Below are 288,358 nucleotides of genomic sequence, written 5' to 3'. Positions count from 1 at the left end.
TCTCTTGCTTAAGAAAATGCTGAGCCCTCTTAAAACCTTAAACTTTCTTGCTACTGGGGTCTCCTTAAAAGAAAGCAATCTTCTTACATGCTCTGGGGAAAGTAGTATTAGGAAACTTTGTGATAAAAGCTTGTAAAAGTCATTTTCTAGGGGTGGCTAGGTGGTGCAGTGGATAGAGCACTGGCCCTGGAGTCAGGAGTACCTGAGTTCAAATGTAAACTCAGACACTTAATAATTACCTAGCTGTGTGGCCTTGGGCAAGCCACTTAACCCCATTTGCCTTGCAAAAAAACTAAAAAAAGTCATTTTCTGTGAAAAAAATTTCATCCATGAGTTAATTTATTGCCATGTAAATCTTGTGTCAATTGTTATCCATTTGAGATTAATATGACAATAACTTAACTTTACTTAATGAGATAATGGGACTCTATATATTTTCCTTGTAATATTTTCCATTAGCAATTGAATGGATGAATCTTGTTTCAGCATGTCCCCAACTTCTATCAGACCATGCCTACCCCCATGCTTTGTGAAGATCTTTTAGCATAAAGATACTGTGACAAATGAAATTCTGGGACTTTACATATTTTTCTGGAGATCTATGGTGTGAGGTTTTAAATGTGAATGGTATATAGTGATGTCTATATTCTCTGTGCAAGGTAATCAAAAATTCTATATTAAATATAATTAAGAAACTTTTAAATTTTAAAAATGCATAAATGTGATCATGGTATTTTGAGTGTCCTAAATGTTCTAATATTAAGAAATATCTGTGAATCATTAAAACAGCTAGAATTATTAATTTGGGAGACTAAATATTTGAGAATTTAAATTGTGCTGTTGACAGCAAACAGAATGAATGAATTAAGTTTTCATCTAATAATCTAATTCTTTAACATCAGACTGTTAAGGTCTGTTATATGATGTGCATTATCTCTGGGAGTTTTTATGTGGGGAACTAGTCACATCATACCAACAATTTTCCAAGGTCTCTTTGGGCCAGAAAAGTAATTTCTGAAATTTTTTCTTTATGGCTCCCTGTGTTTTGGTTTCAACATAAAGCATAATCTTTTGACTTAATTTCTCCATCCTATTTCTTTGGCAAAAATAATTCTTCTCACCTACTTACTTTATTCCTGAGGATGGCTATGAGGCAGAAATATGCTAGTTCTAATTTTTACCCAGACCCAAAACAGCACTAAAGATGTTTGCTCCTATTCCTAGCTTTTCTCCCTCCATAGTAAACCTGTACAATCAGAACAGGTATATACAATTTATACCATTTTAAAATGTTTTTGTTTACAGCTATCTAAATTCTAACAACCAGTCAGCTAGATGAGTGTATTGCTTTGACACCTGTTCTCATCCTACATGTTCCTCTAGGAATTAAAATCCTTTAACCTAAGGGAATATTTAGGCATATGATGTAGATTTTTGTGATATTTCTGACAACAATCTAAGTTTTGTTTAAGAAAAGAAACGTTAGTCCTTGTGATCTGTTCTGAAAATTATTTTTTTTAAGAGTAATCCATTTTTCAACTAAAAGTTTTGATTCCTTTAAAACTGGCAGAAGTCTAGAACTGTTTTGTTACAAATCACTTACTAGACAAGTACTGTTCTTAAATGATTTTCCATAGTTTGTAATTATACCACCCCTAAGCTTTTATTTGCAACCCAAGTTGATCTGGGCAACTTATAGTGAGACCAATTTTTTATAAGAGTCATATTGAGCTCTTCACTTAATAATGGGAACTGACCCTCCAAGTATAAACTGAGATTAAATTGAATAATTTCAGGTTTAAAGACCTGAGTTTTCTACGTATATCAACATGAAGATTGACCAACCAGGGATGTAGATTCCTTGATCTGAGAGGCTCCAAGTTTCTTTTTCTAATAATTGACTCAAAAAGAATTTGTGTTAAGAGAACCAATATTTCTCCAACTAACCTGACTTGGAGAAATCCTGGACTGAATAGGTTACATATACTGGTTCAATTACCAAATGACTTAATCTTTATTGGGACCATGGAGTTTGATTTTTATTTTCTATATTTCTCTGCATTGCTATTATTCCTCAGAGCCCTCTTCCTGGGTCTCCTAGCTTTTTTCCTTATCAGTCTCTATTGGTCCCAGGTAATGGTCCTTTTTGGATTCTTTAGTTAGTCTTTTCTAAGGTTTGTTTCCTCCAGGCCATAGGCAGAGTATCACCAATGATGGCCTCTAAAACATACCAACCAGTGGAAGTAACTTTAATTGACTCCTGACTGCAACATATTTTTCCCTTCAAATGGACCTTGGATAGGTAGGGCTAGAGCAATATCCCCTTCCATCTTTGAAAAAGCTGCAAAAGTGACCTCTGTCCCATTCATTTCCATATTAATCTGGGCTCAAATTGTTTGAGGGGAGGAATATATAGCAAGGGAGCTCTGGGATCAGAGAAATATTGTTATGTTTTTGTGCTGGGAACAAATCTTGTAACTTTTTTTATACTGTTAGAGTACTATACTGTACTGTTCTGTATTGATTTGGTGGTGACTAAGTGTCTGACCCCTTGATCATGACCTTAGGGCAGGAGCATGCATGGTGCCAATAGATGTCAAGCATGCTCAGTAGGTATCAAACTCATCTCATGCATAGTACCAAGGAGTGCTGCTTATGCACAGATTGCTGCCTTTTGTCTGGTATTAGCCACTCCTTGGAAACAACAATAAAAAATGATACCTACATCAAGTGTTGGGACACTCCTTAAAGACTGCCATTGCTTCACCTATCAAAGAGAGTATATTTAAGGAGTTATCACTTCCTTATTAGAACTTTTTCCTACTGACCTGAATGATACCTGGTTCCTTCTCCCCCTCTTTTCTTTAAGCAAGATCCACATGCTCCAGCTCTTCAGAAACTCAACTCCTTTCCCAGCTTTTAACTGTCTCTTCAACTATCTTCTTAGAAACTGTCTCTCTTCAACTTGACTGTCCTCTTTGCAGTTCTCCCCAGCTATGTCATACCTCAATTAACTTGATTCTCACATGACCTCTCACCCTCATTTGGGATCAGTGGTTTCCTGCTTTCACTTTAGTCTTTCTTTCCCTCAATTTCGAATGATCAACTTGTTCTTTAAGAAACTTGCTATCAGGGTGGCTAGGTGGCATAATGGATAGAGCACTGGCCTTGGAGTCAGGAGTACCTGAATTCAAATCTGACCTCAGACACTTAATTACCTAGCTGTGTGGCCTTGGGTAAGCTACTTAACCCCACTGCCTTGAAAGTTCTAAAAAAAAAAAGAAACTTACTATCTCAAAAAAAAAAAAAGAAACTTGCTATCTAGCTGCTTCTCTAAAGGACCTAACTTGTATAAGTTTGTGGAATTTTGTTGTAACTTGTAAACTATTTGTGTTACCTGTAAATTAAAATCTAAGCTTTTTTTAACTTCCTTGAATCAGTGATTTGTGAGTTCCTCACACAAATGAACCACAGCTATATCTCTATATCCCAGTTGCTCCAGAAACATTTTTGGCATCTTTGGGTGGGCTACAGCTGCCTTTCTCTCCAAACACAGTAGGAAGGGACCAGATTGTGAAAAAGCTAAATGTGAATTACTAAATAACTTTTTATAGTTGAGCATGAAGGCTATGGGAGGTAGTGGACATTGATTTCCATACTATTTATTTTAAAAAGAAAGTTCTATGTTGGACAGAAAGTCTGCCAAAACCTAATTGGAAAGCTTGATTTTATGTTAGATACTCTCTCTCTCTCTCTCTCTCTCTCTCTCTCTCTCTCTCTTCTGTCCACAATTATGCACCATACACATATATGCATGTCTACACATAGTATAGGTATTTATTACATGTGTAAGAGTTTATGTATAGATTGCATAGAGACACATGTGTATATATCATATGTTTATGAATATAAACATATAAACATTATGTGTGTGCATTGTGTGGGTATATATTATATTATGTGTGTATATTTCAAAAAGAGGAAAGATTATTAGAGAGTAGAATGGGAGCCAGAGAAAAGGAAACTAATTTTTGTGTTGTATGTGTGTAGCTGGCAATAAAACTGAATGAAGCACGACAAAACATAGTGTATTTGAGGTTTGGTTTTGTCCCATTGTATGTGCTCCTGTTCTGTGTGGTGAAACTTACTGAAGGAGAAAGGGAGAATCTGCCCCTGATGAAATGGAAGTCAGTTTGGGTTTTGTTTTTCCAACAATGAAACCATCCAATACCAGGTTGGAATAGGAGCTCCTTTGGAAAAGAGATTGCTTCTTTTCTAGTATCTGGTCCAACATGCATGCTGAGTAAAACTCCTTTTTTAAATTTTTTTCCCCCCTCTACTTTGGTTAGATAAGCAAATAAAAAAGAAAAGGAAGAAAGAGAAGAAGAAAGGGGAAGAAAAGGGAAGAGAAGATGAGGAGAGTAGAGCAGTATTTCATCACTATCATATACTGCAGTTTATCCATTTGAAGTTTCATGTGCAATCATCTCCCCCCCCCCATTCTACTGTGTTATGGAAATGCTTGTTTTATTTCTTAAGCTCAGAATAAAATAATTTTTTAAAGCAGACAAAACAAGAATACTTACTCCTGAGATATTTGTTTCCCTTCCTAAGGATAGTTTTCTCCAAGCAATACTCCCCATCAAGACTGATGTTAGAAATCTAAGATATTTGAGGAAGAGTAGGGTTTCTTTTAAACTTTGCCCATATAGATTGTGAATGATTGATATCCCTAAAATGAGGAAAGATGAGTTGGTTGAGTTTGGTTTGTTGGAAATAAATACATGTTAATCTTCCCAGAGTTTGTCTCTATCAAGATCAAAAGTTATCAGAGATTTTGGCCTTAAAAAGAGCAAACCAGAATTAGGGCAACAAGTATATTTAATGATATTTCTCTAAGTTGAGAATTATGGAGGGACTAAAGCAGAAGGCTGGTCTCCTCACCAAAAGGTTTATCTCCTGATTTAAATAGCAGTGTCCATCAGGAGATGAGATCTGAAATGTCACCTCTGGCTCATACAATCAAAGGAGGGTATAGTATCCAACTTAGAATTGGAGAGGGGGGAAAGTTGAGAAAGAGATGGAGGGAACCCAAGAAGGAAAAGACATTCCAGTAAAAGGGAGAGTCTATTCCTTGAAGGTCTATTGATATCATTAGAAGGTGAATCTCTTGCTTTAAAAAAGGAGGTGTCCCTTAAGAACTCAAATGCTAATTGACTTAATTAACAGGAGCTGCTTTGATTGGACCTTGTCCACTCCTCTCCTTCCTTAATTTGATCTAAGGAGAATTTATGAAATTGGGAAATTTCTAGTTACTTGCCATAAAAATATAATCTGAAAACTTATTCACCTTTGACAATATTATGGAACTGTACCTAGGGTTTTTTTTCTTGTTTTTTTTTTTTGTGGGGCAATAAGGCAACAAGGTCACCCAACTAGTATCAAGAGTCTGAGGTTGAATTTGAACTCAGACCCCTATGACTTCAGGGCCAATGCTCTATTCAATGAAAGGTTAGTAAAAGACTCTAACATGAATTAATTTCTGGATTTGCTATCCATTTCTCAACAGTGACAGAGGCAGTCACTTTATAGGAAAAGATTTATAAAATAGCTAACATTTATATTGCATATTAAGGTTTAAAACATGCTTTAAAGATTTTATCTGATTTGTTCCTTATAACAAACCTGTCAGGTAAGCACTGATATTTGCCCCATTTTGCAGATGAGTAAACAGGCTGAATGAGGGAGGTTGAGTGACTTTCCCAAAGTCTCACAGCTAGAATGTGGATTAGGTAGGATTCAAAACCAATCTTTCTGACTCCATTTAGGTGCTTTATCAGTTATGTTGCCTAAATGCCTCAATTTATCGGGGAAATCTCCAAAGTACCTCCAGGATAACATATTTTTACTAAACATATCACACTAAGCCCACAGGAGTAGTAGAATGTCTAAAATGGATCTTAAAAATAAAAAAAACCCTAAAAGTTATGTGTAACTAGAATGAAATGGATTTCTCATGACCCCAACCCTGCTACCAGCAGGGGAAAAAAAGTTTTTTATAGGAGATTTTCCTCTAGGGCTGATTGATGCCATATTGATTTCTTCTAATTATAAGCATAGTTTACTGAGATTAAGAAGAGTTAATTTTTACAGTTCTGGAGACTTGAAAGGTAAAGAGGAAAGTCTTCAGGTGCAAAACAGACATTCTCTAATCTAGAAAGTGTGGGAAGTTTGGATAACTTAATTGCATATGAAGAGACCAGGGAGACAATAACCTGGCTTCCAGAGCATAGATTGCCTTCTTATTGATTTCCCCTGGCTACTCATCTACCAAAGTGCAGAAGGTGAGAAAGTCTGAATTTAAGCTAATCACCATAAAGCAACCTGGAGGGTGAGTAAAGACTGGTGGTGGTGGTGGTGGGGGGTGTAAGTAAAGACTCCCCTGGGGGTCAGGACAGAAGACACTAACCTTGTTGGGTGTATTGCTTTAATTCATCTTGAAAGAATTTTGACAAGGAACAAGCTTCCACCAGTTTCTGATTTCTCAAACAAATACTATTTATTACCTTAGGGCTAGACTTTTCAGGAGAAATTTGAGACTTCTTACTTTGGTCATAGGAATTGTAAAATAGCCATGGATAAACTCATTATTTCTTAGAATTCAAACTGAACATTTATTTATATACTTGTTTGTTTATTTTTGGTTTGTTTCCATTTAGACAGTACCTGACACATTGTTTTCTTGTTTATACTTTATTTCAATTCAAGTAAGTCTTATCCTGCTACTGTGTACCTATCACAGTCATTGTTTCTAAGGTCACATTGCATACCGATACTCTGTTGCATTTATCACAGCTTGTTTCCCCATTTTCCCAACTGTTGAGCAACTAATTAGTTTCTAGTTCTTGGCTACTAAAAAGAAAAGAAAAAGACTGTTATAAATATTTTGGTGTATATTAGACTTTTATTTTTATCATTGACCTCTTTGCATCATATTCCTTTTCTGGCTGATACATTGCCTCTATTTACAAAGAAAGAATCCCATCTCCATGCCTAAAATTGTTGATTTAAAGCCACACATTTAGTTTCAAATGTTATGTTATTGTTCTTTCCATTTCAGTCCCCCCCCCAATAGATTCCAGAGATTCCTAGGGAGAGATTGATTAAAAGAGATGATGAGAATGGGATCAAGGGTCTTGCCCCTCTTGTCTCTCCTTAGGATGTGAAATAGGTTTATCTACAAAAATTGACAGAATTTGAACTGAGCTAAACATTAGCACAATTTTGGAAATGGGGAGAGATCTCAATGGTTTAGTGATGTAAGACCAAAAAAAAGATAATTGTTTCAGGTAAGCAGAAAAAAATCAGTTTCCAAAGGAATTTTCCTTGCCTCCTAAGATCTAGAGCAGTGTCCAGGGGGATGGCCTTAGGGTTTGCTTCTCCAGGGAGAATAATAGTGACTTTGATTTAAGAAGTTAGCTTTCACCCTTAGATTCTGCATATGAATGCTGGCTTAGTTGGGGGCTTGAGAAGAAAGTGGAACTCTTACTAGGTTTCTAAAGCAGAGAAGAACTTTTAATATTGCAAATACTGTTATCTATGCATGTATATATTCCTTAGCTAAGAATAATGGATTATTTTATCTCATAGTGAAAGTAGACACTTTTGCTTAAGTCTAAATGACAAACATCTTTATAAACAGTAGCTTTTAACTACACTTTCTATTATAGAAAGTGTTGCCTAAGGTAAAGTTTTATTACCCTGCCACAGTCTATATTCCTTGATGATGCCAACTTGATTAGATGACATTAGATAAAATATCTAATATTTCCTATTCTTTGTTCCCCATGCATCCTCCACCCCACATTACCACCCTTTTAAGTGCTGACTTTCATTCTTTTAAACTTTCATTTTTTACTCAAGAGTTTTAGATCCAAGCCTTTCAAGGACAATGAATCTCTCTCTCTCTCTCTCTCTCTCTCTCTCTCTCTCTCTCTCTCTCTCTTTAGCCATTTCTGATTGGCAGTTTATGATATAGCCAAACAGTTGAAATTTTACAGTATGATAATTCATGGTTACAAAACTCAGGATAAAGTTCAATTAACATTTTCATTCATAAAAGAGAACATTATTAATTAACTTTTGGAATCACAAAGGAGAATCTATTCCCCCACCCCCAACTTCTTAGTATACTGCTTGCTAGCCAGACAAAGCTTAATTTAAGAGAAGTGTCTATTAACTGGAGTACTTAGACTTCTTCTTACCTTAATTCAATCATTATTACCCTAATCATTTGAGAGAGAAATTCTTTCTGGATTGATAAGGAAAAATGAGTATTGGAGTGGTTTCAAAATCAGTTAAGTCTTTGGTAAGAATGATGATATAGACAGGGGGCAGTTGTGTGGTACAGTGAATAGATTACTGATCCTGGAGTCAGGAGGACCTGAGTTCAAATCCAACCTCAGACACCAGGCTCTGTGACCTTCGACAAATCACTTAGCCCCATTGCCTTGCATAAATGAATGAATGAATGAATTAATGAAGTAATGAAGTAATAGAATAGTATAGTTAGATTTAAATAACATGTATTATTTCTGAATTGATAATTTAAGAGTAATATTTCTCTTTTAGTTAAATCCAGAGATTTCAGACAAAGATAATTTTAAAATGTTTTCTTGGCATTTCTAAAGGAGAGAAGAAAAGGTTAACATTCTTCTCTACTTCCCCCTCCACCCCAGAAAAAGAAAGTGAGGAGAGATGTGGAGGTGCTTATTCATTTTTTTAAATTTTGCCTAATATTGTTATTTAAAAGCCACACATTTAGTTTCAAATGTCATGTTATTGTTTTTTCCATTTACAGTATTAGATTGTAATTTTCTCAACTATTAATTTCCTTTGTCTTAATCAAAAACTCTTTCCTTGTTTTTTTTATCATGAGTCATTATTTCCTGCAGTACAGCAATTGACTAATTCGGTTATGTATTTCAACCTGTTTAGCCATTCCCCAATTGATGGGATACTTTGTTTTCAGTTTTTTGAAATTCCAAAAAGGTAGTCCTAGCTCTCTCTCCAATCATCCATCCATCTTTTGATAACTGTTATATACATGCATACACATGTAAGCATTTGTGTATATATATGAATATGTATTATATGATATGTGTGGATATATAGATATACATATATATTACTTTTTCTCTTTTGATCATTGATTTTTTTGAGTTATCAACTTTTTAGTATGCCCTTTGGGTCAAAGATTCAATCACTTTCTTTGTATAATTTGAAATTGTTTTCCAGAATAGTTGGATCAATTCACAGCATTATAGATAATGTATTTATGTGCCTATGAAATGGGGGAAAGGGCTGATGAGGACCTAGTTCTTAGAATAGGCAGAATACGGTATGCCTGATATCACTCCACATGGAGCTTTAGTGAGTCTACTAAAGGGTATATATCATGGAGAGACCTTGATTCCCACTCCTACCATTACATTTCAAATTTCATGTGCAAGTATCCTATGTGAAAGAAAAAAACTACTAATACTTTACTCTTCAATTAAGCTCAAGTCTACCTGAAGTCTACACTCATATATACATGGACTCAGAAGGTCATATATCTATATATTATTTAAAACAAAATTTATTTATTTATTCATTCATTCATCCATTTATTTATTTATTTATTTATTTTTAGGTTTTTGCCAGGCAAACTGGGTTAAATGGCCTGCCCAAGGTCACACAGCTAGGTAATTTTTAAGTGTCTGAGGTCAGATTTGAACTCAGGTACTCCTGACTCCAGGGCCAGTGCTCTACCCACTGCACCACCTAGTTGCCCCCCAAATTTATTTGAAATATAATTTTATCATATATGTAATATATAATATAAACACATATGTGTATGTGCATGTATATACCTCATTAATTTATATTGTAAGCCATTTCTAGCTTGATGAGACATTCAAATTGGCAAAGGTTACCCACAAATCACCAACATCATTGACACTGTCCCAAAACAATTTTAGGTAAATTTATACTACTCTTGAATAAAGAAGATATTTCAAAATAAAGTTTGGTTGAACTTTCCAGAATTGTATAACCATTTATCTATCCTGTTCTTTTTGGACTACTCTTCTTAAGAAATCAAAAGAATTCCTCCCAAACATCTACAAAGAGAATTCAAATTGAATAGGAGAGATTTTAAATGTACTTTTTAAAACGCAAGATGATATTTTCAGTCCTTTGGACCCTAGTCTAATCCCTTTTAAAGAAGATTACCCTTTAGGTTGGTCACTGTACAGTAGTAGAGCTATGCTCTTATTTAGAAAAAAAACATTTCATTAAGTTTATGGTTTTACTAATAAACTATCACCAATAAACTTGATTGCAGGGGTCCAGCCTCTGCGAGGTCCTTGGAACCTGACAAGAGGCATAGAGTTGGCAAAATGAGCTGAGTCAACAAAGGGGTAAAGGCAGGAGCAGGTTGACTGACTGTCAGCTGCTTGGATTTATTTTTATAGTCTCAGAATCATATCAAACAAGCAAACTAAAACCATTTCCTTGGTTACAAAAGTATACAATTTTCATCATTAATCATATAGTTCATATGGTTACAAGTATGATCATGTTTTGGTTACAAGTGTGATTATCAATCATGTAGTTAATTTTCTTGTCCCTGCTCAGACCATGATGACCTTAACCTGCCTGTTGCCTAGTTTTTTGCTGCATAGTAAAGTTATTAATTAAGCAGAACTTTCCCGATAAGAATCTTTGATATAATTTGTTTAATGGAATGCTTGTATGTTTTTGTACCATATATGTAATGTTTTTCAATATGCTCCCTTGACAACCTATAGTGAGGGTAGTTAATGTTTGTCTACCTATCCATTGACTCCTTCAATAACCAATTATCCTTTTAGGCCTTGTTGATAGATGCTACTGTTTCTATGACTTTTTACTCTTTCCCAATAAACTAAGGTTATTAGAGTTCACATATTGGTCACCTATACTAACTATTCTCTCACCATCTTTATCATATATTCCTGTGTATGGTAAGGGGGAAAAACTGTTAATTTCCCTGGAATTCTATCTGACCCATCTTGTATCTGTTTTCCCTGTATATATTCTGACAGCTCCCTGGAACTCCCAGTGCTGTATTTTCTAAAGATTTCATAATGTTGAAGCCTTTTGTATGTCTCAGGGAGAGGCAATCCTGTTAAATTTGGACAGAGTTCACAATCTGTTTTATTCAAGGAATTTCTCTGAAATCCTTCCTTTATAGTCATTACACTATTAGGATGAATAAGTTTTGCAATCAATAATGGACCTATAAATATGGGTATACATGGAATCCCTATATATATTGAAGAAGGAAATGTTGTTCCATCAGGTGATGTGGCTGCCTTGAGTCTTCTTGTTGCGACTGTGCCAAACAGCTTAGAGACCCTGGCTCCCAACACTTGACTGCGTCACCACTAGGATTATGGTGTATGTATTTTCAAGTTTCTAAAAAAGCAGCAGCTAAGTGGATAGAATCAGGAAGAGTCAACTTCATGAGTTCAAAGATGGCTTCAGACATGTAGCATAGCTTTATGACTCCCAGAAATTCACTTAACCCTGTCTGCCTAAGTTTCTTCATGGACAAAATTAGCTGGAGAAGAAAATGGCAGATCTCTGCAGTATCTTTGCAAAGAAAACTCAAATGAACTCACAGAGAGTCAGACATAACTGAAATAACCTAATAACAACTATCACCATCGATCCATTTGGTATACTAACCTTCATTTTCTGCCCCCTTTTCTCCTACCTATCACAACTTTCCAAATAACTTTTCCCAAGAGTCTAGAAGGGGCTTTTGAGAAAACATTATATCCCAATATTTTTAGGGGGAAAAAAACAAACAGGAGACTTTTAATATGCTTGCACACCTATGATTATTTCCTGTTGGCTTGCTGCCTGGCAATGGAAAGTCAATTTTCTTCTGAGTCAGAATTGAACATGCATAGTAAGGTTGGAATAAAGGAAATTGATCTTTTTTGTAGGTAGTTTTCAGGTGAGGAAGAAGAAATGCTTGACAATACTAGGTGTAGAGTAAATTACTATCAGTGCTGGTGGCAGGTTTTTCTGCAACTGTTTTATTTCTTTATGTGACCATGAATCCATATATCATTTTTATTTTTTTATATAATTTTGATCTCTTCTGTGGAAATTATTTCTTGATCTTAGGTGAATGAATACAGCATAACCTGATTTGAAAGGATGGGATAACAACCAGGGTTCAATACTTTGAGACCATATCAGGGTTAGACAATAGCAACAGGAGTTGAGTTCAATGAGGAGCTAGAACTCAGAACCAATTGGCATGACTCCATCCAGTAAGACATCTACTTGGCAACTGAACTACCTTGTCTTTAAAGCAAAAGAATCACTCATTCATACATTATGTAAACTTCAAAAGGGAATTTATTGGGTTCAAAAGGAAGAATGTTGCTAAGTCTCCACTTTCTTTAGAATCCATTCATTCTAGACACCAAGACAGAAGGCTAGAATAGGCTCCAGTTTTGAAGTTTTTGAATTATGCTTCTTACTATAACTTCCCAGGAAATATTCTTATTCTTATTATACTTCTTGCTATTTATTCCTAGGAAATATTCTGCTAATGTTTATTGACTAATTAATATCAAAGATACATCAATTGGTCAAATTGACATTGCAGTATAAATCATAGGCTAGATAATATTGGGTATATATTGACTGGAGATGATATGGGCAGGAAACATACATCAGGAAAGGATTTGTGAACTCTGATGTTAGAGAAAATTCCAACCCCTCAAATTCACCCCTAAAACTCTGATGGCCAGAGAAATGTGAAATCTTGCTGAATGTAGTTTGGGACAGGCCAGAGACTATATGTTCTCACCATCACAGAACTTCAATACTGACTATTCCTATCTTTTTTCAACTTTCCTAATTTTTGAGATATCTATTCTTATATCAATATATGCAGAGGAATCCTTTGAAAGAGTTTAAACAGTCATTTTTACTAACCACTCTACAGAGACTAGGTTGTAGAAGGCCTTTAAAAATTAAAAAGTATCTGTTTAAAATCCAATGCTGTTATATGTGATGGGTGACACTAGAAACTTTCATAAGAAATTCAGTAGTAAAATAAGGGTTCCTCTTTCTACTAACTATAGTTTGATCTAGCTCAAAAAATACTAGCAATTTCAATGACAAATGGGAAAAAAGGCATAAATTCTGATAAAAAGAAAACAAAACTTCATTTGTTGGTGACTTGATGGTTTTTTTAGAAAAGTAAAGAATCAGCAAGGAAACAGAAGCAATAGTTTTAATAAATTAGTAGGCTATTAAAAATAGAAAAATCAATAGCATATTCATGAAGGGGGAAAATTTCAAGGAGAAATAATAGAAAGGGAAATCTCATTTATAGCAATTATAAAATGCATAAGATATCATCTGGGAGTTAATTAACCAAGGCACACAGTTACATTTACAAAGTGCTACTTAAAGAAATAATTACTTAAATAAGTGGAGGAACATTCTGTTCTCTTGGTTGAATCACACCAATTTAATAAAAATAACAATACTACCTAAATTAACAAATTAATTCTATGAAAATGAAACCTCCCCCCCCAAAAAAATTTAGAGTTCAACAAAATAATTCCAAAATTAATTTTGAGGTATTAGAGATCTAGAAAGTCAAAGGAAATATTTTTAAAATGAAAGAATAAAATAGGACTAGGACTTCCAGACCTCAAATTATATGTAAAGTAGTAATCGTTAAATTTTTTTTTGGTACTGTTTAAAAATAGAAAAGAAGCTTAGAGGGACAAACTTAACAATAAAAGATCATAAATTTTTGAACTCAACTTCCAGTTAATGTGGGAATAAGAAAGGACCTCCAACTAAAATTTATAACAAAATAAACAAAACAAAAGAAATAACAAATTCTTAAGTTAGTCCAGGACTCTCACAGAAATCTCCAGAATTCTAAGCATAAAGAAAGCAGGGTAGGAAGAAGCTGGTACAGGGAGTCTGGGCCCAAATTTCTGATTCTTGTTCCTGGATTGTTGAAGTCACAAAAGACAAGAGACAGACACAATAGCTTATGGAACAAGAAAATAATATGGTACCTTGGAGAGAAACTAGGCTCAGAGAACTTGGATTCAAATTTCCCTTTGTATTCTCTGACTCATTACTGTTTTCTCCTACATTCCCCCCAAACCTTCTTGACTCCTTTTATTCATCAATTTTGCATAAATCCTTCTAAGATAACATCTGCAACAGAGGGACTCAGACTCCCAGGATATGGATAATCTTTGGGTATAGGAAAAGGTATGAAAACTTATAAATAAGAGTTGCTTCTGGGGTAGGTCAGCAATAAGGAGGGCCATATCTGAAAACTGGGATCATTGTGATGAAAGAGGAGACAGAGAAAAATCAGAAACACATATTTCAGAAAAGAACAATCAGACAAAATCAGAGAAAGAATAGCAACAAGAGAAAAAAATTGAGAAAATGTTAGAAGGGACTGAAGAACCTAAAGGGCCAGAACCAGAAAAAAAAAGTCTAAGGAAATTATAAGAAGAAAGAGTTTGAATTAGAAAAACAAACCATTGTTGTTAAAACAAACTTTGGTATAGATGCCATGAACTCAGCTTCAAAAGATGACCCTGCAGAGTTTGCAATATTATTAAATGATTATATCATGCTATTAGAAAAATCTCTATATGATGGAAGATTTTTGTGGGAAGCAGTAGCTCAAGATGTTAACATTTCATTGGAAAGTGATGACTTGAAGGAGAACACCAATTCAGTGTAAGAAAAATCAAAAAGAAAAGTACAATTCCTGGAATGGACCAAAGATAATCAAGCTGGTGATGGAGGATATGAGTACCATCTTCTCCCCAGTGTCATTTGTTGTTCACAGTCTCCTCAACAAATCACATTGGCCTTCTTTTAGTTATGCCAAATGCTCCAAACTAAACAGGATTATTTTTTTTCTGCTCCTTACTTAACCTCTGAACCTAGTATTATGAGGAAATAGTTTCCTACTACAAAGGAGTTAAAAATTGAGAGGCTTGGTTACTAGTAAATCAGAATAAAATATATCATAATAATAAATATATCATAATAATATCATCATATTTTTTTGTTTCAGGGCAATAGAATAAAAAAATAGCAAGCAAAAGTTGCCATAAAATCTAAAAAGTATAACATTTTCCAGCATCATTAATAATGTAGTATTGATCATTTTATATAAAATTTATAACAAAAGCATATGAATGTATACATATTATAAGTGAATGAATGAAAAGAAAAACTTGCTAGAGTGAGAGGAAATTGTACATTTTACTCACGAACCTTGCAAGATACACCTTACAAGGTACGGGTACCTAGGCGTGAGGCATGGATTAGTCTTCAAAGTCAGGTAATTTATGGTCTTCAGAAACTCTTTCCCCTCCCTCTTGCATGTTCATAGGCTCTCAGAGTTTGAGTTACAATCTAAGAGGTCCACTCATTCTATGACATGCCCCTAATTTGATCCTCCCCACATCATATGATGCAGGATATGCTAAAGAACCCCAATGGTCACTGGGGGGGGGGGTGTGGGTTAATATTCTATTACCTAATTGCACAAACTCAGTAGCATTAGGTCAAGATCTCTAGGTCACTCTTTTTTTGGGGGGGAGTTAAGTGACTTGCCCAAGGCCACACAGCTAGGTAATTACTAAGTATCTGAGACTGTATTTGAACCCAGGCACTCCTAACTCCAGGGCCGGTGCTTTATCCACTGTGCCACCTAGCCACCCTTAGGTCACTCTTGACTGGTTGAGAACTGGTTTGGGGTTTGCTATCCCTGGAATGGGATTAGGAAAACTTTTCCAGCCTTGTGATTGGATGGGCCATTCCTCCTTTGTAATGGATTCCCTAAGGGGTCCCCTCCAAACCCTGTGAACACCAACACCCTACATTCCTCACAACATAGTATTAAATTGTCTTCTTTTTTTCCTCTTAAATTTATTTATTTCCCAATTACATGCAAAGGTAGTTTTCAGCATTCATTCTTTTGCCAACTTTTGAGTTCCACATTTTTCGATCCTCTTACCTCCCCCCCCCCACTCCCCATGGCAATCACATTTAACATGTTTCTATATTAGTCTAACTGTGAAAGAACTAAAGCTAAGGGGAAAACATGAAAAAGAAAGAAACAAAAAAAATTTAAAAGTGAATATAGTATGCTTTGTTCTACATTCAGAATACATAGTTTTTTCCTCTGGATGTGGATGGCATTTTTCATAACATAACTCTCAGGATTGTCTTTCATCATTGATCTGCTGAAAAGAGTTGCATCAGTCATAGCTATTCTTCTCACAAAGTTGCATAATATTCTCCTGGTTTTGCTTACTTAACTCAGTATCAGTTGATGCAAGTATTTCTATGCTTTTCTGCAATCAGATCATTTATGATTTTGTATAGAAAAATAGCACTCCATAACATCTATCCTCATTCAGCCATTCCCCAATTGATGGGCATCCCCTCAAGCTTCAAAAATTGTCTTCAGGAAGACTATGAAGATTTTTAAAATATTAAAATATATTATTTCAAAGTAAGATTCTGTTCTTGAATTGGCTAGTAGTTAGATACTTTAAGAAATTTCAGTGACCAAATCAAATAATCTTGAAGTTTAGAGGTATGGTTATCATTTGAAAAAATTCAACTTATGACCTTTTATGAGTATAGCTGGCCTATAATATTTCTACTCTTACAGATCTTAAGGTCTACAGTAAGAATCTTTACTTGTTTTATTTATCTGATTTAAGTATCGGGGGGGGACTCCCTTTTTTCCTTTTGTTATTGTTGAGTCATTTCAGTCCTTCATGAGACCATTTGAGATTTTCTTGGCAAAGATTCTTTTCCTGCTCATTTTGCAGATAAGGAACTGAGGCCAATAGGATAAAGTAACTTACCCAAGGTCCTACAGCTGTTAAATTTCTGAGGTCATATTGGAACTCAGGAGGAAAAATCATCCTGACTCCAGACCCAACACTCTATCCACTATCTAGTTGACACTTACTATTTCTTTTTAGCATGGGATTATAACACATTGACCACATTGTTTTACTAGGCATTATTAAAACAACTCTCATAGGACATTTGATACTTTTTCCCTTTAAAGGACATGCTATCTAGCAGTTAACTATAGCTTGAAAAATTATTGTGGTTACAATTAAGATATCTATGATACTTAAAAAAAGCAACTACTTTAATATAATCATTTTTGTGAGGGGGAAGAAGAATGAAGTGAGAACTTCACTCATACATACCTCACTTTCAAGTGACCCAAGTAAAAGATGATTGACATATGTACATATATACATAGATTTTGATATAAAAATACATTAAGCTCTAACATGTCAACTATATGACATTGGTGAAGTCACTTCCTCTCCCTCGATCTCAGTTTCCCCATTTGTAAAATGAGAGAGTTGAACTAGATTGTCTCTAAGGCCTCTTGCAGCACTGTAAACTTATAACAGAGTTGGGCTGTGCTTTTTGGGGACTTTCCAAAAAGGTCTGTTTCATAGGTAATAGGTAAAAAGGCAAATGATTTTTGTGAGTGTCTTTTCTGTGTTATTAGTTATATCAATTGATTTTTAATTGGATCTCTAGGATTCTCTATGGTCTCATTTCATATTATTCCATTTCAAGAACTCTGTCTTGAGACAAACTGGACTAATAACTTTATCTCAAGGATAATATTCTCTCTCTTATACCCTTATCTTTGTCCAAGTTACTCTTCTGTCTGGAATATGTTTTCTCCTCATCTTTTCCTCATAGATTCCCTAGCTTCCCCAGTGAATGTGTCAATCAGTAGGTCCCTTTTGCAATTGTTTTTTCTATATTCCCTTGGCTGTTTGAGATAGTTTTTGCATGAAATTTATATGTACTTTGTATTTGCCTATCTGTAAACAAGTTGTATCTCTCAACTTATTACTTTTTTCTTCCTCTCCTTCACAATCAACTCCTAAATAGGAAGGACTACTTAGATTTTTGTCTTTCTATTCCTAGTGCCAAGCACCTTACCACAAAAAGAAATGACTTTAAAATATGATCAAGTGGTAACAAAAATATCTAGATCCTTTTAAAATAAAAAACCTGCACAAGATTTTCATTATTTGATATTTTTCTTTTGATGATATAGAAAGCATTCATACCTAGATAACCCTAAATGAGTAAGGTTACTTTGCATTGACTTTTGTTATTTTTTGGTGGTATTTGAATTTTTTTCCTTTTTAAAGCTTCATAACTGCTATATAATCATGTTGAAGAAATATTTTAATTGCCATACAATCAACTGGAATTTAGTAAGTGAACTGCCCTCTTTAGAGGTAATTTTTATAGCACTCACCAAATTTAAGAGGAATTTCATAGGAATAGTTGAGCAGAGAATTTGGAATTACATTAAAAAATATATTGATATTTCCCGCTTAATATGATATATAAGGAAACTGGTCATAATTGCCTGGAATATCTAAAATTAAGCATTTGAGCTTGATAACACCTAGACCTGTGGGGAAAGAATGATAATATTTCATTGTATGTGCTGTTATTCAGATTTCACCTTTCATTTCCCATGAAAAATAGAAAACTGGAAAATCAAACACTGACACATTTTTTTTCCTGCTGAGCATAAAAATTCAAAACCATTAGAGTCTATGAGTAGAACATTTACAAATTATACAGCACAAAATTATATTAAATCTCTGGGATATTGATTGAAAAAGGGGGAAAGAATGACAAGTGTTTGAAAAGGTCAAGATCAATGAACACAAGATGTTTTTTCTTTTAATCCATTCTTTGCTTTCCTCCTTCCAATACTCAAATTTGTTTTGCTTATGACTCTTCCTTGATCTAGTCTGTTCTTTCTCTTAGGCTTTTTTAAAATCTATCTTTAATCCATATACACTCTAATTGTTATTTTGAGTTTAATATATTTTTATATCGAAGTCTCCCCCCACCCCCCCCATTTCTCTCTTCCTCTGTGTGTGTGTGTGTGTGTGTGTGTGTGTGTGTGTGTGTGTGTGTCTAATTCTGTCTGTCTCTCTGTTGGAAAAGGAATATATACATACATACATACATATATATATATGTATATATATATATATATATAATTATGTTCAATCTTCCTTTGTCTGAGTCACATGAAAGTTAAATACATGAGATATTCATTTTTTCCCTGTTACTTTCTCATGATTATATTGATCTCATATACCTATATTAATTATACAATAGTTAAACCTTCCCCAGTTTTTCTCAACATAATATCTTATCCTTTCTGGTTTTTTGTCTTCTCTTAAAATCAATAAAAGATGAAAAAGAAAATAACCTCAGACTTTTAATTTTAACTTTTCTCTGAGAATTTTAAAGATATTAGGATTCTGAAAAGACCTTTGCTTCTAAACTCTCTATTAACAAGTAAATAACTCATGCCCACATATTTCTTACAATTATACACATATTCGCACCTTTTTCTGTCTCTCTTGGTGCTACATTCTCCCATTTCCAAATATCTACTCTATTCTGATCTTTTCATCAAGAATGCTTGGAAATCATATAATCCTTTAAAGATCCACTTTTTCTCTTACCATTTTACTGGATACGTCATCCTTGGTGATAAAAGCTATATGATTTTTGGTGGAAGTTTTAAGTCATGGGTAATTTTTATTGCTATTCAATCATTTTCAGTCCTGTTTGATTCTTCATGACTTCATTGGTGCTTTTGAAAAAGGTACTGGAATGGTTTTCTTTTTCCTTCTCCAGCTCATTTTGCAGATAAGGAAACTGAGGCAAGCAGGGTTGAGTGTCTTATTTAGCATCACATATTAAATGTCTGAGGTTAGGTTTAAATTCAGGAAGATTGATCTTCCTGGTTCCAGGAATGCCACCTATGTCTCTATCTACTATGCCACCTGTCTGCCTCAGTTTCCTCATCTGTAAAATGATCTGGAGAAGGAAATGTCAATGACTGAACAGGAAGCACAATCTTTATTGTGCCTCCTTATTTCAATTTCTTCTTTTTGATAACTTCTAACTTTTTTTCTTTGACCTAGAACTGAATTTTTGATTATTATGTTCTAAGAGTTTGACTCCTTGACTTTCACAAGGTGTTAGATGGATTCTTTCCATATTCACTTGGTACTCTAAATTTAAGAATACAGAGAAATTTTACATTTATAATTTCTTGAAGTATTGCATCTAGATTTTTTCTGATGATAGTTTTCAGTTAGTCAGATAATTCTTAGATTATTTATTTATGCCTTGTTTTCTAGATCAATAGTCTTTGATATTTAATTTCTCATATTTTGTTCTTTTTCATTGTTTTTGTTTTATTTTTTGTTGTAATATTGAATTCATGTTTTGTTTTAATTTTTTTTTGGCAAGGCAATGGTGTTAAGTGACTTGCCCAAGGTCACATAGCTAAGTAATTATTAAGTGTCTGAGTCTGGATTTGAACTCAGGTCCTCCTGACACCAGGACCAGTGCTCTATCGACTGTACCACCTAGCTGCCCCCATTTTGTTCTAATTTCTAGGGTATTGTGTTATTTTTTATCTTAATATATTTTTATTTATTTCTTTTTTCTCTTTTTTTTTGTTGTCAAATGTAAATTTATTGCAAATAGTCTCCTTTTCAGCTTTTAACTTGCTGGGCATTCCACTGCTCCACTATTGATGTCATCAATGACATCATGAGGATGTCTGCCATCAATGTTGCAGCCCACAGACTGGGCTGTTCCAAGGATCTCTTTAATAGTTCCAGAGAGTTCTCTTGCCAAGGATTGGTGCCTCATCTGTCTAGCAATGTTGACAATCTCATCAAAAGTGATGTTTCCACTGTGTTTAATATTTTTCTGCTTCTTTCTGTCTCGAGGAGGTTCTTTTAGAGCTTTGATGATCAAGGCTGAGGCAGAAGGCAGCACCTCAATCTGGGCCTGTCTGTTCTGAATGGTATGTTTCATTGTAATCCTAAGCCCTTTCCAGTCACCAGTTGCCTTGGCAATGTCATCACCAACCTTTTTTGGAGACAAACCCAAGGGACCAATTTTTGGGGCCAGAGCTGATGTGGCACCAACTTCACCACCAGTGCACCTTAAAAACATGACTTTGATTTCATTAGGATCAAACTTGGTAGGCATGGCAGCAAAGAAGGTGGAGGCTCTGTCTCGATGCTTCGGGGTGGCTGCCGGTGTTGGATGAACCCAGATTCGGAATGACGGAAAGAAGTTGCACCTTCACCACCATGAGCTGGAGCCAAAAGCTATTTTTATTTATTTCATTAAATATTTCCTAATTACATATGAACATTTTTACTCTTCATTTTTTTTGGAAGGCAGTGGGGTTAAGTAACTTGCCGAAGGTCATTCAGCTAGGCTAGGTAATTTTTAAGTGTCTGAGGTAAGATTTGATTACTATTCATTTTTTAAAAATGGGTTCCAAGTCATCACTCTCCTTTTGCATGCCCTTCCATCCTCCTCACAGAGGCAAACAATTTGATATTGATTATATGTGTAAAGTTTTTCTAAACATATTTCCATGTTCACCATGTTACAAAAGAAAACACAGACAAAAATTAAATTAATAAAAGTTTTAAAAATGTATGCTTGAATCTGCATTCAGAGTTCATCAGTTCTTTCTCTGGAGATGGATAGTCTTTTTTTTTTTTATCATGGGTCCTTTGTATTTGACTTGGTTCATTGTCTTTTTTTAAAAGTTTCATTTATTTAAGGCAATGGGGTTGAGTGACTTACCCAAGATCACATTGCTAGGTAATTATTAAAGGTCTGAGGCTGGACTTGAATTCAAATCTTTCTGACTCCAGGGCCAGTACTCTATCCACTGTACCATCTAGTTGCTCTTGGGTGATTGTCTTGATCAAAATAGCTAATCTTTCACAATTGATCATCTTTACAATATTGCTATTATTGTGTACAAAGTTTTTGTTCTGCTCTCTTCACTTTTCATCAGTTCATATAAGTCTTCCCCAGTTTTTCTGGATTTTATTCATCGTGTTTTATAATACAATATATTCCATAACAATTGTGTACTATAACTTGTTCATCTGATCCCCAATTAATGCTCTTTGCCTCCATTTTTATTTTTTTAAATTTTTTTTTAGCGTTTTTTTGCAAGGCAAATGGGGTTAAGTGGCTTGCCCAAGGCCACACAGCTAGGTAATTATTAAGTGTCTGAGACTGGATTTGAACCCAGGTACTCCTGACTCCAGGGCCACTGCTTTATCCACTACACCACCTAGCTGCCCCTTTGCCTCCATTTTTAAAGACTGGCTATCAATTATTGCTTTTTGGTACAGATAGGTCTTTTCCCATTTTCTTTGTCTCTTTGGAGTGCTAACCTAGTAGTAGTACTATTGGTGAGTCAAAGGGTATGAAAACTATATAGTCCTTTAGGCATAGTTCAAAATTATTATCCACAATGGTAAGATTTCAAAGTGATCTTCTCTGCCCTTGAACTATGGGCAGAAGTGGGTAGAGTCAATGGATTTGTCAAATAGTTTCTGGTCCTGGATCCACTGGTAGCACAGGGTTTCCTTGTAACCTTGTTCTGTCCATTTGTCAGAACCCCTTACTACCTGTGGTTTGAGAACTTTAAAAGTTGCTATAGCTTCTGTTGCCACCCTGATATTCCATGCACATTAGCTTCCAGGATAGCTTCTATCTTCCTTTCATAGAACTCTCTTCTGGATTTCCTAAATGTTCTTGGATTTGAAGACCCACTCTAAGTTGTTCACTCTGCCATTCCAGAATTTGAATTGAGTTGCTATATTAAAGTTGTTTGGAGGGGAATGTTAGAAGAACCTGGCTGGGTATTTTCTCTACACTACTTTGATTCTACACTCTGAATGCCTGGAATTTTGTTTTTCAGTGAGGTTTTCCATCATTGGTTCTAATGTGTCAATTTTTTTTTAATATTTCTTCCTCTTAATTTTTCCAATCTAGATTTTGTTCATTTCCTCTGGGTATTTCCATATTCCCTTTGACAACAGCTTTTATTTCTCTGAGGATTTATCAGGTCATGTGATTAGTTTTACCCTTTGATCATTTCTTAGACTAAGAAGGTATCTCATTATGGTGTTGAGAGTTTTCCTTTCTTATGGAGGTGAGATGAGACTGGACTTAGGTTAGGCCTCATTGGTCTTGAATAGAATGGTTATAAATAAGTCCCCCTTTAAGGGACTTTGGGAGCACTCCAGGGGAAAGCATCTCCTTTGACACAGGGTTCTGAAACCTCGCTTCATTGTAGGCTCTATTTAGGATCCTCTACTTTGCTGCCTTCAAGGAGTGCTCAGGTTTTATATAGTTCCTTTGTCCTGTTGCTTGGATCAGCCACTGGTACCATGCAGACCCTACTTGGATTGGCTCCAGGCTGCATTTTCTACTCAGAGAAGGCCATTTTCAGGGCCTGTCCTAGGATATGGCACCAGCTGCATGACCCAGTGGCTAGAGCACTGACCTTGAAATCAGGAGGATGGGAGTTTGAATCCAGCCTCAGACAGTTGACTTTTACTGGTTATGTGACCTTGGGCTAGTCACTTAATCCAGGGCCATCTCCAGTTGTCCTGATTCATATCTGGCCACTGGACCCAGATGGCTCTGGAGAAGAAAGTAAGGCTGGTTTCTTAGCACAGCACCCTCTCCCTCAAATCCAATTCATGTACTTGTCTTGACATCACCACCTCCAAGTTGTGATCCACTTTGAGAATGAAGGACAAACTTCTATTTATTTGTTTGCTTGTTTGTTTGGAATCTGAAAATCCTCAAGTCCCTTTAGACTTAGCCTTAAGCTCTGTTTTTCCAAATGCTACACTGGCCCCAAGGCTCAGGCAGGCAGTATCTTGTTCAACTGCCCTGAATTCCCCAAAGTCACTATGAAATGTAGAGAATGCTCAAACTTGACCTGGGTATTTCAGAGTTCAGACGAGGACTAATCAAACTATTCCAAAAATCCAGAGGGAGCTTCCTGTGTTCCACCACCAATGTTTCACTCTTGACCCTGGCCAAGTTTGTCTATCCTAGGATTTCTGTAGGAACCCAAGGGACCCTCTGTGAATTTCTGCATTGAGTGGTCAATCTAATAGGGAGTCTCTTTTTATTGATTAGTAGATCCATGCTTCTCTAAGACCCCATGTAATTTTTTTTTGTTTTTTTATTAAAGATATTATTTGAGTTTTACAATTTTCTCCCAATCTTGCTTCCCCCCCACCCCCACCCCACAGAGAGCACTCTGTCAGTCTTTACTTTGTTTCCATGTTGTATCTTGATCCAAATTGGGTGTGATGAGAGAAAAATCATATCCTTAAAGAGAACAGAATTCTCAGAGGTAACCAGATCAGACAATAAGATATGTTTTTTTCCCCAAATTAAAGGCAATAGTCCTTGTACTTTGTTCAAACTCCACAGCTCCTGATCTGGATACAGATGGTACTCTCCTTTGCAGAAAGCCCAAAATTGTTCCCACTTGTTGCACTGATGGAATGAGCAAGTCCTTCAAGGTTGAACATCACTACTATGTTGCTTTTAGGGTGTACAGTGATTTTCTGGTTCTGCTCATCTCACTCAGCATCAGTTCATGCAAATCCCTCCAGGTTTCCCTGAAATCCCTTCCCTCCTGGTTTCTAATAGAACAATAGTGTTCCATGACATACATATAACACAGTTTGCTAAGCCATTCCCCAACTGAAGGACATTTACTGGATTTCCAATTTTTTGCCACCACAAAAAGGGCTGCTATAAATATTTTTGTACAAGTAATGTTTTTACCCTTTTTTCCTCATCTCTTCAGGGTATAGACCCAGTAGCAGTATTGCTAGGTCAAAGGGTATGCACATTTTTGTTGCCCTTTGGGCATAGTTCCAAATAGCTCTCCAGAAGGGTTGGATGAGTTCACAGCTCCACCAACAGTGTAATAGTATCCCAGATTTCCCACATCCCTGCCAACAATGATCATTATTCTTCCTGGTCATACTGGCTAATCTGAGAGGTGTGAGGTGGTACCTCAGAGAAGCTTTAATTTGCATTTCTCTGATAATTAATGATTTAGAGCATTTTTTCATATGGCTATGGATGGCTTTGATCTCCTCATCTGTAAATTGCCTTTGCATATCCTTTGACCATTTGTCAATTGGGGAATGGCTTTTTGTTTTAAAAATATGACTCAGTTCTCTGTATATTTTAGAAATGAGTCCTTTGTCAGAATCATTAATTGTAAAGATTGTTTCCCAATTTACTACTTTTCTTTTGATCTTGATTGCATTGGTTTTATCTGTGCAAAAGCTTTTTAATTAATGTAATCAAAATCATCTAATTAGATTTTAGTGATGTTCTCCAACTCTTCCTTAGTCATAAACTGTTCCCCTTTCCATAGATCTGACAGGTAGACTAGTCCTTGATCTTGTAATTTGCTTATAGTATTGTTTTTTATGTCTAGGTCCTGTAACCATTTGGATCTTATCTTGGTAAAGGGTGTGAGGTGTTGGTCTAATCTAAGTTTCTTCCATACTTACTTCCAATTATCTCAGAAGTTTTTATCAAAGAGGGAGTTTTTATCCCAGTGGCCGGGCTCTTTGGGTTTATCAAACAGCAGGTTACTATACTCCTCTCCTGCTTTTACACCTAGTCTATTCCACTGGTCCTCCACTCTATTTCTTAGCCAATATCAAACAGTTTTGATGACTGATGCTTTATAATATAATTTTAGATCAGGTAGTGTTAAGCCACCTTCATTTGCATTTTTTTTCATTAAGCTCCTGGCAATTGTTGACTTTTTATTTCTCCATATGCATTTACTTACAATTTTTTTCTAACTCATTAAAGTAATTTTTTTGGAATTTTGATTGTTAGGGCACTAAACAGATAGTTTAGTTTTGGTAGAATTGTTATTTTTATTATATTAGTTCCCCCTATCCATGAGCAGTTGATATTTGCCCAGTTATTTAAATCTGATATAATTTGTGTGAGAAGTGTTTTATAATTGTTTTCAAAAAGATTCTGAGTCTGTCTTGGCAAATAGACTCCCAAATATTTTACACTGTCTGAGATTACTTTGAATGGCATTTCTCTTTCTAGCTCTTCCTGCTGTTTCTTGCTAGGCATATATAGAAAAGTTGAGGATTTATGGGGGTTTATTTTATAACCTTCAACTTTGCTAAAATTGCTAATTGTTTCCAGTAGTTTTTTAGATGATTTCTTGGGATTCTCTAGGAAGACCATCATGTCATCTGTGAAGAGTGAGAGTTTTGTCTCTTCCTTCCCAATTCTAATTCCTTCAATTTCTTTTTCTTCTCTAATTGGTGATGCTAACATTTCTAATACAATATTGAATAGTAGTGGTGATAATGGGCACCCTTGTTGGACCCCTGATCTTATTGGGAATGCCTCTAGCCTCTCCCCATTGAATATAATGCTTGTTGATGGTTTCAGATAGATACTGCTAATTATTTTAAGGAACAGTCCATTTATTCCTACACTCTCTAATATTTTTAATAGGAATGGATGCTGTATTTTGTCAAAAGCTTTTTCAGCATCTATTGATATGATCATATGATTTCTGATAGGTTTGTTATTGATATAATTGAGTATGCTAACAGTTTTCCTAATATTGAACCAACCCTGCATTCCTGGAATAAATCCTACTTGATCATAATGTATTATCCTAGTGGTGACTGGTTGTAGTCATTTTGTTAAGATTTTATTTAGGATTTTTGCATCTATATTCATCAGGGAAATAAGTCTATAATTTTCTTTCTCTGTTTTAACTCTCCCTGGTATAGGTAACAGTACCATATTGGTTTCATAGAAAGAGTTAGGCAGAGTTCCATCTTTCCCTATTTTTCCAAAGAGTTTATATAGGATTGGAACCAATTGTTCCTTAAATGTTTGGTAGAATTCACTTGTGAATCCATCAGGCCCTGGAGATTTTGTTTTAGGGAGTTCAATAATGGCTTGTTGAATTTCTTTTTCTGAGATGGAGTTGTTTAGGGATTTAATCTCTTCTTCATTTAACCTGGGCAACTTTATATTTTTGTAAATATTCATCCATTTCACTTAGATTATCAAATTTATTGGCATAGAGTTGGGCAAAATAATTTCGAATTATTACTTTAATATCCTCCTCATTGGTAGTGAGTTCACCTTTTTCATTTATAATACTAGCAATTTGGTTTTCTTCTTTCTTTTTTATTAATCAAATTGACCAGAGGCTTATCAATTTTTTTGTTTTTTTCATAATACCAACTTTTGGTTTTATTTATTAATTCAATAGTTATTTTGCTTTCGGTTTTATTAATTTCTCCTTTAATTTTTAAAATTTCTAATTTGGGATTTGATTGGGGATTTTTGATTTGTTCTTTTTCTAATTTTTTAGTTGCATGTTTAGTTCATTGATTTCCTCTTTCTCCAATTTATTCATATAAGCATTTAGAGCTATAATATATCCCCTTATAGTCGCTTTGAATGAATCCCATAGGCTTTGGTATTTTGTTTCATTATTATCATTATCTAGGATAAATTGGTTAATTCTTTCTATAATTTGATTTTTGGCCCACTCATTTTTTAAAATGAGGTTATTCAGTTTCCAATTTGCTCTGGGTCTATATCTCCTTGGCCCAGTATTGCATATGACTTTTATTGCATTGTGATCTGAGAAAGATGTATTCACTATTTCTGCCTTTCTGTAGTTGATCATTAGGTTTTTATGTACTAGTACATGGTCAATTTTTGTATAAGTTCCATGTACTGCAGAGAAAAAGGTATATTCTTTTCTATCCCCATTCAATTTCCTCCATAAGTCTACCATATCTAATTTTTCTAACAGTCTATTTACCTTTCTAATTTCTTTCTTGTTTGTTTTATGATTTGATTTACCTAGATCTGATAGCGGGAGGTTGAGGTCTCCTACTAGTAGACTTTTGCTGTCTGTCTTCCTGTAATTCTTTCAGCTTCTCCTCTAAGAATTTGGGTGCTGTCACTGGGTGCATATACATTCAATATTGAAATGCCTTTATTGTCTATGGTACCTTTTAGGAGGATAAAGTTTCCTTCCTTATCTCTTTTAAGGCTATCTATTTTTGCTGCTGCTTTGTCTGAGATAAGGATTGCTACCCCTGCTTTTTTTACTTCAGCTGAAGCAAAATATATTTTGCTCCAACTTTATACCTTTACTCTACATGTATCTCTCTGTTTCAAATGAGTTTCTTGTAAGCAGCATATTGTAGGATTCTGGTTTTTAATCCACTCTGCTATTTGTTTATGTTTTAAGGGAGAGTTCATCCCATTCACATTCAAGGTTATGATTACTAATTCTTTATTGCCTTCTGTGCTATCTTCCCTCTGTTTGTATTTTTCCCCCTTTTCCCCCCTTTTATCCATATTCCCCAGTATTTTGTTTTTGAATACCACCCCCTTCAGTGTGTTTGCCCTCCTATATGACACCCACCCCTTTCTTTCCACTTTCCCTTTTTTCCCTTTTCCCTTCCCTTCCTTTTGTTATTTCCCCTTATTTCCTCCACTCCCCTTCCCTCTCTCCATCCCCCCTCCCCTTTCCCCCTTTTAATACTTGAAAGGTTAGATGTTTTATAAATTAACTGAGTATGTGTAGGTTGACTTTAAGCCAAGTCTGATGAGAAGAAGATTCAGGTGTTTCTCCTCTGCTCCCTTCTTCCCCTCTATTACCATAGGTTTTTTGTACCTCTTAGTGTAATGAAATTTGTCCCATTCAATCCCCTCCCTCCTCCTGTCTCTTTCCTGTCCCCCTTTTTAGGGAGGTGGTATATTTTTTTAGATCTTTCTATTTAGGTCATAGAAAATTCTGAGTGTCTGTCCCTTCTAGTTCAGTATATTCTATTGGATAGAGTCAAAATTCCTGAGAGTTATTAGAGTCTTTCTCCCAAGTGGGGTTAAAGCCAGTTACATCCCATTAGATAGCAGTCTCATGGATAGGTCATGGATGTCCATCATTTCTGACTAGGTGTATTCTCTCTGTTAGAGTTACATTTCTCAGGATTTATGAGAGTCTCTTCCCCCACCCCCAGGGTGGAATATTGCCAGTTTCAACTTACTGGATTGCATTTTTTCCCCTTTTACCACCCCCCCCCTTTTTTTACCTTTTCATATGTCTCTTGAACCTCCTGTTTGATAGCCAAATTTTCTGTTTAGCTCTGGTATTTTCATCAGAAATTTTTGGAATTCTTCCATTTCATTAAATGTCCATCTTTTTTCCTGGAAGAGAAGGCTCAGCTTTGCAGGAAAGTAGATTCTTGGCTGCATTCCAAACTCCCGTGCTCTTCGAAATATCTCATTCCAGGCCCTTCAATCCCTTAAAGTTGATGCAGCCAGGTCCTGTGTGATCCTTACTTTGGCTCCTTGATATTTAAATTGCTTCTTTCTGGCTGCTTGCAGGATTTTCTCTTTTATCTGATAGTTCTGCAGTTTGGCCACAACATTCCTTGGTGTTTTCATTTTAGGATCTTTTTCTGGTGGGGATCGATGTACTCTTTCGATAACTACTTTGCCCTCCGATTCCATGATGTCAGGGCAGTTTTCCATCACTAGATCCTGTAATATTAAGTCCAGGCTTTTTTTCTTCTTCAATGTTTTCAGGAAGTCCTATAATTTTCAGGTTGCCCCTCTTTGATCTATTCTCGAGGTCAGTGGTTTTGTTGATGAGGTATTTTACATTTGCTTCTATTTTTTCTATTTTTTGATGTTGTTTAACTGACTCTTGCTGTCTCATGAAGTCATTAATTCCTGTAGACTCTGTTCTTTTTTGGGGGGAGGAGTTTTCTTCATTAACCTTTTGCAACTCCTTTTCCAATTGGTCAGTTCTACTTTTGAAAAAGCTTTCCATTTGACCAATTGAGGTTTTGAGAGAATTCTTTTTGCATTTGCTCATTTGAGGATCTGAGAGAATTATTCTCCTTTTGTGTTTGTCCAATTGTACTTTCTAAGGTTTTGTTTTCTTGTTGCAAGGTATTAATTGTCTCTCACAAATTTTTAAGCTCCTTCCTTATTTCTTCAAGGAAGTCTTTCTGTGCTGAAGACCAGATTGTTTTCTCCTCAGAGGTTCCAGGTTTCTCTGAGTTGGGTCTTTCCCTTCCAGGAATTTTTCTATGGATCCACCTTTCTGCTGACCCTTCTTCATCATGCTAAGACCTTGAGTTGGGGGGGTGGGTGGGCTGGTTCACTTGGGCTTGGGATTGCTGAAGGCTTTACTGAGTGCAGTTTATTTGGATGGCCAGTAGGAGGTGCTGGTTGCCCTCTCTGGAGTGTCTGTGACCTTGGTTGGGAGGCCTCCCTTTGCCGGAAGGGAGGAGTTGAAACTATTGAATTCTTTTGCCTTCAATCAATGGTGGGCTTTACCCTGGCCTGAGGTCATTACTCAGCTGGGCTTGTTCTTCTGCTCACACACCGGGACTTGAGGCAGAAGGAGTTTGCATTTGTTTGGGAGGAGGCCCCTGTTCAATGGAGGCATGGACTCAGACTTTCTCAGATCTGAGGAGCCCAGGGATGGTGTCCGCAGCTCTCCTCCACCAGACCTCTGCCTGCAGCCCCTTCCCCAAGCTCCAGGGGGACAGCACAAACACCAGCACCTCTGCTTCCCCATGGACCCAAGCCCCCTTTGTACAGCCCTACCGCTGATCCAGCAGGTCCGGCTCTTGGGCCCTCAGACTCCTGGTTCCAATTCAGCTGTTAATTTGGCTGATCCCAGGCTGATCTTCCCTCGGAGCCCAGATTCACCTGCCGGTACTCAGCCAAGGCTGCTGTGGGAGACAAATCCTGAGGTAGATTTTCCTCTCCTGGCTTTACTTTCTGGGTTTCCTGATTTGGAATTCTTTTAAGAGGTTTGTTTCATGTGATAAATGGGGAAGAGTTCAGGATGCTTTAGAACTGTGCCTGTCTTCTCTCCTCCATCTTGGCTGGAAGTTCCCCATGTAATGTTTGCAGAGCATCTGCCATCCTTTATGTCCTAAAACTTTGACATTATACCACAATCCCTAGAAGGAAATAGGTCCACTGCATTCTAGTATGGTGAGTGGAAAGATAATATGTTTACCAAGAACCTTGGATCTTATGAACCACAGCATACTTCAATCTTCTCAAATCAATAAAAGGTCCAAATTAATGGAACATCAAAACTCAAATAATCCAATTTCAATGTAAAGATAGGGGGTGACTATCAATCATAAAGTAAAGGATGAAATTCTCCATCCTGACTTATTTTTCTGTTAACAGTCAGTTAGAGGTTTTGATTAGGGGGCTAACCAGGTCTAGCAATCAGTCAAGAATAACCTTTAGATTAAGTACAAAAAAGTCATCATTAAATTTACAAGTTCTTGAAAACCACAGGTTGAAGTGAAATGATCTCACAGGAAGGATGCTCAGAATGGTAGAGGAAACTGCTCAAAGTAATTTGGTATCCAGGTCTGACTGCCAAGTGTGGAAGCATTTCAAGCCAAATATTCTGAGAAGGAATCACTTAGAATTGTGAAGAAAAACCCTGACCTCAGTCTTAGAGTTCTCATCACCCCCCTCCCCCTGCCTTTACCTTGGTCAGATGAGGAACTGTTCAGCCTCAAATTTTCTCAAAGCATCCAAGAATCACCAGTATAACTGATGAGAAATCTGCATTGTAAGTAAAGGAAAGAATGGTCAAGATGAGGATAGGTAACTTCAGTCTACTAAAAGGTACAAGTAGAATAGTGACACCATATGGCACTTAATCGAAATGTGTTGAGGTTTCCAGCAAAATGAGAGCTATTGGTTACCCTCTCATCAATTACACTCTATGCACAAACCCATTTTCCCCTGCTCACTGTATATGTATTTGTGGCATAATGTATCATAGACATTGGGAGGGATGTTTCATACCAAGTGTGGCACTGTAGTAAATATATATTTCTAAAAAATAATTAAGTATGGATAACTAATTGACTTTACTGATAATCAAAATGAAAATTCCATACACTGATGGGGGCTCAAAAGATATAACATTATACATATGTATATATAAGGTTGTTCTACTAATCCAAACTGGAACAAATGTTTTAAGACAGTCTATCAGTGTTAGTGAAGGTTTGGAGGAATAGTTCCAGAATAATACTACACCAGAAAATTAAAATACAACTAGCTATAAAGAAACCTTTAAAGAAAAAAAAATTCTTGGATATGTTAGATTTACAGGAGAATTTGATCAAAATTTAAGAAAAATTATACTTAGGCCACACAAATTATTCTCAAAATTTGAAAAGGAAAACCCTTTCCCAAATTCCTTTAATAAGAAAAAATACAGCTTAAAACCCAAATCATGGAAGGATAAAAGAACTATAGACACATATCATTAATAAATGTTATTTCAAAAATTTATTTTTATTTTTTTATTTTTTTAATTTTTTAGGTTTTTTTTTTTTTGCAAGGCAATGGGGTTAAGTGGCTTGCCCAAGGCCACACAGGTAGGTAATTTTTAAGTGTCTGAGACCAGATTTGAACCCAGGTACTCCTGACTCCAAGGCTGGTGCTCTATCCACTCCACCCCCTTGCTGCCCCCATTTCAAAAAATTAAACTCACATCTTAACTAAAAGATTGTAGTAATTAATTACATAAGGATGCTTTTCATGATGACAGTTATTTGTAAAAAAAAGGTAAATATTAGAAAAAAACAAATAATTACTAAATGTATAGCAGGATCCTAAGTGCTTTACAAATTTTATCTCATTTGAAATGTACAACTACTTCGAAATTAGATACTGTAATTATCCCTATTTTATAGTTAAGGGAAGTGAAACAGAGGGGATAAATGTTTTGTTTAAAGTCACACAGTAAAATTTTGAGACTAGCTATGAACTAAAGTCTTCCAGACTCCAGGTTCTAGAACAATTAGGCCAGTTCACAGCTCCACTAACAATGTATTAGTGTCCTAATTTTTCTATATCCCACCTAACATTTGGGATTTTCCCCTTCAATCATTTCAGTCAATATGATAGGTATAAAATGATGTTACAAGGTTATGTTAATTTGGAATTATCTAATCAATAATGATTTGGAACTTTTTTCATATGGCTATATATAACTTTGGTTTCTTTAGCCCCAAAGTGCCTGTTCATATCCTTTGATCATTTATCAAATGGGAAAAGATTCATCCTCCTATAAATCTAAAAAAATACTCACTATATTTATAATATGAGACCTTTATCTGAGAAAGTAAATTTTTTCCACCCCAGTTTTATGTTTTTCCTTCTTATCTTGGCCACATTGATTTTATTTATTTATTAAAAATAAAAGGAAACCTGGGTTCAAATTGGGTCTCAGACACTTAATAATTACCTAGCTGTGTGGCCTTGGGCAAGCCACTTAACCTCATTTGCCTTGCAAAAACCTAAAAAAAAAAAGGAAAACCAGGCACAAGAGAAGGTTAGATGATAATGGAAACCTTGAAAGCTACTGAGGTAACCCAAAGAGAAAGAATAGAGAGAAATAAGGGGGCCTAATAATTATTCAATCGCCTTAGTCATAGTTAAGGTCATAGCAGGAATGATGAAATAAAAAAGGGAGGTGTTATGGTCAGACAAACTGGAGGAAGACCAAAAGAATAAAGCTCAAAGTCAAATAAAAAAACCATTTCCAACAAGGAATAGCAGCAAAAGGGAGGAAAATATCCAGGATCAGAAGGTTGTCAACATCTTCAAGTGCTGATCAAGATGAAGAATGAAAAAATACCATCAGATATCACAATTAAGAAATTATTGATGATTTCAGTTGAATGTTGAGTTTGGAAATAATGTTGTTGAAGGTTGAAGAGGAAATGATAGGATAGGAATTAGAGGTCATGAATATACTTTTTTTAATAAGCAGGGTTTGCTATGCAGACTATTAATGCACAGCAATGCATTACTATGTAGTAACAAAGGAATAGTAGACTTATTAAATCACTACTATGTTCCAAGAACTTTTCTAAGCACTGAGGATGCAAAAAGAGACAAAAGAGAATCTTTTCCCTCAAAGAAGTCATGATCTAATAGGTAGACAATGGTTTGTACAGTGTGAAAAATTTAATAAATATTTAAGGAGAATTTTCTTAATGGTAGTAGTAATAGTGAAGTCTGGAATTACCAAATGCAGCAGGGAAGATTTCAATTCCCTTTCCAGATGTGTGTATGTAAATGTGTGTGTGTGTGTGTGTGTGTGTGTGTGTGTGCATGTGTGTGTCTATGTGTTCATTTGTGTATGGGAAAATGATAGAATTTGAAAGGTTTTGTCATTGCTACAAAGTTTTTCCAGGGATGCAGTTTCAATTAGATAGCAGTTTTTTCTAAAGGAAGGATAGGATTTTTTTTTCTATAAATGTATTCCAGAAGACCAATGATGTCAAGGAGTTTTGAAAATGGAATATCTATTTTTTTCCTCTGTCTGTCTTTATTTTACCCAGACTAGTGAAAACATTTAATAAAAAGATTCCATTAGTATATATTTGTACAATTAAATAACATATAATTACAATTACATTCTTTTCCTATGATGGAAAAAATAAGGCTCACACATGTAGAACTTCAAAAGCTATTAAAATATCAAATGAGGGTCTACATATAGAGTGCTTTGCAAATTGGAAAGAACTATAAAGATGCCATGTTTTCCCATCTTTTATATGTTTGCTGTCTCAGCAAAGAATAATGGGATTTCTTTTTGGCGTACTGGCCCATGACTCAATTTTGGATAGCTCTCTTGGAAATTGGGAAGACTTTAGACCTTATTGTTATATGCTTAATAAACAAACCAAAGTGGGGGAAATCTCTGGAAAATCAACTTGAAATAAAAGAATTATTTGCTTTGTCTTTTCTCCTCACTAGTTTGATGTGTCAAAATAACATAGCAATTATGTAGAAAAATAAATTAAGTAAAAGATTAGATTTATCTTGGATGTCTAAGATTTCATTTGCCTGGAGCTAAATTTTGGATATAAAATAGGCTTTTAATTTCTTGTTTTTCAATGATGATATAGATAGGTCACTATATAGTTTTAATATTTTAATAGATGACTCATTCCAAAATTACTATCTTGTAAGACTGTAAAAACAGCTTTCTAGTTCATTGAGTACATTTTAGCTTAATGCATGTGTGCACATGTTTGTGTGTACATGTGTTTATGTCTGGCTAGATTTTATTACCAAGAAATTTTCATTGATAATTCCATGATTGATAAACCACTTAGGATACTTAGAAGAGAGAAAAAAACTTCCCATTAAGATGGTAATGGAAAAATTCACAGAGGAGCCCATCTCTTTCACTTTTATTCTACAATAAGTTGAAAAAAAAGTAAAGAAAAATCTTCTATTTTCATTCTAGAACTGCACATATCCCTCTCCCTATCTAATAGCCACAAATCAGCCAAAAACTAGGGGAAGCTGGTGGATAGGTCACACCAGGACAATCAATGTGATTGATTAGCTAACAAGCCCTTGGAGAAGGGCAATGCCATAGCAACTATTGTAAGCTCCATGGGATAACTCTGAAGCCAGTAGGAGATAGGAGAGGGTTTTATTAGGGAACTCAGCATAAACTTCAATAAAAAGACCCAAAGTTTGGGGGAGGATGATGTCTCTGAATGAGGATGCTTTGTGGAGAAGGGAACACTTGATAATGCATCCCAGCATGAGCTTTAGTATTTTGGGCCTGAAGACAATTCCTGGCCATGGCCTATCAGATTAGAGCTAAGAAACAAAGGCAGTGTACATTAGTTATTGGTCAGTAAAATAGGACCTCAGCTCAGTGAGAGTCACAATAGGAGAAAGGACCAACTTGGCATTTAGATGACAGTTGCAAAGGACCTTGTAGGAGCTCAACATTATTTATGATCTCCAACATCCAACTGAGTCTTGTTGGGACCCTAAGTTTGGACAGAATGAACTTTCCATTGAGGACAATGAGAAAGAGATAGACAGGTCAAAGCTAGTATCAACAGTATATTGTTAAGTGATAGTATTACTATCAGGAAATAAATGAAGAAATCAAGGATCTGGTAGAGACTAATTCTACCCACATCATACTTAAAAGTGGTGGGAATGGCACCTAGAGGGAACAGAAACAAACAGCACTTACCCATATAAGGACTGGAAGGAATGGAACCTGACCTGCCCCAAAGTTCCAACCTTATACCTGAGTATGAAAATATTAGTAAACTAGAGAACTCATCCAAATACAATATTGAAAAAGAATGCCAAATAAGAGGATAATTCCATAAGAAGTATGATTAGAATCTTAGAAAATAAAATGACTTTGCCATGAAGACTAAAAGAATGCCTGGGGGAAAAGGAACCATAGAAGGATAAAAATGGAAGAAGACTAAATAAAAGTATGAAAGTGGTAGATTTCCTGAAAAATAGAATGAACAATAAAAACTCAGTAACTTCATGAAATAAGAAATTTTAGAAAATCAAAATACTAAAATAAAGAAAATATAGTATATCTCTATCAAAATTAAATGATCCAGAAAACTTTTCAAGGAAAGGCAGTTTAAGATTTATCAACTGCCCTGAAAAAAAGACTATAAAACAAGGACAAAAATTATATTTTAGGAGATCTTAAATGAAAATTACCTTTCTCTATCAGAATGAGAGTAAAGCAAACAGAAAAACAAAACAGAAAAAAATCCCCTCAAAACACCGAGATCGTTTATTGAAATAAATGGCAAACTACATCCATAAATATTTTTAGAAAGGTTTTATTTATTTTCAGTTTTATTATACTTCCAATCAAGAATTTCTAAGGTAAAAGAAAATACAGTAAGTAGAGAGAAAGATTTTGTGTACTAAAGAGAAAATATTTAAGATCATAAAACTTAGAAAAGGAGAGAAAAATCTTGGAGCACCATATTTCAAAAGGCAAAATCTTATTCAATATAATTTACTCTCGGGGCAGCTAGGTGATGTAGTGGATAAAGCACTGGCCCTGGAGTCAGGAGTACCTGGGTTCAAATCCGGTCTCAGACACTTAATAATTACCTAGCTGTGTGGCCTTGGGCAAGCCACTTAACCCTGTTTGCCTTGCAAAAGCCTAAAAAAACATATATAACTTACTCTCCTAAACTGAACATAATCCAATAGGCAGAAAGGTGAATTTTTAATAGAGTAGAGGACTTTCAAGCATTCATGATGAGAATGCACCCAAGTTTCTTACCATCTTTAACATCATGCTTCATTCCAGACTACACCTCTAAATCCTCAACTTTCCATCTCAGATCTCAGACTCTTGAGTCATGACCATTCACCATGACCAGACTGATCTAGTCCTACCATGCTATTGTTGGACACTTCTACCCACTCTAGTTGCCTAATCTAGCTCTGGAATAGTAATCAAATGTATAATCAAATCTAAAATATATTCTTGGACAATTCATAGCAATCAATGGACTATACAACTTCACTCACTATTCCTGTGGCATCCCTGATCATAACAGTCTGTCTTGGCCATGATTTCCAAACATCTGATATATTCATTTATTAGAATTTAAGTCTCTTATGGGACTAATACTAACTCCTTTTGTATTTATGTCCCCAATGATATGGTAAAATGTAAGCCCTTAATAAATGTCTTTTCATTATTAATCTCATTCAAGAGTCCAGAGCCACATAGAAACATTGTTTTTCAACAGTAGTCAAGAGAAACCTAGATAGTAAATATATTTGAATAAATAGAAGGGATAAAAGCAATGATGAAGTGTTTAAAATGAAGAGACAAGTGTTCCTTCAGAATTCCACTATGTTCAAGGGTCAATGGGGAAATTAAATAAGTCCTAACATAGGCTCTAGATGTGGTTTTGTTCTGTTTTTGTTGGTTTTAAGAGCAGAAAGAAAAGGGAGAGAAAAATGAATGGACTAGGGAATAAAGGAGAAAGAAAGGAGAGAATTCACCATTATCATAATTGGGGTATGTGAGAAGAATATAGAAACACAGAGGAAAGGGTGAGACGAGTGGGAATCTTATGAATCTCATTCTTATCTGAACTAGACAAAGAAGACTTGAATAAACATATAGAAAGGCAAAGTTTGTGGGATATAAATAAACTAAATTCAACTGGGAAACAGACAGGGAGGATGAAAACAGTTTATGAGAGAGGGTAGAAGTGAGGGAAAGGTCAGAAACCAAAGAAAATCAAACTTGAAAGAGTGGCTCATGAATTGGAGATTAAAAAGAGAAATCAGAGATTAGCATCTGAGTTTAATAAAGAGAGGAAAGACAGAGGAATGATAATGAATTGATGATACTCCTCCTTTTTTAACTCCCTTTTAATTAATAGGGAAACAGGCATGAGGGTAGAGAAAAAATAAAAATATAAGAGGTTAGTATGAAATGAAATAATCAAAAATAATTATCATGAATAAGAATGGGGTGAATGAATCCTCAAAACTCAGGAAGGTAGCATAATGATTTGCACTCTGTGGATTCAAAAAGTATGATGCTTACAAGAAAGACAATATGATGAAAATGCAGGAATGGGTCAGAGTTGATTTTACTACAGGTGAGTACAAAAAAAAAGGGGGAAACTATCAAACATGCTCTCAGACCATACAATAAGAAAATTAGACAAGGTTTCTTTTTGAAATAGACAGGGAAATTACATTATTCATAAAGGTATTATAGATGAGGAAGTAATATTAACATTTACTTTATATGCACTGAAAAGCACAATGTTGAAATACTTAGAAAAGCCAATAAAACAATTGGGATAAATATAAGGCAAATTGATAAGAACTGGAGACCTCAGCATGTCCCTTTCAGACCTAGATAAATCTAACAAAAAGCTAAAAAGTAAAGATGGATTTTTTTTGGGGAAAGTATTATGGAACTTGGATCATCAAAATTAGAACAGAAAGAAAAAGAAATATTTTTCTAGTTGTACCTGGAACCTTTCAAAAAACAACAGCCATGTGCTAGGGATCAAAATCCTCATAAAAAAGTAGAGAAATAAATAAGTGATAAACATATCCTTTATTTACCAGAATTAAATTAAAACTATCTGAGAGTTCCTGAAAGAGATATAAATTTTAATGGAGACTAACTTAATTCAATAATTCATACCTAAAGAATATGGGTTAAAGACTAAATCATAGAATCAATGGATAATATAATAAAAACAATTACAATAGGGGAATAGAGTCACTGTTTTTGATACAGTCCAAACCAGTATTTAGAGGTAAATTCAGTCTCTTGAAAGACTCTCAATAGCAGAACAATGTATTGGACATGTAACTAAAAGAGTCTGAGATTAGGAAAGAAAAAAATAATCAACAAAATCCAATTAGACAAAAAACAAAAAAATTAAAAGATAAAATAGAAAATGAACAGAAAACAAGTTAATAAAGAAATCTAGGGAGAAACTGGTTAAAATAGCAAATAATGTAGATTAGCAATTAGCTAATATAATAGAGGAAAACCATATTGAAAAAGAATAATAAACAAATGAAGAGGAATATATTATCAAAAATATTTTGCCTAATTTTATGGTAGCAAAACTGATACACAACTTGGTCTCAGATAAATAAAATGAAAAAGATGTGTAGAGTTATCAAAATGAGATAGCAAAGAAATTAGGAACAGATGGATTAATATGTGTATTTAGTAAACATTTGATGAATAATTAATTTCAATATTATATCGGTTATTTGCAGAAATAGGGAAAGATGATATTCTCTTAAGTTATTCCTATGGCATAAACATAGTACTCATACATAAACCAAAGATAGGCAAAGCAGAGAAAGAAAAGTATAGGCCATAACCCTTATGTATATTGGTGCAAAAAATGTTGCAGATGACATTAGCAAAGAGTAAGGCAAAGAATAAGAGTACAGACATACATACATATATGAGAATGCTGGATCAGGTATTTGGGTTTTTTTCAATATGTCATAAATTTTAAACATATTAGTCTACATTATTAAAAAATCAAAATCACAAAAGTATATCAGTAGATGCAGAAAACTAAGATCTTGATAATATCTAATATCCTTTTAATAGTATAGAAATTAAGGACACATGGACCATCTGTCTAAATCTAACATATAATTTCTATAATGGATAAAATCTAGGGACATTTCCAGTAATAATAATAATAATATCTAATGTAGCAAGCCAATCCCTTTCAAATAGCCTGAAGCTGTCTTCTGTGACTTGAAGGGAGGCAGGATACACATTACCATTTCTAGGGACTGGCACCTAGATAATACCAAACCCTCTTTAAGGTACTAGGGTACCCTGAGGTAGGGTAAAACAGTAAAATCTAATCTATCTGACTTTCTGGAAATGGGGGCCAGGCATTTTTAGGGTGTCATCTGGCACTTTTAGGGTCTACAATGTACTATTTGTTTACTATCTCATGAGATCCTTAAAAAGCTTAGTGATATAGGTGCTATTATTATTCTTATTTTACAGTCAAGAAAAGTGCAGCCAAGAGGTTAATAACTGACTCAGATTGCACAGCTTATTTACATCCAGACAAGACATGGACTCATATCTACTTGATTCTAAAACGAGAGTGCTTATCCACTATGACACCTAGTTATCCAAATAATATGAAGGCAAAAGTAAGACCATCCATTGTCCATTGATATGATAAACATATCAATAAGAGATGAAAAATAAATTGAAGGATGAAGAATAGACAACGGGGAAGCAAAACCATAACTTCTGTAGTTGATATAATGGCTTGTTAGATAACCTAAGAGATTCAACTAAAGTTAATTGAAATAATAGATAACTTCAGTCAAAGAAAAGTGGGATATTAAATGAACCCATAGAAATCATTGCCTTTTCTGTATATTTCCAACAAAACTCACCAACTCACCAAAAAAATTCCATTCAAAGTATTTATAGATTATTTAAAATATTCATCAGTCCACCTTCCAAGAGAAAAAAAATAATAGTGATAGCTAGCATTCATATAGCACTTTAAGTTGCAAAGTGCCTTGCAAATCTTATCTCATTTGATCCTAACAAAAACTGTTTCTATAGGAAACAGAGACTGAGAAAAGTTAAATGACTTGCCTGGGGTCACACAGGTTATGTGAGGCAGGAATTTCTAAATCAGAATTCTGGTCTTCCTGACTAAAAGTTCTGATAAATGCCATTCTTTAGCAAGAGAGAAAGACATAAAGATATGAACTTGGTCCATGATTTTATTTTTATACGAAACTTCCAGTCAATAAATCTCCCTCAGCCTTTATTGGTAGGTACTCTATTTATAATTTACTGCTTTAAACTTTCTGTTTGAGAAGTTAAATGACTTGCCCAGGATCACACAGTCATTATATGACAGAAACAGATAAAAGATTTAAGTAATTAGATTAATATTCATTGATAAATAATTCATTAATTTGATAATTGATAATTCATTAATGCCATAAAAATAACAATTTCAATACTAAATTTGTATTCAGCAGCACCAATAAAACTGTTACATGGTTATTTTTAAGAACAAGACAAAATAATAACAAAATGTTTCTGAAGGAAAAGAAGTCAAAAATTTTAAAAAATGGATTTAAAAACTCCAATAATGAAGAAAAGTTGGAAAGAAGGGAGCCTTTCTGTATCAGATGACACTCTACCACAGGAAGTAATCATAGAAATAATTTGGTACTGATTTTAGGAAATAAAAATATGATGAAGAGTGAAGATTTAGAGTGGAGAAACTTTATTCAGTAACTGGGGTAAGGGTTCAAGAGTCAACAAAAGCTATTGGGAAAATCAGAAAGCAGTTCAGTAGAAATTAGATTAATATTCAAGATTTAAACCTTATGCTTCAATAAAATCCCAAGGGATACATGGCTTAAATAGAAAAAAAAAAGAACACCTCATAATCTAATTAGAAATGTAAGGAAGGAGATGCCTTTTACAGCTGTGAATTCTGGACCAACTCAGAATAATGAGGAAAGACTGACTGATTGAATGATTGAAATACTTTCTGCTTTCAAGGATCTTATTCCCTAATGGGAGACACAATGAAAGACAGACCAATCTGACCCTCACTGACTAAAGGTTAGGTATGTGTGCATCATCATCATCACCATTATCATCATCATCTACATCTTCATCATCCTCTTCTTCATCATCATGATGTATGTTACATGTCATTCCTAGGCTCTCCAGAATGCTAAAACAAAATTTGGGGATGGCATGAACTCTCTGCCATTGACTTCAGAAATTGAGATGTTCCCCTAATTATAGAGGTTTCCTGTACCTTGGTTCCATTTAAACCCCAGAGTCATTTCTTGAGATTACAGAACATAAAGGAGAGAATAGGAAGAGACTTACTGGTTCAGTTCATGACTTCACCCTTTCTGGATAGAGAATGAGAATGTCCCAGACTGGAAGTTTGGAAGAGTGACTTTATTCAAATCACACAGTCAATTGAAGAAGGCCACTTTAATCCATGTGCTAGATGAATACAGAATATTTTCTCACCCTCCCAGAAGCAGGTTACCTCCACATTAGGTGATTTGGAAATATTCCAAAGTCAGTCACTATTATACCCAGAATAGATAAAAACAGAACAAATATAAAGCAATTAAATACAAGGGAGTTAGGGAGAAATTGTACTAGAAATTTTTTTGGGGGGGCTCTACTAGAATAAAGTTGAATAGCCTAATGAAAGAAGAAAGGAATTCTGTTAGAGGTGAGAAAGGAATGCATTCCAAGCATCCAGGGGTGGGGTGGGGGTGGGGTGTGAGGGCAGGGTGAGCAGTGCAAAATAACTCTTGAATCCTAGTAGTCAGGACCTCAGGTTCTGGGGCATTAACTTTAACTTTTGAAAAGCTCTAAATAGTATTTCTCTGTGGTTTCATCCTCCTCATTAAATACTCAGAAAAAACTGATGAGGAGGAATTTTATTGAGTTTGTTAAGGACTCATGCATGATCTGCCAAGACATCTTATCCAAGAGGGGTAATGGGGCCTCTGCCCTTGCATGGCCCTGATATAAGATCCCTGAGTGCTTTGCCAGACAAACTCCAAGCACATTGCAGATCTGAAGAAATAATATAGTGAAACTCACTGTGGGGAATGGGAAGAATCTGGAAAATAAGCATCTTGGGAGAAAAGTGATTTGTACATTTTAAAGTGTTATGCAAATGGGAATTACCATGATTATTGTTAATAGAACTTTGCAAAACCAGTTCTCTGATGCCTATTGTGACATGCAATGACCCTGAGTAAATCTAACAATGTACAAGCTCTAACAAGTTCAGTCAATCTGGGTATGCTAAGTGACAAGTTGAGCCTTCAGAAATGGATTAGCCTTCCAAGTCTCTGGCATCAAACCCCATTTCTCTTTCGACCATCACTACCCTTTGCCCTTCTGATCTGCCTGGATCATTGTAACAGCTTCCTGATTGGTGTTCCAGTGTTAGTTTCTTCCTACTTCACTCTGTCCTACACATTATTGCCAAAATTATTTGCCTTAAGGACAAGTCTTAAACTTCAGTGGTTCCTTGCTGCCTCTAGGATAGGGATTCTTAACCCTTTTTGTCTCGGACATTGCTCCTAGTATCACTCCTTGCCTAATTTTCCCCAAGCTATCTTGGTGTCTGAGTTTGAGTTGGGGATTAGGTTTGTAATCTAGCTTAGTTCCTCCATAGTACCACCAAATTCATTAGTAGATCCAGCATGATTATTAGGCAAATGTTCTTTGTAACCTAGCAAAACCTATTGACCCCTTCTCAGAATAATTATTTACAAAATTAATAATTGGAAGACATGAAAATATTTAGTTAGTGAAAATAAAAAAGTATTTTGCTCCATTTAAATTCATAGACTCCCTTGATATTTATTGGTGGATAAGTTTCATTCTCTTGTGAAGAGGTTTGGTATATAGCTGTAGGTTAGGAAGCTTTAATTCTTAAATAAGCTCCTTGAAATCAAGAATTTCTTATTGTGAAGTATTTGGAGTGTGAGTGTGTGTGTGTGTGTGTGTGTGTGTGTGTGTGTGTGTGTATGTGTGTGTGTGATATGTGTTCTCTGATCCCCTCTGTTATAGCCAGGTAGACTGCAATTCTCCTTGAACACCCTATAGTTTATAGTTTTCTATTTTCTTTTGCTATTGACTTGTTGGCCTCTCTGCTAATTTTAGGGGGTCAGTGACTAGAATTCACAGTTCCATTTAATTACTTACTAGTGAGTAACTCTTATTTTATAATTGTTATTGTTATTGTTATTATTGTTATTATTGTTAATTTGGTTTTTGCAAGGCAATAGGGTTGTGACTGCTAGGTAATTATTAAGTGCCTGAGGTCAAATTTGAACTCAGGTCCTCTTGACTCCAGGGCTGGTGCTTTATTCACTGTACCACCTAGCTGCCCCATCAATGAGTAACTCTTAAAAAGGAATATATACTTTAAAGATATAGTAAGTAGAAATATAGCAGCATTGCTCCCAATACCTCCTTACCTAATTTTCCCCACATCATCTTTCTGTCTAAGTTTGGATTGGTGATCAAGCTAATAATTCAGTTTAGTTATTATATAGTGCCATTAAATTCATATGCAGATCCAGCATGAATACTAGACAAAACTTCCATTGGACTGAAGTACCTAAGGTTACTCCTGAAGATATTTCATTGACTGTAAAACTTTGTCTGAATTCACACTCTTAGAGTCCTGTGTCCCACTTCTTCCAAGGTTGTAGATTTCCCTGTTGCTCTTAACTGGAAAGAAATGAATGAGAAGGCCAATGAGGTCCCAATTTGACTTCTGAGGGGTCCATGACTTTTCCCCTTATGACATCATTGTATTGTCCAAGTACAACTGAAGACAATGAAGAGAAGGAAAGCTGACTCAAAGTTTTTGGAAGACTTGGACAGTTCTGCTAATTTGGCCAAAAGAGACTCTTCTCAATGAAGTAGCCAACTTCCTGGAATCAGTTACAGAATGTCTCTATGAGGTACTCCATTTACACATCATTCCAGTGTTTTTCCATGTGAAGAGAGGTCACCTGTTTCCTTGATCCCCTCCATGTGGAGGTACCAGCTGAGGCACTTTGTGCCTGCCCAATACACTCATGATATAGATACTATATTATAGGTTTTGAGACACAGTGTTGTAGAGTGGATAGAGAGACAGTCTCAGGGCCATAGAGGCATGAGTTCAATTCCCACCTCTTACATTTATGACTGTGTGAATCCCAACAAAGGACTTAATCTACTGGTGCTCTTGGTAAGTCCCTCAAACTCTATTTATAGAGATGATGGGAATTTTCCTAGTTAGAATTTGTACTTCTGTACAAATGAAATCAGAGGTTGAATCTTTATCCCTAAAATGGACTTTAGCACTTTTCTAAGTCAACACCTGCACATAATGGGGGAAAAACTGAGGTTCAGAAAAGGGAAAAGATTTGCTCACGGTCATTTAGAAAGCCACTTAGGCCTTTTACTTCAGATGCGGGGCTCATTCTCATACATCATTGATGGGTTGTTCTGGATCTCTGAACTGCTGAGAGGAGCAGCATCCATAAAGATTGATCATCTGACAATGTTCTTGTTAATGGAAGCAATCTTCTCTTGGTTCTTTCAGCTAACACAATAAAGTACCTCCTGTGTGCTGAAAGGTATGTGCTTCATACTGAGGCATGACTGGGCTTTGGGATTTCTTTGGTGGCTATTCTCCTGGAGTTTACAGTTTGGTATGTACTCAAAAACACGGTAGAGTCTCTTAAAATGATTTATGCAGTCACTTTGTTTTTGAAGCAGATGGTAGAGCAATGGACCTGGAGTTAAGAAGACCTAAGGTCAACTACTGCTTCAGACACTCTCTAGCTCTATGATTCAAAGCCAGCCACTTGATCTCTATATGCCTCAGTCTCCTCAGTTGTAAAATGGGAATAAGAATGGCACTTTCTTGCAAGGTTATTGTGAGGATCAAATGATATAATATTTATAAAAATATCAGCATAATACCTGGGACATAATTCGTACTCTATAATTGTTTATTTTCTTCCTGCCTTCCTCCTTTTTCAAAGTAATTGCTATGTTTTTAATTGATATTTTATTTTTCTAATTACATGTTATGGAAGTTTTCCAGCATTCATCCACATGAATATTTACACATTTTTCTACCACCTTCCCTTCCCATGCCCCTCTCCTCAGTGGCAAACAATCTGATAAAAATTGCACATGTATTTGGTGTTTTATGTATTTACATATTAGCCATTTTGTGAATGAGGAATGAGAATGAAGGGAGATGGATTAGGGAGGAAAAAATGGAAGAGAAGTTTTTAAAAAGTGAACATAGTATCCATTCAGATATGTGTTTTGTTTTGTTTTGTTTTAACCTCTGGCTATGGATGGCATTATTCATAGCAGGTCTCCCAGGGTTGTTTCTGAATCTCTGAACTGCTGAGAGGAGCAGCATCCATAAAGATTGATCAACTCGGGCAGCTAGGTAGCTCAGTGGATAAAGCACCGGCCCTGGAGTCAGGAGTACCTCGGTTCAAATCCGGTCTCAGACACTTAATAATTACCTATCTGTGTGGCCTTGGGCAAGCCACTTAACCCTATTTGCCCTTGCAAAAAAAAAAAAAACCTAAAAAAATGATTAACTCACAATGTTCTTGTTAATGGGAGCAATCTTCTCTTGGTTCTGCTTCCTTCTCTTAGAATCAGAGTAGCTGCTATTTTATTTTTTAAAAAATGCAATACATTTTACCTTTTTTATTTATCGCAACTCTCCAATTTATTATTATTTTTAATTTAAATTTTATTTGTTTTTTCAACTACATGCAGCAGTAGTTTTTACCAATCTTTTTTGTGAGGTTTTGAGTTTTACATTTTTCTTCCTTCCCCCTTCCCTTCACTTCCCTTCCCCCTCCCCCTGACAGAAAACAATCTGATATAAACTCTATATTTATAAGCATGGTAAACATGGATGTTGAACATGTTATGAGAGAAGATTCATATCCAAATAGAAGAAAGAAAACATTAGAGAGAAAAAGTGACATAGTACATAAGAAAACATTTAAAAATTAAAGTTAACAAACTTTGGTCTTCATTTAAACTCCACAGTTCCTTCTCTGGATATGGATGGTATTTTCCATCACAAAACTTTTAAAATTGTACTGCTGAAATAAACAAGTTCATCATGGTTCATCATCACCCCATGTTGTTGTTGGTATGCATAATGTTCTTCTGGTGTATATAATTTTCTTCGGGTTCTGCTCATTTCACTTAATATTAAGTCTTTCAAGGCTTTTCTGAAATCCCAATCCCTCATGATTTCTTTGGGTTTTTTGATTTATCATTTTATTGATTTACTAGACATAAGAGAATGTTAATAATGCAGATAAGATTTAAAATGTATCATTTTTTTCTGGAGAGAGATGATTGTTTTTTAACTTTTTTTATTTTATTATTTATACATTACTGAAATATTCTTAAGAGTAAACATAAACCCCTCCCCCACAAAAACATAAAACCTCATGAGGAATAAAGTAAAAGAGAAAAAAATGTGTTTTAGTCTGTGTTCTGATACCATCAGCTCTGTCTCAGGTGGATCACCTTCTTTATCATAAATCCATCACAGAAGTTACTTCCATATTTTTCCACACTTGCTGTTGCTGATTGTAATTCCCTCCATCCATTTCTCCCCACTACCATCTATTATATTTTCTCTCTCCTTTCACTCTGTTCCTTTCCTAAAACGTGCTGTAGGGTAGCTGAGTGGCACAGTGGACAGAGCACTGGCCCTGGGGCCAAGAGGCCCCAAGCCCACATACCATCCTAGAGACCCAGCAACCACCTTAGCCCATGGTCCTGGAAAGGCCACCCAATCCCAGCACCTTGCAAAAAGTAAAAAAAAGAAAATGTGTTATATCTGACTATTGTCTCCTGTGATCTACCCTCTCCTCTATCACCCACATCCCCTCCCTTCCCCCTTTCCCCATTCTCTCCTTTTTACTCTAGATTTCTATGCCCCATTGAGTGTATATGCTGTTTCCTCTTTGAGCTTTTTCTGATGAGTGAAGGTTCCCTCATTCCCCCTCGCCTTCCCCCCTTCCATACCATTGCAAAAAAAAAATCTTTTATATGAACTATCTTAGCCTATTCCACCTCTCCTTTCTCTTATTCTCAGTACATTTCCCTTTGGGCCATTGACTCCATTTTTACACTATATTATATCTTCAAATTCAGCTCTCTCCTGTGCTTCATCTATAAAAGCTCCCTCTACCTGTTCTATTAAATGAGAAGGTTCATATGAGTATTATCAGTATCGTTTTTCTTTACAAGGATACATGTAATTCATGATCATTAAGTCCCTCATATTTTACCCTTCTCCTCCACTCTATGCTTCACCTGAGTCCTATACTTGAAGGTCAAACTTTCTGTTTATCTCCAGTGGTTTCAACAGGAACATTTGAAATTCCCCTGGTTCATTGAAAGTCCATCTTTTCCCCTGGAAGAGGATGTTCAGTTTTGCTGGGGAGTTAACTATGGGCCAAACCCTGTATTCAGATGATGTTAGAGACAGAAGTTTAAGACAGAAGATAGCTACAGAAAGATCACCATTGAGGAGATTTGTGGATGGTGTCTAATCTCAAAAAGGGACAAGATGGACAAAGCATCTGAAGAGAAGATTTGGAGGAACCTGGAAAATAGAGCAAATGAAGATCCTGTGGAAGAAGTTGGGATTGGGATACATAATTTGGAGAAAATACTTAGAAAAAAATAGAGCAGCTAGCCTCTTCAGAGTTTCAGAAGGGTGAATCGTGAGTGAATAATTTAGGAGGACAGAATGAACAGTCCTGGATGGAATGCTAATCACCAAGATTTTCACTGGATTTAAGGGAAAATTCCTAAAAATGGGGCAGCGAGGTGGTGCAGTGGATAGAAAACCGGTGCTAGAGTCAGGAGGACCTGTGTTTAAATTTGGCCTCAGACACATAATAATTACCTAACTGTGTGACCTTGGGCAAGTCACTTTACCCCAATGCCTTGCAAACCCCTCCCCCCAAAATTCTAAAATTAGAATTGGGGGAATTGTTGTATTAGAATCCAGGAGGGACAGGATTCCAGGGAAACCTGGAGGGATTTGCATGAACTGATGCTGAGTGAGATGAGCAGAACCAGAAAAACACCGTACATCCTAATAGCAACATGGGAGTGATGTTCAACCCTGAAGGACTTGCTCATTCCATCAGGACAACAATCGGGAACAAATTTGGGCTGTCTGCAAAGGAGAGTGCCATCTGTATCCAGATAAGGAGCTGTGGAGTTTGAACAAAGTGCAAGGACTATTCCCTTTAATTTAGGAAAAAAAACCAGATAGCTTATTGTCTGATCTTGTTACCTCTGAGAATTCTGTTCTCTTTAAGGATATGATTTCTCTCTCATCACACCCAATTTGGATCGAGGTACAACATGGAAACAAAGTAAATACTGACAGAGTGCTTTCTGTGGGGGGGGGGGAGGGAAGCAAGATTGGGGGAAAATGTAAAACTCAAATAATATCTTTAATAAAAATAAATTTAAATTAAAAATAATTGGGGGGGATTTCTGTAGACCATAGAAGGGTGTATTGTAGATTCTGGTTCAACGAGGAGATCCCCCTAGCTCTGGAATCCTTATCCAAGATGCAAGGGTATCAGCTTTAGAGATTCCCATGCTTCGCCACCGAAGAGAAGAGAGTAAGCCATGGTTAGCTGGAGGATGAGAGCGTTTTGCCCCATTTCTTTGGTTTTTTAAAAGTTTTATTTAAGACAAAGGGGGCTAAGTGGCTTGCCCAAGGCCACACAGCTGGGCAATTATTTCGTGTCTGCGATTGGATTTGCACTCAGGTGCTCCTGACTCCAGGGCCGGTGCTCTAGCCACTGAGCCACCACGCCCCATTTTCTTGGCTTCTGGTGGGCTTCTGGAGGCCCAAGCAGAGAGGGCCGCTCTTCAGTCAGGCCGCGGCCGGCAGAGCATCCCTGCTCCGCTCCGGCGGCCCCGCCCCCGCCCCGCCCCCAACCTCCGGGCCTCCACAGCCCAGCCCGGCTGGGCTGCAAACTTTCGGCCAATCAGAGGCCAGCCTCCTCCGGGCCTCCTCCCGGCTGAGGCGCAGCCCGCCGGCCGGACTGGGGCCCTGGGCCGAGCCCGGAGCCCGCCGTGGAGCGCGCCCCCACCGCCAGCCCCCTGGCCTTTGGCTGGGGCCGTGCGCGCCGGGGCGGCGGGGCCCGGGCGGGCGGCGGGGCCGGACGGGCCGGGGCGCCCCCGGACCATGCTGGGCATGTATGTGCCCGACAGGTTTGCGCTCAAGGCTTCCCAAGTCCAGGACGGGATGGGGCTCTACACGGCCCGAAGAGTGCGGAAGGTGGGTGAGCCCCCCAGCCTGGCCCCGCGCCCCCGCTTCTTCCTTCCCTCCCTTCCCTTTGCTTCCGCGGCCCACTCCCAGGAAGGGGGGCCTGCCCCCGGAGGAGAAGCCCAGGCCGGCCGGACTGGGGGGGGGGGGGGAGGTGCCGGCCCAGCCTGAGGCCCCACATGGGTGCCAGCCCCGCCATGCCACGTAGGAGGGGGTGGCCGCGCCCTCCCGTCTCTCAGGGCCGGGCTGCCGCCAGCCTTGGGCCTGGGCTGCTGCCGGGGCCGCCTGGAAGGCTCGGCCCTGTGGCCTCCATCCCGTGCCAGGGTGGCCACTGGGGCCGATGGGACGGCTGCCAGGCGGCTGGGGCGCTCTGCCACTTTAGGAACTCAGGCTAAGTCACACGGGGAGAGCAGGGAGACCTTTTTCTCCAGTGATGCCAGTTCGGAAAGACTCGGGGCTCTGAGTAGCCCAAGGATTGCGGTGGCCTCCACTGAGAGAGCCATCAACCCAGGCGTAGGACCAGGGCCCCTCGCAGTCCGTGGGAACACCTGGGGCTTATCCTCAACTTACCTGGCTCCCGGTGTCCTTCGAGGCACCAGAGGCTGAAGAGTCAGCCCGCCGGGAAGCCAAATGGACTTGGGTTCAAGGCCTTCCCAGGGCCGCCTCAGTGACCTGCTAAGATGAAAAGTTAGTTCTAGTCATCTGGAGTTCCCGGAACTAACCAAATACCAGCTCCTATCCGTAATTAACTGGCAAAGAGAAAAAAATGATGCCTTCTCCGCCCTCAGTAGCTTTAAATGAAAACACCACATACACAGGAGCAAATCTGAAATAAAATCAAGATACAAGGGAATGGAGGGAGAGAGGAACAAAAGAAAGGTAAGGTCATGAACTGATAGGACCTTTGAAGACTAGGGAAGCCCAGCAGCCTTATTGGGAGGGGAAAGAGGCCTAGATTTATTGTCAGAGGACCTGGATTCAAATCCTCTTCCTGACCCCTTTTACCCATTTAGTACATCCTATCTCCCCATTTCAACCTGGCAGGTCTGTCTATCCTCTTTGGGTTTTGTTTTGTTTTTTTTTTTTTTTTGGTCTATCCTCTTCTAAGGAAGACATGGGGATCCTGGGCAAGTCTTGTCTCAGGCTTACTTTCTTCATCTACAAAATGCGAATACTTGTGGCCCTTCTCTGACAAGGTTGTTGTGAGAATCAGGTGCAATAATATTGGCATTGATAACCCTCTGCAATCTGGCTCTTGCCCATCTTTCTGGACTATGTATTACTTCTCCTTATGCTCTCTCTGAACCAGCCAAATCAATCTTTATTTTCCATTCAAAGTCCTTTTTACCAGCTGTTCTATATGTCTGGAAATCTCTCCTGTTTCATCTCCATCAAGTCTTGCAGAAACCTGATTCATTTCAAGGTTCAACTCAAATATTAATTCCTTGAAGATATCTCTTTAGATTCCTTGGGATCTTACCCTCTTATCAATGAATACTTATTTTGTAGCTAATCTTTACTTATTTGTGAACTTGGAATTCTCCTAGTAGAAGGTACCCTCTGTGAGGACAGGGCATTTTTGCATTATTACCTCCATTTCCGAGAATATTTCCTGTCCAACAAATAAACATGTGTTGATTAAATGACATGAAACATGATTGAAATCTTAAAGTACTAAGTAAATGGCATGGTGCTGCTGAAGAAGCCCTGGGATAAACTCATCAGTAGGAGAAGGGGGCTGGAGGGTAGGGGCTAGCCAGCATGAGAAAGTCACAGGAATCAAGGGGTTTTCAGGACCCCCTGCTGAGGCATTTCTCAGCTGAAAAGCCATTTAACCTCTGCTTTAGCTTCCTCCTTTGTAAATTGAAAGATGTGGATGCAGTAACATCTAAGATATCTTTCAGGTCAAAATCTATGATATCCACCCTCTTCCTTCTCATCCTCATTGCCAACATTTAGAAGATAATTGATAGAAATATTTCACAAATTATATATTTTTGTTCTAGTATTTTACAGATTTTAGCCCCAATAAAGTTCCTGACAAAAAGATTGAGTCTATGATATAGAAAAGTTTATCTAGAAACCTTCAAATTTCTTTTAGTGTGAGAGAAGCCCTTGACCAGGGCTTCCTGGGACTTTTCACTATCATCTCTCCTAACCATATCACTTCCTCATCTAGAATTCATCCTTCCATCCATCCATCCATCCATCCATTTCATGTTTTTACACACCTAATGTATCTAGAGTTCCAGGTCAGATTCTAAGGAAAATCTAGAGTTCAGAAAAGAAATAGATCCTATGTTAAATCAATTAAGCATTCAACAAATTGCTACTATGTACTCAGTCCTCCAGAAAGAAAGATTAAATACAAAACTGTTCTTACCCTCATGGAGTTTACAATGCACAACATATAAACTCATATCAACAAGAAACAAAGGAGTTTATTAAGGGAAGGCACTAATCATATGAAAAAGGGTCAGCTTGGCTTGAAGGGAACTGCTAATAAGAGGTAGAGGAGAGGAAGGGAAGGGCATTCCACATGTGTGCTAGTGCAAAGGCACAAGGTGGGAAATAATGTAACATATATTAGAATAAGCAAAATAGCAAGTATGGCTAGACCATAGTATGGATAAGAGAAATATTAATTGAGGCTAGATTATTTAAATGTCAAGGAGAGATTATTTTTCATGCTGGTTGGTTTGGTTCGGTTCTTGTCTATTATTGAAGAAGACTGAAATGACATCACTATAGAGACACATTGTAGTTTGTCTGAATGTGACTGATCAAACCATTAGGAGTATGGAATGTTTTACTACAGGTAACAATAGTCTATGTGAAAACCTGTGGTGTTTATTCTAAACTTATGGATGTCATGTTTCCTTTGAGCTGCTTCAATTCTGCCTTGCTCATAGAGCACAGCATCCTTTGTGATTGCTGTGTTGCTTTTCCTGACCCCCTTGTGAGTGCTTACCCTGTGTGAGTTCTCCATAAAATAGTTTTTTTGGTAAAAAAAAAAAGAAACCATTGGATTTTTACTGAGTAAAGGAATAATATTGTCAGATTACTGCTTTAGGAAAATCACATGGGTGACTCAATGAGGCAGGGAGAGAATTAGGAGGTTATTGCTAGGTCAGAAAGGTAGCAACATCATTAAATGAACTTTGCTGTCTAGTAGCAACCACACCTGTGGGAGGAAGGAAAGACATCTTGGCCCAGCTCGCATCTAACCCATTTCTTCCTGTATTTCCCCATAGACTATTCCTACCAGAACCTTGGGATATCTAATTACTTAGAACAGATAGGGGTTGTTAACACTGTTGATTAAAAAAAGACACTGCTTTCTAACTTCCTCAGAGTCTTGCTAACTGACCTTTCTGATGACCCTCAGATCCAGTGCAGTGTTATCTAATTTAATAAACAACTTTGGACCTTTCTCTACACTCTTAGGACTCAATGACCATGCAGCTGAACTTTCTTTTAGATGTTATCTTTGCAAATTAGAGTGTGAACTCTTAAAGAGCAAGGACTATCTTTTATCTTAAGTTTTCATATTTCTATATCCAATGTATAATGTAGCATTTGGAATAAGTATGCTCTTAATAAATATTTTTTATTTATTCATTAATTCAGTGGAAAATAATTTTGTTTTGGACATTGAATTTGATATTCTGATGCTAATTCCAGGAGAAGACACTCTCACAGAAGGATGCTGACTATATGGGCCTAACCTTAACCTAATTCAATAATGTTAAATGCTCCTTGAATTTAATGGCCTGGACAGCTTGGTAAATGGTTGATAAATGAAAGAGGTAGGTTAGTATAAAGAGAAGAAACTGTCACCTGAACTCATAGAACATCATCAAGGGGCAGGGTACAGAGATGGAAGAGAAAGAGGTCCAGAATGGTGTCTTGGGATTGGACCATAGATATTGTTTCCAGCAAAGGAGACTGAGGAGGAATAGACAGATAGACAAGAGGAGAGGCAGATTCTGAGAGAACATAGAGTATATCCAGAGTATAGTCAACAATAGTTAAAAATATTGAGATGTTAAGAAGAATGACTGAGAATTGGGCATTAGACTTAACAGTTAAGAAATCTTGGGATGGCCATGGTAGTACAGCCCTATATACTTATACTTGGACACCATAGAAGTTCTCAACAGCATTAGAGCTAAAGCTGATAGTATATTCTAAGGAAATCTGACACTGATATGATATGTCACCAGAAACAGGGGTGAATATGGGGGGCAATGCTACTTAAGGAGGGGAGAACTATACTAGAATGAAAATGGAGAGAGAGAGAGAGAGAGAGAGAGAGAGAGAGAGAGAGAGAGAGAGAGAGAGAAAGAGAGAAATATTGAAAAGTCTCAGGAGTGAACACTGGCAAGATGTGATCAACTTGTCTATTCAATTCTTAGTAGGCAAATTTGAAGATACAAGGAATTCAGGCTAGAAAGTTGCATCCAACAGAACTGCCCATTGATAAAGTCTAATTTAGAAGAGAAGAAGGTGAGACCATAGATGGGATCATTGACTAGGAGAAGTGGAAGGGATAGATTGACTGAGGGTCACAGTGAAATGAGAATAGTGTGATGAGGAATTAGTCCAAGAGAGAAATGGAAATGTGAGAAAATAAGCACCATAGGTACATTTCAACATGACAGGGATTACTTTAGCAAAATAAAATAAAATACATTTTGAAAAATTCAATTTTTGCTTATGCCAGTTCTTTGGGAGGAAAAAATAACAAAACCCATCAATAAACCAGTGTTTAAAGGATTGGGAAATGAGAGATGGAAACATTGGGATCCAAAAAAAAGCAACATAGAAAACTTATTTATAGCAGGTGAAAACAAGTTAAGATTCTTTGATCCTTCTTCTCTGAACCAGTATTTTATAATTTTAAAAATCCAGAAGAATGAAGCCTTTGACAATGAATTTTTCTGTGAATACCAATTGTATTTCTCCTCCTCGTGAGTACCTAGTCTACAAAATAACCACCATTATCCAAATCTATCCAGTCATAAAAAAGGACTAACTCCTTCCCCCCCCCCCAAAAAAAGTGAAACCTGGAACTGTATATAGTACTACATCATTTTCTAAACAAATAGTTATTAAGTATATGCTATGAACAAAATTGTAGCATCTTACTGGGGATACAAATATACTATCCATTACTTTACTAAGATTACATTATACTGACATGGATGTGTTCACAAACAAATTTAGTAGTAGTAGTAGTAGTAGTAGTACTAGTAGTAGTACTAGTAGTAGTACTAGTAGGTACAGGAGCAGCAGCAATAGTAGTAATTAAAATAAACAAGCTATCAATTCTATTTCACTTTAGAACAGCACTGGCCTCAGAGGAGAAAGAGAGAGTTTGGGCAGAGACACTTAACTTGAGGGAATCAAGGAAGGCTTCCCAGAGCATATCACTTCATCAGGGTTTTGGAGGAGGTGGATATTTGTAGGTAGAGATGCAGGAAATACATTTTAGAAAGATAGGTAATATACTTTAATTTTATTTAAGGCAATGGGGTTAAGTGACTTGCCCAAGGTCACACAGCTAGGTAATTATTAAGTGTGAGGCCAGATTTGAATTCAGGTCCTCCTGACTTCAGGGCCACTGCACCATCTATCTGCCCCCAGTAATATATTTTAGATAAAGCTAGGCTTGGAAAAGAAAGATCTGTCCTTGAGACTTAGATGTATATGTTGAACAATTCTATACCTTTTCTCATCTATGTAATGATAATAATACCTGTGGGTCTAGGATGAGGATCAAAAAATACAAAAGACTTGCAAATCTTACTCTATAAATATCATTGTTAGATCAGACATATTTGTACAACTTCAGCCCTTGTTTTTCTAGTATGAAGATGAATTCCATTTATATATTTTGTGAGTTTGTATCATAATCCTATAGGGAGGCAGTCATAATCTTATAGCACTGGAAACTTTGAATCCTACTTAGACACTTATTACAATGTAAGTGAGCAAGTCACTCAAAGTCTCTGGTCTTCAGTCCCATCATCTTAAAATGAGGAGGTTGGATTCAATGACTTCTATTGCAAATTCAAGTATCAGTGTTAATTTCCTAATCTGTAAAAGTGAGGAATGTGGCACCTGCCTCCCAGGGTTGTTATGAAGATCAAATAATACATGTAAAGTTCTATGTATATATATATATATATATATGTATATATATACATATATATGTATATATATACATATATATACATATATACGTTATATATACATATACGTATATATGTATATATATATGTATATATATATATATATATACATATATATATATATGTATATATATATACACACTAGCTCCCATACTGCTGCTGTTGAGGTAATGACAGTAATATTGATGCTCCTTCTAAAGTCTCAGTTCTTTGGCAGTGAGGTTGTAAACAAGATGGTCTCTCTGGAGTTGCTTCCAGCTTTAGAATACAATTATTTCCTACAGAGGAGTTACTTTCATTGTATAGTGATTGAGATTTCCTTAAGATTTCTTTTATAGAATCCATACTTCCTGAGGGTAAGGACTGTTTCCTTTTATATCTATCTTTGTAGTATTATTCCCTGGCACATACCTTATGCCCAGTCTGCACTTGATATGTTATTGGTGAATTGAATATGGATTATGCACTGTTCCTACTGTGTTTGTTGCTGCTTCCCTACATCACAGTCATCCCTTCCTAATCCTTTTGAAGATGATGCTGTTAATGGAAGTTTTCTCAAGGTCAGCTTGTAGTAAAGACATTCCATTCAGGAGTATAGGAGCACCTTCTTGCAGTCTCCTTGAAGATTTGACTGAAGAATGTTTGGTTTGTGTTTCCAAATTCTGACTGCTACAGAGAGGGCAGATCCAGGTCCACCCTTTGCCTTCTTAGTGTTGTTTCTAGAGCTGGGATATACTTGTTTGAGGATAGCATGCCCCTTCTTTTCCATCAGTGATGTGGATAGATTTATTATTTTAAGGGAAATGTAGTGAAGTTCAGCATAGTGATCTTTTCTTTCAAACCAGTAAAAACTGGTCTTTGATGGTTCTCTAAGATGTGGAATAGTGACAAGAAATTTAGGCAATGTAAAGACAAAAATAGATCAATAAAGCTGTTTTCAAAAATCTCAGTGCTTTTGATTTGGAAGCCCCTTTCCTAAATATTATGAATAAGGCACTTTTTTTCAAGGCCTTCCTAGAATTCTAAATAAGTCAATCTTTTTTATGAGTCCTGTTTTGTGATTAATTATTAAGCAGCAGAACAATTTGATTTTAGATCATCTAGGAAGACAAGAGCTTGAACTTTTGTTTGGCATCATATTTATCTAACGTTTTCCCAGGGATTCCAAGCTTCATGAGATTGTGGAAAGAAAATGTTCTCACACCTTGTTTTTTCTTAATCAGTGTTGTTCACCATCAACACCACTGACTTAATGATTGTAGCAATGACTTTCAATGTCATTCCTGTTTAGGGTGAAAAGTTTGGCCCATTTGCTGGAGAGAAGAAAATGCTTCAGGATTTGGATGAAAGTATGGACTGCAGATTAATGTGGGAGGTGAGTACAAGATGGTTGTTTTATTTAGGTATTTGTAAATTAAAATCAGTGCTTAGAAGGTACCAATTATTAAAAGTTAAATATAAAATAATTATAAGATCAAGTAATGAAGTATAATTCCTGGTTTTCCTGGTTTGTTCATTTTCATATTAAAATGGTTATGCTCCTACACAAACATACAGAAAATTACTGAGCAATGTGATTATTTTTGTAATAACATATGGTTGGATTCTGATTTCTAATTCATTTTGCTCACCTTTTCAATTTTTTGGGGTGAGTTCTCCTTTACAGTCACAGTTATGTTTGCCAACTGTATATTTTCCTCTATCCCAATCACTTAAATTTATCCTTCTATTTTTAAAATCTGTCCCTTTGATCTATTTTGTTTCTGAGCATTACCTCTTTCTTATTCCACCTCTTTTTTCCTTAATCCCTTTTCCTTATACTTTCCTCTTGGGTAATATTCATTTCAGTACCCAATTGTGTCTGTATATGTATTCTTTCCTTGAAATCATTTTAGGTGAGAGTGAAATTTGAATGTTGACTAATCCTCCCCCATTCTTTTCTCTATTGTATAGATTCTTACTCCATTTATGTGTGTCTCCTTTTTTTCTTTCTCTCTTCCCCAGTCTTTTAGCATATCCTTCATCATCAAAATTCTATTCTTATTTTGATATTATCCCTCAGAGACTCCTATTGAAGATAAAGTTCTGAGGAGTTACATATATCATTTTCTTATATAAGAATGTAAAGAGTTAAACTTTGTTTAGTGTCTTATTATTTCTCATATATGCTTAGTTTTTAATGTTTTTCTTGAGTCTTATGATTGAATGTCAAATTTTCTATTCAGTTGTTATTTTTTTCTTGAAGAATGCTTAAAAATCCATTCCCTCCCCAATATGTTTATAGTAAGATTGTAAGCTCTTTGAGGAAAAAAATGCCTTTTCCCTCTTTTTGATTAATTTTTATCTGGCATGGTGTAGGCTTATAAAACATAGCTGTGTTATTCTCCGTTATAATCTTATCTCCTTTGCCTTCTGAAATATCTTATTCCAAGCCCTTCATTTCCTTATGGTGTTAGTTGCTAAATCTTGCATGATCCTGACTACAGCTCTATTATTCTTGAATTCAGTCTTTCTGATTGCTTGACATGAGTCAAGCCCTTAGTAGATTAAACAAGAGCAGGTGACAAAATTCATAGAGGAATCATCAATTCAGTTATTCTGAATCTTGCCAGGAATATTTTCTATTGACATGAATTTTACAGATTACAACTATACTAATCTTGGAAATTTTACTTTGGGGGTTTCTTCCAGAAGGTGACTAGCATTTTCTTTCAATTTCTACTTAACTGTTTTGTTCCAAGATATCTGAACATTTTTCCTTTGTAATTTCCTTGAAAATATGATGTTTAGTCTCTTATTTTGTTACTGGCTTTCTGATAGTCTAAGGATTCTCAAATTATTTTCCACAAACTATTTTTCAGGTCAGTTGGTTTCCTTTTTTTCATCTATTTTCATTATTTTGACCTTGTTTAATTGTTGTTTTAATTTGTAATTATTTATTTGTTATTATTTATTTTATTATCAGCCCTTGGCCAATTGTAATTTTATGAAGTTGTTTTTCTTCAATATTGTTTCTATGTTTTTCATCAATTTTTCATTAATTAACTTTTCATAACTTTCTTGTTAACTTTCATTTCTTGACCCAATTTTTCTCTATTTGGTTTTTAATATTTTTGCTTTTTTTTTTTTTATAAATCTCTTCCTTTACTTCTTTTGGGGATTCTTTTTGGGCTTGTATCCATATATACTTTTCTTTGAGGCTTTGCAAATGTTTTCAACTCATTTTTTTTCTTTTCTTTTATGTTTATTTCTTTGAAATTTCCTGTCTGGCAACAGATTAGCTTTCTTAAAAAGTGGTTTTTCTTTGGTTGTTTATTCTTTTAGCCTTCCTTTTGACTTTAGACTTTATGTTAGTATTGGTCTGAACTCACTTCTGAATTGATGTGGAGGGGAGAAGAATTCTGCTGCTTTCACAGCTTGATCTGGAGGCATGAACATTTTTTATTTCCAAAGTGGTGTGATCTTGGGAGAGTTCTATTTGCTGCCTTTTGTCTGTGCTGTACAACTTCCTGTTCCAGTTTGCATTTGTTGGACTGTGAATAGTTGATATTTCAGTTGAACATTGTCACTATTAGACTGCTGGAAGGTTTTTCAGATTCAGAATAACTGAATTGATGATTCCTCCATGAATTTTATCACCTGCTCTTGTTTAATCTACTAAGGGCTAATGCATAAGCTAAAGGTCAAAATGGAGTCAGTTGTTACTCTCTTGTTGGACTCAGGGCCATATAGCTACGATTACTTCTCTTACCATTGAACTGGAGTCCTTGCCCCAGTGTCCTTGGCTAAAAATGACTCACTGTAATTTTGTATTGATTTTCATGATCAAAATTTAGTCTCCCATATTTTCTATATTTTTAATTATTTTTCATATGGAACTATTTATTTAAATATTATAATCTGTCATTCAAAGGGGTTTTTCTCTAATAAGTATGACTTTCTTTAAAAAATGAACATATGTTATCCCTATGACTTTTTTTATTTAAGGCAATGGGGTTAAGTGACTTGCTCAAGGTCACACAGCTAGGCAATTATTAAGTATCTGAGGCTGGATTTGAATTCAGGTTCTCCTGACTCCAGGGCTGGTGCTCTATCCACTGTGCTCCTTAGCTGCCCCTATTCCTATGACTTTTTGCTGAATTCAAATAATAAGAATTTTACATTCTTTGAATTTTGTGTATCAATTTCATAAAAATTTTTAAAGTTATGACTTAAAAACTCATAAGCCAATATAGAAAAACAAAATATTAAACCTATACTTTATGGACCACAATGCAGCAAAATTATAAGCAATAACTGGAATTGAAATGATAGGCTTATAAAGTAACTAAATACTAAACTACTAAAATGAATGATTCAAAAAGTTAATCACAGAACAATGAATATTTTTTTTTGCAAGGCAAATGGGGTTAAGTGGCTTGCCCAAGGCCACACAGCTGGGTAATTATTAAGTGTCTGAGACCGGATTTGAACCCAGGTACTCCTGACTCCAAGGCCAGTGCTTTATCCACTACACCACCTAGCCGCCCCGCAATGAATATTTTTAAAGGGAAATGATAGTATTGTGGCAGCATTTCAAAACTTCTAGGTTGAAAGCAAAGTTGTTCTGGGAAAATAACTCTTTATAAAATAGTTTCACTAGAAAAAGATCAATAGTTATTATTATCCATTATGTCCCAAACAAGTGCTAAGCACTTGGAATAGAAAGACAAGAGTTAAATAGTCAATAGCCTCATGGACCTTATATTTTAACAGTGGAGGAAGCATATACATATATATATATATATATATATATATATATATATATATATATATATAAATTATGTATAAAATATATATACATCATAAATATATATGGAACATATGTAGCTATAGACATATATAATATGAAAATGCATCTATACATTTATTTATTTATACACATAAAATATGTACATCTTTTATGTACACATTCATTTTATATCCATGTACACATACTTAAACATGCACATATAAAATGAATATGTGAAGACATAGAAGTTAATGAGCCTAGAGGTTTGATGGTTGAGTAAATCAATAAAGCCTTCAAGAATAAAGTGAGCCAAGTCTTTAAGGAAAAGAGGTATTCAAGAAGCAAAGGTGAGGAGAGAGTACATTCTAGGCATGGGAGACAGTTGAACATTACAAAGACAGGAAAGCAAGATAAGGAATACTTTAATTTGGAACAACAAAGACAATCCCATGGCTACATTGCAAAGAAAGTGGAGGAGAGAGGGGGTTGGAGTCAAGATGATGGCATGGAGGTAGGAATTCCCATAGACTCCAAAAGTCAAAAAATTATGACTCTAATAAAATCTTAGAGGGGCAGAACCCACAGAAAGACTGAGCTAAATGATTTCCCAGTCCAAGACAACTTGGTCAATCCATGGGAAAGATCTATTCCACCATGACCCGGGGTTGGAAAAAGTCTCAGCACAGACTGGACCACAACCAAGCTGCCCTGGAGCAAAGCAGCTCCAACTTTTTTGGAAGAGCCTGCCAGTGTTGGTCTCAGGGAACCTACAAACCCCCAACAGGTGCTTCCAGAGCACTCAGTCCACAGATGGTAAGGGGTGGGGAGAAACTGCAGAAGTCTCTCTGCTGTCCCTGGGGCAGGACTCTGCTTCTTTGTCCATATTCAGGTCCAGGTTGCAGTCTGGACCTCCATACTTCCTTAAAGGATCAGGGACCTTCCTCACAACTCTAGGGCAGAGTGTTGTGGTCATCCATAGACTCTTATAAAACATTGGAGGAATTAAGATTCCTAGGGGGAATGTCCCTGAAAAACCCAAAAGCTTTGGAAGTATGGTAAATCAGTCATAGGCTGAGGAAATGAACAAACAACAGAAAAAGAAGAATCTGACCATAGAAAATTACTTTGCTTCCATGGAGGATCAAAATATACACTCATAAGATCATGAAGTCAAAGCTTCTGTATCCAAAGTCTCCAAGAAAAATAGAAAATGGTCTCAGGCTATGGAAGAGCTTAAAAAATTTTTTTAAAAGCAAGTAAGGGAGGTAAAGGAAAAATTAGGAATAGACATGAAAGCAATGAAATAATAGCAGGAAAATTATGAAAACCAAGTCAGTAGCTTGGTGAAGAAGATACCAAAAAACCTGAAGAAAATAACTTGTTAGAAACCAGTTTAGAGGGGTGGCTAGGTGGTGTAGTGGATAAAGCACTGGCCCTGGAGTCAGGAGTACGTGGGTTCAAATCTGGTCTCAGACACTTAATAAGTACCTACCTGTGTGGCCTTGGGCAAGCCACTTAACCCTGTTTTCTTGCAAAAAAAAAGAAAGAAAAAGACAGTTTAGGACAAATGGAAAAAGGAGTCCAGAAGGCCAATGAGGGGACAAATGCTTTAAAAACTGAATTAGTCAGTTGAAAAAGGAGATTAAAAACTCTGAAGAAAATAACTCCTTAAAATTTAGAATGGAGCTAAAGGAAGCTGAAGATTTTGTGAGAAATCAAGAAACAATAAAGCAAATATAAAAGAATGAAAAACTAGAAGAAAATGTAAAATATCTCATTGGAAAAAACAACTAACTTGGAAAATAGATCTGAAAGAAATAATTTAGAAATTATTGGATTACCTGAAAGTCTTGGCCAGGAAAAGAGCCTAGACTTCATTTTTTTGAGAAATAATCCAGCAAAATTTCCCTGAGATCCTAGAAGTAGAGGGTAAATTAGAAATTGAGGGAATTCACCTATCACCATGAGAGCCCCTCCCAAAAAACTCCCAGGAATTTTATAACTAATTTATAAAACTCCCAAATCAAAGAGAAAATACTGCAAGCAGTCAGAAAAATATGATTCAACTACTGTGGTGCTACAGTCAGGAATATTCAGGATTTACTGTGAAGTTGGGTGTTTTCATAAAATTATGGCAAGAACTATATGCACTGATGAAAAGTAAGGAACCAGGAGATCACAATGATGATCAGCTGTGAAAGGTTTAGTTACTCTGCTTAATACAGTGAGCCAAGACAATTCCAATGAAATCTATATGAAATCCATATATATGTGTGTGTGTGTGTGTGTGTGTGTGTGTGTGTGTGTGTGTGTGTGTGTGTGTGTATAGGTATCTTTTCATGTTATATTTTTATATAGCTACATATGTTTCATATGTATTTATGATGTACATCTATTTTATACATAGTTAATATATGCACGTTTCCTCCACTGTTGAAATATAAGGTCCTTGAGTATATTGACTATTTAACTCTTGTCTTTTTATCCCAAGTACTTGGGTATGACTATGTGTAAGTGTGTGTGTATTTACCTTGAGAGAGAACTAATTATAAATTCTAAATTAAAATAAAAAAAAGAACCTGGAAGAAGAGAATAATGTAGGAAACAAAAGAAAACTGAATTGGGTGTACAGACATATTAACCTAATTGTAAGTTTTTGAAAATAAATCTCCTATCTCCTTGCTTTTATACTCTTGTCCTCCATTCAAAGAAAAAGTTTTCCTATAATTCCCAGCTCCTAGTGATTTCCTTCCATGATTAAGGTTCCATACAATTGTTGGAGATATTGAAATGATGGACTGAGAAATATCTTTTCCCAAAACCATTTATTAAATGCTTAAGTTTAGGTTAGATATAATGTCTACTCTCTGCCACTTATAATCTCTTAAGAGAATCAAACACAAACACAGAAAACCTTAATAGCAATAACAATAGTTATAGCATAATGAACCTACAGATGATTACATCCTAATGTTTTGTTTTTGCTTTTGTTTTTAGGTTTTCGCAAGGCAATGGGGTTAAGTGGCTTGCCCAAATGCCACACAGCTAGGTAATTATTAAGTGTCTGATGCCGGATTTGAACTCAGTTACTCCTGATTCCAAGGCCAGTGCTCTATCTACTGCACCACCTAGCCACCTTCCCCATCCCAATATTTTAATGAAACTAGAAAAAGCAGTTATTTTATTCATTTGAGTAATAAACTTTAAAGCATGATGTATTAAAGAATTACAACAGCATAGTAGTTTATTTAAAAACATTTGATATCTGAACTACATTGGGAAATAAAAAGAGAACAAGGTGATGACTATGATGATGGTAGCTTGCCTTTATTCACCATTTTAAAGCATATCCCACTTGACTGATCACCATAGCAACCCAGTAATACACAACATCCCAAGATAAATACATGAAAGAGGGCAACTAGGTGGTGCAGTGAATAGATCACTTACCTTGGAGTTAGGAGGACTCCAGGAGGATGGGAGTTCAAATCTGGCCTCAGATATTTAACACTTACTAACTATGCAACCTTGGGCAAGTCACTTAACTCTATTTGCCTCATACCCAGTGCCATCTCCAGTCCTATTTCATATCTGGCCACTGGGCCCAGATGACTCTGGAGAAGAAAGTGACCCTCACTCAAATCCACTTCAGGGGCTTGTCATGGTATCCTTTCCTTTGATGTCAAGGTCTTCTTTGAGAATGAAGGATAAGCATCTCTCACATCAGAGAGATACAATAGTAGGTGCTCTTTGAGTTCTGTGGTGGAAGGATCTTATGCATCAGTCAAGTTGAAAAGTATGATCTTTGAAAATCTCTATTAGTAAGCTAAACACTCACTGTCTTATAGATTCTAGACAATGCCAAAGGCAAAAAGAAATAACCCTTGCCCTCACAGAGTATTCATTTTAAAGAGTAGAAGACATATCAGTAACTTGGTGGCATTTGAGTTTTCCTTTATAGAGTGAGTAAGAATTTAGAGGAAAGAGAAGAGAGAGGATGGAGGCAAGTAAATAAGGACATGGAGGTATGATATTGGATGAGAGTACTTTGTCTGGAGCAGAGCTCATGAAAATAGTGATATGGTAAAATAAGCAGTAATATAATAAAATATAAGGCTCAAAAGATGAACTGGTGTTTTGGAGGGTGTAGAAAACCAGCTAGAGAATTTCAAATTTCACTCATCTATAAGAAGCCATTGAGAGGTTTTGAGTTAGTATGACTGCAAGGAAGATTCTTCCATCCTTGGTATGAGATATATTGCGGGAGAAAGAGAATATCACCAGGAAGATCTGTTGGATTATCTAAAACACAATAGAAAGGAAGAGGAATTTAATTTTCAGCATGAATTTCCTCTTCCTCTCTCCACTGTTTACTAATATTAGTCTTCCAGGGTTACAAAGGACATGGTTTGACATTTGCCATATATTTTATGACTTGACTAGTGGATTTTTAAAAAATTTTTAAATGGATGTGGCTTCTCAAAGAAATACATTCTTATTTGCATCTATAAAATAGTGGTCATTCTTGGATGAGAAGTAGTTACTGTTTTTCTTTGATGGAGTTGTAGGATCCCAAGATTCAGAGTTGGTGACCAGTTGAAGCTTTTTTCTGGTGTTGGCCCATTTTCTATGATCTGGGCTCTTTGTTTATATTTCTCTCTTTTCTTCCCCTGTCTCTGGGCACATACAGATGTCCTGCTGCTGTGGAATCAGCTCCAGGCCTCCAAAAGGTTTTGTTTTTTAGGAAAAAAAAATGCTTTTAATTTTCTGGAATCCTTTCTTGCTCCTTCTTGTTTATAGTGGACCTTTAGGTGTTTGTGACATGGAAAGTCATTGTTTAAATGTTTTTGGATTGCAGATGATAACATTCTGCTTTCTGTGGGTCTGAATGGAATGGGTTAGTACAGAAAAATGATTGAATTGGCCACCCAGGAAGCCCTATCGACTACTCAGGTTTGGCATGGGGCCGCCAATGTCAGTGGCTCCCTATTGCTTCCAGGATAAAATCCAAATACCTCCAGATCTAGCATAAAAAGCCCTCTGTAGCCTACTCCCTACTGACCTTTTTGGTCTTATTTCATATTAGTCCTCTTCATATAATCTTTACTGCAATCCATCTGGCTGTTTCTATACTAGGCATTCCATGCCTTTTTACCATCTGTTCCCATACTTTGAATATATTTCCTCCTCTTTTCTTCCTCATAGAATTCTTAACATACTTCAGAAACAGCTCAGGTGCTACATCTTTTGTAAGTCCTCCCCTGATCACCTCAGTGGATAATCCTTTCTGTCTCCTGAGATTTTTTTTCTTTTTTGGTATTATAGAATCATCGATAGAAATCTGAGTGAGACCTTTAAGGCCATAGGGATCCTAGATAGACAAATGAAAGGCTAATGAGTTTGAAGTTCATTGACTTTTACTCTCACATTTTACAGAAGAAGAAACTAAGACCCAGAGAAATGTAATGACTTGATCAGTATTACAAAACTAGTAAATATCTAAGGTAGAATCTGAACTTGGATTTTCTGGATTCCAAGATTGGCTCTCTAGTCATTCTATTATATTACTTCAATTCCTTTATATTTAATTTTCTTTGAAACTATTATATCCATTCAGTAGAATGTAAGTTTCTTAAGAGTAGAGAATATTGATTTTTTTGTTCATATGTCTGTTTGTTTTTGCAAGGCAATGGGATTAAGTGACTTGTCCAAGATCACACAGCTAGGTAGTTTTTTTTTGTGACTGAAGCTGAACTCAGGTCCTCCGGACTCCAGGGCTGGTGCTCTATCCACAGTGTCATCTAGCTGCACTCCTCCCCAAATATTTCTTTTTAATCTTTTTACTTAGATCACCTTACACTTTGGTACTGATAAATATTTGTTCAATTAATTCAACCCCTTTTCTATGACAAGAATTTAGAGCAAAGTAACAATGTCAATGAAGGCCTGGTCCAATATGACTTGGATTTACTCATTACTCTCAGGAAAGCTTTGGAAAACTATATTTTGACTGCTTTTAGACAGTCTCCTTTCCACTCTGGGTGGTAACTGAAGACTAATAAAGGAAATGAGACTTAGGGAATATTGTTGGGGTATTGGACTTAAGAGAGATTGGACTTAAAATCAGCAATAAGAACTCATTTTAGTGGAGTACTTCTGTTCTATTTATGGTATTGTTCACAACTGATATCAAATTTTTGTCATATTGCTAAGGGAAGAAATTTGGATATATATAGTAGAGAAAAACTTGAATTTTTCATCATGTATATTATCTCTTTCTTTTTCTTTTTTTGCAAGACAATGGGGTTAAGTGGCTTTCCCAAGGCCACACAGCTAGGTACTTATGAAATGTCTGAGGTCAGATTTGAACTCAGGTACTCCTGACTCCAGGGCTGGTGCACTATCCACTGTACAGCCTAGCCACCTCTATAATGTATATTCTCTTAAAGACTTAAATTCTACCAATGTTATTTTTATGTATTCATCGAATAAATTGTAATTTTTATTGTTCATAGCAATATGAGTGGGAGGGTTAATTTTTGTTCAGTCATTTTAGTCACCTCTTAACTCCTTGTGACTACATTTGGCATTCTCTTGGCAAAGATACTGAATAGTTTGCCATTTCCTTCTCCAGCTCACTTTACAGATGAGAAAACCGAGGCAAAAACATTTAAGTGACTTTGCTGGGGTCATACTACTGGTGTCTGAGTTCAGGTTTGAACTCAGAAAGAGCAGTCCTTGTGACTTCAGGCTGGATACTGTTCATTGTACCACCTGCACAGAAAGGTCACTAAAATATTCTTAAAATTTGTGTTATATAAGAGAGCACTTTTTATATTTTTAAGTGGAGGCATATGATGGATTGTAAACTGTGGGAAAGCATATTTCAAGAAAAGAGCAATTTCCAATGAATGTTATGTTTGGGGTTGGAGAATATGAATTTTAATTCTGACTCTTATTATCAATGTGACCTTGGGCAACTCATTTGATGTTTGGGGTATTTGCTTCTATAAAATGATGGAGTTGGAGTCAGTGACCTCTATAGTCCCTTCCTATGCAATACTGTGACTTTATGCTTTTTATTAACATTAAGAAGAATGAGGACCAGTATAAAAGAAGGCATTGGATTAGAACTCCTAGCTCTTATGCTTTATGATTCCATGACTGAGAACATATCAAATTATATGGGAGCAAGTCGTTTTTGTCCTTTATGTCTTGTCTTTTCTCCTTGCAACATTTGAGCTTTTGAAAATCAATGCAGGTTGTTTTTTAATTGGGAAGGCCTTCCATTTGGTTTATTTTGTGGATGAGGTGGAGATTGGAGAATGCTTTTGGTTTTGAAAAGAAAAAGTTGGCTAATTTTTGCTTGTCAAAATGCTATATTTTGAGAAAGTTTATGACATTACTACTGTTGAACCAAATCTATTTTTTCCCTAAAGCTATTCATGCAGAGTTAATCCAGGGAAGGTTTTACAATAAATGAATGAATAAATGAAAAGCCACTTATTACATGCTTATTATATGCTGGGCATTGTACTAAGACTAAGATAACTAAACAAGACAACTCCCATCTTCATAGAACTTCCATTCTAATAGGGGAAGACAACATATGTTAGGGAAGTAGTGGTTGAATTCCTGGATCTTGAAGAGGGATGTCAATTCAGATGGTCATTGGATATTAATCATTTGTCGGAAGAATAGAAAACATTCAAGTATCATGGTCCAGGTTCTGACCATGTATGCTGTCTAGGAAACAGTCTTGTTTGGTACAGCAAAGCTCATGAGCAGAAGCCTGGCCTCTAGTTGGGTTTTTTTTTCCTTTTTTGGGGTCCTCACCAAACCTATTGGAGAAATGAAAGTCATCACACCTGCTTGCCACATTTTGAGCAGTCATATGTATTAACTTGTCAACAGTTATGTCCAAAGTAACATTTGGTTTTCTTTTTAGTACTAAAACAATTTCCCCCTCCCCCTTATTTGTGTTTCTGTCTGGCATTTAGCCACCAAGAAAGCAGGGCATTAGCATAGAGTACATTCGGAGATTTTCTGAAGATTTTAAGCCAGGCTGTTCCTATTTCTTAGGATTCCCTGAATCTGAGTTTGATTTAATTGAAGGCAATCTCTGAGTAGCCTGGGGTTAAAAACTGATGCCAGGACAGGAATACAGCATCAGCTGCTTTACAGATGTTGGAATCTGGGTCAAGAGATGGAGAGTGAATCTAAAATCATATCAGAATTGCTCAGGGATGAGCTGAGACTTGGTGAAGAGAGCTAAGAAAAACAAATGTGATGTTTTACTTTGGTTTTGTTACTTGTTTGTTATTTGAATGAATGAATGATGATGATGATGATTTTTGCCCTTTGTAATTGAAGAGGACCATATCATCATACATGATGATGAGTGCTTATTATTTACAAAGTATTATGTAATAACTGAGAATTCAAGTAGGAATGATGATTACAAAATATAATCCTAACTTTATGGGGACTAAATTAATGCTAAATTAAAATCCTTTTTTTTTAACCTGGGAAAATCAGACTGGTTAATCAGGGAATCATAACATCATGGATATATAGCTGGAAGAGTCCTTGAACATTATCTAATATAATCACTTCATGTTACAGATAAGGAGGTAGAGTCCAAGGCTGGTTAAATGACTTGCTCAAGCTTGCCCAATTTCTCATTTTCCCACATTTCAAACCAACTAGTCGCCAAGTCTCATCATTATTACCTTATACCAGTTTTCATATATCTCCTTATTTCCTCTGACATAGAAACCACCCTCATTCAGGCCCCAGTAACCTCCACTCTGGATTTTTGCAAAGCCCTCCCATTCTGTCTCCCTTGCCTCTAGGTTCTCTCCTTTCCAATCTATCCTCCAGTCATTTGTCAAAGAACTTTTCCTTTTTTGTAGTTTATTACATTTTAAAAATTTTGAGTTTTAAATTCTTCTCTCATTCCTGCCCTTACTCTTCTCACTGAAAAGAGAAGCTGATATCAATTATGCAAATGAAATCATACAAAGCATATTTCTATATTAGCCACATTGCAAAAAAAGCAAGAAAAATAAAGTAAAAAAACTCATTTGAATCTGTACCCAGAGTTCATCCATTATTTCTCTGTAAGTAGATAATATTTTTCAATATGTGTCTCTTGGAATTGCCTTGAATCAATATATTGATCAGAGAAGCTAAATTTTCATAGTTGATCATTATTACAATATTGCTCTTATTATAATAAAGTATATAATATAATATAATAATAATCTCCAGGTACTATTCATTTCACTTTGCATCCATTCATATGTGTTTTGATATTTTTTCCTCTGAAAATATCCCTTTTGTCATTTCTTATAGCACAATGCATTATAATCATATGCCACTTGTTTAGCTACTCCCAAGCTAATGAACATGCCCTACATTTCCAAATCTCTGCCACCACAAAAAAGACATGCTATTAATATATATATATATACATATATATATGTATATATATATATATATATATATATATATATATATATATATATGTCTTTTCCCTTTTTCTTTTGTCTCTTTGGAATGCAGAATTAGTAGGGATATTGCTGGATCAAAGGGTATTCACAGTTTCATAGCCCTTTGGGCATAGTTCCAGACTGACGTCTAGAATGCTTGGACCAGTTCACACTTCAAAAAACAGTTCAATAGTGTATCTATTTTTCCTTATCCTTTGCAATATCTTCTTGACCCCATGATATTTAATATTTTTGAATGAACTTGATTAAATATGATTAGCATATTAAATTTGCATCAGACTCAAAGTTAGGTGATATGGTTACCATATTGCTGGACAGCCAGGATCAAACATTGTGATAGACTAGAACTCTGAACTGTGCAAAGCTTTGTACTTATGAAGCTGATTTTCTGAAGGATTAAATGATGGAGGAATAAGCAGTATTTGATCTGAAGAATATGTTTCGAATTTTAGAGGCTCAATGTGAGTATAACAGGAAGGCTAGAAAAGCAAATATAATCTAAGTTGCAGCATGGAGTATAGAAAATAAGTCAAACTTGTGGCCCAGAATATTCCTAGTCCAGCCTCAACTAGATGAACATCTAATCATAAACTGTTTTAACAATTAAAAAAATATAGTACAATTTAGATTATGTTAATCTTTGATTTTATAAGTCAATATGTGGGCTTTCAAGGATCCCTTTCTATTTGAGTTTGACACCACCAGTGTATTGTATTAGGGAAACATTATCTTTATCATATTAGAATGCATGTCTGAAGTACCCAGGTATTTTTGTATTTATTTGATAATTTCAGTCATGTTCAACTTTCCATGACACCATTTGGAGTTTTCTTGGCAAAGATAATGTGATGGTTTGCCATTTCATTCTCTTGCTTATTTTACCCATGAGGTAAGTGAGGCAAACAGGATTAAATGGCTTGCCCATGGTCACATATGTAGCAAGTATCTGAGGCCAGATTTGAATTTAGGAAGATTTAGTCTTCCTGACTTCAGGTCTAATTCTCTATCCATTGCCCCTCCTAGCTGGATATTTTACCATATTTTAGGAAGACAGTCCATAGTAGGATAACTAGGATGGAAAATGAGTTTGAAATCATACTATAAGAATTAGATGAAAAAACTTGGACTATTTCTTCTGGAAATATACTTGTATACTTATATACTTGAAAATTGTCATATGACAAAGATTTGTTTGATCTTTTTTAGTCCTAGAAGTAAGAACTAAGAGCATTGTAGCTGCAAAAAGAATAGCCTTAATTTTTTAAAAGTTTTTTTAACAATTAGATTTTTATACCTAGATAGAAGTTTCTTTATTAGTAGAAATATAAGAACAAACTAGATAACTTCTTACTGGGTACATAGTAATGGTCATTCTTACTTGTTTCTGGCCTTTGACATCTTTTACATCTTTTCCAAAGTTAAAGAGCTGGTAAACAGTAGGGTAATATTGGTTATAATAGGTTAGGTGTTATGACTCTGCTGCTCATTATGATATAGGTTAATGACCTAGGACCTGGGTCATCTAGATCCTATGGATAAAGTAAAATCTCTGGTAATTTCCACTAATATGGAAAGTCCTTGAGTTGGCAAATCTTACAAAGGACTGTATGTATATTTGTTGTCAGAAGACCAATGCAACTAAATTTAGAGATGTTCATCAACTGAAGGTTGATCACTGGGTTCATGATATTTTTGCCTCTTAAAAAAACCATGAAAAGACTAACTAAACATTGGAGGAATTAGTGGAAAAAGGACAGAAATGAATGAAATTTGGGATGTTTGAAGTTTGGGAGTTGGCTGCAGTGGAGTAGTACATGAAAGGAAAGTGGCAAGAAATGTATTTTGGAACAGGATTTGGTTTCCTTCTTATGAAGGTCACTTAGGGTTCAGAAATGAAATCTTCCATTTATTCTAAAAGAGTTTCAATTCAGCTATACATATGTCTGTTTTCTTATTGCCAAATTTGTGCTTTTGACCTTTGGATGGGTGGGGCTGCTTTTTCATAAGTGTTCATTTGGGAAATATTTTTCTATTAGCAAAGCATTATGGATTTATTGTCCAGAATTTTAATTTTAATATTTTGTTTATCTGAATTTGAAAACCTGTCATATGAACATCTACCTTCAAAAAGAAGTAGAATAATAGCTTATATATCAAATATGAATCTATTATTTAAATCATTTTTTGAGCAGATAGCATATTCAAAACATTAGTTCTAAAATGGTCCTGCCTGTCTCTGTCTTTGAACTTTCTTCTGTTCTCATATGTGAATTAAAATAAAAATTATATATACATATGTATACATACATGCATGCAATACATACATATACACATATATATGCATATAGGTATTGTATAAATATGTATATATGTATTTATGTATGAATCTTTTTTCTTCTGCTCTTTTTTGGCATTCTCACCCATTAGTCCTACTTAGATTCTTTATTTCAAAAGGAAAAGCAAACAAACAAAAATACCTCCGGTAAAAAATATGTACAACAAAACCCAAACCTAACAAACACTAGAATGCACAGCTACCATGTTTGAAAATATGTTTAATTCTTCACCCTCTGACCCTCATCTCTCTTTCAGGGATGAGAGGCATGCTGTACAATGGTTCTCTGGAATAATGATCATTCCATTGATCTGCGTTTTTAAGTCCTTTTTTTCCCCTATGGTAGACTCTTGGTTTATTTATTTTATATTATTACAATAATTTTGTCATAAGAATAAACATACCCCCCCCAAGAAGATGAGAAACCTCAAGAATAGTGAGAGAGGAAAAAATGTGCTTCAGTCTATGTTCAGATTCCAATGGCTTTCTCTCTGGGGTGAGTTGTCTTCTTTATCATAAGTCCACCAGAGAAGTTGCTTCAATGTTTTTCCCACAGTTATTATTACTAGCTGTATTTCCCTCCACTCTATTCCTCCCCACTCTCATTTATTCTGTTCTCTCTTTCCTTTCATCCTGTCCCTGTCCAAAAGTGTGTTGTATCTGAGTACCCTCTCCCACAATCTTCCCTCTTTTCAATCACCTATTCCCCCCCTTCCTTCTTCCCCATTCTCCCTTATCCCATCCCTTTCTTCTCACTTTTCTCTAGGGTAAGATGGATTTCTATACCCTATTAAGTTTGTATGTTATTTCTTCTCTGAGCCACTTCTGATGAGAATGAAGACTCACTCATTCCCTCCTCATATTCCCCTACTCCACTCCATTGAAAAAGCCTTTTCTTGACTTTTCTGTGAAATATCTTAGCTCCTTCTTCCTCTCATTTCTCTTCCTCCCAGTACTTCCCTTAATCCCCCATTGACTCCATATTTTTACTATATTATACCTCTATATTCTGCCCCTTCCTGTGCCCTTTCTATATATGCTCCTTTTAACAGCTCTTATAAATAAGAAAGTTCATACTAGTTATCAGTATCTTCTTCCTATGCAGGAATACAAACAGTTCAATATCATTAAGTTCCTCATTAAGTTCAATATCATTAAGTCCTTTTTCCAATGAGATATTTCACATTTTCTTCTAATTTGGGGGGGGGGGTTGATATAGTTTTATTTCTTCCTGAGTTCTCACAAAGTCATCAGCTTCCTCTAGTTCCATTCTGCATTTGAAGGAGTTATTTTCTTCAGAGAACTTTTTTATCTCCTTTTCCAGCTGGCCAGTTCTGCTTTTTAAGGCATTCTTCTCCTCATTTGCCTTTTGTTCTGCTTTTTCCATTAGGTGTAAACTGGTTTTTAACATATTATTTTCTTTAGTTTTTTGTATTTCGTTCACCAAGCTGCTGATTTGGTTTTCATGATTTTTTGGCATCACCCTCATTTCTCCTCCCAATTTTTCCTCCATCTCCCTTAATTGCTTTTCAATGGCTTTTTTGAGCTCATCATCTGAACCCATTTTCTATTTCTCTTGGAGGTTTTGGATATGCAAGACTCAATTTTGTCATCATCTGAGTATGTGTTTTGATCTTCCATGGTACCAAACTAATTTTCTATGGTCATGTTTTTCTTTTTCTGTTAATTTGCTCATTTCCTCAGCCCAAGACTAATTTACAACACTTCCAAGGCTTTGGGTTTTTTTTTGGGACACCCCACTGGGACCTTTATTCCTCCAGGTTCTTATGCTCTCTTGTCTGTGCTTTGATATATAGATAACCACAGACACTCCCCTCTGCCCTGGAGCTGTGAGGAGGGTTCCTGATAATTTAGTATGGAAGGCCAAACTGCAACCTAGATCTGTGTGTGTGGGTAAATAGCAGAGTTCCTCCCCAGGGAGAGCAGAGAGATTTCTGCAATTTCCCCCAACCCCCTTACTGTCTGTGGGCTGTGCTCTGGAGGTGCAACCTCCCACCTGATTCTGCCCTGGGTTCTTGCTGCAGGGCTGCTCTGAGGCTGGGGCTGCTGTAAGATTGGTTCCCCTCACTCCACACTCATTCTGGTGCAGCAGAGTTCTCTCGCCACCCCTTCAAGCTGTTCCTGGTGATCCCTGAGCTGGGCTGGACTGCACTGAGCTGTGGCCAGGACTTTTTTCCAACCCCTGGTCCTAGTGAAACATACCTTTCCCATGGAACTTCTAAATTATCTTGCACTGGGAAAATGTATTACTCAGTTTTTCTGAGGGTTCTGCCCCTCTAAATTTTGTCTGGAGTCATAATTTGATAGCTTTTGGAGTTTTTTTTGGGAAGGAATTTCTGGGAAATGCTGCCTTTAGGCTGCCAGCTTGGTTCCACCCCCTGTTTTTAAGTCTTCTAAATTATTTTTCTATAGTTAGTTTTTGGAAGTGTTCAGTGTATTCTTCTTACTTTCCCTAAAATTCTGATAAATCTGGAAAACTTCCATTTTTTGGTTTCTTGAAATACGTTTTTTTTGTTTGGTCATGGTTTGCAAGAAGACTGACTGTTAAATGATCTCTCCTTCACCTCTATTCCAGATCAATTTTTGTTTGTCTTCCAATAAAAGGAAGTGAAGTGGCATGCTGACACAATGGGTATTGTGATGTCCTTGGAATCAGAAATGCATGAGTTCAAGTCCTATCTTCAGTACTTCCAAGCTGTGTGATACAGGACACATCACAACCCCTCTGCTCATTTCTGTTATCAGGGGGGAAAAAAGGATTAATAATTGTGATTTCTCAGGGCTTTTGTGAGGATCAAGTGAGATAATATATGTAAAGTAGTTTTCAAATTTGAAGGTACTCTATTAATGTTAGGCATTATTATTGTTATTGTTCTAATATTGATTGTTTCATTAGATCCTTTCTACTTCATCCTAACTTTCTGGTAGTCTATTACTTGGGTAAAGTTTTTTACCTTCTGTTGTAAATTGTATATTCTTTCCTCTCTCCTTTACTCCATAACTTTTATTTCAATTATACAGTTGTATTAAAAGCTTAAGTGCAATTTGATACTTTAATATTGTTTGGTCACAGCTGACTGTACTTAGTGCAGAATCTGGCCTCAGACAGTTGTCACCCACTAACTGTGTGACTTGGGCAAGTCACTTAATATTGATTGCCTCACATCCAGGGTCACCTCCTGATTTCTAACTGCCACTGGACCCAGAAGGCTTTGGAGGAGAAAGTGATGTTGGTGACTCAGCACAGCAATTCCTCACTCAAATCTAATTCATGTGCTTGTTATGGTATCACCTTCTTGATGTCTTCTTCAAGGATGAAGGACAAACATCATAGTGCAGATGGCATAAAAACTTTTGGGTTGTTGTTTTGTCATTTTGTTTTTTTTAAATCTCTTCATTCATTTCTTCTAAACTTTGTTGGCATCATTGTGACCAAACATTTTTAAAGAAATTAATCCAAGTCTGTTTATAATTGTACAGGTACTCTTTTCTTCTGGGCTTACCTATTGGGTGTCTCTTTCCCCAAAATATTTCTTCATTGTATCTGGTGTTTTTGTAACTAATATCTCCAGCTTCCATCTCTTGTTTGGGATTCTGTTCCAGAATATGGACCTACTATCTCTTATACTCTGGAGATTGAATTATTGGATTCTATTCAATCCTAATCTCAATTTCCCAAGCTGCTATGGAAAACTTCTACCTCTCCTAATGTGTCTGTGCTCACAACACTGGTAGGTTTTAGGCTCATACCAGATCAGATTATCCAGACCTTCTAGATCATCCTTGATCTTAGTGTACTGATTCTCTGACTTCAAAGGAATATGCTTTATTGCCCAACCATTTCTGTTCTCCTCCCACTCCTTTCCTGTTCAGCAGGCATTATAGAATTCCAACTCCTTGGAGCATACATCCCTTTTCAGAGAACTGAGCCCTGCAGACTTCAGATATCCCTGAATCATTGTTGGCTTATCTTCTAGGAGAGGCTGATGAATAAACTATGTTTTTCTACTGGTTTCTCTGATAAGATCTCCCCCTCCCTCTCCCCCTCCATTTCTCCCTCCCTCTCCCCCTCCATTTCCCCCTCCCTCTCCCCCTCCCTCTTCCTTTCCTTCTCCCTTTCCCTCTCTTTTAGAGTTTGCTGGAATATGTATAGGAGACTCTTATGCTGTTTCACATAGATGTTTAAGTCAGATTCAGCATTATGTCTTCCTGAAAAAAAGACAATTACATTAATCCACATTTCATAATTCTTAAGATCACATTTTTAGAGCCAGAAAGCACCTTGAATATATAGTCTTGTGGGTAAGTGTTGTTCATAATGAAATCACCATTCCATGTTATTCAGTGGAGCATTTTAAGTGGGTGAGGGTACTGCCCTGTGATTTATAGAAGCTCCCTCCCACCTCACCACCACCAAAAAGGAGTGGTTCTCTCTCTCTTTTCCTGATCTGAAATTCTGAAGGTGGATTGCTCAGAATGATCAATATTTGCACAGCTCCTCTGACCACACTATGTATCTTCAAAGGAATTCAGGAGGAAATAAATTACTGAGGCATTTTTAAAGGTACTGAATAATTAGATATTTCTATCCATATATTTTCTGTTAGAATTGTCATAAAGAGTTCTAAAATATCATAAGATCATATATAATCATGCATTTGTTTATTTTTCCTTCATTTGTGCTACAGCAGTCACATATTTTTAGTTTTGCATCTGTTTAACTATTTTATGTCCAAAGAAGGAAGACACAGGATAAATTATGATTATAAAACCATATTTAACTAAAATCCTGTTCAAATTTAAATTATAGGTAGAGTTGTCTCCATTAGAAAGATATTTATTAATCCCTTGTTGTGTTTTGAGGAACCATATTGTATACTGTGTCTTTCTGAAGAACTTTGTAATCAGTTGTTAGACTTGGGAGAGAGTAGGAGAGGACAGCCTGGCATAGAAAATCCACATCAAAGAAGAAACTGTGCTCTATAAGCAAAGCAGAATTGCAATAGCTCAAAAGAAATACGAGATGCAGTTATGGAGACATTGCTACTCCAAATATTTATATGGACTACTTGTGCTTGAGCTGTGGTAGAGCCTTTGAAACTCATATTGCTTTGATTAGCTACAGCCTTTAACCCCAACTTAGTGACACCATTTTGGTCCTCTTCAAGAATGAAGGCCAGCTACAACCCACCATCGTCCTGTGCAGCATACAAAAATGAAGAAGACATAGCCTTTGCCTTCACTGAAATTTTAATCTAGAGTGGTGATAAAGTAAGAAAAAATAATTCTATTCTGAGGCAGATTGTGATAGAGGAGACTCACAAATGGCAATGATCTGGTAATACAGAGGAAGGAGAGTTGACATTGAGCTAGGAGGATCAATGTGGGGGGGCATGAAAGATTAAACTTGAATCAGGTGAAGAATAGAACGTTCTTTGTCAAAGAAACATTTTGAGCAAAAGTTTGTTAATGATAAAGTATAGAATATGTCTAAGGAATGTGAAAAAGTTTAAACTGAAAAGAGATTAGTACTGTTTAAAGAGAAATAATGGAAGATGAAGTTCAAGAGAGAAATTAGAGTCTCATTGTGAATGACTTTGAAGCTTTTGGATCATGGGCTAACATGATCACAGTTGTAATTTATAAAGTTTATACTGAATGAAAAAGTAAAAAGAGACTATTGAAATAGAATTAGTGCCAAGTCTGGCAGCAGGAGGGAAAAGGAAGATATAGTAATAAGATATGTCCCAGAGATTTTGTCTTCCTAATTTGGTGTCTCTCTGGATCTAGGGGGATGAGAAGGAGTTAATGGGTTGGAAAGGATCTTCAAGGACATCCAGAACTCTTAATTGTATGTATGTATGTATGTATGTATATATATATATATATATATATATATATATATATATATATCTGAAATCTTTGAGAAGTTAAATGACATTTTTATAACCCCAAAGGCTCAACTTTTAATTATGTTAATTTTTGACTATTGTAGTTTTATCAATTTGGAATTAAGGCAGTACGAATATAGAATCTCATTTCCAATAAAATTATCCTTGACCTTTCTTTGCCCTTTTCTACCCAGTTAGGACTATAACTGCCTATAGGAGGGCCTCATTGTAAATCTTTGTGACTTAAAGTCTACTAACCCTAACCCCAGAGTTTATGAGATCAAGGACTTTCATTCTACTTTTATATTCTGATTATCTCCTACAAATAATTTACGTAAATATTTTTTATTGAAATTGATTTCATAATATGAAATTGTTATCTTTTGGCATTTTCTCTCAAATCATTTGCCTACATCCTCTTCTTTTTCATTTATTTCTGTGGAGAAAAGCACTTAATAACAGTCTACGGATGTTGGATTCAGAGGACCTGGGTTCAAAGCCTGCCTCTGATACCAACAGTATGATTTGGGAAAAGTCTCAATAAGATTCCCTAGCCTCAGTTTCCTCCTATGTAATATGAGGAGGTAGGACTAGATAATATATACTGTCCCTTCTAGCTCTAGAAGACGATCATATGAGTCAAATGACTCAAACTTGCCAATGGATCTGGGAGTGTATTCTCTCCAAAAATAGAAATGAAAGCCCAGATATGCATGTCCATTCTGCTCCATGCTTGCCCATGATCCTTTAATAAGTCTCCTAGGGATTAGGAACTTCCTTAGTTAAAAAATCTATATGTACATTCAAACCAAAGTAATTCCATAAAGCTCTTAAAAACACATGCTATGCTTTCTATTGACTTTTTCACCTCATAAAGACATAATAAACTATTAACTATCAAATTCAGGAAATTACCTATAGAGATTTCATGTTATAGGAAACAACTAAATAATTATAAATAACAAAGAAAAAGTAAATAACTGATAAATAACTAAAGAAACAAACCCACAAAATAAATAATGAATTGGAAAGAGAGTTATAAAAGAATATCAAAAATTGCAGAAGGAAAGACCTGACCAAGAGGTCATTTGTTGATAAGAAATTTAGACTATATAAATATTTTTGACTATAAATTAGTGTTGTTCACATGGTCAGTGAGATATCTCAAGATATACTGAGCTCTCACTCTCTGGAGGTTTTTTGGGCAAATACTGTATGACCTCATGCCAGGAATATTGTAATATGGCATCTTGGATAAATACAGATTATCCTAGACTTCTTCTGAGGTCCCATAAAACTCAGACACCCTCTGGTTTTTCATCTATACTACAAAAACCCTGTAGTATAAATAAGATCTTATGCTTCCCTCAATTCACCAGAGGCAAACATTGGTGACTTAATGGAACTGACTCACCCATACTATATTAGTTCAGTGTTAGAGTGCTTGGATCTAGCATACAATATGCCACAAAGAAATGATCCTGGAGTAAGGCATTCCTGGTCATGGAACATATTGTTTTTACTTTGATTTTGAAATAACATATTTTAAAGTGATCTGTTTGTTGCAAATTTTGAAAACAGATCCTTAGAGAAATCTGCAAGTTCATAAATATGTCCCAATCTAATATCCTTTGACACTTTTTTGGGCATCCATTTTCACAGCTTTCCAACTTTTCCTATTTTTTGAGGGTCAACATCTGTACTTTTAATAGTTTATTATGTCTTTATGAGGTGAAAAAGTCAATAGAAAGCATAGCACGTGGCTTTGAGAGGTTTATGGGATTACGTTGGTCAATAGTTTCCTTATGTGTTAAGTTCTTGATGCCAGCTTGATGTGTCTCCATGTGTTGGCAGAGAGGAACACTCAAACAGCTTTGTAATGAATGTAAATTTTTTTCCAGTATAATTTAAGGCTTATGCAAAAGGAGGAAATAGATGAAATAGTAGGTAGAGGAACAGATGTTTTTAATCAGAGGGACTTGATTGTCTCTGTAACCTAATATGAAGTCTAAAACCATTAAAGGAATATGTGGTGGGTCCTTCCCATAGTTTAACCCCTCCTTCTTCCCTCCTTTAAAGGAGGACTAACAGCATTCTGAGTTTACAATCATTTCTTTGCCTTGATATTGGGCATAAAGGTGTCTGGGCCTTGTATTCCAAATGACCTTTTACATGTGTGAGACCATTTATTGAAGTTTTGTAAGTATGATTTATGTTCGAATTTGGAAAAAAAGTGACTGATAACTACTTGGATTTTCATTGTTTTCTCTATACACTTAGAAATGAACTATTATAATTTGAAAAAGAACAAAACATTCTTTAGCAGTTAAGATATTTACCTAGCATAGAAGTTGTAGTTTGATATCTTCATTAAAAGTCCCATTTCCTTTGTGTTTTAGGGTTACAACAACTTTGTGAGAAAGGTTAAAAAATATAACAGTATTTTCATTTTATAGATGACAAAACTGAAGCTCAGTGGTTTTCCCACAAATTTAATTTCCCACAACATTAAAAGATATTAGATCTTCAACTTAAATACAAGTGTTTCCTACTCTAAATGTGTCACATTTCTCTATCTACCAAATTATCTCTCCTTGTAGCAGGTCCCAGGTTTAGAAGGAAGACAATTAAAAAAAAGTTTAAAAAATTTCATTGAATCATTTTCTGTTGATGCAATAAATAGACCCCCCCATCCCACTTCCATACAATGTCTACTCTGAAAACAATAAAGGAATCTCATCTAATAATATGATTGTGATGCCACTTCTCAATCTTCTCTACTGTTGTCTCCACATACAAAATGGTTTCCTAAAGTGGAGGTCTAATTTTGTTATTCTCTTGTTCATTAAATTCCAGAACTTCTTTATTACCTTCAAAATGAGATATAATATCTGTCACTTAGAGCTCTTTATGGTCATGTCTCTTTTCTACCTTTTAAGTCTTTTTTTTTTTTTAGGTTTTTGCAAGGCAAATGGGGTTAAGTGGCTTGCCCAAGGCCACACAGCTAGGTAATTATTAAGTGTCTGAGATCGGATTTGAACCCAGGTACTCCTGACTCCAGGGCCGGTGCTTTATCCACTGTGCCACCTAGCTGCCCCACCTTTTAAGTCTTTTAATCACTTCCACACACTCTATGGTCCATTCAGTTTTTTTTTTTTTTTTTGGCAAGGCAGTGGGGTTAAGTGACTTGCCCAATGTCACACAACTAAGTAATTGTTAAATATCTGGGGCTGGATTTGATCTCAGGTCCTCCTGACTCCAGTACTGGTGCTCTGTCCACTTCGCCACCTGGGTGCCCTCTATGGTCCATTCATAACTACTTCAATCATCACTAAATAACAGTTTCTCATAGGGTTCTTGTAAAGATCAAATAAGATAATATATCTAAGATTTACAAAGAATTTTAGATACATTCTCTTATTTGATCTTTATAAGAACCTATGAGCTAGTGTTATTATTATTTTCATTTAATAGATGAAGAAAATTTGCATTGGAGATTTACCCAGAGTTATATGACAAGAGATTATAAGGTACCGGTGGTTTCAAGACTTCCAGGTCAATATTTAATCCATATTGCCAAGCTGCCTTTGAAGACCTAATAGATTTCCTTATACCTTAAACACAATGCTCTTCTTCCACGTCTTTCCGTTGCCTCTCTCCTGCCTCTCCGAATCCCTGGTCTCTTCCTAAACTCAATTTAAGAACTGCCTTACACATGAAGTATTTTCTAGTCTCTATAGTTTCTAATCTAACCCCTCAAAATCTAGCCCCTCATATATATATGTATGTATGTATGTATGTATATATGTAGTACATTATTCAATAGAATGTAAGCTCCTTGGGGACAGTCATCATCTCATTTTAAAATCTTAACTGCAGTGCTTAATACAATGTCTAACAAATAGGGGTTAGTTAATTAATTCCTGATCATAAATTGTTTTAATTGTTAATATTTCTCTGAACATTTTTATCTATCTAGGACCTTCCTTGTATATGGGATCTTTTCACTTTTATTTCAAAATCTTTCCCTCCTATTTCTCATTCCACAGTTAATACCCTTTCAAAAATTGAAGGGGAGGGGATAGTTCAGCTAAAGCTATCAATACATCAGATCAAACAAGTATGGATTACTTCAGTATTACATATTCTGATTACTGCAATGAAAGGAGAAGGGTTATATTTTCACAAGTCCTTCTTGGGACCAAGATTGATCAATCTGTGTCTCTATCATCTGCCTTTTTCTTTTAAATAAAACACCCAATTAATTGATTTGCTCTTTCTGTATCTTACTGATATAAGCATTTAGAGATATGCATTTTCTCCTAAGTACTGCTTTTGACTGCATTCCTTCAGATTTTGGAATGTGGTCTCACTGTTGTTATTCTCTTTACTGAAATTATTTCTTGTTTGTATGATTTGTAGCTCTCATTTTTAGGATTAGATTATTTAGTTTCTGATTATTTTTAATCTTTTGTTTCCCACAGGTTTTTATTAATGTAATTTGTATTGTATTATGATACAAAAGGTACATTTATTATTTATTTTCTTCATTTGATTGTGTGGTTTTTACATTCTAATACATAATCAGATTTTTTGTATGGGCCATATACTGCTGAGATAAAATATATTCCATTCTTTTCCCATTTAAATTTTCTCCAATTAATCTAACTTTCCCAATAATCTTTTTATCTTATTAGATTCTTTTTTCTGTAGATTTATCTGTTTCTTAGGGGAAAAATTGAGATCCTCTACTAGCATAACTTTATTGTCTGTTTCCTCCTATAACTCATTTAGCTTATTTAAGGAATTGGATGCTATACCATTTGGAATATATATGTTTAATGTAGATATTCTTCATTGCCTATGGTACCTTTTAGTAAGATGTAGTTTCATTATCTCTTTTAATTTTTCTTCTTTTAATAGAATCACAATTAGAATAGTTTAGGAAATCTCTTTTCTTATTATTAAAAATTCTAATTTTATTCATTAAATCAACATTTTTGTCTTTTTTAAAGAAAATACATCATGTTACTTATTTCTCTTTAGTTTTTCAGAATTTCTATTTTTATCTTTGGTTGGGGTTTTTGAATTGCTGATTTTTGAGTTTTTTAGTTGTACATCTAATTCCTTGAATTTTTTATTGATAAATTTGCTTATAAAAATAAAGTTTCATCAAATATTGCTTTGATTGCATATTAATAGCTTCTTCTTTGTAATAAACCTTTTAAATATAGGATTTTTGAGGGATATCTATCTCTTTGCACTTCTCCTTTCCCCTATAGTATTATATTTAGACTTGCAAAATAATTCATTCTTGATCAATAAGTTATTATCAAAGTTAAAGGGTAATTGGGAGTTCTTCTGATTTATGCTTTGTCCTCTTTATATCTGGGGACATTCTTTAATGATTTCTTAAAGTATGGTATCTAGGTTTGCTTAATTCCATGGAGTCTTTTATGTATCTTTGACCTATTTTCCAGGTCAGTTATTTTTAATAAGTAAATACTTTTTCTTTTTCTTTTATTTTATAAGTTTTGATTTTGTTCTACTATTTCTTGTTGCTTCATGAAATGATTGAGTTATGATTGCACCATTTTATTTTTCTGACTGTCTCATACTTGGTAAATATTTTCCAACTTTTAGTGTGCTCTTTTATTTTCCTTTCTCAGGTCTTTTTGACTTCAGATCTACTGTTCTACTCATCATGCAATTTAATTGCTTAAATTCATGTTATTTCATTTGCTCTGGGTCCTCACTTTAGTAACACATACCTATTTTATTCCTCCTGTATTGATTTTTCAAACTTCTTTACTTCATTCTTTGTATTAAATCCCTGATTCTTTGGCATGTAACTGGTTTATATAGTAGGCATTTAGTAAATGTCTATTTATTGATTATTACGTCCTTATATTCCTCTCCTCAACTCAACTAAATCAATGCACTTTCTTGTAACAACTATACATCATGAAATAAAACAAATTCATTCATTGGATAAGCCTATTATTACACAACTTAACAGATTTTGAGTTTGAAGATATCTTAGCAGTGATGTAGTTGTACCTGACCATTTTAAAGTAAAAGAAATTCAGGGCAAGTTGTTTGGAAATGATCGTAGTGAATATAAATACTATAAACTAGAACTCCATGAAATCTAATTTTTATTCTTTTTTCTTTCCTCCCTCTTTTGGACTGCTTTCCTTACCTCTTACTTTAATTATCTGTAGATCAGTGAGAGGACAATAGTATTCAACTAGTAAAAATATTATTGTCACATATATTTTTTTTAATGTATAAAATTTTTGGAAAGTGAAAGCCTTGGCTACAGCTGAATGAAACCATGTTTCCTGAAGGCAAATGGAAACCTTGGTATAGTAGAAAGACCTCCTCTTTTTGCCTGAGTGGAGAATGTTCATTTCTACTGACCAGTGTTGCTGGGGTTACTAATGCCTGATTGTAAGGAGATTTGGGATTTGGGATGGAGAGGACAAAGGCTTGAGTTTCTTTACCACTAGAACCCTCCCCCCCCCCCCATTTGCTACTCCATTTGTGTCCTAGGTTGCTGAAGCCTTCTTTGCCAAATATGTTTAAACCAGGTCAGGGCTTTGCTGCCAATCATTTTATTTACCTATAGGAGATGGATAATGTTGTCTGTGGCAATAAGCCTCTTGGCTGGACCTTAGAGAAAGAATCATAGTGAAGGAGGAAACCCTGTGCCAAGGGACAGTATTTGTGAGAGGGGAGGTACATAGAAATTTTATTGTGCTCAAGGAAATAGACTCTCCCATCAGCAATGAAATATAAGTCTTTTGCTTAAAAGATTGATCACTTCTGCAATATTTTCATTTTCTCTAAAGGGAGCCAATGGGAATGCAATAGAAAGAATAGTAGATCACAATTGAACACTACATCCCATTTCTTCTCTCTCCTGTGACCTAAGGCCAAGTGACCTGACCTTTGTTAGTCTCAGTTACTTCATCTTTAAAATGAAGAGCTTAGAAAAGATGGATCTTCTAAATCTAAATCCTACCCAAACTGAGTCAACAGAAATTCATTAAGCACTTATGATCATCAAGTTCTATGCCAAATGCTGTGAATACAAATATAAGCAAAAAGGAATATAGTTCCTTACCTCAAAGAGCTTTTGTTCCAGTGTGAGGGTGGTGGTAGAGGCAATACATGAAAGAAAACTGGGAGGAATGCCAAGGAGGAATGATAGACAAAAGCCATAGACTCAAAACAAGATAGAGGACTAGACATTTTCTCTGATCACCTTGACCTCTCAAATCTCTTAAAAATAGCATTTATCCACCAAAGATAAAGCAACTTTGAGTGTCTCCATTATTTAGGACACTCAGAATCTAAACTGTGGCTAAGATGACAACAATTCAAACAACATTAAACTGAGACTTGGTCTGAGCTCACTCCATTGCTCATTCTATATCCATTGAATACTGGCAATGAAGCTGCTCTAGCAAACGCAAATACTCAATATTCAGGCTTTCAATAAAATGTAAGAACCCCAAATTTGGAATTATAACAAAGCTGAGCCTCACACTTTAATCAATACAGCAATCTATGCTACAAATATTGCTTCAGAAGAGTCAAAATAGAATAAAAAAGGAAGGGCATATGTCTGGGATTAAAATACAGCTCAGTACCATACCCTTTCCCTCCTCCTAGAGCCTCAGACACCTAAACTATAGAAATCCACCCTATAACCCCAATGTATCAGTGCTAGGCAAGAGAACTGGAGAGCAGAAGGATTGGAAAAAGACAACACAAAAGGTCAATATAGATGGGAGAACTATAGACCACTCCATTAAGACTGATAGAAAAAAGAGTTTAATATTCAATTGAGGCTTAATTCTGTTACTCCTCCCAAATAGTTTGTGCCAGAGTACTAAAATGGCAGAGGAGGAACTGAGATGCTTTGAGATCTAGTCTCCATGGAAGCCAACATCAGAAGGGAAGGGATCAGAAAGTGAATAGGAGAAAATAAGTGGGAATGGGTAGAAAGTAATGGCAGAAGTTACTTAATTTGAAAACAGAATTTATAGAGAAAGCTTAAGAATCTTCTACCTCCCAGAAAAAAAAGGCAATAAAGACAAATGAGAAGGAAAAAAAAAACCTTGCCACTATATTGCAATGAATAATACAAGAGTGTTGCCCAGAACTTCTGGCCTTAAGAGGTGAAACACAAATTGAAAAAAATTCATAGATAATTTCCAGGAAAAAAAAGACAAATAAACAAATAAGACAACAAATTCCAGGATTCAATGTTTAAATTTAACAATTCAACCCAGAAATAACAAGTTCTATAAGCAATCAGGAGAAAAAAAAACATTTAAAATACAAAAGAAAGAAAAATCAAATAAGATTTTTTTGCATCTGGAGGCAGCTGGTGACTTAGTAGATGGAGCACTAGACACTCAGGAAAACCCAAGTTCAAATCCAGACTCAGACACTTACTAGCTCTTGGACCCTGGATTAGTCACTTAAGCCCAATTGCTTAAAACAAACAAACAAACAAGATCAGCTAATATGCCACTTGAATTTCCCCTGGTTGATCTGAAAACAGGCTCCTCTTCCAATGCCTTAGGACATTGATAACATTGGAAAAAACAGGCTCTAGCAGCTGTTTTATCTTGAAAGGACATAAAAGTAGAATTCTTTGATCATGCAAAAAAGAGGATTTCTTAGGTAGGACAGACAAACACATTCCACAGTTTCACCATGACTTAGGTGAAAAAAAATATTATGTGAGTAGTTAATATATTTCTCAGAGGAGATTGCTTAGCAGGTTTTCAAGGAGCAGGAATAAGCCACAATCAACCAGGAGACTGGAGTTATTATTCTTATTCTTATTTTATAGTTGAGGAAATTGGTACCTGAGCTTCAATTTGAACTCATTTTCCTGAATCCAGGCCCAGTGCTCCTATTGAGTGTACTTCATAGCTGCCTCTGCTCCTATTCATGACCTATATATCTATCAAATAGCATTTGTTTAGTTGCAATTATGAAGGCATTGGGCTAAGTTCTCATCTCTCATTACCACCACCCACCCCAACCCCATCACCACTCTTAAGAGCTCACAGTATAATGGAGGAAATTATGTAAAAAGAAGGTAGGTCATTGGTTCATTGCATAGAGCAATGGGTCTGTGGTAAGGAAGATCTCAGTTCAAATTTGGCCTCAGATTTTTACTAGCTGTGTAACCCTAGGCAAGTTATTTAACCCTGATTATTTTAATCAACTGGAAAGGGAAATGACATCAATCCATTATCTTTGCCAAGTCCCATGGACAGTATAATCCATGGTGTAAGAGTCAGACATGACTGAAAGGAGGAACAGCAACAACATATAAAAACCACTATGTGCAAGCATAATACAGACAGGAAAAAAATAATATAATTTTAGCAGGAAAGACAAATAGGATCTAGAAAGACTTTCTAAAGAAGGTAAAATTTGCTGGAACCTGAAGAGAATTATAAAACAAAGGTAAACTAGAAAGCAGAAAATTCCAGGCTTGGGAAATAGAATAGAATACCAAAAATTAGGAAGAGCAGAATGTTGTTTATCCTTAAGAGCTTAAGATGTTACCTCATTCCTCAAGCCCTCCCTCAAAGTGTTTTTTTAAGTACTGTATCTTGATTTCTCCTTTAACACTTTTATATTCTACTTTTTCTGTGAATAGATCATTAATCCACCATTAGCCTGAAAGCTCCTGGTGGACAGGGATTATGATCTCTTTCCTGTGTGACCAATGTCTACTTTAATGTCCTTTTAAGTCAAATTAGCTCTTTTAATGCTTGATTTTTGAAAGCTATCAATGCCGTCAAATGAGGATATTTTCAGATTAACAAGAGAAAACAAGATGAGGCTATAGTTCAGATCTTCCTAGCATGTTCACCTACTCTAATTTTTTGGACAATCAGGATTTAAGTGAATTGTCTAGGATCAGAGAGTTACTGAGTGTCTGAGAAAGATGAAGCACAAATTCAGTTCTACTATTAATTTTTAAAATGAACAATTATAGTTATATTATGTAGTGGGCAGAGTGATGATTTGGAGTCAAGAAGATATAGGGTCAAATATTGCCTTCCTACCTGTGAGATTCTGGTAATTTGATAAAATTCACACTTGGTTTTATCATCTGTAAAATAGTGACAATAGTAGCAGGAGGGTTGTTTCAGGGTTTTAATGAAACAATGTGTAAAATGCTTTGCAAACTTTAATATGCTATCTAGCTACTAGCTATGATTAACTGGTAATGAAACCATACACATGAATTAATTTTCCTTACCTACAAATTAAGATATTTAGATTAGATCACTAATCATAGGAATACAGGATTTTGAGCAGGAAGCAATTTTTGAAATGATGTGATCTAATCCTCTCATTGTGAAGAGGAGTGAACAAAGATCTAGAGAGGGGAAGGACCAAAACTGGTGAGTCAGTTGTTGAAATGTGGGGTGTTAACCTGGAGAATATCTATTTAAGAGAAAGTAGTGCACCAAAACATTAGTGATTAATTTCTTTGGCAAAGCTTTCATATTTTCTCAGAGAAAATAAGGCTCATTGGTGCGTCAGGGTTACCAAATATTATCCAGAGAGGGAAGAAATGAGCAGATAAAATATATAATTAATCTCTTCCCAGGTCTAAATAAAACCTTTGGGGGTAGAATTGTTTCTATGAAACAAAACAAACACAAAACTTCCTTGCTTTGGGGATTATAAATCACCAAAACTTGTCAGGTGATGAAATTTGTTATTGACCTTGGGAATTTGTTCTTTCTTTTATTTAAATGTGAGAACTAGGTGCTGTCAGAATTGATCACTTTAAGAGGGGGAGTGAGAAGGCAGGGGGGTGGAGTTATCTTTTTATTTTCACTCAAAGATATTCTCAAATTGAAGTAATTAAACTCTCAAAGCAAAGACAGAGTCATCCACCAGTGAGTCAATTACAAGGGGAATGTAGTAATATAAACACTAGTACTCCATGATATCCTTAGGGGTCTGTTTGTTTTATTTTGTTTGGTTTGGTTTAAATAAACACTCACTTGGTGAAGTCCTGTTGAAAGACTGAAAAGGAAATGTGTTTCATTGAAGAAATTCATCACATGACATAGCATCATGATCTCCCAGTAGGAAAGGCTGAGTTTTTACTCTCCAGGGACTGGCTATCTTTTGGGAAAAGTGAAATTTTGTTTCTTTAATACATTTGAGTAATTCCTCCAAATAATGCAGAAACCAGCCCACTTACATCTTCTCATCTTGTGAGAATGTATCTCTGTAATATTTCTATCATGCATTACCTATTTGCTATAATTCAATATGGATCCACCCAGGGAATTACAAGTCTTCCCCTGATTTTTTTTGAGTATTTGGTGGTGAACAGGCCTCCTTCTCCTTCTTTTCCTCCTCCTCCTCCCCCTCCTCTTCCTTCTCCTCTTCCTCTTCCTCCTCTTCTTTTTTATTCATTCATTTATTTATTTATTCTTATTTTGTCCAAATAATTTTTTATACATTACTAAAATATTCTTGTTTAAGAGTAAACATAATACCCCCTCCCCCAAGAAAATATAGATCTGCATAAGTGATAAAGTAAAGGGGAGAGAAAAAAATTAAAATTAAAAAAATATTAATTGTAGGTATAGTCAGGTGGCACAGTGGATGGAGCACCAGCCCTGGAGCCAGGAGCACCCAAGCCCAAATCTGGCACCAGACACCCAACAATCACCCAGCTGTGTGACCCCATGCAAGCTACCCCAACCCCATTGCCCTACAAAAAACAAAAAAAAGACCCCAAATAAAATAAAATAGTAATAATAATAATAGTAGGGGTGGCTGGGTGGCAGACAGATCACTGGCCCTTGAGCCAGAAGCACCCGGGTCCAAATCCAGCCTCAGACACCCAACAATCACCCAGTTGTGCAGCCCCAGGCAGGCCACTCAGTCCCATTTGCCCTGCAACATACCCCAGAAAATAACAATAATTATAATAAAAAATGTGCTTCAGTCTGTGTTCCAACACCACCAGCTCTGTCACAGGTGGATCACATTCTTTAGGATAAGTCCATCACAAAAGTTATTTCCATATTTTTCCACCATTGCCGTTGCTGATTGCAACTCCTTCCATTCATACTTCTCTACTACCATGAACTATATTTTCTTTCTCCTTTCACTCTTATTCTGCTGTAGGGTTGTTGAGTGGTACAGCAGACAGATCCCCAGCCCTGGGGCCAAGAGGCCCTGAACCCACATACCACCTCTTACTCAGCATCCACCTGGCCCTCTGGGCCTGGACAGGCCATCCAATCCCAGCCCCTTGCAAGAAGTAAAAAAGAAAATGTGTTATATCTCACCACTTTCCCCCCATGGTTCAATCTCTCCTCCATCACTCACATAACCCCCTTCCCCCTGTCCCCCTTCTCTCCTTCTTATTCCAGATGTCTATACCCCATTGAGTATATATGCTGTTTCCTCTCCTAGCCAAATATGATGAAGGCAAAGATTCCCTCATTCCCCCTTGCCTTCCCCCCTTCCATATGATTGCAATAGCTCATTGTAATAAAGAAAAATCTTATTATATGAAATATCTTAGCCTATTCTTCCTCTCCTTTTTCTTTCTCCCATTACATTTCCCTTTTGTCTTTTGACTCCATTTTTATACCATATTTTATCTTCAAATTCAGTATTCCCCTGTGCTTCATCTATAAAAGCTCCTTCTACCTGCTCTATTAAATGAGAAGGTTCATATGAGTATTATCAGTATCATTTTTCTATACAGGAGTACTTGTAGTTCATCATCATTAAGTCCCTCTTATTTTCCTCTTCTCCTCCACTCTCTATGCTTCACCTGAGTCCTATACTTGAAGATCAATCCTTCTGTTCAGCTCTGGCCATTCCAACAGGAACATTTGAAATTTCCCTGGTTTGTTGAAAATCTATCTTTTTCCCTGGAAGAGGACTTTCAGTTTTGCTGGATAGTTGATTCTCAGTTGCATTCTAAGCTCTTTTGCCTTCTGGAATATTATATTCCAAGTCCTACGAGCTTTTAATGTAGCTGCTGCTAAGTCCTGTGTGATCCTGACTGCAGCTCCACGATATTTGAGTTGTGTCCCTCTGGCTGCTTGTAATATTTTCTCTTTGACCTGGGAGTTCTGGAACTTGGCTATAATGTCCCTGGGGGTTGGTTTTTTGGGATCTCTTTCTTTGGGAGATTGGTGAATTCTCTCCATTTATATTTTGCCCTCTGCTTCTAGGATATCAGGGCAATTTTCCTGTAATAATTCTTTGAAAATGATGTGAAGGCTCTTTTCCTGGTCATGACGTTCAGGTATTCCAATAATTTTTAAATTAGCTTTTCTAAATATGTTTTCCATATCTATTGTTTTTTCCAATGAGATGTTTCACATTTTTTTCTAATTTTTCATTCTTTTGGTTTTGTAGTATTGTGTCCTGATTTCTTGTAAATTCAGCAATCTCCCTGAGTTCTAGTCTTTGTCTGACAGATTTGTTTTCCTGAGAGAGCTTTCTTATCTCATTTTCCATTTGGCCAATTCTGCTTTTTAAAGCGTTCTTCTCCTTGATAACTTTTTGAACTGTTTTATCCATTTGACCTAAGCTGGTTTTTAACATGTTATTTTCTTCAGCATTTTCTTGGATCTTCTTGACTAAGCTGCTGACTTCATTTTCATGTTTTTCCTGAATCTCTCTCATTTCTTTTCCTAATTTTTCCTCTATCCCCCTCACTTGATTTTCAAAGTCTTTTTTGAGCTCTGTCATGGCCTGAGCCCAATTTCTGTTTTTCTTGGAGTCTTTAGATGCAGGAAATTGTACCTCCTCATCTTCAGATTGAGTATTTTGATCCTTTTTGGGGTCACAGGCAAATTATCTCTCAATTGTGTTCCTCTTTTTTCTCTGCTTACTCATTTTCCCAGCCTGAGCCTGGTTTCAGGGTGCTTCCTGAGCTTTTGGGACACCCCCACAAGGATCTCAGTGTGTGAGGCTCTGTCTTCCCTCCTGGTCTGTGAATGACCATAGGTGTCCCCCTCTGCTACAGGGCTGAGGTGGGGGGGGCTGCTGTTCTATTGGGGGGGTCCAGACTGTGATCAGGATCTGAATGTGGTCAAAACCCCAGAGTCCTGTTTTAGGGTCAGAGGACAGAGCTCAGCAATCTCTCTTCACTCCCCTCCCTCAGCTCAATGGGCTTATGCCCTGGGGACTCCTGCTTACGGCTCTGCCTGCTTCTGTTTCCTGGATCTGAGCTGCTTTGGCCATGCTGCTTGCTGTGTGCCCTGAGGGCTGGGTTTCATATGCTCAGTCTGGCAGAAGTCCTCCTGCTGTTCCCAAAAGTTTTGCTTGGTGCTCCCTGGGGTGTAGGTCAGGGAACTGCTCCCCCCCCTGCTGTGAGCTGTGGCTCCCAGCTACCTGGGGCTGCCTCTGGGAGGCTGAAGTTCCTTTGCTCTGGCGGGACACCCCTCTGGTGGGCCACCCCTCCAATCCCATGTTTCCGCTCTTTTCCAGGTATCTTGGGTTGGAGAATTGCCTCACTGGATCCCTCTGTGGGTTCTGTCTCTCAAAAATGTAGTTAGAGTTCTTAGTTTATAAGTTTTGCTCTAGAGAAACTGAGAGAATGTTCTCTCCTGTTGCCATCTTGGCTCTGCCCCTCTCCTCTTCCTTTTTAAAAAAAAATTAAATATTTTATTTCTTTTTCCAACCACATGCAGTGATGGTTTTTTTTAAAAGCAATCCTTGTTTTTGCAAGGTTTTGAGTTTTGCAATTTTCCTCCATCCTTCCCTTCCCTTCCCTCTCCCCCTCATAGAAGGCAATCTGATATAAGCTCTATACTTATAAATTCATGCTAAACATAGATCAATATTGAACATGTTGTAAGAGAAGAATCAAATCTAAATAGAAGAAAGAAAACATCATAGAGAGAAAAATAACAACTTAAAAAAATTAAAGATTATAAATTTTTACATTCATTTACACTCCAAAGTTCCTTCTCTGGATATGGATGGTTTGTTACAACAAAATTGTCTTTTAAATTGTCTTTGATTCTTGTTCTGCTGAAATGATCAAGTTCATCATAGTTTAATCATTATTCCATGTTGCTGTTCTTCTCATTTCATTCTGGATTAATTTAAGGAAGTCTTTCCAGACTTTTCTGAAATCCCATCCCTCATAATTTCTTATACAGTAATAGTATTTCATTACATACATATACCACAAGATGTTTAGCCATTCTCAATTGATAGGCATCCCCTCAGTTTCCAATTCTTTCTCATTGCAAAAAGAGTTGGTATGAATATTTTTGTGCATGTGGGATTTTTACCCTTTTTCATGATCTCTTCAGGATACAGACCCAGTAGTAGTATTGTTAAATCAAAGAGTATGTATATATTTATTGCCTTTAGGGCAGAATTCCACATTGCCCTCCAGAAAGGTTAGATCAATTCACAGGTCCCCCAACAATGCATTAGTGTTCCAGTTTTCCCACATCCCTCCAGCACTGATCATTTTCCTTTCTAGTCATGTTGGTCAGTCTGAGAGGTGTGAGATGATACCTCAGAGATCTTTTAATTTGTGTTTCTCTAATCTACAGTGATTTAGCTGCTCCTCCTCTTTCTCTCCCTCCTCTTCCTTTTTCTCCTCCTTTCCCTCCTCTTTTATGCTCTTTAGCTTTCTTCTTTTCCTTCTAGCTTTGTCATTGAACTAACCATGTGATGTTGCACAAGTGACTATAAAACTCTATGCCTTAAAGTCTGGACTTGGAATCAGAAAGACCTGACTTCTATTTCTGACTCAGAACTTTTATCAGTTTGTGTCAGCTTAGCTTCTCTGTGCCTCAAGGTCTTCATCTAAAAATAGGATAACTCCTACATCCCACTGTTATTGGGAGATAGATAATATGTGCAATGCATTTTTCCAATCTTAAAGTAATATACAAATGCTAGTTATTTATCATCATCATCATCATCATCAGTAAAAATTAAGGTGTTAGACAAATTGAACTTTTTTAGTTCTAGCATGCTATGATTCTATTATTCAAGTGTAATTGTTTTTGGATTACATTACTGAAGAGTGCTTTTCTGCTGTTTATTTGCTGTGACCCCTGAAAGGTTTTTCTGTGACCCTTTCCAAGTCTCATTTTTTTCCTTAATGAATCTGTGGGATTATATTAGCTAACCTCTTTCTCAGATTGCCTGTATCTCAATGTGTCTGATTTGTTTTCTAGGAAAAGTAATGGTACTTGATGGAGAATAAGTCAAAAATTCCTCAGACTGTTGAGTTAATTTATAATGAAGTAGAGAGAAAGAATGTTCATATTTCAAATGTTAATTTGTGAAAATTAGCCTTGAATAAGCTTCTTTTCTCACTTTCTTCTGTCAGTTTATATAAGAAACTTGGAAAAAATATTTCATGAGAACACATGGTTATAGACCTTGATGTATTCCTAATTTTCTATGCTCACATTAAGTCTTATGGTTTTCCACTGGATGAGCCAAACCCATATACGACCACCTATAGTTGATAGTGGCTTAACAGACAAAAATTTTTGTGACTGATGTACCATATAGCTAAGTGTTTAGTCAGCTGAACCCATATGGTACAGAAATGATAATGGCCAACATATGCCTTCTGCAGTGTAATAGAATCTTATTAAGCTAAGAATTTGCCAAGATCCTAGCCAAGGCATGGTATAGTTTCCTTTAAAGTGATATAGTAAAGTCATAAGACTGTGGAAACATTGTAGGGTTTCATAGCTGTGGAGAGAATGCACTCAGAAGACTTGGATTTGAGTTCTAGTGTGGCCACTTATGACCTATGTAACCTTGGAAAAGTCATTTTGTCTTTTTATGTCTGTTTTCTCATCTATAAAATGACAGGCTTGGACTAGATTCTCTCTAAAGTTCCTTTCAGAATGGTATAATAGTTTCCAGAGTCCTGCTTCTGAGATGAGTTACTCCATTTCCCCCAAATGAGATGAGTAGGGAAATGAAGGAGTTGGACTAAATGGTTTCTAAGGTCTCTTTGAGCTTTAGAACTCAGATCCTAAGACAAAATATGTTTAGTGGAGAAGGCATTGGTCTTGGAGTCAGAAGAACAGGACTCTGAATCCAGCTGCAAATGCAACACTTACTAGCTGTGTGACCTTGGGTAACACACTTAACCTTGATTGCCTTGCATTCAGGGTTATTTTCAATTGTTGTAATTCAGGACCACTTTCCTCCTTTTGAGAAGAAAGGACATAACATTATCATCAACATCATCATCATCATTATCCTAGAAGCCCATTTTTTGGGTCTATCTTCTTATATTTTAGACAAAAATCAAAGGTGAAATTGATATTTGTTTATCATTCTCGACCAAGGAAGTAGTGGCATGACATACACATGAATTGGATTTGAGTGAGGAGGACTGTGCTAAATCACTGACCTTATTTTCTCCTCCAGAACCATCTGGTTCCAGTGGTCAGATATGAATCAGGCTAATTGAAGACAGTCCTGGATATGAGACAGTCAGTGTTAAGTGACTTGCTGAGGGTCACATAGTATTTGTCAAGTCTCTGAGACTGGATTTGAACTCAGATCTTCATGACTCAAAGGTCAGTGCTCTATCCACTGTGCTATCTAGCTTCCTAGGCTATGAAATTATTACTCTATCCACTGTGCTATCTAGCTTCCTAGGTTATGAAATTATTACTAGATGGCTTGTCATGTCAAATTTATTTTGGAAATAAGATATTTGTGATTGGGAGAAAAGAAAGTTAATGTTTTTTTAAAATTGATCTTTATCAGCAAAAAGATATTGTAAGGGGGGAATAATAAATAATGATCATTAATTCTACCCCTAAATAGAATAAAGGTAAAAGACAAGAATAGATTTTATTTTACATAAGGAAAAAAGTAAAACAAAAAATGTGAAAGATGCTAAAAGGGTAGCTTAGAAATTCCTCAGTGAATCACATTTTAAAAATTTCTTATTTTTTATTAGAAAAATACCTTATATATTAAAAACAGGTGGAAATTTTCATTTAAGTCCCTGCATTGAGATGTTTTAATGTAGTTTGGTTCAGAGGAGGAAGGCTAAGCTCTTTGGAGATTAAGAAATTTTCAGTTCATAATGAAGGGAAGGGAATCTCTTTGGCTATGGTAAGAGACTAAAAATGATGAGAGAAAGAAATCAGTGAAACCCTGAAGAGCACATCAAGGTGGGTGATTTGTAAAAATAGCATAATTCCTTGAATGAGAGGATGGTTGATTAGAATTTAAACTGGGGAAAATGTACTGAAGCTGATTATCTGAAAGCTTGTCTGGGCAGTGGAGTTTATAATTAAATCAGTGAAAAGAGCAGCCTCTAAATCAAAGATCCTAGATAAAAATCCTATAATGATCTTGTGTGATCTTTGTCAAAATGCTTGTCTTATCTTTGTCAAGATGCTTGTCTTCTCTTGTCCCCAGTTTTCTCATCTGTAAAAGGAGGCAGTTAGAATAGATGACCTCTAAGGCTTCTTGTAGGTCTAAATATTTTGTCCCAAGTGAATATTAATTGTTAATTGTTAAAATATGAAAGGTTGATTCAATTATTTTTGGTGAATTTGAAATGGACATTTTATTGATATAGAATAATACTACCCTAAGAATAAATATTCTAGTTGATTGATAGGAATTCTAGTTGTAATAGATAATGAAACACAGTACAGAGGCATTTCATGTCATATTTTTATTTTAACTTTTTTGGGACCTTAGTGGATCCTCTGCACATAGTAGGTGATTAGAATTTAATGAATGATTGATGAATGAATATTGAATTTAATGTATACTGTGAGATAGTAATTATTAAATAAGATAATTAATGTAAAATACCTTATAAATTTGAAAGTACTTTAGAAATCTTACCAATGATGGTAATGGGATTCCAACAGTATGAATGTAGCCTTAGAAGGAAAAAATGAGCAGTGAATCATATGTAATGGTGGAAGAATTGGATGACTTGAAGACTTAATGATCCTACTGATAAAGGCCCTGTCTCCTCAAATAACAAATATTACTAAGTTCCTACTGTGCCAGGATCTGTCCTAGGCACTAAGAATGCACATATGAAGAAAGAAATCTTGTTCAGAAGACTTATATTTGTTTTATTTTTTAAGTTCTGAGATGAACAATCACCATAAAAATTATTACTTCTACATACAATTTTTAAAAAAAGATGGAACCATGAACATTATGCACAAATTACTTCTTTTAATCACATAATGCACTCAGTATATTTCTTTTAAAGCTGTCTTGCTTGTCTTTGCTAATGTGCTTATATTCTATTGAGGATGACAGCAGCTATATCTTCAAGTATTTAAAGAATAAATGAGGGTATAAATAAATAAATGAAATGATTAGGAAGGAAAACAGCAGTGCTTAGGATGGGTCAGGAAAGACTTCCTGGGGTTGTTCAAAAGTAAGTCAGAGAAAATCTTTGTATGATTTTATATCTTTGAAGGAAAAAATGCCAATGTGTCAGAGAAAGCAGGTCTTTGTCCAGTTTATACCGTACAACAAATGTGTGGCTAAGAGAGGATCCAAGAGACATTCAACTGAGGGGTGTGATGCATCTCTGAAATGGAAATTAAAAAAGTTCTGTCTGCGTCACATTAGATATTTCCTCCAGTGAGGCCACCTTTTGATGGAGATTAAGCTTTTCTGAGTCAATCTTGCTTCAAGTGCCTTTTGACATTGGGATATCACAGGCGTATGGTTTACTCTGGATAAGCAAAACCTAGAAGCAGTAGCAATGGTTGTTAGTGCAGGCATTCAATGACTCATTTCTCCTTTTCCAAGGAAAAATTGGAGCAAACAAACTTAGGATTTAATTTCAGATGGAAAAAGGATCTCACCTAATCCCTTCATTCTGCAGAAGAGAAAAATAAGCTGAGAAAGGGGAATGAACTTGCCCAATCCTGTCTTCTTTTAATGTTGTTTTCTAGTTCCATATTCTCTTTCAAATGGAAGCACATATCGTGATTATTTTCTGGGTTGTTTTCTTTATTTTCTGCTCCTAGTGTTAAAGAGGCACAGAATCATGGAATGAGAAGGGAAAGGCCTCAGAAGTCATCTGGTCCATTTTATACTTGCAAAGGAATTCTATCTTCTATGTACCCTGCAAACAGTCATCCAGACACTGCTTGAAGACCTTGATGAAAGGGAATCCCCTACTTTACACAATGAAGTCCTCTTTTATATAACCACAATTAAAAAACACTTTTCTTGACATCAAGCCAAAATTTATTCCTTTGCAGCTTCCATATTTTATCTTGTTCTTCCCTCTGAAGCCATGTTACTTCTCTATTCCTTTTTTTGTATATCAGCCCTTCAAATACTTGAAGATAAGTATCAGTCTCCCCATTCTCCATGTCTTCTTTTCTCCAGGGTAAATAACCAAAGTTCATTTAACCAATCCATCAAAAGGTTCATCAGCATATTAATTATTCTAATCTGGTTGCTTTCAAGTTATTAATGCCTTTCCAAAAGTGTGGTATCCATAACTGAATGCATTCATTAGATATCCTATGGAAATATTACCTTACTTTTGGAAGGTAGATTTCTTCTAATAGAGCCTGAGAGTGCTCTAGCATTTTTTGGTTGCTACATTACACTGTTGACTCTGCTTAAGTTTGCATTGCACCAACTCTCCCATGTTTATTAAATCCTACTTCACATATCTTAACATTTGTGAAGGCATGGGGGTCAGCCTATTCAAAGGCATGGAGATGGGAGATGTAATGACCTATGTGGGATAGCAAGGAGCTCAATTTCATTTGAAATGAAGAGAGTGGCTAGATTCATCAGTGGATAAAGCCTTGGGCCTGGAGTCAAGAAGACATGAATTTAAATCTGTCCTCAGATATTTCCTGGCTATGTGACCCTAGGCAAGGAGTTCTGTTTGGTTTAGTTTCTTTAATGATAAAATGAGGATAGCAAAGGCTACCTTTCAAAGTTGTGAGATAAAGGAAATGATATTTCTCAATTATGTGTGGTACTTGGTAGATGCTTAATGAATTTTTTCCCTTCTAAGAAAAGAAGCTTAGAGTGATGTTGTATAGAGGAGTTTATGTTTGGTCATAATAGCAATAATGAATCATTGAAACTTGTTGAACACAAGAGAGCCATAGTCATACCTGCATTTTGGAACCACAATGTACTTTGGTAGTTAGGTAAATGAGAGATTAGAAAAGAGAGAGACTTGAAATGATGAAGTCAAGGAGGTTATTATAATAGTGTATTCTAGACAAGCAGTTGGTGAGTTTCTGAACTAGAGCAGAAGTTGTACATAGAGAGGAAGGGATGAATGCCAGAGATGTTGTAGAGCTAGATTTGACAAAACATGGCAACTGATTCCATATGGAAGTAAGATAGGGAGGGAGCATGAAAGGTAGAGGATGGCTTGAAAGTTATTAACCTGGGTCATTGGATGTAGAGAGGTGTTCACAAGAGCGGCTGTTTTGATGGGAGCAAACTAGTTCTGTTTTAGACATGTTGAATTGAAATGCCAATGGGAATACCATATATTTGGGATTATAGCCCAGAATGTACTTCCCTGTAAATTCAGCATAAACTGTCAGGGGAAAAGATGGATGTTCAATGAAATAGAAGACTTCCAGGATTTACTGACACAAAGATCAGAACCGAACAGAGAATTCATTCACCAAATATACAACTCAAAACTTGCACAAAAAGGAAGATCATCAGATTGTATACAACCCTAATAGGGAAGTTATAGCACTTCTAATTCTTGAGAATTTTACTTCTCTCAGGATAATTAAAGGGTTGAATATAATTGAAGAGATTCGACTTAACAGATATGGGTATAGTTGGTCCTTGTCCCTCCATTGAAGAGGTCCAAGATGACATCAGTATGTTTGAGACAAAAAGCCCTGATGAAAAGCAGGGGTGTTAACTTTAAGTGTCTCATTATCTTTTGACCCACTTTAATTCTGCTGTGCCCATGAAGCTTAGCACTTTGTATAATATGGACTTCATAAACTGGGTGGTCCTGAGTCAGTGTCTCCATAACTTACAATCATTTGTAAAGTTCTCAGAACCTCCCAGTACTTAAAGATCTTTAAAATTCTTGTAGTTAATTAGATCATATTTGATTTACTCTGAGCTTCACTTAACCAGGGGTTAAGTACCCTGACTGGTGAGGGGGATTAAAGTGTGAGAGAAAATAGGCTGTGCTTCACTTAACAAGGGATTAAGTACCCTGAGTTGGGGGAGTGTAAAGTGTGAGAGAAAATAGGCCTGGTGGGTGAAGCATAAATAGTTCAAGAAATTATTTGGCTTTGGATGATACTTTGGCTCAAGAGGAGGATTATGTGTCCTCAGAGGGTACTTGAAAAGGGGATAAGGTAAAAAATGATTGTAATTATAATTTGTAATTATAATTTCATGTAATTCATTTGAGACAATGATGCTTTTCAAGCAATCAAACAATCAATCTCTGATGATACTTTGATAACAACATGAGTCTGTCAAGCAATCAAATAAACAAACTGTGACTGCTGATATCCGATTAATAGTACTAAGGTGATAAATAATACCAGGTGAAGAGGCACATATATTAATAATTTTAGAGGGAGAATGTGAATGATGAGTAGATTCTATTCAATAAATTTGACCCAGAGAGGGAATTAGATACATTCTCACTTGGGATTAAAAATCTATCCTAATCTACAGAGAAAGGGGGATAGGGAAAGAAAAAGATGTTGAAAATAAACTGAAAGTTAAATTTTAAAAGAAAAGTCAAAGGGAATAGGGCGCAAAATTTTGGTGAGAAGGAAGAAGAGGAAAGGAAAGAGAAAACTATAACTGGAGAAAGATAGCATGGAGGGAAATACAGAATTAGTAATCTTAACTGTAAATGTAAATGGGAAAAACTCTCCCACAAAACAGAAGCAGATAATAGAATAGATAAAAAACCAGAATCCTACAATAAATTGTTTTCAAGAAAAACATTTGAAGGAGAGAGCATACAGGTAAAAGATTAGAAGAAAATATATTATGCCTCAGCTGAAGTGAATCAGGAGTAGTGATCCTTATCTCAGATAAAGTAAAAACAAAAATTGATCTCATTAGAAGGGATAAAGAAGGAAACTACATCTTCTTAAAAGGCATCATTGGTAATGAAGCTATATTATTACTAAACATGTATAGACTTAGTGGTATAGCATCCAAATTCCTAGAGAAAAATTTGAGTGAAATACAAGGAGACAAAGACAGCAAAACTTTAATAATGGGAGACCTTAATCTCCTTCTCTCAGAACTAGATAACCATAAAATAAACAAGAAGGAAGTGAAGAAGATGAATGAAATCTTAGAAAACTTAGATATGATAAATCTGTGGAGAAAATTTAATGGGAATTAAAAAGAACATACCTTTTTCTCAGCAGTACATGGCACCTATACCAAAATTGTCCATGTACTAGGGCATAAAATCCTTATAAAATGCAAAAAGGTAGAAGTAATAAATATACATTTCTCAAACCATGATGCAATAAAAAATTACATGAAATAATGGGTTATGGAAAGATAAACCAAACACTAATTGGAAATTAAATTACTTTATCATAAATAATGGATGATCAAACAACAAATAATAGATATAATCAATAATTATATCCAAGAAAATGATACTGAGACATCATATTGAAATTTATGGGATGCAGACAAAGACAAAGTGATTTGGAGGGGAAACTTTTTATCTCTAAATTCTCATATGAATAAAATAGAGAAAGAGGAGATCAGTGAATTGGGTATGCATATAAAATGCTAGAAAATGAATAAATTAAAGGCCCCCAATTAAATACTATATTAGAAATTCTGATAAATCAAGGGAGAGATTAATAAAATTGAAATCAAGAAAACCATTAATTTCATAAATATATTTATGAGTTTGGTTTTATGGAAAATCCAATAACATAGACCAACCTTTGTTTAATCTGATTTAAAAAAAAGAAAGAACATAACCAAATTAGCAATATCAAAAATTAAAATGGTGAACTTACCACCAGTGCAGAGGAAATTAAAGAGATGATTTGGAGTTACTTTGCCCAGCTATATACCAATAAATTGGATAACCTGTGTGAAATGGATGAATATTTATAAAAATACAAATTGCTCAGACTAACAGAAGAGGAATAAATTACATAAATAACCCCATTTCAGAAAAAGAAATTGAAGAAACAATCATTAAACTCCCTAATAAATAGTTTCTAAGTCCAGATGGATTTACAAGTGAATTCTACTAAACATTTAGGGAACAATTAATTCCTATTCTATATGAACTATTTTAAAAATAGCAGTTCAGCCAAACTCCTTTTATGACACCAACATGGTGCTAATACCTAAACCAGGAAGAATCAAAATAGATAAAGAAAACTATATACCAATCTTCCTAATGAATATTGATGAAAGAATCTTAAATAAAACTTTAGCAATGAGACTACTATCATAATACTACATGATAAGGTAGGGTTTATACCAGGTAGGCAGGGATGGTTCAATATTAGGAAAACAACATAACTGGACATATCAGTGGCAAAAGCAACAGGAATCATATGATTATCTCAATAGATGCTGAAAAAGCCTTTGATAAAATACAACATCCATTCTTATTAAAAACACTAGACAGTTTAGGAATATAAGGAGTTTTCCTTAAAATAATAAATAGTATCTATCTAAAACCATCAACAAATATTACATGAAATGGAAATAAATTCAGAATATTTCCTATAAAGTCAGGTGTGAAACAATGATGCCCATTATCACCATTACTATTCAACATAATATTAGAAATGCTATCTGTAGTAGTACGAGAAGAAAAAGAAATTGAAGGAATCAGAATTGGCAATGAGGAAGCAAAACTTTCACTCTTTGAAGATGATAATGATTGTATACTTAGAGAACCTGAGAAAATTATCTAAAAAACTCCTTGAAGCATTAACAAATTCACCAAAGTAGCAGGATATAAAATAAACCCAAATAAATTTTCAGTATTTCTATATATGAACAACAAAGTCCATAAACAAGAGATAGAGAAATTCCATTTAAAGTAATTATAGATAATATTAAATACTTGGGAAGCTACCTCCCAAGACAAACCTAGGAACTATATGAACACTTCTTACTCAAATAAAGTTAGATCTTAATAATTGGGAAAATGTGAATTACTCATGGTTAGGTTGAGCTAATAAAAATGACAATTCTACCCAAATTAAATTACTTATTCAGTGCCATATCAATCAAACTACCCAATAACTATTTTACTGAGCTAGAAAAAATAGTAACAAAATTCATTTGGAGTATCAAAAGGTCAAGAAGAGCAAGGAAAAAAAAAAGTAATGGAAGGTGCCCTAGCTCTACCAGATCTAAAACTATACTATAAAGCAGTAGTCATTAAAATTGCCTGGTAATGGATCAGTGGATAAGCATAAATTCAAAAGAAACCACAGTAAATGATTATAGCAATCTACTGTTTGACAGTAGATCCAAAGACAAATCCAAAGACATCAGCTTCTGGGATAAGAGCTTGATATTTGACAAAAATCATTGGGAAAACTGGAAAATAGTATGGCAAAAACTAAGCATAGACCTCCATCTCACTCACTATACCAAAATAAGATCAAAGTGGATATAGGATTTAGACATAAAAGGCGATACTAAACATAAATTCATAGAATAAATCTATCTGTCTATCAGATCTATGAAAAGGGGATAAATTTATGACCAAACAAGAATTAGATTACATTATAAACTGCAAAATGAATGATTTTGACTGTATAAAATTAAAAGGTTTTGCACTAATAAAATCAATGCTACCAAAATTAGAAAGCAAGCAGAAAACTGGGAAACAATCTTCACAACTGTGAGTTTTGATAAAGATGTCATTTCTAAAATATATAGAGAATTGCATCAAATTTATAAGGTTACAGGCTATTCCCCAACTGATAAATGGTCAAAAGCTATGAATAGATAGTTTTCAAATGAAGTAATTAAAGTTATATATAATCATATGAAAAAACTCCAAATATTAATTAATTAGAGAAATGCAAATTAAAACAACTATGCAGTATCACTTCATGCCTATTAGATTGGTCTAGATGGGAAAAAGGGAAGATAATCAATGTTGGAGAGGTTGTGGGAGGATTGGGACATTAATGCCTTGCTGGTGGAGTTGTAAACAGATCCAACCATTCTGGAAAACATTTTGGAACTTTGTCCAAAGGGGAATAAAAATGTTCATTCCCTTTGAACCAGCAATTCCAATTCTGGCCTATATCCAGAAGAAATCATTAAAAAATAGGAAAAGTTACACATGTTCCAAAATTTTCATAGCATGAGATGATCCACCTTGATGGAAGCATCTCTTCTTAGAAGTTTGGAGAAAGAGGGCAATTGTATCAGATCAGCTATGGACAATGTTGTCCCCAACCAGTGAAAGAAAAATAAAACAAAACAAAACAAATACAAAAAACCAAAAAAAAAGTCCTTCAGAATCTGATGAACACTTTATAAAAATTATCTTATATATATATCTCTTTCTCTTAATCCTAATTCCTCATACTGAAAACACTAATCTGTCTGTGGGGGTGGGGGAGGGAAGCAAGATTGGGGGGGATTGTAAAACTCAAAATAAATAAACTTTCTAAAAAAATAAAATATTTTTCTTTCAAAAAAAAATGTACATACAATGCTAACCTGACTGTTTACCACTGAGAGGAGAGGGGTGGGAAGGGAAGGTTGGAAGGAAATTTTGCAATTTTAAAATATACACATGCATATGGATGAAAATAAATAATAATAATAGTAATAATAATAACAAAAATAAAAGAATTCCAATGGGACCTCAGCTTGGGAACATGTAATGAGCATCTGGAACTATAATACACACACACACACACACACACACACACACACACACACACACATACACAGACTCTCTCTCTCTCTCTCTCTCTCTCTCGTTGCTGTTGTTGTTCTTGAATTGTTTTAGTAATGTCTGATTCTTCATGACTTCATTTGGAGTTTTCCTGGCAAAGATACTAAAGTCATTTGCCATTTCTTTGTCCAGGTTGAGGAAAGTGAGGCAAACTGGGTTAAATGACTTGTCTAGGATCACACTGTTAGTAAGTGTCTGAGGCTAAATTTGAATTTAGGAAGATGGTTCTTCCTGACTTCAGACTGTGCTATACACTGTATCACCTAGCTGTCACTATATTACCCATCTATATAGCAATTGATTAATTGATTGATAGATATATTGATAGAAATATAGAGATATATTGATAGAAATATCTCTATGTGTCATGGGTTACTTTCATAGAAATGATTATAAAACCAAGGGAGTCAGTGAAGTAAACAAAAGAAAGAATGCAAAGGAAAAAATAATGGGAATCAGTACAGAGCTCTTGAGAACACCCACAAATAAGTACCTGATAGAAAAGACTATCAAAAAAAAGATCTTGAGAAGGAATAGTCAGACTGGTAGGAGGAAAACCGATATTGAGCTTTGCATAAAACTAGAGTATCGAAGAAGGGATGGTGACTAATAGTGTCATATTCTAGAGAGAGGTCAGAGTAGATAAAATTTTAGAAAAGCTCATGAAATGCTATTTTATTTATTTATTTATTTCCAACTACATACAACAGTAGTTTTCTTTTTGTTGCAAGGTTTTATGTTTTACATTTACATTTCCCTCCTCATTCCCCCTGAAAGAATGCTACTCTTTGATTGCTGTCATTCTACCAGTTTAGAATCTGTCTCATGGTGAGATAGTCTGGTCTACATCTCTCTATCAGAATAGTATGAGAGAATTTATCAGATGCTTTCCAAAAATCCAAATTGACTACAAATACCCATTTATATCTACCCATTTAGAATTAGTCAAAAATATGGAAATACTTTTAGTTTAGGATTACCAATTATTGATGAAGCAATGCTGGACCTTTATAATCCTGACTTTTTGGTTTAAAAATTTCTTTGATGACATATTTTGAATTTTTCTAATAATCAATGTTGAGCTTGCTATCTAATAGTTTTTTCCATTGTTTTGAAAATTGGGACAGTATTCACCATTCTCAAGTCCCAATGCTTCTTTCCTCCATCACTCAGATATTGATAGTGGCTCCTCAATCCCATCTGCCACTACTTTCCACATCTGAAGATATAGTCCATCTGAACTGGGAAATATGATTTCATGAAGAACCATAAGGTAATCTTTTATTAGTTCCTTACTTATGGGCATCAACTCTCCATTAGTCATTTTTGTTCTGCAATTTTTATTGCAAAGCCATTCTTTTTTGCAGAACTCACTCCCAATATTCAAAATTAGAATTCAGTACTCTGTCTCCTCTGAATTATCATCATCTCATTCCTCATAATATGTATGGTCCTTTCTGTTCCTTATTCCTCATCTTTCCCCTAATGTAGCTTTTAAAAAACTACTTCTAGTCTTTTGACTTCCTTTTCATCCTTAGATTATTCTATTTGTTGGTGTTCATGACACCCTTTTCATATGAATGTGGTGCATTCTTAGTTTCATGCTCTGCTACCTACCCATTCTTATATTTTTTGGTACCATTTTTTTAAACTGAAACTATCTCTGGCTGGAACTTCAGTGATCATTTGAATCCTAATTCCCCTGAGGATCTACAAAGAAGCTTTGACCATATCTGTTTCTGATTTGGGACAATTTGTCTCACATGGCCTGGATGACCCCTGCTCTTGGAGTTGAAAGTTCACCATATTTATGCTCTACTCAGTGTAGACACCTGATTGGCTTAGGGCACCACAGCTCAGCAATTCCAAAATAAAGATCTACCAGCTTTAACTTCTTCCAGGGCAAGGACTTTTAGTATTCACCATTATGACTACCTGTACCTATCTGTCTTTTACAAGTCTTAGTTGTTGGCAAATTATCTTACAGCTACATTTGTCTCTAGTCATATTCTCTTTTCCCTGTCCCTTGCCCCAGTTATTACCATTTATGTCTTTGAAATGTCCCTCTTAATGATATATGCATGCACATATAAACATAAATATATATATATATATATCCATAAATACACACACAAGCATATATGCACATGCATATGTATATACACAGAAATGTAATATATAAACAACAAATATGTGCAGTGCACATATACAAAGAAGTTAACTTCAATATAGTATAGGAGGTAGGATATTGGCAGTTAGGATCAGGAAATAATTATTCAGAAGATGGTGCTTGATCTGGGTCTTAAAGGAAGAGAGTCACTCTGATGTAAATGTTAGGGAGAAGTATATTTTGGATATGGGAGATAGTTGATGAAAAGTCATTTTTTTTGAGATAGGCTATGAAGAACCCAAAAAAGCCAGTTTAGCTTAATAACAGAATTCTGATGGAGGAGTAATATCCAGTGGTGCTGGAAATATAGGTTGGGGATAGTTTGTAAAAGCTAAACAGAGAGCGGTATGCATTTTATCCTAGAGGCAATAGGAAGTCACTGGAATTGATTGAATGGTGGAGTCATGTGCTTAATAAAACTGACTTTGGTAACAATGAGTAGAATCAACTAGGGTAGTGAAAGGCTTGTCACAAGGAGACCAATTAGGCAGCTGTTACAATAATTTAGGCCAGAGGTGATGACCACCAGAACTTTGTGGTAGTTGTGAGTGGTGAGAAGGAACCAGATTCAAGCAGATTTTGTGAAATATAGAAATAGCAAGATTTGGCAACTGATAGGTTATGTGTGATGAGGGAAGAAAGTAGTACAAGATCATGCAAAGATTATTAACCTCAGATACTGGAAGGATGGTGGTACCTTTGGTATAACAAACAGATATTTTAGTATTTTAATAAAGAATAGAAAGAGGATTATATATAAAACTCTATTAAGGACTACTATTAAGAACAATTTCTTTAAAATAAAGGTATACACATGTATGTATGTGTGTGTATATATATATATATACATATATATATATATATATATATATATATATAAAGTTTCATAAGATCATAACAAAACTTCCCTGCTTGTCTATATTTTCTTCTGAATATCTTTCTATTCTCTTCTGTGTAATTTTTAATTGTTTTCTTTCTTATCTTCTTTTTAGAAAATCACCCTTATTACCTAAGTCTCTCCTTTCCTGTAGTTCTCCCTTGTTCCATAAATATTGTTGAGCAAATAAATTCACCCATTGTCCATGTATACAAATGCATGTCATGTTCTATCCTTGTACTTTATCATCCCTCTGTTAGAAGGGAGGAACATGCCTCATCAGCAGTCTTTTCGAATTAGAACTGGTCACTACATTGATAAGAGTAAATAACTATGTCAGAGGCATTGCCCTTATAGTTGTTGTGAAGTGTTCTGGTTCTAATTGGACAATGATGTACCATTGAATTTATAGATCATATTTAATCAACATTTCTCTAGTCAAGGGGCCCACTACTTTATTTCCAGTTTTTTGCTGTAATTAGAAAAAGGTTCTGCTTTAAGAACTTTGGGGTATTTGAGTCCTTTCCCTCTGACTTCATTCTCTTTGATAGATATACATACCTAAGATATGTACTACTTGTCAAAGAGTATGATGACTTCAATGACTTTTGGGGTATAGTTTCAAGTTATTTTCCAGGATTGGATCAGTTTACTACTCCACCAAGAGTGTCTCCCAAGAGTACTTCTAATAATTATTATCTTTTATCATCTTTGCCAATCAGATAGGATGAGGTAATTGTTTTAATTTGCATATGTCTTAGTAATTTGGAACAATTTCATATAGTTGTTGACAGCTTGCTTTTTCTTCTTTTGAAAAGGGTCTGTTCAAATTTTTTTTTTTTACCATTGATATCTTGGATCTGACTTTCTTCTCTATTTCAGAAGTGAGTGACGAATTTTCCCTTTTGCCATCATTTCCACTCTGCAAGCAGCTCCTCCCTGTTAGTGAGGATCAACTCCAGAATAGAACCCCCTCCCTCCCTTTTTTTTTAGTTCATCTGCTTTTTGAAAGAGGAAATGATCATTAAGGCAAGTCAAGAAGTTATCAGCTGCTTTATTTTTTGGCAGAACAGAGAGCACTCCAACAGATATCAATATAATTGAAGTCCCTAGATCACTATGATATCATGCCTCTTTGCCAGGCTTGTGATATGTTTCCCAAGCTCCTCATTTATTTCATTTCTGTCCATCTATTTCTTTTTTCTGCAAACATTTGCTTCTATCTTTCTGAAAAAAATGGAGGAGTGGCTCTAGGTAATGCTTTCCTTCCAATTCCAAAACCTGTGATTATCAGTATAGGTAGTGCAAAAATGGTTTCTTCCTTAAATCGAGAACATCTGTGGGAATTTAGTCCTTCCATCAGTTTTGTGGAGCAAGATCTGCAATCTTTTCTTTTGCTCCTAGATATTGGCCTGGAGCCAAATAAATAATCAGATGCATCCCAGAATAAGTATGGGAGATCTGTTCTTGAAGTGTGAGGGTTGATTCTTGCTTCTGGCATATAGTGGCACTTTGACAATGGGCATAAATGGCTGGTTGAATGAATGAATGAATGAATGAAAATATTTCTAGAGAGCTTATTTTGTGCCAAGCATAATGATAATCTTTGGAATTACAGATACAAATGCAAGATTGTTCCTGTCCTCAAGGAGGAAACACTCTTATAAGGGAGAGGCAATATATACAAGAAAGTTTCTACCACAGCAGGATATTTTTATTTGTGGGGTTGATAGATAGACAATATGATAGACAATTGACACATTCTTTCCAGAAGTAATCACAAATTGATTTGATTGATTTGATTGCTGTTCCTAGAGAACAAGGTGGGGATACAAGTATTTCAACTGGACAGGACCAGAGATGTCAAATTCTGTTGCAAAACTCCCAGGTTGCAAAACTCCCAGGTTAATTCTTTAAATATAATACAATATATTTAATGTTAATTTGAGCTTTTTTAAATCAATAATCACTCTACAGAGACACCACTGATCTAGAGGCAGTAATTTAATAGGTGACAAGGAAGTAGGACTGGCGGGTGGATGTTATGTGAGGCATATTCTGAGCTTTGTGACCAGGTCAATATAAGTGATCATGCACATTTTTATTGTTTAGACTCACTGATCAGGAAAGTGAAACCCCAAGGGTGATGGTTTCAGAACTGAGTGGATTAAGTACCAGGGTATGATCTCAGTAGGTCTGATGGTTTAGAGCAGGGGTGGGGAAACTTTTCTACTAAGAGTCAAAACTTAAAAATTAGCATGTTCTATTTGGTCAAATATTTAATTAATTGATCCCTAAAAAGTAACTAGAATTATTGAATTTAAGTACCTTCTGCAGTTGTTTGGCAGGGACAGATCAAATAATTTCAGAGCCTTATGTGACCTGAGAGTCAGATGGTTCCCACCCTGGTCAAGAGGAAGTATCTTCAGCAAAGAGGGCAGGAATATGCTGTATATATTGTCATATAGGATGGAAGTTTTTGCTCCTCCCTAACTGCTTCTCTATCCTATCCCCACAGAAATTTTTCTAAATATTCTCTTTTGTTCTTAAACATTCTCTTCCAATTGCCACATCTAAGAACCTTGCTTCATCCTTTACTGAGAACATAAGGGCCATTCACTATGAACTGCTTCTTCTTTTTATTTCAGAATTCCTTAAAACAGTCCCCTCCTTTATCTTCCTTTATTCCAATTATTGATAAAGTTGCACTTTTACTAATCCTTATACATCTTTTCCAGGATTTGCCCCCTTAATTACTACACTCCTTCCCAGTCTTCTACCACTTTTATCTACTAGTTCTTTTCCCTACATGACCATGTTTCTCCTATCCTTATAATCTTTATTAGATTTTTGTTCTAATCCTTAAAATTATAATCATATATTATCACATTCTCAGACAAATTCTGAGAAAAATTCATCTGCCCTTGGTGCTTCCCCTTCATTTTCTCCTACCTGTTTGACTCTTTCTTCTTGGTCTCCTTTGTTTACTAAACCATCATCCACATTTCTCATTTTAACTGTGGTTGTTCTCAAGGCGCCCTTAGATTTGCTTCTCCTTTTTCTTTCCCCTCTTAATTTTCAGTGGTCTTATAAACTCCTTTTATGGGTTTAATTATCACCCTCATGAAGATGATTCACACGTATACACACATTCATACATATAGACATATGTAATTTTTTGTGTTAAAGTATATGTAAATTTATACATATATGAACATATGTAGATATATAGAGATAACTGTGTCCCCAATCTGTCACCTGAGTACCTATCCCCCATCAGTCACTACAAACTGGATGTCCCACAGATATCTCAAATCAAATATGTCCAATTGGATCTTTTTTGTTCTCATAATACCACTCTCTCTTCAATTTCCCTATTATTTGGGGGTATCTGGGTACCTCTCTCTTCATCCTACAGGATTTTACTTTTGACATTATCTTTGAACTGTCTTTCTCACTCCAAATAAATAAATAGTTATCAAAACTTGTCATTTTTCTTCTGCAGTATCACTCATATCCATTTCCTCTTCACTGCTTCATGGCACCTTAGTACCTCTCTCCTGAAGAATTGCAATTTGATTTTCTCTCTTTCCTCTTCACTCCACCTTATATGCAGATGCCAAATTGATTTTCAATGAAGACAGATCTGACCATGTCACTCCCCTACTCAAATAAACTTCAGCGGATCCCTATTCTGTCTTAGAGAAAATATAAATTACTCTGACTATTAAAATCCTTCACAACCTACCTTTTCTCTATCTTTCTTGTCCTATCTACTCAAAGTATACTGATGAAAAAAATTGAAATGATCTCTAACTTGATTTAATATTTTTTGCCTGGTAAATCATCTTTAGCTTGCTTGTACTACTTAAGATTCTTAGAAAGCAATAATATTCTTGACTATTTTATGGCTCCAGGTGCGTGGAAGTAAGGGCCAAGTTCTCTATGTTTTGGATGCCAGCAACCCACGCTTCTCTAACTGGCTGCGCTTTGTTCATGAGGCACCCACACCAGAGCAAAAGAACCTGGCTGCCATTCAGGTGAGTTGGCCTGTTGGGTATCTCTTGGTATCACACATTTTGTTGGTAGTGAATTCATTCTTTTATATCTTCTATTTTCTGTTCAGATGCAGGAATAGAGTTCTAAATGCATTCACCTTGAGTCAGCAGTGTGACATGACAGCCAAAAGGACTAATCTGGATGTGAGTTATGTGAATAGAAGCAGCAGCATTCAGAGCACAGGAAATACTAGTCACTCATCCCCTTACCTTTTCTCATTCATTGATTCACTGATTCATCAATCATTCATGCATCCACCCATTTATTCATTAAGCTTTTCAATTCTTTGAGAAAATTTTGAATCCAGACATTCTGATTCTAAGTTCAATGCACATGTAGAATCTGAAAAATAGAAGTTTCAGCATGAAAAGAAAGCAAAGACTAACAGATTGTCTGCCTTGTTATTGTCCTAATATACTGAAATTGATTGATGATGATATTTGTCATTCATTCTCAAAAAAACCATGACATCAGGGAAGTGAAGCCATTATAAGCAAGTGAATTGGATTTGAGTTAGGGGGGCTGTGCTAAGTCACCAGCTTCACTTTCTCCTCTGGAGTCATCTAAATTTAGAGGTCAGATATGAATCAGAATATCTAGAAATGGTCCTGGATGCAAGGCAGTTAAGGTTAAGTGACTTGCCTAAGGTCACATGGTAAGTTATTGTTAAATGTCTGAAGTCAGATTTGAACTCAGGTCCTCATGACTCCAGATGTTGTGTTCTATCCACTGCACTTAAAAAACAGTCTAGCACATATAGGGTGAATTTTCTTTGAAAATTTAAGGATATGGGGCAGCTAGGTGGTGTAGTGGATAAAGCACTGGCCTTGGAGTCAGGAGTACCTGGGTTCAAATCCGGTCTCAGACACTTAATAATTACCTAGCTGTGTGGCCTTGGGCAAGCCACTTAACCCCATTTGCCTTGCAAAAACCTAAAAAAAATTTTAAGGATACAGACAAAAAATTGTTCAAGATAAAAAAGTTATTGATGGATTGAGATCTCTGCTGGTTGAAGGAGTCTCAAATTCACTGAGATCACTATTATAATAAATTATTAAAGTATGTCATAGTGAAAAGTCATTTGAACCTAGAATCTGGTTCTACCTTAGATAGTTACTAGAAAATAATCACTTAGTCTTTCTACTATTGAGTCTCCTGGTCTGTAAAATAAGATTATTACATTGAGGGCCATAGAATTAGAACTGTTAAAGACAAAGATTTGGTAGCTGATTATCTAGATGGGAGGAGAGAGAATGAAAAGTCCACCACTGTGCCATGATTATGAACCTGAGACTTTGAAAGATTGTGATATCTTTGAAACAATAAACAGAAAGATTTTGATATTGAGAAAAATAATACAAAATAAGATTACTTTTGAAACAATTATTAAGATTAGTCTATTATATTTAATTTTCTTTTATTTTACATATTGGGAATTGAGGGAGATAGGAGGGAAGAAGAGGGGAGAGGAGGGAAAATGAGGGAAAGGGAGGGGATGGGAGGCTTTCTATAGAGTTCACACAAAACTAACAGAAATTTGAACCTAGTTCCACTGTCCTCACAATATCTATTTCTAAAAGATATTGTATGCAAAGTGCTTTGAGCTTTGACAAACTGAATGAATCAACATGTCAGCTATCATTATTAATATAGGAAAGTTGACTGTAATTTGTTGAGGACAATGTTAGTCTCTTGCCAGGATCCTTTGGTGCTTCCAGTGAGGGAGGTGGAGAGCTTTCTATCACCATCTATATTTTTTAGAACATGCATTAATCTTCCCCTCTATTTTCATTGATTCAAAATTATTTTTTGCTTTATATAGGCATTGTTTTAAATTGCAGTTTTCCTTCATTTAAAATTCCCTGAAGCAAAACTCTTTCAAAAGAGTAGCAGTTCATGTGATAATTTTTACTTAGAGTGGCAATTAGAATATTTACTTTAAAAAATGACTCTAATAGCAATGAAAAATTGCCATGGAAGGGTTGAACATTTTTGGGTCTGTTCTTTGTCAGGCCTCCCTCATCGTCTCTTGGGCATTCACTTTCATAGTGAATTCTGTTGTTCCTCATTGAAATAATACTCTCTGAAGTTTTATATCCTATGGTTTTAGTTTGTCCCAAATTCCTCTGATGAAGGTAGATAATCTGCAACCCCAAGTATACTGCTCAATTGGGCTTAGTCCTCAGTGTACTAAAGGAAATGATTTTCACTTCTGTAGCACTTTAAAGACAGCTTAATCCTGAATCTGGATCTAGATGTAATCTCAGTAATCCCAGGAACAATTGAGGCTAAGGCAGGCAGTCAGTGATTCAGAGCCATTATTTAAACTCAGGTTCAATGATTCGACCAGTCATCATCCTTGTGAATTAGGTAGGTAAAGGATTATTATTCCTGTTTTAGATAAAGAAACCAATGAAGTGATTAAATTATGGTCCAAATAGATGTAGATGGATCCACGAGGGCCCAAGATGACTCCCCCAGTGTCTGATAGCCATTTTGCTACATTACACTGTCTATCAAGAGACACAGGGTGGCACAATGGATAGAGTTTAGGTTAGGAGACAGGAAGACCTGAGTTTAGATCAGGCCTCACATAGACTTCTGGACAATTTACTTAAACTCTGTCTCTCAGTTTCCTCATCTGTAAAATGGGCATCATAGGTCGTTATCACCTACTTCCAAAGGTGGTTGTGAGAATCAAGTGAGATAACTTTTGTAAACTGATTAGATAAATGCTTACCACATAGTAGGTACTTAATAAGTGCCTGTCCTCATGCATACAAATCTTTTTTTTTCAACGTAATAGGATTAAGTGACTTGCCCAAGGTCACATAGTTAGGCAATTATTAAGTGAGCATGAATTTCAAGTCAGTTCCTTCTGACTCAAGGGCTGGTGCTCTATCCACTTCACCACCTAGTTGCCCCCATGCATACAAATATGATCTCAGATACTTACCAATTGTGTAATATTAGGCAAGTCACTTAACCATGTGTGCCTCAGGTCTTCATAAGTAAAATGATCTGAAGAAGGAAATGAAAAATGATTCCAGTGTCTATAAGAAAACCACAAAGGCATCACAAAAAGTTGAACACAGCTGAAAGTCCTGGGCAATGCAGCTTCCTGGGAACTTCCTGCATCTTCTTTATAATTTCCTATTAGAGAATAGAATGATTAGTTAATCAATCTTGAGAAAAAAATAAAAAATAATTGCTGAGAGTGGTACTATCTTTGAGGCTGGGTCTAGGGAGTGCTTGACATTTAGAGGTCTGAGACAGAGTGGACTAAGCCAATAGTGTACCTGCACTTTCTGGCATAAATATGATGAGACCCTGGGAAGAGAATCAGACTTTTTGAATTAATTTGCTTAAGGACCTTTGAAAACAACCTTCTTTGGAGATAGAACAATTCCTGTACTAATCAGAATGGGAACAGCTCTATGAGTAGCCTCTGTACTTCCATTCCGTGTAAGAGAGTAAAACCTAGTATCTTTAATTAGAAGTCTTTAAAAAGAGACATAAAATACTCAGACTTTCTTAGACATGAGTATGTTTTGGCTCCCCTGGCCCAGTCTTCACTTACTTGTGAAGAGTCTTGGAAAGTGAAGCTGTTAGGTGTTGATTTTTACTTATTACTCCAAGTATTTCCCATGTCCTTCCAAGGAACAAATTGGACTAGGTCTTAGATATATTGATTAAACAGCTTTGTGAAATCTTTTTCTTATAATTTGAAGATCATAGATTCTATATCTAGAGCTGGAAGGGAACTCTGAGGACACCTAGTTCAGGGTCCCTTTTTACAGATGAGGAAACTGAGGACTGCAAGCTTAAGCTTCCTTCCTTCCTATATTCTTTCCTTCCTTTATTTTTTTATTTCCTTCCTTTTCTAGGTAGTGTGACCAACATTCTTCCAATGTGTCTCTCTGTCTATCTGTTTGTCTCCCTCTTTCTCTCCTCCTATGAATCAGTGAAAAGTCATACAGTGGTTATCCCATGGCCCCATTCTTGATGGTTTAGATAACTGTCACATATTCCTTTCAAAGGGAGGTTCTTGACTTTCCAGTAATGACAATACCAGACTGGGCAGTCTAGCCTGGATCTCAACTAGGGCAGAGAGGGAAATGACCTGGTCCTGGGTCAGAGAGCAGTCTCCATCTTGCAGTTGGTTGGAATGATCTCATGAGATTTACATTCCACTCTTATGGCCAGAAATGCTGTGGTTCTATGAGTATATCATAATGTTTCCTGCCTAACATTATGAATCTTTTGGATTCCAAATTGCATCTGGTATTTGGGATATTCAGGAAATTTTTTATTTGGGTTGTATATCCCTGGAGTGGAGTAAATGAGAAACAGTTGTGTCTATGTGGCTTTCTTGGTGGAAAATGTCAATACTTGGTCCAATTTTTTTGGACAAGGGATTATGAATTTGAAGTCTGTTTTGGCAAAGGATTGGAACTCCTTGTTGAAGGCTTGGTTATATTCTGAGCTTGGCTGTTTATTTGAGTTAGGAAAATTTGCTTTGGAAATGATGATTTAAGTATCAAAATTATTGTGGGAGAATTTCATAAGCAAACCTTCCTTCCACGTGCCTAGATTATGAAATTGAAGTCGAATGGGCCATTCAGATTTGCTGAAATCTATCTCTAGCTGGCAGCCATGAATTTTTGAATTAGAAAGACATGTCAAATTGATCAGAAAGAAATTTCAAAGCCCATAAGTCATGCATTTAAAAGAATAACTCTATGTAGTTTAGGGTACTTAGGGAGATTAAATAGGAAAAGCAGAAACATATATGTAGAGTTACAAAAAGGAAAGTTCAATAATCAGTAGTTTAATGATGGGAAATTGAGAGTAGTTGTTGCCAAACATTTTAAATTACTTCAAGCAGTTTAAAAAAGAATGAACTTACAACATTTGTATATTTCTTAAAATTTCTTTTTCTTTTTTTCTTTTTCTACTCATATACTCATACTATCTTGAATGGGGGGAAAAGAAGAACAAAATGATTGTAACAAGTATGTATACATGAGTGAAACAAATTTTTTTTAGAAAAAATTATTTATTTTGAGTTTTGTAATTTTCCCCCTAATCTTGCTCCCCCCCCCCCCCACAGAAGGCAGTCTGTTAGTCTTTACATTGTTTCCAATTTATACATTGATTTAAGCTGAATGTTGAGAGAGAAATCATATCTTTAAGGAAGAAAAATAAAGTACAAGAGATAGCAGAATTACATAATAAAATAAAGGGTTGTTTTTCCTCCCTAAATTCTTTGGTCTTTGTTCAAACTCCATGATTTTTTCTCTGGATATGATGCTATTCTCCATTGCAAATATCCCAGAATTATGCCTGACTGCTGCACTGATGGAACGAGCAAGTCCATCAAGGTTGATCATCACTCCCATGTTACTATCAGGGTATACAATGTTTTTCTGGTTCAGCTCATCTTGCTCAGCATCAGTTCATGCAAATCCCTCCAGGCTTCCCTGAATTCCTGTCTATCCTGGTTTCTCATAGAACGATAGTGTTCCATGACATACATATACCACAGTTTGTTAAGCCATTCCCCAACTGAAGGACATAGACTTAATTTCCAGTTCTTTGCCACCACAAACAGGGCTGCTATGAATATTTTTGTACAAGTGATGCTTTTATCCTTTGTTTCATCATCTCTTCAGGGTATAGATCTGGTAGTGGTATTGCTAGGTCAAAGGGTATGCACATTTCTATTGCCCTTTGAGCATAATTCCAAATTTCTCTCCAGAAAGGTTGGATCAGTTCCCAGCTCCACCAGCAATGTATTAGTGTCCCAGATTTCCTACATCCCTTCCAACATCGATCATTGTCCTTTCTGGTCATATTGGTCAGTCTGAGAGGTGTGAAGTGATATCTCAGAAATTCTTTAATTTGCATTTCTCTGATAAGTAATGATTTAGAACAATTTTTTCATACAAATGGATTGCTTTGATTTCCTCATTAGTAAATTGTCTTTGCATATTCCTTGATCATTTGTCAATTGAAGAATGCCTTTTTTAAAAATTTGACTCAGTTCTCTGTATATTTTAGAAATGAGTCCTTTGTCAGAAATGCTAATTGTAAAAATTGTTTCCCAAATTACTATGTTTCTTTTGATCTTGGTTACAGTGGTCTAATCTGTGCAAAAGCTTTTTAATTTAATGTAATCATAATTATCTAGATTGTGTTTAATTCTGTTCTCCATCTCTTACTTGGTCATAAACTGCTTCCCTTTCCATAGATCTTCAGGTAAAACTACTCCTTGATCTTCAAGCTTGCTTATAGTATTGTTTTTTTATGTCTAAAGCCTGTATCCATTTGGATCTTATCCTGGTATAGGGTGTGAGGTGTTGGTCTAATCTAAGTTTCTTCCATACTAACTTCTAATTTTCCCTCCAGTTTTTATCCCAGTAGCTGGACTTTTTGGGTTTATCAAACAGAAGATTACTATAATCATTTCCTGCTATTGTACCTAATCTATTCCACTGATCCACTACTTTATTTCTTAGCCAATACCTGATAGTTTTCATGATTGATGATTTATAATATAATTTTAGATCTGGTAGGGCCAAGCCACCTTCTTTTGCACTTTATTTTTTCATTGAATCCCTGGGAAGTCTTTTTTAAATTTTTTTTTGCAAGGAAAACAGGCTTGCCCAAGGCCACACACCAAGGTAATTATTAAGTGTCTGAGACCGGATTTGAACCCAGCTACTCCTGACTCCAGGGCTGGTGCTTTATCCACTACACCACCTAGCCACACCAAAAATCTTTTTTTAATTAAAGATTTTATTTATTTTGAGTTTTACAAATTTTCCCCTAATCTTACTTCCTGCCCCCCACAGAAGGCAATTTGTCAGTCTTTACATTGTTTCCATAGTATACATTGATCCAAATTGAGTGTGATGAGAGAGAAATCATGTCCTTAAGGAAGAAACATAAAGTATAAGCGATAACAAGATCAGATAAGAAGATATCAGTCTTTTTTTTCTAAATTTCTAAATAAGGTAATAGTCTTTGGTCTTTGTTCAAGCTTCACAGTTGTTTCTCTGGATACAGAAGGTATTCTCCATTGCAAAGAGCCCCAAATTGTCCCTGATTTTTACACTGATGGAATGAGTGAGTCTATCAAGGTTGATCATCGCCCCCATGTTGCTGTTAAGGTGTATAGTGTTTTTCTGGTTCTGTTCATCTCACTCAACATTGGTTCATGCAAATGCCTCCAGGCTTCCCTGAATTCCCATTCCTCCTGGTTTCTAATAGAACAGTAGCATTCCATGACATACATATACCACAATTTGCTAAGCCATTCCCCAATTGAAGGACATTTATTTAATTTCCAATTCTTTTCCACCACAAACAGGACCGCTATGAATATTTTTGTACAAGTGATGTTTTTACCCTTTTTTTTAATCATCCCTTCAGGGTATAGACCCAGTAGTGGTATTGCTGGATCAAAGGGTATGCACATTTTTGCTGCCCTTTGGGCATAGTTCCAAATTTCTCTCCAGAAAGGTTGGATGAGTTCACAGCTCCACCAACAAAGTAATAGTGTCCCAGATTTCCCACAACCTTTCCAACAATGATCATTATTCTTTCTGGTCATATTGGTCAGTCTGAGAGGTGTGAGGTCATACCTCAGAGAAGCTTTAATTTGCATTTCTCTAATAAATAATGATTTAGAGCAATTTTTCATATGACTATGGATTGCTTTGATCTCTTCATCTGTAAATTGCCTTTCCCTATCCTTTGACCCTTTGTCAATTGGGGAATGGCTTCTTTTTTTAAATATAACTCAGTTCTCTGTATATTTTAAAAATGAGTCCTTTGTCAGAAACGTTAGTTTTAAAGATTGTTTCCCAGTTTACTATATTTCTTTTGATCTTGGTTACAGTGGTTTTGTCTATGCAAAAGCTTTTTAAGTTTATGTAATTGAAATCATGTAGTTTGTTTTTAGTGATGTTCTCGATTTCTTCCATAGTCATAAACTCCTTCTCTTTCCATAGATCTGACAGCTAAACTAATCCTTGATCTTCTAATTTGCATATAGTATTTTTTTATGTCTAAATCCTGTATCCATTTGGATCTTATCTTGGTATAGGGTGTGAGGTGTTGGTCTAATCTAAGTTTCTTCCATACTAACTTCTAATTTTCCCAGCAGCTTTTATCAAAGAGAAAATTTTTATCCCAATAGCTGGACTCTTTGGGTTTATCAAACAACAGATTACTGTACTCATTTCCTGCTATTGCACCTAGTTTATTCCACTGGTCTACCACTTTGTTTCTTAGCCAATACCAGACAGTTTTCATGACTGATGCTTTACAATATAATTTTAGATCAGGTAGGGCTAAGTCCCCTTCTTTTGTACTTTTTTTTTTATTGAATGCCTGGAAATTCTTGACTTTTTATTTCTCCATATGAATTTACTTACAATTTTTTATAACTCATTAAAGTAATTTTTTGGAATTTTGATTAGTAGGGCACTAAACATGTAATTTCAATTTTGGTAGAATTGTCATTTTTATTATATTAGTTCGACCTATCCATGAGCAATTGATGTTTGCCAGTTATTTTTTTTAGCTTTTTTTGCAAGGCAAATGGGGTTAAGTGGCTTGCCCAAGGCCACATAGCTAGGTAACCATTAAGTGTCTGAGACTAGATTTGAACCCAGGTACTCCTGACTCCAGGGCCAGTGCTCTATCCACTGTGCTGCCTAGCTGCCCCATGATCACTCACTGTTTACTAAATTCTCTATTAGGTGCTGGAATACCAGGAAAGAGGGAAGGAAGGGAGGAAGAAAGGAAGAAATGAAATAAGGGAGAGAGGGAGGGAGAAAAGAGAAAAGGGAAGAAGAAGGAAGGAAGGAAAGAAGGAAGAAAGGGAAGAAGAAGGGAGAAAGGAAGGAGGGAAGAAAGAAAGAACAGAGGGGGAAAGGAAGAAAATAATCATTTCTTTAATCCCTACTATGTGTTAGGCATTATGTTAAGCACTTTATTAATCTTAGCTCACTTAACTGTTAATAGGATCTTTAGAGGATTTAAATGACTTTCCCATGGTCACACAAGCAGTAAGTATCTAAATGAGGATTTTAGCATGTGTATTCTTGACTCCCAGTCTGCCATCCTATATACTATGCAACACTGCTTCTCTGAATTGGCAGAATTTCAGGGATAGCATGTGATCTCAAGATTGGCTAGAAGGCCAGCTACAATACTAAGGTTATCTTTGCTTTGGGGACATGTTGGCTTTGTGATTTTAGGCAAATCACTGAACTTCTCAAGATTCCAAGAACCTATCCAAGAGTACAAATTCTGGATGAATTGCTGATCGGTAGCTATTCATGGAATTTCCATACTGGAAGACCTCCACATGGGATGAAATTACAGATCTGGACCAAAAAAGTCCCAAACAAACGCAAAAGATTTAAAAAGCTTTAAAGTAGAGTCAGGAATTGGGGAAGGAAAAACATTCAAGCTGGAAAAGTACAGGGGAAGACATAAGATAGGGTGGAAGATGTATTGGGGACTAGTGAGTTATTCCTTTGGACTGCTTTTTCATACATTTAGAAGTCAACTTGATTTTTTTCAGGTTTGCTGGAGGATAAGTTTGATTTCTCCATAGAAAGAAAGACAAAAAGCCTTCACATTCTGTTAATCTTGTTGATTTTGACAATAAAAATTCCTGACATTTATTTAGTTTTAATATTTGCAAAAATGATGTATATAATTAACCCCTTTATTTTCACAATATATTCCCTCTGAATATATTATCATCAATGTCAGTAAATTAATATGGTTATTCATGAATATTACTAATATTATTTTTGTTATTCACATTTTTCAGAAGAGGAAACTGATATTGGAGGCCAGTATGGCATAGTGGAAAGATTATAGGATTTAGAGACAGAGGACCTGGATTCAAATACCCACTTTCTACTTACTGTTCTTAGACAAATCACATTATCTCTAGGTAACCCTTTCCTTATCTGAAACAATAGGGAAGTTAGAAAAGAAGCCTTGAAGGTCCCTTCTAATGTTAACTATATAATCCTGGGATGTAAAGAATTATAAAAAAATGACCTGGCATCCTCTTGATCCCAAGGCCAGTTTTCTGTCCAACACAGCAGACTGCCTCTCAGCCAAGAGAGACTTAGAAGTAGGTTTCATATAAGTTTCTGCCAGCCACTTCTCTCATATCTCTGGTAGAGATAAGAAGTGTGGTCCCTCTTCTCATTTAATTTGCTACTCCCATTGATTTATTTTTAATTTCAATGTCAGTGAATGAAGTCTCCCTGAAACACATAAGGTTGGAAAATGAGGAATGAGTGGGAGCCTGCTGATGTAGGAGAGATGACAGGAAGATTGTATTGATGCCAACAGAGTCTTTCCCACAAAACCTCTACCTTGCAGCAAAAGATATAATCACATTTGTTTTCATATCCCATGATTAGCATAAAAAGATGCAAATGTTCCTGCTCCTTGGAGGTTGCAGTGCTGCCAACAAGTTTATTAAGTTAAATAGTTTTAACAGAGATATTAACATTTTCTCATTTTATTACAAAGCTGCCCAACTGTTCAAAGCCCTGCATTTTCCACTGACAGTTTCAATTAATCTTAAGTTACAAAATTAAAAATCATTATCTTGTCTTTGTGTTCTGAAGGGTGGATATATGGCCTGCTAAGCCATGAAGATGCTTCTATTAACTTCCTTGGTTATTAATCTGATAAACAATGAGATTGATGAAGATGCCATGGAAGTCTTCCTTTCTTCCACAGTTCCCCTCCTGTTTTCTTTGAACCTTAGCTCCCATATATTTGGATTCTAGTCCCAAGAGGATGATCTCTGATGATTTTACAAGGGAATATCTTCTTCTGCTAAATATCTAATTTGGTGATAGTAACTGTGGGTGATGTGGGAGTTTAAAGGAGAGACTTCACATATCCCAAAGTTAATATAAGGTAATAACCAGAGAAAGCTTCTCACAGTCCCTGTGCCCAAACACAGAGGCATGAGTGGCTCAAGAAAGAGCCACTTTTGGCTACTAGCTTTGCACCTAATATCCCTTCTTGGTTACTAGAATGGAGTCTAACATGGGGAGAACAGGTAATCAGGGAAGTAAGCCCTCTGATGCTGGGTCCCTAGTAATCAAGGTTTCATACAGAGGGTCCAATGTAGAGCCTCCTAGACTTACAATGTGGTGGATGAAAGACAAGAAAACAGGATTCTGTTTGGGTATCTGTCAGATCTTTGTAGTGGCTAGCTATAGAAATCATCCCAGGGCTCTGATTGTTGGGACCATGTGACATTGTAGTCAGAAAGGGAAAGAATAAATCAGATTCAGGAAGAAAAATTTTTGGGGAGACCATGGCTCAATAGTACTTATATAACATGGACATGTGTGACAATAACATCTTCAAATGGAATAATGGAGAGGGGAAGTATCCCTAGAGGAGATATCCAGAATCCTCTCATTCCCTTTTCTGTCAGACTCCTAGAAGCACCATGTTGCTTTAGAAATTCTTGTGGGTGGAAGAGATGGTGATGTGTTTAAAAAGGAAGAATGAAAGAAAGGGAGGTAGCAAATAAGTCTAAATTAAGTGCCTACTGTGTGCTAGATCCTATGCTAAGTGACTGAAAATATTCATGGAAGGGAGTTGTTGGGGGGGGGGGTGCTACACAGATGGTGAGTGGAGCTATGAAGCAGTTGATATATTCTTTTCCAAAGCAAGAAATAGAAAGATCTGACACATGGCAAGAAACTCAGATGTAAATGACTTCACTTAAAGTGAAGTGAATTAGTTAAATTTGCACTCATTCATTCACTCACCCATCAGTTCAGTTCAAGTCTACTGGGGTAGAACTAAAGGTTGAGTGTATTGATTTCCCTGGTGGGGCAAGAAGTAAGGTTTTTGGAGGTTTCCTCTGATATCAAAGTTAGAGAAATAAGAAAAGGGTCCCTAGAAATCAGCTTCTGGAATGTCTGAAATTGTTAATTTAATTGCAGGTGTTCCAAAGGGCCTGAATAATATCAGAAATTCACATGCTCTTTATAAATGATGCCAAAAAACAAAGAGAGGTTTTAACTAAATGAACTTCCTGTATTTAAAACACACACACAAACACACATACACACAGGCATACATGCACACACACACACACACACACACACACACACACACACACACATACAAATAAACTACCAAAACAGTGAAGTTGAAATTTTTTATACCAGTCTTTTGAATTCATCTCTGTGTGTGTGTGTGTGTGTGTAAGATATTTTTTGTTGTTGTTCAGTTATTTCAATCATGTCTGATTCTTTGTGACCTCAACTTGAGTTCTCCATTTAGGGTTTTCTTGGTAAAGATACTAGAGGAGTTGGTTATTTCCTTTTCCAAACCATTTTATAGGTATGGAAACTAAGGCAAATTAAACTTAAGTAACCCAGGGTGACAGTAAGTTTCTAAGGCAAGAGTTGAATTCATAAAGAAGAGTTTTCCTGACCCCCAGGCCTGACTCTCCAGTTTTGCCACCAAGAAATCCCTTTAAGACTTTAATCATTGCCTAATCTCTTCTGGCCTGATTCCTTCATTATTGAAATCTGATAAATATTAATTAATACTAATATGCTCATTACTCTGTATATAAGGAGCATACTCTCTACTGGTTTTACTTCTCTAGGTCTCTTTTCTTTCATCTATTAAAAGGAAAAATAAACATTTGAAAATCACAAGATGGTTATGATGTCCAAATGAAATGAGGTCTAATATATGAGACTTCACTTTGATAAAACTATAAGAATAAAGAAAAGATTTGTCAGTTTTCATTGTTGTAGAGAACTGCCTGGTGACAAAACTCCCTCTGCCAATACAAGTCATGGTTTGAGAGGCCTGTGAGATTCAGTAACTCTTGATGAGAGTCTTATAGTCAATATGAGTTAGAGGCAAGATTTGAATCCTGGTCTCCTAGGCTTCAAGACCTGTCCTATTTCTCTACTAACTCTGTAATTATGAAGTACCATGAGAAATTTTACTGTTGTAATTTAGTGTATCTCACTCACATCACTGTGTATTTCTTTCTGCTGACCTCAGGAAGGAGAAAATATCTTCTATTTGGCAGTGGAAGATATAGAGACAGACACAGAACTTTTGATTGGCTATCTAGACAGTGAAATGGAAGAGGATGAGGATGAAGAGGAAGAGGTGGAGGAAACAGCTGTGAACAAAGAAACTCATGGGAAATGTATTAGAAAAACACCACCAGTGCACATGAAAGGTAGTTTCTTATTCATTCATGCTGTGATTTTTGAATAAGAAAGTCCGTTGACATTAAATTATATAAAATCATCTACTCAAAAAAGTATTAGTTATGTTTTATGAATTTATTATTTTTTCAAGGCATCAAGAATTGACCATCTTTCAAATGGTGCCTATCAAACTACTTTTTTCCCTTTATAATCTGTTCAAAACAAAACAGAATAAGAACAAACAAACAAACCAGTTTGATGACATGGAACTAGCTGTGTGATACTGGACAAGTCACTTTATCTGATTCTCTCAATTTCCTCATGGGGTTTTGTTGTGAGGAATAAATAATAATGTGCAGTGATAGGTCATGGAAATTACCTTGCCTGTGTGTCTGAGGCATTGTCCAGTATTGGAGCTTGTGTGTAAGCTTTGAAGTACTATAATTGCTAATTCTAATTTTCTAGATGAGAACACAGAGACTTGGAAACATTAAATAACTTATCCATGATCATAGAACTAGTTAATTTTGGAGACAAGATTTGAACACCCAGGTCTTTCTGCCTCTTTGTTCAGTGCTCCAATCCTTTTGCAAACCTTCTCACTAGGTTGACTTCCTAGTGACTGCAAATCAATCTACTTCAGTGTAAACCTTTAATCTAATTGTACAGTAGGAAGGCTTTGGATTCAGTCAGAATTCTTGAATTCAGATCTCTGCAATGACTGTGAATTTGAGTAAATGCACTAACCCTGGATGAGAATTCTTTCCTCCTCTGCAAAGGTGAAAGTTGAACCTTATGGTCTCCTAAGTCCTTTCAAGCTTTATTTCAATGAAATCAATATCTCCTCTAAGATGATCTGATGGGCTGTTCTCCTGACTCATATTTACCATCCCTCATCTTCTAGATTGTTGGGGCACAGATAGGTTTTATAGATGATTTTTTGAAGGGTGGTTTTTCCATTTTGTTCCAATCAGTTTTCCAAGACCTAACAAAAAAATTGTACTTCCTTAAGTCCAAAATATGTTTGAATATTTCTAGAAGACACTTAATAAGGATAAATTGATTTAGAATATCTCCTTACCCTTCAAAATAAACTTTCTGTGTTTGATTTAGTGTTTAAGTGAGATGACTTTATAAATGTATGTTTTTTTTTCCCTGTATTTTCCCCTAGAGAATGATGCCCCGAGTATCATTCTGGTAGTACTAAGTGCTAACCATATAAAAGGTGCTTAATAAATGTGTGTTGACTGATAGATAACAGAAATGGGGACTGAAACTATGATTTTGTAGTTATGAGGACCTCTGGAGTAAGGAGAGCCCTATCTTGTTAGAAGTTGGCACTCTCTCTGAAATGTTTAGTCTTGAAGAACTACAAGGAGCCCCAAGAAGTGAAAGGAGCTGCTCAGGGTTAAATGGCCAGTGTGGCTTGAACCCACGTCTGCCTCTCTGTCACTTATGCCACTATGGTCTCTTCATAAATGCTTTTAAAAATCAATGAAATTAAAAGAAATGATTTATTATAAGGTGACAAATGAATGTCACTGATGCTCATGAAGAAAATGGACATTAATTTCTAAAATAGTGGATATGGTCTGCCATCCTAAGTTGACCACAAATAATCATGCTGCACTTTGTATTTCATTCCCAGATTCTCCAAGCTATAAAAAAGATCATGCCTGTCCCCACTGTGAGTCAAGCTTTGCCAGTCAGGAGATCCTAGCTGAACACTTGCAGATGCTTCATCAAAAGCCAAGTGAGGAGAAGGAATTCAAATGCAAGAACTGTGGGAAGAAATTCCCAGTGAAGCAGGCTTTACAGAGACAGTGAGTACCACCCCTACCCCAGAGTGCCTTTCACTAATCTGTGGTAGTGAATCTCTGCCTTGGGTGGGTTGTTTACTTAGATCTTTGTCCCACAAAATCTGGTCTAGGGTTTCATTCTCACACTTATGAATTAGAGTTCCAGTTTCTCATTCTTAATGCAAGAAATAGGATTTTCTTGACCCAGTTGGTCCATTCTTGACATTTCAATTCACTATTTCTTGGGTACCTTTCTGTGGCCAGCATTACTGAATCTCAAATATAAAATGTAAGAGTCCTTACCCTAAGGAATTCTCATTCTTTTAGGAGGTGGGAATGGTGTGAGGATGAAGATTGTACCCAGAGAAGTAGTCAAAAGATATGTACAACTGAAATAAGGTGATTGCAAGAGAAAGCTGGTAGAAACATTGTGGAATTCAAAAAGGCCTCTGAGGTGACCCCTGATAAGAGGTAAACTTTCTAGGAAGAGCAGTGACTTAACTCCCCAGAGTTATACAACCAAAGTATCTAAGTTAGGATTTTATCTCAGGTTTTCCTAATTTCAGATCTTTTTCATTTTGTCTCCTGAGTCATCTACATATAAAAATATATCACTTATCACACAAGATTTCTGTGAGGAATCCTAACCTCTAAAGGTGCTGTGAGGAAAAAATGAGATAATACTTGTAAGGAATTTTATAAACATTGTTGTTGCTATTTAGACTCTTCATGACTGTATTTGGGGTTTTCTTGGCAAAGATACAGGAGTGGTTTGCCATTTTTCTTTTTCAGTTCATTTTACAGATGAGGAAACTGAGGCAAATTGCCAAGGGTGACACAGCCAGTAAGTCTCTGAGGCTAAACTGAATTCATGAAATTAAATCTTGATTCCAAGACAAGTACTCTATTCACTACATCACTCAGTTGCCTTAAAAATTTTCTGTTGTTGTTTTTTATTGCAGATGAGAAAATTAAGCTTAGTTTGGATGAGTTATTTGTCAGTGTTTACGTATGACTCAGTATTCAAATCTGCACTCTAATGCTGGGCTCTTAATTTCATATCCATAACTTTTTCCTCACACCCAAATGCCTTCTTATAAAGAAATTTCATTTTAGGTGACCTAGGTTAAGTTTACTACAGAGTATAGTGACAATCCACATTTTCCTTAATTCTTTTTATATTTTTCAAACTTATTATTGCTTGGTTTTAGTCTTGGCCCAGACCTTTTATTTCATTAGTGTGGGGGATTCTTGATGGGAAAAGTTCCTCTTCTAATGCAGATCTGCAGCTATTATGTGAACATAACATTTTTGTCTTTGAGAGTTGTCAGGGGCAATGGGATACTGAAGAACTACTTGGGGTTCTACAGGTGATATAATTAGAAACAAAATGTGAACTGAGATCATCAAGACTGCAAGGCCAATTATTTGCTGAGCCATTACAGAGAGACATACAGGGAAAGATACAAAGAGATAGAGAGACCTAAGCCAGACACAGAGAGAAATAGAACCAAAGAGATAGAAAAAGTGACAGAGACAGAGAAAAGGAGGAAGGAAAGAAAGGAAGAATGGAGCAAGGGAAGTAGAAAAATTTCATTTTATTAAAAAATGAATAAAAAACATGAAGTCCCTTGCACTATTGATAATTGGAGATTATCTATTACTCAATGGTTTGTGATGATTTTACGCAATTGAGCACTGTATGTTTTGGTTTAAAAGAGTTTGGAAATCTATTGACTGATAACTTAGTTGGAGGACAAGATAGGCCAGAAATCCAGGGCCATTGAGTTTCAGTGGAGGGCTCTTTCCTTCCTAGCTAAGGTAGCAGATAGGATGAGCAGACTGCTAGATATTGAATCAGGATAGTCTGGGCTTGAATCTTGCCTCAGACAGGGTTGTTGGGGAGATCCAATGGGATAGTACATTCCATGCTAACTTTTAAATCAGTCAGTTCCCTTACATTCAGATTGGCTTTTCTCCACCAGACATGTTTATTTTCTCCTTCTCCTGTTAATTTTCTTTTCTGTTTGCCTCCTTAGTGTCCTTCACTGTGTGGAGAAGACCTCTGCAGGAGACTCCCTGAAGACTTTCCGCTGTTCTGTTTGCAATACATCCCTGAACTCAGAATCGAGGTTTTGTGTCTGAGTTGTTGGTCTCCTGGCTCTCCTGTCCTTGCTGGCCAGTCTTTGCATGCCTCTTTTGCGCTTCGTAGGCTGTGATCGCACATGGTCAGACAGCCTAAACCCTTTTCTGCTCATCTGCTTTAGGTAATGCATGCAGTCAGAGGCCTTGGAGGCTCCCAGGTGGCTCCCATTCCTTTGGCCTGCTGGGAGGCTGAGTTTGGTGGGTCTTTCTTAACTATTTCCCTTTGCCTCTCCCACCCCTCTTTTACTGGTTCCCCATTTTAGTTTGGAACAACACAGAGAGGCATGCCGAGGGGATCCCCAATTTATCTGCAAGGCTGAGGGTTGTGGAAAGAGATTCAGAAGTAAAGATGCACTGAAAAAACACAAGGAAAACATTCATGCTGGTAAGTCAACATGGAATTAGTCCTTTTCTTGGAGCCATCAATTCTGGAGGTCTCAGAAATCTGGTTTCCATTGTCTTTCTCAATGGGAGAGTTGGTCTCCTCATTATCCCTCCCACAGTTATGGGGTCCTGGAAGTCATTGTTTTAATTTTGTTTATTTGTACCCATGATTTTTGACTGATTTTGATTTAGGCAGTTTTGAGTCCTCTCTGTGGAGACTGCCTGTCTTGGGGGTTAGTGTTCCCCTTTTTTGAAGATCTTCAAGAAAAACTTGGATAGTTCCTAATTGATTATGTTGTAGCAGGGATTCTTGTTTAAGTGTGGGGAATCCTAGGCTTCTTCTGAGATCTCTCTTAAATTTGTCCTCCATACTTTAAAACTGAAAGGCAAACTATTGATCTGTGGCTAAATTTAATGGACATCTAGCTAATTAATTTAACAATGAGGCAACTTAAGAATTAAAAATTGGAATGATAATTATAGTGGTTCATGACAACAAGGAAGTTGGGTATAAGTAGGTTGGAAATCAAGTTTTTAAAGTTTTAGTCATTTTTTCAGTCTTTTCCAACTCTTCATGACCCCATTTTAGGTTTTCTTGGCAAAAATACTCAAATGGCTTGCCATTCCTTTTCCAGTTCATTTTCCAGTTGAGAAAACTGAAGAAACAAGGTTAAGTGACTTGCTCTAGGAGCAGGGGATAATACCTTGGGTTTCAAGTCATGAAGATGAGTTCAAAGTCAGCCTTATACACTTCCTAGTTGTGTGACTCTAAGCAAGTCATTTGATTTCTATCTACATCAGTTTCATCACCAACAAAATAAGGATAGTGGTGATATCTAACTCCTGGGTTGTTTTGAAGATCAAATAAGCTATTTATAAAACATTTAGTACAGAGACTGGCCCATAATAGGCTATTTCCCTCCCTCCATCAAAACCTTGAGTAAGATTCTCAGGAAATTCTCAAGAATTTCAGCTTCTAATGATGAACACTGATTTGATACTTTTATTAATCTACATTTCTTTAAGGATATCAATGAGCAAGCCTCTCTCAAATGACTTCAATCAAACTAATACTTCTCAGTGCATATATGCATAAAGCAATGAGGTGGCATTAGAGTTGAAGTCAGAAGCATTAGAAATCCTGGTTCAGTTTCCCTATACTATTTCCTTATCTCTACAATTTGAATTTTGATAATAGTAAGTAGTAGTAGAAGTAATAATATATGTGATAATAATAATAGTAATAGTCGTAGTAGAAGTAGAAATAATAATAGTAGTAGTAGAAATAGCAGTATTACTACTACTACTACTAGTAGTAGTAGTTGTTGTAGTAGCAGCAGCAGTAGAAGAATAGTAATAGTGTGAGTTGTATTAAGAATAATATTTATATATTTTCCTCTAGATCACAGATTAATGACATCTGGATAAGGTAGTCCCTGAGATCTCTTATAAGAAGTTTTTTTCCTACTTTAATCCCTTCATGTATCTGTGATAGAAGTGATGTGGCTCTTCCTTCCATAATGCAGACCATATCCCTATCACATCTTCCACTCTCATGTAATTCTTATCCATATTCTCCTAAAGATACTTCAAAGGGGAGCTACTCAGTGTTTTGGAGTCTTCTTCCATGTCTCTTTCTTAATTTTTAGTTATCGTTTCAATGTAGAGACTACTACAGGTATGTTGATATATTGTGTCAGTATTTTTGAATGAAATATCTTGTTTCAATTAAGGAGTTTCATGGATATTATAGTCTAAAGGTAAACTTGAGACATTGCTAAAAGGACAAATATAAGAAAATTGTCATCTTTGAATTATTCATCTGAATTAGGATCTCTCTTTAGTTTTATGAATTAGCTTGAGAATTGAAATTTATTCAGAAGATTCTAGTCTTTTGCAACTGTTCTGTACAAATTGTACTCCTCTTTCCCCATCATTTTTGTTTGGTTCCAAATTTTCAGTGCAGCTGGTCACTTGATGTTTGATATTGGTGGTTTAAAGAGTTTGTGTTTTCAGCAGTCCTTTAATAATGTTTTTAGACTTTATGAATATTAATTTTTTTGTACAAAGACAAAAAATAGGTCTAGCTTTTGTTGTCACATTTTTATGAATTTCTAACTCATTCTGTTAATTGTGTCCATGATTACATGTTGATCTGAGATCACTTGTCACCTAGACTGCAGTGATTAGTAATCACCATTTTCCAAATGCTTTAAAGTTAGCAAAGTCTTTTAATTTTAATATCTATGTTGATCTTCGCCCTGACCTTGTGAAATGGGAACTCTAGTTATTGCCATTCTACAGATGAGAAGTTACATGGCTTCTTTGTGTTTGCCCATGTTGTCAGGGTCAAAAGGAAGAACAGAGCTTCTGTCTAATGACAAAAATAATATAACACTTCTGTATAAATTTATATTGCAATATATTTTTAAAAATTATGATATTTATATATTTATATATGAATATATGTTTATATGCATATATAAATATATGTGTATATATATAAACATGGTTTTATGATAATATTTGAGCTGTTTAAGACAGGAAAAGAACTATGGCATAAATATAAAGAAAAGACACTTTGTAAAGGATATAAGATAATGAATAGTTTGGTTAAAGGAGAGATGAATAATTTTTATTCATGAAAAATTTATGTGACTACAAAAATACCAAGTTTTTAAAGTATAGAATATAGTGGAGGACCATTGTGAGACCTCAACACATTTTGATCCTTTAGCTCATTTGCATCTAATGGTTTAAAGATATAATTAAGACTCAAAAGAAATTGTATAGGTATTTGAAGACTAAAGGATGATTAAATGGGACTTTTTATTACACAAGGCAATTTTTTGAGTTGTTACTCCCTAAATGAAAGATGAGTTACTCAGTCCCAGGAAAATAATTTGAGAGAGAGAGAGAGAGAGAGAGAGAGAGAGAGAGAGAATTAGTTATCATGGATTTGTATAAAGAAATATGTAACAGGAATAACAGGAATAGTCAGCTGACAAGAAGATTAGTTGCAATTTCTATTAAAGACTTCAGTTGCTCTGTTGATGTATTTCTATAATTCACATAATTAAAAATTATGTATTTTAGACATGAAATATTTAGCAATTTTAAAGAAAACCAATTGGTCAAGGTGTATTATATAGGGATGGAAAATGTTCCCTGTATTTCATTGATACTGAAAACTCCAGAATGAGAATATTCTCTTTGACAATGCAGATTGGCACATTCTTCATGTGTTGAAGAATTACTGACTTTGCCCTAATTGGCGCCAATGAGTATCAGAGGTAGGCTTTAATCTCAGGTTTCCTGGTTGAGGGACTGCTCTGTAACCACTAGGCCACAGTGATTCTCTGAGTGAATTGCTCAGCTCCTGAAAAATAGAGGGTATGGTTCATTAATTTTTCTCAATGAGACCATGGTTGTATTTTGTTTCTGATTAGGAAATGCCAGGAAGAGGCTTATGTGTACAGTGTGCAGTAAGAAGTGTTCTTCATCATCGATTCTTCAAGAACACCGGAAGGTTTGTAAGAGGGGGGCAATGTAACTGTGTAAATCAAGTCATCATGGTTGTGATGACATGATCATCTTTGATTATCCAGGATGAACTTCATTGAGATAGGGGATGAGACTCCACAGGTTTTGATTTTGCTTTGATACATTATGAAATTTTAGGGGCATTCAGAACTAATGTCATGTGAGCTAAAAAAAAGAAAACCCTTTACTAATAATGATTATATATGTTCCAATGTAAAGATGTTATATTTGAAAAGAAAATAGCCATTTTAGAATCTTTTTCAAGCTGTGCATTGGTGTTCAACTCAGTTAAAATAATAAGCTAACAATAAATAAAATTTCACATCGATAGAAAGTTTCCTGCAGCTACCTCCTCATTTATGTTCAAATTACCTTAGTCAACACATGGAGATTGAGAGAAATGAAAGCACCTCAAAAAAAGTTAGTCCAACCCTCCCCTCTCATCTCTTCTTGCCCCCAAGCCTCATAATGAGTGATTAACATTTTCAAACTCACAGAGAACGTAAGTGGCCAAAAGAGCATTTGAACTCAGGTTCTCTGACTTTATTCAAACTCAATTCTCTCTTTTTTAAACATTTAAAATATGATCAAATATTCACAACTGGAGAGAAAAACAAACTCTTGTAACAAAATACATATTCAAGCACTATAAATTCCCATTTTGGCCAGGTCCCTAAATGTACATTTATTCCATTATCTCTTTACCAGGAGATGCCTTGCATTCTTTCTTACTGGTCATCTAGAATTTTGATAGATCATTGCAATTATCAGAGTTCTTGAGTCTTTCAGTGTTATTTCCTTCTCTAAGTTGCAGGCCATTGAATGAATGGCATCGATAAAAGGAGTTTTCTCATCAGAGAGCTCCTGATGCCAATAAAATCACATTTCTGTTTATGACTCTTATGCTTTGAGGTTGTTGGATTTTATGCCTCACCCAGGGTCACACAGTTTCATGGTCAGTCTCTGATTTCAAACCTAGCACTGGATCCAATATCCCAGACTGCCTCTTTTTTTTGACAGAAAATATGACAGGGAGGAAAATAAACCCTATTCCTTAGTAATTCATATAAAACTTATCTTACTGATTTTTCATATTAAAAATATGCTTTGACAATGAGTTCATATGATTATTTAGTACAGAAATGTTAGAAGATGATGTCATTAAAGATTAATTTTATCAATCCCACAGGAAGGTCTCATAAAATTATCTTTCTATCTGTTCCTGCAACCCAAAGTGTAGGAGATCTTGTTTCCAAAACTGATACTTTGTTTATCATATTAGGCAGAAGCCTTTTATTTCCTTTAATAATCTGACACAAGGGAGGATATGGATGGTATCAGTGAAAGAAAGCAAAATCCAGAGAAGTTTGTTTATTTTACTTTTGTTGTGATTTGTTAAGGACTAAGTTTCACTAGCATTTGGTGATGGCCCTAAATTCATTGACAGGTTTTTACACCTTTTTACCCCATGTCAAACTCTGAGAGATCCTAACAAGTTAAAGAGGGGTATAGGATAAATGATCTGGAAGTAAAATTAGGAAACTGAGGCCTATGGAAATTAAAGTCAAAAATAGTGACCAAGTTCAGAGGGAGTAAATAAATGGTAGAGTTAAGTTTCAAATGCAGGTCCCATGATGCCAAGTCAGCATTCCCATTTTAATTGTTCCTTCCACTTAGTCACCTTGTTAAGTTGGCAAGGCTTGGACTCATCACTACTAATGTCCATAACAATTCATGGAGACAGTTGGATAGAGTGTCAAAGCATTGTGCCCTGCATCAGTGGAGATGCTACTTACTGATGAACATGGGCAACTTTAACTCAAGTTTTAGTAAATTAAGATGATATCCTTTAGTACTTCATATATTTTTGACAGATGCCCTCCTCCTCTCTTCTGCACATTTGTCCAACCATTCCTCAGGGTTTTGAGGGTATGGTTTCAGAAGATTGTGTCCCTTTCTTCAAAAATAATGTATCAGAGGAGAGATGCTGCAAGCTGAGCAAAACCTTGGTGAGGATACAAGGTAGAATCTAGAGGGGCAGATAGAGAGTCAAGAAGACACCAGTTCAAGTCTTCCTCAGACACCTAACATACCATGTACACTTGGATAAATCACTTAACATCTCTCATTCATACTTTCCTTATCTTTGAAATGAGGATAATAATAACTTATGAGGGCTCTTTTGAAGATCAAATCAGGTAAAAGCTTTAAAATATTATGGAAGACTTAAAGCACCATATAAAGTTTAATAATAATTTCTTATTTCTCATAATTTTTGCTATCATTTTTTCTACTTATTTTGCCATTTTCATTGAGCTATAGGTAAGGGATCTAAAATTACCGGAAATACTTTTGTTAATTATATGCTATTCAAAAAACATGCTCAACATATTAACTGACATTCAGTTTTTGGAACTGAATGTTTAATGCTTATTGTTTGAATTAAATTTAATGAATTACTAGTTAATAAGTATTTATCAAGTAATAAGTTCCAAGTACCTTGCCAGGTCCTGAGATACAAAGACAAAAATAAAATAGCCCTAATCCTCAAGGATCTCCTTTCCAAAGGAAATTGACAACATATATTTACATTGTACATGAATTGGTATTGTTAATATACTTATCTCATAGGGTACTTATGAAGAATATTCTTTGCAAATCTTAAAGTATTATATAAATCTTGACAGTTATTCTTTTTATTTTTTCCTCTCCTACAAAAGGAAAATTAATTATTATAAACAAAATTTATAATATATATGATTGCTATAAAGTTATGCTAAAATTAAAAAGTATGGTTTATAAAAATTATTGTAACTAATTCTAAAAAGTTTAAGTATAATGAATTATAAAAATCCACATATGGTAAATAATATCATTGAAGAAAAGTATAATAAATAAAATATAAAATATAGAAATTCCCATAAATATAATTAATTACAATTAATTATTACAAATAAAAATGATGTTATAAAATTCTAATTTGCTTTTAGTTGAATTCAGCACAAGGGAAAGGATAGTTAATCACATCTGTGGAATGAATTGATTTCTAAGAGGGATAGGAGATTTTAAAAAATCAAACCATGATGCTTCATTAATGAATTATTCTGATAAAGAATAATGTGTCTAAAGAGATCAGTGTGGCTTCAAGGGAAACTGTCCAAAGATCTCAGAGTCATAAAGGCATGGAAGCTGGAGTTTATTACCAGTTCTAGGTATAAGAGAAAAATATAGACTTTTAAGAATAATATTAGGAGGAGCAAGGGCTAAAAACTTGTGAGTAATGCTAGGGATAACAAAAATACCTCTTATAGATATGTTAATAATATTAATAAGTACAGATTAGGTAGATGTGTTGTTCTGGGTTGATGATGTAATGGTCATAGACAATAGTAAATGAACTCAAGGTATCGTTTTTCTTTTATCTTAGTTATCTTGTGATTGAAAGAATATAATTTCTTAGTGGATAAAAAGATGATAAAATTGCACTAGATGATCTAACTAGGTTCAAGTTTCCTAGCTTGGACAAATTTCATCACAAAACAGTGAAAAAGTTTGCAGATGTGATCACTGAACCACTGTTAAGAATTTTGAGAAATAGTGAAGAATGGGACAGATGCCTTAAGAAACAATACAGAAGAAGATTGCCTAATTTTTTTAATTGGAAGAAAGTTTTTGCAAATGGTAAATGAGTAAATTTTGCGAGCACTTAATCAGCACTTTTAAAGGGAGTTTGCTATCAATTGGAAGCAGTCATGAGGTCACCAAAATAATTCATTATCTACTAACTACATTTCCTTTTTTGATAGTATAGTAGACTGGGTGGGGGAATTGGTATATGCAATGTTGGTCAGATGCCTTATGACTATCCCCCCCCCCAAATTTCTTACAGAAATTTAAAGCAACCTCATGAGAAAATAAATACAGAAATAGTGAATACATTCTTCATTCATGGTAAAGTTGTAAATATTGCTATCAGTGAAGGGTTTTTGAAAGTTAGTTTAAAACTTAAATGAAAATTAATGTGATACTAAAAAAATTGTCTCAAGGAAGAAATTATAAAAATAATGTATAATTTCATTTTTAATGACAACAATGAGATCACATGTCCAAACTTTGGAAATGTAGACCAAACAGCCCGAGGGGAAGATATACATATATATATAAACAAAAAGATAGAAGAGATTATCAAATTTGAGCACAAAATTGAAAGAAATAGGTAAAAAGTAATATAAATTTTAAAAATTAAAGAGCTAAAAAAATAGAAGAGACAAAAATAATAACAGTAAAAATATAGAATTGACATTTAAAGAAAGATCTAGTTTAGTGGGAAAAACAAAACTAATAAAATAGATCGCCACTTACTAACCAGAGAAGAAAAATCCATGAAAATATTGGAAAGGAAAAAAAAAATCCATAACATGAAGAGAAAATATCAAAAAAATTAGAAACTATTTTGTCCAATTATATGTCTATTAAATGGATAAATTACATGATAAAGATGAGCATTTCAAAAATAGAAAATAATACAAAGATTAACAAAAGAAGACATAGTATATTTAAATACCAACATTGGAAAAAAAAGTAAATAGGTGATAATGTTTGACCTTCATTTTCAAAGAAGACCATGACAACAAGGAGGTGATGCTTTGACAAGTATATGAATTGGCTTTGAATGAGTGGGCACTGTGCTATGCTACTAGCTTCACTTTCTCCTCCAGAGCCATTTGAATCCAGTGGCCAGATATGCATCAGGATGATTGGAGATAGCCCTGGATTTGAGGCAATCAGGGTTAAGTGATTTGCCCCAGGGCACACAGGTAATAAGTGTCTGAGGTCGGATTTGAACTCATATCCTACTGACTTCAAGGTCTGTACTTTGCTCTCTGCACTAAGTGCCTTCTAAATAGATGATAAAGACTTCTCAAAGAGGGAGTGGGACCCAAGTCTGTTTATAAGTAAATTCTGTCAAGCATTCAAAGAATAATTAATTCTAATATTTTAAAAGTCTGAGTAAAATTTGCAAAAGGATAGAATCCATAAGACTCCTGGTGCTTAAACTTCAGGGAGAGGAATAGTAGAGGAAGAAAACTGTAAGAGAGCATTTTTAATGAATATAAATATTAAAAATGAATAAAAATTTAGATGACAAATTATGATATGCAATGAAGATATATTTTTATGGACTAGTTGTATTTATTACATAAATGCACATTTGGTTGGATATTAGAAAAACTAAAAAAAGTTATAGTCTACATTAATATAAAAAGCAATATCATATCATTCAGCTTTATTAGCTAATTGCAATATTAAATAAATCATGGGGTCATGAAGAATCAGTATGAATGGAAAAACAACTGAACAAAACCAGGATGAAAAAAGGATCAGTCTGCTAGAGTGAGCATGGACAAGATTTTGCCTTGGCAAGAAGAGATCCTCCATTGCTTTTTTATTATGCCTTTTAGTGATTCAGATAAATGATCATATGCCTCGAGACACAAATTCATATGAAATGGCTTCTAACTCCTAGGGCTTGTCTGCAGAATATCTGAAAAATAGCAGTATGGTTAGAGAGGATTGTTTGATATTAAGCCTTTTTGTAAGGCTTCATTAAGCTTAGTTGCAAGAAATGGACTTTACTTACTGAACCTTTAATATTATCTATTGTTATGGTATTCTAGGACAAGTTTAGACATTCTCTTGGTCTAATAAAGTAAGAATTGGAACATTTGAATGAGCAAAAAATTAAATATTCCCCCCCTCATATAATTATATCACTGGATGCAATAATTGAATCTTGGGACAAAATATAAAACTTTTCATGTTGGAAACATCCAAAAACTTTGGAAGAAATGAACCATTCCATAATATAGTAGTCAACATCCGTCTACATCAGATTAATATTATCTGTAATGTAGAAGTGCAAAAAACCTTTCAAAGTTGGGTGGTGCCAAAGTAGATAGTCTGCCAAGATAGGCTTAAGAAAGACTGGAATTTAAATATGACTTCAGACCTTTACTAGCTGTGTGACCTGGGCAAGTCATCTAATCCTGTTTGCCTCAGTCCCCTCATCTCTAAAATGAACTGGAGAAGAAAATTGGCACACTGCTCCAAGAAAATTCAAGAGTTGGATGTGACTGAAAAATTAAAGGCCTTTCATTCAGTCAGATAAGGAATGATGTCCATTGTCATACTATTATTTGATCTACTTTTAGAAATGCCAGTTAGAGCAGCAACACAAGAAGGAATTGAGATAAATTTCATTCAAAATAATTATTCAGTGTATAATTATCTGGGAGTCCAGACACCAGCACATTCACAGAAATCATATGAATGTAACTATAAGACAATTATCACAAATAGAGAGAGACCCAAATAATTGACAATATATCAGTTTTGCATGCAATAAAATGAAGACAAAACTTTATTGTATTGTTGGCTCCAAAGCAGACTTTGGTATATCTCCAATAGGAACTGTTCTTTCAGTCACATAATCAAATGCCCATTAATATTCATTTTGCAGGTTCATGAGATCTTTGAATGTCAGGAATGCAATAAGAAATTTATTACACCCAATCAGCTAAAGCGTCACATGATAACACATTCAGGTAAGTTGCAACCTTTTGCTATTTATATCAATACTTTTATGGAAGTGTTTATTATTTTCAGAAGCTTTAGGAACATTCCAATACCTTAAATACTTTTTTTGAACCTGGTTTGCCCTGTCTAGTTGGCCTTGGAAATGTACCTCCTTATGGTGTCAATTCCACCATTGATCCATAAGGAATTTTGATCTGCTTTATTTCTGACTTGGCCTGGTTTGCTCTTCTTGAGACAGTCTCTTACCTCTGGAAAATTCATCATAGTATTGCTGGCACTATTTTTACTCAGCCCTACTGCAATAGCTCTCAACTCCCAAGTTCAAGTGATTCCCCAATTTCAAATGAGTCCCCAACTTCATCCTCAGAAGCAGTGATCATATTGGGGCATCACCAAACTCAATTGTCTGTGTGTGACACACAAACACACATTTTCTTTTGAAATAAAAATATTCTAATTAGGCCTGCCTTGGGAATGATTTTGCATTCAATTATTTAAATTACTTTGTGTTTTTATATTTATTTCCTTTGAAAATTTAGTCATTTAAACTTTGATGTTAGTTTTCTTGAAGAATTTATTTTGGTGATAAAGACTATTAAGTCATTGCTGTGAGGCAGTGACTATTTTGAAAACTAATAAAAATAATTGTTTTAATTGAATGTGAAAACATTTAAACCTGTATTTGTTCTTAATTTGCTAATCTTAAAGCATCCTTTTGAAGTGAAGCTCTTTTGATTTAAGCTAATTAATCCTAAGGTGGTTAAAGAGATGGTTTTGTATAAGACTGTCCATTTATGATCATGTACCATAAACCCTCTTTCAGGTAATCATGGGAGAACAAATTTCAGTGGTATTTTAGTTTTGAAAAGTCCTCTATTTGATTTATTTGCTTCTCACAGCACACCTGAGAGGTAAGGGTCTCTATTTTACAGATGACTTAGCTGGGACTAAGAACAATTATTGACCAGTCCCACATTGCACACCTAAGATATAGATAAGGACCGATTCAAACCCAGCTCTTTCTGGCTCCAGTTCTAGCACCCTGCCTATTATGCCATACTGTCCCTGACAATGTCAATATGATTTCAGGCTTCACTGGGAAAGACCTAGGGATTCAATATGGAAGGGAACATTCTAGAGATCAACCCAGCTCTTATATAATTAGAATAGCTACCATTTACATAGCACCTATGTTGTACTGGGTACTTCGTTAAAAACTTTACTGTGATGGATAGAGCACTGGTCTTGGATTCAGGAGGACTAGAGATTGAATCCAGCCTCAGAGACTTAACACTTTACACTTCTCAGCCATGTGACTTTGAGCAAGTCACTTAGCCCTGAGTGCCTTGTATCCAGGGCCATCTTCAGTCATCCTGATCCATATCTGGCCACTGGAACCAGATGACTCCGGAGGAGAAAATGAGGCTGGTGACTTTGCACAGGGCCCCCTCACTCAAATCCATTTCATGTGCCTGTCATGGCATCACTTCCTTGATGTCATGGTCTTCTTCAAAAATGAAGAACAAAACATTAGAATCTCATTTGATACTTATACTAATCATATGTCCATTTTACTGATGAGAAAATTGAGTAAAACAGAGGTTAAGTAACTTGCCCAGGGTCACATAGTCAGTAAGTATCTGACCTCAAGTCTTTCTGACTCCAGGCCTTGCATTCATCCTCTTCATCACCTAACTTCCCTTGAGTGTTGGTTTGCAGTGTCACTCTATTTATTGAGAAAATCAATAATTTAGGGATTGTCCAGAGAAAGGGCCTGGATGGAGAGCAGCCATGAGACTTGACTGGATGAGACAAACTAAAGAAAGTGGTGAACTTTAGCATAAGGAAGTGAAAAATTATAGGGAACATGATAAACCAAGAATTTGAAGGGATACCATAGGGAGGAGGTGATATATTATTTGTCCTTAGAGGGCAAAGTTGTGATAAGGGAATGGTTGTTGTGGAGAGGCAGACTTAAACTGTGCAGTGGAGATAATCCAAAATCCTAGACTTAGAATCAAAAGATTTCTGGGCCTCTATTCTCTTTCCTCTTCTGATTAACTCTGTGACTTAGCTCAAGTGACTTAAACTCTCTGAACCTCAGCTTAATCATCTCTAAAATGTGACTAATAATATTGTAGGATTTATAGGATTTTTAGAAAAATCAAATGTGATAATGTGTGCAATGTGTTTTGTAAGCCTTAAAGATCTATAGAAATGTCAGCTGTCATTATCAAGAAATAAATTCCTAATGGAGAGAACTTTCCCAGTGTGGAATGGGAAACCTTGGAATGAGGTGAGTTTTTACTCATGGGAGGTCTTCAAGGAAGACTGTATGATCACTTGGTAAAATTCCATTAATATATAAAGCTTCTTGAAGAAAGGGATAGTTTCTGTTATTCTCTTTGTATCCCTGACAGAGCACTTCTGTTGTTGTTGCTGTTCTTGTTCAGTACTTTCAGTTGGGTCTGACTCTTCCTGACCCCATTTGAAGTTTTCTTGGCAAAGATATTAGCATCGTTTGCCATTTCTTTCTTCAACTCATTTTATAAATAAGGAAATGGAGGCAAATGAAGTTAAATGATTTGTCCAGGATCACACAGCTAATAGTTGTCTGGGGCCAGATTTGAACTAAGGAAGATAATTCCAAAGATTGTACCTTTTAGCTGCTCTGATACATAGTAGGGACTTAGTTCATTGAATGAATGATCACAAGGTGGCATTATGGAATTGTGGATAGACTTACACTCAGTAGAATTCAGGAAGACATGAGTTCAAACCTTCACTGTGATACTTACTAGTTGTGTGACAATGGGCAAAATTCTCTGGGTCTCAGTTTCTTTATAAAATGAGGAAATTGGACTCTCAAAATCTCTTTTAGTTCCAAATCTATAGTCCTAAGAACATTAAGTGAATGTTGGACTCTGTGATCCCTGAAATCCAGAGATTCTTTGCTTCTGTAATTAGGTAAACTTATTTGCAGTAAATGTAGCTGAGGGAAGTCCAACTTCTTTCTTTCATCCTGTACTCCTGTATTAAACAGGAGATTAAATTTCTTCCCTGATTTTCTGCAGAAAAACGTCCCTACAACTGTGAGGTTTGTAATAAGTCCTTCAAACGAATCGATCAGGTGGCCGCACACAAAATCATACACAGCGAAGATAAACCATACAAATGCAAGCTTTGTGGCAAGGGCTTTGCCCACAGAAATGTTTACAAGAACCACAAAAAGGTAAAAACCTCCACCATTGCTATTTATCAGTCTCTCCATCTCACATCAGTTGTATTTCCTTTCAAACAGTTCTCAGTATGTTTGTGTGAATGTGTATACAAATGTGTGTGTTTGTATTAGCATGCCATTAGGATCTATTGTGCAAAACAGGGAAGCAGCAACATTGGAGAGAACCCATCTGGCATTCTTTGTCTCAGAAGCATTCAGTATCTTTGAAATACTGTACAATCCACCCAGGGGCTTCATTGAGGTTACAAAATTTACAAATATCCTCTCTGTTCTGACATCTCTGTTCTTCACCTTCTGTGTCATTAGCCTATGTGGGTCTCACCTGTTATAAATAGTCATGATTTTGGTAGTCAGGGTGCCTTCCTCTTCCTCACTGGTGAGGAAGGGCCTTCTCTTTACTATGTAAGCTGTGGTTACTTCTCCAAGGTTGGCAAGACTTTGATTACAAGCCCAATGACAAAATATTCCCTGTCATCTGATGATCGGTCTCATCACCCTTGGGCAATAGAGGATGAAGATTTCTTTGCTGGTGGCGGGGGGGATGCAATAGAAAAGCTACTTCTCTTCCTTGAGTCATAGTTTCTGAATCTGTAGGGGAATTAGAGTAGATGGCCTCTAAATTCCAATAGAGATCTGGGAGCCTATAAAAGAATATCCAAAAATATTCATTTTGGCCTTGGTTCTCCTCTGTGATAACAAAATGATGAAAAGCTAGCTTTGGGGAGAGGTGTGGTGGGCGTGGAAATTGAACTGTTGAAATCTTTCTTAATTATGACATCTATCCACAGTTTACCAATAAATCCTATCTATTCCTAGCAGTCATAGATTCACTAAAAAGAGTCATCAATCACCTTTGCATAATTGCTGGCCATTAATTTAAACTGAAGGGTTATACTTTCCAAATTAAAATGGTATCTATGCTCCTTAAGCAGTTATGTGATTATAAAATTTATCTGTGTTTCTCGCCTACCCTCTTGAACCTCCTTATTTTATTTTGTTATGAAACTGATACAGTGACATTTACAAGATTTTCACAGTTTGGTTTATATTACATGTGAAGTGGGAGTTTGATAGATTCCTTGCACCATCTCTGATGTTTTCAGTCATAAATCTTGGAAAAGTAATAATGATGATTCAGAATCGGTAGAAACAGTGAAATCTGGTATTTCTGAAGCAGGAAGCCAGTAACTTTTCTGTGGTTAACAAATTCATGTTCCTTTGTACAATGCTCTAAATAACTGTATGGGTACCTACAAAGCAGGCATCATTACAAGGAAGTTCCTGAAATATTCTCTAGAGAGGCACTTATTTTTTTTTCTGCAAACAAAAAGTCTTTTATTTGATTCTAGTCTAGTTACGGCTAGCAGTAAAATGGAATAATCTTATTAAGTGGATCATAGTTATATATGAAATAGCCAATTGATATTATGGAAATTGCATAGCAATTGGGCAACATAGGGAATGAAGATGCTGAACCTAGAGCCAAGAAGAACAGAATTCAAATTCTACCTCAGACACTCATTAGTTGTATGATGATTTTGGGCAAGTCACTTCATCTGTCTGTTTCAGTTTCCTCAGCTGTTAGGTGGAGTTAACACTAGCATTTATTAAATAAGTAGGTTTATGAGGCTAAAAGGAGATAACCTACTATTTAAGTAGTAGTACTTTAGCTTTGCAAACTCCAACTCAAATAAATACTGGAAACTGGTATTGCTATTGTTGCTGTTTGTATTTTATTATTTACTTTTTCATGGTTAAGTTGAAGCCAAGATACTTGTGGCTGAGATGATAACATGGCAGAGTGGATGAAACTCTGGAGTTAAGAGGGGCTTTGGTTCAAATCCTGTGCCTGAACCTTGCCAACTGGGTAATCCTAGACAAGCCTCAGTTTTCCACCCTGTAAAATGGAGATAATTCTACCCCCTGTATTTCATGGGCTTATATTGAGGATCCTATCAAGTAATGTTTATTAAGTTGTAAGTCACTATATCAATGTCAATTATTATTAGAAATTCCCTTCTTTATCACTATTTTCTTTTTATCACTACTACTTATGGTATTGAGAGCTCAATCTTACTTTTGAAATTGAAATTCCCTGGTAAAAATTGTTTTTGATTCCAAGGTAATTTAGAGCATTTTTAGGTAGTAACAATCTGGAAGGAATGCTTCTTCCAAAACTGAAATGTATTCCTACTAAAGGAGAGGCAAGCTCTCATGCACCCAGTAAAGATTATTTTTTATTTTATATTGTTCCAAGTTAGTAATATATTTTTTAAGATTTTATTTATTTTGAGTTTTATATCTTTCCCCTAATCTTGCTCCTCTCCCCCCGAAAGGCAGTCTGTCAGTCTTTACATTATTTCCATGGTATACATTGATCTAAGTTAAATGTGATGAGAGAGAAATCGTATCCTTAAGGAAGAAAAATAAAGTATAAGAGATAACAGAATTACATAATAAGATAACTTTTTTTTCTAAATTAAAGGTAATAATCTTTGGTCTTTGTTCAAACTCCATGATTCTTTCTTTGGATACAGATGGTATTCTCCATCGCAGATACACCAAAATTGTCCCCGATTGCTGCACTGGTGGAATGAACAAGTCCATCAAGGTTGGTTATCACCTCCATGTTGCTGTTAGGGTGTACAGTATTTTTCTGGTTCTGCTCATCTCACTCAACATCAGTTCATGCAAATCCCTCCAGGCTTCCCTGAATTCCCATCTCTCCTGGTTTCTAATAGAACAATAGTGTTCCATGACATGCATATATCACAGTTTGCTAAGCCATTCCCCAATTGAAGGACATTTACTTAATTTCCAATTCTTTGTCACCACAAACAGGACTGCTATGAATATTTTTGTACAAGTGATGTTTTTACCCCTTTTCATCATCTCTTCAGGATATAGACCCACTAGTGGTATTGCTGGATCAAATGGGATGCACATTTTGTTGTCCTATATTTGATCTCATTGATGAAATAGCGCTAAAAATCAAAGCTACTTTTGTGCACTGTTTCTTCCTCATACCCTTCTTTTCATTATAAGTATATATATATATATATATATATATATATACATATATGTGTATGTATATATATAGATAGATATGTATATGTATATACACATATGTATATACATTTGCATAGTTCATTTAGTCATTCATTTGTTTCTTTTGAGAGATGATTACTCCTAGGACTCTGGTGAATCTAACTCTTGCAGGCTTGTGAGATCCAATTATTAAAAGTCTCATTGTGAATACTTATTATATTATAGTTCAGAAATTAGGACTTGATTTGTTGATTTTTGTTTGACTAGTCTTGAGTGATGGAGAAGTTGTTAATAATCCATAGTAAATGGGACAGTTAGGTGGCTCAGTGGGTAGAGTACCAGTGATGGAGTCAGGAGGACCTGAGTCCAAATCTGGCCTCAGACACTTAAAATTACCTAGCTATATGACCTTGGGCAAGTCACTTAACCCCATTGCCTTGCAAAAACCAAATCCAAAACAAAACAAGACAAAATAATCCATAGTAAATTTAAACATGAGTCATATATACTTCTTAATTTATTTTTCAAATTTTATTTACTTAAGGCAGTGGGGTTAAGTGACAAAGTCACACAGCTAGGTAATTATTAAGTGAGTTTGGATTTGAACTTAGGTCCTCCTGACTCCAGGGCTGGTGCTCTATCCACTGCACCACCTAGCTGCCCCTATTTCTAGATTTTTTTTTGCCAGAGAACTGGTAATCAAACCATGTAAGACATTCATTGCTATTACCATATCACTTAGCTGGCACAATTTATTCCCTGATTTCTACTACTCAGAAAATGCTGGATTTAAAATCACAGAAGTTAGGTTCAAATTCAGCCTCTACCACTTCCAATTTTTCTGACCTTGTACAAGTCATTTCCTCCCTTTGGGCTGTATGGGGTATTCAGGGAGGACCTCTGATATGTAGCTCCCAAGGTCTTTTCAGGGCTGTTCAATCACTTGTGGTGTCCATTCAACTCCCACCTGTAACTCCAAGAAGTAGTAGCATATATAGCAGTCATCTTTCTTGGCAAATTGGTTAAAATAAGTTGAGGGCAACTAATAGGTCTCATCACTGAGTTAGGCAGAAGTTTATTCCAAGGACAAGAAGATTTTCCCCATATGAAATGGGTCAATGAGAACAATTTGTTCCAGAGATGATGAAGACCGCTGAAATTGGTACTGTGCAACTCTTAGAGTTTGGTCAGATCCTGAAGATGCTGGTCATCCACTGCATCCTGAACTATTACCAGTTGTCTTGATTTTTGTCTTATCATTTGACATTGTGGACTCTGCAAACAAAGAGTGAGGCTGGCTACTTTTTGTAGATCTTCCTTACTTAAAATCCAATTCACATGCAAATTAAAACCTCATCTGTGATGTCATTGGCCCTCTTCAGAATCAAGAGAGGAACAACAGTGACTAGCCACACCCAAACCCATCACAATTTTCTAAGTATTTTTGGAGTAATTCACCTAGAGACTCTTCATAGATATGAAAGATTTCTTCAGCCAAATGACGTGATTTTGAAGGCACTAAGACATGAATGTTTTGATAGTAGTAAAAAGTGGCAATGAGAAGCCTGATGACAGTGGATAAGACAGAAAAATAGAATATGAAAAGGATTAAAAGAAATAGAGTGGGTCATTTGTTAAATCTACAGATAGCCTTACCTATATCAACAAGACTGCCTTTCATTACAGTATAAAATCAATTGCATGCCCTTCAATTCAGTGCTTGGTACTATATGTGGTATGTCCTAGGCATTTAATAAATGCTGATTGAATTGAATATAAATGACTTACATTAAACTATTTTAGCTCCTGTAAGAGTTTTATTTTCTGGGGAAATGCACACAACAGTTGGGTCAGTCCTGGATGCAATCACATAGATAAATGACCTAAGTCACTGGTTTATGGACAATGCTGAAAATAACTATGTACGAATAGTCTACAGAACTCTACAGAGGCAAGAACAATTTTCTACATAATAAGATGATGAACTCTTAAATTATGAGCTAGGAAAAAACCCTGAGAAGTTTCTGTAGCAAGCATTTCATTTTATGGATGAGTAAACTAAGGCCCATGGAGATGAAGTCAATTTCCCAGAATCACATAGTATTAGAGTCACAATATGAACCCATACTAACTCTAGAATTTGTGCTCCCTCCCTCTGTTTCACACGCTCATGACCTGTATTCTATGATATGTCAGTCATTTTCATCCTTAGTCATCTTTTTTATTTTTGGATATTGGTTATAGCCTTAGTGAGAAAAAATATGGCCACTTAGAGTCAGCTATGTTATGAGTTGTGCTGCCTTATAAGTTTGAGTTACTTATTAATATGAATATCTTGTTAATAATAATCTATTTGTGAATAATTATACATTTTGTTTTTAAAGTAGATGTTCCTATTTGTTGTAATAATTTGCAATGAAGGATATAAAAAATTATTAGAAAATCAGAATCAATGAAATTTAATTGATCTACTTTTTCAGTATTCTTCTCATTGGATTTTGATAAAATGGGCAATAGACCCATGTGGCAAATATGGAAAACATTTTATGGAAAATGCTCTTAAAATAGCTATTTTTCAAATGTGAAAATCAATACAATATGGTACCATTACCTTTCATGCAATATAATACAAATGTGTGTTTTATATTTAAAATCAGAAATGGTTTCTCTAAATAGTAGACTATTTGGCTTTAGCAAACATCTGTATCATCATGAGAAATAAATTGGCTACATTTCTATGAGGTTTTCATTGAGAATATTTCATCTATAATGGTGGTGACATTTCAGATGTATGGGTAGAGTTTAAGGGAAAAAACCCTTTTTTAACTGGGCCAACATCAGTTAAATGCTTGGAACCTGATCATCTGTAAAAAATGAGATCATTCAATTTTCTAATTGCCTAGAGAGACATTTCCCATTCCGGGGTCAGATCCTATTGTCAAGAGAATGATCTCAATTCATAGACTTCATGTTTTCTTATCAGTTTTGCCCTAATATTTGTTTGCTTCTGAATCTGGAAATACCAACAATACCTACAACAGAAACCACTTACCGCATGCTACATATGAACTCATCTTATTAACTGGGGAGGCTGCTGTTGTAGAAAGTTGTAGAAAGTTAGTGATTTGAAGCTAGGAACTATTCCATTTTTGTCTTTTTGCAGAATTAGTACACTGCCTGTACAATGTAGTAGTTGCTTAATAAATTTTTGTTGAATTGAATTGTACCTGTTAGAACTGAGTGAATGATTTTGAATTTTCAAATGATCCATATTTCTTACCATTTAGATGCCTTCTTCCTACATTGACTCTGGAAATTATTATTTCTTAAATGTTGCCAAGTAAGGAATTTCTGGGAGTGGGAATATCCACTGACTTTGAAAAATGGGGATAAGAGGGGTAGCCTTGATAAAGATGGTACAAGTATTTTGGCATGAAAGATTCAAGACTCTAAAAACATTTAGGGAATTTTTTTATTCAAGTGGGAAAACAAGAAGTGATTTCTAGCAGGTCCTAAAACCTATGAAATAGAAATAAAAAAAAATCCTCATAGTACTTTATTTTTACCCTCAAGTGTTCTAGTTTCAGGATTGAGTGTCTGGGATATTACTTCAGTTCAAAAGCATGTCTTAAGCATTTACCATGTGCAGACACTGTTCTAGATATTCTTGGGCCATACAAAGACAAAAAATTAAACACTCTTTGAAGTATTAAGAAGCTTATATTCCTTTGAGGGACACTAATGCTTTTGTCCTTTATTTTTGGAGAAGACCATGACATGAGGGAAGTGAAACCATGATATGCACATGGATTGGATTTGAGTGAGGGAGGCTGTTCTAAGTCATCAGTCCCACTTTCTCTTCCAGAGTCATCTCAGTCTAGTGGTCATATATGAATTAGGATGACTGGAGATGGCCCTGAATGTCAGGCAAACAGAGTTAAGGGACTATCCCAAGGTCACACAGCTACTAAGTGTCTGAGGCTGGATTTGAACTCCTGTCCTCCTGACTCTAAGGCCAGTGTTTTATCCACTACACCACCTGACTGCTCCACTATATAAGATAAGGATCATAGATGAGAAGGATAAGTATGAACCAAAGGATAAACAAAATAAATACTAAGTAATTTCCATGTTAGCAACGTCTCCCTCATGTCAGAAGTATAACTGAAATTATTGTTCAAGGGAATAGGGGTATGATCTATTGGGAGGAGATAGTTATGGCCTAGTGAAAGGAAACCTGAGTTTGGAACAAGATCTGCCTTTGAGCCAATGGTTCCATCACCTTCTAGCTGTATGATTTTGGATTTAGCCATTTCAAGTCTGTTTCTTCATTTGCAAAATGGATAAAGTTAAACTTATGGACTTACCCTGTAATTTCAACCATTTAGGCAATTTTTACTGAGGAACTCCTTCTACTAAGGCAGATGAGCATCTCCTCTGAGATGTAACACTTCATAAAGCTATCTATAATGCTAAAAGCATTATCACACAGCTAGGACATGTGAGAGTCAGAATTGGAATGATTTCCTGACTCTGAAACCACCTCTCTAGCTACTATTCTATACTTGATATCATGACATCAGTGAGAATTAAGATGATAATGATAAACAAAATAACTTATCTCACCAGGCTGTTATAAGATTCAAATGAGAGAATGGTCTTAAGTAATTTAAAATCATAAAGTTCTATGTAAATAAACATTTTATTTTTTCTTCTAGTGCTTGTGCCACTAGGTCCAGGGATTTAATAGTAAAGGTTTAACAACCAACTCTAATATATGTTAGTAAATAATGTATAGTATATGATATATTGATATACTTATGGCACACACATAATTCACAATACAATATATTATATATTGCATGTAATGCACATGTGATATATGTACATTAAAAAAATTTAACCTACATTATTGAAATTGTTTCCATCACCTTCTTAAATCAAGATAACACAAAACAAATAATCAAGTGCTGATTTGTAACACATGCCAATTTCTGAGGTGTACATACTCAGACTGAAAATATATTTGGCTCTGGTAAACAGTGGTGAGATGGTTCCAACCCTCCCCTGATTTAGCCCTGAGAATTCTATATAAGCACTGTCTAGGTAGGAAAGGAAGGAAGGGACTCCAGGCTAGAAATTCAGTTCTTGGCTTGGTTGACTTATTCTTTTAGAAGGTTAACAAATTGTGCACACACTGCCATTTCTAATTATGCATTATGAGTCATTTCAACCAAAGTTTCATAAGAATTGATTGCCATACCCACCATTTTGCTTAGTCTTTCTAACTCAAAGGACACTTTAACTTAGGTCAGAATGCAACCACATGCTATTCTAATTAAAAATGGTGGTAGAACTATGGCAGAAATTTTTGTATATTTATGGAATCCACTGATCCTCATTGAGAGCATGGGTGCTGAGTCTAAGAGAGGGTTTGATAATTTACCCTCTAGAAAAACTGATTTTTCCCATTCTGTTTCCAGATTCTATTTTCTCTGGTTAAGAACCAGCTGCTTTTAAAGAATTTGTTTTAAAGCTGGCAGTAAAAATTTAATCCACTGACCTTGAAAACAAGAAGACAAGTCTTTTATATATCTTCATTTATTTTGTCCTTCCCCTAAGGGAGAAAATCATATACTTAGGAATTTTGTTTTATGTTTGGGGAGTACCAAACTTTTTAGGAAAAATATGAAGAATGGTTCTAGCAAAAAAAAATCTCCCTACTGATTGTTTCTTCTAAATTTGCTTGGTTTTTGGATTTTTCCAGGAATAATCATACTGATTTTCATGTCCTGAACTTGACCTACTAAATAAGTGGAATTTCCAGTAAAATACAGGGTTATGTGGCAAAGCTCATATTACTGATGGACACATTTACTACTAAGCTTGAAATGACCCTGATGAAAGTTTTACTTCTGCCATAAGGTTAATATTTGATGACTGTGGTGAGGAATTTACCAATTCAGCAATTCCCACAGAGGAATAACTTCAGAAGTTCTACTGAAGCAAGTTTGAAACTTTTCTTCAAGTTGCTACAAAAAGAACTCCATATTTTCACATAGATTTTTTTTGGCAACCTCTATAGTAATAATCAATTGGGATGCAGATTCTGTCATGATATACAAAGGGATTCATTTGTCTATTCAGTCCCACAACAAGTTCTTTTTTTCTGGGAATTAATTTGATGTCCAAATAAAATCTAAAGATGAATTTCCTAATTTTCCTAAATTCTAAATGTATTTGAATTTAAAATTCTAAAATTTATTTTAGGTTTTATTTGGATATCAAATTAATTTCCAAAGATATCCTCCCCTCCTCTAACCCTTGTGAAAAAGAATAAAACTGAGACACACAGCCCCAGAGAACAAAATATTTCTTTTTTTTCCTACGCTCTCTAGTGTTTTTAATAGGAATGGATGCTGTATTTTGTCAAAAGCTTTTTCAGCATCTATTGATATGATCATATGATTTCTGATAGATTTGTTGTTGATTTAATTGAGTATACTAACAGTTTTCCTAATATTGAACCAACCCTGGATTCCTGGAATAAATCCTTCTTGATCATAATGTATTATCCTAGTGATGACTGGTTGTAGTCGTTTTGCTAAGATTTTATTTAGGATTTTTGCATCTATATTCAACAGGGAAATAGGTCTATAATTTTCTTTCTCTGTTTTAACTCTTCCTGGTTTAGGTAACAGCACCATATTGGTTTCATAGAAAGCATTAGGCAGAGTTCCATCTTTCCCTATTTTTCCAAAGAGTTTATATAGAATTGGAACCAATTGTTCCTTAAATGTTTGGTAGAATTCACTTGTGAATCCATCAGGCCCTGGAGATTATTTTTTTAGGGAGTTCAATGATGGCTTGTTGAATTTCTTTTTCTGAGATAGGGTTGTTTAGGTATTTAATCTCTTCTTCATTTAACCTGGGCAACTTATATTTTTGTAAATATTTATCCATTTCAATTAGATTATCAAATTTATTGGCATAGAGTTGGGCAAAATAATTTCAAATTATTACTTTAATTTCCTCCTCATTGGTGGTGAGTTTACCTTTTTCATTTATGATATTAGCAATTTGGTTTTCTTCTTTCTTTTTTTTAATCAAATTGACCAGAGGTTTATCAATTTTATTGTTTTTTTCATAATATCAACTTTTGGTTTTATTTATTAATTCAATAGTTTTTTGCTTTTGCTTTTATTAATTTCTCCTTTAATTTTTTGAATTTCTAATTTGGTATTTAATTGGGGATTTTTGATTTAGAATAAAATATTTCAACCAAAAATCATGAGCACCTCAATTGAATCTGACAGAATATGCATGTCTCATAAAAATAGTATCCTATTTCTTTGAATCAAGTGCATTTTCTGAATGAGTTTTCATAGTCAAGTTTGGTCATTATATTGTGATTATTGACTTTTATTTACTTTTCATTTAGTCCTTTAAAGATCTATTATGTCATTCATACTAATTTTCTGGACAAAACCAAAATTATCTTTATCATTAAGAAGTTACAAACTATTGGGAAGAAACGACTTGTGCACATATGTCACTATAAATTCTATACAAGGGAGGCAGTGTGATAGAGTGGAAAGACCATGGACTTGAAATCAGGGAACCTGGGTTTGAATGTGAACTTTTCTATTTATCAGCTGTGTGACTATGTCATAAGTCACTTTCTTTGTGATGAAGTTTCTTTTCTTGAAAATGAAGATGTTGGATTAAATGACATCTGGGTTCTATTCTTTTCTTTTCCATTTTTTTCAAGACAAGGGGATTAAGTGGCTTGCCCAAGGTAACACATTTAAGTAAGTATTAAGTGTCTGAGGTCAAATTTGATTTCAGTTCCCTTCTGACTCCAGGGTCAGTGCTCTATCCACTGTGCCACGTAACTACCCTGATATCTAGGTTTCTTACAACTCTAGATTTGGTAAAAACAAAATTTAGAAGTAATTTTTTTTGGGAGGGGAGATCAAAGGGTTAGGAAGGAGGTAAAATGTTTCTAGTTTAGAAATAGTGTTGTAGAAGGTGGCTTAATTTCTTTTGGATGGACACTAAAACTTTTTCATGTAACTACATTAACATGTTCTTCATCATGCTGATATCATCAAAATTTTCCATAGAAATTGAAATAGACTGTCTTATAGGGAAGAGATCATATCACTTGGAAAATCAAGAAAGCATTTGTAATTCTCATCTTAGAAAAAGTTCAACATTCTCTAGGAAGAAGAAGCATGGAAGTTCTAACAATCATGATCATTATAGCCAGTTTTCATACAGCATTTTAAAGTTTTACAACACTTTCTATATGTCAACCTTGTGAGATGGGTGCTACAATTATTTCCATTTTACAGAAGAGGAAAATGAGGCAGACAGAGGTTAAAAGGCTTGCCCAGGATTTTAAAGTGTCTTAAAGGAGTTTGAAGTCAAACTTTTCTGATCTATTCTGGTCACTGTGCTACCTTTAGAGAAGGGCTTCACCTTTCCCTATCACACCCTTATATTTCCCTATAGGGTGAGAAGGACCATTCCATGTCTCTGGGTCTAGTCTTTGTCCTGGGATTATCTTCAATTTGTCCTGCATAGAACTTCTTTGTACACATTTATTTGCATGTCATCTCTCCTATTACGTGAGCTCCTAAAGAGTGGGCCAAGGTTTTATCTTTTTTTGTGTCTCTGGAGTGTGTGGTGACTTAGTGTGGTGACTATCACTTAAATGCTTATTGATTGGATTAGTCAATTCATTATTGATTTCTTTACTGGGAATGTTAGTAGGTACATAGTACTGATCCAACTAGTTTAGACTGTTTTGGTGAATTTTGCAAAAATAATACTAAATCACTTAGTCATGAATTTATCACTTGATTTGGGCCATATATCAAATTAGAAAGACTTCATGATTAAAATATGAGCCAGTTCCTTTCATGCTACTTTAAAGACTGAGCTCCGTCTTTTCCCATTTTGTTCATTCCTGACCCATGAAATCTCTTTCCTTTATAATGAAACTACAGAAAAGAATAAAGACCTACTTTTCTCACTATATGATAAGAATTAAAATTAGTCAAAATGGCTTTCCTTAACTAATCATGTCACTCATTAAAATCTGGTCACTCATTGCTTCTAGGATGATATTTAAACTTTGTATTTTCATATTTAAAACTTATCACACCTGACTCATTCTTACTGTATTATATGGGCCAGTCCTAATGGCCTGCTTTCTGTTCTCAAACAAGACACTCCATTTCTTACCTCCATGTCTTGGATTAATGGATATCTTTTGAGGTCCCTCATTCTAATATTATCTTGTATATTCTTTAAATATGCCTTATTATGCCCCACCTCCTATCCCCAGTAGATTATAATTTTTTTGAGGAAAGTCACCATGTTTTTGCCTCTGTTTCCCTAGCACATAGCAGAGAGTAAACACTGGAAAAATATTTGATTGGTTGATAATCTCTAAATTATGAAGCCAATTTTCTTTTTTACCCTAAACAATTTACTTATTTCCTCTTATTTTTTAAACAGGATCAAGATTTTTTAAATCAAGATAATATGAAAGTTTTGTAGGCATAATCTTCATCTAACTTCATTTCAGGGCAAGATGATTTCTTGAGAATATTAATAATTATTTTAGTTTTCAATAATAAAGTGTTTTACTTTCTTATTTTTGTATCACTAGTTTAGGGTAAATTTTTTAACTTTTCACAAATTTCATTAATGTAAATAAACACTTGAACAGACTGAAAACTTTTAAATAAGTTGTTGATGAATACAGAATTTACATTTCAATCAAGGAATAAATAAATGCAATGTATCTATAAGTTTATCACTGGTGAGAAATGCATTAATAATGGGCAGGAAGAGCAAGGAAGATAACAGAAATGGTCTTATATAGGAGAACACAGACCAACTGAGCCTTGAAGGAATACCAATTGGGATACCAATAGGTAGAGGTGGGAAGGGAGTACATTCTAAGAATGGGGGAACAGCCTACTCCAAGGACTGAAGATCGGAATATGGTATGTTCATAGACATTTTTGATAAGATTTGTCTGACTTCTTTACCAGAAAGACTGGTAAACACTTTGTGTACTGGGAATGACTAGCTATTATCGGAATAGAGACACTGTGACTGCTATATAACATTTACAATCTTCCCTCCCTTCCATTCTTCCACCACAAAACCCAAGAAGTTCCCATTTCAGAAATGACTGATTGATGTTCCTGCTCCTCCCACCTGACACCCTCTTTCATCTGCAGACCCACTCTGAGGAAAGGCCCTTCCAGTGTGAGGAATGCAAAGCTTTGTTCCGGACCCCCTTCTCTTTGCAGAGACACCTGCTAATTCATAACAGTAAGTGCCAATTCAGGCATTTGGTTAGAGGGTAAAAGGGCAGAGAAAGGGTTGCCAGGCTCCTTGAGTTCATATTGACTTATTCAAGTAAGACTGGTGATAGCAAATGAAAACCATTCTATGCATAAAGAATTGTTGACTGGGTTAAATTCTAAGAATGTTCTATCTTTATAAAAGAAGGAATATCGAATGGAAGGTTGAGACCTCCACTCAAATCCTGGTTTTCTTTTCATATTCGTAAGACCTTAGCCTCGGTTTATATTCTCTATAAAATGAGAGAGTTGGAGCACATAGTTTCTAAAGTAATCTAATTCCAAACATCTAAGGAAATTATGGGTAAAATCTGAGAACTTGGTTTCTACCTTTTGATTCCTAAATTGGCTTGATTTCTTCTCAAGTTTTATTTCAACATCCCTTTTTATTTTTCTACTAGAATTGGTTCTTGAGCTTAGGGTTCTTGGAATTTACAAAATGGATCTCATGCATAGTTATTTCCCAGAATCGGAAAAACTGGAAGCAACTACTTATCTTTAATGATCATAAATGTTTGGTAGTGCCATAGGCCTTAAATATTTTGCGCTCTTACATCCTTACCCTTATAATTTTACCTGGATGAAACAAAAGTCTAGAGAAATTATGGTATCTAACTTTACAACATGAACTGATGACAAAACTGAGCCAAGAGTCCAAGACTTCTTCTCAGACCACTGATTTTCCCACTAGACTACACTCTCTCTGGTTTATTTTGAATGGGCATGCATTCAATTCTTACCAAAAAACACTTTAGAAACCCTAGAGTCTTAGGAGCATGGAATCTTGAGAATATAAAAGGCAATTGATGTCTCACCATTGCTTGAAGACTTCCACTAATAAGGAGTTCATTAACTCTCACACATCATTATTCCTTTTCAACTGTCTCTAATTGACAGTATTTCCTTCAATTGAACAGGAATCTTTCACTCTGACTCTTCCTTTCATTGTTCCTAATTCTACCCTCTGAGGACAAATATTATAATCCTATTCCTTCTCCCATGTGGCAACCTCTCAGAGACAGCTCTCTAGGCCAGATGTCATCAGTTCCTTCATCTGATCTTTCTATAGCAAATCTTCTCACCATACGTGTTTCCTTTCCTGGAATTATTTTTGTCTTTTAGCATCCTTCCTAAACTATAGTTCCCTGGATCCAAACATCATATGCTATGTGTGATAATGGTAGAATATATCATCTGATCATCAAGTTTTTCACTCCAAATAGAAAGCTTTTATTAATGTAGCTGGCAGTCATATCATCATCTTCATTATAATTATTATTAATTGCCATTTGACTTATGTCATGATTTCTAATCCACTCAAATCCTTAAATCTTTTGTTTTCTTTAGAAATAATTTCTGGTCTTCTCTTTCACTTGTATAATTCATTGTTTAAGCCCAGTTGTAAGGCTTTACATTGATCCTTGTTAGATTTCATCTTATATTTGTCTCTTCACTCTAGTCTCTCAAGGTCATTTTAGATACCTTGTTTATTTTAGATAATTTTAGATATCTTTTATAAAGGGATTCTGATGTTCACTCTTGGATGCTATTCCCTTTTTCAGTCAAGACATCCCCTCCTACTTCATGAAATATTTGGGTCTTCTTTTCAGGACTTCAGAAACTTTGTTTTTGTATTTTTCAAGGCAATGGGGTTAAGTGGCTTGCCCAAGGCCACACAGCTAGGTAATTATTAAGTGTCTGAGACCTGATTTGAACCCAGGCACTCCTGACTCCAAGGCTGGTGCTTTATCCATTGCGCCACCTAGCTGCCCCACAGAAACTTTTAAAATGGAAGAGCAGTTTAAATTTCTGCTCACTGGAAAAAGTGGAATTCCATAAAAATCTGTCAGAGAACCATTTCAACAGATTTAAATTCTGAGTTTTCTTTTACTTTTGTTCTGCTTCTTTATGAAGTTTTATAGTAGCTAAAAATTTTTACAAGATCCATTTTATGAACTCAAGATTTAAGGAAAAAATTATTTTATTGGGTTTTGTAAAAGAGGTCTTTATTTCTAAGATATCAGCATTGAGATGATATGAAAAAAAGAAAATCTAAGCTTTTCTAAAGTCCATTTATCCTTGGGAAATTATGGAATGGATGCTTGCGCATTTTCTTTCTTTCATCTTAGCATGTTACATATCATATGAAGTTAGTTGTGTATTTCTAGACTCATTAACATCTTACTCTACAGGAGTTGTGATCTTGAAAGTTTTTTTTTAAGACAAAATGACTTATGAATTTGGATAATGTGTTTAAAAGAAAAGTGCGTCTTGGAGAAGTTCTTTTCAGTATAAATATCAAAGTTTGATAACAAAAGAATCAAGATATTATAACTTATATAACATATATGCTACATAATTGTGATAATGATAATGATTGATTATGCTTAACCTGTTTCCATTGAGAAAAAGGGTGCTACATCTCTTAGATTCTTTTGGTACCTAGCTTACAACCAACTTTCTTAATTATGAAGATATCATTTTGTATCATGCAACCAACTCCTAATTTTCTATGAGAGAAATTAAAAAAAATGAGATTGTTGTTTTGTATCATAGCAGTAATTTCACCCTCAATAGCATTTTGATATTTTTAAAGCAAATTTGTACATGATTAATTGGTTCTAGAATTGGGATTTTTCAAAAATCAGTTCTTCTAGCAACATTAGAATTCATTTGACTAAATCTTGGTCCAACATTTTAGAAATTTTCTCCTTGTACAATGTAACTTGATTTCTCATAGCAACAATAAAGAATTAATGGGAAAAACCCGATACTTAGCATTTTTATTTAATAGCTTTCAGACACCAGAGAAGTATGAGATTAAAAGTGACAAGAGGAATTAGATGCTTAAGCCTATATCTGTACCTCTATAAGGACATATAGTATGATTTGAATGAAATTATATGTACTAAAATCATATTAATAAAATGTTTTTTCAAAGGGCTACCCAGATGTTTAGTTAGTTAAAAATGATGCATTTGTCTTTATGAATCTTTTAAAATCATTAAAGGAAAATTTAAAAAACATTGTAGTGGAATGAAAATGGTCCAATATGGAATTGAGTGCTATCTCTGGCTTGTACATGCTTTGTAACTGAAAGCACATCATTTTACTGTGACCAAGGACAAATGTTTGATTAGTACCCCTGAAAAAACTAAGACTAAATGTTACTGAGAAGTTATTATTCTGTGCCAGTGAAGGGACTTTCTATACTAGATATTTCCTACACTAATGTAACTGTATGTATGCCACCTTCCTCCAAAGTAGTTACCAGGTGTGATTAATAATTTTAAGAAAAATATTAAAATAGCATCAATTTTACCTTAATTGTTAAGGAAAATCAATAAAAATAAAAAATCCAGCCATTATATGACTTTTGAATATAAAGAATTCATTATTATGCCTGTAATTATCACAATCTTTATTTCCTTCCAAACTCAAGATAACTATTTTCTTCATTAAAAAAAGACATTACATCAAAATTAGGAAGATCCTTAGGGGCATTTAGTTCAATCTATACATGTGGTAGCACTGCATCGACAATCTCCAGTCTTTACCTAAAATGTACATTCACCCCTTCCTCCCTCCCATCATCAAATTGCACCAAGTGAGAAGAAGCTATTATATTCTGTACCAGTCCATTCTCCTTTAGAGCTCTTCTAATAAAGTGGGAGAGGGGGAGGGGAATCAGCATATTTTTCTTTTCTTTTTCTTGTTCTTAGTTCTACACTGCAGATAAAATCTAATACTTGTTCCACATAGAGCCCTTCAGATAATTGGAGGCACTTAACATCATTCCTATCTTTTCTTCTTCAAGCTAATCCCCACTTGATTCAGTTGATCCTTTTACAGCACAGTCTTGAGATTCTTGATGCCTTCTTCTGGATATTCTCCAACTGAATGATGTGTGGACACATGCTCCATGTGTGCACTGTGCAGGCCAGAGAACACTTATACTCACTTGTTGATAGTGCTGGATACAATTTTAATAAAGCCTAAAATTATCTTAAGCTGTTTGGCTGCCAGTCATAGTATCATAGATCTAGAGAGAAGAGATCTTGGGGGCCACTTAATCCAAGCTATTTTTTTTTGCCAAATTAGGAAAGTAAATTAATTATCAAAGATCACGTGGATGGAAAGCATCAGAGTTGGAATTTGAACCCAGTTTGAATTTGTATGCCTTTGAACTTATTATCTATTATCATTTCCATGTATTTTTTTTACAAAGAATTATGTTCAAATGCTATTCCACCATTTCACCCTTGTGCAATTGACTACTTGAACCTCAGGATAGTCCACATTTATGTCTATTATATTTCATCTTTCTAGATCTGACCAATTTTCTAAGCTTCTTGTGTTCATTTTTTGAATCCTAAATATGTCTTCTTATTTAATATACATTAAGTTTATTTCAAATAATTTTAAAGATGACTATGGCATTTGGACTATGAGAATAGATAGAATGGTATAAAAACCAACTTTTACAGAATTCTTTCTCCAAATATCTAAGGATGTCAAATATTTCACTAAGACTTGCAAATTCAGCAGAGGTTTCTTAAATGACTTGTTGTAAAAGTATTTTTGTATGAGGAAATAAGGCATAAAAGGTAAATAAAATGGGCTTCTTGACCTCAGGAAGCTATAATTGCTCCTATTTTCTAAACATTGTACATTCTTCCCAGGTTTGCTCTACTTTATTCTTCAATATTTTCTATCGGTTTTAGAATTCACAATCTTGGTTGTATATTCTTGCTTTCACTACTTCTTCATTTTTCTAAACCAGTTACTTTGACACCCAGCTGGACTTGTCAAAGAGAAGACATAGGCCTTTCATCTGCTCTCTGAAAATAGCCTCCAGCACCTCCCTTATCTTTATTAGGATTTTTCTATGACATACCATTGGACAACTAAAATGGGGCAGTGGATAGAGTGCTGAACCTGGAGTCAGGAAGACCTAAGTTCAACTTGGTAGTTGTGTAAACCTTAGCAAGTCACTTAACCTTGGTTGCCTCAGTTTCTTCATCTGTAAAATGACTAGAGAAGGAAGTGGCAAACCAATATTTTTTCTAAGAAAACCCCATATGGGTCCAGATATATTTGGTCATAATTGAAATGACTGAACAACAAATGCCATTGGAAAACAGGGTGGAAGATATGACAAATGCAATAGAAAAACAGAAAGAAAGAAAACCTAAGTCATTTGGAAGACTTATCTTCTATTGAAAAAATATACTGGAAACTAGGTCATATTATTAATTGTTCTTTGTCTGGTTTTATAATATACCATATTGTACACACACACACACAAACACTCATATACTCACACATTTGAAATAAAAAAGTATTCTATACAGTCATATGCTTAGATTTCTGTTCAGACAAAATAAATCAGTCAGCTGAAAGATTACTTTATAATTATAATATAAAATATTTGCATTCAATTCATTTATGCAATAATTATGTAAATTAAAGTGTTGTTTTAATCTCTGGGGTAGTTGGAAAGGGAAAGAAGATAACATTCATCAAATTTCCTTATGGGGACAGTTCTGGTCTTGCTTCTATTAATTTCCATAGTTTATTAAGATAGGCAAAATTTTAAAAATCATTAATATTGGGAAAAGGACAGTTTATAAAAATGCTTATTAGTCATATGTCAAGGGGCAGCTTACAATGACTCTCAGTTATATATTAAATATAGTCAGTTTACTTTTTTAATAATTATAATAGTAAATTCACAATAAACTCAAAACTACTACTGATTGATTTTGACATTTGACAGTCATTGAACTAAACTGGATTCTAATTTGACCTAGATAACTCATGATTGAGTAAGAACCATACCATAGTTAGAAAAATATCAAAGCAATCATAGACCATAGATTAGTTTCTGAATTGGAACCAAATTTACTTGGGTAATTTGAGTGCTTTGAAGCTTTTGAAAAAAAAATGAAGAATTTTAGAAAGGAATGATTGATATCAAAGTCTTTTTTGGCCTAGGAAGGTAATCTTGTTCTGTTTCCCCCTACATAAATGGGACACTATTGATCTTTATCTCCAGCTCTTCTGTGAAGATAAGATTTTTATCTTTGTCTCTGGAACTGTCTAGGTAAAGAGAAATAAATTCAATGGGAATATAAGAGAGTCCTTTCCCCCTCAGACTGGAGTCAAGGGCAAAAAACCTGAAATAATGTTCAGCTTTAGTGCTTAGTTAGAAGTGGCTATCTCTGATAGTTAGGCAGCATTTATACCTGTGTGAAGGTTATTGGGGGAAGGGCTATACTTTGTTGACAGGAGAAAAGGATCCCAGCCTTCCTTGGTCTCTTCACATTTGACTTTTTTGTTTCCAAGGTGAACGAACTTTCAAGTGTGATCAGTGTGATGCTACCTTTAAAAGAAAAGATACCTTAAATGTTCATATCCAGGTGGTCCATGATGGACACAAAAAATACAAATGTGATCTGTGTGACAAGGCGTTTGTAACACCTTCTGTGCTTAAAAGTCACAAAAAAGTAAGTATAAGTCCACCCTAAATCTGAATTCTTTATGTATTTTCTTTCCCTCAGTACTTGAATCTTTAAAACATTCCCAGTTTGTCTAATGGCTTAAGTTTGAGGCTTCCCCAGTTGCCATTCATTGGCTTGTTTGTTCTCTTATTAGAATTAATTTAGGTGGAATTATGGGTTCAAATCAAGCCTCAGCAAGTAGTTGTATGACCCTAGGCAAGTCATTTAATCTCTGACTGCTTCTGTTTCTTCATCTGTAAAATTAAAATGATAGTGACACCTACCTCTTGGCTGTATTATTTGCCAAATTTTCTAATTCAGGTGGACCCTTGTGAAACTTTAGGTACAATTGTACATACTTGGAGATATATTTGTTCTTTTATATCATTCTTAGTAACAGTAACTGATATGTACAGGATGTTCTAAGAGTCTTTGTGTAGTTTTAAACTGTTAAAGATTCTATAATTTTAATTTTTACAAAAATGTTTAAAATTATTATATATTAATTATTATTTTTAAAATTTTTGCAAGGCAATGGGGTTAAATGACTTGCCCAATGTTAAGTAAATATTAAGTTAAATTAAGTATTAAGTGTTTGAGGTCAATGACTCCAGGGTCAGTGCTCTATCTACTGTGCTACCTAACTGCTCCAAATCTTAATATTTTATTAAGTCATTTGATCCTCATAATAATCCCTTGAAAAAGATGCTGTGACCAATTCTATCTTATAGATAAGATAACTGAGGTAGAATGTTCAGTGACCTCCTTAGTATCAATCAGCTAGTAATCTTCTGAGGCAGGATAAAAATTTCAGAATTAAAACAGGATTTCTATTTCAAAGATGATTACTCCATCTACTATGCCACATGAGCTATCAGTAAACTGCTAGTTTTATTTACTGAGGGAAAAGTTTGTTTTCTCTGAAATTTTAAATGTATATCTATCTATCTATATATAATTTAAATATTTTACCAAAATAATTTATATGATCTGCACTTTAGCTATAAATATAAAATATGTTTAAATTAAATATATTATTGTTAGGTTAATTTTGTAATTTAAAAATATTGTTACGAAAATGAATTAATTTTTATTTCCCTCTTTTTTATCAGTGGAAAGGGGAATGCATGGAGTTCTATTGGTATCAGAAATCTCTGATATGGATGTTATAGCCAGGCATGTAGACTGCCACCTTCTTTATAATGTATTATAATATTAGGGAGGTTCCTGGGCTCACTAGGGCTAAATGACTTAGGAGTACTCAACTCAGAATCAAACTTTAGGCATGGCTACTTGGTTCCACCAAAATTATTTCTCTTTTAAAATGAGATTCTTTCTCATTTAAAATGAAATTTTCAGAGGGAGATGGATTTAAATCTTGAGGGACCTTAGCATATAGCTTGGTCTTTTCATTTTAAAAATAAGGAAGACAGGGTCCTAAAATTGAAATAACTTGCTCAGAAACACAAGGGTAATAAACCGTAGAAACAGAATTTGATTCAGTTTCTCTGATGTTAAAATGAGCTGGATTTCCATTGTACTTTAAAAGAAAGGAAAAATTTTCTGAGAAAGAAGCAAAAATTTGTTGTGGAAACTACTACAGGATTATATATCTTCAGTTACCTCTGATTCTCCAGCAGCAAATATTGATGGGGAGTCTGCTAAGGTTCCAGGAATATGAAGAAGCAACATACACAAGCATATCATCCCTGAAAACAGTCTCTTCAGCTAGGACATTGTTTTTTTCCTAATGTTAGGCAGGAAAGACATATTTCTGAATTTTCCTTTGGACCATTTCCTGATGAGTATTATGGTTGGATGGACAATGGAGACCCATTGCATATTTAACCTGTCTCCAGTAGCAAAGGATTCACCTCATTAGAAATATTGGCAAGAAATCATGAGCTGGGGAAATGCATTGCCTCTTTGGACTTACTTTCAAAAGTTTTCTATGAAGGTTACAGAATCCCTTCAAAAAAATCTTATTTTCTCAAATAACACAGTTGGGCATTCTTTATTCATACTGACATTTAGAACACATCCAATGGAGATTAGATGGAATTTTTTTTACTGAGATAATTTTAGTAAATAATATTTTAAGTCCATATATATATATATATATATACACATATCGATATGATATGGATTTAAACATTTTTGGTAGCAATTATATTAGTAAACATGTCAATTAAGTGATTTTTTGCATAAATACATAAACTTTTTAAACATAATTTTAGCTAAGTTATTTTAAATGAGTGCATGTATGCATGCATGCACAAGAGTGTGAGTAATATGGATTAAAAACCTTTTTTATTGAAATCTTAGTTCAAAAAAAGATTAGGCAGAGGCATAGAGAGAGAGACAGACAGACAGGCAGACAGAGACAGAGAGACAGAGAGGGAGAAAGAGAAGCACAGTTAGAGACAGAGACAGAGACAGAGAGAAAGACAGCTTGAGAGGAAGAGAGAGAAGAGAGATAAAGAAAAGAGACAGAGCTAGATAGAGACAGAGAGAGATATAGACAGGTAGACAGACAGACAGACAGACAGACAGACAGACAGACAGTAAGAGATAAGAAAAGAGAGGCAGAGAGAGATGGAGAGAGAGGGAGATAGGGCACAGACAGTAGTCAGAAACAGAGAAACAGAGGCAGAGAGAGAGTAAAAAAAGAGAGACAGAGACACAAGAAGGGACTTATTATCCATACTATTTTTCTGATATCTTCTGAGAATTAGAAGTAATAGTAATGGTGAAGTTGATAAAATGTTCATATTTTTACAGTTATTGTCTTTTTTTATAGGGTTTTTTTTGCAAGGCAAATGGGGTTAAGTGGCTTGCCCAAGGCCACACAGCTACATAATTATTAAGTGTCTGAGGTCAGATTTGAACTCAGGTACTCCTGACTCCAGGGGCAGTGCTCTATCCACTGCACCACCTAGCTGCCCTAGTTATTGTCTTTTTCAAAAATGTCATCAACATGGGTATTTAGATTCCAAAAGGAGCGAACTGGACAATGTGCTCTAAGTAGGGAACCTCCAGGCTGGAATTTCTAGAAATGTATATAATATAGAGCTGAGCATTGAATGGAATAAATATGTATGTAATTGCAATTATGTATTGCAATTATTCAACATCTGATCAGAGGACCTTGGTGACTTGAAGTTGTTATTTCTGTTGTTTTTCTGAATATGTGCCCTCTATTTCCATGAAAGCCCAGAAAGCTCTTTGGTTGACAATTCTACTCTTAATTACAGAATTCCCTATTATTATTACATCATTAAGAAAATACACCTTTCAAATTTAGTTTAATTTTAATTTTCTAGTTTATAGTGATTCATATCCTAATATTAGGCATCTAGGTGGTACAGTGGATAGAGTCCCAGTTCTGGAGTCAGAAGGACCTGAGTTTACATCTGGCCTCAGAAGCTTACTAGCTATGTGACCCTGGGAAAGTCACTTAACTCTGATTACATCATATTAGACCACCTTCAGTTGTTCTGGTTCATATCTGGCCACTGGATTTAGATTCTCCAGAGGAGATGACTTAGCATAGTCCCCGTCATTCAAATCCAATTCATTTGCTTGTCATGGCATCACTTCCCTGTATCAAAGTACAAATATCATTTTTTCTATGTTCTATATATGTATATTTATTACATATGCATTACATGCTTTACAATGCAATACATAAACATTTAATATATTTGCATTACATATTTAATATAGTATATTTATATGTGATACATTCACATATATCTATATATGCATATATGCATATGTAAATAATATGTATATTGTATCTCTATGAAATTCTGATTTTATTTGTTAGGAAGGTCACAATGTGAGGAAAGGATAATCCTTTATGAATTAATTTTTTTAACCACAAATAGCTACTGTTGATAAACTGGTTTCAGTTTCTCCTGAAGAGTTTCCATGAACTAAATTGAATTGGCTTTTCTTTCTGTTTACAGCTATATTTTTCATGGTCTTCATACTACATTTGTATTTTCTCTCTCTCTCTCTCTCTCTCTCATAAAGTTATTTGTTCACCTCATCTCAATTTCCCTCTAATGTCTATGTGCCAGTAAAGAAAGAAGCAATGTGGTAGAGGAGATAAGCTCTAATTTAAATCCCACCTCTGACTCACATTAACTCTGAATGGCTGTCACAACCTAAAAAAGGTAGAAGTGACTATAGTCCTTTAGCCTCTCAGCTCTCCCATGCAACTCTCTAAGAATTTAAGTTACTGATGATTATTATTTTTTAAAATTTTCATTAGTGGAGAGGATTTGCACATTGGGAATTTCTAACACTAATGAAATTACAGGCCTTGACATCTCCCCGCCCCCAAATAATAGACTTGCTTTTTTTAAAGAAAGATTTTATTTATTTTGAGTTTTATCATTTCCCCCTCATTCTTGCTTCACCCCCCCACCCCCCACAGAAGGCATTCTGTTGGTGTTTACATTGGTTCCATGCTATAGATTGATCTCAGTTGAATGTGATGACAGAGAAATCATATCCTTAAGGAAGAAAAATAAAGTATGAGATAGTAAAATTACATAATAATATAATGCTTCCCCCCCCAATTTGACAGTAATAGTCTTTGGTCTTTGTTCAAAGTTCATACTTCTTTCTCTGGATACAGATGGTATTCTCTATTGCAGATAGCTCAGGTTGTTGCACTGAAGGGATGAGCAAGTCCATCAGGGTTGATCATTATCCCCATGTTGCTGTTAGGGTGTACAATGTTTTTCTGGTTCTGCTCATCTCACTCAACATCAGTTCATGCAAATCCCTCCAGGCTTCCCTGAATTCCCATCCCTCCTGGTTTCTAAAAGAACAATAGTGTTCCATGACATACATATACCACAGTTTGTTAAGCCATTCCCCAACTGAAGCCAAATAATAGACTTGTAACAGTTTTCTAGAACAAGAAGGGACCACAGAGACTTTCTCATTCAATCATCTCATTTTACAGATGAGGAAACTGAGACCCAAACAGAAGATGTGATATGTAACATTATGGGTTTAACATTGTAATATTTACATGATTTCTGAATCATTAAAGATTTTATTAATAAAGAGATCAGTGACAGTTTCCAATGTCAAAGATACCTGTGGGGATGGGCTAACTATATATATATATATATATATATATATATATATATATATATGCATATATATATATTCACTTGGAAAAGTGGGTGTTCTTAATTAATTCTGATTGATTAATAATTAATGAAAGGTAGACATTAAAAAGAGAAGTGTTCTCACTACAGTAAAGGACTAGGAAAGTGATATAATATTACTCTTGGACAAAGAGACTATCTCTATACTCATACCACCCCTCCACCTTAGACAATCTAGACAAAGGATCCACCTCCCCCCAAATTGCTTGAATGGAATACAGTGGGTAGTTCACCTAGATAAGAAGGTCTAGGTGGCAGAGGTCAGTAATGTTCTTCAAAGGTTGGACTCTGAACACAGAAATAATGGAAAAAGCCTGACTTTTCTCCCATGACTGGTTTCTAATAATCACTTCTCTCAAGCTATCAAGTCCATGTCTTTCATTTTATATATTAGAAAATTGAGGAACACAAGGCTGGTAAAAGTCCAAGGCAGTATTTTAACAGAGGTCTTCCTTAGCTCCAAGTCAAGTGTTTTATCTGTTATACCATTGATACTTGCTAATGACTTTCCAGTCAATCACACTATGGTTCTTAGAAATAATGGGTTTTTTTTAAACTTAGAAGTGAAGAAAGTATAACATGGTTACCTTCAAAATCCTGGACATAGTTTAAAAAAAGGTAAAACACCAACCTATACAAGACCAAAAGGATTTTTGGAAAGCCTATAGTTTAAGAATTATCAATGATGTTAGTTAAACCTCTTGCCTTTAACCTCAATCTGTATGCTTCAAACTGAAGCTACTTAAACTCTTTTACTCAGGACCTAGCAAAATTCATAAAATGTTGCAGCCAACCATGTTGGTTTTGCCTTCATTTGCCACTAAATGGATTTCACTTTCATCTGTATTAAGGAAGGAGTATTTTAATAGGAAAATAATGTGGTAGTATTGTCATGAAAATAGTTCTGATCTTATTGACCCCCTGTGGAGCTCTCAGGGATCCCTAGTAGTGCAAGAAGCATTATTTCAGAACCACTGCTGACCCAGCAAAGCAGAAACCAATGCCCTACTGTCTCTGTCTACTGATTTTAATGAATTCATGTAATGACCCAGTACACACTGATTACCTCCATGAGACATTATAAGTTGTAGCTATAAAGGGTGCAAAGAACCAGAGATGAATAAAACGGAATTCAGTTCCCATTGGACTTGTCCCAATTACAAACTGGAAACTTCAAATCTTGACTCCAAGAATAATACAACTTTCAAAAAGTGACTGTTACCAATAGAATTTAAACTTTATTTATTTATTTATTTGTTTGTTTGTTTGTTTGTTTGTTTGTTTGTTTTGTGAGGTAATGGGATTAAGTGGCTTGCCCAAGGCCATGTAGCTAGGTAAATTAAGTGTCTGAGGCCAGATTTGAACTCAGGTACTCCTGACTCCAAGGCTGGTGTTCCATCCACTGTGCCACCTAGCTGCCCCCCCCCATAGAATTTTGAATAAATAACAATTCTCATCATGATCCTGAGATCCTGAGTTCTTCTTGTTTTTTAGCATTGGAACTAGCTGTAAAGAAATGCTTCATTTTAAGATGAATGAATGACTTTTGAATGAATGAATGAATGAATGAATGAATGAAAAGTTTTTTTGGAAGTAAACAAATGGCTGCAAAGAGATATGTCTAAACATCTTTAATCCTCAAAACTCATTATCTGTTTTCTCCTTTCTACATAGACACACACAGGAGAAAAGGAGAAGATATGCCCATATTGTGGACAGAAATTTGCGAGCAATGGGACACTGCGAGTACACATTCGGAGCCATACAGGTCTGTGTATTCTACTTGTTAATGAAAAACAGATATAAAGCTGATGTACTTTGTGGCCAAATTGTGGCATATGTTTCTTTTATTTTCTATAGGTTATGCAAGTTTAAGTTTTAACTCCCTGAAAAAATGAACATTCTGTTCTTTTTTTCTACCAAAACTTGTGACATAACTGCTTTTAAATCCATTAATGCAATCCAAGAGTACTTTAATATTTCCTTTTGATGTCAAATTTTAAAATATATCCTATGGTTTCCTGTATCTGTTATTGCTATAGATAAAATTGGGATAAGAGTAGGTTGATATGTTTTCCCTGTATTATAGTTATTTATGTACAAGATGGATGCCATAGCTGATTCAATCAAACATGGAGTGTCCATAGACTGAATTCAAGACCATGGGGTAGCTCTCCAATGCGACTGAGTTGAGAAAGATAGATGCAGCATAAACTGTGTTCTCAGAGAGCCCTCCAAAGGAGAAAGGAATGCACAATTCCTCTAATAGAAGAGCATGAGACAGAAGTGAAAAAGAGGAGACCTAAGCAAAGAGAGGGTGAGAAAGAAAGTGATATCTGAGTTGGATTTCTAATTTACAGTCATCACTGGATTATAAATTCGTTGACCATGAGAATTATTCCTTATTATTCCCCATAGTTTTCATCATAATATACTGTGTATACCATATACTCAAGTATTGAAGAAATGAATGAATAAATGAATATTTTTACCTATGCTGATAGGTTCTTTATGACTCCTGTAAAGAACATTCCATGAGATTTATTTCATCTAGACCAAGAATTTCTTAACTTGGTGTCTATGAGATACACACATACATAATTACATAGACATATTCATATATATATATATATATACATATATATGAATAGATAATGATTTTGAATATCATCTGATTCCTTTGTAATCCTTTGCATTTTATCTTATTCATTTAAAACCACTATCCTGAGGAATCTATAAGCTTCACCACCATTTGTCATGGTGCCATGTCACAGAAAAAAAGTTCAAGAATCTGTACTAGACCTGACTGAGATTCAAGAAGAGTTGTTATTTGTTCCTAATTTTCAAAGAGAACCAATGACATCATGGAGTTGCCATTAATAGAAATGTCAATGACATTAATATGTCTACTGTCTATGTGCTAGAAATCATTCAAATAGTGTTTTGAAAATAGTGACCAAGAAGAAAAGGAAAAGAATTCTGATAGTCTTATGAAGACTTGGCATGAATGTTTCAGTGTTTCCAATGCCTCCAATGTAGAAACAAAAAGCTGATTGATCAAGTCAAAGTCAAGAGAGGTCAAATTATCCTTAGGACAATCATTTAAGTAATGAAAGAATACCCAGAGGAAGGAACCCAGATCTCTGATGAAATGAAACATTACAGGATCATGTTGTTTGCATCTTGAAAAGACCTTGAAAAGACATCAAATGAAAACATATAATTTTACACTAGGGGAAGTTGAGCCCCAGTGAGGTGATATGATTACTCGATGTCACATTGATAACCAGCAACAAAAAGAGGATTTGACTCTAGGCCCTAAGATTCTAAGTGCTATGATTTTTTTTAAAGACTCCCTTTTTAAATTTAATTTTCATTTTCTTTTAGAGTATCAAGTCAAAGTTAAATGATATGGGTTCCAGTAAGTAAGGGCAGTTACTGAAGAGGTAAATGTAGAGCTAAAAAGAAACACAGCTCAGTAAAACTTTTGTTATCTAGGGACATCTAGGACTCTTCCTCTGGCTATAAAAAATAGACAACAGGCTTCGGTGAAAGCAGGCAAACTTGTTTAATAGCAAAGAAACAGTAAGTTTCTAGACAAAGTGTTTATTAGGAAATGCAATTGGGAAAGAACTGAAGACTACACTTGATCTGTGGGGATTGACTGGCACTTGGAAGGAAAGGTGTATTTGATTGGTAGCCAGTGTAAATGAAATGTCTGCCTTTTTGTGAAAAAGCTAAAAAATGTGGGAGAACTAGGTGAGAAAAAGGGAAATTGAAATTATCTAAAAATGGATTGGACTTCCTTTATAGACTGCACAATTCTCATTACTGTCACTCCTATTTGTGTTCAAGAGGAGTCTAGCTGATCACCTATAAGGGATATGTGAGAAGGAATTTATACATTGGGAAGGGGGTGGAAATGAAAAATGTAACTTCCATAGATGCCTCCAAGCCTAATACTTTGTAATTCTGTCACAGTGAAGAGTTTTTGTAATTATTGACTTCCATTTTGGTATCATCTTCATTTCCCAATATGCTATTCTATCTTCCCCTACCAAATGAAACATTAATATGACAAAACAGAACACATAGACACACATACAATCAAGGCAGACACATACACACACATGTGGAGAGAGAGAGAGAGAACTGAGTCTGATAGTAAATGTCATCTTACATATTAATAGAAATCTCTGTGATTCTCAGTCCCTAACTTTTGAAAAGAAAATCTTTCCCCTGAAATTCTGCTGCTCTCTCACTTATTCCTATGTCACTCAACTCCAGCCCTTCCTTCTTCATATTTCATTTCTTTTCTCATTCCCATTTCCACTGTGTCCTCTGGAAATTCCATTTTGCAATTAACAAAATTCCTTTAATTAAGACTAGTGATCCAATGGTTTATTCCCATGACCACTGGAAAGCTTCTGGGAAATAAAGTCTTTGTGTTCCAAGGGAAGTGCGATTGCAGAGTTGTATAGCATAGACTATTGGTTACAGATTAGCTTTGTCCAATATTACCATAGAGAAGATTTAGAGAATTAAGTGACAGGCTTAATTTAAACCTACTGTTGAAAGTTCATTGCGAGCAAGCAGAGAAACAAGAGGAAGACCACTGAGAAATATTTTGCAAATGAGCCCAAGAAGGATCAAAATACTCAGTCTGAAGATGAGGAAGCATAAGCTCCTGCATCAAAAGACTCCAAGAAAAACAGAAATTGGGCTCAGGCTATGACAGAGCTCAAAAAAGACTTTGAAAATCAAATGAGGGAGTTGGAAGACAAACTGGGAAAAGAAAGGAGAGAGATGCAGGAAAAACATAAAAATGAAGTCAGCAGCTTAGTCAAGGAAATCCAAAAAAATACTGAAGAAAATGGCATGTTAAAAACCAGCTGAGGTCAAATGAATAAAACAGTTCAAAAAAGTTATTGACGAGAAGAATGCCTTAAAAAGCAAAATTGGCCAGATGGAAAAAGAGATAAGAAAACTCTGAGGAGAACAAATCCTTCAGACAAAGAATAGGACTCAGGGAGACTGATGAATTTAACAGAAATCAGAAATCAATACTTCAAAACCAAAAAAATGAAAAATTAGAAGAAAATGTGAAATATCTCATTGAAAAAACAACTGATATGGAAAACAGACTTAGGAAAGATAATTTAAAAATTATTGGAATACCTGAAAGTTATGATCAGGAAAAGAGCCTTGACATCATTTTCAAAGAATTGCAACAGGAAAAATTGCCCTGATATTCTAGAAGCAGAGGGCAAAATAGAAATGGAGAGAATCCACCGATCCTCCCGAGAAAGAGATCCCAAAAAACCAGCCCCTAGGAATATTATAGCCAAGTTCCAGAACTCCCCAGTCAAAGAGAAAATATTACAAGCAGCCAGAAGGACACAGTTCAAATATCATGGAGCTGCAGTCAGGATCACACAGGACTTAGCAGCAACTACATTGGAAGCTCATAGGGCTTGAAATATAATATACCAGAAAGCAAAAGAGCTTAGAATGCAGCCAAGAATGAACTACCCAGCAAGGCTGAATGTCCTCTTCCAGGGAAAAAGATGGACTTTCAATGAACCAGGGGAATTTCAAATGTTACTTTTGGAATGGCCAGAGCTGAACAGAAGGTTTGATCTTCAGATACAGGACTCAGGTGAAGCATGGAGATTGGAGGAGAGGGGGAAAATATGAGGGACTTAATGATGATGAACTGCATGTATTCCTGCATAGAAAAATGACACTGATAAAACTCATATGAACCTTCTCAGTTAATAGAGCAGGTAGAGGAAGCTTTTATGGTTGAAGCACAGGAGAAAGCTGAATTCGAAGATAAAATATGGTGTAAAAATGGAGTCAATAGAAAAAAAAAGGAAATGTAATGGGAGAAAGAAAAAGGAGAGGGGGAATAGGCCAAGATATTTCATATAATAAGATTTTTTTTTATTTCAATGAGCTATTGCAATGATATGGAAGGGGAGAGGCAAGGGGGAATGAGGGAACCTTTGCTCTCATCAGAGGTGACTAGGAGAGGAAACAGCATATCTACTCAATGGGGTATAGGAATCTGGAGTAAGAAGGAGGGGGGAGCAGTGGGAAGGGGTGGGGATGTGAATAAAGGAGGAGAGGATGGACCATGGGGGGAGAGTGGTCAGATATAATACATTTTCTTTTTTACTTCTTGCAAGGGGCTGGGATTGGAAGGCCTGCCCAGGACCATAGGGCCAGGTGGATTCTGGGCCTAAGGGGTGGTATGGGGGCTCAGGGCTTCTTGGCCGCAGGACCAGGGATCTGCCTGCTGCACCACTCAGCGACCCTACAGCAGAGTCAGAGTGAAAGGAGAGAGAACATATAGTACATGGTAGTGGAGAAGTAAGAAAGGAGGGAGTTGTGATCAGCAATGGCAACATTGGAAAAATATGGAAGCAACTTTTGTGATGGACTTACCATAAAGAATGCGATCCACCCATGACAGAGTTGTTGGTGTTGGAACAAAGACTGAAGCACATTTTTTACTATTATCATTTGGGGGAGAGTGCAGGGCAAATGGGACTGGGTGGCCTGCCTGGGGCCACATAGCAGGGTGGTCTTTGGGTGTCTGAGGCCAGATTTGGACCCGCGTGCTCCTGGCTCAGGGGCCAATACTCTGTCTGCCACCCAGCCACCCTTACTATGATTATGATTACTATTTTATTTTATTTTGGGTCTTTTTTCCCTTCTTTTTGGTTTTTGCAGGACAGTGGGGATGGGATGGCTTGCATATCACATGGCTGAGTGATTGTTGGGTCTATGGGGCTGGATGTGGGCTCGGGTGCTTGTGGCTCCAGGTCTGGTGCTTAGTCCATTGCGCCACCTGGCCATACCTACAATTATTACTATTATTTTTTTTAATTTTAATTTTTTTCTCTCCTCTTTACTTTTTCGCCCAAGCAAGTCTATAGTCATGGGGGTAGTGGTATTTTGTTTACTCTTAAACAAGAATATTTTATTAATGTAAAAAAAAATTTGTACAAAATGAGAGTTAAAAAAATAAAAGAAAAAAAGAAAACATATAATTAAAAGCAAAACAACAAAAAAAAGAAAGTTCATTGCTACAAAAATCTCCATAATGATGATTTAGATTATCTACTGATAGGCTAGCTTCATCATAATGTCATCAATTTTCACCAAAAATATCACACTGTCACTGCCTAGTATTGCTGCAATGCTCTGGTGCCTTGATTAAATGGGAGAAACCATATCTAAATGGCCAAGGACTCCCACTGTATCCAGACCATCACTAGTAGTTCTTTTCTTAATTAGCAGGTTACAGGCTGTACATAGTTCTGGAAGAAGCAGTGTGAAGGATTTCTGGCCATAACATTCACCTTACTTTAATCAACATATTGTGCATATCATGCCATCATTCAATTGATGCCATGTTCTTTTTTAAAATTTATTTTTATTAAAGATATTATTTGAGTTTTGCAAATGTGTCCCCAATCTTGCTTCCCTCCCCCCACCTCCCCCACAGAAAGCACTCTGTCAGTCTTTACTTTGTTTCCATGTTGTACCTTGATCCAAATTGGGTGTGATGAGAGAGAAATCACATCCTTAAAAAAGAGAAGTCTACCAGGTAACAAGATCAGACAATAAGATATCTGTTTTTTTCTTAAATTAAAGGGAATAGTCCTTGCACTTTGTTCAAACTCCACAGCTCCTTATCTGGATACAAATGGCACTCTTCTTTGCAGACAGCCCAAAATTGTTCCCGATTGTTGCACTGATGGAATGAGTAAGTCCTTCAAGGTTGAACATCACTCCCATGTTGCTGTTAGGGTGTACAGTGTTTTTCTGGTTCTGCTCATCTCACTCAGCATCAGTTCATGCAAATCCCTCCAGGCCTCCCTGAAATCCCATCCCTCCTGGTTTCTAATAGAACAGTAGTGTTCCATGACATACATATACTATAGTTTGCTAAGCCATTACCCAATTGAAGGACATTTATTTTTTTTCCAGTTCTTTGGCACCACCTCTTCCTTCCCAATTCTATAAATACTATAAATATTTTTGTACAAGTGATGTTTTTACCCCTTTTCATCATCTCTTCAGGGTATAGACACAGTAGTGGTATTGCTGGGTCAAAGGGTATGCACATTTTTGTTGCCCTTTGGGCATAGTTAGAAATAGCTCTCCAGAAGGGTTGAATGAGTTCACAGCTCCACCAACAGTGTAACAGTGTCCCAGATTTCCCACAACCCTTCCAACAATGATCATTATCCTTCTTGGTCATATTGGCCAATCTGAGAGGTGTGAGGTGGTACCTCAGAGAAGGTTTCATTTGCATTTCTCTAATAATTAATGATTTAGAGCATTTTTTCATATGGCTATAGATTGCTTTGATCTCCTCATCTGTAAATTGCCTTTGCATATCCTTTGACCATTTGTCAATTGGGGAATGGCTTTTTGTTTTAAAAATATGACTCAGTTCTCTAGATATTTTAGAAATGAGTCCTTTGTCAGAATCATTAGTTGTAAAGATTGTTTCCCAATTTACTACAATTCTTTTGATCTTGGTTACATTGGTTTTATCTGTGCAAAAGCCTTTTAATTTAATGTAATTGAAATCATCTAATTAGTTTTTAGTGATGTTCTCCAACTCTTTCTTAGTCATAAACTACTCCCCTTTCCATAGATCTGACAGGTAGACTAGTCCTTGATCTTGTAATTTGCTTATAGTATTGTTTTTTATGTCTATGTCCTGTAACCATTTGAATCTTATCTTGGTAAAGGGTGTGAGGTGTTGGTCTAATGTAAGTTTCTTCCATACTAACTTCCAATTTTCCCAGCAATTTTTATCAAAGAAGGAGTTTTTATCCCAATGGCCAGACTCTTTGGGTTTATCAAACAGCAGATTACTATAATCATCTCCTACTTTTACACCTAGTCTATTCCACTGGTCCATCACTCTATTTCTTAGCCAATACCAAACAGTTTTGATGACTGATGCTTTATAATATAATTTTAGATCAGGTAAGGCTAAGCCACCTTCTTGTGCACTTTTTTTCATTAAGCTCCTGGCAATTCTTGACTTTTTATTTCTCCATATGAATTTACTTACAATTTTTTCTAATTCATTAAAGTAATTTTTTGGAACTTTGATAGGTAGGGCACAAAACAGATAGTTTAGTTTTGGTAGAATTGTCATTTTCATTATATTAGCTCTACCTATCCATGAGCAGTTGATATTTGCCCAGTTATTTAAATCTGATTTAATTTGTGTGAGAAGTATTTTATAATTGTTTTCAAAAAGATTCTGAGTCTGTCTTGGCAAATAGACTCCCAAATATTTTATTTTGTCTGAAGTTTCTTTGAATGAGATTTATCTTTCTAGCTCTTCCTGCTGTTTCTTGCTAGACATATATAGAAAAACTGAGGATTTATGAAGGTTTATTTTATAACCTGCAACTTTGCTAAAATTGCTAACTGTTTCCATTAGTTTTTTGGATGATTTCTTGGGATTCCCTAGGTAGACCATCATGTCATCTGCAAAGAGTGAGAGTTTTGTCTCTTCCTTCCCAATTCTAATTCATTCAATTTCTTTTTCTTCTCTAATTGGTGATGCTAACATTTCTAATATAATATTGAATAGTAGTGGTAATAATGGGCACCCTTGTTTCACCCCTGATCTTATTGGGATTGTCTCTAGTCTCTCTCCATTGAATATAATGCTTGTTGATGGTTTCAAATAGATACTGATAATTATTTTAAAGAACAGTCCATTTATTCCTACACTCTCTAGTGTTTTTAATAGGAATGGATGCTGTATTTTATCAAAAGCTTTTTCAGCATTTATTGATATGATCATATGATTTCTGATAGGTTTTTTTTGTTGATATAATTGAGTATACTAACAGTTTTCCTAATATTGAACCAACCCTGCATTCCTGGAATAAATCCTACTTGATCATAATGTATTATCCTAGTGATGACTTGTTGTAATTGTTTTGCTAAGATTTTATTTAGGAATTTTGCATCTATATTCATCAGGGAAATAGATCTATAATTTTCTTTCTCTGTTTTAACTCTTCCTGGTTTAGGTAACAGTACCATATTGGTTTCATAGAAAGAGTTAGGCAGAGTTCCATCTTTCCCTATTTTTCCAAAGATTTTATATAGGATTAGAACCAATTTTTCCTTAAATGTTTTCTAGAATTTACTTGTGAATCCATCAGGTCCTGGAGATTTTTTTTTAGAGAGTTTAATAATGGCTTATTGAATTTCTTTTTCTGAGATAGGGTTGTTTAGGTATTTAATGTCTTCTTCATTTAACCTGGGCAACTTATATTTTTGTAAATATTCATCCATTTCACTTAGATTATCAGATTTATTGGTGTAGAGTTGGGCAAAATAATTTGAAATTATTACTTTAATTTCCTCCTCATTGGTGGTGAGTTCACCTTTTTCATTTATGATACTAGCAATTTGGTTTTCTTCTTTTTTTTAATCAAATTGAGCAGAAGTTTATCAATTTTATTGTTTTTTTCATAATACCAACTTTTGGTTTTATTTATTAATTCAATAGTTTTTTTGCTTTCGATTTTATCAATTTCTCCTTTAACTTTTAGAATTTCTAATTTGGTATTTAATTGGGGATTTTTAATTTGTTCTTTCTCTAATTTTTTTAGTTGCATGTTTAGTTCATTGATTTCCTCTTTCTCCAATTTATTCATGTAAGCATTTAGAGCTATAAGATATCCCCTGATAGTTGCTTTGAATGAATCTCATAGTTTTGGTATGTTGTTTCATTATTATCATTATGTAGGATAAAATTGTTAATTCTTTCTATAATTTGTTTTTTCATCCACTCATTTTTTAAAATGAGGTTATTCAGTTTCCAATTTGCTCTGGGTGTATATCTCCTTGGCCCAGTATTGCATATGACTTTTATTGCATTGTGATAAGAGAAAGAGGTATTCACTATTTCTGCCTTTCTGCAGTTGATCATTAGGTTTTTATGTCCTAGTATATGGTCAGTTTTTGAATAAGTTCCATGTACTGCAGAGAAAAAGATATATCCCTTTCTATCCCCATTCAGTTTCCTCCATAAGTCTAACATATCTGATTTTTCTAACAATCTATTTACCTCCTTAACTTCTTTCTTGTTTATTTTATGATTCAATTTATCTAGATTTGATAGCAGGAAGTTGAGGTCTCCCACTAGTAGAGTTTTTCTGTCTATGTCTTCCTGTAGTTCTTTCAGCTTCTCCTCTAAGAATTTGGGTGCTGTCCCACTGGGTGCATATATATTCAATATTGAAATGCCTTTATTGTCTATGGTACCTTTTAGGAGGATAAAGTTTCCTTCCTTATCTCTTTTAAGGCTATCTATTTTTGCTGCTGCTTTGTCTGAGATAAGGATTGCTCCCCCTGCTTTTTTTACTTCAGCTGAAGCAAAATATATTTTGTTCCAACCTTTTACCTTTACTCTATATGTATCTCTCTGCTTCAAATGAGTTTCTTGTAAGCAGCATATTATAAGATTCTGGTTTTTAATCCACTCTGCAATTTGCTTACATTTTAAGGGAGAGCTCATCCCATTCACATTCAAGGTTATGATGACTAATTCTTTATTGTCCTCTGTGCTATCTTCCCTCTGTTTGTATTTTCCTCCCTTCTTCCTCCTTTATCCATATTCCCCAGTATTTTCTTTCTGAATACCACCCCTTTCAGTGTGTTTGCCCTCCTATATCACAACCTCCCCTTTCTTTCCCCTTTCCATTTTTCCCTTCCCTTCCTTTTGTTATTTCCCCTTTCCCACCCCACTCCTCTTCCCTTTCTCTATCCTCCCTCCCCTTTTTGCCTTTTAATACTTGAAAGGTTAGAAGTTTTATAAGTTAACTGAATATATATAGGTTGACTTTAAGCCAAGTCTGATGAGAAGAAGATTCAGGTGTTTCTCCTCTGCTCCCTTCTTCCCCTCTATTACCATAGGTTTTTTGTACCTCTTAGTGTAATGACATTTACCCCATTCAATCCCCTCCCTCCTGTAGTCTCTTTCCTGTTCCCCATTTTAAAGAGGTAGTGTTTTTTAGATCATTCTAAGTCATAGAAAATTTTGAGTCTCTCTCCCTTCTAGTTCAGTATATTCTATTTAATAGAGTCAAAATTCCTGAGAGTTATTAGAGTCTTTCTGCCAAGTGGGGTTAAAGCCAGTTACCTCCCATTAGATAGTAGTCTCATGGATAGGTCATGAATGTCCATCATTTTTGGCTAGGTGTATTCTCTCTGTTAGAGTTACAGTTCTCAAGATTTATGACAATCTTTCTTCCCCCATGCTGGGATATAGCCAGTTTCAACTTATTGGATTGCATTTTTTTTCTTTTACCCCCCCCCCTTTTATTTACCTTTTCATGTGTCTCTTGAAGCTCCTGTTTGATGTCCAAATTTTCTGTTTGGAATTCTTCCATTTTGTTAAATGTCCATCTTTTTCCCTGGAAGAGAAGGCTCAGCTTTGCAGGAAAGTAGATTCTTGGCTGCATTCCAAGCTCCCTTGCTCTTCGAATTATCTCGTTCCAGGCCCTTCGATTCCTTAATGTTGATGCAGCCAGGTCCTGCATGATCCTTACTGTGGCTCCTTGATATTTAAATTGTTTCTTTCTGACTGCTTGCAGGATTTTCTCTTTTATCTTATAGTTCTGGAGTTTGGTCACAACATTCCTTGGTGTTTTCATTTTTGACCCTTTTCTGGTGGGGATCGATGTACTCTTTCCATAACTACTTTGCCTTCCGATTCCATGATATCAGGGCAGTTTTCCATCACTAGATACTTTAATATTAAGTCCAGGCTTTTTTTTCTCTTCAATGTTTTCAGGAAGTCCTATAATTTTCAGGTTGCCCCTCCTCGATCTATTCTTGAGGTCAGTGGTTTTGTTTATGAGGTATTTTACATTTGCTTCTATTTTTTTTATTTTTTGATTTTGTTTAACTGACTGTTGCTGTCTCATGGAGTCATTAGTTTCTGTAGACTCCATTCTTTTTTTTGGGGGGGGAGGAGTTTTCTTCATTAACCTTTTGTAATTCCTTTTCTAATTGGTCAATTCTACTTTTGAAAGATCTTTCTATTTGACCAACTGAGGTTTTGAGAGAATTAATTTCTTTTTGCATTTGCTAATTTGAGGATCTGAGAGAATTATTCTCATTTTGTATTGGTCCAATTGATTATCTGAGAGATTTATTCTCCTTTTGTATTTGTCCAATTGTACTTTCTAAGGTTTTGTTTTCTTGTTGTAAGGTATTAATTGTCTCTCCCAAATTTTTAAGCTCCTTCCTTATTTCTTCAAGGAAGTCTTTCTGTGCTGGAGACCAGATTGTATTCTTCTCAGAGGTCCCAGGTCTCTCTGAGTTAGGGTCTTTCCCTTCCAGGAAATTTTTCTATGGATCCACCTCTTTGCTGACCCTTCTTCATTTTCCTAAGACCTTGAGTTGGGGGAGCAGGGCTGGTTCACTGGGGCTTGGGATTGCTAAAGGCTTTACTCACTGAGTGCAGTTTCTCTGGCTGGTCAGTAGGAGGTGTTGGTTGCTTTCTCTGGAGTGTCTGTGACCTTGACTGAGGCCTTCTCCCTTTGCTTTAAGGGAGGGGTTGGAGCAATTGAATTCTTTTGCCTTCAATAAATGGTGGGCTTTACCCTGGCCTGAGGTCATTCCTCAGCTGGGCTGCTTCCTCTGCTCACACACCTGGGCCTGAGGCAGAAGTAGTTTGCATTTGTTTGTTTGGGAAGAGGTTTGAGCTGCAATGGGACCAGAGGAGCCCAGGATGGTGTCCTCAGCTCTTCTGCACCAGAATTCTCCCCCCAGCCCCATCCCCAAGCTCCAGGGTGACAGCACCAACACCAGTGCCTCTGCTCCCCCAGCGACCCAAACGCCTGTCCTCCAGCCCCACCGCTGATCCAGCAGGTCCAGCTCTCAGGCCCTCAGACTCCTGGTTCCAATTCAGCTTTTAATCTGGCTGATCCGGGGCTGATCCTCCCTCTGAGTCCAGACTCACCCGCCCGAATTTGGTCAAAGCTGCTGCAGGAGACAAATCCTGAGATAGATGTTCTTTCTTCTGGCTTTTCTTTCTGGCTTTTGTGGGTTGGATTTCTTTTAAGAGGTTTGTTTCATATGATAGATGGGGAAGAGATCAGGAGACTTTAGAACTGTGCCTGTCTTCTCTCTGCCATCTTGGCCAGATGTCCATGTACTTCTTTAATTACAAAGGCAACAGTCCTTGGTTGAATGATTTGTATGGCTCACTCCTACAGTCAATGTTGAGATTTCTAGCTCACCAATTTCAGTTGGGTCCTACACAATTTCTCTTTATCATCCAAAATGGTTAGTGACTAGGAATTTTTTTACAAGATCTCACTGACTTTAAGAGTAAAATTAAGTTGAGAATATATTGGGAAATAAGGGAATATTTAAAAAGATGATTATAATTAAAAATAAAAACAAAATCTCTTATTCAATAAAATTCAAAATGTTAGTATTTGAGGAATATTTGGAAAACTCTTTTTTGATCCCCTCCCTGTTCTCAATACATAAGAAATACTTGTAAAATGATGATCATTAAATATGTGCCATTCAACTGTCTCTTAATATTCAGTTTCTCCATCTTTTCTCTCTTCATTAGAAGTATGACTTTATTCCAATAAACTTAAATAGAAGATAAATGAAGCCTAAAAGCATAGAGTGTTTCTTCTAATTAGAACTGGTCTAGGGTGAATGAAGGATCAGCAAGAATATGCCTAAGTGTGTATATGTTACAAGAGCCAAGGAAGAGCCAAGATGGTGGAGAAAGGTAGCAATTTGTCTGAGCTCTTCCCCAAACCCCTCTGAATACCTTTAAATAATTCCATCCAACAATTTTTGGAGCAGCAGAACCCACAAAAGGAAGGGGTGAAACAATTTTCCAGCCAAAGTCAAATTAAGTTATCAGAAAAGGTCTGCCATCCCTAAATGAAAGTGGGACACAGTCCAGCACAGGCCAGGCCAGCACAGATCCAACCTCTAGATACAGGAGCATGTCTTAGGAGCCACATTGGATCAGCAGTGACAACAGTTATTTCTGAAGTTCTCAGCTCCACTGGACAGTAAGGGATTTAGTTTAGAAGGAGATTATTCAGGTCTCTTTGCTTGCACTGAGGCAGGACTCTGTAGCTTAGCCCATCCTCAGATCTGGATCCCAGTCCTGAGTGACAGTCTCAGGACTGGAAGGATCACTGACCATAGTTAAACAATGACCTTTATCACAGTTCTGAGGCAGAAAAGAGTATTTGTGGTCATTCACAGACTAGAACCTAGTCCAGGAGAATAGTAAACATACTTCTTAGATCATATCACCTTGGAAGAACTTGGAAAACTGATAGAAATATCTCTGAAAGCAAACCCCTGAAACCTGGAACAATGCACCTCTACCCTGAAAGTAGAGCCAAAATTTAACAAAAAGTTAAAAGTCTAGAAACAGATGAAGGAGATGAGCAAACAATAGGAAAAAAAATCTGACCATGGAAAATTACTATGGTGACAAGAAGAGCAAAACACACACACTCAGAAAAAGATAATAAAGTCAAAGCTTCTATACCCAAAGCCTCCAAGAAAAAATATGAATTAGTCTTGGGTCTTGGAAGAGCTCAAAAGGGGTTTTGAAAGTAAGATAAAAGAGATATAAAAAATGGAAAAAAGAAATCAGAGTGATGTAAGAATATGAAAAAAAAAGAATCAACAGCTTGGTAAAGGAGACACAAAAAATATTGAAGAAAAAAACAGATCAAATGAAAAAGATGTACAGAAAAATCAGTGAGCTGAAGCATGCCTTGAAAAGCAAAATTGTCCAAATGTAAAAAGAGGCACAAAAATTCTCTGAAGAAAAAACTCCTTAAAAAAGTAGCCTTGGTCAAATATAAAAGGAGATACAGAAACTCACTAGAGAAAATAATACCTTAATATATAGAACTGAGCAAATGGAAGCTAATGATTTTATGAGAAATCAAGAAGCAATAAAATAAAATCAAAAGAATGAAAAGAATAAAAGAAATGTAAAATATCTCTTTGGAAAAATAATGAATTGGAAAATAGATCCAGAAAAGATAAATTTAAAAATATTGAACTACCTGAAATCCATGATCAAAAGTAAAAAGTCCTAGGCATCATCTTTTAAGAAGGAAACTGATATTCTAGAACTAGAGAGCAAAATAAAATTTCACAGAACACTTCCTGAAAGAGATTCCAAAAAGAAAATTCCCAGGGATATTATGGTCAAATTTCAGAGCTCCAAAGATAAGGAGAAAATATTGCAAGTAGCCACCCCCCCCAAAAAAAAAACCCAATTCAAATATTTTGGAGTTACAGTCAGGATAGGGTAACACAAAATTTAGCAGCTTGTACATTTAAGGGTCATAGGACTTTTCAATCATTTTTTATGAAAAGACCAGAACTGAATAGAAAATTTGACTTTAAAATATAATTCAAGAGAAGCATAAAAAGATAAACAGTAAGGGAAACCCTTAAGGAATTCAGTAAGGCTAAACAATTTACTATAAGGGAAGATAATACTTGTAATCATAAATAACATTCTTATTGAAGGAGTTGGGAGCAAATAAGTGAGAAGGCACAGACACTAGCTGAATATTAATAAAATTAAGAGATGAGAAAGAGGGTTATACTGAGGGAAAGGGAAAGGGAGAGATAAAATGGATTAAATCATCTCATGTAAAAGGCAAGAAATAACTTTTACCAAAGAAGGGAAGGTAGGGAAGATGGAAGAAAGTGAGTGAACATTATTCTCATCATAATTGGCACAAAGAGGGAATAATGTACCTACTCATTTGGATATAGAAACCTATCTTACCCTACATGAAAATAGGTGGGGAAGGGGATAAGGAAATGGTGAAAGAAAAGAGGGCAAACCAGGATAGGCAGTAATCTGAAGCAAAATACTATTGAGTAGGGACAGGGAGAAAGAGAATAGAGTAAAAAGGGGGGAAATATGATGGATGTAAATACAGGTAGCAATTACAGCTACAAAAAAATTTCAAAGCAAGTTTCTGTGATAAAGGCCACATTTTTCAAATATATAAAGAAGTGAATCAAATTCAAAAAACTAGATATTCCCCAATTGATAAGTGATCAAATGATATGAACAGTTTTCATATGAAATAATCAAAGCTATCTATAGCCATGTGAAAAATGCTCTAGGTCACTATTGATTGAAGAGATGCAATTTAAAATAAGTCCAAAGAGCTATCTCACACCTATTAGATTGACTGGAGAAAAGAAAAATAAGTTTTGGAGGGGATCTGGGAAACAAAAAATGATACATTAATGCATTGTTGATGGAGCTGTAAACTGATTTCATCCATTTTATAGAGCAATTTGGAACTATGCCACAGTGCTATAAAGTCAAGCAAACCCTTCAATTTATCAATACCACTACCATATCTGTATCCAAAAAGAGAATTTTTAAAAGAAAAAAGATCAGTATGTACAATAATATTTGTGGTAGTTGTTTTCTGGTGGCAAAGAATTAGAAATTGAGGAGTTTCCCATTAATTGGGTAGTGGCTGACAAATTGTGATATGTTATCATAATGAAATATTACTGTAATATAAGAAATGATCAGCAGGATGCTTTGAGAAAAACCTGTAAAGACTTACATGAGCTAATGCAAATGAAATGTACTGTGTACAAAGTAAAGCAATATTAAAGGATAAATCAGCTGTGAATATTCTCAGCAATACAATGGCTTTTGATGAAAAAGCCATTTTCAAAGAAAGAACTAATGGTATCTGAATATACATTGAAACGTACTTTTTTTAGATTTATTTTTGATGATTTTTTGTGTCTATATTTTCTTTTCCAACATGACTAATATGGAAATATATTTTGCATGACTACACATATATAACCAATTTGGGATATCATTGCCTTCTCAATGACTGTAGTGAGGAGAAAGGAGGGAAAGAATTTGAAGCTCAAAGTCTTAAAAATGAATGTGAAAAATTGTTTTTACATGTAACTGGGGAAAATAAAATACTAAAAAGAAAAGAAGGGAGTGTCTAGATCTCTGTCTGGCATGAAGTTCTGTAATTCATCATTGGTGCAAATGACAAAGATAGTACTACATAGGTCAACTGAAACAGTATACCACCTTCACCTATGTTTTATCCAAGTGGTTTATAGCTGCTTAGGGTCAGTGGTAACTGGGGTTAATTCAGGGAAAAGAAACTACTGACTGTGAAATGAATTCTGTTGATGGTTCATAAATTGTAAAATAAATTATAGGAACTACTTTTTTTTTTAACTTGTGGGCCAGGAGGTTAATTGCTTGCCTACAGTTCCAACCAACTTTTTGTATTAACATTTGCCAGCTGTCACTGGACATTTTTTTCTTGCCAACTGTAGTTTTATGTACATGGTTATTCAAGTACAAATTATTGTCTTGGAGAAAAAATTACTGGTTTAATTGGTTAGGTTACATATGAAAAATGACTGTTATCTTTAAGCTCTGAAAGAAACAGCTGAAACTCATAATTTCTTATACTGTAGAATTTTTATTTGCTGTATTTCTTTTTATAAAAATATTTTTGAGGGAGGCTAAAGTCTTCATGATGGTAACTTGGGATCTGCCTAAGACAACTTATAGTATTGGAAATAATACTGGGTTTTGGATTAGTAGACATGTTTATAGTATCAATTCAATTTATTCCATAAACATTTAAAAATATCTATTTATTATGTATGATATATTAGGGATACAGTAACAAAAACTAAACTATTCCTACCCTCAAAATATTTACATTGTACTAGGAAGATATATTTTATATAATTCACATAGATAAAGTATAAGATAATTTGATGAGAAAAAAGTATGAAGATGTTTGAATAAATTATGAAAGACATTATAGAATTTGTTGCTTTTCATTTTTCTTGCTTCCTTTTTCTATCCCTTTTCTTTTTTTCTTTCTTCTTTCTTTTTTTAAATGTTTTTGCAAGGCAATGGGGTTAAGGGGCTTGCCCAAAGCCACACAGCTAGGCAATTATTAAGTGTTTGAGGCGGGACCTGAACTCAGGTACTCCTGACTCCAGGGTCAGTGCTCTATCCACTGTACCACCTAGCCGCCCTCCTATCCCAACCCCTTTGTTTCACTTCTCCTTTCCCTTTTGTTTTGTTTTTTCCTTTCTTTTTTTCTCTTTATTATTTTCTCTTTTCACCATGGAGATAAGGAAAGCTATTTAGGTGGTACCATAAACTGAACCTTCAAAAAAGTTTATGATTCTATAAGGCAAGGATGATTATTCTAGACATGGAAGTCTGACTGATAAAAGGTATGTAGATGGGAGGTGAAATACCAAATTTGGGGAGCAAATAGTGATATATAACTATAACAATAGTTGTGTTTGTAAAGTGGAGCAAATTAGCAGATACAGAGTAATATGTGTTTTAGAAAAATGTAACTTGAAAATGTAATTTGGGGGCAGCTAGGTGATGTAGTGGATAGAGCACCGGCCTTGGAGTCAGGAGTACCTGAGTTCAAATCTGACCTCAGACATTTAATAATTACCTAGCTGTGTGGCCTTGGGCAAGTCACTTTTGCCTTGCAAAAAAATGTAATTTGGAAACCACCACTAAAGCAAGGATGAAGACATGATTGGAGTAATCATCATTTTATGCTAATAAAATCAGGGAAAACATCATGTCCTCCTAAGTATATTTTTATAAATGAGAGATCCTTTGGTGCCAAAATCAAAATACTCATGAGAAGAAAAGGCAAGACTATATCACAGGGGTTACTTCTTATCCACATCTTTTGTTTTTTCTCTATTCCATGTTATTGAGATTCTGATTCAGTTATTCTCTTAATCAGTCAAGACTATCACACTGAAATCAAACATATAAATCCATAACAATCAGTTGTTGTCTAGTCACTTTTTTGCACCAATTCCATCTTTTCTACTACCAATAACCTTCAACACATCCCCATTATCTTCCTCTAGCCTTATTTGATCCTTCCCCTTTCTCATTACCTACCTGCCAAACTAAACAACTAGATGCTCACTTGCTTTGTTCTTTCATCTCCAGATCTTTTGGAACATCATGCCAAGGATTCTCCTTGACTATAGTGTTACCCTGTCTCTTTACATCCTTGCTTCTTTAAGGTCTAATGCTAGCTCCAGTGACAACTCCTCTATGATATCTTCCTTTATCCTGTTCAGTCAAAACGAATCCTTTTTAAAGTCCTCGGATAATTTTCACTTACCTTATTCACTTTGTTTGCTTATAATTTGTGTTATAAGTGGTTGTATATATATCTCATCTCATCCCTACAAAATCTTTATGAAGATTATTTACAGAAATACAATGGATTCCTTTTTGGTGGGCAAGGCAATGAGGTTAAGTAATTTGTCCAAGGTCACACAAGTAATTATGAAATGTCTGAGACCAGATTTGAACTCAAGTCCTCCTGACTCCAGCATCAGTGCTCTATCCACAGTGCCTCCTAGCTTCCTGTTTGAATGAGTTCTTGAGGAAAATCTGAGACATAGACTTTTATACACTTTTTAAAATGTCAAATAATGTCTTTATAATTATATGGCTAGGTGACCTTGGAGTCAGGAGGGTTTGAGTTCAAATCTGGCCTCAGATCTTAATATTTATTAGTTGTGGGAACCTGGCAAGTCACTTAACCCTGACAGCCTCATGTCTCCACTTTTCCTGATCCATATTTGATCACTGGTCCCAGATGTCTCTGGAGGAGAAGTGAGACTGATTACTTAGTATAGTATCCCCTCACTCAAATCGTATTCATATATGTGTCATAGTATCACCTGGTACTCTTCAAGAATGAAGCAGAAACAACAGTAAGAAGTTAGGCAGAACTTACTATATTACATCTCCTATGTTAGATAATTGCTAGCTGTTACTGGGGGAAAGGTATTTAACCAAAATCCTTTATCTTTGTCCTTAAATATGCAGCTAATCCCAAATTAACTCATTCATGATAGCACCACTATCTTCCCAGCAACCCAGACCCACAACTTTGAAGTCATACTTGCTTTCTAGTTTTACTTTACCCCTCTCATAGCCAATCCATTTCCAAATCTTATTGTTTCTAATGCTTCTCTCTCAAAGTAGAAGCCATCACCTGATTTTAAACCCATATCAATTCTCACCTAAACTAGAATGGTCCCCTATTTAAGTTCATTTTTTAAATTGGTCAGTCAATTAATATTTAATAGGCAACAACTATACACCAGATACTGTGTTAGGTTCTGAGAATACAGATTTCTCTCATAATGGCCTTATTTTTTAACTACATAGGAAACTAAGTCAAATGTATAAAATTAAGTCTTTCTCCAGTTGATAAATGAACAGAAAGTTTTCAGAAGAAGAAATCAAGCTATTAATAGTCACATGAAAAAAGGCTCTAAATCATTATTGATTAGAAAAATGCAAATTGAAGCAACTCTGAAGTACCACCTCATTCCTATCTCATTGATTAATTTGACAGAAAGGGAAAATTACAAATACTGGGGGAGATGTGGAAAAATTAGATCACTAATGAATTATTGATGAATTTAAGAACTGATCTGATGACTTTGGAGGACAATTGAAGCTATTCCCAAGGCTATAAAACTATGTATACTTCTTGATACTAGATATGTATCCCAAAGAGATCAAAGGAAAAAAGAAAAGGACCAATGTACTACAGAATAATTATGGCAACTTTTTTTAAATAGTGATAAAGAATTAGAAGTTGAGGGGAATGCAATCAATTGAGAATGACTGAACAAATTATCCTATGTGATGGTGATGGAATTCTATTTTAATATAAGAAATGCCAAGGAAGATGGTTTTAGATATACCTGTGAAGTTTTGCATGAGTTGATGCAAAGAAAAGTAAGCAAAACCAAGAGAACACTATTTATAGTAACAGAAATATTGAAAGAATTGAGAATTCTTGTGAATTGTGAAAGACTTAGCTAGTCTGATCAAGATGATCCAAGATAATTTCAAAGGAATCACAATGAAAAATGCGAGACATCTCCAGAGAGAGAACTGATGAATTTTGAGTGCAAATTGAAGCATGATTTTTTTCACTTTCTTTTTCCTTTATTTTTTATGATTTGGGAAATCTGTATTACATGAATTTAAACACATAATCAATATATAATTTGCCTTCTCCAGGAGTGAGAAATTCTTGATATAGAGAGAAAGAATTTGGAAGTTAAAATTAAAAAATGAATGTCAAAATGTTATACAGTGTGATGGGGTGGGACAGCTAGGTGGCACAGGGGATAGAGCATTGACTCTGGAGTCTGAGTTCAAATCTGACCTCAAACATTTAATAATTACCTGTGTGACTTGGGCAAGTCATTTAACTGCATTGCTTTGCAAAAACCAAAAAAAATGTGATAGGGAAATACGTAACAAAAAATGAAAAATATATTTAGACATATTTTAGAAAACAGTCATTCATGTCATAGGATAATGACATTTTAAAACTTTTCTTTATCATCCAGTAATATCATATATTTATAGTTCACCTAGTCCAAATTCCTCATTTTACAGATGAGGAATGGGAAGTCACCGATTGTTGAGGATCAAGTAAGTAATAAATGTGAGAGGCAGGATTTGAACTTAGTTCTTTTTAATTATAATCCTTTCCCGTATAAAATCCTATTGTTATATTTGAAATTTTTTGATGATTAATTCTTTATTCTACTTTTAATTTATGTATTTAAGTAATATATGAATGTCTTTTTTCTAATATTAGCTCAGAAGACATGATTTAACCTCAATTTTTAAGGAAAGTTAGAATTATACTGGTGTCACTGTAGTCTTCATAAATGAAATCTATATGCTCTTGGTTACATGTGCTTGGTTATTATACATACAGTGATTATATTTAATAGATGTTTAATAGAAGATAGTTATTTGAGTGACAAGATTATAAAGAGTTTAATTTTCATACCAAATTCTGTAGATTATGGTTTAATGTACTCTTGCACAAAGTAACTTCAGCAAGTCCAAATCTTCCCTAGGCTATGACAGTGGTCAGGAAAACAAGTTCTATAAAGGAGCTATTGGATGTAAACAAGGTGAAAATAAATTGCAAGAGGTATGCTTGCATGAGGAGGACCTTGTCTTTTTGCCTTCCCCATCCTGTATAATGGAGTCCCACTACATATTAGAATATAAAGGAAAACATTAGATCAAATGTGCATACAAGATCCATTTTTCATATTTTGAGTGCTAAAGTACTTCTTTGCAAAGCTTCTACTAAGTTTAGCAAAAGGAAAGTGATTTAAACTTTAAATTCTTATCCTAAATCCTACTTTCAAATTTTGCATTCTCTTTGGACAAACTGAGCCTTCACTGCATTAAAAGGTTATATGGTCTCAGTCAAACCATAGGAGCGTTTGGATTGGTCAGATTCAATCTGATGCCCTACCAAGATTGTGAATGGGAAGAATGAACTGAGTTAAATCACTGGGAGCTAAAAAGAGATCAAAGAAGCAAAATTCATGTGGAATTCATGCTGCTAATCCCAAATTAGCTCATTCATGATAGCACCACTATCTTCCCAGCAACCCAGACCCACAATTTTGAAGTCATACTTGATTTCTATTTTTACTTTATCCCTCCCATAGCCAATCCATTCCCAAATCTTATTGTTTCTAATGCTTCTCTCTCAAAATAGAAGCCATCACCTGATTTCAAACCCACATCAAGTCTCACCCGAACTAGAATGTTCCCCTATTTAAGTTCCTTTTTTTAAATTGGTTAGTCAACAAAATATAATTCAGTCATTTGGAGGACTAGGAATTGATGGGGAGGGGTTATATAGGTTCTCCAAAATGAATAAAAAGTAAAACAAATATCCCATCATCCCTATAATAAATAAAATTTCTAAAATTGTAATCCTGGGTATGAGTCCATTGTTGATCCCTTAGAAATTAGAATCATTGGTCCCCCATCACTTTCTACAGTGGTAAAATCAATTTATAGCTTTCAAAATCCATTTAATACTAGATGCATGAGGATCATCCTTTGATAATTAATAGTTAAGCTAAAGTGTGGAAGGATGATTGGTATGAAAATTAGAAATCCATGGGAACCTGGGCAAGTCATTTAACCTTTGTGAACTTTGGTTTACTCAGGATGAGTACTATCTAGCACAGAAAATTACTAGGAAGAAAACACTTTGTGTTAGAGTTTTGATCCAGCTGTATTCAGATATGTTTCTAATTTGTGTTATAACCTTAGATAACTGTATGTATATATATATGCATGTTGCATATTCATATATTTGTTTATTTTACACACAAATACATGTATATATTTACATACTTCCTTATTTTTCATTCATTTTCATTTATTTTAATTCACTTAATACAAAATGAAATAAATATTTTCTTATAATCTGTAAGGCAGAAAAAGTATTGCACAAGCAGATGCTAGTCGCATTTGGCTAGTTGTTCTTTTTTAAGTTTATAAGAAATTCAATATGTTATTTACAAAACTGTCCTCTGTGATTCTTTCTGGCCTTCTTATCTGTACTTCTAACTATGCTAAAATAATGCTTCGTTGAATCTATTTTCCCTCTTTTTCTTCTTCTTTCCTTCCTTCCTTCTCTCCCTTCTTCCTTCCTTCCTTCCTTCCTTCCTTCCTTCCTTCCTACTTCCTTCCTCCTTTTGCCCTATTTGGAGGGGGGAGTCACCCCTATTCCTTTCTTCTCTCCCATTTCAATTTCCTCCATAAAAAGAGGGAAAGGGAAGGGAATAATTATTTTTATAGTACTAGGTGCTGAGCTAGGTGCTGTTTAGAAATATCTTATTTCATCCTCACAACAGTCCTGTGAGGCAGGTTCTGTAATACTATCCATATTGAACTCAGTCTTAGTGACTTCAGACTCAGCATTGTATCCACTGTACCATCTACCTGCCTTAAAAAGAACCTCACCCCCCACCCAAGAAAAAGGAAAGAAAACCCATATTATCTTGTGTAAACTACTGAACCTAAGACTCAGTTTCCTGGCTATTAAATAGAAATAACAAACCCAGTAGTGAGCTAAACATCAAAGAAAGAAGTGGATGTAAAAGATTTGGCAATTCTTAAAAGCACAATTACATTGTGTATATAAATATACACATATTATATACATACATATATGTATATATATAATATATACTTTATATAAAGTATATGTGTTTGTGTGTGTGTGTGTGTGTGTGTAAAAGAAGGGAGGGAGGAAGGATGAGGGAGAGTGGCAGGTTAGCAGGGAATTAGCAGGTTCCTATGTTCTCAGTTGTAAACCATTGGGTAAAGGGGAGGTTGATTGGCATTCCTATTTTATTGTCTAAAACTAATTCTTTTCTTTGCAGGTGAGCGCCCATACCAGTGTCATTACTGTGATAAGGCTTTTAGCAAAAATGATGGATTGAAGATGCATATTCGGACCCACACTAGGGTAAGAATGGAGCTCTTCATTATTTATAAGAATTCATTTGCATCACACACAGACATATGCACACAGACACACACACACACACTGTTTCTTTATATGTATAAAACATTTTCTTTTGGAAACACATGATCTTGATCAATTAACAGACCAAAATATACTCTATCTGTCAGATCTATGGAAATGGGAGAAATTTATGATCAAGTAAGAGATAGATTGTAAATATATTATAAATTGCAAAATGGATGATTTTGACTTTATTATATTAAAAAGTTTTTGCACTAATATAATCAAATGTTGCCAAAATTAGAAAGAAAACAGAAAGCTGGAAAACAATTTTTACAACCAGAAGTTCTGATAAAGGTAACATTTTAAAAATATTAAGAGAATTGCATCTAATTTATAAAGTTACAAGTCATTCCCCAGTTGATAAAATGTCAAAAGATATGAACAGTTTTCAAATGAAGAAATTAAAACTATATATATAATCATATGATAAAATCTTCCAAATCATTACTGATTGGAGAAATGCAAGTTAAAGCAGCAATGAGGTTCCACCTTACATCTATCAGATTAGCTAAAATATCAAAAAGGGCAAATGATCAATGTTGGAGAGGTTGTGAGAGGACTGGGACATTAATGCATTGTTGGTGGAGCTGTGAACTGATCCAACCATTCTGGAGAGCAATATGGAACTATACCCAAAGAGTAATAAAACTGATCATTCTCTTTGACCCAGAAATACCAATACTAACCCTATATCCAGAAAAAAATCATAAAAATTAAGAAAAGACCCATATGTTCCAAAATATTCACAACTCTTTTTGTAGTGACAAAGAAATGGAAATTGAGGGAATATTCATTAATTGGGGCATGACTGAACAAGTTTTGGTATAGGAATGTGATGGAATACTATCATTATATAAGAAAGCATGAATGGTCAAATTTTAGAGAAGCATTGATTGAATTATAGGAACTGATGCTGAGTGAGGGGAGTAGAACCACGAGAACATTGTACATATTAACAACATTGTGAGTTGATCAATCTTGATGGCTGAAAAATCTCACAGCAATTCAAAAAGCTAGGACAACTTAGGAGACCAACTAAGGACAATGCTATCCTCATCTAGAGGAAGAAAAACAAAACAAAGCAAAATTTAAAAACTCTACAGAATCTGAATGAACACTATTCACTTAAAAAAAATTTCTCTTACATACATACATACCTATCTCATGGTTTTATTTCTTTTTCCTTGGTTCTTGTTCTTCTTTATCGAAGAACAAAATGACATCACTATGTTTGAGACAAATTACATGAGTCCGACTATGGCTGATCAGACCAATATGAACTTGAAATGCTCTACCACAAGTGGGGTGCAGCTAGTCTATGTGGACACCAGGGGTGGGTACTCTAAACATACATGTCATCCTCACTGATTAAGGCATGCCATGCTGGGTGGTTCTATGCGAGTGTCTCCCAAGCTGTAGAGTCATTTCTAAAGTTCTTCAATGAGACCTTCAGGTTGTCTCAGTATTACTTGTTCTGACCCCCATTGGTGACTGGGAAATCTTGAGAGCATTGTCCAATTTCCTGAACCTGGGTATACATGCTGTCATAAAATTGATGTACAATACTGAAGAACTTTTCCAAGCAACCAAATTTTGACAAAATTTTCCATAAACTCTTGTGAATGATGGTATTAAAGGCCTTGGTCAGATCTACAAATGCTGTGTACAGACCTTTATTCTGTTCCTGGTATTTTTCTTGGAGTTGTCAGGCAACAAACTCCATATCAATTGTTTATCTCTCCGAGAGGTGACCATCTTCCAGGTGAGGGATCAGTCTATTGAGGACTCTGACAAGTATCTTACCAGCAATGACTAAAAGAGAAATACCCCTGGGATTGTCACAGGACAATCTAATCCTTTTACCTTTATGGAGGATGGACAATGGAGGCATCCTTAAATTCATGCTATATAACCCAGAAAATTTCAGTCAATTTTTAGAGGAGCAATGGACCCCTACCTTGTAGATCTTAGTTGGAATAGAATCAGAACCAGGTTCTTTACCACTTGAAAGGAGTCCAATGGCATTCAAAACTGCTTCTTCAGTTGGAACTTCAGCTAGGGACTGATTGACTTCAACTTGATGTAAGTGGTCAATGGCTTCTGCATTGATTGATGATAGTCTGTCTGTTAAGAACACTATGGAAGTATTGAGCCCATCTCTCTAGGATCAAGTCCCTATCATTAATCAATATGGTTCCATCAGCATCACTCATAACTATTCCTCAAAGACCTGTGGTGATAGGCAAGTGGCAAAGCAGTAGGTGCAGATACACTGGAAACTGTAGTCACAATTCTGCACAAGGGTGGCCCAGGACATAGGGTTGTTTCTCCACTGAAAGCAGCAGTGTGATTTGGCAGTCCCCTCAGTAACTGAGCAACCCTTCTAAGGATTGCACTGCCTACCCTATGATGCAAGGAAGGGGGCTAGAAAAGATGCCCTAAAAACTGTCTGCTATCCAACCCTGGCCTGATTCCTGGGGCAGGTGGGAAATCCCACAGTGAGGTCAAGACACAAAAAAAATCTACCAAAATTTCTTCACTTCTCATCAGTGCATGGAACATGTGCATACTCATAGATAACACAAGATCTTTGAAAAACAAACAGCTCTTTTTGCAAGAGACTCAGCAGGTATGGTATCCAAATAGCAGCCCTGAGTGAAACAAGACTGACAAGTGACGGCCAGCTTACTACTTACTGAAGCCAGAGCTGGATACACAATTCTCTGGAGTGGTTGCAGTGAAAGGGAATGCCATGAAACTGGGATAGGCTTTGTAAGCAAAACTAATATAGTCAACAATTTTGAATGCCTTAACAAAAGGAGTGATCATGACAATGAAATTACCACTTCCAGGAAAACACCATGCTATCATCATCAGTGTCTATGCTCCCACCATGATGAAAACTGATGAAGTTAAAGAAAAATTTGGTGAAGACCTGGAGACTCTCATCATCAATGTAACTAAAGAAGACAAGCTTATAATTCTGGGTGACTTTAATGCTAGAGTAGACTTAGATTACCAGACATGGCAGGGAGTCCTTGGGAGGAATGGAGCTGGAAACAGCAACAGCAATGGTCATCTCCTACTGAAGACTTGCGCATCTCTTGATCTCATCACAAACACTGTCTTACATTTACCTAAATGCAATAAAACTTCCTTAATACACCTTCCTAGCAAACATTGGCATCTGTTAGACTATGCAATTGTAAGGAAAAGAGACAGACAGAATATGAGAATGACAAAGGCAATGAATGGTGCAGAGTACTGGCTGATCACAGACTCATTTGCTCTAAGCTAAATCATATTCAACCAAAGTGGCTGCACCAAGGCAAAATGAATACTAGAAGAATTCATGCCAAGAGATTAGAATGTCTCTTTGAGTGGGAACAATTTGTTGCTAACTTGGAGGGAAAACTGAGCCAACACACAGTTGGCAACAGTGGAGCAGAATAGGAGTGGGCAGCTTTCAAAGATCTGGTGTACTGCACTGCATTTGGTCACCGGGGCCAGAACACTCACAACACCAAGACTGGCTTGATAAAAATGATGGGACAATTCAGAAGCTGCTAAATGAAAAACAAGAACTCCACAGGATTTACCAACATGATAGTTCATCTTTAAGAGGGCAGCATTTAATTCCACTTAAAGTAAAGTCCAAGTGAAGTTTAGAGAGATGCAGGATTCTTGGCTCTTCAAGAAGGCAGATGAAATTCAATTTTATGGAGACAGTAACAAACCAAAATGCTTTTATGGTACCCTGAAAGCTATTTATGGACCAAGGACATATGGTGCATCTTCTTTTCCCTCAATCCTAATTCTTCATACTGAAAATGATTGATTTGTAAATATGTTAAACACCATTGTAAATGGACAATCTTCACCAGACTTTCTGCCATTGAGGGGAGGGTGGAAGAAATTATGTAACTTAAATAATATGCATATCCCTGTGGATGAATGTTGAAAAACTTTCATAACATGTAATTGGAAAAATAAACTATCAATTGAATAAAAATAGAAAGCACATGATCTCCAAAATAGAAAATCTAAACTTTAACAAAACAAAACAACAAAAAAATGAGTATAAATACATTATTTACAAATAATAATCAACTAGAGAGTTCTCAGGTTAGGAATACAAGTATACTGAGATGGCCAGAGTATTTGATGTCCACACAGAAAACTTCTGTATTTGAAATAAAATAATGTATAAAAAATAAAACCTTTTGGAGGATAATTTAAGTCCAGTATGTTTATGCTCAATACTAAAAAAATGGTCATTTTGTCTAAATAGAAGTGAGTGACTTTCAAACTATGTTTACATCAATAAACTAAATGTATTTTTGTATTATCAAGTTAAATAACTTCACTAAAAGGAATATTAAATAGTTCCTTCACTTAGTGGAATCTTCCAATTATATCAAAATGTCATTTGAATTTAATAAGTATAAAATTCATAGTTTATGCCAAAAGGCAGTAGAGAATAAAGGCTTTGAACTTGAATCCAGAAGTCAAAAAGAAGAGGAGGTAAAGATGATACAAATCCCTGTTTCTTCTCCAGGCAATATGTATTAAAAATAAAGTTATGTAGAAGGCTGAGGTTTCCTGTATTTAAAGATTTACTGGCATCCTGAAGCCAACTCCAATAGGAACAACATATTATGAGTCATCAGTCATTGAAATCTAGAGTCTTTGCATTCACCTTTGAAATAGTAAAATGAATAATAATGGATTTCAGAACTATCTAGACTTCATCTCACATGACATAAGGAAGGGAATAAGGAAAGAAATATTTCTCTATTGCCTGCCATGTGCTGGCTCTATGCTAAGTATTCCTACAAATAATATCTCATTTGATGAGGGCTCATCACCCTAAGACAGCTATAGAAAACATTAATTCTTCGCTTTCCAAAATGAGGAAGAAAACTGATAGATGTCTTCAGATTGTATGATAAACAGGTTTACAACATATATAAATATATACATTTGCATGTATATCTATATCTATCTATCTATATATCTGGATATAGATATTTTATATTATTTAATATAACATATATAAATAGGGTTAAAATATTTCTCATACAGTCATTTCAGAGAACAACAGTAACAGCGGATAACATTAAACATTACAGGTAACTAATTTTGAATTAACCAAATTTGACCAATATAGTCTTAAATATTTACTTTGAAAAGGTAAATTCATTTTACAATGAAAAGGCTAAGATCTTTTTGTTGTTTTCTTCCAATGAGATAGAAAGAACTTTATTATCTCTCACCCCACCCAATTTAAAAGAAAAAAAGAAAATTAAAACAATTGTAATAAATATTAAAAGTCAATCAAAACAAATTCCTTTATCATCCATGCCCCCAAATATACATCTCTTTTGAAACTATCAAATCTGTTTCTTTGCTCTTTTAAGGAGCAGCATGGTTCAATATCAGCCCTTTGGAATCATGGTAGATCAATGAATTGATCAGTTATCTTAAGCATTTGAAAGTAGAATTCAAAGGGTTGACTTATTGTAAAAATTTTCTTTTAGCTCTACATCAATTAATGCAAGTTTTATCAAGTTTCCTTGAAATCATCCAGTTCATTTCTCACTACCAAAATGATATTTCATTATATTAATGTTATGATAGTATTCTATTAAATTCATATATCATGATTTGTACACCTCTACTCCAATTAATAGCACATGGTTTACAGTTCTTGCCACTACAAAAATAAGCTACTATATGTGGGTCCTGTTTTCTTTTTTGCTAATATCTTTGCTCTGTAAAATAGTGAAAGTTTTATTGAGTCAAAGGAAGAATGCTTAATGATTTAGAGGGCAAAATTCCAAATTGCTTTCCAGAATGACTGCAAAACTTCATAGCTCCATTAAGTGTATATTGTTGTACCTTTAAAAACATTCTGCATTCACCTAACACTTATCATTTTTCTTTTTTTGTCAACTTTATGTTGAGTTATCAAATGCTTCTTAATAGTTACTTTATTTAATTTATATCTAATAGTAATCTGGAGCATTTTTTAAAAACGTGACAACTGGAACTGATAGGTGGTACAGTAGATAGAATACCAGTCTTGGAATCAGGAGGACCTAAGTTCAAATTCAGCCTCAGACACATAATAATTATCTAGCTGTGAGACCTAGGGCAAGCCATTTAATCTCATTGCCTTGCAGAAACCAACCCTCCCAAAATATGGCAATTGATAGCTTAGAGGTCTTTTGATGAGAAATGACTTTTCATAACCTTTGAACATTTATCAATTCAGAAATGACTCAGTTTACATTTTGAATTGTTTCTTTATATAGCTTGTGAATGAGACTTTTATCAAAGAAACTTTTCACAAACTTCTACTACCACCCTAACTAAAAATTTTAAGTAAAAATGGAAAATTTCTAAGAATTAAACCAAAAAATGTTCCACTGGGAAATATCTATACAAATTCCAGAAACTACATGTTTCTTTGTTGAGAAAGAAACTTTCAGTAAGTGGCATATGAATTTGTTCATGAGACCAGAAACTTAGAAATTTGTTCAAGATAGAAACAGAAGATCAGATCATTACTACTGGAAATAAAAGAGATTAGACTCACAAATAGATGCAGATAACCTCAATATCAATGACTGAATCCTATAATTGATTCCTTAAGTAATAAACAGTCATCAAACTTTTATGTTGCATGAGAAGTGGTATTCCCAAAGTCAAAATTTCTGCTTTATGTTTCATAAAAGGTAATGGAATATAGTGAAAAGAACTAGAATCAGGGGACTTTGTTCTAAATCTTGTTTTTGTCTTTAAAATATATATTATAAACCTTTTTCCTTCCTACCACATGAAATATTCTTTTAAAAAGTATTTCATTTGTTTTTTTGAACTATATACAATGGTAGTTTTTAACCAATCATTTTTTCCAGGTTTTAGTTTTGCATTTTTCTCCCTTCCTCCCTACCCTCCTCCCTCCACCTGACAGAAAAGAATCTCTTCATTTGTAATCATGCTAAAAATAGATCCATATTTATCATGTGGTGAGAGAAGAATGAGATCCAAATGGAAGAAAACATTAGAGAGAAAAAATGACAGAATTCATACAACTTTTAAAAATTAAAAATTATAAATTTTGATCTTCATTTAAACTCCACAGTTCTCTCTCTTTGAATATGGATGGTATTTTCCATCACAAGTCTTTTAAAATTGTCTTTGATTATTGTGCTGCTGAAATGAACAAGTCCATCATGGTTGATCATGATTCCATATTGCTGTTAGTGTGTATAATGTTCTTTTGGTTCTGCTCATTTCCCTCAGCATCAATTCATACAAGTCTTTCCAGGCTTTTCTGAAATCCTATCCCACATGATTTTTTATAGAACAGTAGTGTTCCCTCACATATATTTACCACAAATTCTTTAGTAATTCCTCAATTGATGACTGCTCTCATAAGACCTTGGAGGAATTAAGGTCACTGTGGGATGCCCCCCCCAAAAATCCAAAGCCTTGAATGTGCCATAAATCATTCATAGGCTGCTGCGGAAATGAGCAAATAACAGAAAAAGAAAAATCTGACCACAGAAAATTACTCTGTTTCCATGGAAAATCAAAATACACACCCAGATGATGACAAAATTAAAACTTCTGTATCCAAACCTCCAAGAGAAATAGAAAATGGGCTCAGGATGAGCTCAAAAAAACTTTGAAAAACAATTATAAGAGGTAGAGGAAAAATTGCGAGGAGATATGAGAGCAATGAAGATAAATCATGACAACCAAGTCAGCAACTTGGTGAAAGAAATACCAAAAAAAAAATACTGAAGGAAAGAGAATATTAAAAACCAGTTTAGGCTAAATGAAAAAAGCAACACAAAAGGCAAAGGAGGAGAATGCCTTAAAAAGCAGAATTGGCCATCTGAAAAAGGAGATAAAAAAACTCTCTGAAGAAAATAACTCCTTCAAATGCAGAATGGAACTAAAGGAAGCTGATGAGTTTGTGAGAACTCAGGAAGAAATCAAACTATATCACGCCCCCCCATTAGAAGAAAATGTGAAATATCTCATTGGAAAAACAACTGCCCTTGAAAACAGATTCAGGAGAGATAATTTAAAAATTATTGGGCTACTTGAAAGTCATAACCAGGAAAAGAGCCTAGATTTCATATTTCAAGAAATAATACAGCAAAAATTGTCCTGAGATCCTAGAAGCAGAGAGTAAAATAGAAATTGAGGGAATTCACCAATCACCCCCTGAAAGAGATCCCAAAAGAAAAACTTCCAGGAATATTATAGCCAAATTCCAAAACTCCCAAGTCAAAGAGAAAATACTAAAAGCTGCCAGAAACAAGCAATTCAACTATTGTGGCTCTATAGTCAGGATTCCATGTGATCTGGTAGCGTCTACATTAAAGGCTTGTAGGACTGGGAATATGATTTTCTAGAGGGCAAAAGATCTTGGTTTACAACAGAGAATCAACTGCCCAGCAAGACTGAACATCCTCTTTCAGGGGAAAAGATGGAGTTTCAATGAAACGGGACTTTCAAACTTTCCTATTGAAACATCCAGAGTTGAACAGAAAGTTTGACCCCCCAAGTACAGGACTTGGGGGAACCATAGAGAGAGTGGATGAGAAGGACTAATAATGAGGAACTTAATGATGTTGAACTCCTTGTATTCCTGTATGGGAAGAAGATGCTGATAACTCATATGAACTTTCTTATTTACAAGAGCAGTTAGAAGGAGTATATATATGTAGATAGACAGATAGATAGATAGATAGATAGATAGATAGATAGATAGATAGATAAGGCACAGCAAGGAGCTGAATAATGGTATAATACAGAAAAAAGATGGAGTCAATGGGTTATAGAAAAGTACTGGAAGGAAGAGAAAGGAAAGGAAAAAGATATTTTACATAAGAGTCAAGAAAAAGCTTTTACAATGGAGTGGATCAAGGTGAGGGGGGGAATGAACGAGCCTTCATTCACTTCATAAGTGACTCAGAGAGGAAATAACATACACACCTAATGGGGTATATAAATCTATCTTACCATAGAGAAAAATGAGAAGAAAGGGATGGGATAAGGGGGAATGGGGTGGGGGAGGGAAGGAGCGAATAAGTGATAGAAGAGAGGGAAGATTTGCAGGAGAGGGTACTTAGATACAACACACTTCTGAACAGGGACAAGATGAAAGGAGAGAGAGAGAGAATGGAATAGTTGAGAGTGGAGAGGAATAGAGTGAAGGGAAATACAGCTAATGATTGCAACTGTGGGAAAAATATTGAAGCAACTTCTCTGCTGGCTATGATGGGAATGGCAACTCATTCCTGAGATAGAGACACTGGAACCTGAACACAGACTGAAGTACACTTTTTTTTTCTCTCTCTCTCACTTTTCTTGAGCTTTATCAATGTTTTTTTTGGGGGGGAGGGAGTTTATGATTACTCTCACAACAAGATTATTGTAATAATAATAATAATAATAATAATAATAATAATAATAATAATAATATAAAATAAATAAAGAAAATAAAAAAGTCATCAGCTTCCCATAGCTTCATTCTACATTTGAAGGAATTATTTTATTCAGAGAGCTTTTGTATCTCCTTTTCCATCTTGTCAATTATGCTTTTTTATGGTTTTCCTCACATCCTTGATCTTTTGGACTGCTTTTTCCATTTGACCTAAAATGGTTTTCAATATTTTTTATTCAGGATTTTTTTTTGTATTTTCTTCACAAAGTTGCTGACTTGATTTTCATGATTTTCACATTATTCTCAATTCTCCTCCCAATTTTTCCTCCACCTTTCTTACCTGATTTTCTTTTTTTCTTACTTGATTTTCAAAACATTTTTTGAGCTCTTTCTTAGCCAGGTCCAATTCATATTTTTCTTGGATGTTTTGGGTACAAAACCTTTGTTATCTTTATTATATTCTGAGTATGCATTTTGATTCTCCTTGGGGTCAAAGTAATTGTCTATGGTCAGATTGTTCTTCTGTTGTTTGCTCATTTCCCCAGTGTATGATTTGATTTTAACTCTTCATTAAGGGGGAGCTCTGTTTCCAGAGTGAAGGATGCACTTTTCCAAGCATTTGAGAGTTTATACAGTTGTCTTCAGGGACAGCCCCCTAGGAACCTCAATTTCTTCAAGGTCTTATTAGAGACTGTCTGTTCTCCTTGGCTGTGCACTCTATAAGCACTCCCCTCTATCCTGGAAAGAGGGTACCTGCTCCATTATGGCAGTGAAGCTCTACTTTCAGAGACTGGGATCTGACTATGGGCAAAGCAACAGATTCCTGCCTCAGAGATAGCAGAGATAGCAGTCTCCCCTGACCCCCTTACTATCTGTGGACTGACCACTCTGGAAGCAACTGCTGGGTGACTCTCTGCCAGGTGATCCTCAGGCCTGCTTCTGGTTATTGGGCCTGGATTCCTGAGGCCTGCACTAGAGTGGGCTCTGCACTTACTCTGGTGTGGCAGAATTTTCCTGCTGACCTTCCAAGTTTTCCTTGACAATCCCTGGGCTGAGAGGTCTGGAAAACAACCCATGCCACTGAACCAGGCACCACCAGGGACCCAGGCACTCCATTGGCTTTTCCTAGATGACTGGAGTCAGCTCCAGAGTGGCCAGGGATGAGTTTGGTCCCTTTCCAACCCAAGGGTAACAGAGCTTTCCTGAGGATCTACCAAGTTGTCTTGGGATGGAAAATTGTTTCATTCAGTCTTTCTGTGGATCTTGCCACCCTGGAATTTGATTATAGCCATTATTTAAAGCATTTGGAGAGGACTGGGAGAGAGCTTCTGGGATTTCCTACCTTTACTCCTCCTTCTTGACCCCCCATCCCCAATATTATATCTAAATATTTTTTATATCTACATCTTACACTCATTTCAACCTTATCTTGGCATCAGTTGTGAGACTTGTCTATGCCTAGTTTCTTCAATTCTATCTTCCAGTTTTCCCCAGCAGTTATTATCGAAGACAGTTTTTTCCCAGAAGTTGGAAACTTTGGGTTTATCAACAGCAGATTGCTATAGACATTTATTGCCATCTCTTTTGCAGCTAACCTATTCTACTGATCCACCACTCTATTTCTTAGCCAGTATCAGTATCATTTTTGATGACTGATGCTTTATAATAGAATTTTAGAGCTGGTATGGCTAGGCTGCTTTCCTTTGTAGCATTTTTCATTAATTCCCCTGTTATTTTTGATCTTTTATTCCTCCATAAGAATTTAGTTACTATTTTTTTCTAGCTCACTCAAGTAATTTTTTCCAAGTTTCATTTGTATGGCATTAAATAAATAATTTAATTTAGGAAGAATTGTCATTTTTATTATATTATCCTAGCCTACCAATAAGCAATTGATATTTGCCCAATAATTTAGATCTGATTTTATTTGTGTGAAATATGTTTTATAGTTTTTTCATGAAGCTTCTGAATCTTCCTTGGCAGGTAAATTCTTAAGTATTTTATGTTGTCTGAAATTATTTTAAATGAGATTTCTCTATCTCTTTCTGTTGAATCTTGTTAATAGTGAATAGAAATGCTGAGGATTTAAATGGGTTTATTTAATATTTTGTGACTTTGCTAAAGTTTCTAATTGTTTCCAGTAGTTTTTTAGATGATTTTCTTTTTTTCCTTTTTCTTTTTCTTTTTTTTAGGTTTTTGCAGGGCAAATGGGGTTAAGTGGCTTGCCCAAGGTCACACAGCTAGGTAATTATTGTCTGAGACCAGATTTGAACCCAGGTACTCCTGACTCCAAGGCCAGTACTTTATCCACTGCACCACCTAACTACCCCTTTTAGATGATTTTCTAGGGTTGCCCAGGTATACTATCATATCATCTGCAAAGAATGAGCATTTTGTTTCTTTATTAACAATTCTGATCCTATCAATTTCTTTTTCTTTTCTTATTGCTAAAGTTAATATTTCTAGTAGAATATTGAGTAATAGTGGTGATAATTGATATCCTTTTTACCTCAATCTTATGGAGAATTCTTCTAGCTTATCCCTATTACATATACTTGTTCATGGTTTTAGATAGATACTGCTTATCATTTTAAGGAACATTACATTTATTCCTATGTTCCCTGGAGTTTTTTTTTTAGGCTTTTTCAAGGCAAATGGGGATAAGTGGCTTTCCCAAGACCACACAGCTAGGTAATTATTAAGTGTCTGAGGCTGGATTTGAACTCAGGTACTCCTGATTCCAGGGCTGGTGTTCTATCCACTATGCTACTTAGCCACCCCTCCCTGGAGTTTTTAATAGGAATGGATGCTATATTTTATCAAAAGTTTTTTCAGCATATATATGTGATTTCTGTTAGGTTTGTTATTGATATGGTCAATTATGTTGATAATTTTCCTAATATTGAACAAACCCTGTATTCCTGATATAAATCCTGTATGATAATAGTATATTATCCTAGATAACATGCTTTAATTGCTTTGTTAATATTTTACTTAAAATATTTGCATATGTAGTCATTAGGGAAACTGATCTATAACTTTATCTCTCTTTTGTATTTCCTGTTTAGATACCATATTGGTGTCATAGAAGGAATTTGATAGACCTCCTTATCAACCTATTTTTTCCAATAATTTATATAGAATTAGAAATAATTGTTCCTTGAATGTTTGGTAGAAATCACTTGTGAATCCATTTGTTCCTGTAGATTTTTTCTTAGGGAGTTCATTGATGGCTTGTTCAATTTCTTTTCTGAGATAGGGTTATTTAAGTATTTAGTTTCCTCTTCTTTTAACCTGAGCAATTTATGTTCTTGTAAATATTCATCCATTTCACTTAGGTTATCCAATTTATTGGTATATAGTTGGGCAAAATAGTGTTGAATTATTGGATTAATTTCCTCCTCATTGATGATGAATATACCTTTTTCATTTTTGATACTAGTAATTAGATTTTCTTCTTTTTTTAAAAAAATCAAATTAACCAAAGTCTTATATATTTTGTTGGTTCTTTTCATAAAACCAACATTTGGTTTTGCTTATTAGTTCAATAGTTTTATTGCTTTTAATTTTATTAATTTCACCTTTAATTTTCAGAATTTCTAACTTGGTGTTTAATTGGGGATTTTTAATTCATCCTTTCTCTTTTTTAGTTGCATGCTCATTTCATTGATCTCTTCATTCTCTAATTTATTCATATAAGCATTTAGAGATATAATATTTCCCCTAATAACTTCTTTGGTTCTATCCTATAAGTTTAGGTATGTGTCTCATTATTGACATTGGCTTGGATGAAATCATTCATTCTTTTTCTTTTCTTTTTTGGTTTTTGCAAGGCAATGGGGTTAAGTAACTTGCTCAAGGTCACATAGCTAAGCAAGTATTAAGTGTCTAAGGTTGGATCTGAACTCAGCTCCTCCTGACTTTAGGATTGGTGCTCTATCCACTGTACCACCTAGCTGACCCTTCAATAATTCTATCTATGATTTGTTGTTTGAGCCACTCATTCTTTAAAATTGGGTTATTTGGCTTCCAATTAGTTTTAGTTCTATCTCTCCTTGCCTGTTTATTACACATGATTTTTATTGGATCATGATCTGAAAAAAGATACATTCATTATCTCTTCCTATTTGCAGTTTATAATAAGGATTTTTTGTCCTAATACATAGTCAATTTTTGAGTGGTGCCATGTACCACAGAAAAAAGGGTTATTTCTTTATATCCCTATTCAATTTTCTCCAAACATCTATCATATCTAAGTTTTCTAATGTTCTATTCACATCCTTAACCTCCTTCTTGTTGATTTTATGGTTAGATCTATGGGTTTCTTGTAAGCAACATATTATAGGATTCTGATTTTTAATACAATCTACTTTCTGTTTCTGTTTTATAAGAGTTCATCCCAGTAACAATTACAATTATAATTAACTTTTTATTGCCCTTCATGCTATCTCCCCCATTTGTACTTTTCTCCTTCTTTCACTTTCTTCCCTTCTCCCCAGTATTTTGTTGCTGAATACTGCCTTCCTCAGTGTGTTTCCTGCCTTCTGTCCACCATCCTCCTTTTTCTTTCCCTTTCCCTTTTCTCCTTCTTCCTTTCCTCCTTTCTATCAGTCCCTGCTTTCCTCCCTCCACTTTCTCCTCCTAATACTTGAAAGGTAAGGTAAATTTCTAAACTCAACTGAATGTATGCTTTATTCCCTTGTTGAGCCAAATCTGTAACCTTCCTTAGAATCTTGTATTGGCAGAGGGACTGATTCACAGACCTTTGGAGTTAAGAACCCTAGAGGCCTTGTTTAGGATCTTCAGGGGCTTACTCAGTGGACCAACTAGTAAAGAATTCCAGAAGCTTTCTCTGGATTGTCATTGTTGAACATGTTAGTGGCCTACCAAGTCAATGGACAAGGCCATCAGGGCTGGAAACACCAGAGATTCTCTCTGGATAGTTAGCACTGGTAAAGTACTACTATCCACACCCAAGTGTGAGCACCTAGGTTGTTTCTGTGTTTGTACTGTGTTTGTACTTGTGAACACTAGACCTTCCCCCAGGATTGCTGGGAATTCCACTGGGAATACTGGGGGTAGTGGAAGGTGGAGGGTTTCCAGTTCCAACCTTCCAAAACAGGTGAGCTGGTTAAAAGGGTGTACTGGTTAGCTCCACTGGAGCTCTCCTAATCCAAGCTGGAGCTCTCCCAATTCACCCACCAAGCACTGCAAAAAGCTTCTGCTCTCCCTGCCATGATTATTCCCCACCTCGCCCTGCCATCCCTGTCTGAGTCTCTGCTCCCTATCCTGGCCACACTAACATTTTCCCCATGAAAGACCTTGCTGGAAGGGGTTCCCCACTGTTCTTTTGTGAGTTCTGTCACTCCAAAATCTGTTAAGAAGTTTGATGCTTTTTGGTTCTGAGGGAAAGCAAGGAAAGCTTAAAACAGAGTCTGGCTTCTCTCCTCCATCCTGAATGGAAGTCCAATCTATATGAAGTTCTCTAAAGAATAAATGTTTTTGTAAAGTTTAAAAAGCTAGGAGTTGTTATTTTCCTAGAAGGAATGAGCCTTCATGAGAAGGGAGGTGATACCTTCACAGAAATGGAAAGGAAAAATAAATCATATAAGTCTTTAAAATAAGTCCTACACTTTCGTGAAAATCAAAACCATTAAGGCAATGATTTTTTTTCCAATTGTATTATAGGATATAAAAGTCTCTAATTGAGGGGCAGCTAGGTGGCACAGTGGATAGAGCACTGGGCCTGGAGTCAGGAAGACCTGAGTTCAAATCTGTTCTTAGACACTTAATAATTACCTAGCCGTGTGGCCTTGGGCAAGCCACTTAACCCCATTGCCTTGCAAAAACTAAAAAAAAAGTCTCTAATTGAGACAATTAGATTGTGATGTTTCATATTAGATCCTGGGGCTTAATAGTATTCATTTTATATGGGGTATGGCCAAGAGTATATCTAAAAGCTAAATCCCCCCCCCAATTATTTTGCATCATTTTGACATTCCTGCTGACTTTCTGCATGATATTAAAAAATTCAATATGAATAATATCTACATTCTTTTTGGCTTAAGCAATTGTAAATGGGGTTCCATATAATTTTAATATCTAATACTATAACAAATTATATTTTCCAAAGCATTTTACCTTGTCAGTCAGGAAGAATTTAATAAGAGCTTACCTATGCCTAGTAGCTATTATATAATGTGTTGGAGGATAAAAAAAAGAGTAAACACATCCCCGCCCTTCAGGATATTCCATTCTAATGAGGCAGAAAGCATGACTATGAATAGCTACAAACATACAAGATCCACACAGAATAGAAGAAAGTCAACTCTATATCTAGCCATTATGTTTACTGATTCTCACAACAACCTCATGCCATGATACTTTCTGTTTTCTGAAGGAAAAATACCCCCTATAGAGTAAATGAGGCACAGTTAAGGAACTAGACACATATATCTCAAAATGACTAGAGGCAGGATTTAAAGCAAAGTCTCCAAGAGTAGAATTTCATTTCACCACACAGCACTGCCTTTCCATAATGAGCTGAGAGAAAATATTTTTAACATGACATGGTTTATTGGTGTTAGTAGTGAAAAATGAATAGAATGTCAGTTTAGAAAAGATCTAATATGTCCATTTATAGCATCTTCTGCAAGTGTAGTAAAACCATATGTATTCTTTTTTCCCTATTCTATTCTCTTAACCTGAGTATTTGGGAAATGTGGCTAAACATAAGTTTGGAGCTGTGTGCCACTCATCAGTTATAACATATGTAGCGTGATATTTCAAATATGGAAAAATATGTTTCTTGGAATGATAGTTTTCTTTCCTTTTAAAACAGAAGCAAATGGATGGGAACCATTCAAGACATCCTGAGATAGTGTTGGAGGATTGGTACTCTCATTGTTTCTTAGATTTACTAATCCATAGTTTTCTACTTTCTACTTCATCTACTTTTACCTTTCTAATGTTTTATATAAATATCCAAAATGAGAGTAATTCATTTCAGATAAATAAGGATTCTTATTCAAGCTTATAGGATTTAAAAATTTTAAAGGATCTTACATTATTGTAATACTTCTTTTTAATAGCAGAATATAAACTCTTTGAGAGGCAAGGCTGTTTTCCCCACCTTTGTGTTCCAGGAATTGATTGAGCTATCTACCTACAGCATTTGTTCTTCCTATGATTTTTTTCCCCTTCCTCTTAATACACTTGTGCTTTCTTATTGCTTCTTGGAGAGCCTACTTTTTTGAGGGAAAATTTATTCCATAATGTTTTCTTCTCTATTACTTGTTATAGTCATTGTATATATTGTTTTCCTGTTTTTGCTTCCTTTACTTTATATCAATTTGTATTAGGTTTTTCCACACTTTTGTAGTTTTCCTGTTCATCATTTCTTAGAGCTTTTATTCAAGCATTTTAGTCATGTCTGATTTTTTGTGATGTAATCTGGGATTTTCATGAAAAAGATATGAGTAGTATGCCATTTCCAGTTCATTTTACAGATAAGGAACTGAGGTAAATAGGGTTAAGTAACTAACCCAGGGTCACACAACTAGTAAGGATCTGAGGCTGAATTTGAACTTAGGAAAATAAGTATCCTTTACTTCAGGTTCAGTATTGTAAATACTGTACCATTTAACTACCCATTCTTACTTCATAATAACATTCTGTTTCATTCTTGTACCATTATTTTTTGTAAAAAAAATTTTAATGAGCAAAACCAAAATTTTAAAACGAAAACACAGAATAAAAATGAAATATGGAAAGCAAAATGCAGTTAAGTAATTAGCTGGGCTAAATGATGATATATCCAAATGGGAATAGAAGGGACATATGTCTTTTCATCTGTCTTCCTATTGTCTTCAGGAGTCACAGATGGAATTAAGAAAGACAATTTTGGTACTTGAGTGTGTTTGTGTTACATTCTGTTGGTTCTAATGGAGGAAAAATATAAGAAGGAAGAAATTAGAAAACGAGAGTAAATTACTATTTTGTATTAGTGAGATGGGTGAGAAAAGTATGACAGCATGAAGAATAGCATGCCATGAGTAAATATCCTATAAATTTCCCTCTTGCACAGAAAGAGTGCAAGTGCACAAAATTAATGTTAAAATGCTTTAAATTCCACTATAAAAGAATAAGAAACTGAAAGGGGAGAAATAAAATGAGTTTAATATGTTAGGAAAAGGATAGTATCATGCAAAAGAAAGTTCAACTTCAAAAGGTTTTCCATGCAGGGGAGATTAAAAAGAGAAACAGTAAAGTTTAAGGACTTATGATGTTTAACTAAGCTATTTGATGAGACAAGAAACAAAAGAGTGTGAACATACCAATTCATAACTTACTCTAGTTGATCATCTTTCTTTTTTTCCAACAGTTTTATTTTCCTTTGAAAGAAGATGAGTTGGAAAACAGAGATGGAAAGGGTGATGTTATGAACTGAAATACATCATTAAAATCACAATATTGATGTTTATATGAAAATTTCACCCATCAAACAGAAAATGATTTAGCAAGCTGAATGAAATTTTTTTTTGAAATAGGAAAATCCCTGAAGCATAAAGACTCAGAAGAAGTTAAAATGAAGGATTGAAATGGAATGAATGAAAGTTCAGGTTGTTTGTTTTGTATTTTATTTTTCAAGCAAGGTTAGTAACCATGGTCTCAGAAGAGCTGATTTTGAAAATTGAAATGATCAAAAGAAGCACAGAAATAATATTCTACTTAAAGCTATTATCAATTAATAACTTACATCAACACTTATTAACAAGACACTGAATGACACAGATCTAAGTAACTTAAAATGTAAATCACATTGCAGAGAGATATATAGAAATTGAAATAGTTGAAGATGTCAATATCTCCTTTTCATACTTTGACAATGAAACAAAAGTTTAAGAAGAAAGAAGTTCAGATTTTGGTTACAATTTTTGAAATCTAGATGTGATAGATCTCTGTCAATTATTGAATGGGAATTGAAAACTTTATGCATATTTCTTAATTGTGGATGGGAATTTTACAAAACTTGACTGCTCTAAGGGTATTCAAAAGTTCAATGATAAATGTAAACAAGCAGTGATATTAAAGCAATCCTTTAATACCATAAAGCAAAATGGAGAATTTAAATATTGTAATCCTTAGAAAATATCATTGAACAAATTTTATATGAATTTTGGAAGTGTGTGTATGCATGTATATATGTGAATAGCACCAAGGAATGTATAGATTCATATCTCTAATCCATACTGATAACAAACATTATATAAGAGATCATATTAATAAAACATAGATCATATTAACAAAAATAAAAAATATGATTCTATCTTTATAGAAAGAATCTGACAAAATATGGCACTCATTTTTAAAAAAGCAAATAAGTAGATAATTCCTTTTTGTGTTAAATATCTATGTAAAAACACAAAAGAGCATTATCCATAATGTATAATCTCACAAAGTCTTTCCACTAAGATCAGGAGAAAAATAATGAACTTTTCTTTCACTACTTTTATTTGATTCTGTCTTACAAATGCCAAGTATCGGGGCAGTTAGGTGGCGCAGTGGATAAAGCACTGGCCCTGGAGTCAGGAGCACCTGGGTTCAAATCCGGTCTCAGACACTTAATAATTACCTAGCTGTGTGGCCTTGGGCAAGCCACTTAATCCCATTTGCCTTGCAAAAACCAAAAAAACAAAGAAATGCCAGGTATCACATTTAGCCTTAACAAACTCAAAAACTAAAGTCATAAATATAAGGAAAGAGATTCAAATAAACACTAATTGAAAGAGTCAAAATTTTAGCCAAGGAATAGAATATAAAACAAACTCATAGAATTAATAAACCAATATCCAGTAGGAAGAGACAGAATAATGTATTCAAAATGTCTCCAGAATATGCAAAATACCTGGCATTTCATCTAATAAGACATCTAAAGGAATTTTTTTGAATTTAACTGCAAAATATTCTTTAGAGAAATAAAGCCAGGCAAATAATTTAAAATACATTATTTGCTTATGTTTTGGCCATGCCATATTGAGGCCCTGTTCACCAGGAATATATATTCTCATAATGGAAACCAATACATACAGAGGAGCTTTGATAATAAATGAGGAATTAGAATATGACAGGAAAGATGAGTGAAATCATAGGAAATTTGACTAGGATGACCTTTCTGGAAATGATAGTGTTTCCTTGATTATTCTCCCTAGAGATGGGGATCACAATTGGAATGAGGAGAGAAGGAAGAGTTGGGGCACAACACCAAGATGGACAAAGAGCAGCCTGGACTAGACTTGTAGAACTCTCACCAATACTGAGATTAATTGAGCCAGGACAGAAGCTGAAGTTCTAGGACAGATGTTGAGAATGGCATCAATACGATTGGAAAGCATTTGCACTCTTAATTCTTCATTCCTTTTATTTTTTTCCCCATTATTTCCCAAGGGATTTTGAACATTTTGTACCTAATATTGCCACATGTGTCCTGGTAGAATCACTCCAGACCTTGTCCAGTTTGTATAGTCACCTAATGCAAAGTCATTTGACAGAAAAGAAAACTAAGGCATACAGAAGATAAATGACATTCCTAAGAGTAAGAATAAGAGTCAAAATTATGCATATTCCTAGATAAATTGGGAGTTGGGTCCCAAGTCTCACAGGCTCACCAAAATCTTTCTTTTTCTTTTTTGCAGTGGGTGAAGTGGCTTGCCCAAGACCACACAGCTAGGCAATTATGTATTTGAGGCTGGATTTGAACTCAGTTCCTCCTGACTCCAGGAATGGTGCTTTATCCACTGCACCAATTAGCTGCCCCCAAAATCAGTGATCTGTAAGCTATACTTTGTACTCGTACTAGATTTTCCTGAAAGTTCCTACAAACACTAACTTTTTGGCTAGTGAATAGAAGATCCATGTGCCTTTGATTTGGAATGCCTTTGCTCATTTTAGGGGAAAAAAACACAGCCCTAAAATTGCATATTTGATTGGGTCATACTTTACTAGTTTGCACTGTCTGTTGCATTGACTTGGCTTCTTTCATGCAGGTGGCTAGGGCAGAGAAGGATGGAATTAACATGTGCTTTTAGGAGCAGAAGCAGCCAACTATGTCTTGCCAAAAAATATCGTTCCATCCAGAATATAGTCTTCAGAAGGCAGGACAATTTATTGCCAAGTAATATATGACTCGATGACTGAATTTTGAATTTTTTGAATATTGAATGCTGTTTATATTTCCCAATTGGCAAGACATGAATGAGTTTCCAAACATCTGTCCCCTTAACTGCTTTTGCCAGTGCATGGTGGTTGCATGCAAAAGTAATTTTTCCCCCTTTTTCTGTTCGTGCTAGAGTGCGTTTCAAAACCCTGGGGCTCAGTCTTATCCAACCACCCCTTTGTGTCTTGAAATGACCAATATATGCTTTTTTAAATTCTAGGATAGAGGATGGAAAGAAATCTTTTGGGAATTTTAGTCTGTCTTATATTCAAGGACAGAAAACCAGCTGTATTAGCTGAACTAAGGTGGGGGGAAGAGGAGGGTGCAATTGGGAAAACCCCATCACCACATGGTAGATCTGTCTCTTATTGACAGAATAGTCTTTGTGCTACTTACCATTTCTGAACCTTGTAGTGACAAAGATTAAGAAATTAATGATTTTTGAGAAACTGACCCACATACTGGGCACCTATGATTTTGTGGAGTATGATAACACAATAAAAATGCATCATTCCCATTGTGATGCCAAAAAAAAAATTAGAGATGTTTTAAGTATTGAAACAAGTAATTAGAAAATAATAATGGTTTCATGGAGAATCAGTGTAATTTAGTAGATGGAATGCTGACCTTGAAATCATAAAAACCCAGGTTCAAATCCTGCATTTCTTCCATGGTCAAATCACTTATAACTTCTTTGAATCTCTGTTTCCTCATTTATAAAATGAAGGAGCTCAATTAGTCTGTATTGTTCCTTCTGGGAAGCTAAGTGGCACAATGGATAGAGCATCAGACCTTGGATTATGAAAATATGAGTTCAAATGTAACTCAAGACACTTATTAGCTGTGTGATCCTTGGCAAGTCACTTAACATTCTTTGCCTTAGTTTCCTCATTTGTAAAATGAGCTGGAGAAGGAAATGAGCAACTGCTCCAGTATCTCTCCCTAGAAAACCCTAAATAGGTTCATGAAGATTTGAACATGACTGAACAACAAAACATGATCCCTTCCATTTCAAAATCTGTGATTCTATGAGCCTAAGGGTTGCAGGTTATATTGGTCAGTCACTTGTCTTCATAAATTAAAATTTGCTAGTGAATAGAAAGAGTGCATCTTTTGAATGAGAAGAAAATATATTCATAACCAAAAAAAGCACATTTCTGAGCTTTTGATATTTTTCAAAGGTCAAAGGATAGGAAATATGTGAAAACATCTCAGTTCAAAGTCTTATCTTCTGCCAAATTCATTCTGTGATACAAGGAGCCAAGCAATTTCTAAGTCTCTTTGACAATTAGTAAAACATCTTCTTTGAGGGATTACATTCTTTGGTTTTTTTTTAAACCACTTCTTGAATCCTAAATTCATTTTGTTTAGTCTAAGCAAAATGTTTGTTTTCCCATCTGATATTGGGGATTCTTCACTGGTCCCTTCTTTCCCTTTCCTTCTTTCCTCTCTCAAGGTTTGGAATTTGTACTAGTTGTGGTGTAAAAATAGTCTTTTCTTTAGAGATACTCTTAGAATTCCAATAAGAAACCTTACCTTAATTTATTGGAGGTAATCCTTCATTATAAATATGATTATTCAGACATCAAAAGAACAGGAGTAGAGAAGACCAACAAAGAAATCCTGCTTCTGAAACTTAATGGTCTCACAAAACAAGCAGGTCATCTAGACTCTGAGCTACAATTTTTTCATCTCTAATATCGAGGTAATAATAGTTATCTTACAGTATTATTGTGAAGATAAGTATGAAACAATTCATGTAAAGTATTCCTAAAACCTTAAAGAGCCATGCAAATGTTACTTCATTACCATCATTGTCATCATCACTTTTAATTTATATACACCTCCCTCTCTACTACACTTTATGGCCTTTTTTCTGCTTCTGTAGTTGGACAATAAGTAGAGTATGAGCATGCATTCTCTTTATCTTTCAAAAAACTATGTAACTATAGGTATGGTCTGTTTGTGAGGAAATATTTATTTTCTTATGCTTTTTATTTCCTTATATTTTTTTTATTTCTTCAGATTTCCATAAAATTCATCCCTGATACAATTGCATCTTGTTCATTGAAAGATTTGATAATGATAAGAAAGTAGACATGTGATGATCTACAGATGATTCATTTTTAAAAACTTACTAATGTCATTCAAGTTTTTTGCCTCATTCCTTTTGTGCTTCTGTCTTCCTGAAACACCTTTCAGAAAATTCTTACTGCTTTTAACATTGTATCACCTTCAGCACACAGTTCCTTGATGAGTACTTGATCCTTCTCATATTAGTCCAGTCACATTTAGTGTTCATGATTGGGTCATACATAAATTTTTTAAAAATTCCAAAATCATCTTTTCTCTTTTTAAAAAATATAAATTATTGATAATATTTCTGGTTATAAAACATTAATTTTTAAACATGTCCCTCCCCTTAATCTGAATTCAGAGTTCATCAGTTCTCTTTCTGGAGGAGGATAATGGTTTTCTTTTTTCTTCTTTCTGTTTTTGCTTTTTTTGTATTTTATTTAATTTTGACTTTGGTTACATGCCAAAACAGTTTCAATATTGGCTTTTAAAACCTTGATTTACAAATTCTCCCTCTTCCTCCCCCCATTCCACTTTGTTGAGAAAACAAGTTATTTGATATAAGTTAAAATGTGTAGTCATGAAAAATAAAGCTCATTACCCCCTCCCTCAAAAAGAGAAACCTTATGGAAAAAATAATGTTAAAAACAAGTATCTTTTAATTACTATTTTGATACTATCAGCTCTGTTTTTGGAAGGGATAGTATTCTTTATTGTTAGTCCTTCAGAATTCTCTTGGATCACAGCATTGCTGAGAAAAGGTGAATCATTTACAGTTGATCATCCTATATGACATTGTTATTTCTTTGTATATAGTACATTTCCCATTGTATCTGCTCATCTAAGGTTTTTACTGTGAGCATACTGTTCCTTATTTCTTTTTTCTTTTTGGGGGGGGGTGTTTGCAAGGCAGTGTAAATAAGTGACTTCCCCAAGGTCACACAGGTAATTATTAAGTGTCTGTAGCCCAATTTGAACTCAGGTCTTGTACCAGCTTGTTCCTTATTTCTTGTAACAGAATAGCAGTTCACATACCACAATTTGTTCAGCAGTTCCCTAATTGAAGGACATTCCCTCAGTTTTCAGTTCCCTGTCACCATAAAAGAACTGCTATAAATACTCATACATGTAGGTCCTTTACCTTCCTGTTTTTCAACTCTTCTGGAATATTAATCTGGTAGTGGCATTTCTGGGTCAAAGGGTAGGTAGTTGTGGTTTTATACCCCTTTGGGTATAAATTCCAAATTGCTCCACAAAATTATTAAATACTTTCACAACTCCTAACAGTGCATTAATGCCTCATTTTCCCTACATCCCCTTCAACTTTTGTCATTTTCTCTTTCTGTCCTATTAGTCAATCCAATAGGTATAAGATATTACCTCAGAATTGTTCCAACTCAATTCTTGTATCAATTATGAGTTAGGAAATTTTTAAAAAATGATTTAAATTGGTAGCATTGTTAACCTGATCTGCTATTGTTGGACAGTTTTATAAGCCTTTGGGCATAGTTTTAAATTGTTCTTTGGAACTGTTGCATCAGTTCTCAACACTGCAATAGTGTCTCAATTGCCCTACACCTCCTCTAGCATTTGTCATTTTCCTTTTCTATCATGTTATCCTATTTGAGAGGCTTGAGGTGGCATCTCTGCATTGCTTTAATTTGTATTTCTTCAGTCAGTAGTGATTAAAGAAAATTTTTTGCAAGGCAAAGGGTTTAAGTGGCTTGTCCAAGGCCACATGGCTAGGTAATTATTAAGTGTCTGAGGCTGGATTTGAACTCAGGTACTCCTGACTCCAGGGCCGGTGCTCTATCCACTGCTCCACCTAGCTGCCCCAGATTAAGGACATTTTTACGTGACTCTTGATGACTTTGATTTCTTCTTCTTCTTTTTCTGAAAATGTATCTGTTTATATCCTTTGATAACTGATCAACTGCCTTCCCATGCTTCTATGTATTCTTCACATTCATTGTTTCTTACTGAACAGTAATATTCTATTACACAGTACCATGCTGCCACAATTTGTTTATTCAGTTCCCAATCAATAGGTACCCATTTTGTCTCTAGGTATTTCAGAAAACAGTACTGTTGTGAACATTTGTGGAAATATTATATAAATTAATGTAAAGTCAAATACTGTACTACCAAATTATAAAGAAAATATATACTTAATTTGTGGTTTTATTGGTGAAGGGATCCCAAAACCAGTGGATCTGTTTTTGTCTCTCATATGACAAGTCCCTCCAGTAAAATCTACATTTTTGACTGAAAATAATAGTTGTTGGTCATTTTGACTTTGAAATTTCAATATCTAGTTAAATTCCCAGAATAAAGTAGGCACCAAATTGATGCTTACTGAATTGGATTATCCCCATTAGATTTTACCTGAAGGAGGGCAGGGATTTCATAGCAAAATAGCCAAAACAAAAATGGAGTTTAAATATGTTTTTCTGAATTATTTAATGATCATTTTGGTTTTAAAATATCCTTCAGGGGCAGCTAGGTGGCATAGTGGATAGAGCACCGGCCCTGGAGTCAGGAGTACCTGGAATCAAATCCAGTCTTAGACACTTAATAATTACCTAGCTGTATGGCCTTGGGCAAGTCACTTAACCCTGTTTGCCTTGCAAAAACCTAAAAAAAATATCCTGCAGTCTGTTTTATGATAAATGAATCTATCTATCTATCTATCTATCTATCTATCTATCTATCTTTTATTAAAATGTATTGAATTTTAATCTCTCTCCAATTTTTAAAACAACAAATCTCACCATTTATTACTCTGATTCTATCATATCTTTATCATTTTTAGTTTGCAATCCTGTTTTGAATACACTTATATTTAAAGTTGGAGAAATCCAAATGTAATTCTTTATAGGATAGTCATGGACTGAAATTCACTTTTTGTGAAGGGTTGTGCTGTTTCATATAGTAAATGTAGTAAAAGAAAAAACTGCATGAATCATTGACAGAATGAATGAAAAAAGGTTTTACTGAGGGCCTACTTTGTGTAAAGCACTAAATGCTGAGAACACAGAAAAAATATGACAGTCCCTAGTTTCAAGAAGCTCATATTTTTATGGTGCCATCCCTCTGAGATTGCCTCCTATTTACTTATGTATATCATGTTTGTACATAGCTATTGGCACAGTGTCTCCTCCTTTGAATTGTGAGCATTTAGAGAGCAGTGGCTATCTTTTTACCTTTCTTTGTATCCCCTCTAGGGCTTAGTATGATGCCAAACACATAGTAGGCTTGTTGACTTCTCTTCACTTGGAGTACTTTTGAGGTTTAAAATAAGACTGATCAGGGCTACTGTCTTCTACCCCCTGTAGTATGTTCACATAATCCATATGGTGGAAACTCATTCTTCTCTTATTTCTCCTTCCCAGTTTATTTATTTACTTTTTTACAACTGCTAACATGAACTTGGCTGCTACTGTGAGTGAACTTAGCAAACATATTACACTCTCTCTATTGAGCTTTTATGATTTTCCAAGTCACATTACTCAATAGCTATGTTCTTCTTTTGGAACTAGATTCTATTTTGCTAATGTTTGCATTCATAGAATGTCTTTCTCCTGAGAAACCTAGTGCAAAATTTCTCTCTAATTTAATTCACAGAAAAAATATTGCTTGTTTTCTCAACCCAGTACACTATTTTAGAAAGAAAAACTGTCATTATATCAGTTCCTTGTTGATTTTTCAAAACTGAGATCTCAGTTAGATCAGATCTCACCATATAGGATAACATCTATGACTTACTAATAGAATATATACTCTTGGACAACAGGGATTGTGCTTGTATTTGTCTTCCTGGCAGTTAGCACAGTGGTTGACACATAATTGGTGATTAGAAATAATTGCTACCTGTCTACTTGCCTTTCTCATGTGACAGTTTAAATCAACTTAAAGTATTTCTTAAGAACCTACTTCATTAAAAATGTCTCACCTTCAAGTAATTAATAAAATAATAATAAATAATACTGGGGAGGAAATAGAACATGCTGTTTTCCATGCCTAAATTTGCATAGACTGATGGTACAGTGGATAGAGTTCTGGGCCTGATGTCAGAAATACCTTACCATAGACACTTGACCAATAGCCTCACCATGGGTAAGTCATCTAATCCTGCTTCCCTCAACTTCCTCATCTATAAAATGATCTGGAGAAGGAAATGTGAAATCATTTCAATATCTTTGCTAAGAAAAGACTCTGAAAAAAGGAAGGATATGACTGAAAAAATGATTAATCAACTATATTGCAATATTTCCAACCCTTGCAACTTTAAACTTTGGGGGCAGCTGGGTGATGCAGTAGATATGGGTGGGGAACATCTGACTCATTGACCATTTGGTCTGGCACTACCATGGAAATTGCAGGCAGAACTCAAAATTCAGTAAATCTAGGAGCTTTTTAGTGCTGAATAAATTAAATGTTTGACCAAATATAGCAGGCAAAGGATGCTATTATTATGCAAATAGTCCTTAGCAGAAAAAAAATTTCCACCCCTGTAGTGGATAATGAAATGGGCCTATAGTAAGGAAGACTTATCCCCTTGTGTTCAGACACACACAGACACACACAGTTCTGTGACTCTAGGCAAGTCATTTAACCCTGTTTGCCTCAGTTTCCTCCCCTATAAAATTAGCTGATGAAGGAATTTGTAAATCAATCTAGTATCTTTACCAAGAAAAGACCAAATGGGATCATGAAAAGTGAGACAAGACTGAGAAACAGTCTTTTTTAAATTTATGGAATGTTTCATTAATTTGCATGTCATCCTTGTACAAGGGTCAAGCTAATCTCTGTATCATCAGGTTTTAGTATATTCTGCTAAAGAGAGCACTAAGAAACAATTCAACAACAACAACATTCCTGAAATGCTCTCTCATCATCTTTGCCTCTTGGTTTCCCTTACTTCTTTCAAACCAGTGAAGGTTGCATCTTTGATGGGAAGCCATTCCCAATCCCTCTTAATTCTAGAGCTGTCCCTCTTGTTATTCTCTCTCTCTCTCTCTCTCTCTCTCTCTCTCTCTCTCTCTCTCTCTCTCTCTCTCTCTTTTAGTTTTTGCAAAGCATAGGGTTAAGTGGCTTGTCCAAGGCCAGATGGCTAGGTAATTATTTAGCGTCTGACACTGGATATGAACTCAGGTACTCCTGACTCCAGGACCAGTGCTCTTATCCCCTGCTCCACCTAGCCGTGCATAACCCACTCACTTTTAAAGAGCTCTAATATTAGGGGAGTTTTTTTTTATCACAAGAGTTCTAAATTTGCCTCTGCAGATTTTCTTGACTCAATCACTCAATCATTATATAAATATTATCTAAAAATGAAGCACTGGGTCAAATGATAGTAAAATGAGTTCAATGAATGAAATGCTTTATTAGCAAACTGCTTTCATTTTAATAGGAGCACAACAGTAACATATAAAACAAATATACCCACAAACACAAACTCATATATATGTAAAAATAAATAAAAAAATAGTTCAAGGTCATTTGAAAGGAAATTTTGTTGAGGGAATCCATTAAAGACTTTGTATGTGAAAGGTAACAAATTTTGAAGGTGGATGCATCTTTAGAGAAGAATTCTCTGAGTGGGAGGTGAAGATGGAATATATTCCCATGTATGTGAGAATACCAGGCAAAATCAGATACTATGTTACAGTAAGGACCAAGGAGATAGCTATTCTGTTTTGATTTCAGAGTGTGCAGAGTAGAATAAAGTTCAATGAGTATGGAATAGTAAGGCAAGATTGTGAAAGATTGTAAAAACTAATGAGATTCTAGAAGCAATGGGCAACCATTGAAGTTCATTGCTTACAAATTAAGTCTGATCTCTTACTTTAAAAATAGCTTAAAAGGTTTTTTCAAGTAATCAGTAGCCTAAAGTAATATTTTCTACTCCTTTCCCCCACTTGATTGAGCCAATTGAAAATAAACAAAAATTTTGAATTAAATTTGTATCCCTGAGTAGAGAGAAATCTAATGTTGTTTCATCCTTCGTTTTTTTATTACAAACATTTTATTTATTTTGAGTTTTGCAATTTTCCCCCTAATCTTACTTCCCTCCCCCCACCCCCCACACAAGGCAGTTTGTCAGTCTTTACATTGTTTCCATGGTATACATTGATCCAAATTGAATGTGATGAGAGAGAAATCATATCCTTAAGGAGAAGCATAAAGTATAAGAGATAGCAAGATCAGAAAATAAGATATCAGTTTTTTCCTAAATTAAAGATAATAGTCCTTGGTCTTTGTTCAAACTCCACAGTTCTTTCTCTGGATACAGATGGCATTCTCTATCCTAAATTGTCCCTGGTTGTTGCACTGATAAAATGAGCATGTCCATCAAGATTGATCATCACCCCTATGTTGCTGTTAGGATGTACAATGCTTTTCTGGCTCTGCTCATCTCACTCAGCATCAGTTCATGCAAATCCTTTCAGGCTTCCCTGAATTCCCATCCCTCCTAGGTTCTAATAGAACAATAGAGCTCCATGACACACATGTACCACAGTTTGCTAAGCCATTCCCCAATTGAAGGACATTTACTTGATTTCCAGTTCTTTGTCACCATAAACAGGGCTGCTATGAATGTTTATGTACAAGTGATGTTTTACCCTTTTTCATCATCTCTTCAGGGTATAGACCCAATAGTGGTATTGCTGGATCAAAGGGTATGCACATTTTTGTTGCCCTTTGGACGTAGTCCCATATTGCACTCTAGAAATATTGGATGTGTTCACAGCTCCACCACCAATGTATCCTTCCAACAAAGATGATTTTCCTTTCTGGTCATATTGGCCACTCTGAGAGGTGTGAGGTGGTACCTCAGAGAAGCTTTAATTTGAATTTCTCTAATAAGCAATGATTTAGAGCAATTTTTCATATGACTATGGATCACTCTGATCTCTTCTGTAAATTGCCTTTGTATATCCTTTGAACATTTGTCAACTGGGGAATGGCTTTTAAAAAAAATTCACTCAGTTCTTGATATATTTTAGAAATGAGTCCTTTGTCAGAAACACTAGTTGTAAAGATTGTTTCTCAGTTAACTACATTTTCTTTGATCTTGGCTATAGTGCTTTTGTCTGTGCAAAAACTTTTTTAATTGAATTTAATCAAAATCATCTAGTTAGTTTTTAGTGAAGTTCTCTATCTCTTCCTTAGTCATAAACTGCTTCCTTTTCCATATATCTGACAATTTACTTATAATATTGCTTTTTATGTCTAAATCCTATATCCATTTTGATCTTTCTTGGTATAGGGTGTGAGGTGTTGGTCTAATCTTAGTTTCTTCCAAACTAACTTCTAATTTTTCCAGCAGTTTTTATCAAAGCGAGAGTTTTTATCCCAATAGCTGGACTTTTTGAGTTTATCAAACAACAGATTACTATAATCTTTTCCTGCTATTGCACCTAGTCTATTCCACTGGTCCACCACTCTGTTTCTTAGCCAATACCAGACAGTTGGGATAACTGATGCTTTATAATATAATTTTAGATCTGGTAGGGCTAAGCCACCTTCTTTTGCACATTTTTTAATTGAATTCCTGGAAATTCTTGGCTTTTTATTTCTCAGTATAAATTTACTTACAACTTTTTCTAACTCATTAAAGTAATTTTTTTGGAATTTTGATTGGTAGTTCACTAAACAGGTAGTTTAGTTTTGCTAAAATTGTCATTTTTATTATATTAGTTTGACCTATCCATGAGCAGTTGATGTTTGCCAGTTATTTAAATCTCATTTTATGTGTGTCAGAAGTGTTTTGTAATTATTTTCAAAAAGTTTCTGAGTGACCTTGGCAAATAGACATCCAGGTATTTTATTTTTTCTGAGGTTACTTTGAATGGGATTTCTCTTTCTAGCTCTTCCTGCTATATCTTGCTAGTCATATATAGAAAAGGTGAGGATTTATGAGGGTTTATTTTATATCCTGCAACTTTGCTAAAGTTGCTAATTGTTTCCAGGAGTTTTTTAGATGATTTCTTGGGATTCTCTAGGTAGACCATCATGTCATCTGCAAAGAGTGAGAGTTTTGTCTCTTCCTTCCCAATTCTAATTCCTTCAATTTCTTTTTTCTTCTCTTATTGCTGAAGCTAACTTTTCTAATATGATATTGAGTAATAGTGGTGATAATGGGCATCCTTGTTTCACCCCGATCTTATTGGGAATACCTCTAACCTTCCCCATTGAATATAATCCTTGTTGATGATTTCAGATACATACTACTTATTATTTTAGGAACACTCCATTTATTCCTATGCTCTCTAGTGTAGTAGGAATGGGTGCTGTATTTTGTCAAAAGCTTTTCCAGCATCTATTGATATAATCATATAATTTCTGATAAGTTTTTGTTGATATAAGTAATTATACTAACAGTTTTCCTAATATTGAACCAACCCTGCATTCCTGGGATAAATCCTATTTGGTCATAATGTATTATCCTAATGATAATTTGTTGTAAGTGTATTGCCAATATTTTATTTAAGATTTTTGCATCTATATTCATCAGGGAGATAATTCTATAATTTTCTTTCTGTGTCTTAACTCTTTCTGGTTTAGGCATCAGCACCATATTGGTGTCATAGAAAGACACAGAGTTCCGTCTTCCCCTATTTTTCCAAAGAGTTTATGTAGAATTGGAACCAATTGTTCCTTAAATGGTTGGTAGAATTTACTTGTGAATCCATCAGGCCCTGGAGATTTTTTCTTAGGGAGTTCAATGATGGCTTGTTGAATTTCTTTTTCTGAGATAGGGTTGTTTAGGTATTTAATCTCTTCTTCATTTAATCTGGGCAACTTGTATTTTTGTAGATATTCATACATTTCACTTAGATTGTCGAATTTATTAGCATAGAGGTGGGCTAAATAATTCCAAATTATTACTTTAATTTCCTCCTCATTGGTGGTGAGTTCACATTTTTCATTTGTGATACTAGCAATTTGGTTTTCTTCTTTCTTTTTTTTTAATCAAATTGACCAGATTATCAATTTTATTGGTTTTTTCATAAAACCAACTCTTGGTTTTATTTATTAATTCAATACTTTTTTTTGTTTTTGCTTTTATTAATTTCTCCTTTAATTTTTAGAATTTATTTTTGGTATTTAATTGGGAGTTTTTAATTTGTTCTTTCTCTAACTTTTCAAATTGCATATTTAATTCATTGATGTCATCTTTCTCTAATTTATTCATGTAAGCATTTAAAGGTATAATATATCCCCTGAAAGCTGTTTTGAGTGAATCCCATAGGATTTGGTATGTTGTTTCATTATTGTCATTATCTAGGATAAAATAATTAATTGTTTCTATAATTTGTTGTTTGATCCACTCATTCTTTAAAATGAGGTTATTCAGTTTACAATTAGTTCTGGTTCTATATCTCCCTGGCCCAGTATTGCATATGATTGTTGTTGCATTATGATCTAAGAAAGATGTATTCACTGTTTCTGCCTTTCTGTAATTTGTTATTAGGTTTTTACGCCCTAGTACATGGTCAATTTTTGTATAAGTGTTGTGTACTGCAGAGAAAGACGTACATTCCTTTCTATCCCCATTCAGTTTCCTCTGTAAGTCTATCATATTTTGTTTTTCTAACAATCTATTTACCTCCTTAACTTCCTTCTTGTTTATTTTATGATTTGATTCATCAAAATCTGAGAGTGCAAGGGCGAGGTCTCCCACTAGTAGAGTTTTTTCCTGTCCATGTCTTCTCCTCTAAGAATTTGGATGCTATCCCATTGGGTGCATACATATTCAGTATTGAAATTACTTTATTGTCTATGGTACATTTTAGGAAGTTATAGTTTCCTTCCTTATCTCTTTGAATGCTATCTATTTTTGCAGCTGCTTTATCTGAGATAAGGATTGCTACCCCTGCTTTTTTTTCACTTCAGCTGAAGCAAAATATATTTTTCTCCAACCTTTTACATTGACTCTATATGTATCTCTCTGCTTCAAATAAGTTTCTTGTAAGCAGCAAATTGTGGGATTCTGGTTTTTAATCCACTCTGCTATTTGCTTACATTTTAAGGGAGAGTTCATTCCATTCACATTCAAAGTTATAATTACTAACTCTTTATTGCCCTCCATGCTATCTTCCCTCTGCTTGTATTTTTCCCCTTTTCCTCTTTCTTTCTCCTTTCCCTTTTTCCCCTCTTTCCTTCCCTTCCTTCTGTTAGTTCCCCTTTTTCTCCCCTTCCCTGTCTCTGTCTTCCCATCCCCCTTTCCCCTTTTAATACTTAAAAGGTAAGAGGTTTTTTTTTAAGTTAACTGAATGTGTGCCAAGTCTGATGAGAGGAAGATTCAGATATTTCTCATCTCCTCCCTTCTTCCCCTATATTACAATAGGTCCTTTGTATCTCTTAATATAATGAGATTTACCCCCATTCAATCCCCTCCCTCCTCCAGTCTCTTTCCTGTCCCCCCTTTTAAAGAAGAAGTGTTTTTAAATCATTCTGAGTCATAGAAAATCCTGACTATCCAATACTTCTGGCTAAGTATGTTTTTTTTTCCTCCCCCCCCCCCCGTATCTTTTCATATGTCTCTTGAACCTCCTGTTGGCTGTCCAAATTTTCTATTTAGCTCTGTTTTTTTCATCAAGAATTGTTGGAAGTCTTCCATTTCATTAAATATCCATCTTTTCCCCTGAAAGAGAAGTCTCAACTTTGCTGGATAGTGGATTCTTGGCTACATTCCAAGCTCCCTTGCTCTTTGGAATATTCCATTCCAGGCCATTTGATCTCTTAATGTCGATGCATTCAGGCTCTGCAAAATCCTTATTCTGGCTCCTTGTTATCTAAATTGTTTCTTTCTGGCTGCTTGCAGGATTTTCTCTTTTATGATAGTTCTGGAATTTGGCCACAACATTCCTTAGTGTTTTCATTTTAGGATCTCTTTCCAGAGGGGATCAATGTATTCTTCCAATAACTATTTTGGCCTCTGGTTCCCTGATATCAGGGCAATTTTCTATCACTAAATCCTGTAATGTTAAGTCTAAGCTTTTTTTCCCTCTTCAGTGTTTTCAGGAAGACCTATAATTCTCAGGTTGTCCCTCCTCGATCTATTCTCAAGGTCAGTGGCTTTGCTGGTGAGATATTTTACATTTTCTTGGTTTTTTCCTATTTCATGGTTATGTTTGACAGACTCTTGCTGTCTCATGAAGTCATTAGTTTGCACAGATCCCATTCTATTTTTTTAGAGAAGAATTTTCTTCATTTACCTTTTGCAACTCCTTTTCCAATTAGTCAATTCTAATTTTGAAAGAGTTTTCCATTTGACCAATTGAGATTTTGAGAAAATTATTTTCTTTTTGCATTTGTCCAGTTGTATTTTCCAATCATTTGTTTTCTTGTTGCACGGTGTTAAGGGGACAGCTACATGGCGCAGTGGATAGAGCACTGGCCCTGGAGTCAGGAGTACCTGAGTTCAAATCAGGCCTCAGTCACTTAATAATTACCTAGCTGTGTGGCCTTGGGCAAGCCACTTAACCCCATTGCCTTGCAAAAACTAAAAAAAAAAGGTGTTAATCTCTTGGGTTTCTTTTCCCAAATTTTCCAATTGATTTTTAAACTCCTTCCTGATTTCTTTAAGGAGGTCTTTCTGTGCTGGAGACCAGATCATATTCTCCTCAGAGTTTCTAGGTCTCTCTGAGTTAGTATCTTTTCCTTCCAAGAATTTTTATATGGACCCTCCTTTCCACTGGCCTTTCTTCATTTTACTAAGACCTTGAGTTGGGGAGGGGTTGGTTCACAGAGGTTTGGTGTTGGGATCCCTAGAGGCTTTACTCAGCTGGCCAGTAGTGGGTGCAAGAGGATTTGCTCACTGAGTGTAATATCTCTAGATGGCCAGTAGGGGATGCTGGTTTCTTTCTCTGGAGTGTCTGTGAACTTGATTGCAGCTCTCTCCTTTGGCCTGGAGGGAGTGATTGAAGCTGTTAAATACTTTTATCTTTGATAAGTGGTGGGCTGTACCTTGGGATGAGGTGATCACTCTCCCTCTTGTCAGCTGAGGTTGCTCTGCTGCTTGGCCTTAGCCTGGGGCCCAGGTTGTCAGTAATTGTGTTTGTTCTGGGAAGAGGCTTCAGCTGAAATGAAGGTGTGTACTCTGAGTTCCTCCAGACCAGAGGGGTCCAGGGATGATGTCTGAAGCTCTCCTGCACCAGAACTCTCCCTCCAGCCCTGCTGCCAAGCTTCAGAGGGTCAGCACCACCACCATTGTCTCTGCTACCTAGTTGACCCAAGCCCCCCTGGGTTGACCAGGCTCGAGCCCCACTGCTGATCAAACAGTTCTGGTTCTTGGGTCCTCAGGCTCCTGGGTCCAGCCCTGCCACTAATCAAGCTAATTCAGCTAATCCATGGCTGATCCAGGCTCCCAGGCTCTCACCAGTCCCATGCTCCTGGCAGAGTCCACCCTCCATGCCCCAGCTCACCCACGATCTCGGAAGACAGATCCTGAGGTGGGTGTGCTTTCTCCTGGCTTTTTTCCCTGGGTTTTGTTGATCGGATTTCTGTTAAATTTTTTTCATATCATATATGGGGGAAGATCAGGAGATTTTGGAACTGTGCCTGTCTTCTCTCTTCAATCTTGGCCAGAAGTCCATACTTCATTTTCAATGAGAAGTAATGACATCACAATGTGATGACTAATGTCTTAACTTGCATATAAATTAGATTTAATTGAGACAGTTACACAAAAATCATAAACTTCACTCTTTCTCCCTGAGTCTTTAAAGTCTAATGACAGAACTAAAGTCAAAATGACTGACAATGACCCAAGATGCAGTAGATGAGTTTGGTTATGCCTGCCCAAACTCTAAGTTCTCCACAGAGTGTGCCTCAGCTGCATTCATGGACATTGGAACAAATTGGTTTTATCTGCCCATTCCACCAGGAAAAGTCAGTCTTCACATGCTTGGCATAGAATTTGTCTAACTCCCTGATAAGTTTGTAGGCTGTCACTTACCCTCAATATGGTATAGTCTATCTGCTGAAATGATTTATCTGAGTATAACTGCTACTCATTCTACAATGTCTTGGAACCACAGGTGAGAATTGGTTGAAGGTAGAAACTAAAGGTGAATGAGGGACCCTGAAAAATACTATTTATTCCCTCACACTAGAACTTTGAGAACTCCCTGAACACTTCATATACCCTAAGTGAGATATCAGAGATATTGTGAAGGAAGTTTGGGCAACTAATGGGAAATGTGAGGTTAAAGTTAAAAGCCTGAGATGAGGTCATATTTATAATCCTGAGCTGCTGGAAAGATAATGGAGGTCTTGAAATTGAAATAAGATTATTTGTAGGGGGAAAAGATAAGTTCCACTTTGAACATGTTGGATTTGATATGTCTTCAGTAAATCTAATTTGAAATACTTTTAATGTTTATCCAAATATATTCTATATCGGTTGACTAGACATGGGTTGAGAAATTTTTTTTTCACTCCCATTATGAAATATTACTTTGAGATGTGATCTTGGACTTTTGAAAGACATAAAGCATGGAAAACAAACACACACACACACACACATTCAACATGCCAATTCTAATTTGTCATTTTTGTCTGTTTTTATGTATTTCAGCATCTCTACTCTATAATCTTATTGTCTAAATGTGAACATTATCATTTGATCATTGAACTCTTTCATAATTATCTTTCTTTATAAATATTGTTTTTGTTTTGTTTTGTTTTGTTTTTGCTTTTTTCAAGGCAATGTGGTTAATTGACTTGCCCAAGGTCACATAGCTAGATAATTATTAAGTGTCTGACACCAGATTTGAACTCAGGTTGTCCTGACTCCAGGACTATTGCTCTAACCACTGTGCCACCTAGCTGACCCTCTCTGTAGTCATTATATAAAATTTCTCCTGGTTCTATCAATTTCACCATGCATCAATTCATATGGACCATCTACATTTCCCTAAATCTATTCCTTTCATAATTTTTAATGAAAGCATTCCATTCCATTTGTCTTAATTTATTCAAATATTCCCATTTGATGGAGATCCCCTGTTCTTGCAGTGCTTTGCTACCAAAAATATATGCTTCTATAAATCCATTCATAATCTGTAGTCCTCTTTCCACTTTCATTGATCTCTTTGAGGAGTACATCTGATAGAAGTCTTAATGCCAAAAAGCTTTTGCGGAATTAGAGGATTTTTTGGATAATAATTTTGTGGGACTCTTGGGTATAGTTCCAGAATGAATGGATCAATTCAAATGTCCAAAAATAATGCATTAACATTCACAATGATCATTTTTCTACTACATTTACTAATCTATTAGGAATAAAGCATGACTTCCAAATTGTTGTTTATTTTTTATTATTATTATTGATTTAGATATTTTATGGGTTTGTCCATAGCTTGCTTTTTTGTTGAAATACCTTATATAACTTTTGATTGACCTTTTAAGGGCTTATTTCAATCATAAGACTATTATTAGTATACTGTAAATATATTTCTCAATGTATTAACTTTAATTTTTAAAAATATTAACATTAAATTTTCTAAGTTGAATTGATTTAATTTTCAGATTATTTTCAAATTCTTCCAGTTATTTCTGTTTAACAGTGAACGCTCATTTGACTTGGGGGAAATCTTTGGATTTATCAAACACTGGGTTGCTAGATTCAGTTGGTTCTGGATCTTGTGTATTTAATCTGTTCGTTGATTTACATTTTCAATTTTTTTGAAAGTTAGTCTCAATCAATTTTGATGCTTACTGATTTGTATATTAGTTTGAGATTATACTGCAACTCAGTATTTCCCCCCTTTTTTCACAATTTCCTTTGAAATTCTTGACATTTTTAATTTAACTTTTGTGATTGCTTTCTTTTAATTTTAAGTTAATAATAAACTATTAAGTGTTTTGACTTCTATGATACTGAATTTGTAGGCTAACAGTTAATATTTTTATTTTCTTTATATTGATACTGCCCAGATATAAGCAATTAGTGTTTTTAAATATTTACTGTGATATACCAAAAAACCCCCAAAGAGATATGATTAAATTTAACTCATAGTGAGACATCCAAATTTGTTTTAAATTGTTTGTAATATTAATTTGCAATAAACCCCTCCTACAGTCACTTATTTTATAGACTTTTAAGTAGAGTTCACAAGATTTTTGACATATATGCTTTAATTCTTCATTATAAAAAATTATCCTTTTGCTATATTGGATATTAAATAAGGAAATAACAATTTATTAAGTAAGTTATATGAACCAGACGTTGTTAAATATTTTAAAATATTATCTCATCTGATCCTTAAAAATAATCCTGGAAACATAGCATTATTATCCATATTTTTCATGATAGGAAAACTGAAGTAGACAGTGTTTGAGGACAAATGAAGTTCTCATCTTCAAGCTTGACACCTTATCTATTGTCTCATATAACTCCTTCTAGTAAGTATGCCTTTGACAAATAGTTCACTTTTCAAAGACTTTTCTTGATAATGTCCAAGAGGTGACTTCTCAGTTCACATTTTAGATTTTGGCAATTTGGTTTTCTTCTCTTTTTGAAAATCAAATTAGCTTATTTTTTATTAATTTTGCTTTTATTTCCTCCCCAAACTTCTAATATTTTTCTTTTTTCAATAGCTTTGTGGTTTTTAATTATCTATTGCTTCTATTGTTTTCCCTTTAACTCACCAATTTCTTAGAATTTAATTATTTTCATTTAGTTCAAATTCTTTCTTTGTTTTTAACAATACAATTTCTTTGTGTTCTTGTCAATAAATGGTATTTAAAAAACATTTTTGCATTTATGCTTCTGTTCCTGAAGTTTTTAATCCATTGGTCTATGATAAATTTTTATAGTGTCATGCAAATCTGAGAAATGTGTGCATTTTTTAAAATTTCTATTCAGAAGGGGAATGTGGCATGTGTGAAGAACTGGCTTAGAAGCCAAGGAGACACAGATTCAAGTTTTGCTTCTGACTCATACTGGTTGAGTGACCTTACACAATTGACTTAACCACTCAGCATTCTAGGAAACAAACTGGTTATAGTAGAAGTTGCAGACAAATTGCTATTCTAATATATTTTAATTGACTAAAAGTTTCTAAAGATTAGACTAATTGCTTCAAGTGCAAGACAAGTAATTAATCTTCTGCTTTACTTTGACAATTTGGAGGAAATTTAGTTGTTTTTCCCCTAAGAAAACATATCTCCTTCGGAGCAAAAACTACTTTCTTTAATCCTAGAATCTCATTTTTCCCCAGATTAAGATATGTAGGACAATTGAGTCATGAAAGCAGAAAACAGCAGCTGCTAATAATAGTCATAGGAGAATATTAGATTTTGGGTAGTGTCTGTTAATCCTACTAGCACCTAGCATGAGACTAGGGACAATGGCAGTGTGCCCATGGTTGTAACAAGAATAATTATATATTTTCTAGTTAGGGAATCTTTCAGGATCTTATTTAGCCTCTAAATTTCAAAGTTTTGGATTGAAGTAAAGGATTTTTTATTAAATATATAATATTAATAAGTGTTTTTAACTCAATTCAACATTTTATTAAATAGCTACTATCTTCAAATGTACTGGGAATATAGATATGAATCAGTGATATGGATATTGTCTACTAAGAGCCAGAGATATGAATAATGTGAAAAATATAAATTCCTGATATTAAATTTAATTCAGCAAATACTTGTTAAGTGATCATTTTGTGAAAGGCATTGTACTAAGTCCTGGGGTTACTAGCTTTGCAGTTAAAATGAAAGAGACAAAATACATGTATATGGGACATTATGAGGAGATAGATCATATATAATGCATGTATGATATGAAAAGGAACTGAAAAATTCCTTTTCTGCTGTTTGCTTGTTTGTGTGTTGGAAAAGGGAAGTGAATCCATGTATTTTGGAATCATCTTGGAAAGTTTTACCAGAGTTTGTCAATTTAGTTTACATTAAAAATATGAAAAACCAGAAGAGAGGGGGCAGAATATTCAAGGTAGAAAGAGGTGATGATATGGCAAAGGCACAGAGGTATAGATGACTATGCTCTATCTGCTCAAACTATGGAGCACATTGAGAAGGATGCCAGCTGGTTTGCATTAGAAATTGAAGAAGAGGAAAAAAAGTTGAATGTCTCATATAGTGTCAGATTATGAATGATTTTTCATACCAGTTGATGGAGCCAGAGAGAAAGAATATCTCTATGTTTATTGATAACAAAATCTATATTCATCATACATATTTATATATGTATATGTTTGTATATATATGTTTGTGAATGTGTACATTTTATCATGTCATATTAGTAGGTTAATTATTTGAGCTACTATGTTCCCTGAAAGTATTTAGGCATGATGTTCTGGAATGAATATATTAGTCTGAAATAAAGAAAAACAATTCAGGATGACATGGATAATGATTTGTCCATGGACAAGTCCTCTGGACTAGCTTTTTATTTACCAGCTATGTGACCTTGGGAAAGTAATTTAACCCCTCTGGGTCTGCTTCTTTACCTGAGAAATGTAAAAATGAGGGAATTGGACTAAATGATTTCCAGAATTTTCTTTCTGACTCTACATTCTGTAATTCTGTATTTACTAGGGGACAGCTAGGTAGCGCAGTGGATAGAAAACTGCCCTGGAGTCAGGAGGACCTGAGTTCAGATTTAACCTCAGACACTTAATAATTACCTAGGTATGTGACCTCAGAGTTACTTAACTCCATTGCCTTGAAAAAATAAATAAACAAACAAACAAATAAATAAATAAATAAATGAAATCCTAGTAACATGCATCTATTGTTCCTTTTCACTGAAACATCTCCAAGAGAAGCCAATGGTCAAAGATAGTCACTTCACAGTATTATGGATTAAGATCTAGAATGAATCTATGTTCTCATCTTGCCCAAATATCTCATTTTATGAAAGAGGAATTATAAACCAGAGAAGTAGTGTCTTCACCCTTGTCACAGCTAGTAAGTGGCAGAACTGGAATTTGAACTCAGATCTTTTAGCTCCAAGTTCAACAGTCTTTTTACTGGAGAAATTAGCACCAGATGAAGAGTTGCTTTGGCTTCCTCAGATCAACACATCACCAGACCATGGGAAATTGTCTAATAATGGATACCAAGGTGAAGAAAACAATATCAGCATTACACGCCATCTAGACTAGACTGAGCTTGGGCAGGTTCCCTTTATATATGAGTTGTTGTCCCTACTTCAGCCATAGAAACAAACACATTCACACACACACACACACACAATCACACATATACATATAATATGACATACCTGGGCCCTGTCCAAGTCTGGATGGAACAGATTTTCTATTTATACTGGCGAGTCTGACATTCAAAATAGATTGAATAGGAATGAGGCAAAGCTGCAGCAATCATTCAGGACTATCTAGAAATGGCTAACACCACTCTATCTCTGTATTTCTAAAATAAAATCTATGCCAACAGGCCAACTGTGAATATTCTCCATTTTGTCAGACCATGGAAATCCTTTGAACCCAGAGCCAACACAGATGTTGTAGAGAAAAACTGTCATTTGGTAGGACTATGAGGTCTATAAAATTTCTAAGATTCTAACATATGAGTCAATGAATAAGAAAATTATAGAGAAAGATTTTAGTGCAACCTGATATCATTCTTTATCATTAAAAAATTTCACTGGATCTCCTTCCATCACCTAAGGAACCCTTTCAGTTTGTTATGGTCTTGCAGGCATTACTTCCTGGCTCTTCCTTTCATTTGTCATATAAGGAACCACATTATTACAAACTAACTCTTCTAATATGTTTATGATTATGACAAGCCTTCCCAATTGCCCAGTTCTTTGGGTAAACCACATTATCCCATGGTCCTAGACCAAGAAGTTCATTTAAGAGCAGCTCAAAGTTTCTTCTGTTTCTATTTACAGGATCTCTATGCCACTTGTATATTTTTTAAAAAGGCATTCTATTTATGGTGTTTATTTTTATCTTTCTATATGTGGCTTATGTGATTCATGTTCATAGTTTATAGAAAATGTGGTTTCCATTAGTGACAATGTAATGTTAATTAGGGGTAGGCTGGCTCAAGACTGGCTTTTCTTATTTATACAGGGATCTGTAGACTTTCTGAACATTAGAATTTTTAGGTGCATTGTTTACTAGGCCATGGGTATGTTTTGTCACATGTTGAAAGATCATACCAGCTATACAAATAAGCTAGTAAATAATAAGCCAGAGATGCTGTAGACATATGCAGAATGAATGTTCTGGACCAGGATACTCATTAGTGGGAAGTTCTTTGTACATTTTGATTGTTTACAGCTGGTTCTATACATACTTGAGAAAATGATCCTATAAGAGGAATTATGGGACCTCTGATGTAGAAATGTATATTTGACATTTCTTTTCCCATCATTATGTATACATATCATTAAAAATTGCTATGGATCACAAAACCATTGATTTAAAACTAGATAGTATTTCAAAGTTCACCTAGTATGAGCCCTTTATTGTACAGATAAAGAAACTCAGAATCTTAAATGTTGCTCAGATTTTAGTTATCACAGATAATAGTTGAGTTCCATTTTCCTTGTTTTCAAAACCAGCTTTCTAATCATTAAGCCATACTGCCTCTATTCTCTGAACCTGGAAGGCAAACTTTGTATTTGGTCTCCTAATTAATTTGAAGTTTGCTTTGATCTTTATTATTTTATTTCATTTAAGACTAGATCATCCTATTTCACCTAGACTGGATGTTCAGTGGCCAGTCAGGGACTTGAGGTCAATAGTGATTAGAATAGAAGTTTTGACCTGCTAGATGTCTGATCTCTCTCTTTCCCCTAAATTTACAAAGCACATTCACACTGATGAGATATGACAGCAATTGGACTACAGGAATCTTCATTTGTCTCTCTATATGGGATTATTGATTATTAGGATTCTAAATAAATCAGAGTGGAGTACATATAAAAATTTTCTCTAGTTATGGTCCAGTGCTACCCAATTTGGTCTAAAAAATCAAATTGTACAAGATGAGTTAGAAAACTGGAGAACAGAGGACATAGGGACAAAGCACATGTTAGTGGGGAGGAGGGAGTATATGACATTCAAAGAATTAGAAAGCATTTTCTCTGATACTGGTACAATCCTCCCTGAAATCATTTGAAGTAGACAATGAAACTGATAAACTATGAATTACTCAGCATGAAGTTTGAGTTTGAGCCCCCAGGGGAACTTTTATCAAAAGAGATAGAATCAGAAGATGAATAATAGGTGAGAATGAGGAAAACCATTACTATTAACCAAAGTCTCAGGAGGTGTGGCAGAAGTCAATGATTTTTGAATATAAGCAGATAAATCAAGAGAAAAGACACAACAGAAGGAAGTAAGGCTTATAGATCAAGTAAAATTTCAAAAATCATCAATCAGCATATCAAGAAAAATCAGAATGATCCTACATATTATGAAACAAAAAGCCTTGTGAATTTCCAAGAGAAACCACAGAACAATATTCCTGAATGTTTTAAATGAAAAATAAGAAATCTGTTAACTGAACATATAACTTACATGGCAGAAAAATGGAGAAAAAAACAACAACTTGAATTCACAATAGAAAATCTCACTAAAGAAAAAATAAAGATACTTATTGAGAATGAAAATGCATAAGCATAAAGAGAAATCTGGAAGAAGAAAAGAAAAAGGATGGCATTAACAGGAAGGACCATGGTTAAAGTTGTGACTTTTGAATGATTAAAAAAAAAGATCTGACATCTTTTCTAGTCCTTTCACCTTCTTCTCAACACCACTACCTTGTGATAGTTATGTTACAAATGTTGAACTGAAGAAGAACTCAACATAAATAGATCAAGGCCCTGTATATATTTGGTTTAAAAACTTATTGGGGTTTAATATGTTTGCGTTCTGGGATTTGCATCATACAGGTTTTTGTATATATTCTTAAGAAGCACAAAGAGCTTGTCTGTACTTTGTATTACTCACAGCTTTGATCTACTGCCCAGACAAGGGCTAATCATGTATTTGCTTATTATTTCCTCAAGAGCAGACATTAACCTCTCTCTATGGATTCCTTTTTTTTTTTATTTTTATTATTTATTTATTTAGGTTTTTTGCAAGGCAAATGGGGTTAAGTGGCTTGCCCAAGGCCACACGGCTAGGTAATTATTAAGTGTCTGAGGCTGGATTTGAACTCAGATACTCCTGACTCCAGGACTGGTGCTTTATCCACTATGCCACCTAGCCACCCCTTCTTTATGGATTTCTTAATGCGATAGCATTCTTTTCATTTCTTCTAAGAATATAATCCTTCTTAAATGACCCTAAAGTAGTAATGAGTTCAGGGTAAAATTATGTGTATCTTTAATTGAATGTTTATTCTGTTTAAAAATAATTACATATTTGGAAAATTTCATAATGTGTAAAGCTGCTGCTTCACAAATATATGGGGCAGAACTATATGAGGTTATGAACATTAATACCTTGTAAAGTAATGAAAAACAGTGGCAAATTAAATTAGTTTATAGAAAATAGGGTAATAAAGCAAATATTCTGGATGTGTTCAAGGATAAAAATTGAAGGAGGATAACAAACAGAAGAAAAATAGAAAAGATCTGCAAAGATTTTTAAAAACTATCAATCTCAAACATAGTAGATTTGTGGTGTTACATCCCAGTCTTGGAAGTGCTTCTGAAGGAGATAGTAATGACACTAAAGGAAAAACAAAAGCCTGAATAAGCAACTGAATTGAAACTGTTTATATGGAAACAAGGACTATACTAGAGGCAAAAGATACTAAATGTGGAGGGATATATTCACACTATGTGAGGAAAGGAATTTAGCTAAGACATGGAAAAAATTTCAGACCTTATGGATGCAATAGAAAGTCAACAAAAGAAATGAATTTTAGCTTAGATGTTTTCCTCATCTTTGTAAAAATTAAAATAAAAGACAATTGCATGTGAATCAGAGACATTGTCAATATGGATATTAGTTGAGAAGCTGCAAGTTTTAAAAAGCAATTCCTCAGTAGACCCCATGTTTAATATCACACAATTGATTATAAGATGTAGAGACTACAAGATCACACTTTATCTTTTTAGTTTTTGCAAGGCAATGAGGTTAAGTGGCTTGCTCAAGGACAGCTAGGTAATTATTAAGTGTCTGAGGCTGGATTTGAACTCAGGTACTCCTGACTCCAGGGCCGGTGCTCCATCTACTGTGCCACCTAGCTGCCCCCACACTATTTTTTAAAAGCATTTAATTTTGTAGAGAAATGCATCCCTTTGAATAGGGTGCCTCCAATTCATACGTCAAAAACATTTCAAGATCCCTGAAAAATTTCTCAACACAATGTTGAGAATATCACAATGTTTGACAACTCTGATTACAAGCATCAGGCAAGTCATAAAATTCTTGTTTCCATGAAGATGTTATGTTTTCCTAATGTCAAACCATCCATGTATTCGTGGCATAAATACAACTTAATAGGGCAGCTAGGTGGCACAGTGAAGAGAGCAACGGCCCTGGAGTCAGGAGTACCTGAGTTCAAATCCAGCCTCAGACACTTAATAATTACCTAGCCGTGTGGACTTGGGCAAGCCACTTAACCCCACTGCCTCGCCAAAAAAACCCCTAAGAATAAATAAATAAATACAACTTAATTTTTAAAAGATATACTGTATAAGATTAAATCAAAGAAATATCATGTTAATTGATATTTTAATCTGCATGTCAATATTCAATATCAAAATTGATGTTTTGTATCTTTAATGCGAAAGTGTTATGAATGATAATTTTAGCCTGAAATTATGAATCAGATAGTAGAAATGAGAGAGGCTACAGGTGCATACCGCCAAACCTTTAGGCCTATAATCTTGAACATTTTACTTTGAGAAAAAAAGGGTACGAGCATTGAAAATGGATAGAACTGAAAAAAATCAAAATCATGAAATTGACTATATTTTAATATAAAAGAGATAATTCACTACTAATTACATCAGTACTCTGAATCAGCTGCCTTTGAATAATCCTATCATTGATTTGTTAAGGCTAAAATAAAAATTTGTACAAATCTAAAAGAAATTCAAATGTGAAAAGATGTGTTCTGTAAATGCTTATTCCAATGAATTATAGTTATCATAAAATGAATAATGGACTTATTCCCTATGGCCACAGTAAAAAATAGATTCCTTTATATATGTTTTCTTTTTTCAAGTAGAACATATATGCCTTTCTATAATTTAAATGCAATTATTTTCTTTTTTTGTTTATACATGAACAACAAGATTTATAAAATCCTATTTCATTAGTAAAATACCCACTTGTTAGTTATTAGAGAAAGATCTTCTAATTAAAGTACCAATAGTCAAGTTAAAATTTATAAATGTTTTAAAAACTATATTATGCCATTCTTTTGCTCCCATTTTCTGATTACTATGCCACCATTACAACATAATAGAAGGCACGGCACAGGATAAAGAGTACTTTTACATTTTGTTTTTGTTTCATGGTTGTCATGGTTTTATGTCAGACTCATTAATTGTTAGAGCACAGTAGTCTTATATTATATTTGTATATTTTCCATATACTAATCATTGGGTGTATACTTTGAGTTTGTTTCATTTTGTGTTGTTTCACTGTCAAAAATAATGCTGTTATAAATATGTACAGAAAAGTATTTTTCCTTCTTTCACTTGCCATCTTAGAGTATAAAAGTCAAAATGTTATATCTGGATCAAAGAGTACTAACATTTATAATGTTTTATTGTCTAATTCCATATAGTGTTCCAAAATGGTTCAAATAATTCACAGATTCTCCAGCTGTGAATTTAATGCCTGTTTTCCCATAGGCCTGTCAGAATTGAATTTTGTCATCTGTTACCATCTTTGCCAATTTAATGTGCCAATTTTTAAGGAGGTGTACTTCAGAGTTAGTTTATGTACTACTTCATTTGTGATTAATGACTCTGAATTCTTCTATAAATACTTTTTGAAAATTTATATTTTTTTCTTTAAAACTTCACAGAAATTACTTTTTATTATTTTATGATATCTATCAATGCATACATTTTTATTTTAATTTCAATATCAAATAGAATTTTAATGTCAGCATTTTGTCAACAAGATTAAGGCAAATATTTTAAATCTATTTTCTTCTTTCTGTATTTGCTTCATCTTTGAAAATAATACATTTTTCATAATCATAATTATCTATTTTATATTTTATGATTTATTCTATATTTGAGCTAGTTAAAAGATCCACCCCCCCATATCCATTGTGATAATGCACAGAACAAATATTTTCACCATCAAAGAAATGAAGTGACCTCATCTAAACCTAAGATCACAATTATAGGCATGCTTATTGAGGTAGTAGAATTGTTACAATGGAAGACATTGATTGGAAAAGTAGTTAAGATTAAATCAAACAGTTGCATGTTTTGAAGGACAGTATCTAAAGGTACCTAAAGGAAAGGAACAGAAAGGAGTAGAAGATAGCAAAGACTTTATTAAGTTCTGCCCTTCCCTATTAGTTACCATCAATAAATAGCAATCAGGAAAACCACAACAGCATCAACTATAGAAACTGTCAATTAATCTTTCAAGTGCTCTAGAAAAACACTCTAAGATAATAATTTGCAGAGAATTCCTATATTAGTGTGTGTGTGTGGGGGGGGGGATGTCTTCTTGAAGTTTCCTATACAAGCACATTACTTTTCCTATTTTTTTTTTTTTAGAAAAATCTACACAAATATTCAGGGCTTTTCAATGAAGATAAAGTAGGGAATAGGCAGTCTTATATAAATGACTTTCCAAAGAAGCCACCATTACCATCACATAGTAAATGAGGAGGTAATAAGAATGTAGTGTTCTACTCTACTTAAAGTAGGTTGATTATATTTTCAAATCATTTGATCCATAGTATCATGCTATGGAATCATCAAATGGATTATTGTGAAGTACAGGGCTGATCATATCACCACTTAATCAGTCAATTCTCATTGCTCTATATTACCTACAGAATCTGAAATATAAATTCTTTCTTTCAGCCTGGACTACTTTACCTTAACAGCTTTTTTAAACATCACTCTCTTGCATATATATCTTTATATAGATAATATCTGTGTACATGTTATCCTTTCCACCTTAATGTAGGATCTTTGTTTTTTGGCTTTTATCTTTGTGTCACCAATGTCCCCTAATGTCAAGCACATGATGGCTCTTAATAAATGATTGTTTAGTAATTCATTCAGGTATACAAACACATACATACATACACACCTCTGTATGGAAAGTCTTTCTTGCTCCTCCTTGTTACACAATACCTTTTAGGTGAAGCTAGGTGGAACAGTGAACAGAACACTGGTCTTGAAGTTGGATAGATAGGAGTTCTAATTTGACCTCAGACAACTGACACTACCTAGCTGTGTAACTTTAGCCAAGTCACTTAAACCTGAATGCCTCACATCCTGGGCCATTTCCAGTTGTCCTGATTCATTTCTGGCCACTGGACCCAGATGAAAGTGAGGTTGGTGACTTAGCACAGCAGCATCTCCTTCAAATCCAAGTCATGTGCTTTTCATGGCATCACATTCTTGATGTCATGATCTCCAAGAATGAACAGCAAAAACATCATAAAAAAAACAAACATCTAAAATACTGCCTTTTAAACAAATATTTTGCAAATTACTATGTACCTATCTTCTTATGCTGGATTGTAAGGTTCTTAAGGGAAGGCAAATACTATTTCACTTCTGTTTCCTTAAAAATGCTTATTAATTGATTAACTATATGAGGAAGGCCATAACTACATGTCAGTTCTGGGTTTTTTTGTTTGTTTTATTTATTTATTTTTTGTTTTTTTGAATTGATATCCAATTTTTGAATTACATGTTAGAAAAGTTTTTCAGTATTCATTCCCATGCATATGCATATTTTTAAGCTACATAATTTCCTTCCATCATCCCTTCCCAACCCCCCTCCCCTCAGTGGTTAATAGTCAATTACTTACACATTGTACATACACATTTGTGTTTAACATGTTTGCAGATTAGTCATTTTCAGTATGAGGAATTAGAATTAAAGGAAAAGAAAGAAAGCCATGAGATGAAAAAGAAATATATAAGAGAAAGTATTAAAAAGTGAATGTAGTTTTCATTCAGATTCTGTAGAGATTTGGAGGTTTTGTTTTGATTTTCTTCCTTTAGGTGGGGATGACATATCCATAACCAGTCTCCTAGGGCTGTCTTGGCTCTCTGAACTTCTTCTTCTTTTTTTTTTTAGGTTTTTTCAAGGCAAATGGGGTTAAGTGGCTTGCCCAAGGCCACACTGCTAGGTAATTATTAAGTGTCTGAGACCGGATTTGAACCCAGGTACTCCTGACTCCAGAGCTGGTGCTCATTCCACTGTGCCACCTAGCCGCCCTTCTCTGAACTTCTTAGAGGAGCTGCATCCATCAAAGTTGATCGGTTCACAATGTTTTTGTTAATGTGTACAATGTGGTCTTAATTCTGCTCCCTTAACTCAGCATCAGTCCTTCTAATTCATTCCCTACTTCTCTAGAGTTCAACCATTCATGGGTTTTTTTAATAGAACAATAGTATTCCATAACATTCATATATCATAACTTATTCAGCCATTCCCCAATTGATGGACATCCCCTCAATTTCCAATTCTTTGCCAGTACAAAAAGCTGCTATGAATATTTTGGAACATGTAGATCTTTTCCTATTTTTATGGTTTCTTCTGGATACAAGTCTAGAATTGGAATTGCTGGATCAAATGGCATGATCAGTTTTATTGCTCTTTGGGCATAGTTTCATATTGCTCTCCAGAATGGCTGGATATATTCACAACTCTACCAGCAATGCATCAATGTCCCATTTCTCCCACAATCTATCCAACATTGATCATTTCCCCTTTTTGTCAACCTAATCAATCTGATAGATGTGAGGTGGAACCTCATAGTAGTTTTAATGTACATTTCTCTTATCAGTAATGATTTAGAGCATTTTTCCATATGATGATATGTAGTTTTAATTTCTTCATTTGAAAACTCTCTGTTCATGTCTTTGGACCATTTATCAATTGTGGAATGCTTTGTAACCTTATAAATCTCTAAATATTTGGAAATATTATCAGAACCCCTAACTGTGAACATTGTTTCCCATATTTCTGTTTTCCTTCTAAATTTGGCAGTATTGTTTTCATTAGTGTAAAATATTTTTAATTTAATATAGTCAAAATCATCCATTTTTCAATTTATAATGTACTTTATTTCTTATTTGGTCATAAATTTCTCCCCTTTCCATAGCTCTGACAGAGGGAGTATTTCTTGATTTGTTAATTGGTTTATGGTGTTGCACTTTATGTCTATATCTTATACCCATTTAGACCTTATTTTGTTATAGGGTGTGAGATGTGGATCTATGTCCACTTTTTGCCATACTATTTTCCAGTTTTCCTGATAATTTTTGTCAATTAGTGAACTCTTATCCTAGAAGCTATTGTTTTCAGGAGATTACTGTAGTCATTTACTACTGTTCCTTTTGAACCTATTCTAATCCATTAATCTATTTCTGAACCAGTATTAGACATTTTTGGTGACTACCACTTGATAATATAGTTTTAAACCTGGTAGAGTTAGGCCATATTCCATTATTGTTTTTTTCATCATTTCCTAGATATTCTTGACTTTTTGTTGCTCCAGATGAATTTTGTTACAATTTTTTCTAACTTGGTTAAAATAGTTATTTGGAAGTTTGATTGGTATGGGACTGAATAAGTAACTTAAATTGGATAGAATTGTCATTTTTATTATATTTGCTCAACCTAACCATGAATGATTGACATTTTTCCAGTGTTTAGATCTGACTTATTTGTGTGAGAAATGCTTTTTAATTGTATTCATAAAATTTCTGGGTTTGCCTTGGAAGATAGATTACCAAATATTTAATGTTGTCTTCAGTTACTTTAAGTGGAATTTCTCTTTCTATCTCTTGCTCTTGGGCTTTGTTGTTCATATATAGAAATACTGATGATTTATGTAGGTTTATTTTATATCCTGCTATTTTGCTGAATTTGTTAATTGTTTCAAGTAGTTTTTTTTGGATCTTTTATCTCTGGTTCTCTAACTATACCATCATATCATTTATGGAATCTTTGCTTCCTCATTGCTAATCCTGATTCCTTCAGTTTCTTTTTCTTATTACTAAAGTTAAGATTTCTAATAAGATATTGAATAGTAATGGTGATAATGGGCAACCTTCTTTCACCCCTGATCTTATTGGAAATACTCCTTGTTTATTCTCATTACATATATTATTTGTTTATGGTTTTAGATAGATACCCTTACTATTTTAAGGAAAACTCCATTTTTCCATGCTTTCTAGTTTTTTTTAAAATAAGTATAGATGTATTTTATCAAAAGTTTTTCAGCAACTATTGAGATAATTTTGTGATTTCTGTTGGTTTCATTATTGATATGTTCAATTATATTGAGTGGGTTCCTAATATTGAATCATTCCTGACTACTTGGTATAAAGCCTACCTGATGGTCCTAGTAATAACTTGCTATAATCTCTTTGTTAAAATTTTATGTAAGATTTTTGCTTTGATGTTCATAAGGGAAATTGGTCTATAATTTTCTTTATCTGTTTTGTTCTTCCTGGTTTAGGTATCAGCACCATGTAGATGTCTCAAAAGGAATTTGTCAGAACTCCTTCTTATCCTATTTTTAAAATAGCTTTTGTAGAATAGGAATTAATTGTTCCTTAAATGTTTGTTAGAATTCACTTGTAACTCCATCTGGACTGGGGACTTTTTCCTCAGGGAATTTATTGATGGTTTCTTCAATTTCTTTTTCTAAAATGGGGTTATTTAAGTATTTTATTTCTTCTTCTGTTAATCTGGACATTTTATATGTTTGTAAATAATCATCTATTTCACTCAGGTCATCAGATTTATTAGCATACAGTTTTGCAAAATAACTATGAATTATCTTTTTAATTTCCTCCTCAATGTTGGTTAGCTGACCCTTTTCATTTTTTTATACTGGTAATTTAATTATCTTCTTTCTTTTTAAAAAATCAGATTAGCCAAAGTTTTATCTATTTTATTATTTTTTTTCATAAAACCAACTCAATTTCATTTATTAATTCAATTTTTTTTTGCTTTCACTTTTATAAATCTCTCCCTTGTTTTTCAGAATTTCTAATTTGGTCTTTAATTAGAGATCTCTAATTTGTTCTTTTTCTAGCTTTTTTAGTTTCATGCTCAATTTATTGATCTCCTCTTTCTGTATTTTATTCATATAAGCATTTAGAGATATAACATTTCCCATAAGTACTGCTTTGGATGCATCCTGTACATTTTGGTATGATGTCTCATTGTTATCATTTTCTTCAATGTAATTATTATTTCTATGATTTATTATTTGATCCATTCATGCTTTAAAATCAAATTGTTTAGTTTAGTTTTCAATTAATTTTTGTTTTATCTTTCCTTGACCCTTTCTTACATGTAATTTTTATTGTATCATGATCTGAAAAGTATGCATTTATTATTTCTGTCTTTCTGCATTTGAGTATAAGGTTTTTATGCCCTAGTACATGGTCAATTTTGGTCAATTTTAAGTTTTCTCCAGAAGTCTATCATATCTAAGTTCTCTATGATTTTATTCACCATCTTAACTTCCTTCTTATTTATTTTGTGGTAAGATTTATCTAGTTATGAGAGAGGGAGGTTAAGGTCCACTATTATTAAAGTTTTGCTCAGCTTTTCATCTAGGAATTTGGATGCTATGCCACTAGGTGCATACATGTTTAATAATGATAGAACTTCATTTTCAATGGTGCCTTCTTTATCCCTTTAAATGAGATTGATTTTTGCTTTTGCTTTATCTGATATCAGGATAGTTATCCCTGGTTTTTTATTTTGCTTCAGCTGAAGCATAATATATTTTGCTCCAGTCTTTTACACTTCCCAGTGTATATCTCTCTGCTTCAGATGTGTTTCTTATAAACACTGTATTGTCAGATTCAACTTTTTAATCCATTCTGCTGCCCACTTATGAGAGAGTTCATTCCATTCACATTTGCAATTAAGATAACTAATTCTTTATTTTCCTCCATGCTATCTTTCTTTCCTTTCCTCTTATTCCTCTTCACAAAAGTTATACTTCCTTTCCCCTTTAAGTTTTTAGAATTTTAACTCTGAATTTATTTTCATTTATGCCTTCACCTTCCCTTTTTTCAGTCCTTTCTTCCCTTTTTTTTTCTTTTCCTCCCTCCCCTTCCCTGTAGAGTATAGATTTTTAAACCCAGGTGTAAATGTATCTTATTCCCTCTCTGGATCAAATCTATTGAACAGAATTTCTCAGTGTTCACACACTCCCTTCTTTTCTTCTTCACCTGGTGTGTACTATCAATCAAAAGTTGATTAATTCATTTCTTTATAAGTTCAAAGTTCTATCAATCAAAGTGTAATCACAGGTTGATTGAGCTGTAATCCTTGAGTGTAGGGTGTATAGATGACCCTAGCTTTTTATGCCGGGTCTGAGGTCTGATCCCTGGCTTGTCCTTGGTCCATTTCCCAAGCAGTCTAGGCATTGGTTTTTTTTTTTATAAAAACTACTGTACAATTTCAATTTTATTGGAGAAATTTTTACATAGTTATCATAATTCTCAGAAAGTCATTGGGGTGCATTCACAGTGAACAGGCTAAAACCAATATCTGTAATGCCTCCTTTTACCACTCAGACAACCTTGTTAACATAAATGGTTCTTGTCATGATTATTGTCCAAATAAAGCTCTTGTATATTCAAATATGTTTAATAGTTATTGAGTCCCTGAAGTGTTAATTTTTTGCATAAATCCTTAAATGATAGCATTTGCAAACTCAAATATAACCGGGCAAAAATTCTGTGGTATATCTATTCCCAAGAGGTATTAGTCTACATAAAACACATAGGGTGCTAGGAATTATTTTTGCACAGATTTGTTTCCTCCTTTATTTCCAGGTTCTTCCTCTTCAATGGTTTATTCCCATCCCAGTCCAATCTTTTGCCCAATGTTCCAGGGTTCAGACTTTGTTTGGGATTGGAACCCTCCCTACTGGCTTGCTATCTAGATGCTGGGATCTATGCTATTTTCAAACTGTTGGGACATGGATTTCCCTGTGGCTTTCCCACTCTCCTGCCTACCTGGGTTTTACTTCACCTTTTCCACCAGAGACAGACCACTGAAGATCCTACATGATGTCACCATTGAAAACTTCTTTGATCTTGTCTTTTTTGGGTAGAATCTGTGGCTTGAATGTCATTTAATTTTGTGTAAAGAAAAACTTGGGGAATATGCAAACTTCATGCCACCATCTTGGCTACATTCCAGAAGTCCTATATGTCAATTTCCCCTAGATATAGTTGGGAAGGTAATAAATTTGGTTCTCATCACATTTTTTATTTTAATTTGTTTTTAATAGTCAGACTTCATATTCATTTTGAGGTCATTGTGGTTTACAAGGAAAGATGGTGATCAAAATAAAATATCTGTCAAATTTCATTCTTTTCCCCAGTAGTACTCCTCATATATAATTTTTTCTTAAGTAATTTAGATTCTTAAGTTAAATTTAGTTCTTAGATTAGATTTGGTAGTTCTTCATTAGATTTTCATTAGAAGATCTATATGTTCACTGATCTAGTTATTATAATACATTACTAAATAGCTTAATTCTTGCTACTTTAATATTATAACTTAAATATTATATTTAATTTAATTATATTTATTCTAAGTATTTAATTTAAATATTATAAGCATGGAAGTACTATTCTCATGAATACCTAATCACAATTTTTAAATCACAAATTTGTGATATTCTTTGCTGTTAATCCTCAAAATAAGTTGTTTTTTTATAAGTTGTTTTATTTTATCTGAGCTACAAAGACTTTTGTCTGGATCTGTCCCCACAATGACATGCTCACTCTGTCTTAAATCTTTAGATAAGAATTTAATGACAGTATACTTATAACCCCAAGATTATAACCCAAGATTAATATATTTATAAACCAAGAGATACACAATTATTTATATGCATATATATGAAAGAGAACAACACAATAGAGAAAGGAAAGAGAAAAGATAAAGAAGAGAAAAGTTATCCAATCAAAGGAAACCCCAACACCTGAAAATCTGACTGACTAGGGAAGTCAAGCCACAACACAATCTTCAGGGTATTGGTTGGGAAAGTTCCTTTGGTAAAGCATCTTTGAAGGGGATGTCTTCCAAAGCCAACTTTCCCAAGTAAGACTTTTATGGTTCTTTGAAAAAAATGGCAGAGATCCAGGGGTTTACAAGACTGGACTCAGTGATCAATGGACTCTCTTGATCAAACTCAATGATCTATAAGTTTCAGCCAAAACACCCTCAGATCCTGAGTACAATCACTGTCTCCAGGTGTCTTGTGGTAAACACCCAGGGATGTGCCAAGTCCCCAGGTGTGGACCCCAAAGCATGTTTACTAGGAATGTTCCTCAGCACTCCCTGCCCAAGAAAATGCTTTGCTCAACATGCTTCAGATCAGTTTGCTTAGGAAATCCTCCTGGGACTATGGCTGCTGATAGGGAAGATCTCAATTTAACCCTTCACACTTCAAATGCTTTTGATACTTTGATTTATATGAATTTTGGTATCACTTTATCTAGTTTTATGAATAGGTTTTGGTAGTTTGATTGGCCTTACACTCAATTTATTAATTACTCTATAAATTATTACAATTTGATATAATAATGGTGGAAGCAGAATATCCCTCTAGTTATTTTAGATGGACTTTATTACCTTACAATAGACTGTTTTACAATTATACAAGACATGTAATATGTACATTTTGTATGAGTCTTGGTAAACTGACTCTACTTCTACCTGGTAGGCAATCTACTAATCTGTCCTGTGACTTCATTTTCCCATAACTACCATTTTCCTCTATGTGTTGATTCCTTTTATTAGAATATAAGTCCTTTGAGGGAAGGAATAGGAAGAAAGAAAGGGAGGAAGGAAAGATGGAAGGAAAGGAAGGAAGAAAGAATGAAAGGAGGGAAGGAAAGACTGGAAGAAAGAAGGTAAGAAAGAAGGAAGGAAAGGAGAAAGGGAAGGAGGAAGGAGGGAAGGAAAGAATGGAGGAGGGAAGGAAAGAAGGAAGGAAGGAAGGAAGGAAGGAAGGAAGGAAGGAAGGAAGGAAGGAAGGAAGGAAGGAAAGGAAGGAAGGAAGGAAGGAAGGAAGGAAGGAAGGAAGGAAGGAAGGAAGGAAGGAAGGAAAGAACAAGAGAAGGAAAGATGGAAGGAAAGGAGTGAGGGAGGGATGAAAGAAACAAAAATTATTAGGCATCTATGTAGGAGCCACCATGCTAAGCTCTTGGAAATATCATTTCATTTGATCCTCACAACAAGGTAGGTGCTGGTGAGTAGGTGTTATTATTTCAATTTTTTGTTTGATTAAACTAAGACACAGGTTATGACTTGTTCTGGATCATACAGCCAGGAAGTTTCTGAGACCAGATTGGAATTCAATTCTTCATGATTCCTGACCCAACAATATATCTACTGACTCACTTAGCTGTCTCCTTTATGTATTTACTTCTTGAATGTTTTGCATAGAAATCTGATATTTAATGTTTATTTTTTAATTAATTTTTGTCCATATCTTTTGTTTAAATTCCTTGGATAAATGACCACAATTAATAATGATGACAGTGACAATAATAGGTAGTATTTATATAGCACCTACTATGTGTCAGTTACCATGCTAAGCCTCTTACATTTATTAATTCAATTGACTCTCACAACTCCTAAAAAATAGATGCTACTATTATCCTCATTTAGAAGTTGAGGAAAGTTAGGCAAACAAAGATTAAATGAATTGTTCAGGTTCATACAGATAGAAGAGGTTAGATTTGAACTCAGTTCTTCCTGATTCCAGGCCAGCCCTGTTTCTATTATGCCACCTGTTTAACAACAAACTGTCTTATATTTCTGTTGTATTCTCTGACATCATCTCCTAGAGCCAAAGAGTTATATCTGTCCATCAAGTTTTTTATACATACCCCCAAGGGGGCAATGTCTCATCATAAATACCATAGACTTGACTTTCCAAATGTGTTCTAAATGTGTTCAGGTGCCCATGACTAGCACCTCAGTCTATATACCCACTTAGCATCTGGTAGCTTTCACAAAAGGATATTTTTTTTGAAGACATGTGAAGAGCAAAAGAAACATTTCCCTCCAAAACCTCATCAACACTCTTTTGTCTAATATCACCATTGTTACTGGAGAGATTAGACTCATTCTTAGAACAGTTCATGCATAGCATACATCAAAATGCAAAATCACTACTAAATGAATCTTATCTCAGCTACCACTGGGTGGAATTCCAAAGGTTACTTCTTACTTCTGAAAAATGAACTCTGACTTCCAAATTCATAAACCCTCAGACCTTAGGTCACTTACACTTCTGACTTTTCAAAATTCACAAGGTCATTGATTCTGTTGTTTATCACTCAAAAAGGAAAAATAAATTGGCAAACAAATACTGAGACAAAAAACCAAGGTCAATTTGGACCACATGCCAACATCTGATGGTTCAGACTCAAATCTTCTTCCTTTATAAAATTGTCTTTTTGCCAGATGTTGCTAATCAAACCAAGAACATAGATATAAATAAGGGAGAAAAATAGACTACTGAAGTCTTTTGAAGGAACATCCACTGCTGGTCCCAAAACTTTAGTCAGAGAGACTGATATCTATCTACCAAATAACAAAACTGGGAATCAGTTATAGAATGCTTAAGCATGCTTCAATCTCAGCAAGGCAGTTCCTTTCTGTGTTATTTCAGTTCTCCTAGGATATTTTTCTAGCCTTTTCCACATAGGTAATCTATGTATGCTTCAGTGTTCCATTACACTTATCATTTTTTTGATATTCTTTTTGTTAGAGTATCACTGAGAATAATATACTTTACTGAAAATGTCATCTTTCAGCTCTAAATTCTCCAGTTGTCTTATTTTCTCTTTTTTTTTTTATTTTTAGATTTCTATTAACTTTTTTGAACTATTAGAGAAGGGTACTACTGAACTTGTTCTGTTATATCTATGTCTTTTTTTGCATTTTAATGCCTTTTCAATGCTTTTAAAATATCTTATTGTAATGGGATAAAGAGTTTAAAACTAGATGAAACTTTAGAGCTTAAGGTTGGGATAAATGGAAAGGGTTGGATATTCAATGACTTGGTTCAATAAATGTCAAAGATATAGTACTGAATCTGGGAAACAAAGGGGTTTGTTTTTAGAATTAAAGACTTATGTGAGCTTGTATGGGAAAAAACTTTATATTTATTTTCACTAACCTTTGATTACCTTTATAATCCTATGTGTTATTTTATTCATTAAAAAATTTAGAAAGGGGGAGAGACAAGGTCATTACTAATCTGTCAAAGAGATTTGTGACAGCAAAAATGTCAAAAGTTTTTTATGTAACATGTTTAAGGAAGTAATTTATATTTAAGTTATGTACCAGTTATTGTGTAACTTGGAAACACATTTCTAGGAAATGGCTGGGTTAGAAGGTCCATGCCCTCTTTTCTGCATCTGTGATTCTAAATTTGTGAAAATTAGCCCTTTAGATTAAACAAAAATGAAACAATATATTCCCCCCCATCTGTTGCTATATGGATTAATTTAAAGCTGCTTTTTTCATGATGTGAAAAAGTATCTTAGAGGATCCTTAATTGAGGATGCAGCAACAGACAACATTTACAAAACACTTTAAGTTAAGGTATGAAGATTAAGATTATCTCACTTTATACTCAAAAACAAATCTTGTTTACCAATATATACAGACGAAGTAACTGAGAATAGAAGAGGTTAAGTGATTTGTTCAAGGTCACACAACCAATAGGTGCCAAAGACTGACTTAGAACTCAGCTCTTCCCCATTCCCAGGCCAGCTTTCTATCCCTCTATTCTCTCTTTCAGAAAGTGGGAAGAATTGTGGAACAGTGAAAAGAATACTGAGTTTCAAATCAGAAGACTTTACATTGAATCCTACCTCCAATATTGAGTAACAGTGTGACTCTAGTCATTAGTTTCCTTATCTATTAAATTGGTGGGACTGGGGAGAACTGTTGAGTGGTGATCTCAATACTCTCTTCTACCTTTAAATATTGTGACCTGAAAAGTTAAAAGAGATCATAGTTCTCCAGAATCACTGAAAAACCCTTAGAAACTCATGTCCGTGATTTTCCCCAGAATATAGCAGAAATTTGCACTTTCTGACCTACTTTCTCTCATTGTCTCTCATTTCATATAGGAGAAGCCCTATCAGTGTTCTGAGTGCAACAAAGCCTTCAGTCAGAAACGAGGCCTCGATGAGCACATGAGAACACACACCGGTGAAAAGCCATTCCAGTGTGATGTAAGTGTCTTCTTCATGTCTCCCTGAGTACAGAGGGCTTTTGATCATCTTGTGCTTCAAATTTTGCCTTTGAGGTCAATGGCCACCATTACACAGACCCTGCTTGCTGGAGATGAAATGACTGGGCAAATTTGTTTCATGGCTTAGTGTCCGTGGAGCCTGTTTCATTTTTGAAGTACACTTTATCTGTTCTTCTAAGTCACATGTTCACCATGCTGTCCATTGGCTCTCTTGCACCTGGCCTAGCCTTTGATCATCTTTGATCAGGTTAAGATATGTTAAGATCTTGACTTATTGAGACTTACTAGTACTGTTTGGGAAGTAAGACCAGGTAGTAGTTGATTAGTTACCTCAATAGGAATTGTTTTTTGATAGCTCCTTCTGCACTCATAAAACTCTCAAACTCTGGGTTTAGAAGGGATTTCCCTGCAGAGGTTCAAAATCAAGCTATTTAATTTTCCAGAACAGAAGCCCACATATGAACCTGCACTGATCTAAGTGCTCTTAAAACTTCATTCACAGAAAAACATCAGGACGACATTATTATAAACTATGAATGAATATGTACCTAAACTTAATTGAGGTAATGGATATGGATAATTTTTATAAGTAAAATAATAGTTTATTTTTAGTTCATTTTTGAATGATATTGAAAGTTTGAGAAGAAAAGTCAGGAGGAAGCCAGGGAAAGCACCTGAAGAGTAAAAGTGAGAGATTGTGTCTTTGTGTTTGTGTGTGTGTGTGTGTGTGTGTGTGTGTGTGTGTGTGTGTGCGCGTGTGCGTGCTCATGCCTATTTTGGGGCCTTTATGTATTTTTAAGATTCCATTTAGTTATGTGATCCTCAGAGATCCCTTGTTGTTTAATTAGGTCTGACTCTTCATGACCGCTTTTAGGGTTTTCTTAGAAGAGATACTAGAATAGTCTGTCATTTTTTCTCCAACTCATTTTACAGATGAGGAAACTGAGGCAAACATTAAAGTGACAAGACACACAGCTATTACATGTTTGAGGTCAGATTTGAACTCAAGATGAGTCTTCCTGATTCCAGATATCACCTAGTTGCCCAATATGGTCCTAGATATGTAATTCTCTCTCTGGGTCTTACTTTCTTCAATTTTTCTTGGCATGATAAAGGTAGAAGTGGAGTACTCTTGTCAACTACCAGCTATTTTTTGCACTCTCTCTTTCTCTCTGTCATACGATCAAACCATAATCTCTGCCCATTATATAGTTTCATATGGCATCCTTTACTTCTGTTCTTTGAAGTTCCTCATTGGTTAAATGTTGAGGCTCACCATGTGAATGGCTATCAAACACCTCTCTGTTATCTCCTGTGGGATATTCATTTTTAATTCTTTGCAAACTGTTTTACTCCATATCTCACTGCCTTAATTACTATCTATTTCTGTTTCTGTATTTATATATGTAAATGAAATAGCTAGTATTTATATTGAATTTTGAGGTTCACCAAATACTTTTCATTTTTGCATTCAATCCTACCTGGCTGCTTACTGATATTATTATAGACTCCATTTTTCAAATGAGGAAACTGAGATCCCACAAAGATATAACTAATTGCTCACAGTCACGTAGCTGCTGAAGCCTGAGGTACAATTTGATTTCAAGTCGTCTTAACTCCATGTCTAGTATTCTAAATAAGAAAAGAGAAATTTGTCAATGTTATACTTGGATTTGGTTGCCTGGTGATTTCTTTTTAAAGCCATGACAGATGACTTTATGACCATGCAGTGGACAGATTTATTTCTTTAATGATTAAATTTAATAATTGAATTGAATGATTTCATATTAATTATTATTTATTTATGAAAGGATTGACTTAGACAGCATTGATACTCACTGACAACCTGGCCATCGAAGGGGATCCCCTGGTTTCTCTTCCATCTTTATTCCTCTTCTGGGCTACAAGGACTGTATTAATTCTGAACTGTTGTCATTGATTTCAGCAGTTCTCAACCCCCCCCCCCCACACACACACATCTGCAGCCAACTTGTCATCCCTATGATCTCTCCCCAGTGACAGTGGTAGATGCCAGCAGCTGGGCTTCAAGCATTGGACTTTGCACATTTAAAACATATTGAAACACAGAACTTTTCAAGGAATATCCTTTTTTATTTTAAAAGAGGTTTATTTAAGAAAGTGGTGTCAAGAAATCAAGATGAGAAAAATACAGTTATTTCAACTCTGGGAATTAGGCTCAGAATGATGATAAAATAACAATTATTAATATTATTATTGTTATCAAAAGCCAATTTAGATGGCACTTTTGGGTCTGTAGACCACTTTCCTCACATTATGAGCCCTAGTAACAGTCTTCTTTTCCATGAAACTAGTAAATAGCCCCTTGCCAAAATTCAATCTTTCTTTTTTTTTAATTGCATCCCCTTCATAGGAGGATGGGAGGGAAGAGACTAGGAAAAGGCACTGGGGACATGGGGAAATGAGGAAGCAATTTCTGTTCTGGTCCCTTGAGACTATTAATATATAATCTGTACTTTGGCAATCTGTGGGGATTGCCTTCCCAGGGAAAGTTGTCTCTGCAGGTGCTTTTTGGAATTTTCTCTGAGGAAAACTCTTCTTAGAGGTAAATATTGGCCTCTCTACCACCCACTCTGAGAGCCTATCCTCTTCCCTCCTCTCTGTCTGGTCCAATCCTCTCTATGACATTTAACCCTGAATTTGACATTGGATATTATATTTTGGACCTCTTGAATTTTAATGATAGCAATTGACAATAACAAAAATTAGACTTTATATAACACTTTATATAACTCTGTAAATATATTCTCATTTTATCTTCCCAACTTTCTTGGAAGATAGGCCATTACTATCCTCATTTTACAGATGAGAAAACTGAGACCATCAGAATTTAAGTGACTTGTCTAGGTTCAGACAACTATTCAACATCTGAGTGAGGATTTAAACCTCAAGTCTTACTGATTCCAATTCCAACCCTCACCTGCATAAAGTGCATACTTGTGCATTATACTTATCTTGAAGAGTGCTTTATCCTTCCTACCAGACTGGATCTTAGGAAGGCAAAAATTATGCCTTTTCCAATTTTATCATTCTCTGAGTCAAATCTTGTGCTGACCAAACAATAGGCATTGAACACATCTGGGGAATTTTATTTTAGTTGTTGTTACTATGCATGTAACAGCATATTGGTCCCATAGTCACAGAAGCTAAGTCCATAATCTGTGGACTGTTATCATGAGAAAAACACTTCATAGCCCACTATCAACAGAAAACAGTTCCTTCCCCCTTACTCCAGTCTTATTTATACCATGAATTTAATATATATGCTTAATATATAAATTGCTATGAAGAGGATCACTGACATGACTGGCATAATGATTAAAGGGCTTGTAATCAGGGGCGGCTAGGTGGCACAGTGGATAGAGCACCAGCCCTGGAGTCAGGAGTACCTGAGTTCAAATCTGGCCTCAGACACTTAATAATTACCTAGCTGTGTGGCCCTGGGCAAATCACTTAACCCCATTTGCCTTGCAAAACAAAAAAGGGCTTGCAATCATCAAAATCTGAGTTCAAATTTAGCCTAAGAAACTTTCTAGCCATTTGATACCTAGCAAACCATTTGACTTCTTGACTGCCTCAGTTTCTTTACCTGTATAATGAGGATAATAATAGCACCTAGCTCCCAGTGTGTGAAGATCATATGAAATAAGATTTCTAAAACTCTTAGCACACTGTACTATACATAGTAAGCATATATATTAGCTATCATCATCATCTCTTATATGGATCTTTATAGTTTACACAGTACATTTTTCATTTGAACTTCCCAGTAGCCCTGATAAGAAGGCTCTACTATCTCCTTTTTAAAGATGAGCAAAATGAGATGCAGATATCACCACCACCACCATCGTCATCATAACTCACATAGAACACTTTCAGATTTGAAAAGCTCTTGACTCACCTTTTCTTACTTGATTTTCATAATGAGTAGGTAGATACCAGCATTATCCTCATTGTATTAGGGGATGTGAGACTAAGAGAGGTTAGATGACTTGCCCAGGGTCACACAGCTCATCTATTATCAGAAGCAAGATTTGCTCAGGGTTCTTTGTGACTGAGTCTGGCACCCTTTCTACTACACTCAGAGATAGCCAGAGCATTCTTACCAAGATGTTGAAACCTAATTCATAATGATAGTTTGTAACAGAACACATCTGTCTATGATCATTCAGGCTCTCCTTCCCATCCCCATCCCCATCCCAAACTGAGGGTGGTGGTTGCTTAGAGCTTCAATTTCCTTCCCTTCTGTGAGTAATTGCTCTGTTGCGCATTCATTTCCTTCTAATAATCTATTGATACAAATGGTTACAATTTACCAATCTGGCTATTAATAACAAATTGACCAGCAGAACCTATCACCAAGTGCCAAAAAGATTATTTGGGATCAAAATGATGTTGTCAGAATAAAGTATTTTTACAGACTTCATTTGAAAATGAAAAAAAATCACCTTTTCTGCATCTGTGCTTTTTTTGGCAGGTGGAAATCCTTTTTTTTTTCCTGCAATCTTCAATAGCTATGCTTTGGGGGAAGGTCTTGGTTGCCTTTGCCATAATGTGGTTTAATAAACTTGAAAATATATGAGAAGTAAGGCTTCTCCTCTCCACTGAGTCTAGTTCCAGCTTATAAAATGAGGTTGTGCTTTATGGGTTTAAATGTTTTTTCTAGTTCTGAATGATTTCATGATTAATCAAGGGAAAGGCTCATGATATTTGAGAGAGCAGTGAAGGTGGAAAGCAGGGGGTCCTTCCATTCCCCCCAACTCATGAAACTTCTGATCCTGTATTCTGTGAAACCTTTGTTCTATTATGGGAAAACTCCCTTTCAGTCTCTCTTCCTCATCTTTTCACTATATCATCTCTTCTTATGGAGAAATTTCATTTCTCCTCAGGTCATACCATAGTCACCAGTCCTTTCTTCTATGAAGGTCTCACTTTCTCACATCCCCTCTACTCCCCCTTCTTGCCCTTACATTTAACTTCCAATTTGGCAGTTTCTACCAGGCCCATGTTATTATTTAAAATATTCACTCAATCATTATTCATGACCTATGCAGGTCACTTAAACTCTGATCCAGTTTCCAAATTCATAAATGACATTGTTGTGAAATTCAAATAAGATCAAGTGATGTAATGCATATAAACATATTTGCAAAATTCAAAGCATTAGAAAATTGTATTATCAATATTGTTTGGGGCAGCTAGGTGGCACAGTGGATAGAGCACCAGCCCTGGAGTCAGGAGTACCTGAGTTCAAATCCAGCCTCAGACATTTAATAATTGCCTCTCTTTGTGGCCATGGGCAAGCCACTTAACTCCATTTGCCTTGCAAAAAACCTAAAAAAAATTTAAAAATATATTGTTAGTATCCCACTCAAGAAACCATTTTGTTGTTCATTTTTGACTCTTCATGATCCCATTTGAGGTTTTCTTGGCAGATACTAGAGTGGTTTGCCCTTTCCTGCTCCAACAATTTTGCATATGAGGTAACCAAGGTCAACAGGGTTAAGTAATCTATTTAGGGTCCCATAGCTAAATTTGAATGCATATCTTCTGAACTCTAGACCTGTGATGTTTTTCTTCTTTATTCTCAAAGAAGACCAGGACATCATCAGGAAGATGATGCCATAACAAAAGTGAGAGGTTGATGTGCTAAGTCATCAGGCTCACGTTTTCCTCAAGAATGTTTGGATATAATGGCCAGATATAAATCAGGATGACTGGAGATGTCCCTGGATGCAATCAGTGTCAAATGATTTGCCCAGTCAGAATACTAGTTAGTGTCAAGTGCATGAGACCTGAGATCAAGTTCGAACCCCCATCTTCCTGATTCCAAGGCCAGTGCTCTATCTATACTGCACCATAGTGCTTTATCTACTGTACCACCTAATTTCCCCCACACTCTAAGGTCTCAGAATCAGTGATCTAATTCTCCAATCACATCTTGCTTATCTGATTTTACTCCCACTCCTTTGTCTCATCTGTACATTCTCCTACCTCTCACCCAGGAATAAATGACTCTTCACATTTAATTTAGTTAGGTTAGTGGTACAGGAAATGGAGTGCTATACTGGGAGTCAGGAAGACTTGAATTCAAATTCTACTTCAGTCACATCCTAGGGGACTCTTTACAAGTCATTTAACTTTTCTCTTAGTCTTAGTTTTCTTATCTCTAAAATAGACAAATACAGTACTCCTAGGAGTCAGATAGAGAGGTAGTAGAAATAGGAGTAGTAGTAGTATAAGGAGTAAGAGTAGTAGTTCAAAACTACTATAGAAAGGAAACCTCTCCATAGACACAAATTTTAAATTCAATGCTTCCTTCATGATTTCCCTTTGACTTGTCTCCATAGTTCCATACCCCTTCAATCAACCTTTCAGTCAGTCAGTACTGATTAAGGGATTATGTACCAACCCTGTTGATAAGTGCTGGGAATGCAAAGAAAAAGGCACAAAACAGGAAGCTTACATTCCAATTGGGGAGATAACATGGCCATAAACAGATAAATAAAAGATACATATAAAGCAGATAAAAGGTATCCTTATATGAGAAAGCATAAGCATCTAGTCCAGATTCTTATCACTCTTTCCCAGACTGGAATTATTATTGCCTAACTGGTGTCCTTGTCCCTGGTCCTGACTCTTCACACTGCTGCTAGGTAAACCCCTTCAATACCACTTTACCCTTGAAAAATATTCCCTAATTATACAACTTCCATCAAAAAGTGAATTTAGAGAAGTTAAATGAAATTTAATAAAGAATTGTACTCTACCTTATAATAGAAAGAAAAGTAGTATAATCAAAAGAATTGAGTCTGAAGAGTTTATTGTCCATATCCCTCATTTGGTAATTAATCATTTCCTGCCTTATGACAGATCGTGGATGCTTCATAGAGCAAGGTGGTATATTGGGAGGAAAAAAAACAAAAGCAGAAAAATGAAGGCAGAGCACTTCGGGTTTGATTCGTTTGGCTATTCACTAGCTTTTTGAACTTTAGAAATCATTTCTCTCTGGACCCTAGACATACACACTCATTCATTCTCTCTCTCTCTCTCTCTCTCTCTCTCTCTCTCTCTCTCTCTCTCTCTGTCTCTCAAATGAGAGCTCGATGTTTTCTGTGGGAGCAGGGGATGAGAAATGGAATGTTAGGTGTGAATACATGGAGTCCTTGGGAGGCTGCAGGAAAATCATTCATTTTTCTCATTCTTGCTTTCCTTATCAATTTGAGCTCTGATTCCCCAGAAGAGTTTTTTCCCACCTTGGCCTCAGTGATCTCCTCTCTGTGGAAATGCTTCTACTTCTCTACCAATTCTCTCCCTCCCACAGCTCCATTTGATGATGTTTCCACACAGGCCATGCTCACTTCTTGCACTGCTCAGTTTCAGTCAACTTTTGTTGACATATTCCTCATCTCTATTTGGAGACTATGGTCCATTCTTCTCCACATCTTTAAGCTTTCTTGAATGTGCTGTCTTTCCCCATTAATGTCAAGGAGAATACTAGGCACAGAGCATATAAATCCTCTATCTCTCTGTCTGTCTGTCTGTCTATGCATTGGAGATAATTATATCTTTGCTACCTATTTTACCAGATTATTATTATTATTATTATTTTATTTGTATACACTTTGCATATATTTATATGCCTGCAAATTGTGTCTTCCATTAGAATATAAACTTTCTTTTTGTCTTTTTGTCATATTTCTAGTACTGAGTTAAAGTCTCCTACATTTAAAAAATTCTTGTTGACTGGTTAAAAGATTTTCTCATCTCTTTGGAAGAAGGAGAAAAAAATTAATTCTTGGGAAAACTTCAAGACAGTTGGACAAGGAGACAAGCCAGTAGGCATTTGAGACTTAGTATTCAAATGGAAATAACCTTATTCCATACTAAGTTCTCTTTTTCCCACCCTATACCAGCTCTCCTTTATCTAATGTTCTGAACTTTTATCTAGCTCTGTCTGTTCTTCTACAGTGAGAGTGAAGTCCTTTCTTTTGAATAAGGTCTTTTTATTTGAATTCGAATTCATTCATTAGAGTAAGATTATTCATCATAACTACTTCTCAGGAAGTTTTATTAATTCCAAATAGATGATAGATGATTTCAAAACTTCTTTGTATAGAATATTGACTATTTTCTGAAATTGAAATATAACTCAGAAAACTGTTCAGGCTCTCTACAACATTGTCATTATTAAAATGTCTTCCATCAGTTAGCTAATCTTTGCTTTGCCTATACACAAAGTTTCCTAATCAGGACTCTCATTCATATGTTTATCCTGACATTGAACTTGGACATTGTACAATCTTTTGTTTCTGTTAACATTTTTTTTCTGAAAGGATGCTATGACTAAATTATTGTCTCATTTAGTTCATCACTTAGCAGGATTTAAGAAGGTGTAGACAGCAGGCTATAGGTACCCCCATTTCCTTTTTTTTATCTTCACCTGTAGTACAAACTGGTAGGTAGCCATGGTTCTTCAATAATTCTCAACAAATAGGGAGTTTTTATTGTGACAGCATTCTGAGGAGCAATATATATGTGCAATACATATAGTATATGCTAAATTTCACTAAGATATCTACTTGCATGTTAGAATAGAAATGAACATGCATATATGTATGCATACTCACATTGTATTTATGTTATATATATTGCCACATGTATGTATATATCCAACTATTGTCTCCTGTTACAATATAAGCTCTAGGAGGCAACTTGGTAGGTGAATACAGCACTGACCCTGGAGTCAGAAGGACCTGAGTTCCAATGCAGCTTTAGACACTTAATACTTACCTAGTTGTGTGACCTTGGGCAAGTCACTTAAGCCCCCATTGTCAAGAAAAAAAAACAAAACAAATATAAACTCTGTGGCTAACATAATGCCTGCTACATGGTAGGCATTTTATAAATAGTCATTGATTAATTGATTAAAAGCTATAATTTTTCTCTACCAGCACTGGAAAAATCTAATTAAATCAAAAACAGAAAAGGAAAATAGAAAATTAAATATATTCTTGCAGAAATTCAAGCTAAATAATCCATGGTATCTTCCAAAGGAAAAAAAAAATTAAAAATATGTATTTAATTCTCATTTGGCACAGAGTATTTTTGCAAAAATAAGCTATTACTTGGGCAAAAAGGAATGATAAATTAATGTAAAAATTATATACAAAAACATATACAAAACACCCTATACAGATCATAGCAAATTACAAATAAAAATATAGATATGGACAATAAGGAAATGATAGAAAAATAAAATGAAATATTAAACATGATATTCTGAATGAGTAGGCTAAAGAACAGATCATAGAAATAACTTAATAACTTTTTGAAAAAGAATGTCAAATAAAAGACAGTATTTTAAAGTATGAAGCCAAGACACTCCAGAAAAAAGAGATATATCCTTGAAAACATAAATTCATAAAATTGGGTGGAAGGAATAGATGAAAAAATTATACATTCAGTTAAAAAATTAACTAGAGAATCAATAAATAAACTAAAAATAATATAAAAGAAAATCTTGAAAATTAGAGAAACAAATCAATGAACCAAAGAGAATAAGATTGGAAGATATATGTTTAAATTAATTGAACATGAAATAATCACTTTTACAAATCAATTTCATTAATGGAATTTGAATTAACTACAAAGGAACTACCAAAGGAGCTAAATAAATTGAGGAGTGAGCTAAGTGAATTTAAGGAAGAAGTCTATCAAATATTTAATGAATAATTAATACCCATATTACGCAAAATGTTCTCAAGATCTGGAGAAGAAAATACTGACAAATTCCTTTTGATGAGTTAGATATAGTATTTAATATCTAAAGAAAGAAAGAATAAATTAAAAAGTACCATAGATTCATATCAACAATGAATAGCAATTAAAAAATAAAATCCAAGTAAGAGGACTAAAGGATAATTTTTAAAGTATCTCTATCATTGAGTCAGATTAAATTCAGGAATTCCAAAATGATTAAACATTAGGAAAGCAATGTTATTTATCTATATTACTACAATGATAAACAAGAAGTTTGTCTCAACTCAAGGACATAACTATTCCCTAAGCCCAACTTTAGAGGCCATGGATCTCTACTGTCTATTGGAAGCTTTTAATAGCAGTGAAATCACTGAACATAGATTTGAGATCTAAATCTCACTTCCTTTCAGGATAATATTGGAAAATCTTAGGAGACTTGTCTAGGCTTCTGTTTCCTCATCTGCAAAAAAAAATGTAATAGACGAACCCCAACATCTCTTTCCATGTTAAATTCAATAGTCCTATGACTTTGGAAAATGTACTGGGTGGTAGGGGAAGAAAGAAGTATCACCTCTTTGGGTCTCAAATCTTCATTTATAAAATGAAAGAATGGGACTTTGTGATATATATAAGGTCTGCCATAGTTCTAAAACTCTTGACCATTATGTGTTTATGCAGCAGGAAATTTATGTGATATGAGGGTGAGCTTTACACTTTGGGATTTTTAATAGATGTTATTGATTTTAATTATTATTCAGGTTTGTGACTTGTCCTTCAGCCTGAAGAAAATGTTGATCCGTCATAAGCTGACTCACAATCCCAATCGTCCCATGGCTGAATGTCCCTTCTGTCACAAGAAGTTCACACGGAATGACTACCTCAAAGTACATATGGAAAATGTCCATGGAGAGGCTGAAAGCTGATGAGGTGATAAAAGGTCCTGAGAAGATATGGCCCTCCTTTTGGATAACAGTCAATTAAGTTTGCAGGAACTATATTTTGTCCAGATAAAGGCGTGTTGGAGAGCATCTGTTGTGTGAAAACAAAATGTAGCAATAATTCAAACAATGCAGATGCACAAGATGAGATAAAGAGGTTCCCTCAGGTTATAAAGTTAAGAAAGAAAAAAAGTGATTAGAAGTGACCCCATGAAAAAAAGCATTGACTTAGGAATTAGACATTCTGGGTTCACATTCCACTTATGAAATTTACTGACTCTGCCTTGAAAGAGACTTCCTTGAGGGTCAGATTCCATATCTATAAAGTAGGGGCATGGGAGGACCATAACCTCTGTGGTCCTTCCCAGCTCTGGAGCTATGACCTAAACTAATAGAAGGAACAAATTATAACCAATGGGTATCCTTTATTCTCTATTTAGATACACAAAGCATCTAGAGAAAGTGAAGAATGCCCTCCCTGCCCTTCTGGGTGGACCAACTGTGGTGAATTTATCAAGGGCAGCTAAGTAGTTGAATGTTTAGATCACTGACCTTGGAGTCAGTAAAAACTAAGTTCAAATCTGACCTCAGACACTTTCTAACTATGATCCTGGGCAAGTCATTTAACCTTGGTCGTTCCAGTTTCCTCATCTCTAAAAGGAACTGGAGAAGGAAATGGCAATCCATTTCAGCGTCTTTTGTCACAAAAATCTCAAATGGATCACAAAGAGTAAGAAACAAATAAAACAACAGCAATAATAGCAATAAAAATGGGGTGGTATGTAGGAGTTACAGTCAGGTTCATTGGAAGAGAAAGCCATAGAAATGAATTCATGGATTTTGCTGGAAATTTATTTATTTTTTTAAAAGGGCTCAAGCTTGAAAGATCATAGGTTTTCCTCCCCTTGGAGTGAGTGGTGACATATCATCATATGTTTGGGGGGAAGGGGAGGTAGATAGATCTTCTAGGTACAATATATTATATGTGTCCATATATTTTGTTCATATCAGAGGTTCAAGAGAATGTTAGCAACTTTAGACAGTGGTGGGAATGGTCTGGAAAAGGGGCAACAGAGCTCTTGTGTTTGCATTTTGATTATTTGATACCCTCTTTTTATTCAGTTCTTCATCTGCCAGAGGAATTCAAGTGAACCTCAATACTCTCTTTTTTGTCACTTCTTTTCTTTCCCATTATTACCTTTAAATGCCCTTCCCTTTGCCATCTTTTCCTGTCCTCTTCCATTCCCCGACATTTTTATCTTTAGCCATTCACAAATAATGATGGGCAGCTAGCTAAGGGAATGCAAACAGCCTGGAGTCAAAAAGACTTTTGATCAAATCTAGCTTCAGATATTTAGGAGCTCTAGATTCTGTGCAAGTCACTTAACCTCTTTTTTGCCTTTATTTCCTAATCTGTAAAATGGGGATAATAACACCTACCTCCTAAGAGTGTTTTGAGGATTAAATGAGAAAATATTTTTGAAATGCTTAGTCTAATGTCCAGCATACAGCAGTCATGACATAAATGACTATTTCTTTCTCTCAGTGCTAGATTTGGGATATGTTGCTAATTTCCTCCTCTGTCTTTTCTTTTATCTTTTTTTTAAAAGATAAAATATTGTAAAGTGCCTATAAAACCTTAGAGTACTATATAAGTGCTAGTTATTATTATTATTATTATTATTATTAATTATTATATGAAAGCAGCCTTGAAGGAAATGTAGGCAAACTCCTGTTCTCATAGGGGAGGAAGATGAGTCCCAGAGAGGTCAAAGAAATTGCCCAACATTGCCCACATCTTGGTGGAAGATTTAAATCAAGATCTCTGACTTCAAATCCAATTTTCTTTCACCACCTCATGGCATTATTCCCTTTTAATTTGGATCAGTTGTCCCTGGAATTGGAACATATAAAAATAGATACAAAATGGGGGACAGAACAGATGTTTTCTTATTGTTTCTGCCAAAAAAAAATACAATATGATAACAGCTGCCATTCACATAGGGCTTGAAATTTGCAAAGTGCTTCTTATGTTTTATCTCATTTGATCCTCATTCCAATCCTCTGATGACAGTGTTACAAATATTATTAATCTCTATTGTATAGATGAGAAAACTAAGACTGGGAGAGGTGACTGACCCAGTACCACAAAGCCAAGAAAACCTGCAGATTTGATTTGACCTTCTATTGAAGCCTGTATCCACTCTTCCACATGGCTGGTCTTAGTTTGACATGGAAATAGCTGCTTAGAAAGGAATTTCTAGAATAATTACACATCATTGTACCAGAAACATGAAAAAGAGAAATTTCTTCAAACTTAGCCAAGAGTCTGAGAAGTGGGTGGGCTTCTGGTTTTAAGGATGTTTATAATTTAGGAATCGAGATTCTTTTTGGTTGGTTTTTACAAGACAATGGGGTTAAGTGAATTACTTAACCCAAGGTCATACAAGGCTCGATTTGAACTCAGGTCTTTCTGACTCCAGGGCTGGTGCTCTTTACAGTTCACCACCTAGCTCCCCTGGAATTGAATTTTTTTTTTAAATAGAACCCTTGGAATGGTTATGATCACAGTTGACACTGATATCTGATGGTGATATGAGTAAGAAACTTGTCTGTTCTGCTGCTTTCAGGGGACTGAAATTTACAGCAAATAGACATTAGATTGAAGGGGAGATGAGGTCAAAGGAAGAAAGGAAGAGGAAATCAAAACAATAGCAGATTATCCAAAATGAGAGAAGATTGAGAATGAAATTTCCTTTCACATACCTCCCCTTCCAGGGCTTTATTTCTTCCTGAAAAGGAGTCTATTCTAAGGAAACTGTTTTGTTCTAATTTGTTCCAAACCAAAACATCATTCGCCTGAGCCTCTTGGGCTTGGAGTTTTTCTGAAACCACACTAAAGTCCAATTTCTTCAGAGAAAGAACAAACATAAAGGAGATCTGGATATGGTCATTTATCCTCCTAAAAAAATATATCACAAAAGCCTGCATTTGCAATTTAGCAAAGGAGTCTTTTCAAAAAATAAATTCAAGGATTGTAACTTAGAAAAATGAAATGCATGTCAATGTGGCATTACATTTCTGAAATTCCTGATTGTATACTGACTGTTCTATAAAAATAGCTTGATCATATTTCCCTCAATGTCACTTAGTGCAATTGCATATTTTAAGTGCAAAGTGTTTTCAATTAATTTTGACATGATAGGCAATATCATCTGAAGGCAAAAGAATAATGAACAGCTGTAAAGTCATCTAGTGTGTCTACTGGAGTGATCAACCTCTGCTCCTTTCTTGGAGCATTCCTCACCCCCACCCAGCCCTGGGCTGCTTAATTTCCTTCATATGTGACTAAAGTCTGAGAGGAGTTGTGGGTAGTCTTACTGCTCTGCCTATTGTACCATGCTACTGGTGAAATTGACCTGGAAACCACAGCATGGCCACGGGTAGTGGGGATCCCCAACCTTTTCTGGTGATGGACCTGAACCATACCATGGGCATCAGCAAACAGAAATGGGGTCTTCCTCACGTAATCATATTTTTTAATGGATTTTGCTTTTTCAATACATATACTTCTGAAGAAGTCCCTCCTCAGTGAATCAGATCACGGGTGATGAGTGAAGAGAATAAGCAATTATATAGTGACTACTTTGTTTCAGGCATTATGTGAAATGATTTTAAAGATATCAACTCATTTTATCAGTTGGTACAGTAGCTAGAATTCGAGACTTGAAGTCTGGAAGACTCATCTTCTTGAGTTCAAATATGACTTGAGACATTTACTAGCTCTGTGAGCCTGGAAAGAGTCACTTAAGCCTGGTTTGCCTCACTTTCCTCATCTGAAATGAGCTAGAAAAGGAAATGGCAAAACACTTTTCGCCAAGAAAACCTCAAAAGGGGTCATGAAGAGTTAGACACAAATGAAATTACTGAAGTTATTGAACAACAACATTCTTACAACAACCCTACATGGTAGATGTCTTTATCATGTCAATTTTATAGTTGAGAAAACTGAGGCAAATCAAGGTGAAGTGACTTGGCAGGATCACACAGCTAATAAGTCTCCAAGACTGGATTTAAACTCAGGTCTAGTGCTCTATCAATTACATCGCAAGCTGCTGAAGAGAAAGAGAGACAGACAGACATAGAGACTGAGACATACAGAGAAATAATTCAGGAAAACAAACCAAAACATTGATAATGTCTGAGACTCTATAGACAATATTCAATAACCATAGGCACCCTTCATCCTTTTCCATGAAGTAAGAGAGGTATATATTTTTTAAATTGAGCTCTTGGTCCATATTTGTTTTTGTAATTATATCCTTAAGTTCTTTTTCGTTCTATATGTTTGCATTTCTGTAAACATAGTTGTTGGTTATTTCCCTAGTCCTACTCATATAAGTTTTTTTTTATTATTCAGCTCTGTCATATTAGGAAACTAGGTGCTGTAGTGGATTTGACAGAAGGAAGACAGTTCAAATATGCCCTGAGGCACTTTGTAGCTATATGCCCCTGGGAGAGTCATTTAATCTATGCTTTGGTTTCCTGATCTGGAAACTGGGAATAATAATAGAACCTACCTCACATGGTTGCTATGAAGATCAAATGAAATAGTGTATGTAAAGTACTTAGAAAACCCTAAAACTTTATAAATGCTAATATTGTTATTATCATTCTGGTTTTTCTTATAATACAATAGTATTCCATTATATTGTTGCAAGAATTTCTTTTGTCATTTGCTAGTTGATGGGCATTTACTTCATTAATAGTTTTCTCCCCTCTCTATAAAAAACATTTTATGAAAATTTCGGTTTATCTGGTACCTTTATTTCTGTTTTGGACCTCCTTTAGGTATACCTAGCAGTGCAATCTCTGCCTCCAAGGATCTGGGCAATTGGTTATCAGTGCCAATTTGAAAGTTATGAAATGAATCCTCATAGTTATTATTTACACAGTAATTTGGAAGATTCTTTCATGTGGTTGTTAATAGTTTGCATTTCTCCTTTTGTGATTAGTTTCTTCCTATCATTTCACCAGTTCTCCATATGAGAATGACCCTTAGTCATAGATTTGTAATAATAGCCCCTAAATCTTAGGAAAGAAAAATTTTAGAACAGGCCACTGACTTGTCTGTTGATCTAACATCTTCCTTTTTCCCTTAAACTGCAATCAAAGTTAATGTTAAAAACCAAAGAATTCCCAGTAAGCAACTGATTATTTGCATATGAATCCTCTGAAAAGATGTTTCTAAGTTTTAAGACCTTTATCCATGTTGAAAGGAGAATAGGTTTTATAAACTTGGCTTGAGAAAGGAAGACCCAGAAAAGAAAATGGCAGAAAAATTTGTGTGTACATGTCTTTGCTAGTATCTTATCTCATTGTTCCTATGTTAAAATTTTCACAAAGTTTATAACCTGCATAACAGACTCTCTTCTTCAATTTATTTATCCATGGACATTAACTGTCATCCTATTGTGTTTCCAAGATGTTCACAAAGACACAAAGACATCCAGGTAAATTTTAGGGGAATCTTCTGCACACAGCCTATTATAAATTGTGTTATACTTTTCTGTTCATATTTCTTATCACCTTTATTAGATAGTAAACTACTCAAGAGCAGTGCTCATCTTCTTCCTTATATTCTCCCTATCAGTTGACCCCATATAGTACATTTAATAAGACAGAGAAAGTGATTGGCCCCAAATCTCTATCACTGAGATTTCAGTAATATTGGCATCTCCTAAGTGAGAAAAATCCCTCTATCAATGCAGGTTTGTACTCTTAAGAGACTTGTCCAGGGCACTGAGTGCTTAAATGTCTTACCCAGAGTTCCTTAGTAGGCATCAGAGGCAATACCAGGACCTTGATCTTAATGGCTTATAAATTAGTTTTCTATTCATAATTCCACATCATTTCTCTCTCAAATCTAAGGAAACAAGAGAAAACATTTAGACATTATTGAATGAATGTTAAATACTGCATACAAATGTTATTTTATAATTGCTGCTGGTTATGAACCTCTAAATGAAGATTCATTGTTTCATCTTAACTGTCTTGTTCACTTTTTTTCTGTAACAAAATCTGTACATTCTTCTTCTTCACATTCTCATAGGCAGAATAGCTGGGACCACATTCTAAGAGCTGATCCCTACAACTATTTGCTTATTTTAGTATGGGTATATTCATGCACAGAATATAAGCTTCTTAAGGGGAAAAATTCTTTGCTTTTATCTAACTCATGGAAAGTGCCTAATAAATGCTTCCTGAACTGAATTGAGTGTGATTGAAAAAATTATTTTATTTAATCCCCTCCCATGGTGCTTATTAGATGTGTATATCTACATTCATATACATACATTTATATTCAGGGACCTGTATACAAGTGCTGTTGTTGTTTAGTCTTTGTTTTTGAAGACCGATGACATCATAGGGTGATATCTTTACTGGTTTGTGAATTGGATCTAAATGATCCAATTGGGTATTTGCCCAAAGTTTTAGTCTTTGTTCTAGTCATTGAAGTCTAATGGCAAGACAAAGGTCATGACAATTGAAATTGGCTCTTCCTGAATGACACAGCAATCCTAGCCATCCTTACCATTACTTGTTTTACTTACCCTGTCCCCCTGCCTCACTTGTTTTGGAAAAGGAATTGGGATAATCCTCGATGCCCACTGTGACTTCCAGATTCCATCTACTGCCATCACTCACTCAAGGCACCTAGGTGGCACAGTGAATAGAGCACTGATTTTGGATTTAGGAAAATGGGAATTTGAATCTGACCTCAGACACTTGCCACTTACTAGCTGTGTGACCATGGGCAAGTCACTTTTATATCTGGTCCCTGGACCCAGATGGCTATGGAGGAGAAAGTGAGGCTGGTGACTGAGCACAGCACCCTCTCATTCAAATCTGATTCACATGCTTGTCATGGTATCACCCCCCTGATGTCATGATTGGTTTCAAAAATGAAGGACAAACATTATTATTGTCATCACTAAAAAATTTCTTCTCACTTGGTTCAAATGTATTTTCCAACCAAGATTCTAACACCTTTTCTTTATCAACCCCCAAGATGTTCTCTCTTCTTTACCAAAAGAATTCAGTATTTAACTTACAATGTCTAATTCTGTCTCAATTCCTGATATTACATTTCAAATCACACATTTATTCTCTTAAATATCCTAATTTCTCATAACCTCTTTTTCTATTTCTACCTTAGCCACATATAAGGATGGTGCCACTTTGCCTCACACACAAGTGTTCTATTTCTGTGTCAAAGAATAATGAAATTATTTTATCTCCTTATAATGTAGCACCCAAAGGAAGTTAAAAGTAAGAGCAGATGTGTTATCAATGACAATTCAGTCATAGATAGTGTCATGCCAGCAAATGAAATGGCCAACCCCCTGTAAACCAAAGTGCATTATCCCAATGGGATTAAAACATGAAGCAGCAGAAAGGGGGTGCTATGGAGTTGTTGATACAGTAGTTATAGGATATCAGTGGTTTGAGCAAGTTGAAGTACACTAGAAAGAGAAACACATTGCCCTGGATATTGGTGCCTTTGGACGAAATTCCAGTTAAGGTAGGGCTTTACTTTTACAGACTCAATACTTCCTCTGAAATTGTAGAATTTCTTTTCATGACCATCCCTAACCAATAGATTGAATTCATAACAGACTGAATGATTGTTGACCTTTCTTCCTGAATACAACCAAAATGATATCACAAAGTTAGAGTCAAATTACAGTGTGTCCTGTTGTGGCTGATTATACCAATATAAGTTGGGAATGCTTTAAGACTGGTTGAGCACAAATAGTTCATGTCAACATTTGGGCTGGATTCTCCAAATTTGTCCTCTATACAGTCAACAACTATTTAATAATCACTTAGTATGTGCCTGACTAAGCAATGAGGATACTAGAGTAAAAAAACCACAATTTTTTTAGCCTCTGGGATCTCTTTTTTTAAAATGGAAGAATAGGCAAAGTAACAAGTACAACAAAACAGCCTCTACACACACAAATACAAGATGCAATGTAAATGGTAGCTAATTAAAGAGATAAGACATGGAAGTATGGAGAGATAAGGAAGAAGGTGGAATTTAAACTGCCTAGAAGGAAACTATTCAAGGGATTAGAGGAGGAAAACAATTCCATTGGAAAATAGCCAGTAAAAATTACGGAGTCAAGAGATGGAGGATCCTAAAGAACAAGAGTGTCACTATCCCTATATCATAAAACCTTCTAAAGGGAATAGAGTATAAGAGAATTGGAAGATAGAAAGAAATCAGATTATAAAGAGCGTAAATGCCAAAGTAAATCCAGTGATTTGAGTCTGAAGATAATCAAATGTCATTGGAATCTACTAAACAGCATGATATCATCAGAACCATGCTTTAGGAAAATTATTATGGCAGCTGGATAGTGAATGGAATGGAATAGAAAATGATATGAGCACCAACCAGGATGCAAATGAAATAACCCATGAATGGTGTGGCGATGGCCTATACCAGGGTAGTGGGTGTTTAAACAGAAAGAAAGAAGGGACCATATCAAGTTGGTGATGGAAGGGAGAGAAGAAAGGACAAGACTTGGCAGTGGATATGGTGATGGACTTGGAATCAACAGCAAATCCTACCTCAGACTCTAATTAGTAAGTCATATAACCTGGGTAAGTCACTCAACTTTTGTCAAACTCACTTTCCTTATGTGTAAAATGAAGAAAACATCTCATAAGGTGGTTGTTGAGCACCAGATAAGATGATCTATTTAAAGTGTTTTGAATAATACAAAACACAATGCAAATAATTCCCCCCTTTCCTCTCCCCCCCCCCCCCCCTTCCTGGCATTTGATTGTAAATGAGGGCAGAAACTCTCTTTGGCCTCTTATTATCCTTAGGGAACCTTGGTAAATAAAGAATAGAGTGTGGGGCCTTGAGTCAAATCTGGCTTTAGATACTTACTAACTATGTGACCCTGGATAAGTTACTTTGTTTCCTTGGTTTTCTTATCTGTAAAATGAGCTAGAAGAGGAAATGGCAAACCATTCCAGTATCTCTGCCAAGAACATTTCAGATGTTGACACAAAAAACTAGAAGTGGCTAAGTAATGGCAAATTATCACTATTGCTTAGTACAGTATCTGCTACGTAGTAGATACTTTATAAACATTTATTGCCAGAATATTGACGGAAATATGAAATATTCTTACTGTTATATTATTTTTCTAATTGTTTTTGATGGTATCAGATGGAAATGGGTCAAAAAATGTCCCTATCATCCTATTATTCCTTATATTCTTCAAGTCCTCAGGACTAATATACAGGTAGATTTTCAAATCGTAATTTAATTGTAATTGAATGAAAATATTAACAACCCATTGTCTATGGGCTCAGTACAAGCATCTTTGGGCCAACTCCAGTGACCAATATAGTTTTACTTTGCTCCCCTAGGTCTTTATCTTTTGGAAAGTTTTTCATTCCTTGTGGTTTGAATATTATGAGTTTTCAGTATGGCCTCATCTATTCAAATGCTGCTCATAGAGTTTTATGGATCTAAGTGATATCTGGAAGTTTGTCTGGAAGAGTTTAATATAATGATAATAATAAGATTGCAGGGTAGTCTGCTTGTGTAATTCTCAGAGACATTTGCAAGGTTGAATTTAGAGCATGAGGATTTGTCATCTCTTAATTTGAGAAGGATGATGAGTTTATTGTATCTAATTCCAGGCCTTGATCAAATTTTTCTAGGTATCATAACTAGTAATAATGACCCTAGCAATAATCTGAATTAATATGCTTCTTTGAGCTTTGCACAATGCCTTGCATAAGTTATCTCTTTTGGTCCTAACAACAATCCTCTAAGATAAGTACTATTATCCCAATTTTTCAGATGGTAGTAGCAGCAGCAGCAGCAGCAGCAGCAGCAGCAGCAGCAGCAGCAGCAGCAGCGGTGGTGGCGGTGGCAGCGGCAGCAACAACAACAACAGAAAAAGTATGGTAGAAGAAATAATAGTAGAAGACAGTAGTAATAGAAATTGTACTAGTAGCTGCAATATTAGTAGTAGCAGAAAAAGTAGCTGTAGGAATAACCGTAGTAGCATTAGTAATAGTAGGAGAAGTAGTAGTAGTAGTAGCAGCAGCAGCAGCACTATCAGTAGTAATAATAAAAATAATAATCATAATAATAAAAGCTAGCATTTATTTTATTACCCCCACTCCCCATTACATGCAGAAACAAGTTTCAATATTCACTCTTTAAACCTTGAGTTCCATATTCTTTTCCTTCCTCCCATGCTACTCACCCTCATTGAGAAAGCCAATCATTTGATATGGTATAGTCATGAAAAACATTACCACAATAGTCCTATTGTAAAAGGAAACAAAACCTCCCCCCCCCCAAAAAAGGAAAACCTCATGAAAAATAAAGTTTAAAAAAGTGTACTTCTATCTGTCCACAGATATTATCAGCTTTGTCTTTGGGCTGGATAGTATTCTTTATCATAAGCCCTTCAGAGTTCCCCTGGCTCACAGCATTGCTTAGAAAAGATAGGTCATTCCCAGCTGATCATCTTACAACACTGCTGCTATTTTGTATATAGTGTATTTCCCATTGTGTCCAGTCATGTAAGTTTTTTACTGAGAGCATTTTGTTCATTTCTTATAACAGAAGAGTGTTTCATAATATTCACAAACTACAATTCCTTCAGTCATTCCCAACTGGTGAAACAATCTCCAGCTCCCTGCCACCAGAAAAGACCTGCTATAAATATTCTTTTACCTAAAGGTCCATTTCCATCTTTTTTCATCTCTTCTGGAACATAGATCTAATAGTTCTGGAACTATTGGAACTGCTAGTTCCAAATTGCTCTACAGAATTGGTGAATCCTTCGACAACTTCTCCAACAATGTATTATTGCTGTCTCACTTCTCCTTCATCCCTTCCAACATTTGTCATTTTCTCTCTCTGTCCTATTAGCCAATACAGTAGGTATAAGATAGTATATCAGAATTACGCCAATCTGCGTTTTTCCTATCAATAATGTTAGGACTTTCTTTTAGGTTTTTGCAGGGCAATGGGGTTAAGTGGCCTCCCCAAAGCCACACAGCTAGGTTATTGTTAAGTGTCTGAAGTCAGATTTGAACTCAGGTCCTCCTGACTCTAGGGCCGGTGTTCTATCCACTGTGCCACCTAGCTGCCCCGCAGGACATTTTTTAAAAAATGATTTAAATAGCTAGCACTGACAACCTCATCTGAAAAACTGTATATCTTTTGATCATCATCTTTAAGGAATGATTCCTACTTTGTACAAATTTGATTCAGTTTTCTGTTTGAAAAAGAGTTCTTTATCAGAGAAATTTGTTTCAGTATTTTCCCCCAGTTTCTATTGCTAACTGTACTTCTTTCTATCCTATTCCCCCTTCTCATTTATTCTATTCTCTCTCTCCTTTCACCAGTCCCTCCTCAAAAGTATTTTGCATCTGACTGCCCTTCCCTTCTATTATCTATACCCCTTGGCCCTCTTTCTCCCATCTTTTTCCTCTCCTAGAAAGCTACCATTTTAAAAACACTTTGAGACTTGTAATAAACTTTAGAAATAGTACTTTATTTTATCCTTATAGGAACCCTGAGATGTAGCTACTATTACTTTTCTGATTTAACAGCCAAAGAAACTGAAGCAGACATAGCTAAAGCAACTATTAGATTCAAATACCTAATATATATCTGAACCAGGACTTGAATTCAGATCTTCCGGATTTCAAACCTGTTCTTAATCCATTGCACCAAATAGCTATGTGTGGCTAGCAGATAGAGGAATTAGTATTTAACATTTTTTAGATATTATTAGATAGGCATCTATTAAATATTACAACCTGCAGTGAAATGTTGCCTAATTTCCATCATTCTATTGCATAATCTTTATTGATCACTATATCCAGGATTCTTTTTTTTATAAGGCAATGAGGTTAAGTGCCTTGCCCAAGGCCACATAGCTAGGTAATTATTAAGTGTCTCAGGTCAAATTTGAACTCAGGTACTCCTGACTCCAGGGCTGGTGCTCCATCCATATATCCAGGATTCTTAAGAATAATTTTTCAAATAATTTCTAGAGGTTGTACACTCTGATCCTAAAATTCTATCACAAATTCCTTTAGTTCAGTAATAATAGTGTGTGAATCCACCATTGTTCTTTAAGGACCTATAATAATAGCTAAGATTTATATATGGCATAGGTGATTTGCATGGCACTTCACATGTGATGACTCACCTGAGACAAGGACAATATTTTTACATCAATTTTATAGACTGAGGAAACCAAGACTTATTATCAGCTAATAAGAGCCAGGAATGGTATTTGAACCTGGCTACAGGTTCTTGATTCTATTATATTTTATCGTGCTGTTCCAGGTTGACTAAATTCTGCCTTGTGGGCTCAGACTTGATTCTCTTCCTGTGTCCTTTGGGAGGTAATGTCTCTCAGGCAAACAAATCCTTGGCATGTATTCACTGACTGGGAAAATGGGCACAAAGAGCCCCCAGTGAGGTAACTGACAGAAGAATATTTGAATACTGCTTCTGGTGTGGAAGACCTCAGTTCCAATCCCACCTCTGTTGCCTATTTCCCAGGTGACCTTGGGCAAGACATTTTTAACCTCAGTTATTCATCTGTAAAATGAATAGTTTGAGCTGGATGACCTCCAAGGCCTTGCCTTCCAAGTGTGGACCTTTGATTTTTCTTTAGAAATCCTCCAGAGATAGAGCTGTCAAATCTTTCTATAATGATCATTTTCTTCAACATCACCACCTCCTTCAATTTGAAGGTCACTCTATGAGTGCAGTTCCTACTTGCTTAATTTCACTATTTTGGCTTCTATTCTGCCCAGAGTCCTGTTTTAAATTAGTAAATCTCTATGAAGGCTTCAGAAAGGCCCAATAATTATAGGGAAAGACATGCTAATTATCCAGAAAAAAAATTGATAGAGAGCCTGACATCAATAGGAATAGCATTTCTATATCCATTACTTTTGACGTGAGTTGTTAGAAGAAATCTCTTTGCTATGCTTGGCTTTTAGTTTGACTTTGGACTCTCCTTCATGCTCCCCTTAGGATCCCCTGTGAACATCAGAAGCAGAAGAAATGTCCCTTCTAATCAGTCACTTTTATCCTATGACTTCTTAAATTAGAGGTTCAGATGGATTGGTCAAAATTATGATTTTCAGTCTTTGAGCTTTAAGGTCTCAGAGAATGGAGGAGAACAAAGACTTCTATTGCAGGATGTGGTTATCTAGCAAGATATGCCTATACCACTAAAATCTCCTAGGTCCTGCAAAGAATAACTATTAGGTAGCTGGGTTCATTAAAATTTGCTTCTTCATTTGTGGACATAGAATCTAACTTTCAGCTTGAGCTCGATATGACATATGAAAATTCTGAGAAACATAATTTCTGGGTAATGACTTTCACTTTATTAATCATAAGTGAAGCTAGATGGTACAGTGGATAGCTCACCAGTCCTGGAGTCAAGAGGACCTCAGTTCAAATCTTACCTCAGACACTTAATAATGACTTAACAGTGTGCCTTTGGACAAAGTCACTTAACCCCATCACCTTGCAAAAAAAGAGGAAAAAATGAAAACCATCATGTTATTAATTATAGCTAGTAAGTAATTAATAAAAGGATTGGCCATTTGACTGTTTCTCGTGAACCAAAGAGAGTTAAAATGATAAGAAGAATGACTATTATAATAAAAGGTGAGCCTATTGTAATGAGGGACTTGGAGTACAGTGATTAATTATGTCACTCTCACTCCTAGACTCATGCTAACCTTGAGCAATCTAGAGAAAGGATCTTAACTGATTTACCCTCTTCCTCCCCCAAGACTGAGTAGAACTCTAGGAGCTTCTCCTCTTGGGTGGTGTCTGAACAAGTTTAAGGAGAAAGTTAATCCAATCTCATTATCAGTAAAAACCCTCAGCTACTGGAAGAATGACCTACAAAAGGATTGAGTTTTGAATGAGAAAAAATCCTGGATCTCCTCAACTGTAAATAATAGAGAAATGATTATTTCTCTCATTGTCATGGCATTTGTTTTTTTCTCCACCAGAAGAACCTCTCCTGATTAAAGAATAGACATGGACAAGGTGGTACAGTGCAAAGAGATCTGGAATCAGAATGACCTAAGCTCAAATCTTTCCTCAGATACTTACTAACCATATTACCCTGGGCAAGTCACTTAATCTGACTCATTTTACTCATAAAACGGAAGGGATGTCTAAAGTGAGAGAAATGAATTTGTCTAAATTTTAGTCCTATGAAAGAGAAATTTGAAGTTTACTGTAGTGCAGTCTAGACTTAAATCTGGGATTTTATGACTTTTTTGCCTGATGTTACTCCACCCAATATCACCCCCTTTGACATATTATTGAGAAAAACCAGATATATAATTTAAAAAACTAAAACTCTGAAAAGCTGAATCACAGATGAGCACTTAAGTCTTTTTTTTTTTATTTCAGAATGGCTATGGCTGAATCTGCTTCAACAATTCCTTATTCTGGCCATATGTCATAGAAGTATTTATAGGCCTTGGGGTTTCAAAAGGAAGTCTTTTAATAATCACTTGAGCTCAATTAACAACACTAGTAAAAATAACAAGAACAAAAAACACTTCTATCATCTATCTATCTATGTATCTATCTATATAAAATACGTATGTGTGTATATAAATATATGTATACATACATATATATATGTATACATACATATATAAATATATATGTATATTTATATCTATATATTATATAGATATATAGATTTATAGATATAGATATAATCTCCCTAAGCTCCTCGATTCTCTTTACATATTGCTACATGCCTGCAGAAAAAATAATAACAAAACCACAATGGAATGTGCCTACTGGATAGCAAACAGATGGAATCCTGAGGTTGAGTTAAAACTTATCTTTGAATACAGCCCAAATGGTCCCATTTGCTTTGTGCCTGAGAAAGGAGAATGGACCCAAGGAGCCAAGGTCCGATTCTGAAGCTGAATTGGTTTATAGCCTGGAAGTGCACAGGGAAAGAGATGTAATTTACAGATATTCCTAAAGCAGATGGACTAAACCACTGACAATTAGGGATAGGAGGTATCAACTTCCTAGACTACCTCTGTGCTCTTCACCAACATGCTATGTCTCATGAACAAGAAAGGTAGCATTTCTAGACTCCTTTTGCCTTCTCCTAAGGAAAAGGAATCTGATAAGAAAGATAACTGATGATTCAGGAGTCACTTTCTCTATGAATTTTTACCCTGGTAAGTTAAGACTTCTTGAGCAGCACAGAGGATTGTGTTTCCTTCTTTTCAAATATTTTCAAGTCCTAGTGCCTTTAAAGCAGTCCTCTGGATTAAGTCTTACTCCCTACCCAAACAATATGAAGGCAGAAGATAGTATCATTAGAATTTTAGCTAGAGGGGACCCTGCCTTATCTTAGTGAAGAGGAAACAGACTCTTGGATGTTTTGTAACTTCTCCAATGTCCCAAACATCAGAGAGGGGTTCTCTGTTAGAGCGAAAATCCCACCAAATCCCACCACATTAAGCTGTCTCCTGATTTGAGCAAGGAATGGTAACATATCTCCCACCTTATGATATTCTAAGTATGGGAGAATTTTAATAAATATTTGTTTAATGAATAAATGAATGAATATTACTATAGTTTATGGCTATAAATCTGGGAATGTTCTTGAAATTCTAATTAAATAATAGTCAACAATCATTTATTAGCTCCTACTGTGTGCTTATAAACTGTACTAAGTGCTGGGGATACAAATAAGAAGAAAAATGGGACTTATCCTCAAGGAGCTTATAATCTAATGGGGGAACATAACAGAAAAAAGGAGACTGGGCAGAGAAAACTCTGGGAAGTCTTAAATGAACTGATGCTGGGTAGAGTAGAGCCAGGAGAATATTATATACATGAGCAACAATACTGTATGATGAGTAACTATGCTAGACCCAAGTCTTTTCAGCAGTGTAATAATTTAAAACAGTTCCAAAGGACTCGTAATAGAAAGCACTATCCACATTCAGAGAAAGAAGTTTGAATGCACTCCAAAACATACTATTTTCACTGCTTCAAATTTGTTTTATCTTTTATGTTTATTTCTATCTCTCATGGTTTCCCCCCTTTTTGTTCTGATTCTTCTTTCACAACATGACTAATATGGAAATATATTTAACACAGTTATACATATATAGCCTATATCAAATTGCTTGATGTCAAGGGGAGGGGGAGGGAAGAGAGGGAGGGAGAAAAATGTGGAACTCAAAATCTTACAAAAAATTAATGTTGAAAACTATCTCTGCATGGTTTTGAAAAAATAATGTTTTTTTAATATGATATCCATGGAGTCAAAACCAAGCAGAGCAACTAAACAAAATGAAAACAAAGAAAGGAAGGACTATAGCATTTCAATGAATTATTTAATGTCACAAAGGATTTGAACCCAGGTCTTCCTCATTTATAAGATTAAAAATCCAGAATTAATAGATATCTGAGAGATCATCTAGTCCAACCCTTTCATTTTATACTCTATTAGCAAAATATCTATCTATCTATCATCTATCTATCTATCTATCTATCATCTATCTATCTATCTATCTCGCTATCCATCTATTATCTTTTTATTTATATTTTTAAATCTACAGATTTGTGATTAAATATTTCATTTCTTGAAATGGACTGATAAGTGAAATTTTAAGTCCTGATTTTGTAACATTTGAGAACTGAGAAATACTTCCCTAGAAAAATCTTTCTCTACTCTCCTCAATAATATCTGGGAAAAAACCCCAACAACATCAGACTCATTTAAAGCTTCTAGTACAACATTCCTCAAAGTTCCAGTGCTATATAATGGACTGGGTGCATTTGGACTCAGGAAGATAGGAGTTTGACTTCATCCTCTGTCATATTATCAGTCATATTCAGCCTCTGTGATTGAAGGGAGAGCAATCATTTAACAGCTTCAGGACTCAATTTTCTCATGGATAAATTTTTTTTTGATATGTTGCTCTATAAAGTCTCTTCCAACGCCAAATCTATGATTCTAACCAAATTCCATACTGACCAAGGTGTGAATGCTTAATATAAATTCACAAGAAATATTTTTTTGAGGGAAATTGGATAACTGGGTGGAATTGAGAATTTTCATGTTTCAAATAAAGTCTTCTCCATTTATACCTGAGTATTTTTCATGTTTTCTTACATAAATCCAGAGAGCTTTAAAGCCCTAGGGATAAGATTGATTAACAAGGAATCTCAAAAAGTTAATGATTATTTTGCCAAATATCTTCTTTATGTCATTTTGATATGTAAAAAACATAATACAACCTATAATCAGCTTATGAACTCAGAAAGGGGTCAAGGAAAAGAGCATGGTGATCATCTGCCTGGCAGTGATGATGTACAGAGTAGCCTTTCTACATACACTTGATTATATATCATTTTCATTCTTCCTGTTAGAACTTGAGAGTAAGAAAAATATACCTTACCCAAAACTCCTCATACTCAGGCCACTGATGAAACTAGGATCAATTTTCATTTACTTTCTTAAGGATGTAAGAATGCCCCCGGGGGGGAAGAGCACATACACATACACACACACATACACACACCACATAAAGCTTAGAGCAATGAATCTTTTAATTCTACTCCTGACCTCAAAGATCCCACCTCTGATTGCTCACTGAATAAATAGTAAGGAGTTATAATCCTTTTAGTATGCTTAAAACATATTTCCCCCTTGATATGCCCTCCCTCCCTGTTCATACATCTCATGTATATTTAAATGAGTAGTTGCAATCCTATGGATGTGTTGAATATCTATTAAGCATGTGTGGTTACTGATACAGCTGCTCTAATTTATGTTTACCCTAAGAACCGGCCTTCATCAGCTTTTTATCAACTCACTAAAATATTTCTAGACACTACTCTCCTTGAATCTTACTCTCATGCTTCTTAGTCCACCAGACTTCCCTTTCAAATTCTGCTTTTACTGTGGAAAATAAAGTTAACTCTTTTCCTCACATTCCTTAACAAGGTGGCCACAAATAGATACATACAAGTCCAACCACTGATAATAAATGAATAACAATTGTGTGGAGATCAGCATGTGAAGATTTAATTTCTGTGGGGCTTTATTAAAAGCCCTAAAGAAGGCCAACAATGCCACACAATCAACAGAGGGTTGGTTCTGAACAAATGAGTAGGAAAGTAGGAGCCTGGCAGAATGGAGGTAGTTCCTGAATTTCTCTGCCAAGTGTTCTGAAATGGACCCCACCCTTCCCTAGTCCCAAATCACGAAATGTCCTCATATATTGAAAGAGAGAATGCGATCCCTGTTGTTGGACATAAAGGGGAAAATTATGAAACAGAAATTGTGTGATGTCTGATTCACCCCCATTCAATGCTTTACAATGTTCCCATTGAAGATTTGACCCTGGGATATAATCCTCAGTTACTAAAATGAGAGTTTGGTTATTATCCAGGGCTTACTTGTTTGGGCAGTCTAAGCTATTTTGTTTCTTGCACAAGAAACATTTTCAAGATCTTTTTTAGAAATAGGGACTGACATATGATTATACTTCCATATGAAACCCCCAAAAGGAAATTTTACTTTTCCATGTCAGCACCTTCTTCACAACTTAGTTTTAGTTGCCTAGAATACTGAGGTTAAGTGATTTGTCCAAGGTCTCTATGCTAGCATATTTCAGAGGCAGGACTAAAAACTAGGTCTTCCTTTCTTTTTTTTTCTTGTTTTTGCGAGGCAAACAGGGTTAAGTGGCTTGCCCAAGGCCACACAGCTAGGTAATTATTAAGTGTCTGAGACAGGATTTGAACCCAGGTACTCCTGACTCCACCTAGCCACCCCAGTCTTCCTCTCTTGAAGGCTATTCTGTTAAATATGCTTCCTCTTTTTATTTTCTTGGAATATGATTCCCTTAATTTCAACAAAGATCTCTTTTCATCTTCGTTAAGTAAAGCTATTGCCAAAAATGGAATGAAGCCTAGTGATTGGAAGGAATCATCATTCTTCTTCTTCTTCACATTCCCAGTGACCCCTCTTGACCCCTGACTTTTCTCCTTTGTCCATTATTAGAATTAAATCTTACCAATATTTTGCTGGTATCTATATTTCACCTTTGCAAGGTGAAAAGAGGCAGCATGGAAAAGGATAGAGAAGAGAACTTGGAATCAAAAAGTTTTGAGTTCCAAATTATACCTTCAACATAGATAGGTTTTATGTAACTGAGGTAGCTTGGTGATACAAGTGGAGAGAGCACTGACCTTGGAGTCAGCAGGATGGAAGTTTGAATCCAGCCTCAAACACTTGCCACTTATTACCTGTGTGACCTTGGACAAGTCACTTAACTCTGATTGCCACACATCCAGGGCCATCTCCACTCATCCTGATTCCTACCAAGCCACTGGCAACAGGGAACCAGTTGACTCTAGAAGAGAAAGTGAGGCTGGTGATTTACCACAGCACCCCCATCACTCAAATCTAATTCATGTGCCTGTCATGGCATCCCTTCCCCTGATGTCATGGCATTTTTTGAGAATCAAAGACAAACATCATCAAGTTGCAGACCCTCTACACTGTTCTCTAAAACCATTAATAAACAATGTAATGTGTGGGACTGAACTCTAAATAGAATTTTGTCACCAAGAGCTTCCCTAGATCACTGAAATCATGGCTTTTCTCATTAGATGTTAATCTTATCAACATGAGTTGATCAATGTGTTCATTATTGGTAGTTTTTCAAAGAAAGAAAGAAAGAATAAAAAGTACTTGATGGACACAAATGATGGTATTCAAGTAAGCCCATCAAGCCCCAAGTTGCTATGGGTAATAGAGTTTTAGAGTTGTAATTCATGAACTTCAGGATCATATGATGAATTGTTCCTCCTTTTATAGCTGAGGAAACTGGTTCAGAGAGGTTGAGTAATTTATCAGAGGGGGCACAGATAGTAAGTGAAAGAGCTAAGCACTTTTAGAGGATCAGATAGCTAGAGACAGTCACAGAGGTCAATCTATTCCAACCCCTATACTTTGCTAATGAGGAAATTTCTACTCTCAGAGGTTATCATACAAATATTAAGTGACAGAGTGGGAATTTGAACTTATAACAAGAAATTTGGCTCTCATTCTTTTTTTAAACATATTTCTTTATGTTGTTAACTTTTCCCAAATTACATGTCCATATTTTTAAAGAAATCATTTGGGGCAGAGCCAAGATGAAGGCATGAGAACAGCCTTTCCTAGGAGCTCCCTCAAAATTATTCCATGAACCTTAAAATTACAGCTCTAACTAAATTTTTGAGAGACATAACCCACAGGAAATATCCAGTGAGGCAATTCTACAGCCCAAGGTTACCTGAAAAATCATGGGAAAGCTCTGTTCCATGGGGGTAGAGGGGAGGCAGCACAGCCAGGATTATTCGGCAAGAGCGAAGGAGCTCCAGTCTTCCAGGAATAACCTGCTGGGCACCTAGACTCCTGGGTCAGGGGAAGTACTGGCTCCTGGCAAACCAGGGAACACTAAGTACAACTTTGAAGATCAGTAGGGAAACCTCTGCCAGAGTGAGTGAGAGCTAGCATGGCCCTCATTGCAGCCATGGCCATCAGCATAACTGGGACCCTCAGTGCAGCCCAGATCCCAGGAAATGGGGAATGGACCTGCAAAACTGCTGGAAGCTGCTCCCAGATTCCTCAACCCACAGAAGGTAAGGGGGTGGGACAGGACTATTGTGCTTTGTCCAAATTCAGACACTGGTTGCAGTCTGGAGTCCTCCTATTTCCATCCACAGACTAGAGCACAGACAGGAGAGTAGTTAGAGCCTCTCATAAGACCTTGAATGAATTGAGGTCCCTGGGGGGTGTCCCAATAATACTCAAAAGTCCAGGAAACACCCCAAACCAGGCACAGGTTGGGGAAATGAGTAAACAATAAAAAAGGAACCTGATCATAGATAATTACTTTGGTCCCATGGAGGACCAAAACACACACTCAGAATATGAGAAAGTTCCAGTGTCTGCATCTAAATCCTCCAAGAAATATAGAAGTTGGTCTCAGGCTATTTCAGAGCTGAAAAAAAAGGTTCTGAAAATAAAGTATGGGCAGTATAGGAAAAATTGGGAAGAGAAATGAAGGAGATGCAGGAAAAACATGAAAACCAAGTCAACAGTATAGTCAAGGAGATCCCAAAAAAATGCTGAAGAAAATAACATACTAAAAAGTAGTTTAGGTCAAATGGAAAAAAACAGTTCAAAAAAAAGTAAATGAGGAGACAAATACCTTAGAAAGCAGACTTGGCCAGATGGAAAAGGAGATAAGAAAGGTCTCTGAAGAAAACAAATCTTTCAAATGTAGAATGGAGCTAAAGGAAGCTGATGACTTTGCAAGGAATCAAGACACAAGAAAACAATATCAAAAGAATGAAAAACTAGACGAAAACATGAAATATCTCATTTCAAAAATGATGCATCTGGAAAACAGATCCAGAAGAAGCAATTTAAAAATTATTGGACCACCTGAAAGACATGATTAGGAAAAGAGCTTTGACTTCATTTTAAAATAGTTTCTACAGGAAAATTGTCCTGCTATCCTAGAAGCAGAGGACAGAATAGAAATTGAGACAATCCACTGATCTCTTACTGAAAGAGATCTAAAAAAATAACCCCCAGGAATACTATAGTCAAGGTCCAGAATGCCCAAGTTAAAGAGAAAATACTACAAGCAAACAGAACAAAACAATTCAAATATTGTTGTGCTACAGAGAGGATTACCCAGAACTTAGCAGCAGCCACATTAAGGCTGTGTAGGGCTTGGAATATAATATTCCAGAAGGCTAGTGAGCTTGGAATGCAACCAAGAATCAACTACCATTCAAAACTGAACATCTACTTCCAGGGAAAAAGATGGACTTTCAATGAAACAGGGGAATTTCAAATGTTCTTGGTGAAATGACCAGAGCTGAACAAAAAGTTTGATCTTCAAGTAGAGGACTCAGGTGAAGCATAGAGAGTGGAGAAGAAGGGTAAATGATGAGGGATTTAATGATGATGGACTGCATGTATTACTGAATGGGAAGATGATATAGATAATACTCATATGAACTTTCTCATTTATTAGAGCAGTTAGAAGGAGCTTTTATAGTTGAGACACAGGGGAGAGCTGAATTTGAAGGCATAATATATTTTTAAAATGGAGTCAATGTGTGAAAAGGAAATGTACTGGGAGAAAGGAAAGGAGAGGTAGAATAGACTGAGATATTTCATGTAAAGAGTGAAGAAATAGCTTTTGCAATGTTATGGAGGGCGGGAAGGTGAGGGGGGTTGAGGGAGCCTTCATTCTCATAGGAAATGGCTCAGAAAGGAAAATATATATATATATATATATATATATATATATATATATATATATATATATATACACATACTTAATAAGTCATAGAAATCTAGAAGAAAAAGGAGAGAAAGGGGATGGGGGAAGGGAGGGAGGAGATGGGGATAGAGGAGAGGGTAAATCATGGGAGAGAATAGTTAGATATAATACATTTTCTTTTTTGCAAGGTGGTGGGATTGGATGGCCTGTTTGGGACCACAGGGCTGGGTAGGTGCTGTGTCTCTGGGGTGGGATGTAGGTTTGTGGCCTCTTGGTCCCAGGGATGGTGCTTTGCCTGCTGTGCCACTCAGCTGTCTTACAGCACACTTTTGATGAGGGACAGAGTGAAAGGAGAGAGAAAATATAATATTTGGTAGTGGGGAGAAATGGATGGAAGGAATTACAAGCAGAAGCATCAAATGTCAAAGTAACTTCTCTGATGGAATTTTGATAAAGAATGTGATCTACCATAGAGACAGAGCTGATGGTATTGGAACACAGACTGAAGGACATTTTTTTCTCTCTTTATTTCACTTTATTTCTTCTTAGGCTTTTTATTTTTGTGAGGGAGGGGTGATTATGTTTACTCTTACAACAAGACTATTTTAGTAATGTATAAATAAATAAAAATGTAAATTAAAGGCAAAAAACAATTTAAAAAAAGTTGAATTCTAAATTCTTTCCCTTTCTCCTCTCCCTCCTTCCTCCAGCAGAAGATAATTTGTGAAGTCATGCTAAATATATTTTCATTTTAGCAATGTTATAAAAGAAAAAAAACAAGAAAAAATAAAACAAAAAGAGCATTAGTTTCCTCTTCATTAAGATAAGGCAGAGGGTTTGATTTTGAGGTTCCTCTAGCTATAAATTCTAATGATACTATCCTCTGCCTTCATATTGTTTGGGTAGTAAGTAAGACTTAATCCAGAGGACTGCTTTAAAGGCAATAGGACATGAAAGTATTTGAGAATTAAGAAACATCCTCTGTGATGCTCAAGAAGTCTTAACTTAGCAGGGTAAAAATTCCTAGGAAAAGTAACTCCCAAATCATCAGTTACCTTTC

The 288,358-nt window shown here is 35.2% G+C and overlaps 2 protein-coding genes and 1 pseudogene across 9 annotated transcripts; 1 reads left to right on the top strand and 2 right to left on the bottom strand.

Moving 5' to 3' along the window:
- Positions 1–20,664: 20,664 nt before the first annotated feature.
- LOC141516007 (large ribosomal subunit protein uL11-like) lies at positions 20,665–21,216 on the bottom strand. The gene has a single exon (XM_074227364.1). It carries the CDS (start codon positions 21,214–21,216, stop codon positions 20,719–20,721), a length of 498 nt encoding a protein of 165 aa, XP_074083465.1. The 3' UTR covers positions 20,665–20,718.
- A 29,072-nt stretch (positions 21,217–50,288) lies between these two features.
- Positions 50,289–274,478, top strand: PRDM5 (PR/SET domain 5). 8 transcript variants are annotated; one of them, XR_012476834.1, is made up of 16 exons: positions 50,289–50,411; positions 57,888–57,971; positions 113,092–113,214; positions 126,335–126,518; positions 128,138–128,312; positions 130,328–130,420; positions 130,697–130,818; positions 134,267–134,346; positions 140,881–140,965; positions 144,032–144,189; positions 157,509–157,602; positions 163,983–164,143; positions 171,004–171,097; positions 194,737–194,822; positions 212,738–213,008; positions 214,801–226,575. XR_012476834.1 is itself a non-coding variant. In XM_074228329.1 (16 exons), the coding sequence occupies exons 1-16, from the start codon at positions 50,319–50,321 to the stop codon at positions 264,835–264,837; spliced, it is 1,902 nt and encodes a 633-aa protein (XP_074084430.1). In that variant the 5' UTR covers positions 50,289–50,318; the 3' UTR covers positions 264,838–274,476. The 8 variants fall into 8 exon arrangements, 6 of the variants coding, with proteins under 6 accessions (XP_074084430.1, XP_074084432.1, XP_074084431.1 ...); XR_012476835.1 differs by having other exon boundaries at positions 212,738–214,948; positions 215,049–226,575; XM_074228329.1 differs by lacking the exons at positions 212,738–213,008; positions 214,801–226,575 and adding exons at positions 253,989–254,093; positions 264,673–274,476.
- Positions 222,394–222,490, bottom strand: LOC141519741 (U6 spliceosomal RNA; annotated as a pseudogene).
- Positions 274,479–288,358: the final 13,880 nt, after the last annotated feature.

The sequence above is a fragment of the Macrotis lagotis genome, chromosome 3 (assembly GCF_037893015.1).
Source record: "Macrotis lagotis isolate mMagLag1 chromosome 3, bilby.v1.9.chrom.fasta, whole genome shotgun sequence".
Classification (NCBI taxonomy): Eukaryota; Metazoa; Chordata; class Mammalia; order Peramelemorphia; family Peramelidae; genus Macrotis; species Macrotis lagotis.
This window is presented reverse-complemented; position numbering and strand designations above follow the sequence as displayed.

Bases quoted from the DNA above. Each gene is read 5' to 3' on its own strand.
- PRDM5 (XM_074228329.1), top strand. From the start codon at position 50,319: ATGCTGGGCATGTATGTGCCCGACAGGTTTGCGCTCAAGGCTTCCCAA. The intron at 140,966-144,031 runs GTAAGTTGCAAC...GATTTTCTGCAG, and splicing joins TCACATGATAACACATTCAG to AAAAACGTCCCTACAACTGT. The intron at 254,094-264,672 runs GTAAGTGTCTTC...ATTATTATTCAG, and splicing joins AAAAGCCATTCCAGTGTGAT to GTTTGTGACTTGTCCTTCAG.
- LOC141516007 (XM_074227364.1), bottom strand. From the start codon at position 21,216: ATGCCTACCAAGTTTGATCCTAATGAAATCAAAGTCATGTTTTTAAGG.